This window comes from Magallana gigas, chromosome 3 (genome assembly GCF_963853765.1).
Source record: "Magallana gigas chromosome 3, xbMagGiga1.1, whole genome shotgun sequence".
Lineage (NCBI taxonomy): Eukaryota > Metazoa > Mollusca > Bivalvia > Ostreida > Ostreidae > Magallana > Magallana gigas.
The window spans coordinates 38,227,780-38,516,137 of record NC_088855.1 but is presented as its reverse complement, the minus strand read 5'-3'; the positions used below and the strand labels follow the sequence as shown (position 1 = coordinate 38,516,137).

Genomic DNA, 288,358 nt, shown 5'->3' with positions numbered 1-288,358 from the left:
ATCTATTAATCCATTAGAATAATGTAAGGATTTTTTTTCACTTGCGATTTGTTAAACTCAAAAGAATTACATGTAGATGAATATATTTCATTTGAACGTAGTAATTTTCTTTCAAATTGATGGATAATTATTAGGCAGGCAGGGTTTGCAGTGATTATAGAAAAAGAATATTCGAGAGGTCAGTATTCTAAAGATTCTGGAAGACATGATAAAATTGTTTTCATTTTAAGAGAAGAAATACATATACTAGTATTTATCATATATTAAAAAGAAATTGGGATGATTTTGTAATGTTTCATGTAAACGTGCTTAGTTTTAATGAAAAATGTATTTGTTAGATACAATGTAATCGGTATGCAAAATTTTGTGAATTTTTGTCGATTTCTGTGGTTGAAGGGAAAAAAAAGAGGTATTATTAGAGAATTGTACTTTGAGAGGAATTGAAGGAATCTTGTAAAGAACAACTATATATCTCTATCTGACCCAAAATGGTTAAAAAATATCTGTTATATTTTGTTTTTAAAAGTGCATCAATGTTAAATATTAAGAACAAAATATGTTGAATTGGTCATGCATGGTTAATCGATTAACACGCGCGATAAGTAAAATTGCTTTCATACCCCTCCTTGAATGTTATCGCGAATACCTAAACGCATAAAGAAAGATAACTCTAAACTTTTTGTAGTTGCGGAGTTGCGTAATGAAATTTCGAATTTCCTCGATATTGTTATGCTGTGTCCTCGTGTGGTATTTATAACTGGCGCAAACAGAGGTTTGGGGCTAGAATTTGTCAGACAGTTTTTGAAGTTAGGAAACCCTCCTGATCATCTATTTGCAACCTGTCGTGACCCCGAAAGAGCTGAGGTAAGTATCGTGTGATGCTTTGCAGCTCCCCGATGGTCTGAAAAAAGAAATCTGATGGACGACTCCATTTTTTTCAGACCAGGGAGCTACAGACACGGGCCCTGGAAGTTATTGTAAATATATTGCATGTGCATGTATAAAAAAGTAAGGGTAGGACACTCTTTTTGGGGCGAAATCGGGTTTAACAAAGTCTGGGCGTTCCTCAAACGAAATTTCGCGATAAATCGTTCAAGTATACTTTACTTACGACATATGTATACATTCGATCCGCTCCAATGCTGTTACGTCGAAGAAAAAGGTGTTTTTATACATCCAAGTGCCTAAGAATTTCGCTAGACTGGTTTACATCCGGTTTAATCGCAGTGAATCGAAAGGTAAATTGAAAGGTAAGTTCTGATTGGTCAATAATGAAATAAATTCTTTAATTTCTTATCGATATTTGTCAATCTTCTTCATTATTCTCGCATTTCATTGTTGAAAGGCCAAACTACCCAGTATCTATATACATAACTCCTTTCAAACATCTGATACATACTCGCCATAAATTGTTATCAGTTTCGCCACCTTATTGACGAGCAGATTTATTTCATTATTAACCAATCAGAACTTATCTTTCGATTCACTGCGATTAAACCGGATGTAAACCAGTCTAGCGAAATTCTTAGGCACTTGGATGTATAAAAACACCTTTTTCTTCGACGTAACAGCATTGGAGCGGAACGAATGTATACATATGTCGTAAGTAAAGTATACTTGAACGATTTATCGCGAAATTTCGTTTGAGGAACGCCCAGACTTTGTCAAACCCGATTTCGCCCCAAAAAGAGTGTCCTACCCTTACTTTTTTATAAATGCACATGCAATATATTTACAATAACTTCCAGGGCCCGTGGCTACAGACCTGCAGCTAAGTATCCTTTGTAAGGCCTATATGATAATTATAACCGTGAACGCAAGCTCTTTTAACTGTAAAATGTTTTTGATATGGTTCATATAGTAAATGAAGATCGACACTGTAGAAAGATCGAAATACCGTAATCGGCATCAGCAGGTTATGTTTATCTTTCTGCAATGCATAGAATCACGACAGAAGGTACAATGTTACATGTATGCCATTTACGGAACAGCCCAAAAATCCTGTGTAAAGTCCATGTAGTCCGTTGTCACTGTTCAATATCGATAGACTCGGAAAGTCCTCGAATGATTTTCAAAAGGGAATGAATTCATTGCTTATTTATTAATTTTGACACTGAATGAAATTGTATATTTAAAAGTAATTGAGAAAAAACACATTAAAGATTCAATATTTCAAACAATGTTAATCAAAAAGCAAAATTCAAATAATGTTTACATTTGAATTTTGCCTTTAGGTTATTTAATTAGTCTGTTGTTCATTTCCGGGCAAATTGCCTTCATCAAACTGATCAGATTCGATTTGCGACATAGACTAGTTACAGTACTTTTTGGAGATAAGTTTTTAAAATATTCAGAAAAGAGAAATCATTCTATGTTCAACTGATCTAGTTAACATAGATTTAATTTAAATAAAAAAAAATCTTTAAAATGATTTGGTTTCTTGTTTTTACAGGAGTTAAAAATTCTGAAAGAAGAGAACGACAGAATTCAAATAATTAAACTAGGTAAGCAGTAATGGAGACCAAACGAAGAAAAAAAATGTGACGTGATAAGAATAAATAGCAACCATACTTAACCAGTCTATATTTTTATAAAAACACCGATAGCAATGTAAGTATCAGGTGAAAATTAAAGCAATATGAGCTGTATTTTTTAGAATTTTATTTTGCTGTAAAAACCTGCTTGTATGCTAAGTCTGCATGTAACTTAAACTTTTATGATAAATAAGGTTGGAAAAAATCATTGATCTCTTATAAGGAACATATGTACATGTAGCAAATCAGTTTTTGTACAGGACGACAATAATTCAATTTCGCTCCAATTAAGGCTCTTTAACGGCCCTTTTCACATAAATTTGGCGAAAAGAAATTTAAAAACCATGATATTTTTGTCATTTTAGTAGAAAATAACATTTTCGTTAAAAAAAATTTCATCATGAAAATTGCAGCTCATATTGCTTTAAAATTCATCAGAAAATAGCTGTCATGCTTGCAGATCTGACTAAGTTTCACTGTAGTCGGGTGGTATTTAGATAAAAGGCCTGCAGGTATTAGTTCAGCTTGCACTTTACCGTAATAAAACTAATATGTATATAATCGTTGCTGTATTTCTGACCGCATACATTATGCTTCAAAGTTTAATACAGGTTTAAAGAAGTGTTGAGTAATACTAGTTTTATCAATAATTATAACAATTATAACGTTACCCGTTTTATTATGTTTTTCTATGTTTTAAACTAGTATTATATAAATAGTGCCTGTTTGGGAGGGTAACAGTTGAAATTGACACCCCGAGAAAACCATTGTCAACCGACGCGAAGGTTGACAATGGTTTTCGAGGGGTGTCAATTTCAACTGTTATCCTTCCAAACGGGCACTATTTGTTTTGTTATACTGAATGTCTTAATTTTAAGAAAATTTTACTGCTTTTATTTTGGAATAACGTGAATTCTACAGCGAACCGTACGCGCATAATGTTCGCGCATGTAACATTTTTTAATGTTACCCGTTGCTAAGTGCGTTGCTAACGCTGAGGGTAATACAAAATATTGTTAACTGCGTCTTAACCAATGAGATTTCAGTATTTAACATGAAAGTATAACAATCAGTAACAATTCACGTTATTCCTATATAAAAGCAGTAAAATTTTCTTTAAATTAAGACATTCAGTATAACAAAGTAAATAGTGCCTGTTTGGGAGGATAACAGTTGAAATTGACACCCCTCGAAAACCATTGTCAACCTCCGCTTCGCGTCGGTTGACAATGGTTTTCTCGGGGTGTCAATTTCAACTGTTACCCTCCCAAACAGGCACTATTTATATACTATTGGTTCTCGTTTTATTAGTGACACAATTTTTGTTGAAGATGGTAAAACACGGTATACGTAGATCTGTATTGTGACGTCATTGATATCTTTGTTCGGTAGATGTGACCAGTCAGACCGACATCGATGCCGCGGCCAGACAAGTGGAGGACCGTGTGGGGGACAGGGGACTGAATCTACTGATCAACAACGCCGGCATGAACAGAAAAAGACAGTACGTCGGTAATCTCAACCGAGACCATCTCCTGGAGCAATTCGACACTAATGTCATTGGACCCCTCCTGGTGACACAGGTAGGTGTATTCCGATTCTAAGATTCCCAAGTGGTTTCATATTGGAATTATGCTTTTCAAGTTAAGTATTTTTCAGGTAATATTGCGATGAAGTAATTGAAAAGGCATATGGAGTAGCTCCAATTTTCGTGTAGATCCATTCTCAAGTTTTCGTAGGCACGATGATTTACCAAATACGTTACAGCTTAAAAATATTTTCTCAAATCAGCAGAAAATTACTTGATTATGATAGACATCATAATGGATAAGAAGTATTTAAGTCAAAGAGGCAAAAAATGTGCAATTTTGGATGAAAAATTACATTTTCGAAAATTTAATTAAGTAAACATGAACAAAAGCTCCAGGCAGATTCGAACTCATGATCTGCGGTTCAGAAGCCTAATACTATAGCCACTGAGCTACGACGATATACAACCGAATCGAACGATATAAACAGTTTAACAAAATATTTAAATCGCCATCTTGTGACGTAGTGTCTTAAAAGTATAAGTCTGGGTGTAGTGAGGTACCTTAAGATGTTTTTCATCAGCAATAAGTATTTTATTTCCTCTGTGATGAAAACTTAGATGTTGTAACTCACAGTTATGTCCATTTCAGTGTTTTAACATCAATTTTATAAAGCGTCACATAAAACTTGCATGTACATTACATGTATAGTTTATATGCCGCTAAATGACTGGTTGTAATGCTGTATTTTCAGTCCCTTATGCCCCTACTATTGAGAGCAGCAAGTTTATACAATGAACCAGACAGTTGTAATAAGGCAGCCATAGTCAACATCTCCAGCATACTGGGGTCTATAGCAGAAAACAAGTCTGGTGGAATGTACGGGTACCGCCCTTCAAAGGTCAGTAAGGTCGACTGAAAACGACGTCACATCCTGTTTCTAAATTATTTCAAACAAAATTAAAAATGGCTCACTTTTTCATGCAATTTAGGTTTATATTGTGAATTTTAGGCAGCAATGAATATGGTTACTAAAAGTCTCCATGAAGAACTGAAAAATAAAGGGATTCTCGTTGCGGCATTACATCCAGGTTGGGTAAGAACCGGAATGGGTGGACCGGAAGCTACTTTATCCCCGGAAGAGAGCATTAAAGACTGTTTAAATGTACTATCGAAATTATCAACTGAAAAATCGGGATGTCTTTTGTCAAACAATGGAGATAAAATTGAATGGTGACTCAATGTCTCGTACAATTTGTATTTTCTGGAGGTTCTGTTATTTTGATGATATATTTCGCGGTAAGAGAAGCAAATATAATAATGTGAAGTGTTTAAGAAAACAAGTTTCTGGTTGATTCACAAACTTGATACCATCATTTACATGTACATGTAACAGCCATTGTTTCACCTCAATGACGCACAGAGGAAGGGGATGTTGACCGTGGTGGCCTGCTGACGACAATCATTTTTTCATCGGGCACAACTTGTTTCGCTTACACAGTAAATAAGAAAACAGGCGAGACAGAAGAGGGCTGCCGCTCCAGCTGCTGCTATAATGGCGATTTCTTCGGCTGAAACAAAAATCGTAGTCAATGGTTTACATTCACTTTTTTGTACCGAAATCAGCTGAACATTAATAAATTACTCTATATTTTGTGAGTGACATGTAACATCTGGCACGCAGCTACACTTTTTTTGAATTCGACAGTTTCGTTGTAATAGAATATAGGAAAATGCAGACACGTACATGTATCATGGTCAGCATCACCCCTTCCCACATTTTCCCTTTTCTTGCAATATTTAAAAAAAAGAATTATAGAAAAAGAAGTATAGAAAATTGAATTATGTAGATGTCTCCCCCATACAATTTTGGGAGCATAAGACATTGAAGTGAAATTAACTTAATAAACTTTGCAATGGAGAATTAAGTAAGTACCACGCACCTCCCTGCACAATGGATTAGGATTTGGAAATCTCTCTCTCTCTCTCTCTCTCTATCTCTCAGTAAACTTAGATTAGCATATAGTTTATATTTTAAGAGACACATTAAACTCTCCCCTCCTTCATGGATTAAGACTTCCTGAACATGTATTAGAGAGCTTAGCCTTACCGGATAAACCCGATTGGTCGTAATCTTCATTGGTTGTAGAATTACTCACGGAGTAAACAGACAGACCTGCAATCAGACAAAGTTTGGTAACGATTCACTGGCATTCACGGATTCAATATTTTCAGTAATACACGTTTCAGTTGATATCTGAATGTGGCAAATTGACTGGATTTCAAAAGTTTCGAGAATATCTAACAATAGAAGGTTTATTATGAATAGCTTGAAACTTCTTCATTAAAGGTTCTAGAATCATTTTAACGAGAGACTTTAGTAGGATGTAACGATCTATTTCTTGCGTCAAGACAAGTTAAAATGACGCTCGTTTCAAGCAAAATACACACCTATTGCGTAGTCTTCGCTCAAAAGCCAGACAAATCCTGTTGATTTCAAAGAGCCATAGCTTAGTGGCCTACAAAGAAATAGAAAGGCCTACGCCACATTGCCGTTTGACCTAACTACCCAAAGTCCAAGCTCTTGTTAAAATGGTTCTAAAAAGATTTCAAAAATATTCCAAATCATTTTTTTCATGCTGAACGTTTAATACTAATTGGGATATCTTCCTGTCCTTTTGGGATATGGTTTGAACAATATTGAATTGATTGTACATATATATGAGGAAGCGTATACATATAAAAGTTTTAATATTGCTCGCTATGATCGTTAAAATTTTACAACCATAATGCCCAAATTGAAAATCTTATGTTTGAAGGCCCTTCATTTGAACAAAATCTTGACAGCCCTTTAGCCAAGGATCATTTATTTTACTTTATTTTAAATTTTACTACCCTCGCACAATGAACATTTGATTGATCAGAAAAGCTCACATGAATCTTCTGACAAGATTAGACAAGGAATACCGTACTGCTTGCGCAATTAGTGGAAGGATCATATCCGGAAACGCAGGAACACGAGAATGTAGAATCTGAGAGCTTGGTGCACGTGCCCCCGTGATTGCAGGGAAAACTTTCACATGGATCGTCTGTAAAATTCCAGAAAAAGATTTTCATAGAAAGTAAAGAATATTATAAATAATATGGATTTTTGCACGAATAGAGGGAGCTATGAAGATTAAATTACCCTCTCCGTCTCCACCCCAAGAAAAAACAGAAAAAGGGCTCTACCCGTGGGAAATACCGGTATATGTCGTGGGAAATGGAGGAAAACTACGGAAGCCCATTGAGCTCTTTTTTGTAGGTAAAAAAATTTTTTCGCGAATAAACGCGTTACTTTTGCGATTGACGCGAAACTTTCGCGTTACTTTCGCGAATAAACAAATTCCTTTCGCAAAAATAGTCTAAACTTTCGCGATATAACACGTAACTTTCGCGAATCAACACGAAACTTTCGCGATATAACGCGTAGTTTTCGCGAATAAACAAAAAACATTCATATAAATATTGTCATTTCACACAAGAACCCTTATGAAGAACAATGACTAAAAACAAACAAATTTTAGTTTTAAGGTGGCTCTATACACTCACAGTTTATTCCAATTTTCAATAGAAAACCACAAAACATATACTTATCAAATATTAAAATGATGATAGGGATATTATAGGTATTTTTAAAGCATTTTTTAATGTTTTCTCGTGTTTTTGTAAAAGAATTTTTAAAAAGTTAACTATTAACAAATTGAAAGATTTTTTTTTTGGTCATATAATGGATATTTCCTTCGGACATCTAAAAAATATAACACTTCTTAACATTCAAAAATGTTATTGTAATTTTTTTTAGTATTAATGATTTTCCCCAAAACATAATTTTTCATATTTTCTTACTCTGTTCACAAATCATCTGAAAAAGCTGCTTGATGTTATAAGAAAATGTATTTTAATAAATGTGACATAAAAAATTGAATGAAAATCATTGCAAATATTTAAATTTTATTTGGTATGAAAGTTCCTCGGGTAAGAGTTATTGTTCCTAAGTCCTAAGGCCCAAACACCTTGGGGAATTTTCATTTCTGAGTTAAAGAAAATTTCCTAAATATCATGTTGGAATGATAAATACATGCATATTTCATTATAAGCCTACAGAAGTGAATATATTGATATTCGCTTTAATGCAAAACTAAGTCAAATAAATAAAGGGGAAAATTAACTAATAGGATTTATGTATCCCAACCTGAGAGAAATTCAAAGCCACCATCCCATCCCCTTAAGTTGGTAATTTAAGGTACATCTGTCGATATTATTGTGGATTTTAGAATATTATAATTGAAATACTTTCACCGGTTTTGAGTTTTCTTTCACAGTTTTCAACCAAAAAATACGTTTTAGAAAATTTTTGAAAAGTTAAATTTTTTTATCGTCCTCAAAGGGATTCGATCTCCTGACCTACAGGTTTGTAGTGAACCCACTTACCCACTGCGCTACGCTGTAATAAGACGATGATGGGAAAGAAACTATTTTAAAAAGTATACTTGATTTTGTTTATTTCGATAAATCAATTCGCCTCAGTTTAAATCAGCCAGTACCGGAATTGCATGCTTCCAGATTTACTTTTTTGTGTACTGCGTCATCAAAAAGTGTTGTATAGAGCCACCTTAAATAAAACAAAATAATCTTTTTATAAAAAAAGATTCGAATTAAAAGGTTTATCAAATATCAATGTAAAATTGAAAGAATATCATTGTTAAACACGTCACTTGTGTTATATCGCCGCGACATTAATTGATATCTGGTTTGTCGGTTTTATATCAGAAAATAAGTCAAGCTGAAATCACTTTAAACTTTAAAATTTTAAAGCTATTGTTTCGATTTAGATAACATGAATTCGTCCTCTTAATCTATCTCACATGGCGTTTGAAAATCAGGATAATATAATAATAATAGTGAATGATAAGTATTTTTTTAAAACTAAAATGAGTTTTCAATCATTGTCGTCATAAGGGTTCTTATTTTAAAATGACAACATGTTAAGTTTCGCGTTTATTCGCAAAACTAGCTCGTTTATTCGGGAAAGTTTCGCATTTATTCGCGAAATTAACGCGTTAATTCGCACAAAAAAATTTTTTTACCAACAAAAATGAGCTCAATGGGCTTTATTTAGATATTTATCATACTGGATTATTTAGTAGTTTTTATTGTTCCTCCACTGTATCGCTCTCAATGATTTAAACATTTAATCTGTTTCTTTATTTGCAAATGTGATGCCTTTATTCTTGTTTCCAACTTACCTGTAGTCCTCCAATAGGTTAATATTTTTAACTGTCTCTGTCCATTATTTAAAAAAAACCGGACAGTTTTTTATCCATTATTTTTAGGAATGGACACCTACAGGTAACTTACTGAATTGTTTTTTAATTTAGAAGTATATTATCTTGTATAAAAGCCAAGAAGAACAAAGGATTACATAAAAAATATTTAAATTATAGGTAGTCACACCTTAAAGATTATTGTATTATTGTATTATATTGTTGATTTGAAGGTCAATGCAATATTTTATCTCACGGAAATATTTGAAATATAATTTGAAGTTATTCGAAGTCTGTAGTAAGAAATATGCATTCATAGAGAGTGCACTTAAATAAAGAAAGAGAAAGTCGAGCAAATAGATAAGACATTTACCGTAATAGCCGAGTCTAAAGAGTACATGTACATCGAGCACTTCCCAATACAGCTCTCTACATTCAGGCACTTTGACAGACTAGAATATACTTGTACATAAAGTTCCTACTTATAAAGCTTATCCTAGAGAATGAGACAAAACTTCATATGATAGAGAGTAAAGAACTTACCGATACAGCAAAGTCGAGAGATTAATACGGCTTTTGCGGATAATATAAGTAAAACAAGAGGCCCAAGGGCCACATCGTTCACCTGAACAACAATAGCCACAAGATAATAAAATCAGCTTCATTGAGTCATAGACAAAATACCTGAACAATGTAGTAAAATATATCCTGTATAAAATGTTTTGATATTTTTGTCCAGATATCCTTATGTAAGACATTGAGCCCCATTTGTAATTGGATGTTTTTATAGACATATCAGATATTGAACATTACCCGAGAATGCTTCCTCACAATTTCCAGCTTTTCTGGCCGATAGGTAATTGAGAATGTTTTTTTTGAAAGATACCAACACAGTTTTAATAAGTCTTAATTATCTCCCTCTGAAACAGGGCGTGGTCTTTTATTATAACAAACGTGAATCCTCTCCACCTAAAGATGCTTTGAGCCAAGTTTGATTAAAATCAGCCCAGTAGTTCAAGAGAAGTCGAAAATGTAAGACGTTTACATACCGACAGACGGATGCCGGACAAAATGTGACCAGAAATAGCCCCTGAGCGTTCGCCTCAGATGAGCCAAAAACCAGAATCTTAATACAGCTAAATCAAGTAAAACAGACAGTTACCAATTCAGCGATGTCTGGGGAGACAGAAAGAAAGTAAAGGTTCTTACCGATTTGTTAAGTCTAGACAGTAAGGTACGCATATCGAGATTAAGTAAGGCTCATACTGATGCTACTAACCCAAGAGATAAGTAAAGTACTTACTGATACAGCTAACTACATGTAGTTAGAGATAAAGTAAGGTACTTACCGATACGTTTAACCAGAGAGTTAATCAGGTACTTACCGATACGTCTAACTAGAGGGTAAGTGAAGTACTTACCGATACGTCTAACGAGAGAGTACATAAGGTACTCACCACAGCTTACTCTAGAGAGTAAAGAAAGCACTGACACAGCTAACCTTAGAGAGTAAGGAATGTACTTACCGATGTAGCTAGTTCTAGTAAGTGGGTACTTACCAATACAACCAATCATGTAGTGGGCTGGGCATGGTGAGGACAAATAGCAAGTCGTTCCCACGGGGCAGATCCATCCGGAACAGAGCGTTTCTCGTACATGTTCACTTTGAGTCTGAAAATCATCAAATTACTTTAGTTTTTGATTGAATATTTCAACAGTTTATCTGGACATTCGCTGTTTGAGTTATATTGTACTTCTTTTTTAAGAATAATTAACTGCTCAGAAATAATAATAATTAATGATTAAAGATTTTTAAGACTCGATGGGCGTGGCCATTTTCAGACTGTATTGATCTTCTTTAAAAGAAGAGCTCTATATAAAAATAAAGGAAAATACCAAAATGATAAATTCTTTTTTTTTTTACTAGATAATAGTTTATAGCTATACAAATCATAGACATCTTCAAATTTAAGGTAGATTTGATGATTAATTTGTGGACCATCCAGTTTCTTACATAAGTAAAAAAATAAAAAGAACTCCCCTCAACTTCCTCCTTCTTATTATCGTAATACAACGGGAAAATATGTGTTGATCGGGTAAAGTCACCTGCGATTGGGGAAACTCCTTCTGTTTGAATTATCAATTACTGTAAATTTATTTGAGCAATTATTATTCTGAATAATTTCTGACATACAACTGAATGCATGGGCAATATTTTGCAGCTATTTTTGCTATTAATGCTAGCCCACAATTTTCACCTCAATCGTGTTGATGTTCATCTTAAAAAAAAAATTAATGGTCCAGGCAGGACAGAAATGCTGACAGTACTAGTACTGTCCGACAGGGAAATATTCGCCCCGTTTTATTTTTGCCTATTTCGCCCTCGTCGTCAGCGGGCGAATTCAAGATTTGGCGAATATAAATGTCATTAATTACCTCTCTTTTAACACAACTGTTTGTATGTCTAAGCGAATTTAACTGTTTGCAGGTATAGAGGGGCAAAGGGAAAATAAATAGATATGAATCAAACATTTAATTTATTTGGATTATAGTACAAATCTGAACATGATTCAAGCTGACGTAGTTTTGTTTCTCAAATTACATGTAGTATCTTTTACTCAACCCTTGCGTGTCAAGAAATACATATTAGTACAGTGTGCAATTAATCACTGTATTAAAAAACAGACATGTACCAGATGAAAAAAAGCAATGCAAATAAGTGCAAAAGGGCTACAAATATTTATTCGAATATTTATTAATAACACATTTCACACCCTGCTGACGCAAGTTTTCATCCTCAAAAATATTTTTTTCTGATTCAATTTTAACAATTTGACATAAAACACTTTGAAATGAGCCGGAATTGGAAACATCCCAAAATTGGCGACTTCACTGTATTAATAACAATAATTTCCAAGATGGAAAACGATTGAAATATATATTAAGAACAATAGTTTCAAAACAAAAATTAGTAAACAAAAAATACGATCTACTTTTAGTGTTTAAGTGAGTATTAAAACTGTTGGAAATTTGGAAATCATTTGATGCTGTTATCATTTAGGAAATAAATACATGTAACCTTGAAAAATTTTCGAAATTTGTTTTGGTATAAAAATAAAAATAAAAAAATATGTAACCTTTCGTTTCCTCAGAATATTTTGTATCAGTAATCGAAAAAATATGTAACCTTTCGTTTCCTCAGAATATTTTGTATTAGTAATCGAAATATTTCTGGAAAATTGTATCCAAGCAATGTTGAACTCTAGCGTAGTCCTGAATACATATGAATACAAAGAATATCTCTTGTTCGGATCATTTAAAATCTGACTATTTTCAAGGTATTACAAAAAAGTTTCCTTGAAAAATGCTTTTGAATACATTACACCGAATTTTTTAAAAATTATTTTCAAGTACTAATTCTTGTCAGCGGTGATAATTTGTGCTTAGGTCTCAACACTGTTTAACCTCACATGCATATTGATGAAATTCTTTGATAAAATATCCACACAGTTGATAAAATCGAGAAGAAAATGTATATAAAAAATGTTACTTGTAAGTGAAAGAATACAGATAGAAACTCACCCGGCATGATGATTGGTCGTTCTCACAAACAGGTTCATCGTGACAAATCGTGGCTCTCTTCTCTCTGTTCAACAGGAACGAGGCCGACTGATGATGCGAGATCTCGCCTGGGAGCTGATGGCCCGTGTAGCAGGTAAAACCTACGTGTAATCATAGGTACAGTACTGACATTATCCATTGATTGAGAGAGAGACAGAGAGAGAGAGAGAGAGAGACAGACAGACAGAGTTACTTTTATACCTGAAAAACCCCATTATTATAATAAAAATTAAAGCCGATAACAGTGGAGACCTTTGGTGTGTCGTGAGAGTTAAAAATGAGTTGCTTCTCTCTTCCTTGTCCTTTGTTTTTATGATTTTTTTTTTCTTTTGGGGGGGGGGGGGGGGTCCCTTTGGCTTGAGCAAATTGAAATTCACATTTAAAATTTCTGATCAATTCAAGTCAAAAATTGAATAAATTGCTGTATTAAAATATTTGTAAAGATTTTTTAAACTAGATAAGCACCGACCGTTATTTAAAAGTAAAACATTGTTTGGACTTGAAAGAAGAGAAGTACAGTACATGTATGTTCAAAACACTGCAATAAACTGAATTTTAAAAATATTTTTGAAATGTAGACTGTCATCATACGCATATGATTGTATTGATCAATGACATTATACTAATAGAGCAAGATTCGTGGAAATTTCCTTTCATAGTTTAAATGTTGGTAAATGTCTTTCAATGGAATACCTTTTCATTTTAATAAATTAGTTGTAAACTCATCAATAACGCTCCTTTTTGGCATAACTGTAAAGGTTTATATGTGTTTAAATGATTTTCTCTTCCTGGTTCGATCTTTTGATATGGAATTGCTTTCTGGGATTTAATTTTTTTCTGTTTAATTTTTATCCACTACATGCATTGGATATTGGTGATCGATGAAAATTCACGTCTATGTTCACGAACATTCCACCATTCCTATTTTGTTTGATTTTATTAAGTGCTTTTCATCATAGATAATTTTTGGCCAACGACACGTTAAATAAATAGTCAAAAATTTGGGATATCCATTGCTTTCTTCGGGACACTAAAAATAAATTATTGAGAGCTAGCACAACACTGAATCTAAAAAGAAATTTATTGATATATATTTATAAAAACAACTATGATATATACGGCACCAATGAAATTGTCTATATTGAAGGATTTTCGTGTTTTCTTGTTAATATTCTCTCTCTCTCTCTCTCTCTCTCTCTCTCTCTCTCTCTCTCTCTCTCTCTCTCTCTCTCTCTCTCTCTTTCTCTCCGGTTATTGATTGGTGCTACATAATTATAAACCTATGGAAATTAATATACAATTTAAAGTTATTGAGGATATTTTTCCATTACTTGTTTTGTTTTTACTGTCCGAGACTGAATAGGGTTTTTAGCCAACGTCAGAAAAGTATTTTCATTTGCTTTAATTCTTATTAACAAACGGTTTTTTTACCATGTCTATTCCCCCAATTACTATTCTCCTGCACATGCGCAAATTCTAACAATCGACATTTGCTATGAAAATTCCTATTTCATTATATCAAATAATCCCAACACTTATTTAATACTAATTAATAATCTGTCACCCTTTTCACAAAATTTTCTTTTATACAGCTTATTACACTACATTTATACATATCATCATGAAATAATTACTAGATTTGCAGTTTAGATACTGAAGTACGTTGTTTATTCACAAAATAACAAATCTAATCAATAACATTGTACACATGAATAGTGATAGATAATTTCCATCACTTTTCGTTTTCGGCATTTTTTAATCTCAAGATTTCACGAAAGAAGGAGCTGCCGTTGATGCAGGTGCACTTCCACTTATGTTTGGTTTTTCTTCGGGCTCAACCTTTTTTCTCTTGTTTCGTTTACACAGTAAAGCAATCAGAAAACAGGCGAGACAGGCAAGGGCTGCTACTCCTGCCGCCGCTATAATGGCAATTTCTTCGGCTGAAAAAAAGTTAACATAAGTGAAGGGTTAAATACAGTGGGAACTTATTGATATATGGATTCCTATTATGTTCATCATCACTCATTAACGCTGTTGGTAGTTATCATGTTACTTACTGGATAAACCTGACTTGGTGTTGTCTGTATTCGTCGTTCCATTACTAACAGAGTGAAGAGTTCCTCCTGTGAAAAAAATGGAAAAAGGTTTTAAAACCAAAAAAAAATGCACCACTCATTTCCATGCACGCACTTGTTGTTGGATCAGATATGTGTCGCTGGATCAGATATTTGTCGTTGGATTAGATGTTTGTCGTTGGATCAGATGTTTGTCGGTGAACCAGATATTTGTCAACTAAACTCGGAAAATTCAATTAAGCCTCAACGCTCTAAGGAAACCGTTTAAAACTGATTGATTTGTAGTGTTTCAGTTTATCAAATAAACTGTTAAATCTTTATGAAAAACGAAATATGGAGAGCTATTGTTATTTTACGCTTTGACAGGAAACCAATATCGTTCAAGTTTAGACATCAGTTTTCGAAAACATCACAGTAGTAAAATGAACCCCAAAAATTTATTTATGAAACGGGTGGTTTTGGAATAAGTAAATGTGTCTGAATAAAGTACATTAGCTGGATTTTTCGGATGAAAGTAAGATTATCTCTTAGCCACTGTCTTTGAACTCTTCACTCTGGATTTATTGGACAGATAAGTGTTTCAAATCGTCCCATTTCAACATGGCACGTACAGGATTAAGGGTATTTATCATAAGAGTTCATCAAAAAATATTAAGTTAAAGTTCACATGGTCTACTGTGAAATTTTTTAATTAACATGCCCGTCGGGAAAATTGCAACAAATGTTCCAGTATACCATATAATAACAGATCTAGAATAAATCGTGAATAAATATGTATGTGTATATCCTTACAAGAGAGAAATAATCTCGATGTACATGTATATAGGCAAACGTCAATCCATAAACACAGAAAAGATCTTAGTGTTGATGAAACATGCGAAGTTTTATATGATTAATGAAACTTCTTACATGCAGTGTTTGCATAATATTTTTGAGAATTTGTTGCTTCTAATTTCATTGAAATAATATTCTTTTGAACTTTAAATTATGTGGGGACCCAATGCAAATGCAGACAATGTACGAGCATTACTAGTAAATCTTAAAATATTGTATAGGATTGAAGTTTTTCTTAACCACGAAAATTCAACGCCTTTTAAGTAGGTCATTTATAGAGTACCAATAAACACAATAAAGTCATGACCGTACCTTGGACCACCGTAATTGTTCGTGTCCGCTGAGTTCCTGGACGTGAAGTGGTCCCTATAAATAATATATCAAAAAATAAATAAATAAATAAATAAATAAAATAAAATTGCTATCGGAATTTGACCTTTTAACAAATTAAACTAGTACATTTTGGGTTCAAATAATTCCTGGATTCAATTATAAAACAGAGTTAAAAAAAAACGATGACAAAAATTACAGATTAGTGACATTTGTTGTTAACTTTATGCATAATTATACTAGAAGGACTTGTAAAGAAAATGCAACAGGCGACAAATACAAATAGCATTATATCCAGATTAAAAATTTATGAGTCTGCTATTGTATTCTAAATGTGCAGTTTAAGATAAATTTATTATTTAACTTTTGATTTAAACAAAGTTTAACATTTTCAAGTTTCTTTATTTTTACACTGTACAACCACTTTCAAAACGTGCCTTTTAATTGATTTTCGTACTCATGAATTCGCTGCTACTTGTTATTTTTGGCTCAGTTAATATCTGTTTCCTACACGTAAGTGTCTTTACATCTGAAATACTGATTATATGTATTACCCCCCCCCCCCCCCAAAAAAAAAAGAAAAAAAGAAAAAAGATCTTGACCGAGCAATACACACGTGCCCAACTGAATTAAAATTCAATTTAAAAACCATATAAATGGTACAATGGTATTACTGTCTGGATTTCAAAAACAGTGGTTTGTTATGAATGTACAATGTATTTGTTGAAAGCAACAATTCATACCGATTTTGGGCATGAATATATCATATTTGTTAAAATGCAAAATTTTTATACATTTGTAAACTAATTATAGAACTTTAAAATATTTTTTCTATCTTTTTTGAGGCCCCTGTTGCTCTGCCTTGAATTCGTGTTTCGTTTTATCGATTTTTGAGATGGTTGACAGTTTGTCATTGTAATTTTGATATTATATCCTTAGCTTGCTAAAAATGTTTTTCAAAGGAAGACAGAACATTACATAATTACAAATGATGACACCCAACTCCATTTGGATATTTATCCCACGCGAGTTATACTGAAAAATCTAATACTGATATACGATTGCTTTGATAACATAAGTTTCAATTATTGAAGAAGCAGCAGCGCAATTGTAATAGGAAATAATGATCGCTAAGATAATAACACGTTTACATTGAAAAATATGTACTTTTTGTCAAGTTTGAACAGAAACAAAATTTCAAAAAAATAACCTGAAAAATATAAAAAAAAAAAAAACCCCAACGTTTTAACATGGAAGAGTTGACATTCCAGATTAAATTGCATCATGGAAAAGTAAAACAAGAAACGAAGAAGTTTCTTAAATTGTGTATTACCAGTTGTTGAATGAGATAGTCCAGGTACTCTGTGCGTTGTAGGTGGAACTAAAACGCAAAAACGATTAAAGATAATGAACAGTGAACGAAAAAGTAAAGAAAAAATTATATTATCATCTTCCTAATAAAGTTTTATCAATTGTGATCAAACGTTTTGGAAAATTATACAGTTGAGTTTGTTAATATTTTAGATAAACGTATTTTTGACTCAATACCTTAACGATTTTATCATTGTTTTCATGAATTCCAAAAGATAAAACTAAAACACGGAAGTGTGTTTGGCAATCTGAACACACTGTCTCGCCTTTTCTTCAAAACAGATTTTGATTAAACCATAAATATTTAAAAAGTACAATAGATTCAAAATGAAAAAAAAACCCCAATGTTTCAAATAGAACAGAATCACACAATAAACGTATGCCACTTCTAGAGAATCGTGAAAATTTTTTTTATTTTAATTTCACTTGCAACCAAATTCCCGTATTTATGATTGTTGACCTTTTTGACCGTTCTGTAGAGGGAACCTGGTGTAAATATAGCTTAGCAGTGAAATGATCTTCCAATCTTAACTATAATTGAAAATACATGTTTGACCCATCAATCATAAAGAAGCATTTCTGTACCTGTAGTTGTTAGAAGCCTCAGTTCCTCGAAGTCATCATCCGTCATATTGCAATTTATTTTGCACGCAAGGAAAGTTTCATCTGTTGTCTCAGTTGAGCTGTTTCTAGGACAACACACGGCTTTTTGCCGTTTTTCGTACCCAATTGTGCATTCTTTTGGTTGCATTCCATGACCTCCCGTGCAATCGTTCCATCCAGTCCAGTACATTAAACCACACTCGGTGTAATTTTTGCCATGAGCTGTGCAGTATCTCAAGATAGATTGATAATTTGGAACGAATAACAAAAAATATAACGAACAAAGTGCAACACTTTTAATCATTTTGGCTATTGCAGCGATGCACCTTTTCTTCAGAAGGAGAGGAAGTAATACGCTTTATCTCTGGTCACGTGAGAATAGACTTTTATGAAGTGTTCCTTCCTTTCAACCTCAGACCTTTTGTTCACACTTTAGAAATATGGAATTTGAGGAGATGGCCCTAAGTTCTTGGATTTCACATAAGTTATGATAAGAACACTCGATTGTTCGATGACAATTTGAAGATCCCTTTGATATCTAACAATACTTTACATATGTGTATACTTAGATTCATGAAAACGACGAGCATTATCTACATGCATACCTGTCCAAAATATCAAAGGTTGTCGTACAGAGACTTATCATTTTAACTCTACAACCAAACAGTTTACTTGTAATAGAAAAAATGCACCCCATTTGCAACTGGGTATTTGCATTTGATAAATGCAATGGAACATTTCAAACCAGTCATAATTACTAGAGAAAAGAAGATTTACTCAATTACATAAGATGCAAAGAGTATGTATTTTTTGTCATTTGGACGTTGAAGAATGAGTATCACTTTATTTTTAAATGCTCGCTGAATCATGAATATAGGAAATCGTATGTCCAAAAAATACTATTGGTGTAAACCAAGTATGTTTAAACTGTTACAATTATTGTCAACTGGAAATACCACTGAATTAAGTGATCTAGGAAAATGTCTACAAATAGCAGAAACACTTAGAAATTTGATTGTAATAGATAAAAAGATAATACGTTGATGCATTTAGTACGAGTATTGCTATATATTATTTCTTATATTGTGTATATATAATGTATTCTTTGTATCTGATGAGGCATTTGGCTTAAAGAATAAATAAAATAAACAAAAAAAAAAAAAAAACCAATAATATTGTCATTACTTTTAATGCATTTGTGCTCTAATTTTTTAATTACACAATAATTATTTTGTAGACATTAACCATTCATTTATCACAGTTAAATGGCAAAAGTTTTTATTAATTGAATTTATTTCAAGCGTGTGTATTTTCCTCAACATAAAAATTGCTACCTTTAGTTAGTGTAAACCATAGTTTATTATGAATACGACGTACAACATATACAATGATGCATAATTAGGCAAGGATTCGGAAACAAGTAAACACTTATATTAATCCGTTTCCTTAAATATAATTTACAAATTATAAATCACTGAAGTGCCCAGGTTGGAATGTCTTTGTAATCACGTTTACGAAAAATTTACGTCTAAACAAACAATGTGTATGAAAAAAATATGTTATGGGAAAAAAATAAGATGCAGGGTGAGTAAGATAATAGAAAAATATGTAGTATGTGTGAGAAATGTTTATGTTTGAAAACGTTTCGATGCTGAAATAAATTTGTGAACTGCTTTTAAAATTGTTTCATTATTTGCTGAAGAAAGATTTGTATCCCCATATAGTAATATGTAGACGTCGGTTTGGAAAGGTTTAGTATCCAGGTGCAACATTTAGTTGATGTTTATTGCTAATAAAGTTAAAAAATAATCCTGTCAATCGAAAATTCATTTCAAGATAAGATTTTGATTTAAGTGTGGATGTTTATCACAGAAATTGATATCAAGGTTTAAAAACGACGAATTCATAAGATTGAGGAGGTATAAAGTACCGTCAGGAGGGGTTTGTCGCACGAGATAATAAAGTGTAAGGTCAATGAAACTGAGTGTATAAAATGCTCAAATGACTTCCCGGTAACTCATTGGCTGTATTGCGTCGTCAGTAACCTTCTTCATCCCAATACCTGCCGTAGTTATAATATCTCTGGCATGGGAAATTTAACTGACGGCCAAGTTATTAATTTTAGATTTTTAGAGAGGTAGTAAATACAAAATTTAGAACAAATGTCTTATTTGCTTCAACCTGGTTATAGAAAATCTACACCATGACAATCAGTTCAGCGGTCACAACATCAGCTTTTTCTGTTGTTTGTATTTATTCGCAACAGAGACGTATGATTCTTATTCTAGATTTTCTACATTGTATATATTTGTACAATGGCAAGCTTACCAGAGTCTGCGTTAAGAGGAGAACGTTTGAAATTGTTTAAAAGTTTTGTTGATATTGAATGTTGCTGCTCCTGAAAATGAAAAAATATGAATTTTTATGAATTTATGTAAGAAAATTTCATTTCAATTTCTCGAAAATCAATATGAGAAAATACGTCAGGTACAGATTCCATGACATGTGGTGATAACAAACTGTGCACAAAATCAAAAGTCCAAAAGAAAAATACAAAACAGGAGCAGAGCGTACACGGACCTTAAAACAAAATAGTTAGGAGCAAGTGCCATGTCGGATAGGCATCCTCTGCTGCATGTAATCGGTCACACCCGCTGTAGGTACTTTGTCGAAATTGGTAAAACGGGAAACTTCCGTAGACAAATAGTTGATTATCTATGGTCTTACAATATCTAATATTATACCATAGCCATGAAATATAAAATTCATGTTTTGTTAACATTTATTTTTTATATATTAAATTTTACACATTCTTTTTTTTTTGGCACCAGGAAAGTGTGTAATTATCGCTTTCAATTTATTTTTTAGCAAAATGTTCCATTTCGATATAGCTTTGCATTTTTAAATGGCAGGATTGAAAATGCTGAAAGACCTTCGCATGAAACATTAAAATCTGAGGCTATGAGTCTCAAATATTTCCATTGTAAAGATTTTATTGTAGGTGTTGCAAGTCTTTGCAACCACAATAAAACTGTGATATAAAAAAAGAGAATTCAATACATAGCGTAGCACAAGGGGTTAGAGGTATCTATACGAATCTGTTAATTATTAGTTCAAATCTCGCTTGGGTTTTATCTTTTTTTTTCTTTTCAAAGTTTATTAAACGAATTTGTTGGTTAAATAATGTAGAATTTAAAAATTCCAAACCGATTAAAGTAATTTAAGTATGATGTACTTTAATCCACATTAATATCGACATGTGTCCCATACCACCTGAAAGGTCTTTGTAAGAATCTAGTGAAGGTTTATTTATAGATTGTTTAGCAGCTATATTTTTGTTTGTAGAAATTACGTTGATCCTACTTTATCAATCACGAAGCATTACGTGTATTTTTAGATGGGAAAAAATCAGAACAAATCTTGAACGAGAGTAGAATTTTATGTTCCGTCATAAAATAAAAAATGTATAAAAAATTGTAACTGATTAAGTCAAAATTCTGTTCAACGTTGCTAATATCTGTTGACATTGTATCATCTCAATGATGTTATATACGCAATCTGATTCATTTTGAATTGAGATTTTAGCTCCACAAATAACCAAGAAGAGAGTAAAAAAAATAATGATGATAATTCATGATGTCCTTTTTAATAAACATACAACTTAACATACCTTTTCATGCCATAACACCCAAATAAATCATTTAACATGGCGATGGTAGACTCACAAGGGGACGTATATTCAGAGAACTACACCTCAACTATATATGATTCTAATTCAATATGGGATTATTACCATAAACTCGTGCTGGGCACATCATGCCTTTCCATTCATATAATTTTATTAAGTATAGCACATAAATAACTTTGAAAACAAAATGATCAAAGATAATTTTCTAAATTGTAGTTTATTTATTGAAAGTAGTACAAAAGCCATTAGATGTTTTACAAGGAAGTGACAAACATTTCCGCTTATATTTTGAGATGAATAAACGTAACACACACAGGGCATAATTATATAGACTTAAGGTCATATGATTTAATCATATCAATTATTTGATGACCAAATTGCCATTATTTTCAAAATAGTATATATGGAAATGTAAATCAATTTTGATTATAAACGATATACCGTTAGAGAAAATGAAATAAAACGTAAATGAAAAGTTAGTTTCATGAGGTGTTATTATATTACAGGAAAGCGGTGTTATATGTATATCACAGGAAAAAGCTGTAAGCCTGTAATAATACAGGAAAATGTTGTAATATCACGGAAAGTGTTGTAATATCACAGGAAAATGTTGTAATATCACAGGAAAGTGTTGTAATATCACAGGAAAGTGTTGTAATATTACAGGAATATGTTGTAATATCACAGGAAAGTGTTGTAATTGACACAGGAAAATGTTGTAATATCACAGAAAAGTGTTGTAATATCACAGGAAAGTGTTGCAATATCACAGAAAAGTCTTGTAATATTACAGGAATATGTTGTAATATCACAAGAAAATGTTACAATATTACAGGGAAGTGTTGTAATATCACAGGAAAGTGTTGCAATATCACAGGAAAATTAATTACTGACAGACTCCTCTCTCGTCCTTCTTCCTCGGACTGAGTCTGTCGCCCTGTACAGTGGCTACAAGGCGGATTCTACGATTTTGTTTTTGTTTCCAACGTTTAATAAAGACGATCAGCAGAAGAGCACCAACTACGATTCCAATAACACCCGTCACAATGCCGGCTACTGCACCACCTAGTATGTAGAGGAATATTTTTTTACTTTTTTTATGTTTACAATACTTTATTTTAAATCTATAAAATTTTAGAATTTTATTTGGTCCAAAACTTGTCAGTATGATAAGTCTGAATGTAATGTAACTTAAACTTTTATGATCAATAAGATTTGAACAATTCATTATTTTTTGTGAAAAGACAAGAATACATATTTATAGCAAATCAATTTTTGTACAGGACAATAATAAATCAATTTTGTTCCAATGAATGCTTCCTAACGACTTTTCCCCACCACAATATAGCTAAAAGAAATTTAAAAGTTATGATATTTTTTGTCATTTTAGTAGAACAACAACATTTTCAAAAAATGAAATTTCAACGTGAAAATTGCAGCTCATATTGCTTTAAATATTCAGATACATTTTCCTATTTAAAGGTACATGTAGGAGTCCGTAGGAGTCCAGCAGGCATGTTCACGAAGCTATCTTAGGACTATGGTATATCCTAAGTACATCTTAGGATACGTCTTAGTCTTAAGTCTGTTTCTCAAAGCTCTCCTAAATTTAGGAACCGCCATAACTTTGTCCTAACTTTAAGACATCGCCTACCTTGTCCTAAGACCATCCTAAAGCTATAAAATCACGTTTTTAGGGATACTGGGATGTTGTGAAGCCTTTTCTTAAGACTGGTAGAATAAGGCAATATTTTCCACAGTTCCAGCATTTTCGACAAACATCAAATTCCTAATCCTGGAGGGGGGGGGGCATAGTTAATTATTCTATCATGTACATGTATGTTCATTTTAACAAAATGATGTGGAGGGGGACCCCAAACTCTCACCAATTCCCCGTTGCTATATGCCTGCCTTGGAGCTGACAAATTAAGATTTTTTTCGCAAATACTATCTCTGTTGGACGAATGAAAGTTATTCACTTATTTTTTTTTATCTACATTGTACACTAAATGAGTTATATTCATTGTTTTGATTATAATAATTTTTGATAACAATTATTTAAATGTCCTTTGCTATAAAAAGTAAATTTACATCGGGTTACATATACATTGTACCATGCGTGATCATTCCTAATTTTTATCACTTTATTCTGAAAAAAATAATCTTTAAAAAATTTGTAATGTTGAATGAACTGTATTTATATATTTTCGAGATATATTACAACTTATTTCTTATTTAACATGTTCGTGTATTCTATATATTGCAGATTAAAGGGAAATTGGTTGTGTTTGTACGAGTACATGCGTTTCCTCATGTAACGTTTCAAATTCTATGAAAATCGCGTGTTTATGTATTACATATACTTGAATGACAAGATTCTCAAATGTTAATTATGAAATGACAATGCACACATGTTGTTTACATAATTATCTGCCTGTAAGCCAATTCTGTCCTGATAAATATTTTCTTTTTTTTAAAAAGAACACTTATTTGAATTTTTTGGGGCTTGTAATATTTTTAATTTTAATTTTTTTTTTTGGGGGGGGGGTGTTCATTTAAAGAAAAACAAACTAAATTGTTATTGGTAACTGATATATATTTAAGTAAATGTAAAATTATTAACATGCATACATTAAAATTACTGGATTTAGGCCTTTTGTGTTAACTACCGAGACGTACAATTTTGTCTGGCAAAATGTTTAATGATTCATCCCTACACAAGTCTCTCAAATTGGATCTGAATGAATAATTGTGAAAAATAAGAATGGTTGTAGAAGGTTAGGATATCCTAACTTAAGATGTTCCTAAGTAACCGTCGAGCTACATCTTAAGACGTGTCCTAAGTTTATCTTAGGATGTTCCTAACTTTTTTCCTGAGTCATATCTTAGGAACACACTTAAGTCATATCTTAGGAAAGTTTCGTGAACATGCCTGCAGAGCCTTAATTTGGAAAAGCTGAATCCGAAAAATATATTTTGTCTAATGCAAGTGCTCCGAGTTACATGCTGTTCTTTGTTAAACAATTATTAGAATATAAATGTTATTTCTAATCAGAAATTATAACAATTCTTTTGCGTTTACATATCATATTCACAACAACTAGACTATTAATATCAAACTTAACTATAACTTAGCAAAGAATAAGAACAGAAGAAAAAGAAACAAATGTTTTACCCGACAGAAACGCATCCCTTTTAGCAAGAGAACACATTGATACATCGTTACAGGTTTGGTATTCCCTATACTGGGTTCTGCTGAGATTACAGTGCGCAATGCATCCCATGAAGTCCAGGTTGCTTTGGTCATCGCAACACACGCCCCGCCATCGGGACTGTATGCCCGACCCACAGGTCGTGTTGCATGCCGCCCATGGGTGCCAGGATGTCCACTGACACAGCTGATCAGGTTGACATGAAAGTATTGTACAGAACCAGCAACTTAAAGTCAACAAAAGTAAGACTTGTTCTTTGTAACTCAAATGCATGACTATGTTAATCGGAATGTTAGATACAGGCGTTTAAAACAACTTGTTTTAAAGCAAATATCATTTTTGTTACCAATATCAATTTAATATAATTAAATCCTACATCTTAGTCATGAATAAAAAATATAAGTTTTCCTAGTCCACGTCATTGACTTCAAAGTAAAAGCAAACATGGTGTTATCTGTTTTACATAAAATGCTATGAACGTCAATTAAAGGAAAAATACGTAGAAGTATTCTTTCTATAAAGATAAAGCATTGAAGATAAAATAATGTGCAGTTTCGTAAAAATCCATATATATCAAATAATAGATCATGGTCTAGAGAGTGATTTACCACCTTAGTTTCTTTTGTGTGTTTCGCCTGGCAGGTGAGATATTAACCTTTAAAAATCCCATAAGAAAATAATGATTCCCGTAAAAATTCAATAGGAAAAAACAATTCCAATAGAAGAAATAACATTTCTACGGGAATTATTAAAAATCTTATGGGATTTTCCAAAAATCCTATGGAATTTTCCAAAAATCCTATAGGAATTATATTTCATATAGGAAAAAATATTTCATAACACAATTTGATCCAGACAGGTGGTTTCCCGATAAAAATTTAAGATTTTCTATAGGATATTAAAATCCTATGGGAGCTTTCATGAACCTGATCGGAATTCAAATTCCTCTAGGTAGTTTTTTAATTCCAGTAGGAAATTTTAAATATTCTAAAGGAAAATTGTCTTTACGATGGGAATTTTTTTTCTGTAGGAATTTAATTTTTAAAAGTAAACACCTTACCTGACAAGCGAGATACATTAGTAACAAAGGTGAATATTTACTCTAGAAGCATTGTTCTATCATACTGCGTATTTAAAATTTTTGATACATGCTGTTCAGACGGATGCAAAAATACCACCTTTGCACTGGCATAATCATCTGGCAGTGTTATAAGAAAATGAAGTAAAAAAAGCTCCAAGACTTTTTTAATATCAAAATTGACGTAAAACCGCTAGTCACTATGGTAGACGACATACTAACCAATCAGTATTGTGAACAAAATCTTAAACATCGCGCGATCTCTGAAAAATTTATCTTCATAGTCATTTAATACATTCGTCACGGTAGTGTAAATAAAGAGTGTTTCAATGTAGAACTGCCATTTATGAATTGTATACCATTCTCCATTTTAATCGAAATAAAGTTTTTGACATTTGAGATTAACCGATTAAATGAGCTACAATATATAAAGTATGAATCGAGAGGTTTTTTTTGTTTTTTTTTAAAAACATTAAAATTATTGTTAACCCACAGTTTGATTTTCAAGAAGTTAAATAATTAACGATGTACCAATCTCCCAAACATTTAATTATAGAAATTATATATATTTATTTTGTAAATTATATATATATATATATATATATATATATATATATATATATATATATATATATATATATATATATATATATATATATTATATATATACACACACACATATATATATATATATATATATATATATATATATATATATATATATATATATATATATATATATATATATATTCTAGTGCGGATTTTAATTTTTTTTGCCGCCCGAATGATAATTTCATTCCGTCGATTTGTAAAAAAAAAACCCAGTGATATCAATTAAAAGAAAACACATATCGGTGAGGCATTAACAAAGTATATTCTCTTTAACACATTTAATTTAGCGTTTTTAGCTATTTGATAATGATTATATTCTGTGCATTTTATAACACCTTCAGCAAGGGAATTTTTATTTCATGCCAGTCTTGAGTATTATGTGGGATTGATTTTATCAAAATTTTATCACCTCTACTTTAGGCCTCGGTTCAGATGAGCTAAAATTTAAGCACAAGGTAAAACAATTTAATTTGAATGACAAATGAAAATTAAATATACAAGCGTATTTAGATTTTCGTGTCAGAGTCCAGTTAATGTCTATCAAATTTCTTCCACATGAATTCGTCTTAGCTTAGTCTTCCTGTACGGTTGGTCATCCAGGGTTTCAAACATGACTTGATTTTGCTTCATCAACTTCGAGTACTTGAATATCAGCACCAGTACTGTCACTGCTACACCAAGCGACCCAAGGGCGATTCCAGCAATGGCAGCGCCTGAAGTAAAAAGGTTTTTTTTATTGAATCACGTATGTTTATGAAAAATATTTAAGAGACCACTCTGGATATCTTTAAATGCCTTTTTATCTGCTCGCTGCTGAACTGAATTCAGTTTCTAAAGTAAAAGTCTGGGGCCCTTTTCACAAAACTATCTTATGACTAAGATCTATTTTATGACTAAGATATCATCATATCTGTTTCACGAAACTGTCATGAATAATGATTATCTTAAGATCCCTCATAATCTTAAGACAACCAAATACATGTCTGAAGTCCAAATTTATGATGACGGGAGCTTATGATTTGGTCCACCACCGGAGGTCAAGTATCATTCGAGTGCGCGCGACTTTGTACACCCTTTTATTTTCATGCTGCTGTTAGTGCCGTCGTTTAAAAAGATGTGTATCAATTATACATCAAAACAAAGTAATGTTCATATCATACACATTTTTTTAAAAAGACGATAAAGGGCAATTTTATTGGTGGATTTTATTTCAATACCACAGAAAATTTATTGAATTACCATTTTAGGATTTTTTTTCCTCGTCTAATAACCCAGTACCTGTGGATTAAATTTTACCGTGTACGTTTTAATTAGAATTTATTCACCGGTATTGACAGGGCATCAACAGAAGCATGCACTTTATATAATTTTTTTCCCATCCAGAGTTAATTGATGACCGCCAATATACATGCCAAATTAAGAGGGATGGGGCACGGAAAAAATTACTTTGATATAATCTCAGAACAAAATTGTAGCGAAATTATCAACATTTTAAAAACATTTCCATTTGGTGACTTTTTACAGCAGTTTTCATGCATGTGAAAGAACAAATAGAACCCTTTGACAAAACTGCAAAATCTTACAACTTGTTTTGAGATAATGGTAATACTTCTTTCACCGTGTTTGAGTTAAAGACTTCAGTGCACCCCCCTCTCTTTTCCCCGATGCTTCCTTTTTCATGTCTTCTGTCTCTTTCAGAGCATTTCGAAAAAAGACATGATTCTGAAATGAAACTTAATTTCAACCGTGTTTTTTTAAATTGGACACAGTACATCGTAGACAATTTCAAATGTGTTTTTCTGACCGCACGGACATTCAGGGCAATACCCGTTTTATTGTCACAACTGTCGGCATTCAAACGACATCTATTGTTTGTAAATGCGCAAATACAGGAGTAAATGAAGTATAGATTTCTAGGTTTCTAGGCGCAATGTACTTTATAAAAATGTCTATATATTCCTTGAGTTTGAGTATTCATTTCAATATTTCAATCACCAAATTTTATCATTATTATATTTAAGATAGCTCAGTATAGCAATACCTCCTTCACCCGTAAAATATATTCGTTTGATGCAAGTTTCAGAGCATAAAATGTTTTCAAATCAGGAAGATGTACTTTTTAAAAGGTAAAATATTAGGAAAATGAAAACAGCTAGACTCCGCGCAGGTAGATACATTTTTTAGACAGATAAATGCATGTAAATAGATAAAAATAAAGAAAATAAGTATATTCAAGAATGAAATTGTGTCTTAAGAATTGTCTTAAGATTCCTTACACTTAAGTAAGTTTTGTGAAACGGAACTGATATAACTTATGATTATCATAAGTTAGATCCTATTATACCGGTAAATCTAGTTTTGTGAAACCTAGCCCAGGTCCGAAATATTTGATTTTGCAAAACAATTAAAGTGTTGTACGCACACAAATTGTCCAAAGCCTTGATACCGATTAATTATTATAAAAACTAGCCTGTAGAAATACTTGATATTAGCGCGATCTGTCTTGGTTTCCAGTTTGTACATGCGTTACCGGGTATCTATACATGCATTTCTGAGGGATTTATGTAATTACAATGAGGTATAACAATTAAAGAAAAATTAGTTGTATTTAGTTTGCTACAGTTTTTTTTAAATAGTTTTTTCTATTTTGTAATCAATATGATAAAACTTTGTAACATTTATTTTGTATCATTTTATGTTCGATTATTGATCTGACCCGGAAAATATTTTTTTCAGCTCACCGAATGCTTCCAATAAAAGACTTATATTATATCATTACAGACTGAAAGGGCTCAATGTCAAGATTTACTACAGATCCCAACGAGACAACTAACTTTAACATGACATCCAATTAACCACTTGGGTTGGTAAGAATGGTCTAAATTGAATATTGAATACGCATACCTAAGTTGAACATCGCAGTAAACATATTTTTGTAGTCTTAATTTATATATATATATATATATATATATATATATATATATATATATATATATATATATATATATATATATATATATATATATTTACAATGTAATTATTTGAAAGGATCCATGAATAGATATGAAACAACAAATTGATATGATTTCATATACAAAATCTTAGAAAATATGAATTAAACGTAAAAAATCCTTTAGTTACTAGTAATAGATCTGTATGTATAGTCACAATATTTCTGTCTATTAAAAGCAATCACCGCATGAATTTATGTAACCATTTTCTCATCTTGTGGATTTTTTTTTATTTCTTTCCGTACCCTGTATCCTGAAAAGTTTGTGCTTTTCGTCTTTTACTATTAAACATATCCTCTTTATAGTATAAAGGTCAACTTTGTGATTGATTTACATACCATACAATTTGTTACTGCAACAAGGTTTCGATTGAATTTTAAAAATATCAAGTGTACATATAAGGTTTCCATCAAACTTGTATTTTGCAAGATAATACATTTGACTAACTTATCATATTTTAGTAACGATTGTTAAAGATTTTGGAAAACCCTCACTGTATCTTAAATAGCAATAAATATCGCAAAATCTTATAAGAATTTATTCAATCAATCAGAATAAAAAAAAATAAAACTATTGGTCAAATGAATATCTCTTGTAAAATTACATAAATGTTATAAATATATTTGCATTCATCATTTAATTTACTTGAGTACGATTATATTGGATTTAATATAAACAAAACAAGCAATCAAATCACTAATTTTAAGTAATAACAGGTTTTTTTTACCTGAGAGAACAGCTTTGGATGCCGAAGGTGATACCGAAGCTGGCGTGGCTTTGGTTTTACTCGTAGTTCCTGAAGGTGTGGTTGTTCTCATTGTAATTGGCCTTGTTGTTTGTTCATCAGGAGAAGATTTTAAATAGACATTCACTGAGGTTGATGATTTTGGTTTTGATGTTGTTGTCGTCGTCGGATATGCCTTTGTTTGGGGATATGCTGTCGTGATTACAGATGTTTTTGTTGTTGTTGCTGTCGTTGTTGTTGTTGTTTTGGGTTTCAGGGTTGTTGTTACATGTCGAACGGTTGTTGTCTCAAGCGCCTTGGTTAGTTGAAGTATTGTAGAAATCACTGTTGATATTGTTGATTGTGTTGTTTCTGTTGTTTTTAGTGTAGTTGGTGGAGTTGAACAAGCAACAGAACAACTTTGATAGTCTTTGTATGCAGACGAAGATAAATTGCAGACATTGATGCATTCCATAAAACTGTTCGCTTTGGAAGCATCACAACACGGGCTACGCCATCTGGACTTCATACCGGATCCACAAGTAGCATTGCAAGAAGACCATTCATGCCAAAGACTCCATTGACATATTGGAATGTTCTCGCATATGCATTGTACAACCACAGCATACTGTGATAGCATCAGTATGCACAATATACTGGTGCACGTTAAACAAAATTTAGAAAACATGTCAGGTTGGTTTTAGAATGGCTTTGATTTTAATGTTGTATTTTCTGATCTAATGTCATTTTTTATCCAACAAAATTCTTTTTATATCAGCATAGATAACTTTTATCACTATTTTTTCTAATATTTTCACTTTGCCTTGTAATACAAGATCAATTAATTTGCCTCTACGTTTAGTTAGTCTGCCTTCAAAGCAGGGTATCCTCATGAATTTATCAGCGTGATCCTTTGACCTTAAAGCATCAAAGGCTCAATATTATTGCTATATTGGTGAAACATTGTTATATCCCTATGCGATAAATTATGTATGAAATGCCAAATAACACCTGTTCAACCAAGTCAATTTTTGTCATGATGAGTTACAAGATATTTGCGTTTAAAAGCAAATGAATAAATGTAATATTTATCTGAAAGTTACATTCACGTACATTGTACGTATGATCTTCAATTAATTATTCTTTCGTAATAGATACATATCAGATAATGTTGTTTTATGTGATAAAATTATAGGCATAATTTTTTTTTAAATTATAGGTTTTGAATGCCAATTTCACTATTTGTTTAAATGTAACGAAAAAAAATGTTATGACTATATCTAAACCCAACTAGCATAATTAAGTTTGGAACAATGTTACTTATAGTTTAAGCAAATGTCAGAATTCATTTGATTTATTGCTTTTTAAAACAAAAATTAGAGTCCATAATTTTAGTATTATAGATTTGTTTGCTGTGAATTTATTTTTGCTTCGCCTTCCATGGTCTTGTTGAACAATCAGACAAGACGACGTAAATACATTGTAGATCGTAGATCAGAATAAGTAATATCAGTCATGTATTGAAAACAAAATTTTTCATTCTGTTAGTACTTGTCGGTTGCAGTCTTATTATCAATTAAAAAACCCACCTCAAAAAATAAGAAAAGAAAATAATAAAGAATACAAAACAAACATGATTAATGATTGAAGAGGTTCGCTCTTTTGGGATACCTAGTTTATGTCACCTCTTGTCTAAAAACTCGCATATCAATTCTATTTGTAGATTTTTATTATACAATTCCAAATAAACCATATTGAATGAAATTATTAAAAGAAAATTATATACTTACAGAGTTAAATAAGGGACTATATTTTGTGGCGGAAGGTTTTCGAAACGAAAATTAACCATTTTCATAACACTATAGTTTAAGAGTATTGTTACTTTAGCTTCCTAATTTTCAGCACAGACTAAACATCCAGATAGTTTGTGTATTACAATATATTCGTGTTGACCTGAAAAACATATTTGAACAATATTTTAATTTTTCTCTCGATATATTTTGGCAGATTTAGCTTATATTTTATAGAGGTAAAGAAAAAATTAACTCCAAATTTTGCCTAAAATTAGCTTGTTTAATGTCATATCTTAATTTCCTGAGATGTGACCCCTACTTTTTTTACTTTTATATAAGACATTAAATGTATGGCTATTTGTATGCAACGTTTTGGACAAATGGCGTTACTATTACTTTTTAGCCCCCTACCGGTTTTCATTTTAATCTGCATTACAATTTGATAATTGCAAAATGTTGTAACAATCTTTACATTTGCTATTGTACTCATCATGCACTGGCACTTGAACATCTAAGCCCCCCCCTTGTTATATTCAAAATGTTTTCGTATGATTGACATTACTAGTATTTCAGGTGCCAACCTCCTTAACGGAGTTTATTTCTTTCTTACGAAAGACTAATGTGAACTTAACCTTTCTCACGGTTTCTGTATCTATTATGTATACTTAGTAGGGGGTGGTGCGGTCTCTCCTAAGTAATTTATAATTTTGCCGTTTCAAAAAAAAAGGATATAAATTAAGTATTTCAATTGAATAAATGATCATTCTCAAACTCCATATGAATAAATGATCTCGAATGAGGGATTTAAATATTTTCAATCATAGAAATATCTCTCATCTTTTTTATGCTTACCTAAGTGCGTGTAGATTATCAAAAAATGTGTCAAAAATGGGTTTAGGGACTTAATGGCAGACAACTGTGGAATGCATTTAATAAATCAAGAGCTCAGTGGTTTGTCTAAAGGAGTAGACTGTATTACAAACTTTGCACACAAAAAACTATTTCATTCAGTGGTGGAAAAATGGAAAAAGAAGCTTCGCGAATCATATTAATACGCGTACGGTGTAGCAGGATTTCAGCAAGATACATGTACAAATAATATGCTATGAGGAACGCTTTATGGTAACGCATATGCCTTTGTTTTTATACTTTAATTTTTTAACGAATGTATTTTCTTTTTTTTATTTCATTAAGATCATCAAAATATTGTTGTTATTATCTTTTCAGTTGTGGAGTCTTTATTATACCAACAAACGTCAAGGGCCTTTTGAACTTTACAACCCGTTTTCTCACTTTTTTATCATAGTGACTGAAAGTTTTGAGCTTAGAAAACCTTAACATGGCACACTTATTAAGTTCACAAAATCGATCTTGAAGCAAGTACAAGAGACCTTGAAATCGTTCGATGGATCAATGATATGGAATCACTTTTGTATCTTTATTGTGTTTGGATAAATGATTTTACTTAATATCAGTTCGGATTGAATATATTTTCCTTAAGTTTCAATTGGCTACTTATGGATTTCAATTCTGTAATTATTTGTAAATGTATTTGTTTTTCATTGAATTCATATAGGTATTCCTTGTTACTTCTTTGTTGATTTTATATGAAAAAAAAATTAAAGTATGCAAAAAAATGTCTACTGAGTGTTATTGTCAATGTATTAATATTATGCACTTGGTCAACCCGGAGGATTATAAACCTCATCGATCTCATTTCATAAATCTCCTTGTTGTGTAAATTCTTTTGTAAAATTGAGTGATACAAAATGAAACCTAATTTCATTTATATGGCATCTTGGCTTTAAAGAGATAAAGCGTTACCGTTACTTTTGGCGATAATAGTGAGGACGCCTGTGCACAATCTTATTCAAACAGATATCGCGACCGATATAAAGATAAAAAGTTTCAACAGGTGTATACTCATTTCATATAAGTTTTCAGAGGTAGATAGGTCATCATTAACATTAACGTAAAATTATAAGTTTCACGACATTCAACATTTCTATAGAAAATGAAAACAATTTAAAAATAGACAGATATTGATAAGAGCAATTCTCAATTAAGAAAAGTTCGTATAATCATCATTTATTTATGAATTGTTAAACAGTCTTGCCAACGAAAAAACAATTTCAACAGGATGAATTTCTGTCATTCAGTCAACTGAATGATAACTGAATAGTCTGGAAATGTGACATTCAGTCATATTTCAGTTAACTTTCAGTCATATTTCAGTTGACTGAATGGCAAAGATTCATCCTGTGATATATCTTAACTACATTCGTAATTCTTTAATCGATAGATCATATGGTATTCATTTAGCGCATAGAAACTTACTATCTTTAATAGAAATAATTTTATTCAATAGAACCTATCGACAAGTCTTATTCCGTAAGAAACGTATTTCTGAGTGTTGGCTTTCTTGTGAAAAAGTTATCAGCCATTTGTATTTTTAAGTTTTATTTACTTAAATAACTTATTAGGAAGAATTAGTTTTATTTTAGTATTAGCTGCAATAGTTATAATAGACGTAAACTATCTTGGGGTCACAGGTAGACATAATCTATACTACTATGATAATATAATAGACTCGAATTTTTGGGCTTTAATTCCAAGAAATCGGAAGAGAACTGTCTTTTGTTTTATATATTTTAAACATCATTGGTACTTGAAGATTACCAATTTGTTTTTATTTTTCTTAATCAAGCTTCGCTAATTAATTATCATCGAAAACTCCTTTAAAAAATCCGGAAATTATCTGGTTTTTTGGATTTTACAATCTTGCGCATGCAGATTTCATTCACGCTACATTGTAAATCACCGGAGGCTCTTTAGTTCATGTTTCCACAATATCATATTTGCATGGATAAACTAAGAAACGATATTACAAATACATGTAAATTTTCTTTGAAAATGTGTCTAATATTCTGTTCATCAAAGATATACGGTAGATAACTTTAACTCAGTGCATTTAATATGAAAAATCCCGAGAGATCCGAATGTCGACATGGTGTGTAATTCGAAGCGAGTAAATAACGTTGGTGAAGTGTTGAGTTCTTCATTAATATAAATTAAATTTTTAGATGAAAGGTATTTACAGCCTCAAAATGGTTTGTTATGAATAATTTGACTGTTATTTTCAATGCAGCTTCATTAATTTTCTCCAAAATCGTTTCGGAGCGTTTCTGCAATTTTTTTTCTACATTACGGGTAAATGGGAGGCACTTAAACTGTGCATGGTGAAGGCCTGTCCCAAGACACAGTTACATGAAGATTATTCTAAATAAGCAGAATGTAGTGGAATTGATAGCATTATTCTAGGCTTAAGGTAGTACAAAACAGATATAAGCTAAATTTTTCCTATCATTCAATTTTTCTGAAATTTATATATTTTTTTTTCTTTGGAATGAAAACTTTAAATATGTAAAATTTGAAAAACATCCGACCTTACAATTCTTCCCCAGATCGCCCCAAACAGACCATTTGAATCTCCTTTCGGAGGAGTGTAAAATGAAATAGTCATTGTTATAATTTTCTATGCCATTATGTTATTTTTCAAGATATAAAGGAGACCTTCTTGTTACTTAAAGATTTTGAAATAAATTCTAACTGGTAACTTATGATCATTTCTAATGCGATATAATGTAAAACTAGCGCTTGTAAATTCTCTTTTAAGACGAAAATTTGCAGCACTTAACGGTATCTAAAAATGAAATGTATGATTCAAATTTGAATAATATTTAACAGTACAATTGCCATGACTCTGTTGTTAAAATATACCAAAATAAAGAAAATTAAACCATTGGTTTTAGATTAATTAAGGTTTAAGGTATATTTGACGGAGGTAAACATTGATAAAAAGCCTTAATGACGTCATCATATTTAACCTTTGACCTGTTGATATGACCTTGAAATTTGACATATATAAGTATAAAAAATGGTGGTGGTTGTGTCCAAATTTCAGATCTTTACTTTAAAAAGAACATAAATTACGCATTTTCAAATAATATAAGGCTAAATTACACTAAAATCATATGAACACCATCCAACCGTATGATTCAAAATTATCAAAATACGTTGTATCTCAATTTTTTTTTAGCCTTGAGTAATTGTTGGGTATGATTCATATATTTTTTCTTAAGATATCGGATTGAAAATAATTTTTACAAAATATTTAGTTATTGTTTTCTGTATTTGAGAAAATATTTCAAATAAATAATTTCAGGGGTGTTTCGTACTACCTTAAATCTTGGCTATGTAAATGTCAACAATACGCCGTGCCGATGCATCTATTTGGTAAATGTGCGATATCAATGTCAACCCGTGCGTGCACGGGTCAAAGTCTAGTATATATTAAATATTTACTTATATACCAGTTCTTCTCTTTCTTGTACTGTGAATAATTCTACACACGTCCAAAATAACATTACAACTGATCCTAGAGGCAAGCTGAAAATAGATACTCACTTAGATTTGGCACAGTGGTAGATATACTAAATATTAATTTTACAATAAATTCCATCTCAGAAAAGAATAAAAACCTTTTTTTAAGAATGGAAATTTTTCTGTTACTCTGATAAATTTGTCAACGATCATCTTGTCATTATCCTAACTTAAAATTGAAGCAATTTATTATTTTTTCAAATATCCGTGACAGGTCTCCGTATACCAGTTAACTGAAAATGACGGTTTCTTAACTTATAAATTCAATTAAGTTCAATATTTCTATTTAAAGCTTACAATTGGAATGTGCAGTCTATTTATATCGATTATTGTGCAATAAACAAACACATTTGTCAAGAAAATATACAGTCATAGTTTTGGTTGTCTCATTTTCGGTTGATAAATAAAGAGGGTTTGACTTGCAGGTTTAATTTTCTCTGTTATTGAAAAGCAGGTGTTAAGATAAAATGAGCACAAAAACATTTATATCACCTGGTCACATGAAATACCGACAGAAATATCAAAAAAAATGAATGACGGATAGCAGTTATTCCTTAAAGTTTTGAGATTGACACGCCTCTGAATCAACTCTGTGTTGAAACATACTGTCCATTTATTCCCCAAAGTATGCACGATGCTGATATGCGCGCGCAACACACATGTTAACATCACTGAGTTCTCAAACGGCAATGTGCTATTCAAACTGGAGGTTTTTTTTTGTATTTTTACACAATCTCTACATTCGATAGTTACATAACTGAAAAGAAAATGTTCAATGTGTCTGAGAATGGGAGTTCACACCACTCCTTTACCTTCAATGGTGTTGATAACCAAATTGTTTGCATTTTACTTCAATGGTGTTGATAACCAAATTGTTTGCATGTTTAAATTTTAAAGAAAAATGTGTTTTTCTTAGTGGTGTCTGAGATGATAATATCACATATTTAGTACTATTCAACATCATATCCTACATCTATAAGGGAAATTTTTCTAAAACTAATCAACAAACGCCTTGGTGATAGGTTAAACAGTAATTATGACATTGTGTGCCTTAATTACCTACAAGGTGTCAGGGAACTCTTCAAGATCCAAAAAGTGTGAAAATATCATCTCACAAACTTTAAAGTAATTATGCACAATACACGCCTTCCAGAAGGTTTTTTTTTTGTTTTTTAAAGCTTTAACTAGTGTAACTATTCGACTTCTGCAATTTAAGTTCCAGTTTCACACAGTAACCACAGTTCCACATTTTACATATATCTATAGGAATGTATATATTTTGTAAACAAACATTCGGTGATACATTAAGTATAAATATTTTCTATATTTACATTCAATTATGTCAAAACAAAATATTGAAAAATCATGATGATTGATTGCTTCTTGAATGACAAGAGTAAGTTACATAAACGATTTAACAGTAAAACAATCACACACTATTTGATAAACATTGTCATAATATAATCGCATTTTATATATTGGTTTATTCTAAATTGAACTTCGAATTCATGACTTTAGCAATTAAAAAGATATTTAACATATTATAAATTGAAAGTAAAACATTCAACTTTCATTATAATGATAGATAGTTTTAATGACTTTAAAGTCATAAATATCGAAATAAATATGAAACCAATGTACTATTTTAACACGTTGAGATTTAAGCACCTGTAACACCCAACAGTCAGAACAATAATTAACAATCACAATCAAAAAGATAATAGAGATTAACCACAGGAATAGATATCGCTAGATAAGACATCTGCTAACCGACTTTTACTTCTCATCCCTTTCCTCGGGTTCTACTTTCGTATTTTCCTTCTTCTTCTTCCAACGCCGACAGAGAAAAAAGATAAGCAATCCTAAAAGACCGGACACAGCAAGAACTCCTATAGCAGCCCCAGCAATAGACACACCTGATACAAAATGTACACAAAAATAAACTAATAAACAGTCATAAAGTTTAACTAACTATAAGGGAAAAAAATTCTCTCATTGGAATAATCATATCTTTTGTTGAATTTAAGTTTAAATTTGGTAAAGTAGTTTCTGCAGAAATTGTTGAGAAAATCAACATTTTCTATATTTAACAATGTGGCAAGATACATGTGCATGTATCTTAAAGTTAGACAACAAAGGTCATAAGAGTCAGTCATTTGACGTTGTAATTTACAAATATACGTTGGTACTATAAGCAATAACTCTGCTATGGAATATAATTATATTTGAATCCATGGGTTCTTTATTCCTCTTAATTAACTTATCAATTTTGAAATAATTTAGAAAATATTTGCAGGTGACAAGTACCTTTTAAGGTTATTTCAGACTGCTTATTCTCAATTTCTGTTGTGACGTTTGTAGGGACGGTCTCCTGAAAATCGTCATCAGTGAAATTACAATTCTGCATACATCTATTTTTGACTGCTTGTCCTGTTTCATTGGTTCCTGGAATACAACATATTCCTTTACCGCGTGTTTGTTGTCCAATGGGACATTCTTTTCCGTCACAGATCGTCCAGTTGGTGTAGAACATAACATCACATTCTTGGAAGATCTGGTTTGTGTAGTTGCATGTTCTGTTTCCAGTAGATTCTGTTGTAGTTAATTTAAAAAGACAACTGTCCGTAAGAAATATTACAGAGAAAGAGAACATTAGTAACTGAATATTAAACATTTCGAATAGGAATATTAAGTGTCTGAAAGTTAGAATTTCACCACTTTATATATGTTTTATTCTACGCTTTGGGGTACATCTGTATTGATCAATTTAAAATATTTATCATTGGGCATTAAGCAAACATTTGGTACAGAAGATCAATACTAGTGGTAATAGTTTTGTGTGTCTTATTCTAGTTGATTAACGGAAACAGTTCAAAGCTTTACAGCGGTGAACATTAATTTCATATATTAATTTAGATCAAAGTAGTATCAAAGCGTTGATACCATCATGATTACAACAACTTTAATTTTTTATACTAAGAATAATACGTAAAATGGCTAAGGTTATAAATTTCCAATTCGTCGTAAAATACTTTGGATACACAAAAACCCACACGATTGCAAATTAATATTTGTATATCTTTTAAAGCACCAAATACATGCATATGGAATCTTGTGTGAGGTCATAGATTACATTCGCTGAAAAAAGTGTTTTTCGACCGAACTTTTAACTAAATCTTTCTAGAAATAAGTAAAGAATAATTATCATATACAACAAAGTTGAACCAAACAGGAATAATTAGTTGACAAGAAATAGTTTCATGTATTTTGAAAGTCATACTGTAAATTTTCAAAGAAGAGAGTATTGCTATATTAGTGTGAACAGTGTTGTAGGCAATATTAGGAAAACATAAACAATAGAAACTAATGACTTTGTCATGATACTTTTCATGCAATGTTATTGTTAAAAAAAGTTATTAGTGAATTTTACGCTTGAGTTAATAAACACAGATACATGAAGCAAGTTATAATTTTAAAAAAAAAGGAAAACGGGGCTATTCCAGTTGATAGGCACCAGCTCTTTGATGTTGTTGTGTACATTTGATTCTGCAATATCTTTTCGGAAACATGCAGGACACACACGTTATTATGATAATTTCTTTTTGTTTCTCATCTTTTGCTGATGGGTTAGTCTTGTCAGCGTTATACACACAGCCCAAAGTTATTGTTGATAAAAACCGAGTTTCCAATACAATTGTCGTCTATACGTTCTATTAACTATAGCATTGTTTTACGAAGCCAATAATCAAATAACGATGTTTTTAATTAAGGAATGAATTCAATATTTATTTGTTTTATACAATATAAAATGCTCTGGGACAGTTTACGCTTTATAAACCGCAAAGCGTTTTATAAAAAAGCGTAAACTGTTTCAAACCATTTAATATCTTATAAAAACTAATCAATATTGAATTCATTGCTTATAATTTAATTTTTTTACTCTTCATTGTAGATAAAAACGGTCATTTGACCTTTAAAATGACTTTCAATTGTACAAAATTCAAAACGTAACGTCAGGCGTATTGATACGTTTTTGACGTTAGTCTTAATATGATGTAGGCAACATTTTTTATACGATATGAAATAATTTTTAGCCAATCAGAAAGCGCGTTACAACCAGAATTAATCATTATAAGTGAACCAGACAGTTCCTGCATGTACATTAAAAAAATTAAAAAACAAGACAAGGTGTTTTCACACACCTCTAATATAGTTTGGAAATTTTTTAATGTACATGCATTTGCAGCCTGATTGTTTTACCTTTTCAGTACTTATTTACCTCTACAAATGATGTAAATTATTCAATTAAGGAAGTCTAACTACTACCTTTGACTGTGTCTGACGCCTCGTCTCTGATTTCCGTTGATACATTTCTAGATGAAATTTCCCGAAAGTCCTCGTTCGTTAAATTACATCTCCTCCTGCACCACTCTTTTATTGTGTATTTTGTTCCAACGTTGTTTTGAATACAACATATTCCTTTGTCACGAATTAGTTGTCCATTTAGACACATTTTTCCGTCACACATAGTCCAGTTGGTGTAAAACATAACATCACATTCTCGGAAGGTTTTGTTGCCATGTTCACAAACTCTGTTAATTTTATTTGTAGTCAAAAAAGTATTATTGTGATGCACCTGAAGAGCCAAAAGGGAGATGTGTAACATATAATTTAACTTCTTCATACTTCTAATTATTGCTAACTTATAATTTTGACGGTTTAAATGAAAATGTTAGAATTCTCATGGTTTTAAGATATAGTGGGATACGTATATATAGTACGTGGGAAAATGCAATATTTATAAAAGAATAACTTTGAGATTTTTGTATTTTGTTGTTTTAAACAAAAATGATTAATCATTGTGTTTTACCAATTCGATGATTACATCAAACTAAAGGGGAATATATGATCCTTTATGATGGATTTAAATTTTTGTCGCACTTGGAAATGACTGTCTTTTCTTTTATGTTTACTTACATGTATGTGCGTGTTATTTTACAAAAAAGGCAATGGTATGAAGAGGAAAATAGTTTTTACTAACTTATTGAAATATAATGTGTTAAGAAATGTTCTATTTCTTGCAGTGTGCTTAACTCTTGCACAAGCACTAGTGATGTAGACAAAATCATTTTTATTATTTACAGGATTACAGTATAGGTTGGTCAAAGTAAAGAAAAAGTACCAAAAAATGGATAGGAGCATGTCTATCAAATCCAAGTACATTGTGTAATACATGTATATACATCGCCTGGATTTTATGGTCTACCTGTATAAGTGTCATATGTGAATTTTGAAAACCTTTTACCTCCTGGCCCCGGGGCCATAAAACTTAGACAAGCTCACTTTTGATCTAAGTCTCACTTTTCTACTATATATTCCTAGTGGAAAAGTTTTACGTAAAATACGTTATTTTAGCCTACCAATTAATTGTCAGTTAGACCTATTTGACAAGGTCATTAACCCAATTTTACTTTACTCGTGCGAAGTGTGGGGTTACGAAAATTTAGATATTATTGAAAAGGTACATTTAAAATTTTTGAAATTTATTCTTAATCTTAAATCTAGTACTCCAAATTGTATGGTGTATGGAGAAACTGGAAGGTATCCATTGTCACTCTTTGTTAAAATTAAAATGATAATGTACTGGGCAAAAGTTTTGACAGCCCACGATTGTAAACTCACTAATGTAATCTATTGTTATTTTTATAGATGTTACAAAAATGGATCTTTTATACATCCATGGATACAATGTATACATGATATACTCAACTCGTGCGGGTTGTCATATAGATGGGAAAATCAAACAATATGTAGTTATAACTGGCTTAAGTCAATAGTTAAAGAAATATTACAAAATCAATTTGTACAAGATTGGAGAAGTATTGTAGATAACTCACCAAAATGTATTAATTATAGAATTTTTAAAACAAATCTCAATTTAGAAAAGTACTTGTTGATTTTACCTACAGATCTACGGATCACGTTTACAAAATTACGAACATGTAATCATCGATTCCCCATTGAAACAGGTAGATGGCATAATATTGAAAAACATTTAAGAAAATGTACAATGTGTGATTCTAATAGTATTGGGGATGAATTTCATTATATTTTAGAATGTACATATTTTGTAAACGACAGAAAAATGTTTTTACCCAAGAGATATTATGAAAACCCAAATATTATAAAATTTAACGAGCTCATGAATACTTTTAATGTAGAAAAACTAAAAAACTTGTCAATATTTATTAAGAAAATTTTCAAAGTCTGTTCTTCCAGAAACCAACTTTAACAACCTATTGTATTGTGATTTTAACCTTTTTTTTGTCATTATTACTTCTACTGTACATGTGATCCTTGACTGTATTCGTGTACATTTGTATATACTGATTTTGAACCTCAAATACCAGTGAACTGGCCTTGAGCGAATAAAGAATTGAATTGAATTGAAAAGTAAGACTGAGATCAAAAGTGAGCTCATTTAAGTTTTATGGCCCCGGGGCCTGGTTTGATCCAGGGGTCTTATCAAAGTTGTTTTTTATATGCCCAATTTCCCAGTTTGCCAGATAATGGCTATTTTTTTATTTGACAAAGACGGAAATGGTGATCTTTATAGTATTATTAAAACATTCAGACACAATTAAGTAATAAATAAATATATAACATCGCATATTAAGGGTTATTAATATAAAATACATGGTTACTGTCTTGAAATATAGAAATTAACCTATATTTAGGCGGTTTAAGAAAACGTGACAGAGGGCTAGGCTTGCTGAACCCTTTTCACGTTTTCGACCCGAGCCCAAATATAGCTTATATTTCGAGACATTTATGTTTATTCCACAATATGATATCAATTTTACGCATCAAACGAGCTATTTTCAAAAATTTCGCTGAATATCTGCAGTTGAAACTATCACGCCATGGCGTCAACAAAGCAAAAAGATGACGTCACAGTACAAATGAAACGCTGCGCGAAAGCGTGCGTACTCGTTCTGTACTCGGCCTCGTTAAATTAGATGTTAATTCCACTCGCTTACTTGCTACACTCGCTACCCGCTGTGTAGCGAGTAAGCGAGCGGATCTAACATCTAATTTTAACTAGATTGTAAATCATACAGCATATTTATTTAACACCTTATTTGTTTTAGGTGGTACTGACTAATTGAAGGCCTTCATTTTCTCCAGTCCAAAGATGTTTTTGCTAATTAACAAACCCTTAAGCACTTAATTAATTTTAGAATGACTCGCATGACAACAAAGAAAACAAACTTAGATGAAAATTTCAGATCGTGAAATTATTGATCAACAAAAAATGTGAAACGACTAGATCGAGATTTAATTGTATAAAACTTTTGATCATTTGATTTGATTTCATTTTATCAAAAACAGTATTATCACCAAATCCAACCTGAAATTGTTTTTTGAAGAAATCGTTTAATACATGTAAATGGTAAATTCTCGATAGTTGTGTGTTTTTTCACAGAGATACATTAGGCTATGTTGACCCATAACACGCAAATAAAGTAAATGCTGATACATTTAATTCTCCTTTTTCGAAATTCAGAAGTGATGTAATTTTTCACAGAGTATTTTTAATAAACCATTAATGTTACGAACAGTGAATAAAAAAAGATTTTTTATTTACTGTAATTTTCTTTCCCTTGGGGGGCATTTTTTAGATATCTATATCATGGCAACAAAGCCGTCGGGTTTTTTGGGAGCTTTTTTGAAAGCCCTCACTTGAATTTTTTTTACCCATACAGCACAGAGACTTGAAGGATTTTGAAATAGGACAGTCTTATTGAATTTTATTTTAAGAATTGTTCAAATATCTTATTTATGTAATAAGTATAGCAAACAAAGATTTTTTGAGGATCAATCAAATAATATGTAAGCGTCTTTAAATTTTTTTCCGATATGGGTCTTCAAAACTAATATTTATCATTAATGCATTTCTGAAATCTCTGCGTTTTGATATAATTTTAGATGGATCGATCAAGTTCAAAAAGGTGTGAGTGGTTTATTTTATTCATTTACCTGTATTATTGTGACTGAATTTAATATTTTGATGGAATCTTATTAAAGACGGTAGTAGGTAAGAATATTTTATACGTGGCCACAAAGGTGTAATGATAACCTTTTAAAGTGGCATAGGCGTAATTTCAGTGAACGCTTTTCATATTTAAACGTTAGGATTGCTTCATGTTTCTACTGGAAAATAACCAAAAAGTTGAGCGTTACTGGAGCAGTCGAATTATAGGTGATATACTGAGCTAAGAATTCGTTAATATGTTAAGAAAACCAAGAAAACCATATTTTCAAGTTAAGGATATCCACCATACACCAAAAAACCTGTACATGGTCATTTACAATTTGAATGCCGACAAGAAAACACAAGGTTTCAAAATTTGAATCTGACAAACAATAGTACTTGGAAGTGTTTATTTGAGTTCAGAGCGAACTAGCAAAGATTTTAAATAGTAGAGTACTTAACCAGTGTGAACTTAAATATTACCATGAAACGTAGTGGAATTTGCCAAATTTTGTGTTTAATTTGAATTTTTTTTTTCGAGAACCTAATTAACCGCCTTAAATTGGCATACGGACAGCCCTCTTGTGCAAAAAATGATCAAACAAATAACAAAAATTGTACTGTTTATAAAAATGTCCCGATTTGTTCATTAAGTTCAGACAAAAGAGCAGGAAACAAAAAAGCTTATCATAACTGATCAATGGAGAATTTGTTTGCCCTCAAATGAAATTTATAATTGAACGTATTTTATTTATAAAATTTAAGTAATGCAGTATCCATACTAAGTTCATGAGTTTTTTTTTATGTGTAGTAACGATTAAGTATTATCTACCTACTTTTAATATAAAAAGAAATGCAGACATAAAACACGACCTTTTACAAGTACGATTGTACTTTGCTCACAAACAAACAAAGATGATCCATCATACAATGTATAGACAGCTGGCCGGGACTTGAACAACAACACGATGGATTCCTCTGAACACCTTTATACTCTACGCTTCTTTCATCAAAATAGCAGGGGTAGATAAGTCACACATTTTGACGGCAATCTGAGTATCAAAAGTGTTTGTTGAATACGTGCCATGTAAGAAGGGACCTTATAATAATATATAAATATACACATAGAATCAGAATATTACTTCACTTCTTGTCAAGTATATTTTTATATATTTTTACTCGCAATTTCATTTAGTTTATTTCTTTAAAAAATGGACCATTTTTTTAATCGATAATGATTCCCCCATTTACCTGAGTTTGTAATGAATTATTAATTTGATTTTGAAGATTCCAATTAATCAACGATAACAGATAATCTACGATCATGTTTGTTGTGCATTTAATTTAACTCATTTTTGACAAGCATGGTGGTTTAAATGTCTGACCAAAGATAAATTTAATCTTATTGCAATTGCACATAAGTTTCAAAATCATTTTTCATCAATGTCAAAGTGTTACACATCAATGGGCAATGTTAAATGATGTGTTTGTAATAGATAATAGAAAATTAAGATTGAATTTAAAATTAAAACAAAACTAAGATCTTTTTAATATTTATGAATCAATTATTCCCGTGCGAAAACGAATTTTATTGTTTCTGATTGTAATAACAAAAGGACCTAGAAAAAATATTTACAACTCTCAGGTCAGAAAATGTCAATAAAAATAACTTACTGAAAGAAAATGAAACTATAAGCATGTCATAAAATGAGTAAAAATGAGTACTGAAAATCGAAACATGGAATTTGCGGACCAAATAATTGTAAACGTTGTTTTCGTGTCTTTGATGTTTGTGTATTTTACGATTTATAAAAGGAAGCGTACCGATCGTTTACATACTACTGAATTAAAATCTTCAAAATATGGATTTCAATTCAAAGGGGTACGTGTATGTTGGTATCTGCTAATATCTTCTTGTTTATTACATCCATTGGAGTCTTAGCAACATTAACATGTTGATAAGTTAGATGATTATTTCACTAAAGTCGGAAAGTGGCCACACGACAATGATACAATGTAGTACCTTTTCCCTGTATAATCTGGATAAGTATCTCGTTTGAAGTGGAAAAGTCATGAACATTCGCTACAACATGTCCACAGACGGGAGGCAATTCCTGTAAAATTACGTCTATCGAAAACCATCTATTGGCAAATATTAATCTCTTAGTAATGCACTTTTGTCCTTTCATAAGAGTTCTGCCTTCTGTCTAGCTTTCCAAAGGATGATTTACTCTTTTGTTCAAATAAGTCATATAGCAATGAGGTTTTTTTTTTTAGCTTGAATGTTTTGTTTTCTGTTTATGTAACTAAGTTATTTTTTTTTTAGTAATTTAATGATACTCTCCATCCTACGTGTTTGGGTTGAATTTTATTTACAGAATGTTGAAAATAAGAGTGTCTACAACAAAGGATATTTTTGTTTATTGAAAAAACAAATAACGCCTAATACTATGTATGTACATTGAAAAAATAATCCAAGAACATTTTTTGACCTGAGTTATAAGTTTCCATACTCGTTTCTTCAAACTCCGCGTCCGTGAAATTGCAGTTTCTCTTGCAATTAGATTAAATGACAGTCGATTGGTCGAGGGAGTTATGAGAACTATAGTATATTCCGCGTTTCTTTACCATGTGAAAAATCTCGACCATCAAAGGTAAGTCGTCAAGTTTAACCAAAATATTATCTCACATTCTGCATAACCCTGGTTATTTTACGAACATCCGATCTGTCCTTTTGTTGTTATAAACACAAAACTCAACACATTAAAAATAAATAGATATACATTTTTGTAAACTTTCATGGGAAGCCATGCTCTGCATGTATGCGAGACCTGCATGTCAATTGTTCGGAAAAATCCTTTTTAATGCACAAGCCCTATGTTTTGCGTCGAATTTTAAACATTTATACAGTTAATTTTTTACAAACCTCTCGTCAATACAGGTATTTCACAGTGAACGGGTTGTTGAAATTAGTTCGAAACACTTTAACAATGATTTGATTGTTACGAAATGTTGAAATTATTAAGTTTATGTCATATATTCAACATCTTAAGCTTTAATATTTGATTGTATAATAAGCCCGGCTCGTCAATTTGATTTTTATTCCTAAATTGATAAAACATGTTCGAGCTGTAGAACAACGCCATGTCATTATTAATTTAGACTGTAAAATTAAATATTCGTTTAAGCGTTGTCGGAATATTATCTAGAAAAAATAAATACAAAGACCATTTCATAACACAGTTCACGAGAAAATTTACTTCCCTTAACTGCATATTGATATTACCTAAGGAAAGACCAAACTTCAACTATATCTATATTTACATGTATACTATATTGTATTTTGCGATTGTTGAAAAGTAAAGTGAACTGCATTTAACTTCTTGTGCGCGTATATTGGGGCACATGAAAATATTACCAGCTGCTTAAGTATTTTCTGCTTAGCAGTGCTCTTGTTATGTTTGTAAAATTGTAAAACAGAAGAATAAACCACTTATTATTAAAAAATCTTTTTATTATCTATATTGATTTTGACAAAGATTGCTTGAAAGACGTAATAACTATCACAGTAAAGTAAAAAAAAACCCGATTATCAACAATAAATCACAAATATATTTGTATGTATACAGTCAAGATGGTCTACGATTACAGCTAGCTTTTTCCGTGACAATGGTCACTAGTTAAGGCTTGTACTAACGGGAGGCTTCTGACTGACAGGGTTCTCTCCGCCATTTTCCTCGGGCTCAACTTTCCTCTCCTCCTTGTTTTTCTTCCATCGCCGGTAAAGGAAAAAGGCGAGAAGTCCCGAAAGACCGGCAACAGCAAGGACACCTATGATAGCCCCGGCGATAACTCCACCTAAACAGCGTGTGCATATGAAGGATCAATAAATATAGAGTAAGTCCCTTCATAATGAGAGATAACTCAAGCAAGGAAGCTTTACCAAATAATCAAATACGTGTTTAAACACTGGTAGAATTATTCTTGTTTCTAAAGGCATGTATATGTGAGTGTTGTACTGTACATATTTTATAATGTTTTTTTAAAAATCAACAAATTCAATAAGAATGTTTAGAAGCGCAAAATCTGTTTATCTGATAAAAAAATCTTATTTCGTAATAAAGTTTGGTTGTGAAAACATATTGAATGATACTGCGATTGAACATACCACCTGTTCCACCCTCTTCTTGTAATTTGTTTCTCGATAACTGAGATGCATTGGACGCTCCGTTTCCTACAAAAAACATAGAAAAACACCGTGAAAAAATAATTTAAGAAACTCAAAACCATGCCACTGTTTCGACCAATTTGATACATGTACCATCGCAATGATAGAGAGCTGCCGATTATTATCTAAGCATGCCATAGGTCCTATTCCTGGAAACCCAATGAGACTGAAAGCCAAAAGGTAAGAGCTACGAACATGTAACCAATCCTAGTAGAAACAGGTAGATAAGACTATGTTGACAAAAATTATAGAAAAAGGGTAAAAAGACGTGTGATTGTTTTAGCATTGGTGATAAATTTCAATACATATGAAAAATTTGCATACTTTGCAAACGATAGAGATTTTTGTAAAAGAGATACTATGAAAATCCAATTATTTTAAAGTTCAACGAGCTGATGAATAATTATGATGTAGAAAATCATATAGCATTGTCAAATTTTAAAGAGAATATTGAAAGATATATGTTCCTTCTTAAACCTTAACAGCCTCTTGTACTTTCACTTTTTATAACTACATACTTTTGATCCTTGCATGTTTTAGCGTTTACTTGCATATATTCATGTTTAACATTAACTTTATAATACAGTGATCTTGTTCTGAGTGAATAAAGAATTAAAGGCACCATTTTTTTTTTAAATTCGATTTGCTCATTTACTTGTCTTAATTTGTTTCGATATTAGGAACTTTATACTGTCTTTTACTAATTGAAATTTGTTAATTAATAATAGACAATACTGTAATACGTAAAATGAAAAATCAAAACTAGAATTAAAGTAAAGGCATGCGTAGTAGTGTCGTAGGGATAATACCAACACGTTTCAGGACATGGAGTGTGTAAAAGTCAACAACCTAACAAAGAAATGTGAAGGAATTCTTATAGACAACTTATTAGATTTTGAAATACCAACACCCTTAACAATGCCCCTCAATTCCAACAAAATATTTTTCTGACATAGATATCATTTCATTAAGTCAATATTCAAAATGAAAAAGTGTCATCACGTGTATTAATAATCTCTTCTTTCATTAAAAACCCATGGCGTAGATAAGTCACACTTTTATGGAAGTAATAAATAATAAATAACAATATGCAAAAATCTTTCAAAGCAAGTGCACTAAAAGGTAAAGTACCAGTAACTTTGCAAGCTACGTGTAGCTTTGAAATAAAACAAGTCTGAGGTCTCTCTCTCTCTCTCTCTCTCTCTCTCTCTCTCTCTCTCTCCGGTTGAATATAATAGAAAAGAAAGTAAACCCCCCAATTTCATACTAGTACCTAAATTCTTATAAGAAGGATTTGATAGTCATAATCATTTATAACCCGTCAATGATAGATATAAGAGTACATGTATACGAAGGAATTTTAATTGCATATTTGATATTATTGTTAAACTGAACTTTATTTATTTTACAACGATTGATAAGCAATTTCTACAACTTATATTAATATCTCTCGTTGGCACGGATGTTAGCGCGAGGGGGTCATTGGTGTGGGGAGAAGCCGGAGTACCCGGAGAGAACCCACGTGTCCAAGCGGGCGACCGCCATACCCTATCACATACAACCACTGTCGATCACGGGTATCGATATTATTGTTCTGTTATATTCTGACTTGTCTAGTGAAAAATCAAGCCTTAGACCTCTCCTGTTAGGTCTAAGTGACGAAAATTATGCAGGGTTATTTGCCCATTTAATGAATTTTCGTGCGTTACCTTACAAAAAATTGTTTAATGGTGACAAATGCATATCTACAGGTCACATAGAAAATCTATCAAATCTTTAACAATAGTTCATTTTGGACGATAGAAACATGACTATGTTTGAAAAGATCATATCTACAGGTCACATAGAAAATCCATCAAATCTTTAACAATAGTTCATTTTGGACGATAGAAACATGACTATGTTTGAAAAGATCAATTGTGTAAATAGAACTTTACAGTCACTGAATATATTCAGAATAGTTAGTACAGCATCCTTGACTTAAATGAACTTTAGAATAGTTAAAAGGATGATAACCAAGTATCCTGAAATGTTAAAAACTTGACATATTGATTGCTTAACACGCTCATGGATCATTTCAAATTTTAGATTATTTTTTTTATTTTAGATAATTCTTTATTTCGGACCGCCGCCAAAAACAACTTTCTTGGGTGAAATTGCTGTCTTCAACAAATTCAAATTACGTTTGGGCGAACATGATCTAGCGACATTAGGCATGGCATGAATCGATATTCAAAGAATGTCCAGTGTTCATGACATGGTTTTTTTAATTATCAAAAGCAACGGAAGAAATTCAAAATAATATATGATCAACTATGAAATACCAAACCTTTTATAATCACATCTGAATCAGTCAAATTACATTGATCCATACATTGTTGTAGAGAAGAATTCAACAAATTCTTGCTTTTCTGATATTATCTCCCATGTTACAACTGCACTCATTTGTACACACCACCCATTCAGTTCACGCTAGAATGTATCACTCGTTAACAGTAACATTACATCCATCCCCAAAACTCTGGAAAAAATATACCATGGTGACAATACACATGTAAAAGTGTGCCATGGTCTTTGGATTCCTTTCACTGAAGCTTCTTCACATTGTTTTCGAATTTATATATGCATTTTCAGTATTTTTGATTAATTGTACTATCTATTAAATGATAGATTTGATTCATTTTTATTAAGCTAAATTAATATTATAAAAAATTAACATAACCTTTTTTCTCAATTTCAAAGTAATTTATTCGGAAATTTTATTCCATTTCTATCAAATATATATTTGAATGAGACATATTAAATGTTTCAATGTTAAAATGTCATTAGTTTATCAATTCATTCTAATACCATTTCTCTGTTTTGAAGCAAATCTGGAATGTTTAATTTTTTGTATTGATTAGTGTGCCCTGAGCATACACTTTGTTTAGAAAGTAAACTCTAAGTTTTCACTTTCTCATTTATCACTTGCTATACAAAATCAGGTTTAGCGTACCAATTGTACGAAATATTTATTTTATAAACAAATTAATATTTTAATTGATATGATTAACATCGAATACACGTGGACCATAATAAGCACCGAATTGTAATACATAAACATGTACTTTACAAAGTGTAATGATTATTTGTACATTATGTACCTCGATGAAAAATTGCGTAATAGATCAGTGTTCACTTGGGTTCAAATTTAAAACATAATCTCGCATTTTTTTAATTAAAGTTTTTTTTTCATGTTTTCGCCTAATTACTTACAAATACATGTTACAAAAATTTTAAAAGGCATTAATAATGAGTAAGGATATGTAAATCAAATATAACACTTCTGAAAATAACACAAAACTTTCACAATTAAAAATACTCTGGGAAAGCATTGTTGCATTGCAACCAATAATGGTTATATTTACTTAAAGATAGCTGTTATAAAAAATGATTGAGAAATAAACGAGAATCAATCAAGGTAAAGATTTAGAACGAATATGAGATTTCATCAGTCGATCAATCTATTCTTTTAAAGGATTGCATTGTGTTATAGAAATATATGAAGTTCTGATTTATCAAAACTTTCGAGCTCTTGTTTATGAACATAGCACATACCCTTAGGTGGAACATACGGAGAATGATCCTTGAAGTCATTTTCAGTCAGATTACACGTATTCATACATCTCTGTTTAATAACTTGTGTCGTTTCTAATTTTGTCTGTCTCACACAACAAATGCTTTTGAACCTCTGTCGCTGACCAAGTGGACATTTTACACCATTGCACACTGTCCACTGGGTCCAAAACATTATATCACATACCGAGAAAGAAACGTTGCGGTACACACAGTCTAAACTACACTGTATTAACAACGGCAGATTCAAGATTAATATGAAAAGGATGATTCTGGCCATAGTACATGACGGACGGTTTCTTAAAAAGTAGTTTGTTAGACAAAACTAGTGGACATTATATGTCACGAACTTGGAGCATAAAACTTGTCTCTACTGTGAATGTCGTGTCCTATGAGTGACAAATGATGTGCTTCATGAAGTCAATGGTACTTACTGGAATGTTTTCACCACGGAGAGTACCCAAGAACGTAAATCGTATTGACAGAAGATTAGAATAAAACAAGTATTTTTCTTTAAATCTTATCTCATTCGAAATGTCAAAATTTGGGGTTTAAAGAAACATGGGTGAAGCTTTAAAAGTGACCTCAAAGAGGATACCCTGATCCAAAAATGAAAAGCTTCGTTTAAATCAAAAACAGTTTAAGGTTGTTAAATTATAATCTTAGATTGGTTGAAAAAATGTTTTACTTTGTAAGATGACTGTAGTTGTTACCGTAACTTTGAATTAAAAGATATTGAGTAACTAAACACTGCATACTAAATCTAATTGTACAAAGTTTTCAAATAACTATTTCTTGGTTTGACATAATTTTATATATGAATACATTTATTTCATAATTTTCCTGAACATTTACCATCAAATTGAAACTGAATGATCTATTTCACATTATAAATCGAAGAAACAATTTTGTTTTTGAGACGAGGGGTACATTTTGTTTCAAATTTAGAGTACATCAAGTATAAGCTAAAGTCGTTTAAGCATTAAGGTGAAATACAGAAACAAAAGTTTTGGGCATCTGAATTTTTGAGGGATGAAGAATGCAAATTAAAGTCACGGCCGGTTTGGCTATAATCATAAAATCCGAGGCCAAGGGTTTTACTAAAACCAGTAAGTACCTGGTAGTATAGATTTATGTGATGTAATACATGCCAAGATTTATGAGTGTATACCAAAACATTAGAATAACAAAATGATAACCAAATTATTTTCCTTCAATGGATTTAACTCTCATTTGTTAAATCTTACTAAAACCGAATAAATGTAAAACATAATTATTGTTTTTTCCTCTCTGAAATGCATAGATTCAATCTTACCAACTCCTTTTGAAATCACTGTATTTGAGATATTGCAATACGAAAAACAGTCTTTAGCCACATGTAAATGCGATCCCAATAAATGTGGACAGCAGACAATTATGCTTCGAACCGGTGAACCACCTCTACAGGGGGGAGAACAACTGGTCCAAGCCGTCCATCCCACGACTTGACAATAATTGTACAATGAACCATTTATATCACAGCCTCCTTGACCGTCTTCAACAGAAATCAAAAGCAAAGCACAGCTACTGAGAAGTAAGCGTACGTTATCTCGTTGCGGCATAATTGAAATTAAAGATTAGAACTAGAACCAGTGGAAATTTAGTTTGGATTAATTTTAAGAGACATGTTGCAGTTAAAACACACAAAAATTACCCGTATTTCTCAAGACGATGTCAAAGAACTATTTACAGGAAGAGATCACATGTCAAATAAATAGACAGATTTATCAATCTAGTTAAGCTAAATGTTACATCATCCTGTACTTACTTGTAGTTTATGTAGGTAGAGATATCTTTAAAATACTGTCATCACTAATAAACATTATTCCGTTCGTGGAATATATTACATCCAATATAAAAAAAAAATTCGTCCTTTAGCAAAATAAAAATACTGTGCCTTTAAGTTTTGTTTTGATTAAAAAACCCTTCTAAAACATTACAGATGCTTCAACCAAAACAGTCTTTGCGACTTGGATATCAAAGTTATGGAATTGAGTAAAAATAATCTCCAAGGTGTGATGTTATTTTCATTTCATATGAAATCAATTCAAGAACGCTTTGCTATTGAAATATGATAATGAAAACTGAACAAACTCAACTCGTCAGAATATTCAACAGAGAGTTTGTAAGATCTAACAATCAAGCACCCATAAAAACATCTATAACATTACAACCTATTGCTTGTAACTTGGAGCTAAAATGTGATCTTTTCAATATCCAAAATGAGTAAAAGGATTTGAACAAAAAAGCAGTCCGTAAATTGTACTCACTGGTAGTACTGTGTGTTATAAGTTCAAACCCTGGTGTGACCGATTTCGATCCAAAATAATCACATGCCTGAGAAGAAGGTGATTCTCGTATGATAGAACAGTTTTGAAGACATTCGTCAATGGTGGTTATTCCCTGTGGACAACAATAGAGCTTCTCTCTGGTCTGTGTTCCACTCACACTACAGTTACTCCAGGACCCCCACCCTGTAACACTACAGGTAGGACTACACAACCCAGTACATGTGATGACGAGGTCCATGAAGAACACAACAAACACAACTTTGAGAAGCATTACTTGATTTTGAAATCTAGCAAATACATCTACCTCCCTCAATCACAAGACTTGCAATATCGTCCTATCATATCAATCAATTAATATGATCAATTTTCTTTTTCAGGATAAGCAATTTTGTCTATTGACGCATTTTGAGTGTTATATCGACAATGAAATACATGAACTGGACAACATGATAAAGGCGAGAGTAGTAATTTTTGTTCGTAAGCATTCCATTCTGACATTTCAAATAATAGGATAAGCCGGCTAAAACCTGTAAAAAAAATTTCTTCGTTCTTATGATATTTATTAAAATTAATAAATTTAAAGTTGTCAATATTTTCCGTAATTCGTTATTGAAACGTATCTTAATAGAGAAAATGAAATCAATGACAGACGCGTATGGGGTGTAAATAAAGGATGTTTAAAAGCAAACTTTTAGATAAGTACATGTAATATATCAGACTTGAGTACACTGTTCCTACAATCGTCGGATAATTTTGCTTAACGTTTTGTTTTATTCTTTACGATTCGGGAAAAAAATGATTACATCTTTAATCATTATAAGATTTAGATTTTTTCTTGAAAATAATGAAGTTGATGTCAAATCAGTCTGAAAAACTACATTCTTTACATGTAAATTTTATGACTACCTATCATATTTGCTGCGTTTGATATGGTCGCCTTCTCTGGGGTTGTGTAAACTGTTTCTGTCGTGGTGGGAGGGGGAGATGTAGATATCCCAGCACCGAGTGTAACACGCTCTGTCAAAGTTGTAGACGGAGGAACATAGGGCGATAGGTCATAAAAATCAGAGTCTGAAAGGTTACAGTTCTTTTTGCAGACTGCCTTTGTCATATCTGCAGTTTCATTTTTAGATTGTTTAGGACAGCATATTCCTTTATAACTCCTCTGAAGTCCCAGTGGACAATCATTGCCATTACACGGAGTCGGAGCGAGATTAATCATTACTGTACATGCAGTGTAGTTTTTATGATTGTATATACATCCTTCAGCTCCATTTATAGATTTGATTTTCAGTAGTCCAACAAACGTTAATACCATCGCAAACGAGAATGTTAGTCTAAAAGTCATGATATTCCGTTGATTTAACTTATTTCCTTCCAAACTTTAGGTAACATCAGCACTTGTCAAATGCAATTTCAAGACTGTGCAGGTATGATGTAACTCATCGTATATACGTAAAACCAAAGTAAAGGCTAAACTTCAAAGCAAATAATCGAGATGACATTTTTGTAGTGCAATACAAAAGACACATTTCTTTACAGCGCAAAAAAAACATCAAAATCGATTTTCTGAGCAATATAGCTTTAAACAACGAATGGTTCAGACTTTCATATTAACGAGGCCGAGTACAGAACGAGTACGCACGCTTTCGCGCAGCGTTTCATTTGTATTGTGACGTCATCTTTTTGCTTTGTTGACGCCATGGCGTGATAGTTTCAACTGCAGATATTCAGCGAAATTTGTTAAAAATAGCTCGTTTTATGCGTAAAATTGATATTGTATTGTGGAATAAACATAAATGTCTCGAAGTATAAGCTATATTTTGGCTCGGGTCGAAAACGTGAAGAGGGTTCAGCAAGCATAGCCATCTGTCACGTTTTCTTAACCCGCCTAAATATAGCTTAATTTATATATTTCAAGACAGTAGCCATGTATTTTATATTAATGACCCTTAATATGTGATGTTTTATATCTATTTATTACGTAAATATGTCTGAATGTTTTAATAATACTATAAAGATCACCATTTCCGCCTTTGTCTAATAAAAATAGCCATTATCTGACAGATCTGGGAAATTGGGCATACAAAAAACAACTTTGATAAGACCCCCGCAACAAACCAGGAGGTGAAAGGATTTTTTTAATTTGACCATTTGATGCCTTTTAGCAATAACTTTAATATGTAGAAAAGAAAAACAAATCCCTAGGGCAGAAGTTTTTAAAACATGTAAAAAATGTGCAAAAATGATACATTTCAAGCAAAATCCCATAGGGTCTTATGTTAAAAATTAACAAACTTTGAGATGACCCCTTAAACAAACGGTGTGGTAAATGTCTTATTTTTTTATCCTTAAATAATAATTATATCAGTAGGAATTATTGTAAAAAATTTCATTCAAAAATCTAGGGCAGAACAAATTAGACCCGGCCTCGTTAAACACACATGCTTCATAACTTAATTTTACTAGAAACAACATATAATCATGATGTTTTTTCAATCTTAGTTTCTACTTGCGTCCTTATGTATATTGGCATCGAACTTAGATTTATTGAGAATATCAAATCACCGACAGGTAATCAGACAACAAGTTCAAATAAACATAGAGTATATGAATCAATGGTAAAAAGAAATGAATAAGTAATAATCCCTGAATTTTTCAAGATTTTAAAACAAATATTTCTAATGAAGATGATTAACTAGATAAATTGCAATATTTAGCAGATATCGTTTGTATATCTTTCAACAGTTTAAGCAAAGACAGATATACAAAATAAATTTTGTACGATTTTTTTTCTACCTATTGAGAATTATTAAGCCATAATACCCCCCCCCCCCAAAAAAAAATATAAATTCAAGATGCCCCGAATCCTCACAAACGAACATCTAAATATGATTACTGTTTACTTTCTGAAAATTATGCAGCAACTGGACTCGTTTAAGAAAGAGATTGTAATATATATAATAAAAAATACTTTACTGGGAAATCTCTGGCCTATATTTCACTTCGGTTCTAATGCCATCAGCTAATAAGCAAACATGAGGACCAAAATATGCGTGATATGCAATATATAATCAAATACAAGAAGAGGCTCGTCGGCAATAACTGTCACCTGAATACCAAAGCGCATTTACCGCTCGAGAAATCCCATATATACTTAAAGCATGTTTGAGATTTCTCAACAGGTTGATATGTAAATACATTTAAATAAACTTTTCATCGTGTAAAAAATCTAAACTATGTTATTGGGCACCCCTCCTCCATCCGAAATCTTGCAACAAGGTCTATGATTTTATAGTTTTGGAGAAAAACTTTATGAACATAGAAGTGCATGAGCGGATATTGAAAAGGTACAATACTCAACTGATAATATTGCCATAATTTGTTAACTGTCAAAATAACTTTTACGTGTAGGTTTTCATTGATTGCTAGTTCCATAGCACCTGATCCTACCTCTAATTTTTGTAGAGGTTCGTGTTTGTTCTGCTCCAGTTTTGTATTTTTCAATTGACTTTTGATACAGAACAGTGTTTGTTATTGCCCATTTCATACATTAACATATAACCATTTTAATCACACCCTGCACATCATCCGTCTGTCATTTTGTTTCTAGAAATGTACATCTAATAGGCCTTTATGCTTATGTAACCAGTTATTTAGAATGTCCGCTAGATTTCGAGCAATGAAGACAATTTTAAAGTGTTGCGTGGTGTTCCCAATCCGAAAATTTTCCCGTTCTGGGTTATAATACTATGTATACTATGTATTTTGTTCATGTTTTCGTCCAAGGTACATGAGCATTTTATTTTAAGCCATATTTAAAGCCCCTCCCCAAAGAGTACGTAAATATCATTATTTTTAAAATTTTATTGTAAATCAAGAACCTCAAACTCTCTCATACATCATATATAGCTAAAATTACATGTTTAAATATTCTGTAGCAAAATTATCGGTCTGCTTGGTTCGAATGCAATATTTTTTCGTCAGTGTCAATTACTACACCGTTTTGTTTTTTGGCAAATCAATGTCATGTGTCATTTGTTGTGTATTTTTTTTAATCCTCTTCACGACGATGAATATTTCGTCATTAAATAAATTAAGTCTGGAAAACATCACATGTTGCATATCAAGTATTGGACTGGTATGTACCTCCCCCCCAAAAAAGGACATAAAATGTTCTTTGCTTATGATAATCGTACATTAAGGTCCCCAGCAAGATTTCAAGTAGAAATGTATATTTATTACAATACCATAAAAGCCTCACCTAAAATCTAAACACCTGACCATTGCATATGTATATTTTTTTTACATTACTAGCAAAGCTTCTCTCTTAAACTAAACACCTGACCATTGCAATGGACATCAGTTTTACAGTATTGTAGGTATCCTCTCTATCAATTCATAAATTCTAAAACGCTAAATTATTGTAAAGATCAGAACCCCATAAACAATGAATGTGGTCAAGGTAGCCCAAGTAGTTCTCTACATGTAAAAAATACTGTAAAACGATGCGTTCTTATACCAAACTAATGAAAAAGAAATATTTTTGCTTTAAAAATAAGCACCATTCCAATCTGAAAACATGTCTCACTTTATTCTTTGCTTCTTTTTAATCTTTCAAACTAATTAAACTAAATCCTTTCTGTTAAATATCAAACACATGTTAAGTAATTAGTTGACATCTTTTGTTCACTGTGGAATAAAATAATTGAGTATATTAGGTAACATCTACCTTTAGAGCTGCTTGATACAGATGAAGAGCTAACGGTAGACGCGGGAATGCTTGTCTTCACAGCTGATCTTGTGGTGCCTATAATGTAAATGCTTAATAATTGACTATTTTTTTAACAATACATACGAAAAAACAACCTAATGGACATAGTCTTATCGAACAATTGGAGATCTTTTCTTCCTCCTATACTAATTCCTTTTACCTTTTTGTACAGGTGCTAAATTATTAACCATGATAAGATTTTCTCATATGACTCAAAATAACATTTCGAATAATATTTAAGTTTTTATCAAAGTTTTAATTAGATTCGATTTGCTTTTGCAAATGATAATAGATCATTTTCTACAACGCGATTGATGCTTCCATACAAAACGGCTCATTGTATTACGACCTAAGATTTCAAATAAAAAATATACAAAATCTTTCAAATAAAAATTCAATTGAAAAACATTTGAGGCATTTTATTTTATAAGGATATTTTGATATACATTTTGCAGTAGGTTGTAAAAGTTAAAATTTCACACCCTTATATCGAGTTAAAAATAGTGGTGAAATCTCCATAAGAAATAATCTGAGGTGACGGTTGACTCAATGATTCTTTCCGTTCGTTCATATTGAATTTAATAAGACTAACAGTAAGAGATTTCAATATTTACCGCCAGTGGTTGACAATAGAACGGGTGTCGATAGAGACTGTGTTAAAATTGGCAATTGGGTAGAACAAATATACGGCGACAGTTCGTAGAAATCCGAATCGTTGAGGTTGCAGTTTATTTTACATGCATATTTTACCATAGCCACAGTTTTTCCATCGGCACTAAATGGACAACATATTCCTTTTTAAACGCCTTTGTAATCCCAATGGACAGTCAGTACCATTACACGGAGTCCACTTTGTGTAAAGCATTAATGCACATGCTAAATAGTTCTTATGTCTGAATTCAAAAAAACAATTGCCTAGTCCAACGTTCTAGATTACAGATTTTCATGATTCTTTTAATATTGAAGAAGTTTAATGCAATGAAATAGTGTTGGATAAATCATAAAACAAGGTTTGTCCATAGGGCGGAGCAAAACGACAGGAAAGGTTCAAGGATCATACTGCTCACCTAGGCCAGGAAGCATTACTTGTGGTAAAAAAGCATATGCACGTACATAATTTATGTGCAGTAAAGAGAACACACGTCGTCTTATTATACAACTGTTGCCACTGGGTTGTTAAGCCATTGTATTAAGCTCCAAATTACTAGTAGTTTATAACTTTTTTAAAAACACCCCCCAATTCTTTACTAAAACCTGTATTCATCTTCAATCAGAACTTTTGTAAAAAAAAAAATCACTTTCCTTTCAGTAAAGATAGACTGTTACATTTAAACATAAGGCTTTTTTGTCCATTGGCTCTAGGAAATAATCATCTATGACAACTACATCATTTAGGAATAACGCGTACTAACAGATTTCGATACAAAAGCTAATTTGCGGCGTATCTTCAGGTAAGCTAAAAGTCCTCATAGACCAATAACCGACAAATAAAGGGTATTAGTTTGGAGAGTGTTACAGACGACAGTTTTGACGTCTATTTGATATCAAAAAGTAGTTGTACAAGAGTTCCTTTTAACAACGGATTTAGACAATTAAGTTTTAGATCCCTTTCTAAATAAAAATGTCTATAATTATTTTTGTGTGCCAGATCTAATTTGCGATAGAAACAAGTCATCAACCTGTACAAGCTTCCAGACGTAGGTACAAACATCAAATAAGTAGATTCAATAAATCTATCTAAAATTGATTTTAAATCATTTTGGAAATCTGCTGTCGGAAAATAATGTTTCTGTACAGATGGCAATTTTGTACCCACTAAAATAGTTTCAAATAATACATGTATAATAATGAATTGAAAATCGATTTTCTACAGGATAAATTTTTACTGGAATATAATTCAGACAAGTACTTATCATATAAATCGTTTAGATTTCCCAGCGGAATTTAGAATCGTTACGGAGTTTTGTATGTAGCATTGTAATATAATATATAATAATTTAATTATAGTTGTCACGCAGCATTTGATTGGATTGAAAAATTTAGTTCAATTTGTATAACCTGGTTTGCAAGACACATCACAATTCACCAACGTCAAAAACGTACTAATCCGCTTGACGTTACGTTTGAATTTTGAACAGATTAAAATTATTCATTAAATGCAAAGTCATCTTGACACTAAATTATTCGGCACACTGTGGTTTTTCCCCCAATATATTTCAAGCTTTTGAATTGAAAATGTTTTTACCTTCACGCAATGTCCTTAGGTACAAATGATAATAAAAAACAGTTGTCAATGTTTCTGACTGCTCATGCCTAGTTCTGAATCTTGAGTAAAACATACAATTTGTAACCCACAGTAAACTCTCAAGATAGCAGTAATCAGGTTTATAATAACTATTTTCAAGGCCCCCTTAAAAGGAATGTTAGATCATCAATGCACTATTAAGATAAAGATGACTTTGTGAAATTCCTTAACTTTGTCAAGCATAGACAGAACCCTTTTCTTGGCAATAAAATATCTCTTATTTTTTCTGATTAATTTTCTGATTCGAGAAAACTTTTAAAAATTGGTACAAACAGGACAAGCATTATAAAAGAAATGTTTGTGGTAATACTGTGGAATCATTAAAATTCGTGGTGGCTCAATTTTCGTGGTATTCGTAGGTAGCCCTCCCACATGAATTTAAATCCTGAACGAAAATTTTTTTAGAAAGAGTTATCTTGGTTGCTGAAACAGTAACTGACGCATCCACGAAATTACATCCCCATACATAATAATTCATAATCCACGAAAATTGCCCCCCACGAATTCAAATGATTCCACAGTAGTTAATGTATGGCTACATTATTTTCTGTGCAAAAGAATAACTATTAATCGGTCAACTATGCAAGTAATGAGTTTTTTCCTTAAAAATGCCAACAGGCACCCCATAGAGAAATGAATTTTTGTGAATATACCAGCAAGTGATACATTGTCACTGCAGTCTGATCAAACTTTTCACTACATGTAGCTTCTTTATTTTGATGGTCGCGACTGAGTGCAACTACCTACATGTATGAAAAACATTTTTGAATTTTATATTTATAAAAATCAACAACTGATTAATTTAAACTAATTATACCTCATTTCATCCATTGATAGAATGTTTATCAATTAATAGGATGATATGTGTTCCAAATGTTATAATAAATATCGAAAGCATAATTGAATGTATTAAACATCAAGTGCAAAGATATGGCAGATCTTATAAAGAGGGACACACATCGAGAGAAGACATTCATTTCAATCCAGTTACATGGACAAACGAAAGAACAACCTCAAATTGTAATCCTCTTGTTAATTTGGGTTCAACAAATAAAGTCTTTATTTGACTACCTTTAATCTGTGTCGCCTTTGAAGAGGTTGTGAAGCTTTTTACTGTTACTGTATCGATTGCTAAAACAACGGTGGAGTCGCGTGTTTTGTCAAGAGTTGAATGGACCGAAGAACCACGTGTCTTGCTAGATGTGGAGGGAATGGTAGAACCATGTGTGCCTGATTTGGACGACGTCTGACTGAATGGCATTGATTTCGTGGTTGAACTTAAAGTACTTGCCAATGTAGTAGAGAAAAAGGCTGAAATGGTCGTTTTAATTCCTTGGGGAGAAGTCCGAGAGGTCAAAATGGTGGAAGGTGGGATGTACTTGGAAAGTTCAAAGAAATCTGAATCAGACAGATTGCAGTTCTTCTTGCAGGCTGCTTTGAGCACATCTACTGTTTCATTCCCAGACCTAGGACAGCATACTCCTTTATTTCGCCTCTGAAATCCTAGATCACAATCTATGCCATTACATGGTTTCCATTTTGTGTATAGCATAACGGTGCATGCCGTGTAATTCTTCTCTTTATATATACACCCTGTATCTCCTTGAATTGTTTGGAATTCCAGTAGTCCGACAAACGCTAAAGCAAGCCAGAATGCAAGTCTAAAATCCATGGCAATTTTGTTGTTAAAATTTTACTCCTAAACAGAATGTACAGTTAGCACCAGCTTACTACACTTCAAAGACTGTTCAAGTATGATGTAGTCCGTCGTTTATATGAACAAACCATCATACTCGTATTTGCATACACAGGTCGGGTACACTACCTTATATGGATAACATTATTTAACACGTGACAGTATTTTCGACAAACAGATTCTCCAATCCAGTGAATGAGTTGCAATGCATGACGGTCTATAACGTGTTTACGATTCAACAAACGCACGTGGTATTTGTCTGTTTTATACACAATATTTAATTGCTTGCCGGAATGTTTGTACATCTTGATTTTTACTTTAGAAGGTAAAAAAGGAAAGATTACGTACCATTAACTTTGTTCCATGCTCACATAAAAAAATACTGTTGTTTTAGTTGATCAATTGTTGCTTCAAAAATGATCAGTATCAAATGACTGACAAACATACGCATACAAGTACAAACATGTTTTGATAAGAAAAAAACATCACATTTGTGTATTGGTGACTTTATCATTGTGCACTAGAAATAAATACAGGTAACTGTACATTTTCAACATACGTGAATAGCCACGGTAGTAGAAATGCACAAATATACAAACGCAGATGCGCAAGCTATATGCAGCATAAAGTAGTTTGTCCGTTAAGCATTCTGATGAATGTCCCTGAAGAAAATATCAACGCGCGTTCTACTAATGTTGTCCCAAATATGGGGTATCACGTGAAAAAACAGTACTCACTGCTTTTAATTCAATAGGACGTACCTCTCTTTTGAACATTGACAATGGGGTATTTAAATAGGTTGATATAAGTCCTCATATGCAATATTTTTTAAATGTGAGCATAGAAATTGAAGTTCAGACATGATTGTCCATATAACTTTCATAAATTCTGAAAAATCATTCAAAATTAGTTTCCAAAGGACAATTCAAAATATGGTATATATTTTCAATACGCTTTGTATACACTGAAACTTGTAGTAGCCCACAATGCCTTGCAACTCATTCACCTGATTGGTTTGTCGATAAAAGTAAACAGATGCCTAATTTAGTATGCAAATTTATGCCGACGTCACAAAATATAGTGGTCTCGACCTGATACAGAACAAATTAATCAAGATTGAACTTAAAAACCACCATATTGGATTAGATTGGACATATTCAGGTATTGCAATTGAATGGGGAAAATACTTTCATATCAAAGTAGATTATCTAAGCAATCAAGCTATAAGGGATGAATGTTGCATAATTCTGAAAAAAATAACGTGCAAGCTTAAAATCTCAAGTTTGTTAAGCATAACATCTGGTTAAGATGTTTGATCTATCTAAACTTCTACCTGTGTGCAAATCAAACTAAAAAATGCAAACATGAGTAAAATGCTACATTTTTATATAAAACAGATAAATTTCTGTCAATAGCGATTACAATATAAGTGATTACAAGATATTAAAATACATACATAGAAGCAATCATTCAAGAAGCAATCATTCAAGAGCTCAGGACTTCATTATATTTAGAAGCTTGATAAACAAATAATTTATGAGGTTAAGAAGCTTTCCAAATGAAGATAATAATTAATTTTCTTAATAATAATACAGGAGTCGCTTTGTTACAAGAATAGTAGCTGTTGTATCCTTTTAAAACTAAAACAATCAAAGAACGCAAGAAATAACATTCGCTATTTACGATTTTTTAAAACAACATTCATAATTCTATGGTCGATTGGCATCCAATTTGCGGTTGAAGCTCAAATGAACCAATATAAAGAGGAAAAATACATGTAGCTAAACTACAAACTGACCAAAATTTTAACAGTATACTTTACATATTCATATACATGAAAGAAAATTTATTTAATATATATGAAATAATAAATGTAATAATCTATTTATTAGTCAAAAGGAGAACTTTTAAATTGTACAAAGATACATATACAAAGATGTACAAATATACTAAGTTTTACTAAAAAATTTGTATTAGTTGTAAGATGATTAAATTTTCGCGATTTAACGAAGCTCTTGGTCCAAGAAAAAATTTGGTACACGCAGAAAAGAACGAATTTGTAGGAAAAGCTTGTTTAGAAATACATGCATTAGATACTTATTAATTATTCAAAAAAATACTGAGAATTATTTTATAATATATATTATATGTGTGCACAGATTCAATACTAAGATATGATTGCATCAAAATCGTTGAATTTTGTAGGAAAAGCTTGTGTAGAAATACATGCATTAGAAAATTTAGTTATAAATTATTCAATAAAATACTGAGAATTATTGCCCAGAATGTGCTTAATCGATAAGACGTTTCGAGTTGACGTTAAATCTACCTTTAGGCCTACTTGAAACAGACGGGGAGGTGGTAACGCTTGTCTTGACAGTTGATTTTATGGTGCCTGTGGTGGTGGTTTTGGTGGTTCTGGTCGATATAATAGTGCTTGGTGCGGCGGTAGTGGTGGTGGTGGTTGTGGTAGACGGAGGAACATACGGCGCCAACTCGTAAAAGTCGGCATCAGTAAGGTTACAGTTCTGCTTGCACGCTTCCTTGACCTCAGCTCGTGTCTTGTTGCCGGTACTTGGACAACACACTCCCTTGTCCCGTTTTTGCTTTCCCAATGGACAAACGTTCCCGTCACAAGGAGTCCATTTGGTCCATAACATAAACTCACACTCGGTATAGTTTACATGCTTGTACTCACAGGAACCACTACCATCAGAATTATGAACCACCAGGAACAGAATTGCAAAGATCAAAAGTAAGAAAAAGTCGACACGACCCATAATTTGGTTATTGAATACTGAGAAGAAAACCCTATCCAAAAGTTAGTTTTATTTGAAAAAAAAAGAAAAGCACATCATTTTGAATATATGTCACGCACCGTATAGAAAAAATATCTGGTCTTATTAAATTGTTGAACTTCAAGAGACTACTTAAGCCCTTGTCGCCATATGAATAAACAATATCAAAGCCGTGCTGAGCAATAAGGTTAATAGACATACCCTACTGAAAAGAATGAGGTGACCAAAGGAATTAGACAACTTGGGATACTATCAACTAGAAAGCTAATTATTACAGATATTGCTTTTCTTCTTGAGTTCTTTATCAACTATTTTCAATTGAATCAGAAACGTGAATAAATTAAAGATATAACATTAATACATGTATATATGAACATATTCATGCAGTTCATGTACTCGTTTGCGAGGAACAACTATTTTTATTAACACCACTTCATTATTTCCAGAAAACCATTGTCATTAAACTGCATTGCATGAAAAGTTCTCATATCTTTGTTTATACGTTGGACCATATATTACATAACAGGCAACAAACATTATGTAACTAGAAAAAGTTTGCATCGATACTAAAAAACAATGAACTGGAAAAAATTCAAGGTGAAAAGACGGCTGGTTATCAGCATTCCAAGAATCAATTCCTCTGTTATGTTCCAGTTAAAAGAAATACGTGTATATCCAATGTTATCCTTAAAAAGAATGCTATCTTAAAGTTGCTTGACAGAGACATCAAACGGGAAATATAACCCGCACAAAGACAAACCATAATAATATGTATTTATTAAATAAAGTCGAAGCAAACCGATCAACCACAAAGAATAAACATGAAACTGTGTAAAAAAGTTTTTATTCTTATTACGTTGAAGGAAAGAAAGGCGAATAGTTTATAGAATAACTTGTCTTAAACGTCTCATTTATGACAAAATATCTGCTTTTTGATTCCGAAAATGCTATTCATTTGGTTAATTTGTTAATTAACTTGTTAATTGTACTCCAAATATTTAACGTTAAGAAGATTTAGTACTAACAAACAACAGAACAACAAGGTCAAAACAACTGATTTTCCGTTAACTAAAACGAACTTGTTATTAATTTGAAGAAATATTCATCGTTAATACATGTGTACGGATAAATGATACATTCATTTCTTACAAAGCTTTTGAAGGCTTAGATTAGATCATGAGGATTAACTTATCAGTTTTTGGTATGCAGTTTTATATTAATAGATAGATAGATAGATAGATAGATAGATATATATATATATATATATATAGGAGAGAGAGAGAGAGAGAGAGAGAGAGAGAGAGTATTGCCTTTTTCTTATACTATTTTTATTTCTTTTAAATACTAGTAAGTAAACTCAATTAACAATTTCACGAAAGCCATCAACACTATAACCTTCCTTTATCATAATTATGCTAAATTTTGGCAGAATTTGGTCTATCTGATTTACAAAATGAAGTAAATAATGAATCAACTCCCATACCCCAAGTTCCCACAAATAGGAATTTCTTACGAATATGTCCATTTACACAGTTAAATTACACGCTTTCAGATATTATACGTAGCGGTTCAAGAAGGCTGATATCCTTTTCATTACTACATGTACATTCAATGACGACAAAAAATATATTAAGATCAAATGAGCGAAATTCCCAGAGATAAAGGCGTCGGAACTTCCTTTGAATGTGCACATCAACACATAGTGTACTAAACTACAAAGTTTAATCACATTTTGTGAATCGGCTACAGTGAAGTTGTGCTGATGAGAAAAAACCCCAAAAAGACTGACTGACTGGCGGACGGGTCAAAACATATACAATTTAACCCCACCACTTGCTGACCCTGTGGGGTATAATAAACCACAATGCTACATGTACATGTATGTACCTTCCGTTGACGTCAGGGGCTTTGCCGTGGTAGACGATACAATCAAGGTGGTAGTGGCGATAGTGGTGGCGGCGGTGTAGGCGGGGGAACGTAAGGTGACTGCTCCTGAAAGTCAGCGTCCGTAAGATTACAGTCCTTTTTACAGTTTTCTTTTGTTTCCTGTAAAGTTCTATTGCCCACTTTGGGGCAGCATACGCCTTTTAGACGCTGTTGCTTTCCCGTCGGACATTTGGAACCATCGCAAACACTCCAAGATGTCCAAAACATCAAATCACACTCAGTATAATTCACACCTTTGTGTGTGCAGCCCTTCAAACTGAATACTCGGGACACTTTGTTATCCAGGAGAAGAAATATGCACAGTGAGAACGAAAATAACAGAAATCTGGACATTTTACTCTTTTACATTGCTCAAGCCACCTAAGAAATATGGCAGGAAAATCATGATTACAGTAATTGAGTGAAGTCTTATCAATTAAGAAATAAATCTGAAGTAGGGACATCTTAACACCAGATTGTGAATGAAAAGTTGTATGATCTTGAGTACAATGACTTTAATAGTTCTGACCCTTTCGTATAAAAGACTTAAATATCTAGGATAAGTTCTGTTGTATGGGGTGTGATAAATTACCGAAAATTAATCAACCCCCGAATATGAAAATAAATAAATCATCTGTTGAGACATATATGAATATATATCGTAGATATTCAGGTATGCATTCATAATGAAATTATTCTCGAAGAGTACTGTTAAGGTGTTGAATGACAAGGGTGCAAGGTATTCATCTTTTTTAAATTTTGATGAATAGTGTCTTATAACCAATAGTGTATGTAATCCATAGTTATACCAATAAAAACAAGCATTCTGAGAGTATTGCATAAGCAATACACGTCCCCTACCGGTTTGTATTATTCTATGAAAGCTTCCAAGCACACAACTATTCCAGAGCTATTGTAAACGAGATATCATGCTTTAATCAGAGAAAAAAGAACAGAGGAAATTAAAACTATATAGTTGATAAAATAGGTAAAGTAATACTCTTTATTTCATCTCCTGTAATTTCGCCAAGTCTATTCTGTATTCGCTGGTAAAAATTTGTGAAAACAATGCACTGTTATGCACAATATCATTTCTTACCGTCTTCTGTACCCCAAATCAAACCAAACAGTTAAACAGCCCAACCCGACAACGAACCCGATTGTAATAATACAAAAAAACCCTGCCGATTAAATTTACAACACAATGTTTAACACTATTTTACAGAATTTATTTTTTTGTTAGAAATGATAAAAGGAATGGTACAAGTAACGCACGATATTATTACTGACTACATACTGGCCTCGTTTATTCAATACACTCCGAACCCGATAACGAACCCGAACATTAAAAAATTGGAATATAAAAAATTAATTTTCTTGAAAATATGTCAACCAGACGCTACAAAAGTGTAAACTTGATCTGTAGTTTGACATTTTGAAGCTGTTCAGCAAGTTTCATATTATTCCTCAAATGCATAAAGAAAAAAAGTGTGGAAAACTGAAGTGGGACAGACAGACGGACGGACGGACAGACGGACGGACTGACGGACGCAGAGGAAAGCTATAGTCCCCTCCGGTGAAACCGGTAGGGGACTAACAAACGACATATTCATTGTTGATGCAAAAATATGCTCATAAAATGTAGGCATCTCACTTAAAAGTTTTTTCACTCTTTATTAGCAAATACATGTATTTATCGTTATGTGCGTACACCGCATACAATTATGAGAGAGAGAGAGAGAGAGAGAGAGAGAGAGAGAGAGAGAGAGAGAGAGAGAGAGAGAGAGCACTAATGCTCTTGACAACGGTCCTCTTAACATCGTAGATTCTAAAATTTCTATCAAATATATCCCATCTAATACAGGAAATAATAACTTCTTTCATTCTCATAAGTCCGCCTCGAAGTAACTACAAGTAAATGAAATTCGGACTTGATAAATGAAGAGAGCACTTAATATTCCTTCCGTACGTTAAAAGCCCGTTTTCAGCATAGGTAAGCCATGGCTATATTCCTGAGCAACGGCTGAGTGTTTGTGTCTGACCAGCACATGCTGGTGACATTGTCATGTTTGGATTATCAGCTCCGGATTACATTTGATCTTCGAGCAGATAAATGGAGATTTACTCCATATTATCATTTCATAAGTGACACAACAAGGCGATTCTTCACGAACAATATCCCCTTATTCATTGCGTCAAACAAGTGCGAGATGAAAGCGTTTTTCTGGCCTACATCTTCAGTGCGTTTTTGAAATAAATTCTAATCATTGTTGAATAATTAAAAAAATTGAGACATAAATTTTGTATGAAGAAAAAAAAGTAAATATAAAACTTTCTGCATCTGCAAAAAATTTTGGCTTTGAAATTTACAATAGGGCCTTTAAAAAAATTGTGTGTTTAGGGTAACACTGATGAAAAAATTAGGTTAGGTAGGTGGGAATTTTTTTATTTTTTAAATATTTTCTACATGCATCCTAAGAATGTTTGTTTGCGTGATATTTAAAAACGGATTTTTTAATAGAAATAATATAAAATTCACAATTGGATAAAAAAGACATCTAAAAATGGTAGGATCGGGGCATTTTTGTAGGTAAAGTCGGGTTACCCTAAACACACAACTTTTTTTTAGGCCTAGTCAAGAAAAGGACAGGGTTGCTAAGGCTGATTTTATTCGTTCGCTGTAGAATTGAGAAAGGGGCTCAAACATAATTAATTTGAACAAATTTCAACTACTAATGCCTTCCAGATGTTTTAAGATAGATACAAAATGTATTTGTCTCAATGAAATTAGTGTCATGTTGTAAATTTTGAATTTATTGTGTGGGTGTAAACCATGTAGTAAATTTTTTATTTACACCCACTCAGTAAATTCAAAATTTACAACATGACAGTACCACAATTTAAACGAGACAGCACAACAAATATGAACCTACTCGACCGGGCTCGATAAACATGTACACGTACATGAATATGTAAGTATGTGCAATGTTCTAAGTAAGTTACTTTAGGGATTGTATTAAACAAATTTAACTCTCGATAACATTATTATCTTGGTGAACCTTTTCCTCGATCCATTTGATTGGTTTTGACCGCAAAATGAATAAATAAACATGTTTTATGCTGAAGAATGGTCTGTTAATAGGACGCATGATATAATTATTGTATTTTGAAGTAAGTAAGAAGTCATAGTGAATATTTTTTGTTTGCTTAAACTTTAATATAGTTTATCAAAATGACACTGGAATAACTTGGTCATTAAATCTAAATGCTTATTTGCACTGACATAAGGATCAAGTCAAAAAGTAAATCAAGCCAAAGATAATCGTAAAATGGTCAAAACATATAAGACTTCAAAAGATAAAAAAGGGTTTACACATCATTAGACAATTTCAAAACTCTTAAGATTAGATTAGGGAAAGAAAACTATCAGTCCACCACGGGAAACGTCGTGACCATTGAGCAAGAAAAACCAACACAGGTAAAAAAAAAAATTAAACCGATTTCAAGATATTGACACCCGCCATTAAATTAGATATATTTAAATGCCTCATAATTCACATTGTCAAGAAGATAAAGGTAGATAAATCCTAACCAATTTTCAAACTAATCATTTTAATGTTGCTATATTCCCATAATTAATCATTTTAACTCAAAGGAAACAAAAATTTAGAGAGTATCAGAGAGTAATTTTTAGTTAGTCTTGTAATGGGATACATCAAACACTGACCTTCCGTTATTTACTCGGATAAACGCTTTAAACAAAAAACTGGACATTACCACATAATGCACGTATAACACGATTAAATTAAAATAACAATTTTGTTTCTTTCTTCAAGATATCAAATAGGGTTGTTTACAAACTGCCAAGTCCAAATGTTCAGTGTATAGACTAATAGGAGATTGATAAACTGTGTTAAAGCTTGAACAAATCGATCTTTTGAGATTTCTTTAATTTCTTGGCAGTGAAAAGAAATTTACACGATAAGAGGAAAACATCCGAAGAGGAGATGAGTTTCTTAAATGTTAACCGAAAACTATTAAGTTTGGTTATGTAATCCTACATTTACGCTTTTTGACAAAGAACGACATTTTAATTTTTTTTTTTTTTTTACAATTTAACGGTTCTGACAGCCATGATATCAGTCAAAGTACCGAAATGCTCTGCAGTACCATTTCTAAGTTAAATTTGCCAACCCCTACCTTTACATCCGGTGCTAGCTGTGCAGGACTGATGTTTGATATAATCGGACACGCTATGTGCACACAGTTGCTGCACACACTGCAGAATGGAAGATGCATTGTACTCTGGCGGGCAGCAAATAAAACGTTTCCGTTCCTGGGTGCCTGATCCACACTGGTTTGAACAGTTACTCCAAGTTCCCCATCCAGCCCAGTCACAATAATGATAAGCTGTATGGGCACATGTTCCGTTCGGAGGAGAAATACAGTATACAGCAGAAATGCTAATCACCAATATTGTTGTACAAAAAAGAACCTTCATATTTTTTAGTCGGGTGAACTCTGACAATAAACGATGCTGTTACACGTGTGGGGAAATTTGATTGACATGGAGGGATTGTTAAAGATAAGGGGGGAACAATACTAGGGACGAAGATCACAGCAATGGAAAATGTCCCCACGGCATGATTGTTCAGAGACCAACTTAGCTACACTTTAATTAAGAAGCGGACCAAGAATAAGGACAGAAACCTGTGAATTTGAACCAAGAAGACCGGCTACTTCCCAGTTCAATACCTCTGTCATTGAGAAATAGAGTAAAAAAATGCCGTCGACCCCAAGTAAACCTTTGGTTAAAAAAAAGTTATTATTTCACATTGTGGAAGATGTTGATATCTCAATTGTACTGAAGTCGTTTATAATATTGATTTTTCGAAATCATTTATCTTAAGTTGATTATTTACTTTTGTGATAGAGAAGATAAATATGCTTGAAATTCAAATCATTCTGTTTAATATTTATATCTAAAAAAGGAGATTAAAAAATTAATAAAATGATATGAAGGTGTTAATAGACGGCAACGAGTTAATAAGTTGTGAACGGTCACGGTTTTTATTCTCCCTTGAGGTTAATTTTATTATGATCCTGTACAAATGTATATCTACGCAATACTAGCATATATTATAAGGTTCAAATAATGATTTTCCGGAATTTTCGTACCTAAATTTATCGCGGTTTTTTTTATTTTAAAATTTACTTTAAATTTAAATAAAACGATTTTAAGGATTAACTTATCAATAACAAGTTACATGTGCTTTTTTTTTTTTATAAGGATATCATTTGTACAAAATTATTAGCTCACTTTTCTTTGAAATGCCTTTCACTTTGTTTCTATGTTTCCTTATTTGCCTGATATTGTATTTTTACATTAACGACAATTCTTGCACCATTGATCTGATTTAAGAGATATAAAACGCACCAAAAGCAACACATAGTATGTTTTACCTTACCACTTCATTAATGACATGCTCTATATTAAAAGAAAAATATATCCTACGTCTGCTTTCGTTAAATTTGATTTCTACCCATGTTATACAGAGCACTAGGACAGTTAACGCTTTATAAAAGCAACGCGATTTATAAAAAATAAACAACCGTAAACTGACCCAAGTTTTGTTTTAAGATTATTACATATTGTAGGTAGAAAGGAAAGAAAAAATAGAGTAAGCTCATATACTTCACGTTCCCCCATCAATTGACAATGCTACATAGAATGAATAATTATCACATCCTACACATTAATTACACATATTAATTCAATGAAAGGACACAACTTTCGAAAATTCATCCCATCAAATATTTTCTCAAATATGCACATTTATACTTTTATTTTAACTACATTCCATTCTCAGAATATGGAATCGGAGTTTTCGGGTAATATGAACATTTACATTTGTACATATTTTGTTCTAAACACATTTCGTGAAATTCTGTAAAACAGTTTCATAGGAGCTGTGCTGATCATAACAAACTGTACATTATACTGTATTCAAAATATGGGCAAAATTCAAAGTTCAGATGGACCGAAATTCTCAAATTAATGATGCAAACGTAATGTCTGGTAATACATAATTAAGTGCACATCTACACAGTGTCCTTAATACATATACCCACAAAGTCTCTTAAGATTCTATGAGGTGTTAAATGGAATTGCGATGACATACTGTTCATTACACTATTCAAAGCATGGCCACAGGACTGATGGACTTGCTGACTGACTGACAGGTCAAAAACAATGCGTCGGGTATATTTAAATTCATTCCTTTTATTTTGATTTGTTAACATTTTTCATATTTTTTTGCACTTCCGTGTTATTTTAACATAGGCAGGTAATGCTATACGAGAAATATTAATTTGTTTTGCAAATCAAATGAGCCGTTTCAACGCCAGATTAATATTTGGTATTTCATTTTTAAATCTAGTATTCAAATATTTATTAGGAAGCGAGAGATATCTGTGGTTCAAAATACGATATAATCAGAACTGTTCTCTCCTGTATGTATGTGCATCTTACATAAATATTCCTTTCATTTGCGATTTAGCCGTGCATTAATACCAACGACAAACAGGTGCGATATTTTGAAACTTTGTAAAGACAACACTTAATTATGCAAATAGACACTTACTGTTTTCTTGATATCCACTTGTAGATGCTGGAACAGAAGTCCTGTTAGAATAATACATTTATAAACATTTTAAACAACCAATTTAAAAACCAATAAATCCTCATTTTATAGATAAATTGCATACCATTATAATACGACTGACCTGTTATTGAATGTTTCTGATTTGACATGATATTCTGTTCCTTCTTTTGTAAAGTAGTTGTTCACATAATTGCTGGTTAACTCATATCCAGGATCGTGTGAAGAAGTAGCTGAAAAGGACAACAAATGAAAAATGTTCCAGAAAAAAATATCTTTGCAATTAACAATTTTTTTCTTGTGACCTTCACATAATAAACAACAATCGGTCAATTGGTATATATCATGGTTTTGTGCCAAATTATCATGGTGAATATAAATTTATCAGCAAAGAAATTGCAGTTCATGTTGAATGTTCACCGAACATTTAGTTTTCTAAATTTCTCTTTCAAAATCACTATCTAATTTTACCGTACTGATGTTTTTTCCATTCGTTGAAAATACAACTTCTTTCGAAATAATGTAGTTAAAGATTTATTTGTTTCGTGTTCTCGTTAGTTGTACTTTCATCTTGGTATAAAAAGATTTAATAGACAGTACGGCGCATCTTATCAAAAAACCGACTTGAAAAAGTTTTTCGATCGGGTTCGGTATTTTTGTACAACTTATAGATATATTTATAAACTTTCAAAAAATTACAATTTTCTCCATGAAATAAATCTAATTATTTCATTAAAATTAATAATTACGTATAACCCATAATTATATATTTACATCGCAACGTGTTACGGGTTTTTAATTAGCCTTCTATACTAATATGAATGCGTATTTACTGTAAACAAAACACATGCAGGGCTCGCAAAGATTCTCCTGTACATGTTTGTTGATAGAAATAGGTCTTTTCGACTTCTCCCACGTAGATATTGTTCAAAGTCTTTAAAATAACCAGAATTATTATTTTGTAAGCATGTATTTTGCGTGTTTACCATAAGAGTTGCTACAACCTATATTTATTTTTGTGAATGAGCCCCTTAGAGGGGTTATTTGATATATTTATGTCAGTTAATATAATTTTAATGCACTGACAATAGGACAATGAGGGGTCCATGAAAACAAAAATTTGGTTGGAATAAATCATCCAATTAAGTTCTGCGTATTGGAACATACCTTTCTCGCCGGTTGGTGTTTGTATAACAGTCCTAGAAAACATAAAGAAAACGTTAAGACATAGGCGGTTTATTTGGTAGAGTTGTAAGAGCTACTACATGTAATTAAAGAGACATGGTGATGCACAAACCCAGCAACTATCAATTTTTTACAAGATTTCCACATATTTTATATATCACATGAAAAGATGAACGTTTGAAAAATTACGGTCTTCCGAAGTAAATAAATCAAATTAAAAAGAGAAAAATAGAATTAAGCGTTGGGCCAACACAGAAATATTGACTTTCCTTCCGCTTCATAGCCACGCAAGCGCATGGAAATGTAAATACTGCAGCGTGGCATACATCATTGACCACAAAATCTCATTGAAATGTATGATGTCTTCAAGACAATATATTTATTAAGATGCATTCTCTATTAATGCATATTTCTTACCACAGACATCGAATAGCTTCAAATTCAAATTCTTTTTCAGTGTGTCAATCCTATTGTAACTATATTTAGACAGAAATCGCAATCACGTGACACTAAACCAATGTCCAAAACAACTCGGTTTGTTTACATGTGCAATTTCCGGATGAGTTTTAATGACCTGTAAATTGATAGGTGATGACTTATGATTCGTGAAACCTTCCGTATGATGATATTTCGAGTAGCTCTTTTTATTTCAGTTGTCATAACCAAAAACTAAGACATAAATATTCTAATACCAACCTGTTATTAGATGCTTCTGGCGGGGGTGTCACAGAAGTACCCGGCCTTTCATCAGTTATAGACGGCTTGTTAAACGTCTGATCACTAGTATATTCAATATTTTCAGCAGCGCTTGATGAATAGGTCGATTGATATTCACTTGCCACGACTGTACAAAGAAAAAGTATAAACTGAAATACTTGTAGGCTTGATCATCTATAACAAACTCCTTTACTGGATTGAGATGATCAACACATTAGCAATCACATCCATTACACTACATCTAATAGTTCAATTTATGATTTTATATGCCAAATTTTATTATTTAGTACAGAAAATTAGTTATTTGCAATTGGCTTTTAAAATATACGTATTCATAAACTTTTAAGGAGAGACAGATTAGTACTCCAGGAAATTCATTTTTCTAAGATGATGAACATGACCATCTATTCTTCCTAAAGGACTGAATAAACCTAAATTTCAGCCCATATCGTTACATGTATCATGCCACAAACCATGCCGATGATTTCAAGTAATACTAAGTAAACGAACTGCAAGATTCAAGAGTATCAGGTTAAACAAATATTAACCGATTATCAAACTATGAATAAATGAATGTTATTAATAAATGTTAACAAATAAAGGTTACAGGAATATCATTAAAAGTATAGAAATTGTAAATGTTAGGTTTGAATCAGAAACACCCTATACCAGGTACCTATATGTTTCTCAAAACACATTTTTTATACTTTTTAAAATTGGGAAATGAAACTGCATTATAAAACTAACCGTTTTCTTGGTACAGACTGGTAGAAGATTGTACTGTTCTAGAAAACAAAAACATTGAAAATAGACTTCGTGCAACTCAACTTAGCACTTGTTGGAATTTTAGAAATTACTATGTTTTAAAACCTTATCACCAACGTATTTAACTAACCTGCTAACAAATATATCTGATGTGTCGGTTGTAATCTCAGTACCTCCTTTAGAAGAGATGGTGTTGTCAAAGACTTCATCACTTGTTGATTTTTCATATTCGGCCGCGTTTGTTGATGCATAAGACTCGATCGTCTGGTTTTCGTTTGCCACATCTGTAGAAAAATCTAATGTATCAGTTGTCGTGACTAGATTTGTCGTTAAACTCTCTCTTTCTATAGAACTTGACTTGACTAAACCAGATATGGCTGCGTGTGTTGTCGGTGTATATGTACAACTTTGTTTGGAGACCGCCATATCCATAGTCAAATTACACACTCTTAAACATTCTTCCAGTGTATAAATAGCAAGATTTGTCGGACAACACAACTTGGCATCTCTAGATTGTTCCCCCATCGGTGTGCAAGGGCTCCATTGCGTCCATCCCAACAACCCACAAGTTGGACTGCAACTTTTTGCATTATGACTTAAAAGTACAAAAGCCAAGCAAACGAAACACGCATAGCTACTAAAAGCTTGCATCAACATCTTCACGCCACAACCCTTCCATTAAGGTTATGTAATAATGCAATTATACTGACTGTGGATGTTTAATACAGACTTAATCAAATAAAAATTTATCTTATGTCGAGTAAATTACAATGAGAAGCGATTGATATGCCCTCAGTTGTGTAGATTATTTTGTTTAAAGGTCCGCCTAATCTGAGGATGAGTTCAGTCGATCTTTTAAAAACCATATCTATTTTGACATTCAAAATAGGACAACTGCTGCAAATGCATAATTATGTAAACTTATTGCTATTATTTTACTGTATTCATAAAAAATATGGGGTAATAACAATAGACGGCTATGGGAATATGCACAAACACAATCAGGTCGGCTAATGATACATTCACTTAATATAAGAATGTATTGATGTGGCTTACGTAAGTGAATGCATCATTAGCCGACCTGATAGAGTATTGCTATGCGCAGCAAGAAGATATTTTCAGTGTCCCGTTTTCATTTTTCATTCATCTTGTACCTTACAAAATAAAGATTCCTTCTCGAGCAATCAAATGAACAGATATCAGCATTTGATTTCTTGTCGTAATTTTGACAGTTGTTTCTTATTATAGAATTATTGAGCTTCGATATAGAATCGCTTTACTTGAAAAATATATTACAGAACATTTGTCTTTCTAGCGTCTTCAAAATTAATTACAAATAACAATTATTTTGTAATTGCAACATTTTTCAATGTATGCCTTGGGGTGGGCGTGGGGGGGGGGGGGCTATCTTTAAAACCAATATATTAACTAAACAAAAGAAAAAAATTAAAGATTCTTCATTAATAAAATATTGCGTGGCATTACGAATCAGGTATTCACAGCTGAAGTTATCAATTTAGAAATGGTATCTTAATTTCTAGCTTCCTGAATTAAATAATAAAAAACCCCTGAATACTTGTATTGAATAACAAACTAAATCGAGTGAGAGGATCCAAACCAAGAATTTATGGACATTTAAGTACATGTATATACGTATTGTTACATGTATAAGGGGGGGGGGGGGTTGTAAATAATTACACAAAATGTACAGTGTATTAGATTTTTCTTATTTGATTTTAGTAAGTTACAATATGATTAAACAATCAAACAACATGTATCGACAAACCACTTTCTGGAGACAGTTAATTAAGAAGTAAATACATGTACCTTATCACTTTACAGTATAATAAGAAAATATTGCTACAACTTTGGGTAAAAAATTTTAGGGTTGAAAAATAAAATTAAAAATTTTAAATAAAAAAATGATATGCTATATTGTACTAACAGTTAAGCCTCTCTGTTGCATCTCTCGTTGATACAAGTAAATTACCTTTGGGACTTGGACTTTCTGTCAACGACTGCTCATTTACCAAATTAGAGCTGGACACGTTTTTTGTTGAAGCCACGAGGTATGCTGTGGGTATATACATGCAACTCCGCTTCACCTCTATCTGTTCTTGGGTCAATTTACATATTCTTTTACACTCCTCCGCTGATTTTGAATTAAGTTGAATCGGACAGCAAATCTTACTTTTGATGGATTGCTCACCTGTCTTAGAACAGGAGCTCCAAGATGTCCAGCCCATTACTTCACAATCTGTGCAACTGTCCGATGTGCCAATTATAAATAGTACAATCACGTAAAAATAAAAAAATGCTGACATTTTGTAGCAACTATCCATCAAACTGAACAAAATGACAAACTTCTATCAGACCCGTGATATAAGAGCAATAGAGATTTGATGATTAGATATTTTTAGAAGGTTTGGGGGGGGGGGGGGCAATTGACATAACTGTTTTACAAAACTCTTTTAAATTTACATTGTTTATCATATCTTAAGTAGAAGAGGCTATGATAAATAATAATTGATCTTTTTGTCCTTAAGAGATAATATCCTTGAAAAATTGTAATTGATAGGCAGATTATCTCTTTGTTGTTTAAGAGTCCTGGGTGGCCGTGGCTATTTTTTGAATGTATTATTCACCTTGAGAAGAGCTCTTTATATAAAGATATTTAGATTTTTTAATATTTAGAAGTTTTCTTTGCTAAATGAAATTTTTTGGCTGTAGAGATTATATCTTAAATTCTTAATAAGGTAGACCCAACCCTTTGGATAATTTCTTATTTAAGACTACATAGCCTTCTTAAAGGGTTGGTTAATTTTGTGTGATCGTGTTCTATATCAAATCAAACTTTGAAGATGTGAAATATATACCAAGCGAAATAACTTCTCCTGAGAGAAGAGTTATCTGCCTTGACTTTGGGTGACCATAAAGGAAATATTTAGATATAGTAATTTCTGATTAAAAAAAACAACCCTGTGTTTTGTTAGCAGAGTGTTTCCGTGTTGAACAATTTCCTTCTGTTATTTCCTTATTGCTTCAAATTCACAGAAATACTAATGTGTTTTCATGTTCTAAAGGAAAAGTTTCAATATACGTTTTATATACTGGATGTTGGGATCTAGGAGACCAAAATAACACAATTGTCTTAACTACACTTACTCAGGTATGTGTCGATTATTCGTTATTTAATTTAACAAAGATAGATGTTGAGACTCCATTAATGGTGCAATTATCACTAATTTGGTTTAAAATGAGTCCAACATAACATAAGGACATCATGATCACTGATGATAATTGTGTTTTATCAGTTGTCAAATTCATTTGCAATTTCTATGCACACATACTGAATTCACAATCGATCGTTTAAAGATTTTGATTATTTTAAGTTCCATGTTACTACAAAATTGAGTAGAATTTAAAAAGGAGTGTTTACTGTATTACCACTATCTGAGCAATGTAAATAGTCTAAATGTTTATATCATTTAAGATTTTAAATGGATGGTTTCTTTAGTATTCTTGTTTAAAGTTAACACTCAAAGTTTGAACTTGTGTGAGGGGTCCTTTACAGAATTTAAAAGATTCTTTAAAACAAAAGCACAATATTAAACTTCTTGTCAAATTATTGGACCAAAAAAATTAAAAAGTAAACATGTACACAGCAATGAATGTTTGCCATCGACATAGCAATTCAGTTTGCAATGTTAAACATTTTGTTTTCTATTTCATATGTTAAACAAGGCCCCAGAATTTAAATTTACATTATATATGGATGCCTTCAATATAAATTCAAAAACTGAAGATTGTCGTTCTTTTCCTTTTTATCTAATGATTTTTACAATATAATGTTATAATGAACTTTGCCTCCATCTCAATAAGGAAACATTTTTTGGACCAAAGGTCATGGTTCCAACTTTGAAATGACAGTAACTTAAATCTGAGGAAAAAATCCAAAATTTGAAGAAATTTGTACTCAAACAGACGGACAGGGGACAGAAAAATATTGTTAAAAAGGAAAATAAATTACAATATGTAATACTATATCTAGTGATAATAGAAATGAAAAAAAAAATGTTTACAAGAACCAATTTGATTGCCAAATTCATGGTTGTTATTTTTACAGGTGATATGCACCCTTACGTTGTGACGTTACTCGATGTCCTCTACACCGTCTTCATCACACCTCTGACGGCTGGAAATGTCATCCAATCGGTCGATAACACCGGAAGCAACACTCGTAAGACCGACGGCAGTTTGTCCTCCATGGTAACCATCGCCTGCCTGACGGCGATCACGTTTGTCGTCATTGGTATCTACGCCAAAAGTGAGGACCCTGGGAAATCGACCATAGCAATCACAACCATGACATTTGTGTTGACTGCCATGGCTTTGTTTGCCATCGTTCTGATTGCAGTTCTTGCCTTTCGCAAAAGACACGAATGGTTCATTGCAGCCGACATCAAGGACGATGCAGCAGAAAAATTCAAAGGGAAGTTTCTATGGCTCTTTAGTCTTGGTATAATCATGAAAAATGCTCTTGAATTAGCTATAAACATTGACTGTTCAAACAAAGAATCAGGTAAAAAATTTGTAACGGCTTTCATGATTGTCCACATCGTTTCAATACTATACTACTGTATTCAAACCGGTTTCATCAGTTACTTCAAGGATTACAGATTTAAGAGCTCTGTGAGAATTAACTATGGTATTCTCATCGTTTTACTTACTAATTTGACATTGTGGTTCACTAGCATCGTTGGTGATAATGAAGACTTAGTATTTAGCAATACAAATACTACTGAAAAGAATGGTATCATAGAAGAAATTATTTGTTTTCACAATTCTTCGATCCAAACACTGCGTATACACACACTCAAGTTTCTTAATCCTTGCGGAATTGAGTACGCCTTACTTGCCACGAGCTTCATGCTGTCACTATGGCCTTCAGTGAAAAAGGAAATCCATGATACACAGGACTCGGTTAATCTGGTCAACATCGAAGAGAGTTGTGACGAATACACTCCTTTGCTTCGACGACGAAGAAATCGTACAACCGACCCAACAGATATTCACGCAGATGATCCAAGGCACCGCAGCCCTATTTCTTTTTTTCTCGCCATTTTATTTGGCCTTATTTTAAACCTTCCAGTGATAATATCCACCGTTTTAACATTTTTTGGAATTGATTCTGAAGGTTTTGGATATTTTCGAGATGCCTCAATGGCGACCTATAAATTGGCAATGTTGATTATGGTTTTCATTCTTTTCTTCCACTTGGCCAAATACGGAAAGTCGAACAATGTTAAAAGAAAACTTTCGTCAACCGAATATATTTTAGTGTTTGCAAACGCTGGAACGATTGCAGTTTGCACATTTGATTTTATTGTAAGTTTAAACAATCACAGATACATTTTGATGTCAGAGAAAATACTTGATATTATTCTGACTTTCTTACAGACCACTCTAATAATGCATTCCACTCGCGTTACCATCAAAAAGACACTGGACAGCTTCATTGCTGCAGAATACGTCTGTTTATTGTTGTCCGTTTGTAACATCGTCCTTTGGGTTGGTGATAGTTTCAACAATATGGAGAATAGTGTCACCTCCTTACAAAACAGCAATAACAGCAAGACCAACAAAGTGATGAAGTATGTCATTTTCCCCATCCTTGTATTCTATCGATTCCATGCCTCCATCGACTTGTTCGGACTCTTCTCCAGAATGCGAAAGAACTGATTTTAAAACTTTGAAACAGATGAATAAAGTAAAAATATAATTTAAGAAAAATGTCATGCGTTGACTGTCTCTTCGGTAAAGTGAAATAAGATGGTCATAAAAGTGGCTACAAATACATAACAAAGAGTAAAGTACAGAGCTGTGTTTGGAAGAAAAACATCAAGTTTTTGATTTACAAAGTATCACAAGATAAGTCAAAATGCTATATGTCATTATCATGATATGCTGTCATAGAAAATGAGGTCAAAACTGATCATGATTGGTTATTTTGAATAAAATTTTAAACATTGCGCTTTACAATATGTATACTTGTATATGTTGCCGTTTGTAAACAATCAAAATTTACACTTCTTCTTTTATCAAGAGTTTACTTACACAATAAAATGTCATTCATGATTCTGTCTTTAATCCTTTATTGACTCCATTATTAACGTAATGATATAGTTGTTCTTATTTGAACACTTTTAAACTAAGTATTCGAATTTTATAATAATTTGAAACAGCTAATTATGTTACTACGATCCATTTTAAGGGTTATTTTTTTGTGTTTCATTTACCTCATAACAAAAAATAGATGTAAGTGTATATTTATTTAAAATCTTAGACGTTGAAAATTGAGATGTAATTGCTTTTGACTAAAAGAATGTCATTGTAAGATTTTAAATAAATTTTTGAATTCATTTTTTAATTTGCCAACTATTGATAATGTTCAATCGATCATAAAACTAAGAAGATATAAAGTGCCGTTTGATGTACGATTGATATTTTTCACGTGGTAATGTACTTCTTTGACTTGGAATGGGAATCCTGGAAGGCCACAATATGGAGAGGTTCCGTGTCTCCTTTACACTACATCAGAGTTAAACTATTAACAATAGACAAAACATTTTTTTCTCACATGTAAAAAGTAAAGGAGGATGTCAAAAATGGGGCTCCAGTTTTCAAACTTCATATTTATTGTAAAAAAAATTGGCAAAATGTCAAAATCGAATGATAAGGCCAAAATATAGTGTCATTAATGAAATAGTTTGGAAGAATGATAATGGCTTTGAAAGTTTAAAAACACTTCCTGTTAAAGCGGAACATTTTATTGGTTTACCTTAAATGCAAAACAAGGTTTTCAAGGACTGTATAATGTATAATGACGATAAAGGATACAACTCTTCGTAATGTAATCAAATTCGTGTTTTTAACAAAACTTATCTACATCAAGCATAGGGGTTGCATATATTAGCGTCAAACACATGTTTATAACCGTGTTCACTAAGTACATGTATACGAAACATAGCATGAATACAATAAACTTCTTTCTACATGTAGCCCTGAATACAATAAACTTCTTTCCACATGTAGCCCTCTCTTATTCTAAAATAATATAAAAAGGAATAATCTCCGTATAATTAGAAAGATTATTATTCCAGATTAAGGTAGCATAGGTACCATACATGTAACACAGTAAGCAGCGACCTATTTTTTTTTTATTAATTACAAATTATTTTGCGAGTTCATTAGAATGGGATTGGGTTTAAATTTCGCGGGTATCTTTTATGCACGAATTAACATCCCCTATAAATTATGATATATATTCTTTATGCATTACTAATCGTATCAAAGTTGTTAGATTACATCCAAATAACCCATAGTAAACACAGAAAAAAATGCACGAAAATTGTTTCCCTTGAATTTATAAAATTCCGCTAATGGATGCTGCTAGCGAATGAAATTATAGATTAGAGAATTATATCTCAAAACTAAAGGAATGAAACTGGAACAAATGGACCGTATCGCTTACCCGGGTAACAAAATACATAGCTCTAAACAAATCAGCAACTCTGTGGTATCAAACTATCTTGTCAATTTAGCAAAATAGATCTTGTTTAAAAGATCTTCAAAGAACTATATATGATATTAGTCAAATTTGGCCCCCATAATTCGCTATTTTTGAAGTGATTCAGACACATTAATTTGTTCTGTTATTTCATAAAATAGTTGACATAAATATGTTTTTCGCCTATTTATTTGATTTATATGCACTCACTGGCAGTAAATGACGTCAGAAGTGACGCTATTTTTATGATTCAATCAAAATTAGTGAACAAAATGACATTTTTCTCATCTTTTTTCAAATGGGAAATATAGAGTGACTCTTTGAACAAGGACGAACTTTTAGCAGTCGCTCAATGTTTCCTTTAAGAAAAACTGCTTCAAAACAAGCAATTTTATGCTAAAAATGCGAAAATGGCGGGAAAAGGTAATCTTTATGATGTCATTTTTTTTAAATTGGGGGTATTGAAATCAAAATCAAAATTTAAAAGAAAACTTCAGATGTACAGTGTATATATGTACAAATTAAACAGAGAATTACAGTAAAATGACGATGTTCATTTAAGGGGGCCATTTTAGGCTCAAACCATATATAGTCCTTTTTCTCCACATATTAACATTAACCCATTCTGACCTTTGAGTTACGAAGGATTTTGAATAAAATATCTTTCTATATTTATTTTTATGTTAAAGTTTACCCACCACCACCCCTCCCCCTATTGTTGTCACATCCTACCCAGAAATCATGTAAACGATCCTGAATCAGTCTACATCTGGTTAGGAATACTTTCACCCAAGTTTCAGGTTTCTGGCGAAATGTTTTTTTAAATGTCAACCAATTTAAATCATTTCTCCTTAAAAGAGTGGCGCGTTTCATTTAAACAAACTGGAATCATCTTTACATAAGGATGCTTGGTGCCACTTTTGCTTGAAATTGTGTAATGTGAAAAGTTTAATGACGGACGTAATGACAAAAATGTACAGGATAGCTCACTTGATCGGGCGAAAAAGACTACTGCACATGAACTTGGATATTTTCCTGTTTAATACATGTACATCTAGAGAAAAAAATATCCAAAGGTTCGTTTGAATTATATCATCTTGAAATACCTCTCTTGATACTTAATTACAGGATACGCTTGCAAGCATCATCCATAACGTGGTTTCACAAATGTGTGATACAATTATCATATTGTTTCCGTGTTTAAACACTTCCTTGCAGGAATCATTCCTTTTATTTTCCTCTTCATAACAAATTGATCGATGAATGAGGTTACGACACCTCTTTTGAAATCTCTATCAAGATATCTATACCTAAAGGAGTGACCTTGAAGATATTGAATATAGTGATGCTCGACAAATATATAGGTTAGTAGCATTGAATACACTTAACGAATGCAGATGCTGTGATTTATATACTTTTTAACAGCACCGAATTAAGTTAAGCCCTAGCAGTCACGTATCTTCTTGACTAGAAAGTAACAATATGGAACTCATTTGAATGTGTCAACTTTGCATTGTTGACGTTTTTATGTCCACATATTTATTCATTTATTTATTATACCCCACGCAACAAGTTTGTGTTTTTGACCCGTCAGGCAGTCCGTAAATCCTTTTTTTTTTAGTCAGCGCAACTCCTCTTGAACCATAGCACAAAATTTCGAAAATTTTAGAAGAAATGAAAGACAATATGTTCATTTAATTCCGTTTCCATTAATTTTCTGGAAATTTAAAGTTGGCCATTTTTGAACTCAAAAAAGTTTTGGCCATTTATTGAATATAATAGTGAACAGTACATCAGTGCAACTCCACTTAAACAGTTGTACAGAATTTCGTGAAGAATGTAAATACCATTTTAAGACTCAATGTGTATATATGCCTAATTTTTTATATTGGTTTCATAATAATTATTTTTATTTTTCAATTTTGGTCATTCTAAAATTAAAAAATATTAGTACTGAAACAATTCGTTGGCACAACTCTTCTTAAATTTTTGAAAGGAATTCCATGATACTTTGTAGGTGTTAAGGTCACAATATTAACACAAATTTAAATTTCTTTACGTTTCCGCAAAAATTCATTTTGCCCTTTTGAACAGAATAGATGTGCATACTTGTATTTGCAGGAAGTTTTGATGTGATGATTTTAATAGAATATGTTGTGTATTGAATGCGTACCCTTCAATTCTTATGCTGTTGATTAAACTTGTTTTAGTTGAAATTTAAATACGATATATTAACATGTCAAGTTCAATTTTAAATGAACCCCCCCCCCCATTTAACATTAATTAACTGGACAACTGTTATAGGAAAAAATATTTAAAAAATCGTTTTATATATAATTTTGTTGCTGTAATTTATAGGTAACATGCACCCCTACGTCGTGACGTTACTGGATGTCCTCTACACCGTCTTCATCACACCTCTAACGGCTGGAAATGTCATCCAATCAGACGAAAACAACGGAAGAAACACTAGTAAGACCGACGGCAGTTTGTCCTCCATGGTAACCATCGCCTGCCTGACGGCGATCACGTTTGTCGTCATAGGTATCTACGCCAAAAGTGAGGACCCTGGAAAATCGACCATAGCAATCACAACCATGACATTTGTGTTGACTGCCATGGCTTTGTTTGCCATCGTTCTGATTGCAGTTCTTGCCTTTCGCAAAAGACACGAATGGTTCATTGCAGCCGAAATCAAGGACGATGCAGCAGAAAAATTCAAAGGGAAGTTTCTATGGCTCTTTAGTCTTGGTATAATTATGAAAAACGCCCTTTCATTAGCCATAAACATTGACTGTTTTAACAAAGAAGCTGGGAAAAACGTTGTAACGGCCTTCATGGTTGGCCATATTGTTTCTATATTATACTTTTGCATTCAAACCGGTTTCATCAGTTATTTCAAAGACTATAGATTTAGGAGCTCGGTGCGAATTAATTATGGTATTCTTATTGTATTACTGGCCAATTTGACATTGTGGTTCACTAGCATCGTCCTAAATGAAGACTCAGTATCCAATACCAATGTTACCGATGCTTATGGTATCACAGGGGAAATGATATGTTTTCACAACTCTTCAATTTACAACTTACGTCATCAGAGCCTGAAAGTTTTAAACCCGTGTCAAATAGAGTACGCCTTACTTGCCACGAGCTTCATGATGTCACTATGGCCTTCAGTGAAAAAGGAAATCCATGATACACAGGACTCGGTTAATCTGGTCAACATCGAAGAGAGTTGTGACGAATACACTCCTTTGCTTCGACGACGAAGAAATCGTACAACCGACCCAACAGAAATTCGCGCGGATGAGCCAGGGCACCGCAGCCCTATTCCTTTTTTTCTCGCCATTTTATTTGGCCTTATTTTAAACCTTCCAGTGGTAATATCCACAGTTTTAGGGTGTTTAAATTACAATTCCGAAGGTTTTGGATATTTTCGAGATGCCTCAATGGCGACCTATAAATTGGCAATGTTGATTATGGTTTTCATTCTTTTCTTCCATTTGGCTAAATACGGAAAGTCGACCAATGTTAAAAGAAAACTTTCGTCAACCGAATATATTTTAGTGTTTGCAAACGCTGGAACGATCGCAGTTTGCACATTCGAATTTATCATGAGTTTAAACCATCACAGATACATTTTGATGTCAGAGAAAATGCTTGATATTATTTTGACTTTCTTACAGACCACTCTGATAATGCATTCCACTCGCGTTACGATTAAAAAGACACTGGACAGCTTCATTGCTGCAGAATACGTCTGTTTATTGTTGTCCATTTGTAACATCGTCCTTTGGGTTGGTGATAGTTTCAACAATATGGAGAATAGTGTCACCCGCTTAGATGCACAAGACAGCAATAACAGCAAGACCAACAAAGTGATGAAGTATGTCATTTTCCCCATCCTCGTGTTCTATCGATTCCATGCCTCCATCGACTTGTTTGGACTCTTCTCCAGAATGCGAAAGAACTGATTTACAACAAAATATATATATTATGCATAGCGTTTATTTACCTTTTCTCCTTTTCGACTTAAGAAACCTTCTTTGTGTATATACGCCAATATAAAAAAAAGTGTAGTGTTGTATGGTTCAATTCTATTAATAGTCCGAAGACAAAAAACATGTGTTAGTCAGTAGATGATTTTTAAGATATATAATGTTGTGCTGTTTGCATTAAGGCGTCTTTGATAAGTGAAAAAAACGTATATATGTCATGTTTTGACTTCCACTCAACAAAAGAGGTACAGCTACTATTATCAATATTTTAAGTTGCTAATGGACGTCAATATATTATGTATTTCATTATATCAAGTTCTGTAACAACTGAATTAAGACACTTACACACATTAAATAAAATATAATATTAATACAACATATTGCTTGATTTGTCAATGCGGCTTTCAGAATGTGTTTCAATTGAATGTATCATATCACCAGGTTTGGTAACGTGGTAAGCAATAAAATTAACAATACGTTATTTAGAGTTTCAACAATTAAAACAATATTAATTTCCCACTGAAACGTTTTTTAAAATATTTCTTTAGATATATTTTAACAATTTCGATGTAAGGTAGTTAATAATGTAGTATTCATCGTTGAAATTATAAATGGGTACCAATTAATAATTAGGTACGTTGTTTATAAATACTATGAGACTAACTCTTGCAAGGAATATCAGCATGATCCTTAATTAACATGATTTAATATCATAATTTTATATTTTTCATGGTCAGAGAAATGGTAATGTTAATAATAGTGACATATACGTTTCTGTTGTTCTGGAAATCAATATTAAATCAAACGTAAAAACCTAAGTGCAAATCAAAAACGAGATTTTATGCAAATTAAATCAGTATTTACGTCCTCTTCAAATCAATTGAAAGTTTACTTTTGTACATGTGTTATGTATTTTATGGCGTTTTAATATAAAATTTTCCTTACATTTTATTATTCATTCAGAGGTGTACCCTAAGCAAATGGTTTGAATAATACCGCCAGAAATGGTCACGTGATACTATTTTGTAATAATTTGTTTGTAACACTAGTTGTGATACTAATTTGTAAATGAAGATTCAGGACTGCAAGAAAACTACAGTTATTTATCGAATCCGATGAAAAATTACAAGAAAATGTCAAACAGCATCCGAATAATTATAAAAGCGTTTGAAAGCTTAACATACTTTAATTAAAGTGATATTTCTTCTGCTTATACGCAGTCGTATAAAAAAGTCACACACACCAAGTTAAAATATCTAGAAAATATATCAATAATTGAAGCGTTAGAATTTTTTTTATTTCAAATGGTTTATCCAAAACAGGTTAAAAAATTATGTTAAAGTATGTTTCGTATATCTGCACTTCAAGTTCATTAGAATATTACATTTTTACCAAGATACAACTTCACCAATAATAAGGAAATAAATAATAATTATTTTTCTAAAATAGATATCCTGAAATAAAATAATGATAGCTTAAATCATGTACGGTTGTATCCTTAATCATCATTAATATAAAGTGATTTCAAATTATTACTCTGAGAGCAAAATAAAACTGTAATTAATTAAATGCCTGAATATTTTGATTTAGAAATACTTCCTGCTAATACGGAACAATTCTTTTAACACTCTAATTTAAAGGTCGCTAAACATTGTTCATGAGTTTAGCACAGCACACGCTTTCAATGATAATAAAAATGGCGGTTCACGATCAAAACATTGTACACACAATCGAATGAGCAATATTTGTTTCGTCGACTTAACCTGAGGGGATTGATTACAAGTATTAACAGTGGGCGGAGGCTTCACAAACGTGAGTAGTAGTAAACGTTTTCACGGTTTTTCATATGACTTTTAATTCAGGCAGTTAAAGGACAAATAAGCCACTCTCTGGTTGTCTTGTGATAAAGAAATCTACGTAAATTGAATGTAAACATAACATTTCGAGCATAAAAAACATCAAATTACTGTGTTCAAACTAAGGTCAAATATGCCGTCAAGTGTTCAAGGGGATTTTTTTAACGTAAACTTGCAGCAGATTTGTCCAATTATTTTCAAAACTTATAAACTAGTTAGTAAAATTGAATTAGAAGTTACTTTTTATCTTAAAAAAAAAATTATCGCCTTGAAATTGCCTTACATTTCTTTATATTTTTCTTTTGCAGAGCGTTATAGAATTCTGAATCCATATTATACAACACATTAAGACAATGTTTGATTTTAACGCAGTCCAAGTTTCTTCAAAATGTTTAGTAAACGTGATAATATTTATTACCTAAAATAGTCTATTTATGACTCTAAAACGGAAGTGTATTATAAAGAATCGTTATTATAACACTAACTTGATTCGCAGGGTTTAACCACGTCTTGTTGCCAGGAGCGGATATTTGATATAATTACAAAACGCTTTGTGTCTCGTTAAATCTGCTTCTCCTCTATCATCTCGACATGTTTAGGATGTATGGATAAAATTACTGTTAAAGAAGATTTTTAATATATCATATTTATACATTACAGAAAATGGACGTCGTTAAACGATTTGGTAAGGCTGTATACAGGTCAACGATCAAAATACCCCTGACCGCCGGATATCCGGTAAGGAACGGAAGTCCAGACGAGGCTAATGGAAGTTTGGCATCTGTCGTCACTATCGTTTTTGTCACTGCTATGACATTTGCTACCATTGGCATATTTGGCTCCAAACAAAATCATGAGCCGTTAGCCAATAAACATATTTGGATTATGATGGTTTCGATGGTATTTGCAGCTCTTGCTTCAGTGGTATTTATATCTGTTTTGGCGTACAAAAATAGAACCACTTGGTTCAAACCGTCGGAGTTGAAACGAATAGCAATTTACACAAACATTAAAGTAGCATTCCTATGGCTCTTTGGATTTGCTTGCATTTTGTACGAATCTTTCAACGCTTCCATGGATTTGAGCTGTTGGGCGAACACAGAGACAGATGATATAAAACGCCAGACAATGTCGGAACTTTTCAGCCATTTTCTGCAAATACTGTGCGTTTGCTTTCAGTTAAGTTTCATTACGTACTTTCGTTACTACAAGTTTGAACCTTCTTTGTGCATCAACTATGGTATTTTAATTATTCTTCTTGCAAATCTAAGTCAGTGGTTTGAATCTCTAGTTAAAGAAATTAACACAAATCCCCCAGAAAACATAACTATCTCAATGGGAAACAGCTGTTTTGTCACATCAGCCCTCTACAATCTCACTGAACAACTGGAGCCTTACGTAGGTCCAGCCCGAGTCGAATTTTTCCTTTTGTCCACTGGGTTTATTATAAGCATGTGGCCTTCAATACAAGAGGACGAGGTCACTGAAACGGTACGAATCGATTTGGGAGAGACTTACGACGAACACAGTGTGCTATTACCAAACTCTTTATCTAGATCTGCGCCTGCGCGCACGTACAATACAACAAATACAGCAGAATCGCATCCACATATCTCGGGTTATCAGATCCACCCCGTGTCCCATTTCTGCTCCATCATAGTCGGCATGGTGCTGAACGTGACCCTAGTTATTGGAAACATTGTCTTCGTGTTTATGTCTAGTCATCAGGCAGGTGGCACTGGTTTACGTGATACGTGGTTTTTAGTCTCGCTTGCATTTAAATTGTGTATGGTGATAATGATATACATGATTTACTATTACATTACATGGTCTGACCTACCGTTTAATATTCAATCGAAAAAACTTTCATCAGGTCAATATCTTCTGGTGTTTGCAACATCGGGAACGGTTGCTTTGTGTACCATTGGAATCATTGTTGGAATTCAAGTTACTCCTGAAATGTATGGTTACATTTTTATCACCGAGAACTGCATTGACATAATTGGGACGTATCTTCAATCAGTTTTAATCATCCATGCCGAAAAATTGGTCGTTAATGTCAGTGGAGGAACATTTTTCGCTGTTGAAAGACTATGCCTGCTTCTCTCAGTATGCAATTGGTCACTTTGGTTCAACCAGAGCTTTATAGACGTCCATTATGTCGCTAAATTCGGGTCTCATCATAACGAGATCATCGAAGAAGGGACTTTACTGAACATTGTGAAAATACTGTCACCTGTTTTGATTTTTTATCGTTTTCATGTTTTCCTAGAATGGTACAACTTGCACCGAAAATTCAGTGAATAATTCTTTGATTGCATAATCATTGCATTGATTTTAATATTAATTGTTTGTAAAGGTGACTTGGTGGTCAACAATTTATTCATCAGAATTGACTTAAACTTTGTAATATGATAAAATTATATATTTGGCCAATATTAACTTCAACAATAAAAATTTAAATATTTAATCTAGCTTTTAAAAGATTTGTGCAATTTCCTTCTCTCTTTATACAGAGATCTTCATCTAAAGGAGGTAAACACAGTCTAACAATGGTCACGACCATCAAACCCTCTTTAAATTTAATTTCTATTGCAGGTAAGGTGAAGTTTGTTGTAACAGTTCTATATCCTTTACTAGAGAATTGAAATGTTGTATAGGATCAAATTTTCAGGGTTTCTAGATCACTGCTTATCCTTGAGGTTACATCTATTACCTCAAAAGAACATTTGGACCTTCTTCGAAATAACTCTGCAGTGTTGTGTGCGGGTTTATATTTCGGATTACTTGTTATTCTATTGTAAATGATATGTATAATACGTGTACATGCACCTTTTATTGATTCATTAAAACAAATTTTATTTGCCGGCTTCTATGTATTTTTTTTCTCTAGCTGATATCATTTGAATTGGTCAAATGCTAACAGAGATAATTAAGACTTTGATTTTGAACGATTGTTGTCGAACAAGACCAGGAAATCAGTTTGGTGTGAAGGAAAAATAAATATATATACGTAATGGCATATTCAGATTTTCTGGAAATACAAAAATAGCAATACCCATGTGATCATGTATTGATAATTCTTGTTTGTTTGTTTGGGTCTTTTTTTTTTCATTTGGTAGACTTGTAATGAGATAGTCAAGGATAAATCTTTTATTCTTTTAAATTAAAAAAAAAATGTACATGTACCTAGGACTTCTAGTCAAATTGTATTAAAAAATCATGGTAAATGCAATTGGATATACAGATTTATCGTGATAATATCTAGGTCAAGTTCGATTTTGGGTACGATCAAGCAATTTTTAAAATGACTAAGTAAAATTCCACTCATTTGCAGTTTCCGTTCATTTTCTTCGCAGAGGTTGCACGTATTGAAATGAAATTTGGTATCATGTATTATAATGATATCTAGGTCAAGTTCGATTTTGGTACGTTCGAGCAATTTTCGACAGAGTTATGCCCCTTTCAATTATTTGCAGTTTCCGTTCATTTTTTCGTGGATGTTTCCAAGGGAGGGGGCATAAGTGTTTCATGGTTAAACTAGTAAGCAACATGTCTAGTTCAGAAGACATTGTTGCTTAGGTGAGCAGCATGGCAAATGGTCTTCTTGTTATATTTAAAGTTAATTTCATAGCTACTATTTATTTTTAAATTAGAATCTAATTAGTAATAAATATATAAAATCCTTAACTGCTGAACTGTATTTTTCATTCCAGTAAATAATGTCTTAATTGTAATAATATTGTGTTTAAATGCTTACTAATTCTGGGGATAGGGTTTACTGTTCGTACTAAACTTAATACAGTTTGTCATTTTGGTACAGTATAAACTTCGCTTCATAATTTTATTAAATCAAAAGTAGGAACAGCACCTTCAAAATGCATTTTTCTACGTGTAAATTTAAAAAAAATATTGGGAACCAGCTTCCCCCTCCCCTTCTCTTGATGCTACGTGCCTGTCATTTAAGTCATTCTACATTCTGTGTTATAAGTGTTTACATTTTTCACGGGGTAATAACATTTATGATTAAACCAAAACACATCAAACCTTCTGTCTGTAGCTGGTATAAAGAGAAACTTTAAATATGTTTGGTTCTAAATCATTGAGTTACTAATGTGTTTGTAGTTACAAAGTCATTCAAAACCAAGAGGAAAAAAAAACTATCATTCAAAAAACTCTTCCTGTTTGATTTTATGTGAATCCCAACACTTGTACTAAACATAGCGCTGAATTTATTTCCGCCATTTTTAATTGGTTTAAAAGTTCCGAGGCAACCATCCGATATCTGAAATTATCACAAATAAGGAAATACTTGAGAGGATTTGGACATGAAGATTATCTCCGAGTCAGAGATTAGAAATGAGGTAGGAAAATATATGAATATAAACAATACGCTGTCATTTGAATATACCTGTATATTTTGTGTAGGTTTGTCTTGCAAAATAACATGCGTATTCTGAAAAAATGCAATTAAATCATTTCCTTTTGAAAGGTTGGAATCTTTTCTGTCCGTTTAAAAACTAATTTAAAAAAAGCTTATCTGTCTAAACAAGATTAATGGGCGAATCGAAGCTAGTTTATGAGTTTTCTTTCTAGTGTAACATCGGCTGATGTTAAAAAAGATGATAATATCATGTATTTGATAATGTTTTCATACATTTCATGAGCATTGTTATGGTTGCTGCAGTTCCAATTTCCTTATGGTAGATTTTAATTACAGATCGCTTAGTCACATTTCAAACCTTGCAAAGTCTGTTGGAAATGCAGTCATTGTGGACCCGCTTACCGCCGGAAGTGCACGTGACCCGCATGACCCAAGAGGTCACGGTTCCGACGGCAAAATAGCTGCTACCGTAACAACTACATGTCTGACTTCAATTGGCTTCGTTCTCGTCGCCATTTTTCAGTCTGAGCGTTTAAACAGTGAAGATGCCTACATCACTTGCTTGATAATCATTTTAGGAATAGCGGTCATTGCTATATTTTCTATGCTATGGATTTCCGTTGTTGCTCACCTGAACACTGAAAGATGGCTTCGAAATGATGCATCGGAGCACAAAGACGGTCTCAAAATTTCAATTACGTTCTTGTGGGTGTTTGGAATGGCATCCGTAGTTCAGGAGGCGTTGGAACTGACAGTCAACGTAAGCTGCCTCGATTTTCAACACGAACTGAACACAACTGGTTACAAATACCGATGGTATATGATAGGTACGAACACGAGCATAATACTCTTTTACTGTGTCCAATTAAGCTTCGTGAGTTTTTTCATCCGATACCGCCTTGGGAATTATATCTCCATAAACTACGGGCTCCTGTTTGTGCTGACGACAAACGCCGTGCTGTGGTTTATATCGGAGAAAGAGGAAGTCGACGGGTACTACGACGACGAACCCGGTCAAGCGGCAAACCGGACTCAAGACCCGTGCTATTGGAATTCCAACATAACCATGCTGGTCTCCTCCAGCCTGAATCCCTACCTATCGCCTGCAAGTATAGAGTTTTTTCTGCTGTCTTCGGGTCTGATCCTTGCAATGATACCAAAACATACTGAGAGTAATGCGCTGGAGGAAGACACGTGGTCATCTGAGGAAATGGTTCCACTTATACAGCACTCTGAAACTCAACCATTGCTAAGGCGCCCGCATCACCCCGTGACCCATTTCTCCTTCATCATATTGGTCATTGTCTTCAACTTAACACTACTCACGGGAAACATTGTGTTCGTGTTCGTGCTTCCGCGGGACAGCTCCATGTTTTGTACATGGATAGTAATCGACGCTTTCTACAAACTTGTAATGGTAATTGTTATAATGCTCATCTACTATCACATTTATTTGTATGGCAAACCGAAGCCAGGAAACCATCAACTCAAACCCGGCCAATATATCCTATTGATCGCTACCACGGGGACTGTAGCTGTGTGTGTATTTGGAATGATTGGCGGGATACAAGTTCTTGACCCGCTTAAAGGATTCTTGTATACCACAGACAACACATTTGACATCATAATCGCTTTCCTTCAAACCATTTTGTTAATACACATAGAGAGGGTAAACTGGAATCGCACGGAAGAAGCTTGCATACCTACGGACCTCTTGTGCATTTTCCTGGCCATTTGCAACATGTCATACTGGATTGTGGACAGCTTCATTGATGTACGGTATGCCGAGTCGTACCACATCACGGGGCCAGTGTTTGACAAAGAGAACTGGGAGGACGTTCAAGATGATCTGGCGCCTATGCTGATATTCTACCGGTTCCATGCCTTTCTAGACTGGTACATTATTTATTGCAAATTGAGAAGGGTGTAATCGCATTTGCAAAATGATGGAATGAACAAAATCATCTTAAGATATCCTATCCATAATCGCCCCAGATTCAATGAATTTGGATGCATAATAGATATGTATGGGCTTAATACTCAGTGTATCGGTACTTGGACATAATTTTCATAATTAAATATCAATATGTAAGAGCAGAATGTGTCCTAATTAATGACCATTTCCTTTTCCTTAAGAGTTGTTCCCTTTAGCTTTTAATCTATAAAAATTACTTCTAAAAAACCTATACGGTACAAAATTCATTTTTAATAGTTTTTGTATTCCTAATGATTAAAATACACCTTTCCACCAAAGCATTTTTGATATTCTTTAAGTTAGTATTTACGTTTTTTATTTTGAAAAATGTGCTTGTCCCCATAGACCTTAATGCAATCTTCATTAATTACAGTCATATAATTAGTGCTTAGATAATAATATTTTTTGAAAATTTTTCGCAGTAATCTTTTTCTACTCAAAATGCTTTTAATGGATAACAGAGTATTTAATACATGATGGATGTTCAGATTAGAAAAATAAGGTTCTAATATGGATCGGATACATGTACCTTAAATGACAACAAAGTCTTACATCAGTATAGTTCTAAGAACTAATGGTTTACTGCTAGATTAAGATTGTATTTTCAAGTTTATAAAAGCAGTACTGAAGTATCTACTATTTTTTGAGTAAAGATGTAAAATCATTTTCCAAAAAAGTTTGTATCCATATTCTTTATCAAAAGACTCAATTACTCAAGTATAAATACAACAGTATACTTATTATTTTAAAGTCATTATAAGTATAAAGTGCATTTGCCCCTTTTTTTATGAGAATCGTGATACATGTTCATATAACTATGGTAGAATAGGTAAGGAAATTATAATAGCTAAATAAAGAATCACTTCCTTCCTGTATAAGATGTGCAAAATTATGCTGATAGTTAACAACACTGTATGTGCAAATTTCATTTCAACTAAGAAATATATTTACAAGAAATCGGTTTATGATTATGTTTATGAATAATAAAAGGAAGTACATATGATTTCTTAAATTAATTGAGTTAACTGAAACAGCAGTAAAATACTGGCAGATTTTGTTTTTCAGCTTTGCAATACATCAATATTGAAAACATATAATGATATCGTTTAAATTGTTTCACTAGTTTTCCAAAAAACATGTCATAAAATAATCCCCTACAATGCTATGTTAAAAAATAACCATTACATTAAATCTGCTTCACAATAATTACCGCACTTAAAAAAGATCCGCTACTATTACTATACGCGTGTACTGTAATCCCCCCCCCCCCCACACACACACACCCCAAAACAGGCATTTTTCATAAAAATAATAAATGAATTCATTAAACTTTAGTTTATAAGTACACCCGGCATTATTAAGCTCTGAATGTCTCTAAGACAAAATGACCTTAACCTCCTCATCGCTGTTCATACGCTTTGAATTTCAGGGTTTTTTTTAAACGGATACGGAAAATTTTAATTATATTTACAACGCGACAGGTAATCCGTGTTCCTGGTATATTGCAATTAACACTTAACTATCTTTAAAAACGTCAATATTTGCATACAGGTGCGTCAATATTTTTTTAAGACTTAAGTTTTGTAATTTACAATAACAACCAACAAAAACCACTCTGCTCGACTACTATTTGATCTTCGAGGATCGATTTACATGTACTAGCAAATTAATTATTCTCAATTACTTGAATTACTGAGCTAAAGTGGTAGCTAGAACGTCACTTCCTTCAATTTGATAACAGTCTCTTATGCATGGAACTCTATTTGTATAAAGGACATGATTTTCGTTTTTCCACACAATTAAGATTCTTCTTGAAATTGCACAGCAATCAAGAGCATTAGCAATTAACCAACCTCTGTGCAGGCAATTTCACAACGGTAGCTTCCTGCTTCTATCGACATGTCTCCAAGAACGTGATATCGAACATACCTCTGTAAGGCTGCGTTTGATTCCACCGCCTGCTCTGTGCTCAGAGTTTGTCGCCATATTCGTTTTCTTAACGCCGTTTAATTTTACTGAGTTTTGAAAATTTCCACATGCATCTCTCCCCCCTCCTTTTCCAACTAAAAAAAATGGTCTATGAATGTTAATGGTTGACGCTATGTGACTGTTTTAACAAGCATTCTTTGAGTATTGCATAAGCAATACACGTCCCCTACCGGTTTGTGGAAATTTGTGAAAACAATTCACTGTTATGCAGAATATCGAACCCGGACATTAAAACATTGGAATATAAAAAATTAATTTCTCGAAAAAATGTCAACCAGATGCTACAAAAGTGTAGACTTGATCTGTAGTTTGACATTTTGAAGCTGTTCAGCAAATTTCATATTATTCCTCAAACGCATATAGAAAAAAAGTGTGGAAAACTGAAGTGGGACAGACAGACGGACGGACGGACGGACGGACGGACAGACAGACAGACGGACAGACGGACGGACGGACGGACGCAGAGGAAAGCTATAGTCCCCTCCGGTGAAAACCGGTAGGGGACTAATAAAAGTAAAATAAAATAAAAAAATCTTTAAAAATGGATACATATTGTTTGTTTGTTTATCGTGTTCAGTTGATATTTGACCAAAAGATTTAGCCTTGTTTTGCCTTTGTTAAACAATTTGTTTTATTAGTCCCCTACCGGTTTCACCGGAGGGGACTATAGCTTTCCTCTGCGTCTGTCCGTCCGTCCCACTTTTGTTTTCCACAATTTTTTTCTTTATGCGTTTGAGAAATGATATGAAACTTGCTGAGCAGCTTCAAAATATCAAACAACAGATCAAGTTTATATTTTTGTAGCGTCTGGTTTAATTTTTATATCAACTATGTAGTTTGAATTTCCTCTGTTCTTTTATCTCCGATTAAAGCATAACATTCCGTTTATAATGTTTTGAAATAGAAGTATGCTTCGAAGCTTTCATAGAATAACACAAACCGGTAGGGGACGTGTATTGCTTATGCAATACTCTCAGAATGCTTGTTCTTTCATGTTAAATGCTGAAATCTGATCGGCTTATACGCAGATAATAATCTGTTCTATTACCCTCAGTGTTAGCAGCACACTTGGCAACGGGTAACACAACGAATTGTTACATGCGCGTAAATATGCGCGTATGGTTCGCTGTAGAATACACGTCAGCGATAAAGTTTTCTTTACAATTAAGACATTTAGTATGATAAAATAAATAGTGCCTGTTTGGTAGAGCAACCGTTGAAATTGGCACCTCTCTGAAAACTATTGTCAACCAACACGAAGCGGAGGTTGACAATGTTTATCTCGGGGTGCCAATTTCAACTGTTATCCTCCCAAACAGCAACTATTTTTTAATGTAAATGCGCGTCGATATAAGAAAGCGGAAAAGCATGCATTTGAAGACTAAATTAGCCCAGCTTAACAACAAACCCTAAGAACGATCGCAAAATAATTTCATTATTGAATTGAAGCTGACGTGACTGCCCAAGAGTTATACAAGGTGGCGGCGACAAGTACTTCGTGGTAGGAGGTATATATCATTTTAAAAAATATTTGTAATTTGAAAAAAATATATATTAAAAAGCGCCAGGTGTCTGTAACTTTGCAACAATCATTTCGATTTCATTATTCATTCAAACAATGACTTTTCAAAACTAAGACAATTCCATCCTACAACATTAAACTGATAGACCAAAGCTGTTACAAATATCTCGTGCACCTTTACATACATGTAGGTTGAAAATAAAAGGAATTGTGTTCCGCATTATAATACATGTTGCTTTTGGTAAGATTAGTGAAAAACATCGACGCATAAAAACCAAACTGTTTATATATTAATCAGGATATATTAATCAGGAAACTCTTGTTTTGCCTTAGTTTAGAATGACGCTCTGTCATAGGATAAAACACCTTACATGATTTGCGTCACTGCGTGTAGGTCTATATGTAATAAATAAGTGTTTGAGACATATACCGTACTTGAAAGACTTTCATTGAATTTCCTTGTTGATTTACCTGAGACAGTCCGATTTTGATTGATAACAGTACTGTAACCACTGGTAACGGTCTGATATTAAGAAGCTCACTAATGTCGGATGTCACATGTGATGGAACATAGAAACGATATCACAGCAGTGTTATAAGTAAACTTAAGTAAACAACATCTTCCTTATTAATTGTGTTTCTGTCCTTAATTGCGTGGACCCTGAGGTCCATGCAGAAAATATACTAGTAGAAGCGAGGTTAAGCCGGATGCTATGGGGAAATTCAGCCTGCGCATGAGTTAGCCTGGTTCCTGTGCGTAATGGATAGCTTAGGGAACCAGGCTAGCACATGTTTATCGGGATTGGGATTCCATGCCATATGCCCACATAAGTTCAAAGGCGCTGTAATTCTAAAGTTGTCGGTAAACAGTACAGAAACAAAGAATTCCTTTTAAAGAAATGACCGGCATGTGACATGAACTGACAGTATTATGAAATAAGTTAATGTTATCCCGAAATTACAACAGTCATCAAATAGCACAATTTGCAATGTTTTGTTGTTTTTCGAATATATATGTAGCTCAATTTACTTTTACAGTAGGCGAGGCTGAAGTACTTCCCGATTAAAAATTATTAAGCATTTAAGTATGATTGAATAATTTTGTGACTGTATTTAATAGATGATTGAATGATTATGTCACTGTATAAAAGTTAAAATCTCAAGAAAAATGCATCAAAATATGAATTTTTTAACACAAAGCTGCCACTGCATAGTTAACAAAGTAGTGCAAAGCGTAATGTGTGCGCAAAGAGTAGATTTCACCAAGTGCCTGATACTATACATCAGGCGGTGGAGTCAGTGGAATCACTGATAATCTTAAGGCTTTCACGTTTTCGTTGGAAACACATGTATATAGTCCACGCATTGCAGTCCTTTTTTAAAGGACAGCAACTTGTACATATATATTTTAATACAAAGAAGGATAGGTCTCTTCCGCGCTCTATGAACGTTAACAACCAATATTTTTCCATAGAGAGACAGAAACAAAGTTCAAGTAAAACAAGAGATGTTTGTAAAACACTTATGCCCCCCTCCCCTCCCTTGGAAACATCTGCGAAGAAAATGAACAGAAACTGCAAATAACTGAAATTTTCTAAGTCTAAGGGTCATAAATCTGTCAAAAAATGCTTGATTGTACCCCAAATATGCCCGATTGTACCCAAAATTAAATTTGACCTAGATATTATTATGATATACCTGTATAACAACTTTCGTTTCAATATGTGCATCCTCTGCGAAGAAAATGAACGGAAACTGCAAATAATTGGAATTTTTCTCGTCCAAAGGGCATAACTATGTCGAAAATTGCTCGATAGTACTCAAATCAAACTAAGTCTTGATCTAGATATTATTATGATAAACCTGTGTACCAAATTTCATTTCAATATGTGCATCCTCTGTGAAGAAAATGAACAGAAACTGTTGGTGGACCGACCGACGGACAGCAGCAAAGCATTATGCCCTCCCTTCTTCGAAGGCGGACATAAAAAGAATAGGTACAGTAAAATAAATATGTTAAATACTCAAACCCTTATTGTCTTTGGAGATGCAAATCGTGTGTGTCACACAAAATGACATCTCACTTTTCACATTTGTGTTTTGACCACTACGAATATATCATTATTTTTTAAATAGATAATAAGAAACATTTATATTCTTTACATAACAACTTCTCAAAACATATTTTAAAAATAACTTTTTTATTTATAAATATAACAACAAGTTAAAAAATACATTAAAATATGACGATAAATAAATTAAAATAAGTTATCGTCTTACTTGCAACTTTATCAGAATATTTTCTATGAGTCTAAGTAGGCACTGACGAACCCGTTTACTAAACAGCAAATACCAGAGAGGGTAAAAACATGCATTGATGTAAAACAGCAGACGACATACGACTATAGTGAGTATCCGGGCTTCAAAGGATAAAAAATCCAGAGCCCCTGGAATTCCTAGAACCAAGAGAGGCAGGGAACAAATAAGATATGCTATAAACATGATGAAACTGTTTTTTGTGGCGCTACTTAGGCTCACCCGATCTCTCCTCAAGAACTGGTTACGTAAGGCAGACGCGTTTTTGATGTTCTGGATTCTTTGCAAGTTGCCGTCAGGTGATATATCCGTGAATGTACAGTTTTTAGACTTCGTTGACTGTGTACTCGTGTTGGAGAGAGTAGGCTTCAGTGGTCTCTTCTCGAACACGTTTTGTTTGAGCTTTGCTGCAAGAATTGGATTTTCAAGCGCGAAGATGTCCTCAAATGTAAGTGCATGCTCACTACGTTGATAGTGCACAATGATGTCCTCGCAGTTGCCAGAAGAGATAGTATACGGTTTGACATACTCACCATCACTGCTTAACTGTTGTGTTTGGTCGCTAGTTTCAGTCCCCATGTCTGAAGATAAACTCGAATTTCTATTCCACGGCGATACCCGACTTTTTCCAAATGATCCAGTTAAATTGAGAGATTTACATATACTGTAATAGGACGAGAAAATAACAATGAGTCCGGCTACGTATGCTCCAATGTAAATCACAAGAACCACCGCTTGCTCGGAGGTAAGATTTGAGCGACTTTCGCAAGAACGAAACTCTCTTTGAAATGGATTCAAAGTATCACAAATAAGCTCATCATTTGGCATCAATGACAAACAAAAAATTAAAGATAAGAGAACCGAGGTGATCCAGCTGCAGAGAATTGAGCGAGTGACCATTCTTTTTCGCATCCGTAGGCATAAGGATGGCCTTTTGATTGTCGTTTTTCTGTAAATGCAAATGGACGCAAATGCACACAAGTACTGGAGAGAACAATTGGAGACGATAAAGAGCTGAAATCCAGTGAAGGATTGGACGTAGACAAGATCATTTCTCCTTGTTCCCACACTGACCAATGACAGGACCATACACAAGCTAAGAATCACGTTATTCAAACCGATATTCAACAAGTGATTGTTAGGCGGAGTGCGCAGACTCGGTGCGTTGATTATGGTCATCATCAGCAGAATGTTTGTCAGGAGGCTGAACACAATGTCGATACCCATAAACACTATGCTGAAGACGACAACATGAAGCGACAAGGGAAGGAACTCTTCATCGGTAATATTCGAGTCGTTTAACATTTTTCTTAACGAAATGGGTCACTGCTCTCCCATGTCCAATCTACAAGTAAATTGTCAAAATGCTTACAGTGTTTTAACATAGAACGTCGTTGTGTACAATATAACCTCGGAGGCTAAGTATAAGTAACCCGGAAGTTCAAAAAATTTATTTATGTTTTTTTATCTGTCCAAAATCTTATGATAGAACGTTTTTCCTCTTTTTGCATTTTAGCTATTATAATGATATATCCATTTTCGATATTAGTAGAAAACTATCGAGTTACGTGTTACAGAACAAATAGAAGAACATTTAACCTATTTTTTCAAGAAGAATATCCATTAACTGAAAATATTTTTAGTAGTCATAAATTAATATTCATCAGTCGCAGTCAAGTTTTTGTCGTTATTAATTAGTACATGTATGTAGAAATAAGAACTAAGTTGGATATAAGTATAAACATGTATGTACGAATACATTTGTAGATACTTTTGACACAAATATTGAACAGGGATTTGCTTAAGCAATCCATTTAATCCAATAAGTATGAAATTATAATTATTTAGTATTTACTTCAACATGCATAAGAGCAGTGGAATACGTATATGTATATATGAACTGTACTTTTACTAAAAAAAAAAGCATACACTTCACACTTTTAACATTGTACTACAGTGTATTATGCTTTTTGTGGATATCATAAGCTAGGCCCTTTTTCTCCTCATAGGAATATAACCCGTGTTTTAGCAAAGATTTCACATCTGCATAGGTTAGATCCTCCATTAGGCGGAAAAAGGACCCAGCATATTTCTTTTCATTCATCACAAAATTAGGATGTAATTTCTTTCACTTGTGTCCAGATTTCATCAACAGGCATCATCAGCAGAACTTCAGTTCACAATACATGTATTGAGATTATAAAACAATATTTTTTTTCATAATTTAAAATGTTCATTTTTTTTTTTTAAATATATAATCTAATGAGACATACGGTTGATCGATATGTAAATGTCTTTCTTTTAGAATATTGCGTGTTAGTAGAATTTATTGATTGTACTTTTTAATTAATAAAGTCCAAACTTTAATGAAATAGAAATATTGTCATTTACATTATGATATTCATTTAATGAACGAAGATGTTGATGAAGTTTGGTTTAAAATCTTTAAAAAACCTTAAACTGCATAAAAATCGTGCTTCCAAAAAAACTATAACTTTGGTCAATAACATAATGTTTTTTTTTTTTAAAGTCGTCTAACGGAAATTTAAAGTAATTGTAACATTACTTATGGTTATGAGCCGGATTTCTAATTGGTATTGGAGGAGACTCACTTCAATTAGTTTGTATTGGATACAGGTTGTGCCAAGAGGGGATACTTTTACATTCTACTTACTATAATTAATTTCTGGAGAAAATTGCCCCCTTTCGAAATTGATGAGATAATCTTGACAAAACCACAAAGATGTTAAATTATTTTTCGAATATAACATGTTCTAAGGATGTGTTAGTAAATTTCTCTCTGTTTCTATGTGGTTTGGTACCGTGCGAAGTGAGAAAACAAAAATGGAAAGGCGAGGAAAAGGTGATGTTTTGCAAACGTTGAGCATATGCTTTCTCGACAACTTCACATGCTAAAAGCTTTACCCTAGTATAAATCATGAGGCGATTAAAAATTAATATGGCGACCGAATATTTTTATGCATCCTTTCAGATTTAGATTAATATACTTTAGACTATTGACAATTTGTATTTAATTTAAGTACACATGGTTAACACGCTGCGTGACAATGAACACAGAATCGATCGTTCCATCCCTTCATTAAACAAATAGGATATAGTTCTAATTAACCGATTTTCATATCATCTAACCGACGGTTGATGCACAAGTTGTTGTTGTTGTCCGTCATTCCGAACGATAGTTCTAATTTCTAGCAATCTGTATTGCATACACGTGGCTGATCGTTATCATTGCGATTATACTCGTTATATAAAACCAATTTCATCTTATGAAGAACAGAAATTAGACACAAAAACTAATCAAATGAAGCCGGAACAGTATTTTGCATCATTTGATATGATATTGATTTCGTGCTAACCATTATTGGGGTTCCGTGAAAATAGGTTCCGAAATATCTAGGTGAAGAAGGTTTCGGATGTAAATTAAGATAAATAAATGGTTAAAAATTAGAATGTGACTTTAATCAACGTCAATGCATGTTCTCATACATGTATATCAATATCATTAAAAAGACTTTTGAGTGAATGAACTTTCAATGCAAGGGATGAGTCTAAGTCATGAGTATTACTACCTATATTCAGTATTAATCCCTGATTATAAGTCTATGTTTTATTTGCTATTTTTCATGTCTATTTCTCACTCAATATCAACGTGTGAAGCGAACGTGATTTTACGATCGATACGCTTTTTAGCACGTGTCAATTGTTCGTTAAGGTATATTTATCCAAGTTCTAACTATACCTAGACTTTACCTCATACGACTCTGAATTATTTAGATATACTAAGCAAATGATGATTGTATAATACATGTTTTTTATAGTTGCATATAAAATGTATTTTTTTTCCATACAAACTGTGTGTGTGTGTTTGCTATTTAACTACAGTGTATCTAGTGACTATTGGAATTTATTAATCAATCCCACCCCACCACTCCACAAACGCACGCATTTTCACTCAGACATCCTCCATTTTTTCAATATCGTTACCTTAAAAGCACATCATTAGGACATCAAATTAATATTTCACTAGCAAGATACATGAAAGAACAGTGCTCAAAATCGAAATTGAAAATCATATTAATTTAATGGAATATCTATCTACAAAATTGATAATAAACACATTTAAAAATGTAGCGTTGTGTAATACAATACTTTCATACATGTAGCTATGAAAAAGTGTTTAAAAAAAAGTATACATATATTATAAATCTGCGATGAGCTTTCTTTTAGACGATACATCATGAATTATTGTGCTGACAAATTGGCCTCTTCTGATATGCAGTTACAAAATAACCGTTTGGAGTAATTAACAATTCCCTCTTATATTCCGCCACACGCTCTCAAGAAATATCCTGTATAAAATGATAAGTTGTAAAAATAGTGCCCACTATCAACGATTAGCCAAGCCAAGAGGCTAATAACCCTCCAAGACAGATGGGGCTTTCGATGTCATCGGGTCTCGTGCGTCATATAACGGTTAATAAATATGGCACGCCAGGTATGGCTTCTTAAAAGGTCATAGTCGTTTCACTTCACACACTACTGCAGTATTTTACCCAAACATTTCGGAGATCCAAATGTACATAGGCGTCGGAACCGGGGCTAGCCCCCCCCCCCCCCCCCCCCACACACACACACACACATAGCAAACCACTTTTTGCAAAGTTAGACATATAAGTGTAACAATTATCTTTATATTTTTTTCGGCTTGTCAAGATTTTTTTTATAAGTCTAGCCCCCCTACTTTCAATTTTCTTCCGACGCCACTGAAATATACAGCTCATTTTATGTTTCCCCTTTAGATGGTATGGTGATTGTGACGTACTTTCTATCCAAATCAATAAAATAAAGTACTATTTTCTGAATATCCGATCCCATGATTGTTACATAACGGCGTAGCGCAATATTTTGGAGAGTTACATGCGTATCTGTAAGTAATAAGGTCAAATCCCGCTAGTGATTTTTAAATTTTGACCTTTTCAACAACTTTTAGTACATGTCTTGTGGTCAAATATTGTATAATTTGAAAATTCTAAACCGCAATCGATGAACGTTTTTGATTATAATGTACATTTATCCACGTTTATAAAATACCGTCAGGTGTCCAATTCCACACTAAAGCATCAAATGATGTGTGCTTATTTTTCTATCTGGGTAAAATATTCTGAACATTCCTTCTTTTTGCAAGATCATTAATATGCAACGTTAAATTAGCTTTCCCTTTCATTTTAAGTTGGGTATACATTTTATTTGAAAAACAAATTAGAATTTTGTAAAACATAAATTCTTCCATATCACAATTTATCTCCGCAAAAACAGATGTCTCATAAATGTACTGAAATTTCAGTTGAAATCTATGAACATAACAATCTGATTAGATTGAATAACTACAATGTATCTTACTAATGGTTGCAGGACTACATGTACATGTAACTATACAAATGCATATTGTGCATGATTATTGCAGAGCATATAGTACATGTTTATTGCCCTCCATTCAATTAAGTTGCCAAAATGTCGTGTGCATTGCCACTTACCTGAGATCTTTGAATTCTGAATTTCAAAACTGCGGATTATCTTTGAACGATGATGGTACCTTTTCCTGAGTGTTTCTTGTCGCTCACGTACATATCAACTGAAACAAAAAAGAATCAATAAATTGTCTGTTATAAAATAGAAATAGAAAACTGGTCAACGGGCGGTTTTCGCACCAAATGCTAGCAAATATAGACAGCCGTATAACATACTAATGCATACATGTATACTTGCGCATGCTAACAAGTAAACCATCAAAAATAATGCGTGGTTCTCTTTTTCTTTGTAGTGACTGGAAGTTAACAATTTTGTAATGTTGAAATTGAAAACGCAAAAAGATTGCTTAATCCACAGAGGCCAAATTTCTCAAAAATCTTTTATGATAGCATAGATACATGTATAATACGGGCTTCCAGGTCAAAAATTGTCCTGTTTCGTAGGGAATGCATGATATTAAAGCATACTAAGTTAATTATAATAAATAATTTCATTACGTAAGATCTAATAAATTAAACGATCTCATCCGTGTTATTACTATTTTATTAATTAAACCTATCGTCTTTATCTTTTACATAGATTTCATAACATTCGTTAACAATCAATCGAATCGAATTAATCTGGGACAGTATGTTTAGGACTCAAGTAATGTACAGAGATAACTTACCTTTTGATGGGAATGCAACCATCCAATACAACCCAGTTTATTATACTGCACATTATATAAGGATGATAGCAACATCGATATATATAGACTAATGATAACAAAATGTTAAATAACCGAGAAATAATCCTCTTGAAAACACTGCGCTAACCAGATTCAGAAAATGACATCATAATAACATATTATATTTCTCACGATTGTTTTTCTTTTATTTTCTCAAAATTGGATTTTTTCTTGTACAATAAATCCCGTTTTGTTATATTAGAATGTGTTGTTTGTTAGAATAAGATAGGCAGAAAAAATCATTTCAAAATCCGATGGATTTTTTTCTTCAATTAGACCTGATCATTTTGTTAATAGAACCACAAGCCTTCATTTCGTATTTGTTTCAGGTAGCACTCCTTATCCTATATAGTCACACCAAGCTGCGTCCCCACGGCGTGTTCACGGCGTTGTAAAATTCATGGAATCGCCGTAGGATCGCAAGGAAAATTCAGAAAAAATGCACAGTTTTATTTGAAAATTTTACAAGTGAAGATGTCACGGCGACCGAGTCGTTCTTACGAAGCTCCCATGGCGTGTAACTGCGTTTCCACAGAGTTCTCTTGGCGATTAACTGCGCTCTCGCCGAGTCTCCGCCGAGCGCTCATGACGTGCTAGGAGTTTTTACCGCGCGTCCACGGCGTGCTCTGCGCGCTGACTGCGTGCACAGGACGTTCTTGGAAGGTTAATATTAATTTGTACAATTTGTATGGGAAACAAACAAGAATTTACAACTAGTAAAAAAATGATTAAAAAATTGTTTTGATTTTATGAAAAGGTACATTGTAATTGAAACAACTACTTCTAAACAATTTGTGAAAGACTAGGACAACACTCTTAGTAGTCAGGTCTACAAAAAAGATCCGTTATTAGTTGTTAAAAAACATAAAGAAGATGTGAAAACATCAGAACCAAATGGCATGAATTCCATCTACATCCATTGATATAGATCTTGGATATTAGCAAATGCTACTTTTTACATACATGTAGTCATCTACATCCAGTTTGATAATTATTACATCGCTTGCTATTGTACAACAGCCATTGTTCGAGTTTTCGTGGTCTTGATGACAACGCACTAGAAACGCCGTGGGAGCGCGGTATAAACGCATCTAAGAAACGTCACGAGAGCGCGATGAACGTTTTTGGGTCGCTGTTTGAACGCAGCCAAATGAGAAAAAAAAACTTGTTCAAACGCTATGGATGCGCAGTGACAACACGATAGAGACGCAGTGAGATCCCAAAGGACTCCGTGAGGTCTCCGTGCAAGCGCAATTGACTTATCACTGTGTCTACACTGCGATTAGCTGCGTTCTTTGAGCGCGCCGACGGAAATCTCATGGCGCTGTTGGAGATCTAACGGCGCTGTCACGGCAACCTTACTACGCTTCTACGGCGTGTTTATCAGAACGCAGAGCCACGGCGCGTACTTTGTGCATGTTCAAAGTGTGCGCCGTCGCATGGCGTTCTAAAATGTTCAAGGCGATCCAACCGCGACGGACAAAGATGCCGTTGCGTTGTTACGGCGCTGTAGGAGACTCTACTGCGTTTACCTTGGCGTTTTACATTATTTAATGACGCAGCGGGATCGCCGCGAGGACTCAGCTCCGATGTGACAGGGGTTTAACATTTAAAATCCTTTTACTAACTATTTTTTTTCTCAAAAGGTATAAAGGTAATTAATTTAGGAATTATCTTCATTCATTCTCTCACCTCCCATCCTAATTCACTCAAACGTTAACTTTTTAACAAAAGATGATCGAAGTTTTCTTGCTGAAATTCTAATATCACGGAACTTGCATTCAGTATACTTGTTTTCAATTAATTCACTTTCAAAAATATTATCATATTACTTGAGATTAACCTATGATTGTTTGTAAACAGTTGTTGACAGGTATAGGTATATTAACAAGTATAAACACAATTAACAGTTTGCCGAAGAAATGGCGAATCAATGATGACCATGCATCAAGTGCTTCCAGTACTGGGTGTTATTATGATGACTAAGATTTCAATCGCTTAATATTGTTGCTCCTCAACTTGAATCCTATGCGATCTTCAGGTAAATTGATTATTGATGAACATTCGGAGGAAAACCGTTTTTCTAATTGTTAGTTGAATTAAGTAGTTTAAACTAAAATGATATAAATGATACAACGCCACTCACCTGCTTGAATTCATCATGACGTCAGTGTCGTTTTTGTAGTTAATACCACAAGAACGTAATGTATCCCTTCCATCATTGTACAATTTCTTCATTTCTTTTCCACTGCAATAACAGTAATTGTCATCGACAGTCTTCTCAGTTCAGCTTCAACGACAAACAAAAGCAATGGGAGGAGCAGTTGATATATGTGTATTCCGCGATACAGAAGATCGTGAACTACCAGCTCATTTATAAATCTCCTTTTTTCAATTATGTTGCCCGAGAGGTGTGTACATTTGCTTTATACCTGGACATTTCTACTGCCATGGAATCAGAGAAAAACGATTGGATAAAATCGATAACCTTCTGAAGTCCTCTGTCGTTACAGATAAGGCCAGACAATAAATTGATCAGACAACGAAGTATAGATCTAATGTGATGCCTGTTAGTCACTTGGGATGCCATCTATGTTAAGCTCCATAAAGAGATAAGTCTTGAAGTTTGAATTAAATTGTACAATATCACGGTATAAATGACTGGAAGCCAAAATGTGATGAGCTGAGCACTAATGAATTACTAAATCAAGGATTCTCAAAGCTAAAAATATTTACATGATACATGCAATACGGCGAATAGTACGATAAAACGACCTCAATTATATTAGTCCCCTACCAGTTTCGCCGGGGGGACTATAAATAGCTTTCCTCTGTGTCCGTCAGTCCATCCGTCTGTCTGTCCCACTTCAAATTTCCACACTGGTTTTCGTTATGCGTTTGAGTAATGATATGAAAATTGTACAAAACAGTGCATTGTTCAAGCGAATTCTTAATCGAACTGGCGAAACCACACGGGATAAAATAAAGAGTATTATTTTAACCACTTTGTATTTAATTTCGATATCAGTTCTACTGTATACATGTAGTTTGATTTTCCTCTGTTCTTGAATCTCTTATTAAAATATACCATGTCAAATATTATCATTCAACTAAACAGTGAAAAATCCCAAAGAAAATATATAACAAGCAATTAGAGTAAAATTAAGTTTGTTTAGTCAGCCCGCGGGCTGACTAATTAAGTTGGGATGAAACTTAAAATGCGCTTTGGAAATTGGAATTCTGGGAAGGAACAAGATAGTCCATTTAAGAGAAATTCTAAGAAGTTATGAAACTGGTCCGTTTCTAGGTGAAACTGCGCATCATCGTATTGGAAGAATGTTTAAGGCCCCGTTACCGTCTGCAGCCACAACACGGAGTATAGCGTCACGATCATTTCTGTCAGCTACGTCATGCATAAATTATACACGCCGCCGGTGTGAAAACTATATGATTGGTTAACTCCTATTTTTAGGCCGAGTTATCAGTATACACTTATGCAATGCCAGAGCTGAAGGATTTCTCAGAACAGTTTATTTCCCCCCAGTATTATTCATTCAAAATCGACTATCCCGTATGTTTAAATTCTGTGCTAAACTCTCTCTCTCTCTCTCTCTCTCTCTCTCTCTCTCTCTCTCTCTCTCTCTCTCTCTCTCTGTGTAAGCTACGGTCCAGAGTACGGCTTTATAAAAAACATAATATTTAAAAGTTGCATGTGCTAAGCGTTCATTTCATGTAAATACCGTAAATGTATAATGCACATGTATTACCTACTAACTTGCCAGTCAAAGTGATAGGTATGAATTCCTCGATTTCTACACCTTTCGATCGGCAATCGACAGTCAATAAAAGTATTGAACGATGGTGTGAAAGAACGAGACGGAAGTGGAGAGTGCAAGGAGGTTTGTACATGTGCGTCTTCATTAGGCAAGTGTCCGATTCGTTTCTCTTCTGTTGCCCTATCACTTTCGGTGTAAATATATATACTAAAATATCCACAAACCATTTACTGCAGATTTCTTTATTTTACCTGTCTCTGAACCCCCGATCACCCGCTCCATACATGAACACTGGTTTGTTTACATACATAAAAAATACAGTTCTTGATCCGCTTTCCGAGTACGGTTAAAGGTTGTTTAATATGAGAAAGTTTGGGGCGGGTACAGCTACAATTATTAACAGTAGTAAACTAAATGAAGAATTATTTAAATGGATTATTTGCACAAAATGTGGTATGGTATGATGTAAATATTTTTTAAAAATAGTGTTATTTTTATAAGTGGCAAATTGCCGTAAAGTTTTTTTGTACATGTAAGTATTGTATGCACTGTAGCTTTATATTTTCTAACCCAAAATTTATACGCAGAGCTACAGCTATATATGTTATGTACCGTATGTATTGTTTTATCACAAGTGTACACTTTCGAAAAATAGCCCAATTTCGACAGTCACGAGTACCCATGTGAATTTTTCATTCTCTGATATGTTGTTGTTCTGTCCGTGCATAATTTAGTCTTAGTTAACCAGCAGCCAATCAGCGGTAAGCTGAATCCACCAATAAAAAAACTGTGGTTAAGGTGCGGGTATTGTTTATGTATGACGTAGCTGAAAAAGTTGAACGCGACGCGATCGGAAAAGTCAAACCAAATCGGTTTTAGTAATATCTTCTCGACTCTTAGTTTGATAGATGGGCAGTAGTTTGAGACTGGACCATTGAAAATTGTATAGCATGAAATCAATTTAAATCAGCATGCTAAGTTGCTGTTGATTACTATATAATAAGCAGGCGTGCAGTCACACATTGTATACATATACACCGCCTCACACTTGTCTCCTCACATACAATCATAAAAAATAAATATGCAAACTAAATGTTGACCAGCATATTATTATTCACCAAGAAACTATATTTATCTTGTTTTTTAAGATTGTGTATTCACTTTTAACCCAAAATGTTATTCCACTGGTTGACTTTCTTAGCTTTTATAAAAAGCTAACCTTGATTTAATCTAGTTTAGAATATATAGTTTAAATTTCCTCTGTTCTTTTATTTTTCATTATAGTGTTCCATTACGTTTAGTTCTTAAAAAGTTGCATGCTTCAAGGCTTTCATACAATAATACAAAGCGGTAGGGGACGTGTATTGCTTATGCAATACTCCGATCCTTTTGTTAAATCAATAAAATATGTTCAAAACAAACAACAAACAAAACAATACTCTCAGAATTATGCTTTTCATACGCATTTTCACGGTTAAAACAAAACGTTAAACGGAAATACTACAGTAGAAATTGCCTTTGTAAATAAGACACGTTAAACAACATTTATGATATATTTGACCTCTTTCATTTTTCCTTTTTTTTTCTACAGTTCTTTTTTGCATTGCATGAATGGGTGCTGATTTGTGTATTGCATATTTTTACATTTTTGTTGCATTGCTTATCATACCAGGGTTGTTAGAAAAGTTTGCGGACAAAGCGATTTACGGCAAAATTACTGTGTACTTTGTAGGATGACATAGTCATATGATTTCGAAGTTGTTTTCAAAGGATACAGCGATATTTATTTTGCATGAATTGGAATTACAGAGCACCGGCCATTTCATATTTCCACGACGTCAGGAGACGTCAAACTAGGCAATTTACACCTGTTACTCTTTTTCAAAGTAAACATCTTTTAGTTCACACACTTTTCATGCCATTTATCCATTTATAAAACGCATGTTCACACCATTATTTGTCAAAGTTTTGTATAATGTCTTTTGTGTCATATCGTAGATTATTTAGGTCCCAAAATATCTGTCCACGGTGTTTCGACTTCAGATAAGTTATCTTCTCCCTCGTTTCACTCCGACGAAAATAAATCTTTTCTTGTCTAATTTAAAAAACAACAACAAAATGAAATAGGTAATGTGTGTTTGTTACAAGATCGCATTTAATAACACAAAACGTATATATATAAAATTATCGCATACCATGTAGACAAACATGTTAATTGTGTAATACAGTGTACAGGGCGGGCAGGGAGGGATACTATCAACTCCTAACAATCTTGTAACGAACGTGGCAATGACCAAAATAACACATGAAAAACTACTAGTATTTAAACTACGCGCCAAGTCACTCGTGCGAGACGAAACTACTTATTCTCTTTTGAAAAGTGGACAGGCATAGCCTACATCCACTTCTCATCGCAAGCCCTCATATTTTGATTACGTGTAAATGTCGGAACCAAAGACGGTTTACGCTTCGACCGATGTTTCGACTCCAGTTTCCCTGAATTTTCGTAACAGACCTACTATTTCTGCATTTTAAACATAAATGCATTCATCACAAACAAATCACCACTAACCCGCTGTCAAATCATTTTCTCAACTTCTACATTCCGGGTTTAAATCGCTGTAGTAGGTTTAAAAAGTAGAAAATAACGGAAAATATTGTTCTGATTGTAGACTTTAGATTAAAGGTATTTTTCTTATTATTTACAGATGTAAATAGAACGGTTTTACAATTTAAGACAAATTAACAAAATGCATACGATAAAATAAGTAACTTTGTCACATAAAACAATGAAAACTCTTTATTTTAATCTTTCATGTATGCTACATGTATATTAATCAATGTTCGTTTTAATGTTTGGAAGCAGATGTAGAGCAAATTTGTCACCATAAGAGATGGTTAAAAAGGGAAAATACCACTTTGTAATTTTGTGACTCAGTATTTGTTTGTACATCGTAAGATTGAGATGATTAAGTTACGTTTTCGACTTATTGTTTTAAATAGGTTACATTTAATCTGCGCTGACCTAGATAAACAATGTGATACACAAAATTTAAACCCGGGATGTAGAAGTTGCGAAAATGATATGACAGCGGGTTAGTGTTAATTCTTTTATGAAATATGGATGCAGTAGTGTATAAAATGTAGAAATAGTAGGTCTGTTACGAAAATTCAGGGAAACTGGAGTCGAAACATGGGTCGAAGCGTAAACCGTCTTTGGTTCCGACATTTATACGTTTTCCAGAATCAAAATATGAGGGCTTGCGATGAGAAGTGGATGTAGGCTATGCCTGTCCTCTTCTCAAAAGAGAATAGAAACTACTAAGAATAGAATAAAGATTTCCGTAATGTCGTAAAATCAAAAACGTTAAGAAATTCATGAAATAAAGCGAAATCCATAGGTGCAAGATCCGGGCTGTATGGGTGTCGGGGTGATACAAGAGCTCAATATATCAATATATCCATTTTCAAACCTTTATTTTTAGTTGTGGTTCCAATCCTAAACAAAAATGACGGCCCGGTGCCAAGGTGTCCATTTACGTTAACGTTTTTTACACATTTTTCTAGCGTTGGTCGTCCATATTTGGCGATTAAACGGTCATAAATTTTTCAAATTAATTGAAACTCTTACAAAATGACCTTAATAACTTATTGTGATCTCATATGAAATATCGTTTATTTTCATTTGCTTAAACTGTACATTTTATTAATAAGGTAAAATGCGCACAAAATACAAAACTATTAAAAAAAAACATGCTCCGTAAAGCATATCTTATCAAAATAATTAATGTGTATATTTTTTAAGGTGCATTTAAAAAAACAAATCTTTACACATTTCATAGAAATTCGTCAAGATTAAATCTAAACAGTTTCGCTGGTATCATGCGAATAGTCGGCTCACAATCGAACTTGTCCGCGAACTTCTTAAACAACCCTCGTATGTATCAAAGACAGAAAACACTGAAATTTTACAATACAAACGAAATTCAATCCCGGATAAATCACAGAATTTCACTGCTGAAAGCGTGATAAATGATTGTACCTATGTGCGTAGGTATTCTTAAGGAATAAGGAATCATTCTTTGAGTATTATGAGATGATAATTTTGGTCGGGCCGTGGTCAAATCCAATAGAGTCCGAAGAGCTTTATGACCGAAATTATCACCTCACAATATTCAATGCAAATAAGAAACGTTAAACGATGCAGTATTTGACCTCTTTTATTTCTACTTTTTGATTTACAGTTCTTTTTTGTATTGCATAAATATGTATTTGTAAGTGTATTGCATGATTTTACATTTTTTTGTTGCATAAATTTTCATAGATATCAAAGACAAAAACACTGAAATTATACAATACAATCGGGATTTATTCAATGGATAAATTACAGTTTTTCACTGTTAAAGGTGTAATAAATGATTGTACCTACGTGTTTAGTTATCGTTTTGTAACAATTATTTTAATATTGATAACGATTTTTTCTAATCGCTACCTTCATTACTTGCAAGAATCTGATATCAAAGAAAGCATTTTATTGATTTTATTTAAATCTTTCTTATAACAAATTAGATTGATTGTAAAAAGTAATTTTGCTGGGCTCAGGTCTAGACCCCCCCCCTCCCTTATATTTGTCATATAAGGTCATGTCCAAATTCGACAAACTTGTAGACTTTACATTTGTCAATTTGTACCATATCAGATGCATAAAGATACAAATTCATTACAAATGCAGAAACTACGGTGCAAAGTTGAAGGCTTAATTAACTAACAAAAACAATCAAGCTGCAAAATGCGAATCATATAAAGGTACTGAGTCAGATCTTAACGTTGTTATGCCTGAGTTTTGTAGGTAACGCGATCAGAATTACACACATTCATACACGTACTCAAGCTCACACACGATTGCATATTTAGATTGTCTGGAATTTTGAACACGATTACCCTCCATATAATTTAGCTCTGTACATGAAGACTGACACTTAATCTTTGGGCTATTAGAAATGCGCTACTGAGTGAAGCGTAAACATTAAAAACGGGAAAATAATTTTTGACCAAAATCGTGATGACGCCCATTGATATATACTGTACTCATTGTTATCAGTGACCCGTCACGTCCTAATTTAGCGTAGTGAGGTGAAACTGTTTTCCGTGGGCCAACACAGAGTGCGACAAGAGGGGTGATTCTGAGTAAATTTTAGTGAGATCTCGTCACAGCTGGGCACAGGGAACGGCGGGTTCGACCTATGGTACATGTATGTATAATAGATAAGCTAATGACGTATTTAAGGTTAGATTTATTTTAAATCATTTGTTTTTCTTCTTTTTATACTGAAAAAAGATTAATTTATTTTTTGGACGGTCATTCTTCTAATTTCATCATAATGAATTGAGCTGACAATTCAATTGTTAGTGACTTACTATGAACCTTTTTATTCTCGTAGCGCAGTGGGTATATCCCCTGTATACACAGGGCCCGATTCCAAACCGGTCCTCCAAACACAGACTGTTGTTTTAATGGAAAGCTTAATAAATACCAGTTATACGGTCGTCCATCCGATTTTTGTTCAGATTTGAAGTTTAAGACCAATCGCAGCTTCTCGGGCCTTTCCGGCAAGCTCGGAAAAGCACCTCGAATGTATTACCTAGGCGTCCATGACAACCCCCCTTCTTATAAAACTTGATATAAACACAACACATTTTACGATCTGTTGAGATGTAAGCTAGACTTCATTAAAGTAAATGATATACCCTAAAATATAACACAGAAGCGACTTGTAAGTCTGTCTAGCCGATACTTATTAGTCCCCTACCGGTTTCACCGGAGGGGACTATAGCTTTCCTCTGCGTCCGTCAGTCCGTCCGTCCGTCCGTCCGTCCGTCTGTCTGTCCCACTTCAGTTTTCCACACTTTATTTCTTTATGCATTTGAGGAATAACATGAAACTTGCTGAACAGCTTCAAAATGTCAAACTACAGATCAAGTTTACACTTTTGTAGCGTCTGATTGACATATTTCCGAGAACATTAATTTTTTATATTCCAATTTTTTAATGTTCGGGTTCGTTATCGGGTTCGGTGTGTACTGAATAAACGAGGCCAGTATGTAGTCAGTAATAATATCGTGCGTTACTTGTACCATTCCTTTTATCATTTCTAACAAACAAATAAATTCTGTAAAATAGTGTCAAACATTGCGTTGTAAATTTAATCGGCAGGGGTTTTTTTTGTATTATTACAATCGGGTTCGTTGTCGGGTTGGGCTGTTTAACTGTTTGGTTTGATTCGGGGTACAGAAGACGGTAAGAAATGAAATTGTGCATAACAGTGCATTGTTTTCACAAATTTTTACCAGCGAATACAGAATAGACTTGGCGAAATTACAGGAGATGAAATAAAGAGTATTATTTTATTTATTTTGTATATAATTTCTATATCAGCTATATAGTTTTAATTTCCTCTGTTCTTTTATCTCTGATTAAAGCATGACATCTCGTTTACAATAGCTCTGCTTGGAAGCTTTCATAGAATTATACAAACCGGTAGGGGACGTGTATTGCTTATGCAATACTCTCAGAATGCTTGTTTTAATGGGAAGCGACTCCATTTTGTATAAAATTCTAACATCTGGTAATGTTAATACATTCGAGGTGTTTTTCCGAGCCTGCCGGAAAAACCCGAGAAGTTGCGATTGGTTTAAGACCTGCAGTGTTTCCTTTGCAGCTGATTTCGGTTTTTTATTAGTCCCCTACCGGTTTTCACCGGAGGGGGCTATTTATAATAGCTTTCCTCTGCGTCCGTCAGTCCGTCTGTCTGTCCCACTTCAGCTTTCCACACTTTTTTTCTTTATGCATTTGAGGAATAATATGAAATTTGCTGAGCAGCTTCAAAATGTCGAACTACAGATCAAGTTTACACTTTTGTAGCGTCAGGTTGACATATTTTCGAGAAAATTAATATTTTATATTCCATTTTTTTTATGTTCAGGTTCGTTATCGGGTTCGATGTGTATTGAATAAACAAGGAAAGTATGTAGTCAGTAATAATATCGTGCATTACTTGTACCATTCCTTTTATTGTTTCTAACAAGCAAATAAGTTCTGTAAAATAGTGTCAAGCATTGTGTTGTAAATTTAATAGACATGGGTTTTTTGTATTATTACAATCGGGTTCGTTATCGGGTTAGTCTGTTGATTCGAGGTACAAAAGACGGTAAGAAATGATATTCTGAATAACAGTGCATTGTTTTCACAAATTTCTACAAACCGGTAGGGGACGTGTATTGCTTATGCAATACACTTGAAGGTTGTCGCTCTTTGTTTACATCTTTATTACTGTGAGGTTGCCAATAACGAATCGTCCCAATTAACGAATCACTTTAAGATAAAAAATTCTGTATTTTTCTGATAAAGGTTCAATACTTAACTAACATATTCCTGTCATGTAGCGTAATTCTTGTTTTAATTATTTATCATGAAATTATTTAATTTTATCTTGTTTTATTTCATTATTTCTAAACAAATATGAACAAGCTTTTTGAAGACGCAGACAAAAAAAGTGTGTGCAGCTGACTACTTTCACATTTTAGTTGAGCTCTGATGTGAACGGTACTTTGTGTGTAAGTATATTTGGTACAGATGTTCAATAAAATTATCTGTCTACACGCACTGAAAGCGTCAAACAATTTCTTAATCAGAGAATCATTACATGTATATTAGCTGTAATGTTGTGGGTAGTCAGGGTTCCAATAACGAATCACCGAGATGCAGGGATCATGTCTAAATTTATTGATACCCCTTCGATTATTTGCACACCTGCTTCAATTGAAATACCCCACATACAACAATAATAGATGTTAAAATCACATCTTATTCCCATTTTCTAGAACATTTTTCCATTCGATTATGATTTTAACCATATTTTGGTTTCCCCAATTCCCTGTAATACGCCGGATATTTATTGATTTAAAAACCCAGGCGTTACAAATTACAGTTATTCGTATTCGATGACATTTAGTACGTTTATTTTTCAAAAAATATAATTTTCCTTGAACACGGATCCAGTTTACAGATTCACTTTACATTTTTAATTTTGTTTTAAAAATATTTCATAAGTGCAAACGCGCTGTTTCCATAAATGTACAGGTCATGGAAATATTTATTTTCATCGAACACATACCCAGCTTGCACATTCACTTACATTTCAAGATTTGTTTTGAAATATTTTATAAGTTCAAACGATCGCCGATTCAAAACGTCTGTCTTCCCGATATGTGTCGTTCAGCACTTTTCTTCCATTTATATAGGTGGAGGTTTTTTGTTGTTTTTTTTGCTGGATGTCAATACTGGTCCTGATTTTTTGTTTTTGTTTTTGTTGTTGCTTAACTATACACTCACTAAATGCATTTCTAGGCAATTTTGTCACAGTGTATTTTATTTTATTTACTTAAAAATCGCCTTATGATATGTTTCTAGATCTTTATTTTTTTATAATTAGTTGCATACTCAAACTTCAACCTTTCTAAGGTATTGCTAAAAATTCTTTCAAAAATTTGCCATGGCTAACTTTTTTTTAATGATTAATAAAAAAAAATGCAGAAATTTAAATTCCCTCTTTTCTAAATTTTTGTTTTAATTTTTTTATTCGATGAGTTATTTTCCTCGCGATATTATTTTCTATATGCTAATTCTATTTTTTTTTTAAGTGTCATTGCGCTATATGAAAAATCTATGATGTAGTATATGTACATGTTTTGAAAAACCCAATCTGATACAGTATTTAATTTATATCGACACGTAATTTCAATGCAAATAACTTAAACCCGCTGTGACACAACTCATCTTTCTTCTGTGTCTTCTATGAACTGAATAAAGCCCCTTTCACAATTGTCGCACGAGCAGAAGCGACCAAATATTCGTGCGACCGAAAAAATTAGATATGAGTCGTTAATTGTTGCCGAAATAATCGCATATGCAAATATGAAACAATTAGATATGAGTCGTTAATTGTTGCCGAAATAATCGCATATGCAAAAAGTATTCGTACGAATTTCGCACGATCTAAGCGAGCGTTGTGCGATGTACACCATTGAATCTTGCGATATATCTTACGTCTGTATGCGACTCTTGTACAATGAAAGCAACTGTTGAAAGATAATACGATTACGGATAGGAACGCGCGAGAGACTAGGTGATCGGACGATTGAACGTGCGCCATTGTGGTTGTACGTGCGATTATGCGTTCCATGGTACGAATGATCGTGCGAGTCAGAGGGGGTATATACACCGCCCATATTCAGTAGACATAGTTGAAAGCGAGAAAGATGCCGCCCAAGAAGATACAGATATGCAGCAGCATTTATCATTATACCTCAATATGATTATTCTTTTATATCTGATTGGTCTAGAAAGTCACGTGACAGGGCGATGTCATAGGAATGAAAAAGCCGATATGAGCATACTATGTAGACAAATATGATTAAATCAAAAATATTTTATCATTATGATTCTCTTTATATATCTGAACCAACTTAACTATCTATGATTTATGAAAGAAAAGTGAGACAGTTACATGGGAAATCAAACAATCACGACGTTAATGTTGCGACTGTTGAAAAGTCAAACATTATTAGAAATCAACGTATTTTGTGTAATCATATGTTGCTTGGTATAATAAAACGTTTATTGCATTAATGTTCAGGGAATATAAATATTTATTCCCCAGAAAAAACAAATTTCTCTCGAGCAAAGCCCTCGGGAAATATTATTTTTCTTGAGTGAATAAATCTTCATACATGTATTTCCCTCACCATCATGTAATAAATGTATAATATTGTAAATTTTGTTCTGAAACAGAGATTCTTATACAGTGTATATATACTAGTAGCAAAGCATGGCATATTGAGGCTGATAAGTCGTGCAATTATAGTAAAACGTTGCAAGATTACATGAGACACGTTGAGCAACAGTCTCACGGTCGCAAAACAGACGCATAAACACCAGCGATTTTTCTTACGATCTTTATAAATCGTGTATCACTCTTGCGAGTACACAAAACGTTGTAAAACGTTCGTACTAATGTTCATGCGTTGCACTGCGATGATTTGGATCGCGTTCGGTCGCGTCTGAATATTGTGCATATCCACTATTCAGAGGAGACTTGATGCGACCAGTAATACGTATGCAACGAATGCGAGAGCTCGTGCAACGTAAGCGAGGGCTCGTGCAACGTATGCGAGAGCTCGTGCGAAGCTCAAAAATTTCGGTCGCAAAGTGGTGTAAAGTGGTCGTGCGCCAATTGTAAAAGGGGCTTTACGTCACTTGTTTATGCTTTTTTGGAAAAACCCTCGTATATGTCGTTTTTCTCTCGACCCATTTACATGTATATTTCTTTGTAATTTCATGAAAAAATGTTCATATATCTCAAAAAAACTAACAATATTGGTGACTTATAATGACTATAAACTAATTGATTTTTAATACATTGGTGGATCAAAGTTTACGAATCATGCAGTCATTTTTTTACCGTTGAATTCATTGTTATTTTTTTCATGAATTGTCGGGTTCAATAGAATGAACACTTCACTCAAAATAAAAAGTATTTGCCTTTCCATTTTCCTTATTTATACTTTAAGCATATTAAAACTAATAATCAGCTGTATACCACGTGATTCGGTAATGGAGAAAATTATCCGCTAAAGGAGAAAACATCGTACATCAAAGTACAGCGATAATTTTTAATTAATCAGTGGTTGTTAAGAAAGACATATATGATGTTATAAGTCAAGTATGGTACAATAAAACAATGTTGTATTATGAATTTAACTCGGGCTTGGTTACGTACTATCAACGCGAATTTACTTAGTGATTCGTTAAAGGCGACCTCACTGTATTTTACTTGCAATTTAAAAAGTATTTTAATAGCATTTTTGTAATTAAACATTTCACAAATTTTCTTAGGTAAAGTTCTACATTTCATCAAAGCATAATTTTGTATTAAATTTTGTTATTGGTAATGTATGCAACATTAATTAATTTTCATTTTATTTTAAATGAAGATTGACTTATAGTTAACGGCTACAACTTTATACATGTAACATGTTCATTAGGTATTTCGCAAAGTGAGGAGTCATTTTATGGTATGTTGGGGGGGGGGGGGGGGGGGGGACTTCGCAGAAGCGTGTACTTTGTCTAGTATTTTTCTGAAATTGTTTTACTGCATAATGATTATAATTGGTTTAAACGTTGTTATGTAGATCAAGGAAGGTGCATGGATGCGGGCTCGGAGAATTAGTAAACAGGTTTTCATTGTGTGGACCCTTAGTATTATGAAATAAGTTAATGTTATGCCGAAACTACCACATGCATCAAAATAGCATATAAATTTGCAATGTTTTGTTGTTTTCCGAATACACAATATGAAATTAATTTAAACAAAGCTGTCACTGCATAGTCAACAAAGTAGTGCGAATCGTAATGTGTGCGCAAATAGTAGAATTCACTGAATGCCTGATACTATAATGCAAACTTCATCAATGGATAGATCATAATTATTTTAGAAGTATGAACCCTTTAAGTTCTGAGATAAAAAGTCAGGGCTATACATATACGTAATCCTACGTACAATTTTAGTGGTTAAAAGCAGGGGGCTAGAGTGGGTGGAATCTCTGATAATCTTAAGGCTTTCACGTTTTCGTTGGAAACACATGCAAATGGTCCACGTATTGTTGTCCTTTTTTTAAAGGACAGCAACTTGTTAAATGTCATATTCTGCAATCCCGTGTCCGCGTTCGATAGCCTTATTGCGTGTACTGCATGGTTTTTATTGGCATACTCTAAAACCTGGCCTGGCCTAGCTTGGCCCCATTGGCCTGGCCTGGCCTCAATGTTGGCCTGGCCTCACTTTTGGCATCAAAATTGGCTTGGCCCCAAATTTTTGCCTGGCCTCAAATTTGGCCTCTACAAAAATTTTTGGCCTCAAATTTATTTTTATATTTTCTTTACATATTTGATGATTTTTATTGATTTTTTACTGATTTATTTTCAATCCATATTAAACATCTTACTTTTTGGCTTTAGTGTCTTATAGTGATATTCTTTGAAAATTGATAGGTGCAATTGAAAATATAGTACTAGCAGTGTATATTTATGACCAAAGGTATGTCGAGTAATCCATTCTAATTGATTTTTATTCAGAAATTTTTAAGAACTTGAGAATGTGATTTTTGCCATGCCATTGTATAACCATGGCATATTTTTGCAATGTATTTAGATCAAACTGCTCTCAGGATTGGACAATATCTAATATGTAACTCATCTTTTACCAAAGACTTGTTTGAGAAAAAATATTGGAAGAGGCCAATATTTGTTCTAACCAACACCAAAGGTCACAAAATGTTTTGCTTTGTTTCAAATTCTGATAATGAAAACTCCCGATTGTTTCCTAAATATACAAGCAACACATGCATGAAACTCCACTCTAACCAGGAGGTGATGATTAACGACCATTGCTGAGTCAAGGTATCGGAGGATGCAATGTTGCAGTTGTTTATAAATGCCATTAATTAAATTAGACCGTGTGAAATGTAAAATGACAGGATAGGCGATGAATCTGACCCCAATGTAGCAGATTAGCGACAGAAAAGATTGATATTGAATTTCTGCTGGGGAGAGAAATTTGAGCTTGATCGGTGTTGACAGGTATTGTAAACAAACTGCAAATTTTAAAGTGCATTGCGGCATACTCTAAAACCTGGCCTGGCTTGGCCCAATTGGCCTGGCCTGGCCTCAAAGTTAGCCTGGCCTCACTTTTGGCCTCAAAATTGGCCTGGCCCCAAATTTTGGCCTGGCTTCAAAAATCGGCCTGGCCTCAAATTTGGCCTCTACAAAAGTTTTTGGCCTCAAATATATTTTAATCTTTTCTTTACATAATTTATTTTTTTATTGATTTTTCATTGATTTATTTTCAATGCACATTAAACATCCCGTTTGGTGGCTATGGTGTCTTAAAGTGATAGTGTATTAAAAATAATAGTTACAATTGAAAACATAGTACTAACAATATGTATCTATGACTACAAGTATGTTGAGTAATCAATTCTAACAGATTTTTATTCAGTCTGATTTAAATTCTTAAGAACTTAAGAATATGATTTTGCCCTGCCATTGTATAACCATGGCATGTTTTTGCAAGGTATTTAGATCAAACTGCTCTCAGGATTGGACAATATCCATGCAACTCTTCTTTTACCAATGACTTGTTTGAGAAAAAAGTAATGGAAGAGGCCAATATTTGTTTATTCTAACCAACATCAAAAATCACAAAATGTTCTGCTTTGTTCAAATTCTGATTATGACAATTCCCCATAGGAAAACAATTATTTCCTAAATATATATACAAGTAACACATACAGGAAACTCTACTCTATAATCAGGAGGTGATGATTAATGAACATCACCGAGTCAAGTTATCGAAGGATGCAATGTTGCAGTCATTCACAAATGCCATTAATTAAATTAGACATGTGAAATATTAAACGACAGGATAGGCAATGAATCTGACCCCAATGTAGCAGATTAGGGACAGAAAAGGTTGATATTGAATTTCTGCTGGGGAGGGAAATTTGGGCTCGATTGGTGTTGACAGGTAATGTAAACAAACAGCAAATTTTAAATTTCATTACACAGTGATAACAATTGAATGCTATGTACCAGTTTACAAATGTTTTGGATATCAATCAGGTCAGTCTCTTAAAATGATGTTTAAATTTTAAATGGGAGATGGGAGTGGCAACTTAATCGCTTTAGTATTGGCAAAACTTATTCCTTATAGTAAGAGCCATGCTGTACATGCATGTCATAGATATTTTTTGTGTGTTTAGACATGGATTAAAGTAATTCAACTTGAAAAATCGGTCATCTTGTCTTATATATTTTTTCATATGATTATTCCATAAAGATATTCAATTTCTAAAAGAAATTAATAATAATTCAATCTAAATCTAAGAAAAGGAGAAAAAAAAGAAATTGTAAAATTTGAGGCAAAAAACTTTTGAAGAGGCCAAGTTAGAGGCCAGGCCAATTTTTGAGGCAAGGCCAAAATTTGGGGCCAGGCCAATTTTGAGGCCAAAAATGAGGCCAGGCCAACTGAGGCCAGGCCAGGCCAATGGGGCCAAGCATGGCCAGGCCAGGTTTTAGACTATGCCGTGCATTACACAGTGATAACAATTCATATATATTTTTCATATGATTATTCTTTAAACATAAAAAAAGCACTGAATTTACAATTTCTCAAAGAAATCAATAAAAATTCAATCTAAATCTAAGAAAACATATATACATGAAAAAGAAAAAAATTTTAATTTGAGGCCAAAAATTTTTGAAGAGGCCAAATTAGGGGCCAGGCCAAAATTTTGGGCTAGCCCAATTTTGAGGCCAAAAGTGAGGCAAGGCCAGGCCAATGGGGCCAGTCTAGGTCAGGCCAGGTTTTAGAGTATGCCGGTTTTATATAACTTTTGGAATGGACCCGCACCCCGCCTTCATGATGGACAGTTTTGACAGGCCCGTTACTGTATTTAGAAATAAAATGTAACTTTCGAATGTAAGCACTGTTTGTTCACTTACGAACACCACAGGTGAGCCAATCGAAACCGTTTGTCATAAGACAAACGTAAATAAACTCATATAAATTGACGTTTTAGGGAGATTGTATTTAGAGACTGAATTAAGATTGGATGGTAAACCACTATACGATCACACTGATGAATCGGAATTATTCATTCCATGGACAAGATTACAAGGAGAATTTGGAGACCCCTCCCCTTCCCATGTTACTTTAGCAAACAAGCAATTCACCTTGAAACGTTAGCACACCCATCACATCAAATTCAATTGTATAAAGCGCAATCATATCTTGCTCTTTTCCAATTACATGTATTTATACATATACAAACCTTTTGAAAACACTAGAATATGGACAGGTGATACGACCTGATATGATGTTAATTTTATTCATATAGCTCTAATCTAATCCATATCCCCGATTTCGGTCATTACGTATGTATCAAAAAATATAACTACTTCTTTTCATATTCAAAAATTTAGCATACATCAATAATGAATTTAAAGGTTAAAGAGTCAAAAAGTGATCACATTTGCCAAAATTAAACACCTATAATCCTCTCGTAATTCTTCTTTTTTGAATTTATTTATTTTGTGGGACTTTCAAAATCCTATCAGTTACAAGATTTTATGAAGGGGGGGGGGGGGGGTTACCCTTTATTTTTTACTCCACTCTCTTTTAAAAATACACCACTGTTGCGGACAAATATATTTTACGTGGTTGACATGACTCCAATATTCTTAATATTTGGAGTTTGGAGAGGGCTGATGTATGGGTGCGCTCCCAAAGATCGACCCCTAATGTTGAAAGCTGAAAGCTCAAGTGAGCTATTCTGATCACATTTTGTCCGTCGTCCGACTGTCCGTCTGTCTGTCCGTCTGTAAACTTTTCACATTTTTAACTTCTTCTTCTCTAAAACCGCTGGGCCAATTTCAACCAAATTTGACACAAAGCATCTCTATAGAAAGGTGATTATAAATTGCAGAAAAGAAAGACCGATCTTTATTTAAAACGAAGAAAACCTCGAAACTGTAGAAAAAGGGGGGTGCATTGTAAAAAATCATCTTCTCAAGAACTACAGAGTCAAATTCAACGTAATTTTGCATAAAAAATCCTTATGAAAAGGAAAATAAATTGCAAGACTTATTGGTAAATTCTGTTTCAAATTTGAGTAATTTACGGAAATAAAAATAGAGATAATCGCGGTCATTCAGTTTATAACTTCAGGTTCGGTATTCCATATCGAAAACGAAAGTTCTTTGTACAAGCTTATCTTTTAAAAAGATTGGTGAGCTAGCGCTGTATCCAACATAAAACACAGAGGCATATTTCTTAAACATTGGTTTATATTTCTGAATCGATTTATTAACAATAAGAAGGCACAGTGGTGTTTTGAAATTGTGCTGGGGTGGGGTCTCAATTTAAAATTGTGAATCTAGAGACGGCTTCACATCGGCAATGGCATAGCTCATTGGCTGTGCCTTAATCATTATGTATCTACTGCAATTTCAATTTCTATGTGAAAATTTTCAGGAACCATTGGTACTGCTTTTGTAGCAATCGTATCTTCTTGGGCCTCTCCGACAAGCTCGGAAAACATATCCGAAGTTGTCTTCCGAAGGAATTTAAGATAAAGCTACATGTAGCTACATGTTATTTATTATAATATAGAAAATAACGTTGCATTATAAGACCGAAGCTACTGTTACGATAAAACACGTGAAGATGATAAAACGAAATTCAAATGGTACAGTTTATCTACAGTAGTACGGTATTCCCAGAATCCCCTACAATGGAGTCGAGCATGCGTATTCCAGTGAAAAAGACTAACGTAGTTGCTAGCGCTCGAGAGCGCAAGCAATAAAGCAGCCAAATCGCAACTTCTCGGGCCTTTCCGGCAAGCTCGGAAAAACACCTCGAATGTATTAACATCACCGGATGTTAGAATTTTATACAAAATGGAGTCGCTTCCCATTAAAATAAGTATCGGCTAGACAGTCTTGTATGTCGCTTCTGTGTTATATTTTAGTGTATATCGTTTACATAGATGAAGTATAGCTCACATCTCAACAGATCGTTAAATGTGTTCTATTTATATCAAGTTTTACAAAAAAGGGGGGGGGGTTGTCATGGACGCCTAGGTAATACATTTGAGGTGTTTTTCCGAGCTTGCCGGAAAGGCCCGAGATGTTGCGATTGAAAGCAGCCATGTTTGAATGTTGACGCATGACAAGCGGGTCAAACTGACAAAGATGAATTTGCTTGTTATGCAACAGTTTACGTGCGAAGGGATATTTTAAACATGCTAAACATATCTGTGCCGATTTCGTGAAGTGAACTGAGGTTAAATCTTTCAATGCGTTGACATTTTCACTCGTGACTGTGGTTTTACGTTGTTTTGAATTTCGTTTATGCTTTTTAACTTTGGGGGAAATATCGCCTGTATTTTGGAATTCTTACGTATCGAATCAGATATAGACTTCAATAAATCAGACAGTTAATTGTTTACCTGCGCAAAATGAGCAACATCTGATGCATTAACAACATATTTCATATATTATAAATACTACAGTTTTCAACATAGGAAGTACTAATGTATTATCACTATTCCTAAGAAAAAAAATTACAGCGAAAAATCATCTTGATTTGAAGTCATTTGTTAATGTTTTGAATGAAGATGAAAATAAAGGGTGGGCCTTAATAAAATAGAGCGATATGCCAGTCAATACATTGCAGTCTGAGGCTCATTGAGAGGGGGAGGGCTAGACCTTATCAGAAATCTTGACAAAAATGTCTAACTTTGCCAAAAAAAGGGACCCCCCCCCCCAGTTCCGACGCTTATGCATTGATTATACATGTAATAGCTCTTTAACATATCACATGATAACATTTGTTAATGTTGATGAAAATAAAGGGTGGGCCTTAATGAAATAGAGCGATATGCCTGTCATAACATTGCAGTCGGAGGCTCATTGAGGGGAGGGGGAGGGGGCTAGACTTTATCAGAAATCTTGACAAGCAAAAAAAAGATTTTGAGTACGGCTTTGTCTAACATTGCCAAAAAAGTGTTGGGGGACCCCCCCCCCCCCCTCCACCCAGTTCCGACGCCTATGCATTGATTATACATGTAATAGCTCTTTAACATATCACATGATAATATTTTTCATTCGAGTGTATTTATCGATCAAGTGAGTAAGGTTATAAAACGTCGCACGAGTTCACGCCTGGTAAACGACAATTGTTTATAATGCAGAAGACCAATCAAATTTTTGAATGTTCTTAATTTGAGCGCCTTGAGGTAAAATTTTCTTCTTTCACATGTAGGAATTTTTTTAATAAAATACAATAACTAGCTAGTACAATGTAGTTGAAGATTAATATGGTTTAAGTTTCAGTCAAATGTTGCTTTCTTTTGTCGATAACATTATTTCTGAACAAATTGAATCAGTTTGCCACGAGCCATTTTGTCAAAGAAATGGTAATTTTTTACTTTACAATATTTGTAAACAAAATAAGACTCGAGCTTTGTTTACATAACAAGGAATTCTTGGTTCTGTATCTCTCTTATAACCTCACTTCTAACATTCAAACTTTAATCAATCATTCAAAATGCACAATTAGACCATTTTATACAATCAAAAGTAATAAAATTTTAATGTCAAATCGTGTCTTAGTACCTTTAAAATCCCGTTATTGTTGATCAGTTGATATTGATTCTAAAAAAAATTTCAATGAAATAACTGTTTATCTGTTTAATTTTTTTTAGAATGGACAAAACAAAACTTATCATTGATTGTGATGCAGGGATAGACGACGCTCAAGCAATAATGTTAGCTTTAGCCAGACCGGATGCGGAAGTACTTGCTATAACCTGCGTTAGCGGAAACACGGAGGTCGATCACGTGTGCCGAAATGTCTTACGTATATTAACCATCTGTGATCATATTGAGGTAAATACAACGTAAATTATTACAGTTATTATACATTGAAAACGCAAATCAAATGGTTATTAATTGATATGAAACTTGTTTTGAATTTCGCCATAGATCCCAGTATATAGAGGTTGCACAAAAGCCCTCGTGGATCATGGCAAGCACGCGAAATTCTACCACGGTTTGGATGGTTTATGTGACCTCGAAGGACTTCCGGAAGTGGATATGAATTTGATTCAGACGGAACATGCGTCGTGTGCAATGAACAGGATAGTAGGCGAAAACCAAGGTTATTACTGAACTACAATTTTGACGAAAAGCAACAATGATCATGTTTTTAAGATCAACTCTGTGTAAGAATTCAAATCGGCGGCCATGCATATTCACGGGTTGTCTTCATAATTTACAGTTTGATAGACTTTGATGAGGAAAAAAGCGTAATACCATTTATTTGTTACTATATGGTGCCGTTGCCATGGTAACTGGGGGTAAAGCTGTCGAAATGACATTTTACCGCTTATTTGAGAACATACATGTATTGCAATGGCAACAATTTTGGGTTTTCAGGGTAGAATATATTACACAGAAAAAAAATCATTTTTCAAGAAAATGAATCATTTATGGCGAAATGCATATTTTTATGTGTTTGCATGGTAATTAAACAGAAAATTCAAAATTTGATTTCTTCACTTAATTTGGAATTTCACGGTTGAGTATATATCGTTCCTCTCTCCATCACCGAGTGATAGAGATAGGAATGACGCGTGATCAACCGTGGGTTTCCGACGATAAAAATATAGAAAATCTTAACATGTTAGGCAATTTTGAAAGTATTATTCAAATATGAAATGTTTTATTCTGTTATTAATGGATGAAAAAACCCAAAAACAAATTATGTCCAAAACTTAAATGCAAATAAAAATACTTGCCGTTGCTATGGACTTTTTAAAAAAGTAAACATTTCTGTGATTTTCTTGATGAATCATGATGTACATTTCAGCTGATTCTTCTCTTTCATTTCAGGTAAAATCACACTCATATGTATTGGACCATTAACAAATGTTGCAGTTGCCTTACGACTTAATCCGGACTTTGGAAAACAACTCAAAAAGTGTGTGATTATGGGTGGAAATACGGAGGGTACTTATTAAATTTACTAATTTAAAAAATTACCCGCGTAGCCGTTACAGAACTGGGAGATTTTCCATCAGCCGATCGCGTCTTGTTATAAACATACATCTTTTATTAATATTATTTCTATTTTTAAAGGACAAGGCAATATAGAAGATGGCAGCGCGGCGGAATTCAATTTTCACTTTGACCCAGAAGCTGCTTACATGGTTTTGCACGAGCTGAGTTGTCCTATTACAACATTCTCATGGGAAGCAGTTCTTCAAAATCAGTATCCATGGGTATGTAAAGTAAAAGACTAGCTAGGACTAAACATATAGATTCTAGATATTGTGGCATCTGAATAAGGCGTCCTCGTATAGTTAGTTGTCGCTCGTCGTTCACTGCAGAGAATCTTCACAAAAAACAGTAATCCTTGTCCATTGTAAAATTATATTTACATCTTCCAAGTATAATTCCCTCTATTTCTTACGGAAACTGAATATAGTTAATTCATAGCTCTGTAGAATAGCTATAGAAACTGATAGGACTGAAATACACAAACCTCGTTTATCGATTGGTCCTAAGAAAAACCACGGACTGCACGAAATAATCATGATGTCAAACTCAAATTCTATAGAAAACGATTTGGCTGTTTCTTTTAGCTAACGTACTGATGTACATTACCAGTAATTTAGTGAATTCTACTTACTTTTAACAATTATTTCATTAATTTGTTAAAAAAAGATGTAAATATAAATAATATTAATGATTTCTTTGATGATTAATACGGGTTATGTATTTTTTCTGCAAAGTCGCCACCTTCATGTCCCGCATAAATCACTAAAGAAAACATTTTATTGTTTGAATACAGCTACATGTAAAGGTGCAGATGAACTGATGTAAGTATGTATTTGAGATTTTTTGTCGTTCAATGAGACTTGATTGTTCATTAAAAGAGAGTAGGAACTTTAATAAGAACAATCATTAGAAGAATGGTCGTCAGACATTTTTTAGACATACATGCAGATTTGAAGGGTATAAATGAGTAGTACAGCAAAAAAAAAAACCTGCCAAAATAGTATTATCAGTTTACTCAAAAGATCTTCCATGGCTTGATTAATACCGTTAGACTAAGTGCGTTTAACACACGCAAGCGATGATAATGATTTACCAAGAATAAGTAAACAAATACATGTACATGTACGTATAAACAGAACTGTAGCTCCACGAACCAGTTGACGAACCGTGGAACGACAGGTCCAACCATATGGAAAGCTGTATATTTTTTGCGCACAAAGAGTTTCGCGCGGTTTTGGACTTTTTAACCTAATTAAGGAATATATTCTTTCAAAATTTCAAAACCAAAAATTCCTGAGAGAATTTATGACTGATTCGCCACTCGATTTGGATCAAGAGTCGCCATTTTTACAAGCCGCACCATTTCACTTTACAGGGCTGGTAAGAATCTTTAATAACAGATTTGCAGTGGCAAGTAAAGGAATGACATATATTGACATATAAAGCAAAAAATCTCAGAGATTTTAAGTATTGAAATTTTTATAGTATATATTCTTTAATTGGGTAATCAAGTCCAAAACCGCGCACAACTTTTTGTGCGCAATATATAGTTTTTCAAATATGTATGTATAAACCTGTAGCTCCACGGTCTGTCAATCCGAATTTCCGGTAGAGACACAATTCTGCAGCCAAAGTGTGTGCAAAATCTATTTACAGTTCTAAAAGGATCGCATTTTTTACTCGACTGCTTTTGAAAAGAAACTTATTTTCATCTGTATGAATCTTAAAAATATTGAATTCGTGTGAATTCGAAAAGTGAAGCTACCTATATTACAAACTAATTGTAAAATGTTCTGTATTTTGTTTTCTTTTTAAAGGATTGGTTGAAACGCATCCTAAATATAAAAACTTCAAAGGCCATATTCCATAGTACCATACTTCGAACCTCCTTAGACAAGCACAACGAATGGCAGTTTCCAGGGTACAGTTTTTGTGATCCCACTGTAGTCGCCATTGCTCTTCAGGAAACCATAGTAACAAAGTCACGTGATGTGTTTGCCACAGTGGAACTACACGGTCGCTTGTCTCGGGGACAAATGGTCAGTGATAGTCGGAACCTCCAGAAAACACCGCCTAATGTAAAACAAGCTCTAGAAATTGACAGAGATCTCATGATGGAGATGTTTTCTAGTGTCTTTGAAGAAAGGTCTGATTCAAAGTAGAATTCATGATTATGAAATTTTCCTGCATTAATTAAAACATAAACGTGAATTTCAGGGAATTAGAAATTGTACAAGTAAAGAATTCATTGGCATTTCACTCTCGATCATTCAGTGAGGAATAAAGATCATGCCACCTCGTACACGTATACTGTATATACAGCATCGGGGGGGGGGGGGGGTGCAGTTTTTCTCACAGCAAACATTTTTCATATAAAAATTGAATTATGACGGAGACCCCTGTCCCCTCCATTTTTGGGAAGATGTAAAAAATCGAAGTGAAAATATGGATTTAAACAGGAAAAAAGTTTTGAAGTTATAGGTATGTTTGGATTTGGATCTTTTTGCTTGGCAAGATTATTTGAATCAGTCTGCCCCCCCCCTTAAAAACGATGCTACCTTGCCTGTGTGGTGGAGAAAGGGTGTGTTTGTCATACACACAAATACCTCCAGACGTAGCCAAGTTGTAATGTGAATATGTAGTGAAAATCAATCATGAACGAGTTTACATACTGTGTTATAATAATGTACGTTAGTGTGTCGGACGATCCCAATGTAATGCTTGTGGTTACTGTCCAGGGAGACATACAGAATTAGACAATTTGTTTGATTGTGCACTTTGTCTCCTTTTTTAATGATAGGAAAACATGATGAAAAAAATAATTTCAGTGTTTGAGATCTTTTATTTATTTCATTAGTTTTTATATTTGAAAAAATATTAGAAAATAAAGAGCATCGTCAGCACCAGAAATTGCAATATACCAAGTATTAAATTTTGTTTTTACACTCTTAATAATTACAGAATAAGTAATATAAGGTTAATGTCTGTATAAAGCTGCAGAGTCCTTGAAGTGGGAAAAGATGCAGAAATGTAATAATTATTTAGACCTAAATTGTGTACAATGACGATTGATTATGATTCAAATCAATATCTAAAAAAGGGATGATTTTATGATGAATGTGGTTTATAGGGAGAAATTGCAGGAACAATTCAACATTATAATTGTTTAGATTGTTTCTGAAGACGACAAAGCTTTTAAATTATTAAAAAACTATTCTTGTGTACATATTAACGATCAAACAAAATGGATGGACATATGGTACTTTGTAAGGGTACATTTGTGAGAACATCAGTAGTTGAATAAATTATGTTTGCCCAAAAAAGTTCATCTGCTTAATACATTTAAAAGATTTAAAGATTTAGGTTTGGTAAACAGAAAGACAGAAAGAAGGACAGGCATGAAAAAAAACAAAAACAAATCAAGCATCCGGTTTTCTATCTTCAGTGATATAAAAAGAACATTCGTGATACCACCCAGGCTCTTTAAGTTGTAAAATGTGTGCTACTATTGCCTTATCAAGACACATACGAAGTCATAGATTATAAGTTTATGTTGTTAATTGCGGATAGCTAAACACCAGATACTTCCATAATCTGTTAATTAAACTTTCTCGGGCGGGGAAGACATTTTAACCTAAACACTGGTCATATTCATCAGCTGAAGGACTTTGATCTACCCAGCTACCGAGAAATGAGACGGGCGGGTGGGAGGTATTTATTTATAGCAGTGGATGGACGCCTCGTTGTAGTAAAGTTACAATGGAGGTCTACGCTAGCGCTTTAGCAGTTCTTCTACTTGCAATTTTTGACTTTGGTAAGAATAACTTTCAGTCGTTCAGGCTTATAAATATTTTTCAATCTTTTCCAGATTATAAAAATGGTTGAGTCTTGATGTAATGTTAAATGGTAAACTACATTTTTAAAAGTTTTTTTGAGAATTAATTCGTACGGCCAGATTTTGGTAGACGGGTTTTTATTTGCAAGATTAAAAAAAAAGATTCGTCACAACGAATGAATTTTTATTTTATTCCTTTATTTGCAGCATGTGGACAGAATTGTGTTGGGAGGGTAGATGGAGTATATGACGCCGGCTGTCGCGCCTACACCACGTGTAAAGGCGGGGTAGGCACAATCACCGAATGCAAGCAGCCTATGGTCTTCAATCGAGATACCAACCAGTGTGACGAGTAAGTACTGTACATGTACCACAATGATTTTCCTAGGTTTTCACATCATGTACTTCACTGATGAAGAAATTTTCTTCTGTGCGACGTAAACGTTGAAGAGGGTGTGCAATATGAAGTAGAGCTTTGTAATATGTTAACTAGATGCGGCTTTTTAAAACATGATAGTATTGTTACAGGGGTACACAAAGGCTCTATCTGCATATACTTATATACATTGTACCTGCGTATATAATGTAAAATTCAAAAGTATCAATTGGCATATACATGTTTGCTCTTTTGCATATGGGTAAAATACACGAAAAACTCCAATAGTACAATGTATAATTTGACGTACCGCTGATAAAATGTTTAAAACAATTTGATATCCATTTCAGTCCTGCCAATGTGCATGAGATTTGTGGGACGTTCCGGGACTGTGAAGGTCGAGATGACGGAAGATATCCGGACATCGACCGGAAGTGTCAATATTATTTCACGTGCTATGCGCGGAAATTCATGGGACACAATCCGTGCCCCGCTGGACTTGTATTTAACTTTGCCCTACAAACTTGTGACTACATCACCGACATCGGTCCGCCATGTGGAATCAATCCGAATATGACGTCAAGTCCACTGGAACAACTTGGGTGATCTCTTCATCAGCTGACGACAAACGTGTGAATAATTAGTAATTAATTAATTGCTGATTAATACTTTACTTAATTGTATACCAAACATGTTTGAAAAGACTTTTAATGTATTAAATACAATGTATTAAACACGTGTCTTTCTAATTTTGTTTAAAATTCTGTTGATGATTCAATGCGCCTTTGATCATTTCGGAAGGTACCGATTATGCTAAACTATGGATATAGAGCAGACTAAACTTCATTAGAATTGTTATGAAATATTGACCTATATAGTGACTAACCACATCATTAATTACTGGGTTCATGCAAATTTGCAGCAGAGATTTCTTTTTTATAGCAATTTGGCTTTTCACCTACTTTCCTATTCGACAGAAAGCGTAACTTAGTTCTGATAAGATGCGTACTTCAAAAGCAATTTGACAATTCATCAAGTGAGAGACAAACAGATTACTGGCACACCAATGGTAACCTGTGGAGCATTGATCAATAACACTCGATCGAGAAGACACCTGTGTTGGGTCGTGATAAGACTAGTAATATCGGTGACCAGCTCTAATGATTGGTGGGTCGGGGATTTATGGTCGTGCCGCACAAAGGTCAGGGCCTCCATTATAGTGTCTCTTTGTGTCTCCGTCTCGTTCGTAATTGAAAAAAAAAAAATAATAAAATACAAAACGCAATTCACCAAAAGCTGTTAATATACATACCAATTTTTTTAACGAAATTTTCGTTTGAATTACATTAAACAGCTAAAAGTACAAAATATAGGGGACATTTGTAGTCAAATGCTTGCACAAATAGTTATTTTTAAAAAAAATTTACCGTTGAATTAATTTTTTTTAAAATTAAGATTGCGTATATAATTATCGTTCACATCTTTCTTTCATTCAAAAAAAAGTAATTATTATTTCAAATTTTGATTGAAACGATCGCAAAATACGAAAAAACCGTTAATTTTAAGGGAAAACTTTTAACATTAATATTATTAAAATAATTTTATACGTCTAATATAACTATATTTGCATGTGTTCTGACAAAAAAGTGTTATTTAAAAAAATTGAATTTCTTAGAAGAAAACAACACCGTACAGTCTCTTGTCTGTAAATAAAGAGGATTTATGTTTTTGTAAGAATACAAATCTATTTGTCTTGGATGCTAGAGTACTTTAATGAAATATTATAATTGAAATTTTTGAATGATCTAGGTCGGAAGAATTAAAGCAATTATGAATTCACAATTAATATACACGTCGTTTGATTTTGTTAAAGACGGTTTTTGCAGCTCTACCTGTAAAAACGTTACTTGCAATACATCTGTTTTTTTAAATTTTGAATGTCTCACAGTTTCAGAGTCATGATGGAGTTAGAACATTTAGAATTTTGGTCAACTGGAAATCAAAGACACGGTTTATTCATTTTTAGACAATTTATCGTTCTAGATAACGTAACAGGATGTATTTCTTCATAGAAAATACAGTTACTCTGAAATTGCACCTTAAATTGGTCATGTAGTTTTCCTATGTAAGCAGGTAGCACCGGTTTTGAAGATGGGACTCAGCCAAGAATCTTGAACAAAAAAAAAAGAAAAAAAAAAAAGAAGCAAATTCACAAATCGTGAAAATCCAAATCCGGGAGGGGAAGGGTAAGCCAAAATGCGTATATCTATAACTTCAACTCCCCTTATTTCAATTTTTTTTACATACTCCAAAAAAAAAGTAGAGGCACCGACTCCAGGATTATTCTACATGTATTTTTAATGCGTCTATTTAAGGAAGTTGTTTGCTGCGAGAAAAAAGGGGGAGGGGGAGGGTGCTACACATGTACGTGCCTGGGGCTCGTAACATAAAGGGTACTTAAGTGTAAGACAGTGCTTAAGCAGGACTTAAGTGCATTCTTAGACTTAAGCCCGTAACTAGAAGAGTGCTTAGCTAGGACAATTTACATAAAACTTAGACGGCCGATAGAGGTGGCTTAAGTTTATCTTAAGTTTGTTTTACACATATTTAGAAGTTTATTTGTTAAGTATTTCAATTTAGCTTGTAAATACAGTGTATTTATAATATAGTTCAATATCAGAGTTTTAGTTTAATTGATATAAACATTAGCAATGGTCTTAATGAGCTGCAACATTTTCCATATAGTATGCAAGTGGACTGCTGAATAGGTTGTAAACACGTAACAATCAGTTTACAAGAAGTACTTGTGACTACATGTATATACGTAAACTCGTGAAATCTGAGAAATTATAAAAAGAACGTTTGAAGACAAAAAACCCTCAGTGATTTTAAAGATGACGATTGCCTCGATTCAGTATATTGATTTAATGAAGAAATTATACTCAGAGTAAGTGAATTGCCTTATTGGCGAGATAAGATGTAGATCAAACAATAAATAGAAATCAACTATATTATTCTATCAAGTTCAAACGGCATCGCGATATTACGCTACAGGAAGTCTTCGAGAACGACTAGTGAATATTCATCAAAACAAAGAAGTAACAACAATTAACTGAATGCATTGCCTGAGATCCATTGCTTTGAGCTTTTTAAAATTTTTAGGTACATATATTTACACTCATGATACCTTGAATTTTTGTGTCTGTACATTTAATTCTACCCCATCTGACATAAAAAATACCAAGCACATGTATCTATAAATAAACATGATATCAACCTAAGATAACGATTCATTACCGATACATTCGAATTCGATAAAAAAAATGAACAGTTTGTTTTTACTTTTAACATAAGTATGACTAAGCTAAGACATTGCTAAGTTTGCTTTATGTTACGGTATAAGACATACTTAAGTATGACTTATGTAGGTCCTAAGATTCCGCCTAAGTCCTACTTATGACCCTACGTAAGTCAAAATCTTAGCATGCTTTATGTTACGAGCCCCTGGTTAGCATATTCTTACATGCCACTGTTTGTAAAACTCTGCATTCGTAAACCCTCTGAGGCGCCAATAAAGGTCAAGGAGTCATCGTAAAAGTAATTTCTCCGCCGTTATATGTAATTTTGCTTACTTGAACATTAGAGTAGTCATAATTGCTGGTTTTAAAGATTATTAATAAATGTATGTAAAACAGTTTGTACATATGAATATACTGACAAAACTTACTATCTTTGAAGACGGGATTCGTTTTCTTCTCTCTTTTTCAAGCTGCAATTGTGGACACCACTGGTATTTTTTAGTTACTTATTTTATTTCATACATACTAAACTGTAAGCTATACGTTGTGCTAAACCATAGATGTTCTTTAGATGAATCAGTATGTATATAATATTATGTACAGAAATGTCTAATGAACAAATAGACTTTTTGGAAAAAACCCTATAAATTTCGATGCTTTCAGGGCATCCCAACTCTGACACCAACTTAATGTTCATGTTGGTTTGGACAAAAAAATGGCACGATATACCATGTGTGAAATTATTTTAGAATGGTTAAGTAAGTCTTTGATAATTATTGTGAGATCTATCGAGAGTGTTTTAGCAACACTGCAAACATTGGCAAGCAAAAATTGCAAAAAGGTGACGACAGACCTGTGGCTCCTCCCTCTAAGTAACTTTCTAAGTGTTGTTTCTTAGGATATTAACCCACTATATATGAATATTTACATCTACCAAGTATTATTCCCTCTATTTCTTACGGAAACTTATAGTTAATTCATAGCTCTATAGAAACAGCCAGATTGAAATCTACACGCCCCGTTTATTTATTGGTCGAAATCTACAGCGGCTGAAACTGACAAGAAAGTGACAGGACCAAACTTGACACGCCCAGTTTATCGATTGGTCGAGACCAACAACTACCAAGGAAAAATCACGGACTGCACGAAATAATCATGACGACGTCAGACTCAAAGTCTCACAGGAGACGATTTGGCTGTTTCTTTTAGTTAACGTACTTACGTACATTAACAGTAATTTAGTGAATTTTACTTACTTTTCATAATCAATTTATCAATTTGCTAAAAGAAAGATGTTAATATAAACAATAAAATGCTTTCTTTGATGATTCATTCGGGTAATGAAGGTAGCAATCATTGCAGAAAAAAAAAATTTACATAACGCGGGTTATGTATTTTTTCTGCAATGTCGCTACCTTCATATCCCGAATGAATCCCCAAAGAAAGCATTTTATTGTTTAAATAATTTAAAAAAGACCTACGGTGAGAGATATATATAACACTTGAATGTTTTTGGGAGGCGAACATTGCAGTAAAAAGTTACCATACCCGCTGATGCCGGATATGTTTTATCCGGCGGTCACCGTGTCCTCTGTTTGCATATCCTAACATGTATGGATCAAACACAGAAAGGAATTTTACTACATGTTAAGATCAAAGTAAAAACCTTGTATGCAGCAACGTCCATATTTACATATTAGGCATTTCCTTGTGAAAATACATGCTTCAACGCAGCCGAAAAGTTACTGAAGAAATCCTTAACCAATCAAAGATCAAATGTATGTCGTGTGGGACAAAATAATCTGTGATTTTAATTCAAAACATTTATTGTTTATAAGATTAAATAATCCTATAGTTTCCGTTTAAGTACCACCCCTTTTTAAATTTTTATTTTTCCGTTTCTTGGCTAAAGTTTTACTGGATAAACTAGTATCTTTGGTTTAGTCTCGACTGAAGCGATAAATTGCGGATAACCCAAAACAGGACATTGATTATGGAATGGACAAAAGAGTAGTCAGATTGAGATGACGTAACAAATATATACCTTTGTTTTATTTTCCTTTATCATTAGAATGATTTAAGTTTCTTATAACTTATAGTTCCAATCATTGGTAGAATTTAATTCTGAATAAAAACGAATGGAATTCCAAGCGGTCGAAATGAACAAATGATTTCATTCAGTTGAAGTCTTGAGAGCTATTTTTAATTGCCTTATTTTTTTAAACTACTGAAGTTAAGATTGGTCAATAAAATCGGAAAACAGTCAATCAGTGTACCGAAATGTTCCCGCGAACCATGAACTCTTGCACTGAGATATGAAAAGGATTGGAACTTTAATAATGCTAATGGATTTGACAGGCCAATGAAACGATGATTGCTTGTTTAAGGTTAGTACAAAACCACAATATCATTACAAAAACCTTTTCTACCTTTTCATTTAATGGTCTCCCGTTGACAACGGTACAAAATTGCTAATTCCCGAGACAAATAGCTGAGTGACAGCTGTCACGGGTCCACTGTAATTTCCCTCTTTACCATAATTTGATAAATACTGGAAAGTTTTTTTACCTTTTGATTATGCAAAATAACTTATAAATATATAAATGCCCTGCTGACTCAAACCAAATACATATGAACACAACTTTTTGTGCTGCCTGCAAGAGACCGGGTGTTTATTTCTAAGTGGATCTCTGAAAGTGGTTTCTAAAAGTGATTTAAAACAAAGTTCATCATGGGTAAAAATAATGTTCATATTGTCTGAACATTTAGTTTTGTGAACTAGAACCTCGTCCAGACCGAGGCCTTCGGTGTGTCCTTTAACGTCTTGTGAACATGTTACTGGTCCACTACTCTCTGTTATCGATTTGTGGACTTGTTTTGGTTTCCGCATATTACGGTAAGTACTGCGGTATACCACTATTATGACATATTTCACCACCAGTTTCTGACGAAGTACTTTAATGAGAATGTTTGCAAACAAATTTGTCCTTGAAATTTTTTTTTTGACTAGCAAGCATAGTTTATAGGTTTGTCTCTTGATATTATTAACATTTTAAAAACACAACAAGCTGAAAAAGTGATATATTAATACCATTACTTTATATTTATATTATGTATTGTACCGTAATAGTATACGATACAACAATTAGGGTAGCAATTAACCAGCATGAGTAGTTTGGACTTAATGCGTTATAAATAATATTCATATTTTCATGTTAAAAGCTTTGAGCGGTAAATATCTAAAGCTTTACTTTTTGTCATGCCTTACAGTAGGATTTCATTCTAAATAAATGTAAATCATCATATTTGCAAAAATGATAATAATGGTTATAATAAAAATTATTATTACTATTTTAATGATAATAAACAAAAACATCGATATCTAACTAATAATTTGTTCCGAAACTTTGTTTTTATTTGCGTGTGTATGGATTTTTTTTTTCGGGGGGGGGGGGGGGCGGGGTGGAGGGGTGGTATGTTTGGATTTCTCCCTATATAAATTCATATCATTCAATATTATGCTAAACCATGCTGATTGCCGAAATGACCTAACAATTCAATCACAAAACGTCCAGAGCCAACCAAACCATCGTTTTTTTTTCTTTCCTTTTTTTGACAAATGAATGCTGTTAATTTGATGTACGTACATGTAACATGCGTCTGACTCTTCGTATACTTATATACATAGATATACAATTATCTTTTTTGTTTTGATTGTTTATACATAATAAATCATAGAATTAGGAATTTATGAAAAAAAATTATAATTCTGAATAGAATATTTAAATTTTTTTTTATTTGAAAACATAATAAAAATCAATTAAACGCTGCTAAATGATAAATTAAAGAGTAAAGTGAGAGTACTAGTGGAATGGTTTAAGAAAACAATGTAAAATTAAACACTTTGAAAATAACAATATTAATTTTGTATAAATCTCAAATGGTTGAAATAAATTGGAGCAATTGTACGTTACCGTTTAATTCTCATGCCATCGTACATGTATTATACATGTACTTCAAAATCTCTACAATGTATTATTAATTAGTAAGAGAAAAAAATGAGCTATGATAATCAAGACAAGTTATATGAACATTGTACTATATGGCAAAAGCAGTATTTAAAATAAAAATATTCATATATCACTTAAAACTTAACTTCAGTTAAGCATAAACACAGAAATTGCCGTCGTATAATAAACGCTTTAGATCTGTTGATTGCTTACAATTCTGATTAATTATGCACGATTATAACCGACTGGAATTCCTAAATTCAAAATCAAAAGATTGTATGAATACTTAAAAAATGCAGCCAACAATTGGGTCGGGAAATAGTCGAGCAGCTCACCTAACACGCGGAAACATCTTTATCAAAAACAGTGACAAAGTTAACGTGTCAAAACACTCAGCTCAGACGATTGATGGGTTCTATTTCTTCACGGAAGTTTAGAATAATTGTTTTAAAAGTACGGTGATTTTTGTCTGCATATACTATCGTGTTATTGCAAATTCATCTATATAAAACGAAGTGAACTATCTATTGATAGTTTTTCTTCTGCTTAAAATGCTAAGCAGTATGCAATCCGGTAAGAGTGTATGTCATGTCCTCGTATGACTTCAAAAAATATCTAACTTTAGTGTTGTTTCGTGGTATATTTTCTTGACCTTTTCCTTCTCTTTATACACGCATACCAAATCGGGAAAATCAGAAAAATTATCATTCTTAGCGGAGGAGGTTTTTGTAAATGTATACTCTTTGTTATAAAGTTTACTTTATTTATGTATTCAAAGATTCAAAAAAAGGTTTGGAGAGGCCATCCATTAAACCTGTTGGAAACAAGTTGTTTTAGCCGAAATGGTCCTCATTTACATTGAAATGGCAACGTTTCGCAATAAATTAAATAGTTGACGGTAGAAACCTATGTTTTAATTTGTAGTATATTATTTTTTGCATTTTATCTCCTCTACTTTCTCTTTGTTTACGATTTAATTGTTTTGAAATGCTTCCAATTTCAGCAATTTATGGTGCAATTTTTTTTTATTACAATTCACTTTTTTTCCGAAACGATTAACAATCTTTTACATTTTTTGACTCAACTCTTATTCTGCTAGAGTAATAATTATTCATTGTGTTTAAATATTTTCTTCAAATATAAGAATTCTTTAATGGTTTTTTTTTTTAGACATTTGTATTGCGATTTCAATTATTAAAAGCAATATCTGCATGAAAAATTGCCTTTTCTCTCTTCAGAATCAGCCGTAGATGATCTATGTTTAGGAAGAGACGATGTCATCTTTGCGAGAAGCTGTAAAACTTATCTCAAATGTGTGAATGGGACAGCGGTCACCTTTCATTGCGATCAGTACATGGTCTTCAATATGAACTCAGGGAATTGTGAATAGTAAGTTATAGAGCAATTACATCCAATACAAGAGAGGAAAAATAATAATGAAAACTATTTTTAAAAAACGCACAACTAAATCTGCATAACCAAACTGTAATATTGTGGTTTTATTAATTTTCAAGGGTATCAATTTTTGTGGGTAAAGTGAAAATTACAGCTTCAAAGATACATTAATTCGTGGCCAATGACCCTATCAATACAAAATGTTAATAGAAATTGCACTTTAATGAACATTATTTCATGGATCAACTAAACAACGATTTCCACGACAGTTGGCATTCAATGAATATTGATGAAACCACAATAGAACGCAGGATATACTTTGATTTTGTCCTTTGAATTGAATACTTTTTTATGAAAACACTTTTAACAAATTCAAATATTTATTCGTAATTTACAATACAGTTGTTTCTTTGATTAATCCATAAATATACATGCATTACTTTATGAAAATTAAAGATACACAACGAATTAATCTCCACAAAAATACTCAAGATTATTTATATGGCATATGATCTAAACTATAGCAATTATCTTAAATGTTTACGTTATAGAAACAGTGAAATAGAACGATTAATACTAGTACTAAAAACCTCTTAACATTATAGACATACTCTTAAGAAACTAAAAATTGAATATACGTGTAAGTAATAGATGAAATCAATATAGCCAACTATATAATGAGCTCTGTAATCTTTTCCATGTCATTTTATGTACATAATTAAGTAATAATAATTGTACATTTTAAGATAAATATTTACATGTAACCTTTTATTCCAGTGCCTTCAACGTTCATTCACCGTGCGGAGTATTTCGGGATTGTACCAAGTTGCCTGACGGACACTTTCCAGATACAGAACACAAGTGTATGCGCTTTTACACGTGCTGGAAAAAGAGTTTTCTTGGATTCAATTCTTGCTCTATGGGTAAATGTATACGCAAAAAAAGATCAATATAAAATTCTTTTTTAATTCTTTATTTTATTTGTTTAACAAAATGCATACATTAAAGATGTGTAATTGAAAGTGTTTATTTCCGTTTTGCTCATATTTTATACATGTAATTAGACAAAAATTAAGAATTGTACATGAATTGTTATATGATACATGTAACAGTAAAAGTATGTTTTCTTATCTATAGGTTTTTAATTTAAATATAGATATTCACTTCACGCACCCGTTTTTAACATATTCATATATAAATATATAATACTAAAACTAACTTAAACTAATGTAAGATTGACTTCATAACAATTGCATTTTTAATAGTTTTATATATTTGAATTAATGTTTTGTTAAAAAATTGAATCAAGTTAATCTACAAATCAAATACCATTATGGAAAACAGATATTTATTTATTTATATCATGTCAGTATTTTTTTTAAACCAGAACTATTTTTAATAGTTTTAAATCTATTCGTAACTTTTATTTATTAAACAAGTGTACATCCTATGTAAGTCAATATGTATCTAGAATAACTCGTAGGAAACTAGAAATTTCTTCCCTAGAAAATCGCAACAGTTTAATTCACTTTTAATGTAACATACTGCTAAGAGAGAGATAAAAGGATATACATTTATGCTACGTGCAGTAAAAAAATATCACCGTGACGATACGTGAATATAATTATGTCATAAAATTATACCCGTTATTTTTGAAAACTCTTAAATAGAAAAATCAAATATTAAAGCACCCATTGTATTAATCAGCATGTCAACAATTTGTTCTTTACATATTTCCAGGTTTGGTATTCAACGTGAGAAAGCAGGTCTGTGATTGGCCATTCAATGTAATGGAACCATGCGGAATCAGGTGATGTAACCAATGAAAACCTCACTACCTTCTGCAACACAGCTACCTCTCGCTATGTATTCTATGCACCTCAATAAACACTTATATTTATTAGGAACATTTTGTTTTGCCTTTTTTTGTATTAATTAGACTTCATTTTTTGTCAGTTTTATGTTACTTATAAACATCTGTTCATACGATAAAATCATCGTATCATAGGAGTCGGAACCGGGTGGGGTGGTGGAATGGGGAGGGGACTAAATTAGACCTAACCATTAGAAAAATAGCATCATAGAGGATTCAGCCCCCCACTATTTCTGGCAGCAAACATAATTGTTCTTAAATTTACCTTGAAAAGATTGAAATATTGAGAAGTTGGGAGTCATAGGTATACTACTACCCCCCCCCCCCCACCACGGATGAGGATTTTCATGATTGTGGAATTAGGTTTAGTCAAGATATAGTCTAGCCCCCCCCCCCCCCCTCCAATTTGTTTTCAATTTGTTTCCGAAGCCACTGCGTATAAAGAGGAGTTATACTGGTTATTGCATAACACCAAGGGAAAATTTACTGATTATTATGCAATGTTAGATTTGATCCTCACCTTATTCCATGCACATTTTATGATAAATAAGTAACATGAGCGAGATTTCATTTTTGTCGTGTGGTAACATTAAAAATTTGGAAATTAAATATGTTAAAAATGTTTTCAAGCGGTATGTACATTATATCAACATATGGGCCCAACAAATGTTTGGGTTGTAAGAGAATTTCTATCTGTAATAATTGTAAGAATTCTCTCTGATAAACTATATAGAACGTACGTGCAAAAGGGCCCAAGGTGTATTTTCATGTGCATAAACTCAAATGCCAAAAAGCTACGGACCTAAACAATAGAAAAGTTGCCTTGTGGAGTTCAGAATCAGACACTTTTAGTCCATATCAAAAGATAATGAGAAAGTAGGTTTGATTATAACAGGTCATTTATACACAATAATCAAGTTAAAAGATATAGAATCATAACCATAGCAAAAATAGATATTATAGTATTGAAGATAGATATGAAACGTAAGTATTCTTTATAGAATACATGTACTTTAGAAATCGAATAACGACAGGTCAACACAAATTGTTTGGTTAGGGTTACATGTTAGGTGAGGTTAAGATGGCGTTTAGTAAAAATTTATTTATAAAGCGGTCACTCTATTTATCAGTCAACCTGTCGAGTAGCTATTCAATTGACCGATCAACAGGTTGAAAAATCACTCTAATATACTACCGACATGTCGACCAGTCATTCTATTAAACTACTGACATGTTGACTAGTCATTCTATTGAACTTCCAACCAGTCGACTATTCATTATACTGAACATCCGACTTGTCGACAAGTCACTCTATTGAACGCCCAACCTGTCGACCAGTCATTGTATTGAACTGCCGAATTGTCGACCAGTCACTCTATATACTTGTCGACCCCTCGACCAGTGACTCCAATGAATTTCGACTTATCGACCAGTGACTATTGATCTTTCTATCTGTCAAGCAGTCGGTCCTACTATCATATGACAAAATATGCCGACAAGTCGTTTTATCGACTCATTACCTGCTAACTTGTCATATTACTTGACTATCGACATGTCAAACAAGTCAATCTAATGACCCATCCATCGTGAATCAGTAACTCTATTGTCGACCAGTCTTCCTATCTACACTATTAGTCGCAGATTTTAAATTAGTTTATAGGGGTTTTATTGAATTTAATTTGAAAGACGTCGTGCATTGTGGTTATCAACAAATAAACATTGTAAAAAAAATATATCGTTCTACGATAACAAAGATGGTCATATTTTATGAATATAATAATAACCTCATTTTGATATTAACTGTTTCAGCTTTCATTGCCATAAATAGTAACATGTTCATTATCACAACTGACACTGAAAACCCCTGTCCATATGATCATTTCCGGTCTTCCCCTCTAATTCTAATTATCTTTAAGTCAAAACAGGACTTCTACACTTTATTTATACCTTTTTTCTCTTATTTTATATTTGTAAAGATTCTTTTTTTTTCGTTTGTCAGGAATCCTTTCTGTTCCGTAAATTACTTCGCCATATTTGTGAGTTGTGTGTTCCTTATCAAATATAAATGTACTTGCAGCATCAAAAATCTAGGTGGTAATGTGACAGCTATGGGAGTTTAATTGTGCATTATGTGTCTAAATAAGCGCTTTTTCGTTGTTAAGAAGTAGTCTTCAAGCTGTTTTTCACATAAAGTGTGAATGCAACCATTAATAACAATTTTTATTGAATATAATGTAATATGCAGACTTTGCATAATTTTAGGTCACAAGCACATTTAGTAAAGACTTTCAAAAATAGGTCAAATTGTTTATGAAAAAATTGTACTTTTAGTGTAGTTCACGATTGATTTTTACTTTTTTGCTCAACTTACATAAATTAGTTAATTCAAAAACGATATTATTGATGTATCCTGGCTATTCTATTACAATGGTCGAATAAAATTACAAAGAAAATAATAATTTCTATTAATAACATGCATATATATGATGTATTCTAACAATTTTATTATCATCATGTCTCATTGTCGATTGTCAAAGTTTAAAGGTAATATTTAACAAGCTTTAGTTAATTATTTGTGAATCGCATAACAGTTTATCCGTGGTTTATATTTGAGATTTTACACAAGTAGAGTTGAGTCTCAAAATAAAGTTCCGCTGAAATAACCGACAGTAGTTATTGATAGAAACGTATAACTTTTAATGTAATCTGATCAGAAATTAGAATTAACACATGCTTTTCTCTAAGTACAATCGAAATACATGTATCATTATGATCATTAGCAACAGCAACTCTATCATGCTTTGCGACCATTTATGGTAATCGACCATGAAAGGATTATCGATAACCAAAGGATTGGTGAAGTTTAATTTATGAAATGGACATTTTTATATTAAACAAATTTTTCGATGGTATCAAATGAAATAAAGAACACTGCAAATTATAGTTAACATAATTTATTCCATAACGGGTCGGCAAGCCGTATGTGGAAGTGACACTTTTTTTAGCATGGAACGGTGCGCTTGTTTGGTCGATTTTGGCGAGGCTTGCATTAATTATCATTGCACGCTTTTTGCACGGTACATACGGTTCGATTTGTGAACGATACGGTTCGTTTCTTGCACGGAACGATATGATCTGTTTTAATTGTGCAGTAGCACGATTCAGAGTCTTGTATTTGATAATCAAATATCATACGAGTTATCAAGTTTGAGATGTAATTTTTGTTATAACAAATATCTAAATAAACAAAAATTTCAATAAACTTTTATGAATAATTTCGGTTTTTTTATTGGGGGGGGGGGGGTCAACAAAATATTCTATCGTTCAACTAGAAACCTGGGAAATTCTGATTTTGGGAGGAATCATTAAGATTTTTACATCATTAGTAAAATGTACGAAGTTTCAAAAAAGAAATCTTATTCTCCCTCCCCCCCCCAAAAAAAAAATAAATAAATAAAAATAAAACTATTACCAAGTTCTTAATCAATATAATTTTTGGTGAATGCATTTCACTACAAATGAAAATTGAATAATTCGTACAAGACTTTACTGAAAGAATGAATCAATTTGAAATACAAAAAATAAAATCCTTTAGTATAAGAGAGACTGCATAGGTATGTTGCGTCAATTTAAGCTAACGGTACAATTTTCGTCACCTTTGAGGGCTAGCCATTAATGTACACTTATGTCACGATGTTTCGCTCTTCAGAGATATAAAGGTAGAATAAGGATTAGTATCACCGTTGTTTGCCCTAATCTCCGGACAAATAGTACTGCCCAGTGCACCTCTTTAACAAGTCCACGCAACGTTGGAACTCGTGGTGTAACGCCCCGTCTACGCTAGAAATCGACTTAAAAATCTACGGCAGCTAGGACGGGTGCCTACATGTATGTCCTTAAATCGATGATTGGCAATACACTTTGATTTAAATAATAGTATTTAATGCAAAGGTGGTATTGTTTTTATGAAAGCGAAAAAAAGCAGCAATAGAGGTTTAATATTTTCTCTCTTAAAAAATTATTCATATCTCGAATTAAAACATATTATCCTTAGTTATAATAAAGGCTGCAGTATTTGAAAAAATGTATAAAATATAAAAATTACCAGACATTTGTTTCATTCTTTAGCAGCGAGAATGGGTCAGGATAAAAAATTTATTGTAAAATTTTACTTGATAGTTCAAGAATTTCACCTTTAATAGTTTTATAATTACACAAAAAATACACAAACTTTAAATATTAAAAAAGTTGGCCCTTTAACGTCATACGAAATGCTTCAAAGGGGTTTTAGTTATTCAACAAACTTTTGGCATTGATGAGAGCCCATAATGAACCGTCCAAGTCATAGTAAACGTGGCCCAAGACATTTGCACCCTTTTACTGTTATCAAAGACAGAGATAACCTTAGGGTGGGTGGTTTGTATCAGACAATTACCGCCTGGTAGTCTAGCAGTCAACAGTATTGTATATATACCAAACTCCTTTATCTCTCGCTCACTTTTACTTCTTCTCCGGGTAGTTGCACACATCATCATCATGCAGGGTTTACAAGTTCTGGTTTTCGCAGCTGTCGTTGGTGAGTGCATTCATGTATTATATTTATATTCTAAGAAATTAAAGTTTATTGTCATTCATACCAATGCAAACCAAATAAATATAAATATCAATACACATTTTAAAAAAGATTTATGGACAACTATGACAAATTGCAGAAACAGAATTGTAGAATTATCTGTAAGCTAAATGGAATTGATTTTTTAATGTTAGAGAAATGTATAGTGGTGACCAATTTAAACTGTTTTACAATGTAATCTCCTAGAGGAAAAGAATAACACTGTGAACATTTACATATAAAAAATATGCAGATATTATAAAGTAAGAATATTATTATTATTTTTTTTTTTTTACATAATTATAGTTTGAAATTTTAAAGTCCTGGTGGTTAATTTGTAGATCACAAAGCCTCCTTTAAATGACCATTCAACTAAATTTTGTAATATTTTCTTAGTGTCCACCCTAGCTGTTGACTGCAGCACCCAACAGGATGGTATTTATGAGATAGGATGCAGATCCTTTGCTAGGTGTACGGGCGCAAAAGTCACCATTGTAGATTGTGATAAGGGAATGGTCTACAATAACGCGACAGGAAGCTGTGACGAGTAAGCCTCTCTCTCACTCACTCTCTCTTTCTCCCCTCTCTCTCTCTAACTCCCACCATTTTACTCTGAGAATAAAAATGGGAGGCGGGGGTGTAGGGGTGGGTGGGGGTCGCGCACGGTTGATATGGGTTTATCATGCTATGTAAAATCAGGTTATTTCATAATCTCTCTCTCTCTCTCTCTCTCTCTCTCTCTCTCTCTCTCTGTGTGTTTAACCCCCGATATTTTCTCTGAGAATTAAATTAGAATGGGAGGAGGCAGTCAGGAGGAGGAGGGGATGCACGGTCTCCCTAATTCTTTCTCGTTGCTGTCAGTGTGATGAGTTTTTCTCCCTGCTTTCAGTCCTCACAATGTTTCTCCACCCTGTGGCGTCATGAAGGACTGCTCCAATCAAAAGGACGGTAAATACGCGGATATGGACCAACACTGTCACAGTTATTACACATGCTTTGATGGAAAATTTCTCGGACATAACCCTTGTCCATCAAGTGAGTATTCAAAAGGATTAGAATCAGAAGTTCTTCAAATTTTTCTCGAATTCTAAAGGCTAAAAATATCTTTAAAAGCATAATCTGTTGCGACTTTGATGTATTACAAATTTAGAATTTGATAATGGAAACTCACAATAAAAATGAAAATCGCAAGAGGTCTAGGAATTTTTGGGTGAAATGGATTTAATTCATTGCATGCCTTGAGTGTCTCGTCTCTTTAGAGTATAGATCTATTGTAATATTTGTCTGATGATAAATTATCTTTATATCAAGTAACTGTCTTAAGATTATATATGTTCAATCTGAATGCATATTATGCAAACCTTCATAATTATATTGTCACTCTGACACATTTTGATTTCCACAATAAAAAATGGCTTTATTCTTACTGCTTATAATTTTTTGTAAAAACTGAGACACCTACGCTACAGAAGGACAATAGGATTGTGATTTTTCTGTTTAATAATGAAATTGGGTAATTATTATTTCGTCTGTGTTGCAGCTTTGGTTTTCAATGAAGAACTACAGACATGTGACTGGGCAGCTAACGTGAATCCCCCTTGTGGCACAAACAAACCATAATGGTGCAATGCCGTTCATGAAAACTTTCTTTAAAAATTCTGACAGTGTTTAAATGGAATGGGAATACCTATGTATTCCAATGGATGAAGAAGAAGTGATCTATTTCTAGTTTAATTGTTGTATATGCATGTATTTGTTTCCTATTAAGAGGTATTTATTAGCGTGTTGTGTATACAAAATTAAACATCTAAAACGTTTAATCTTTAATTTGTTATTTAAGCTTTAAACCACTTTTTCTGATTAGAATTCAATGATTACTTTTGGAAAAATTTTCCAACATCTGTTTTACCCCAAAACCTGTATATTTAATTATCTATACATGTCATGAATATAAATTTATATACAGTTGAGAAATTTATAAAATAGGTTGACATCAAGTACAATGCCCCTTGAACTTTCAACACGATTTTTTCAATTAATTACAAAATTCAGTTTCAAATTTTCTTTCAAAGAAAAGACAAATTATTTTAATATGAAAGCGAGAGAAAAGTTATTTATTGGAATTGCTCTAAAAACCCTTTATAAAAGTACAAGAAAAACGCGCTCATGAATATTTGATAATACACATACGATTTGTGCATCTCAAGAAATTTAATTTACCAATTGGTAGTTAAAATTAAACAAGTTTTAAAAGGTGCATTGAAATAAATGACAAAAGAAAGAAGTTAATAAAATCTCTTTGTGAAGAGTTCATAATTGTGTTTTAGAAAAAAAACTCGACATATGCAAAAGTTTAAGTTGGTGATTCAGGGCAATTCAGTTTTCAAAATTAGATTGGTGCATTTTTGGAAAATGACACAGGGTCACGGTCTATAGTTGATCTACAAAAGACATAGTACAGGTGTACTGTTAACGCGCACCTAATCTTGAGTTAATAATTCAAAAACAAATCGAAAGTGAAGCAATAGCAGGTCAAGTCATCATAGCAAGTTATCATTACAAATTTAGCCCGGAAATGATATCATGTAACCAAGTCAAATCACAAGTGATTATTTAAACAATAAAATGCTTTCTTTGGTAATTCATGCGGGGAATCACGATGGCAACCTTGTAGAAAAAATACAAATCCACGTTAGCGGGTTATGTAATTTTTTTTCTACAATGATCGCTCCCCTCAGAACCCGCATGATCAAAGAAAGCATTTATTTCTTTATATTTATATCTTTCTTTTAACAAATTAATAAATTAATTGTAAAAGTAAGTTAAATAAATAAATCGCTGTTAATGTACATCAGTACGTTAGCTGCAACAAACAGGAAATCGTCTCCTCCGTGAATTTGAATCTGACAACATCATGATTATATAGTGCAGTCCGTTAATTTTCTTAGGTCGCTGTAGCTGCATGTCTGTAGCTCCCGGTCTGAAAAAAATCGGATGGACGACCTGGGAGCTACAGTGCCTCCCATAGTAACAAACTGCAATTTACGGCGCACAAAAAAATGCGCTAGTTTTGGACTGATGGACCTTGTTTTCACACAAATTCTGTGCCAAAACAATTAGTACCATTAAATTCTTCAGACAATTTACTACTGATATTGTTACTTTACTTGCCTCAGCCTTTCTTTGAAACATGCTAACCGACCTCGGAAAATAAAGTATATTAATTCACGTCGAGATCGAAAGTCGCCATTTTTACATGTAAACAAACTGCACCACTTCACTTTACAGGGTTGGTGATCGTGTTTCAAAGAATATCAGAGGCAAGTAAAGTGACGATATCTGTAGTAAATTGTCCGAGGAGTTTTTTTGGAATCAAATATTTGTATAGAATATGTTCGGAAATGAGATTAATAAGTCCAAAACTAGCGCAATTTTTGGGGCGCCGTAAATTGCAGTTTTTTACTATTGGAGGCACTGTAGCTCCCAGGTCGTCCATCCGATTTTTTTCAGACCGGGAGCTACAGACCTGCAGCTAAGGTCGCTGTAGGTTTCGACCAATCAATAAACGAGGCGTGTAAATTTCAGGTCTGTCTGTCAGTTTCAGCCGCTGTAGGTTTCGACCAGTCGATAAACGGGATTTCAGTCCTGTCATTTTCTATGGAGCTATGAATTAACAATAAGTTTCCGTAAGAAATGGAGGGAATCATACTCGGTAGATGTAAATATATTCACATTTTCCAGTTTTCCAGTGTCTTTGCCTGTGATAACACTACATATCGATTTTGTACTATACAACCCAAAAACTTCAAATGACGCCAAATTGAGGCGCCAGCGGGGTTTGCTTATTCATCTTTAAATATTTAATCATAAGATGGCTTAAAATTATATAAATATAAGTAATAAAGAATTATTCTTTGAATATTACATTGTATGAGGTGATAATTAATTTCGGTCGGGGTGTGATCAAATCTATCATAAAGCTCTTCGGGCTTTATTGGATTTGACCATGCCCCGACCGAAATTATCACCTCATAATACTCAAAGAATGATTCCTTATTCCTTAAATAAATACATAATGTACATGCTTACATTTTTTAAAAGTTCTCGGAATATATATACACAAGCATACAGTTTCACATAAACATCACAATCACGAGGAAATTATTCCGCAGCTTTAATCATTGGTACATGTACCATTAAAAACAATATTGTTGACATATGATCACAGCTTTGTTTAGTGAACATGGTATACTAGTATACATTTACACTATACAGATATACAATGACATGTATACAGTATACAGAAGTGTCGAGTATCACTGTCGTGGGCTACATTAAATACATGTACATTCGAAAACTTTTGATCGCGTCTAGTCCTGTAGGAAAGCACTGAGACCAAGTTACATGTACCCTTGTTTAAAAAAAAGCATTGCACACAACAATCAAAGCAAGCAGAGCTTAAAAATAAGCTGTATTTGTAAAGCCAAATGAACGGATTATTTTCGGTTCCATGAATTATAGATCATCAATATCATCGATGATTGCTAATTCATTTTTAAAAATAAGTAACGCTAGGCGCTCTTAAAAATAAATTATCAAAATAATTAGTACAAAACATTTCATATTTTAATTTTTCACCGGTTCAGGAAATCAAAAAAAAAAATCAAGATGTATTAAGTTTTTAATGAAATGACTAACATAAAGCAATGACATCGTATTTAAAAAATAACCATCATAATACTAAACAGTTTTTAAAATGTAAAGAGGAGAGTGCAGTATGGGTCCAAATTTATCTTAAAAGCTAAACACAAGTCCTCACGTATTTATCTTCTGATAAGATATTTCTAACCTTCTAATCAAACTCTAATCAACATTTTTTATGGGACATATTCTTTAAGAACATATAAGATTACATAGACATAAACATATTATAATATTTGTCCAAATAGTGCATATGATTCCCAAAAATAAATTTTATTTATCGAATTATTTAAAATTCCATAACACAACACCTATGACAAAACCAGTTAGGACTTGAAAAGAGATAACTGTCTTTTGTACCCCAGAAACTGGGTTAGGTGTTCGATTGTTACTGTTTGCTGGTGTTTTATTCTCATTGTTATTAACTGTTTCTTTCTTGAATCCATTTTTTTCGATAATAGACCTATAGTACCGCGCACTTGCTTTTGGTGTACGTGGTCGGGCGGGATCGCTGAAGTTAACATAGTGAAGACCGAAGCGTTCCGAATATCCTCTTGCCCATTCGAAGTTATCCATTAATGACCATGCCGTGTATCCACGAACGTCTATTCCGTCAAGTCGGATGGCTGAAAAAAAAACCCGTTATCTATCGTCAGTAGAATGTAATGTCACTCAAAGGAGAGACAACTGCGATTTTACAATAAAAAAATTACTTCTAAAAAGTTATTCCATCATTTCAAAACCTACCTTTTAGAACATTGTTGATATAATGTTTGTAATAAAAGATCCTATGTTCATCCTTTATGGTTCCGTTAAGGTCCGAAACTCCGTTTTCCGTGATGTAGATTGGGAAATCACCGTAGGTATATTTCACCCAATTCAGCATACGTCGAATTCCTTTAGGAGTCACTTTGAGCCAAGATGACCCCGATCTAAAACAATCAGGTCATCATATGAATGAAAGATCTACATTATATATCATTGTATAATTCGAGCAAAGATGTACTTCATTTGCATCAGCATGATGTATAAAAGAACCTATTGTGCGACATTACCCGAGCCAAGAAGGGTCTTTCGTGGAGTTGACATCCTGGTCCCCGTAGTAACTCTGGTTTATATTATCAATGGATGAAACCAGGTTTGACGTATAAAAATTCATGCCTAGGAAGTCGTAAGTACCTGGCACGCACAAAGTGTATAATTATTTACATCTTATGCATAATGCAGTGATCACAATTATTTTTAATCCTGTTTAGTTATTAATTTTATTATGTGTAACGAAGATATCTGGTATGCGTTAACTTTGTAAAGTTAAGGTGAATACCTTTAATATAATCCTTTTCCGTTGCTGAGAATTCCGGAAGTCTACTTTCTTTGTATCCCTGCGCACGACTTTTCCGGTCGACTTGTTCCTTCATGATTGCGGGGTAGTCTCCCTTCATAACTGGGTTTAAGAACCAGCCATACATGAAGTGGATGGCCCGGTGCGACGCCTGTAAATCTCTCTCACTGTTGGGATCTTCTGGAACTTGCCAGTCCGTGTTTAAAGTTATACCAATGATGCCTGAATTGAGTTGGTTTTTGTTTTTAAAACTATTTGCATTTGCAATACAATAGTATAAAAATGTTTTGAGCACAAAAAACACACTCATTTCAAAATTTCAAGAAGAATAATAGTTCTGATGATCACATATTTTACAACACCTTCTTCTGACGTTTTATCTCTTTTTTCCCCAACTTAAAAGTTTATAATTATATATATATATATATATATATATATATATATATATAGAGTACATGTAAATAAAATTCGCTGTGATATACGTTACCTGATGGAACCACAAAAGCACTTAATATTCACGTACCCTTTTGAGCCCGTTTGAACTCGTTCTGATAGATGTGGTACGCCTTCGCATGCGCCTTAATCAAATTATGACCAGCTTGGTATATTCGATCGCCCTTTCCTGTTAAACCAGGTGCCATAACTCCGATCTCGTAGCCATGGTTTGAGACGACAAACGGTTCATTCAATGTTATCCAAAACTTTACCTAGGAGAAAAGAAACTCTTTATCCGTTTACTGCTTCCTTCAGTAACCGTATTTAAAATTTTGAGAGAGAGAGAGAGAGAGAGAGAGAGAGAGAGAGAGAGAGAGAGAGAGAGAGAGAGAAAGACAGACACATACCCGATCTCCAAACAGAGAAAAGCAAAACCTAGCGTATTCGGCAAACAATTCGGCCGTGCGTTCACTTTGCCAGCCGCCATATTGCATTAGGGCTTGTGGGAGATCCCAGTGGTACAGAGTGACCATTGGGGCGATTCCGGCGTCTAGGACTGCATCAATCAGACTACTGTAGTACTGTATTCCCAGGGAGTTCACATTCTGTGTGGTTCCATCAGGTAAGATTCGTGGCCATGATAGCGAGAAACGGTAGTGTGTAACCTAAACGCAGGTTAAGCGTAAAGTAAATATATAACTATATAGTTAAACTCATAAGGGGGGTCAGGGGGTCTGCAAAATTCTAATTTCATTAATTTGAATTATAAAATTACCAAAATATGCTTCGGACACCACCCCCCCCCCGGGCAAACTCAAATAACCGTTGAAACACCCCCCCCCCCTGGAAATTAATTCTGGATCCGCGCATGAACTTTATTGAGTTGGGATTATATTTTCAAGTAACTGCTTTATCCGTAATCGTCCTTTTGAAAACTTAAAAGTCGTGCGTTACATCTATAATTATGATATCTAAAAGCATTATGATTTAAATTAAAATATAAATACAGTCATGTTTAAGAAAAACTCGCGATGACAAAATCAAAAGAAAAAAATAGCCTTTTAACTTGATTCATAAAAGGGAGAATCAGACTTATAACGGTACAATTGTATTTTTTATCCGAACGATTGCTTACAAAGAAAAAAATTTAATCTTACTGCTAACTGGTAAAAAAAACCGGATACATCTGCATCTTAAAATACTTGCCTTCATATCCATTAACAGTTTGATATCTTCGTGAAACTTGTCATAGCTATTGCATGCAACGTCACCCGTGTCATTGTTGACTACCTTACCAGGTGTGTGGCTGAAGACATCCCATATTCCAAGACCTTTACCTGAAAGGAAGAATAGATCCGACAGTCATTTAAGGATATTGTAAGGATCAAATCATTGGGGACAGGATGAAGTTATGCCATTCAGTCAACTAAAAGGTTACTAAAATCTGACTGATTGGCCTAGCTACATGTATGTCATTCAGTCACATTTCCAGACCATTCAGTTACCATTTAGCTGACTGAATGACAGAGGTTCCCCCTGTGGAGATAACTCCTTTTAGTAAGTAATCATCCACTTTTCGAAAATTAAAATTATTTTCAACTATTTTTTTTATATTAATTTTCAGTTTATTAGAGCGTTAGCTAATGATTACTTTTCATGAGTATGAGTGCCGCTACGGATTTTTAAATTTTTACCTTCGTATTTTAAAATCAGGATTTTTTACAATGCTGGTCAAATACTAGTACAGTAAAAATTAATTGGGATATTATATTCTGTAATTATAAATATCAAAGAATATTTCAAACCTCCTTTAACATTTCTTAATATATATATATGGCAGGAATGATCCCATTTAAATCTTACCATCCTTATTCCAAGCTCCTTCCACTTGATACGACGATGTGGCAGTGCTCCACGCAAAGCCTTCTGGGAAAGAATCGTAGTAGAAGTCGTCTTCCTCAAAAAGTGCCCGGTAAGGATTATTTCCTGGAAAGGCTGGTTCCAATGCAAACGGAAAAGAGAACTTCGACTTTTCGTCAGGAAAGCCATTGTTTTCAATGAGTTTTTTAAAGAAACGGGCGCTTTCCTTTGGTGTGCGTGGTCGCTCAGGATCGCTGAAGTTAACATAGTGAAGTCCGAAGCGTTCCGTATACCCACGTGCCCACTCAAAGTTATCCATTAATGACCATGCCGTGTACCCTCGAACGTTTACCCCATCAAGACGTATAGCTATGTGTACAAGATACAAGAATGTTCACTTTAAAAATATAATATGCAACAGGAAAACTGTATGCATTTATCATTTATGTAGTTTAAAATTGGATGGTAGCGAACAAAAATAGCGATATATAATTGATACACATTCCAACCATTTAATTTCTGTCATGAAAATAATTTTTTTTCTTCAAAAAGTCACGATGGCTAAAAGAAAAAGAAAATCCAAATTTTAAAAAGATTGAATTATTATATGGAATATCGTTATCTTAAAGATATCAATTTGATATTCTCTTCTCAAGATCATGCTCACAGGACAGTAAATACATTTGATATACCGTGTTGCATCACCTATGAGAATTGGTCAGAGGGACAAATCCGATTTCGTCTATAACCGAATTTGTTTGCATATAAATTTTAGCTATCAAGACATTGTAGCTTTTATATACTTGTATTTCTGATTGGACATGTTTTATGTTGTTTTAATTTTATTTTTGCTTCTTTTTCTTAAATAAAATTTTACATCAAGAATACAATACAGATTTGCTAATGATCCTTACCTTTAAGAACATTATTAATGTAATGTTTGTAATAAAATATTCTATGCTCGTCCTGTAGAGATCCGTTTCTATCCGAGATTCCATTTTCTGTTATGTAAATGGGGAAATCTCCGTACGTGTACTTGATCCAGTTCAGCATTCGGCGGATCCCGACAGGGGTCACCTTTAGCCAGTCGGAGCCAGATCTGTATTCAATCACAGGTATGAAAAATTATTGCTGATCAATTCCTATTGATGAATATAATTCAGTAAGAAAAAGCAATCTTAAATATTGATGAGTATAGCAAATTAATTGAGAACTCTTTCTGTCCCAGGACGTAACGATTTTTTTTTCGAAAAATATACCCGTATCACATCTTTATGATGGTTTATTGTATTTTGATTGACATGTACTTCTACACCATACAAATTACCAAAGTAAAAGATAAAATAATGTTAGTAAACTTGAAAACTTAATAAATTTTCAAAGTATCATTCTACTTTTCAAAATCATTTGACGGATCCTTTAGATGTCACGTACTGATTTACTTTCGTTATTAAATTTTTAAAGACATAACAAAATTCTGTAAGAAGAAATATAAGAAATCGTGGTCACCCCAGCCACTCCGGGTCCTTTGTGATATCGATGTCACCGTCAGCACTGTAGCTCTGTCCAGTCGATGGTTTGTAGGTCACAACGTTCGACGTGTAGAAATTTATTCCAAGAAAATCGTATGAACCTGCAATACAGTTTTTTTTATATTTCGTAAATATTATTTGAAAAACTTAACTCTATGCATAAAGTTTAAGTTTAATTTTTGAAGCAACTATTAAAGTTTCTGGAAAAAAACCCCCGAATTTCCTATTTGAATCCCCCCTTCGACATTCAATTAAACTCCATCATCAGTACACCTTTTATATCCATTTGTTCAGCTTGGGTAAACCTAGTAAGCCGGCTAGTTGGCAGTCCCTGTTCCCGACTTTTCCTGTCTACCTGATCTCTCATCACTTTGGGATAATCTCCCTTCATCACTGGATTGAGGAACCACCCTAACATGAAGTCGATGGCTCGTTCGGAGGCCTCCAGGTCGCTGGGGTTTTCCGGGTTCTTTGGAACCTGCCAGTCCGTATTCAGCGTTATACCCACTTGTCCTGTTATAATAATTATCTGAAGTCTAATTTCTTCTCTCTTGTTATTATGCATATACATTAATCTGAACATTGGTAAAAATTAAATGTAGTCGTATTACTATATACGAATATATATATATATATATATATATATATATATATATATATATATATATATATATATATATATATATATATATATATTGAATATATTCAGAACTGTTACATATCATTCGATATTCTCTAAATCATTCCTAGATTATTACATATTTTAATGTTTTATATCCGAATAAAGCATGATTACCTTTTTGTTTTTGTTTGAATTCTTTTTCATAGACTCTGTAAGCTTTGGCGTGAGATTTGATGAGGTTGTGAGCCACTTGGTAGATACGATCCCCCCTCCCTTTTATACCAGGGGCATTCACGCCAAGCTCGTAGCCTAGGTTAGAGACTACCCAGGGTTCATTCAGAGTTATCCAAAGTTTTACCTGACGAATGAAATATAAAAGAAGTTATAGCAGCGGTTTGATATGACAATATTATGACAGAATCTGAATCACCGACACAAGGTAGATTTCTCAATATCATTACCCTGTCACCAAACCGTTCGTAGCACAATCTGGAGTAGTTGGCAAAATGGTCAGATATAGTGCTATTTTGCCAGCCCCCGCTGTTGTTGAAGGCCTGTGGGGTGTCCCAGTGGTAGAGGGTCACCATTGGAGCGATATTAGCCTCTAGAAGGGCATCGATCAACTTGTTGTAATAATCTATCCCTGGTTGGTTGATTTTTTCCAGCGTCCCCAGTGGCAGTATCCGAGACCACGATATAGAGAATCTGTAGTGTGTTACCTAGCAATGTGCATAGAAACCATGTAGACAACAGTTTGTAAATCGGGTTTGTTCTAGGAAACTTTTACAGCAACATGACATTTTTTCAACAGTAACTTGTTGCATTTCCAATAAAATGTGTATTAGTACTCAAACCTTTAGATTCTTCAGAAGCTCTACGTCTGTTCTATAATTGTGGTAACTGTCACAGGCTATGTTTCCATTGTCATTATTAACTATATGTCCAGGCTCTTGAGAGAAAACATCCCAGTTGCTTTTGCCTTTACCTGCGTATTCCATGTGAGGGTATAATTACCATAGTTTTTGTATGTTAGTAAACCAAAATCAATTAAATTAAAAAGTTGCTGTTATTAATAATTTAGTTAAGAACGTATTTTACAAGATAAGCGTAAATTAATATAAACACCTAGCAGTTGATATTGGTTCCTATTACTTAATTAATACAGTAACTGTTGACGATTTCAAATTTTGCCATCATGTAATGTAAAGTCAAAGTTTCTCAGTATTAAACTGTTTCACCTTATTATCACGGTGATGCATTTTAAGCTACATTCTTTATTTCATCTTAATTACCTGATTTTAAAAAACATGCATCATAATAATTAAGCACAATTCTCTGAAATCTTCTAAAAACACAGTAACTGTTTCAATCCAATGTTTTCTCAGACGTTCGCGTCAATTTGTCTTCATGTATTGGAATAAAATATGGAGGTATAGCTAATGTACATTTATTCTACAAGGATACTTTCAAAAACTTTCATCAATCTTATTTTGACTTACCATCGGCGTCCCATCCGCCTTCTACCTGGTAAGCCGCTGTAGCTGTGCTCCATACAAAACCGTGAGGAAAACTACCAGAATACATCTCATTTTCCTGTCTCAATGGCCTGTAAGGATAGTTTGGATTAAATTCCCCTATGCCTGATTCAACAGAGTAAGATTTTCCCTGTAGAAAGCCGTTATCTTTTATAATATTTGTTATGAAATTAGCTGAAGATTTTCTTGTTCGAGGTCTTGATGGATCATTGAAATCCACTTTGTAAATTCCGTATTTATGTTTTATACTTCCGGTGTAATCGACATCGTCTATCAGGCTTTTAATGTTGAATCCTTTAACATTACATTTATCCAATCTAACAGCTGAAAATAGAAACAAAACAAAAGAATGTAAATACATTGTAACAATAATACAATTTTGGCATAAATACAGTTCCAGTTAATGTACTCAAGTCTATTGTTCTGGTTAACTCTCAAAATCTCAACATCATTAATGCGATATAATTGAGTATCATCCCGATAGTGACTACAAGCTGATGCTATTGTTTACTGTATTAACGAACGCACCTTTTAATACTTCATTGACGTACTCCTTGTAGAATTTTACCCTAGTGTTATCCTGTAGAGTCCCCGAGTCATCTGGAAACCCAGCCTCTGTGACGTATACTGTGACATTGTGATATTTATCCTTAATCCAGTTCAAAACCTTTCGAAGACCAAACGGTACAAACCTTATGGTTGCTATGCTGCTTCTGTCAAAGTAAAATAACATGTATATGGAATTATTTTGAAAACCATTGCACCTGAATATATAAGTTTGAAATATCTTTCTTCAAACACTAACCTTATTGCTTATGGTAAATTTTGGACACTGGATTTTTTTATTTATTCTAAAAGTAATTATTCTATTCTAAGCACAAATAATTTTTTTTAGTAACGTATTAGTTGATTGTGATTTCCCCTCTGATAATTTAATTATCTGTTATCTGTTTTTATCGGTAATTAGTATTCACTGGACACAGTAAACTTATGATAAAGTTAAATGTACTTTTGACACTCACCTAGGCCACGAGGAATTGAAAGTTATCTCTGTATCTGTCTCAAACTCAAATCCTTTAAAATCATTTTCTTTTGATTTTACTTTAAATGTTGATATGAAATTCAATCCCAAGAAATCAGAAGAATCTACAGAAAAAATGTTATAGTTCAATACATTTTTAACGAGAGCCAACTGTTATCTGCAATGACCACACACACAGAATGTTCACATAATGGATTAACTACCATATCTAACCTTTAATCAGCGTTGATTCGTAATCTGTAAATTTGGGGATAGTTGTATTTTTTTTCTCTAATATTGACTTGAGCAGTTGTGAATAGTCGCCGTTAACAAAAATTGGATGCGCAAACCATCCAAAAGAATGTTCCATTTTCCTGTTGGTGGCTTCAATATCAGATGGGTCGGTAGGTGTTACAGGTTCAAACCAATCAGCGCGAAGAGAAATTCCCACGTGACCTAAATTAAAATAATGTATTTAAATGACCCAATTCTAAATATTTGTTAATTTATTAATTGTGATAATAATTGTTGTGTATTGTAAATACGCTAAACCTTTTTGTTGTTCCTTGAATTCCTCCTTGTACAATTTGTACACATATGCATGGGCTTTTATCAAATTATGTCCAGTTGTATGTGGGTTTTCTTCATTAGCATCCAAACCAACTGACACAGAGTATGGGTCATTGATAGTTATCCAATATTTGACCTACAACAATTCAATCATGAGTCAATATAATTGTGACATCGAATTAATTACAAAACAGACAGACCGCTGAAATAAATGTAACATTATTATATAAATATTGTACAGTACCCTGGAACCTAGCTCTTTGAATAAAACTCGTGCATATTCAACAAAGAGATGAATTGTGTTTGGATTTTTCCATCCGCCTTGGTTATATATTGTAATCGGCATGTCATAGTAATGCATGACCACAACAGGGGTGATTCCTGCGTCTATCAGTGCGTCTGTCATGTTCATGTAGTATTGAATCCCTAAGTGATTAACATCGCTGACATTTCCTTCAGGTAAAATTCGACTCCAGGATATTGAAAAACGGTAAAATGACACCTGAAACATCAAAATATAACCGTAATTATAGATGAATACTTATTCATGTAAATTTTGAAGTAAAGGAAAGAAAGTTTCATACCTTGATGCAGATTTATATTTAAATCACTTACGTGCGTTTCTTTTAATATTCTCACATCTTCTTTAAATTTTTTATAACTATTGCAGGCAATGTTTCCATCGGTTGATTCAAAGTCACTATGAGTCATTTTGTCAATATTACTTTCTCCTTTACCTGAATGAGATATAAAGCCACACATTAAACCATTATAGCAAATGCTTAAAATTATTCCAATTAATTAACCGTACATATATTTTACCGTCTTCATTCCAGGCTCCTTCTATTTGATAAGCCGAAGTGGAGGCGCCCCAAGCAAATTCTTTCGGAAATGTTCCGTAATAGAACTTATCTGCATACGGAAGCTCTCGGTAGACACCCAGCTCTTTTCCTTTAGAAGGGGAAGTAGCAGCATCTTCAAGAAAACCGTTGTCTTTGATCAGTTGGTTGTAGAGGACTGCTGATAGTTTCGGGGTTCGAGGTCGTTCTGGATCACTGAAGTTAACGTAGTGCATTCCAAACTTCTCGGCGTAGCCAGTGTTCCATTCAAAGTTGTCCATAAATGACCATGCTGCATAACCTTTCACATTGCAGCCATCGAGTTTAACAGCTGAATAAAAAGATAATAATTCCGTAGAATTAATAGCACAAAACATGAAGAGACTGTCGACATGTAAAAAAAAAAACTACTGAGTTTATTTTTTACATGAAGCATATGAAATTTCGATTTGACTTATGTACCTTTCAGCATTTCGTTGATATAGTTTCTATAGAAGTATACGCGACTGTAGTCGTTAAGTGATCCGTTTCTATCCGATACACCATTTTCCGTTATGTAAACGGGAATGTTGTTATAGGTCATTTTCACCCAATTTAAAACTTTTCTCAGCCCGAATGGAGTGACAAATAACCAAGAAGATCCAGATCTGTAATGAAGAAAAAATCTTTTGGAAATGTCTATGCTGCAACAGAGACATCCTCCTTTTTGTGAAATACATGTCTTACCATAATTGGAAAATCAACATTAACATACAAATGCTAATCAGTCCATATGCAAGAGCGAAGTACATGTACCAAATGAAAAGCATTTTCAACTGATTTTTACCTAGTGATTTGGAAAGAGTTTGCAAACGAAAATAAAAAGTAATTTACATATGCAGGTACATACAAAGAAAAGGTTTTGATACCAACCCCAGCCACTTTGGATCATTTTCACTTCCCACGTCTTGGTCAGCCTCATAAGACACATCAGTAATGTCGTGCTCTCTTGGGAAGAAGTAGGAGGAGGAGTAATGGTTTAATCCGAAAAAGTCACCGGTTTCTTCAACAGAAAATTTCAATCATTTACGTATACACCAATCGTATTAAGGCCAGCATTTTTTTTATTTTTAGATTTACGAAATATTTTTCAAATTATTTGGTGAGGAGGAGGGAAAAAAAATAAAAATAAAATTGAAAAATTTGTCCGTCAAGAAAAAAAATGAAAATAAAACAATTTTTCAACAATATTTTTTTTATTTTTAAAATAAGAACATGTGTTTAGGAGCTGCCATTTTTTAAAAATATCTAAGTAATTTTGGTTGTTGGTGATGTTCTTATCATAACATATTTTATCCATGGGCACTGAAAATTTGTGTTGATATATTGTACATGCATGTATAAAAACGAAGGTTTTTTTTTTTTATAAATACAAGTACATACTGTACATATACATTAAGACCAAAAAAAAAAAATAAGGGAGTTTTCACTTCTTCCTTGCAGAAAAATAGGAAGAAGTTTGAGAAATAATTTATTTGATTAAATTAACAATGCTATTCACAAATTCAAAATTTAAAATATTGTTACTGAAAATAAATTGGATTAGAAGCATGTCCATAAATGTCAGTAAAAAATCAAACAAGTTTTTTTATTTAAAAAAGACTAAATAACTTTTAAAATTTTATTTATTTATGTAACTATACCTTTAATAAAGGAAATGTTTCGTTATTTTGTTAGCTTTAACCTTAATGACAAATAAAATTATTCTCTTTCCTTCAGTCATAAGACCTGTGTTCAGTGTGTTTAGGGTTATTAGTCCAACCCTATGACCCACTTACAAATGTACAACCGTTATGTAGAGGATCTATTTCCAAACGGTTAAATTATGATTATTCTAGAATTTATTTTGCAAAAATGTTTTTTTTTAAAGTAACTTATCATTTTCTTATCAATGAGGTGTTTTTTTTTTAATTTACAGAATTGTGATAGAAAAAGACTTCAACTTCTCTTTATTGAGGAAATTCTGGCTAAGTTGCCGATCACAAAACTTAATAGGGTCGTAAATTGTAGGGTTGGACGAAAGCAAACAGGAGTAGGCCCTTTGGTGGTTTTTTGTGACTTCTAGTGCCTGTGACTTGATCGGAAAGAACTTGGTCTTTTTATTAAATCAATGCATGAACAACAATAATTCAGACTACACATACGTGGTTGCATCAACATTTATTTTTATTTTTACCAGAAAGAAAACTTCGGGTCGGAGGAAAAAATAAAATAAATAGCTAGTTCAGATCCTTTTATTTTTATTTGAATTTTTAAAAAATAGGGTCGGCGGGTTTGTAAATCGAAATTTTAAAAAATGCTGGCCTAATTGTGCAATATATCTCACAAAGTATTGTTTTGTTTTCTTTTTTTTTATTCATTAAGTTAGTAAAACTTATCAAAATTATAATTCTTCAAAAAGTGTAACAAATGACATCCACGTTATTTGAATGTAGAAAAAAAATTCCTTTTGATTTGCCTAAAACGCGAACTTTTAAAAGTGAATATTTTGAATTCTTTAAGATTTGTCTGATGTGTTACCGAGAAATATTTATTTCTTATGATTGGCTAGCAATAGAATTTAACTGAAAATGGATTACGATTGATGCGGCGTTTTTCTTCCTCTGTAAATGGCGGAAGACGTGAAGAAGTGAAATTTTGGGCGGCGCTTTTCTCTGCTACCTTCTTTTTCATAACCTCTGGGTAGTCGCCATTTATATATATTGGATTAAGAAACCACCCTGCATCAAATTGTAGTTTTCTCTCGGAAGCCTCAATATCCTCAGGTTTATACGGATCTTTAGGTTCCGCCCAGCCAATACTGTACGTGATTCCATACTGACCTAAGGGGCAAGGGGAAATACCGTAAGAACGAATATGATTGGTACAAATAACACCATTACATTGTCCTGCACACAGTGTTTAGAAATAAATTCCAACTGATCAACATACCCTTCTGTTGAGGGTACTTCTTTTTCAAAACATGATAACCTTCCGCATGAGCTAGAATGATGTTGCGTGTCACTATATATGGGTAGGTCCCCGGGTGCCCGTGCCGACCCGGCGCCATTCCACCATTTCCGTAACAAGTCCATGCCGTTAGCCCAGGTTCATTGAAAGATATCCACAATTTAACCTAAATCACAATATACATGTAATATATATTGAAAATAAATTAGAAAGATTGTAAAAAAAAATATTCCATCTGTAATTTCCTGAGTACGTAACATTTTTGTTCTATATGGGTGTTAAATTGTGTCTAAAATTTTAGATAATATTGATGTCTGAATGGAATATCTTGAGTAAACTGTTTATAAAAATGAGCAAAAGTAATAAAAAAAAAATGAAACTGATATATTTAACCTACCCTGTCACCAAACTCTCGGAAACACACATCGGCATAGTCTCTGAAGTGATAGACCGTGCTTTCGTTCAGCCACCCGCCTTGGTCCTCTAAAGCTTGCGGTAAATCCCAGTGAAAGAGGGTCGCCATGGGTTTAATGTTGAACTTTAGAAGCTCATCAATCACGTTGCTGTAGTATTGAATGCCTTCTTTGTTCAAACTTTCTTTGGTACCGTCTGGGAAAATCCTTGGCCAGGAGATGGAAAAACGGTAATGAGATACCTAATGAAATATTTATTCAATGAAAATGATACTCATTGAAAAACCTTTGGGAAAATTCAAAGAAAACTTCCATAATGTGTAGTTTAACTTTTTAAAACACTCAAAACAGATAAATTTTAACACTGTCAAATACCAAATTGGTAAACATTGAAAATGATTTTTTTTTACCCCTAAGTTTTTCAACAACTGGACATCCTCCTTGTATCTATGGTAACTGTCACATGCTATATCTCCAGTGGCGTTTTTCTCCACGTGTGTATATTCGTGAACCCACGTGTCCCAAACGCTTGGTCCTCTTCCTGTTTCAAGAAATTATGAGATGAATTCAACATGGATACAGTTAAATACTAAATCAGTCATTTAATCGAGTGCATATATTGTCATCTCTTTTTAAGTCTTCTAAGAGATGCGGCTCTAGACACCAAACAAAGAAGTATAACATTCACAGTTCAACTGTACTGAATATAGTACCTCCTTCGTTCCACCCTCCTTCTATCTGGTAAGCTGAGGTGGCTGTACTCCAGGCGAAATCATCCGGGAACTTGTCGTAGTAAAACTGGCCCTCCATGGCCGGAGCGACCCCCCGCCCTCCTATAGCCGTGTAGCCATGCTTAAAGCCGTTCTCACGTATCAGCTGCTGGTAGAACCTTGCGGATGCTTTTGGTGTTCTTGGTCTGGATGGGTCACTAAAATTGACGTAATGAATCCCGAAACGTTCCGAGTATCCTCTTCGCCACTCAAAGTTATCCATCATTGACCATGCCGTGTATCCCTTTACATTGCACTCATCCAGTTTTATAGCTACCAATAAAAATACACTCGAATTGGTACAAAAAACCCAGAACAATGGTTTGAGAATTTTTTTCTAGTGTTATAGTAGAAGCTTTGTGATATACAAAGTCTAATACTGTGGTTCAGTCGCTATTTTTTGGCGGCACCAATTATTGTGAATGTAGTAAAAATCACTCTTTCAACGTTAAGTAAAACTGTGGCAATTGAATCTATATAAACAATAAATGTTATAAGATGTTGCATGAAATGAAAATTCAATTTCGGGACTTAAAACAAGTACAAAATCCATGAAAATTGGTATTCAAGAAATATTGATAAAATAACAGTACGAGAATGAATAGAGTCAATACAATACTAGGTACATGTATCTCAAATAAATTTTATGAAACCAAGAGACTAATTCCAAAGCATAATCATACAGTGAAGGTGGAATTTTTGTGCAGGTACATTTCTTGAATTCCAAAATGTTCAAAATTTTTGTGGTCATCTTGTACCTTTCAACATTTCGTTGATGTACGTCCTGTAGTAGTGTATCCGGTGTAGGTCCGTCAGGGAGCCATTAGTGTCCGATATCCCGTTCTCCGTCACATACACGGGGACGTTGTTATAATGGATCTTGATCCAATTCAATATTTTTCGAAGACCAAACGGTGTCACCTTTAGCCAATCCGACCCAGATCTTTCAAAAAGAGAAGGGAAGAAGATATTTATACCAAAGTCATCAAACATAAAGCAAGTATTTTTTTTTTCAAAGTCATCAAACATAAAGCAAGTATTTTTTTTCACAACGACTAACCCAAGCCAGGAAGGGTCCATTCTGGATGCCGTTCCTTTATCGTCATCATAACTGTGATCCGTGCGGGACTCGTCCGGACGCACCAGGCCAGATGAGTAAAAGTTCAACCCAAGGAAATCCGATGTGCCTATAGTAGTAAGATAAAGATGATAATCGACCGTGTAGCCATATCAAGTAAACAAATTTTGGTAACCGATATTGGAAACCGTACAGCATTTACCATTTATTCTTGCAGGATCTGGGAAGTGTGGCAGTCTGTTGGTCCCATTGCTGTTTGCCTCGATGCGATCGATCATGATTTGGGGGTACATTCCATTGACCAGTATAGGATGCGCGAACCAACCAAAGCTGAATTGTATGTCCCTCTCTGAGGCTTTCAAGTCTTCTGGATCGAAGGGATTTTCAGGTTCCGCCCATCCAACGTTTAGAGTAATTCCAACTTGACCTACAATTTACAAAAAGACGTTTGGATGCTCGTATCTTCTCATACTCAATTCACTCCCCTTACAATCCAATGGCGTCGGAAGCAAACTGAAAGTGGGGGGGGGGGGGGGGAGGGGCTAGACTGATCCTCAGAAATATTGAGAGAAAAAAAACCCTAATTCCCCCAAAATCATGTAAAATCCTAATCCGTTGGGGGGTGGGGGGGGGGGGGTGGGATAAACATATACTTCCAAAACAAAAATTCTTACCTACCATAAATGTTTTTCCCCAAACCATGAAAATCCTAATCCGTGGGTGGGGGGGGGGGGGGGGGGGCTAGTATGCCTATGACTCCCACTTCTCAATCTTTCAAAGGTACATTAATGAACAAACAGTTATATTTCCTGCGAAAAAGTGTGTGTGTGGGGGGGGGGGAGGGCTGAACCCTCTATTCTGCTATGTGCCTAATGGTTAGGTCTAACTTTGCAAAAAAAGTGGGAGGGGGGGGAGGCTAGGCCCCCCTAGCCCCCCCCCCCCCTCCCCCGGGTTACGACGCCTAAGATGCAATCCCCGACCCCTTACAAAATGTGGATGTAATTAATGAATAAAAGCATATTAATTAAGCGCTATCTTCTTCACTAACTGATTAGAGTTCATCATTCATTGAAATGTACTACGTGTATATGTTTATTTGTTGTAGTTGTCGTAAACTTGAAATAGCAGACAAAAGGCTATAGAAAACTAGAATGACTTCTTAATATAACATTAATTTAAAAGTGAATAATACTAAAGTTTAATCCAATAAGTTGTAGTAAAACAAGGTAATAAACAGTTAAACTTATGTTTTTATTTCAAAATTAAGCTGACGTTGATATTGAACAAACATGTTGCCATCGCCTTTACAAAGGAATACATTGCAGAAATACCTCCTTGGGACCACCTGTATTTAGTATCATATATGTGATACGCCTCGGCGTGGGCCTTTAGGATGTTATGGGCTGTGATGTATGTGTTGGTCCCTTGGCCCTTCTTTCCGGGAGGGAACGAACCCACGCCGTAACCAAAATAGGAAACTATCCATGGCTCGTTGAACGTTATCCAAAACTTTGTCTACGAGGAACAGGTCAGTAAAATGTTACCACTTATTCAACAGCAAATTCAAAACCGGTACCCCTATAAAAATAGAAATTTTTAAAAAAAATTCACGACAGAGAAATAAGTGTACCTTGTTTCCATATTCACCAAAGCAGAAGTCCGCATAGTCTCGGAATCGGTTAACAATGGACTCGTTCATCCACCCTCCCTCTCTCTCTTCCAGGGCCTGTGGAAGATCCCAGTGATACAGGGTGATCATCGGTTCTATGTCGGCTTTCTTCAGTTCGTCAATCAAGTTGTGGTAATACTGGACTCCTGGTGGGTTCTTGCTTTCTTTCGTACCGTTAGGGAATACTCTAGGCCAGGAGATGGAGAAACGGTAGTGTGAAACCTATGAATAAAAATTTCTTTTATCGGAAAAGAAAACCAATGTCTTTTGATATCTTGGTGATACTTGGTATTTAGAATTGCAAATCTTGAATAAAAGGGATAGACTTATTATCTTGGTGTTATACCTTGAATATTTAGTTAAAAATGTATGAAACAAACGTAATTCATTGACAGAATAAAAAGCTTTAATTTTTTAAACATCATTCATGGAATACGAATTACTTAATTTACTACTAAAAAATGGCATTATTTGGCTGTCTAAATCAATGAAAAAAAAACCACTTGTCCGAATTATGTTACATGTAATTAATTACATGTAAGTAAGTGATTACCCCTAGATCTTTCAACAGACGGACATCTTCTTTATATTTGTGGTAGCTGTCACATGCCACGTCGCCAGTATCGTTGTTATAAATGTAGTTTTCCTGATGAGCAGCAACATCCCAGATACTGGGTCCACGTCCTTAAATATGTATCAATAACAGCTTTATTTTCTATTGGATGTTCACAAAACTTTCTTCTTTGGTAGGTGTACGTCACATACATGTAATGGCGAGATAACAAAAGAATGATAAAATTGATTTTACTGTTATAATGATTATTATGATTTTATTAGGCCAACTGTTAAAGCACGGGTAAATTGAATAAAGCCAATTTAGCAGATTTTTTTTATTTATTCAAGGGGGGGGGGGTGGGGGTTACATTAGGGTGATGATTTTTCTTTTTATTATATTTTAAGATACATGTACACCCGTATGAATTATCATCACATCATGTAAATAAATTTGAAAATTTCAACAATATTGAACGAATCTTTTTTTAAAAAATCTATGAAAATTGGGTATTATGCATATATTGGTATTAGTAAACGATTTTATATTGCCTCACCGTCTTCGTCCCACGCCCCTTCCACCTGATAGGCCGAAGTCGCTGTACTCCAAGCAAAATCTTCAGGGAACGTGTCGTAGTAAATACCCTCCTCATGCTCAGGGGCAGTGCCACGCCCACCCAGGCCCGTGTAACCCCGAAGGAATCCGTTCTCTTTAATCAGCTGGGAATAAAATCTAGCAGAGGCTTTGGGAGTTCGAGTCCGTTTGGGGTCGGTGAAATTAACATGATAAAGTCCAAATTTTTCGCTGAATCCCCTTGGCCATTCAAAGTTGTCCATAAGAGACCATGCTGTGTACCCAGTGACGTTACAGCCGTCGAGGACGATTCCTATACAAAGTATGTATTATATGAAATTTGATACAGCAAGAAATGCTTCTGCAAACGTTAGTTGTATGCGGTCAATTCTTTCTTACATATACAGGTAACATATACATGTACTTGTATTTCCATTTTTAGATTTTACAATAACTATACAAGATGCATAAACAGTAATAGGCACTGTGATTTTTGTATACTTTCAAATTTTCACCTTTTAAGACTTCATTGATATAGGACCGGTAGTAATCTATCCGCCAGGTGTCGACCAGAGATCCATTCCTGTCCGACAACCCGTTCTCTGTTACCAAGATGGGTGTGGCAGGATATTCCCTCTTAATCCATCTAAGTGTCATTCTTATTCCGTATGGAACGACCCTCAGCCAATCAGAACCCGACCTATTAATAAAATAAATAGAGAAACAGTAATTATTAAAACCATCAAAGAATTGAAATATGAAAAAGTGTTTTGGCATAATTATTTATCCATATTTCAAAGAATTTCCAGAGAGAGAAGGGGAGGGGGGTCAAATATATTACGTTGGCCAAGACGGGTCGTATGCAGAGGTTGCATCTTTGTCCGCGTCGTAACTCTGTACATCTGGTGGATAATGAACTGGAGAGACAAGGTTAGTTGTGTAGTGGTTCAGCCCAAGGAAATCCGCAGAACCTGTCGAAATATAATTGAATAAATTTATATTCATAACATTTATATATTTATAAAAATGAGTTCTGGAGTTTTGCAACAACAAAAAAGTCTAAAGGTACAATTACTAGTAGTTGACCTTTAATATCTCTTTTCTCTTTGTCAGTAAACTCTGGAAGTCTGGATTTTGTAAAGCCCTGTGCCCGGCTTTTGTTGCCTATTTGATCTTTCATTACTTGAGGGTAGTCCCCGTTCACTAAAATCGGATGCGCAAACCATCCGAGTTCAAACTGCATAGCTCGATTTGATGCTTCCCAATGCGCAGGATCGGAAGTATTCTTTGGTTGAGCCCAGTTGATATTGAGGGTAATGCCGACTTCTCCCTTTTGTATATTCTTGTATTGATTGTTATATCGCCGGTAGGTCTTTCCGTGGGCACGAATGATATTGTGAGCCACAATGTAGGGCATCTTAGCTGGTTCGTTCCGACCGGGAGCCATTCCACTTCCGCCGTATCCTAACCAGGAAACAACCCAAGGTTCGTTGAAGGTTATCCACTTTTTCACCTACATTGAAAGTTAGACTTTCAGTCCAAAGGAACCAAGACATGAAAAGTTTTCCTTTTAAGGTTTGAAAACAAACGGAATTTTGCAATTAACTATTGAATTGAATATTAAAATACATTATGACAACATTACAATCTGTAGATCTACAGTCTGTAGATCAAAAACTTTTTTACCTTGCTTCCATATTCATTAAAACAGAAGTTGGCGTATTTCACGAAGTGTTCCACAGTGGTGTAGTTGAGCCACCCTCCATCATTTTCCAGGGCCTGGGGAAGGTCCCAGTGGTACAGAGTTACCATGGGCTCTATCCCGGCGAGCTTCAAGGCGTCAATCAACCGCTGGTAATACTTCACTCCCCTGGGATTTATCATTTCATCAGTTCCCAATGGGAAGATTCTTGACCAAGATATCGAAAAACGATAATGTGAAACCTGTAGTAAAATTTGAATTTAAAAAAAACAATATGTACTAGTTTAAAGGCATGAATCGTCAAAATCGGCCAGTTTGTGTACGTGTGTTTATTTTTTTTTTCTTGGTGGATTACTTTTTGCACAAAAGAGAAATCTTCTGTTTTTGGGGGCTAAGTATCATGCATATCAAAGGTGCATTAGCACACACTATGTTGACCATTTAAGTAAACTGATGATAATAAAGTCATATTATTTGTTGTTTTTGCAGTAAAGACGGATTTTAACATTAGATACAATAACGTTAGTCAAACTATGTTGTTCATTGTATCTCTACATGCTTGAAACAACGGTATCACATGTACCTGCTCTTTAAATCTCTCGGATATGCGTTTTACTTTGCAAAAGCTTCGATACAAAAATATGCTTCGAAAGAATAAACAAGAACATGTATCAAGGAGGGTTTCTTTGTACACAATCACGGGACTTTCAACTCCTATTTCAACGTTTGCATTTCGATTTTTAACACAATTTACAGGTACATCTACTTCTATATAACAGGCACGTAGCATCAAACGAGGGGGGGGGGGCAGCAGAAATTTTTATTAAATTTACATATAAAAAAAATTGAATTATAGTGGTGTTCCCCCACTTGTTGGGGGAGGAGGGGGGCGGGGGGGGGGGGCATATAGAATTGGAAGAGAAAACAAGGAAATGAGGAGTGAAATTGAAGGTATGGGGTTTTTTTTGGTTTTTTTTTTTGGTTTTGTTTTTTGCTTGTCAACATTTTTTGGATGAGCCCCCCCCCTTTTAAAAACGATACTACATGTACGTGCCTGTATAAAGACCACATAGATACTAAGGACATGTTTAAATCATCTTTGTAGATAACTGAATTGAATACCCCTAGTTCCTTCAACATTTCGACATCCCTCTGGTAGTTATGGTAACTGTCACATGCTACGTCCCCGGTATCCCCGTTCTCTATATTACCGGGGACGTGAGAAAATGTGTCCCAGATACTTGGCCCTCTCCCTACAAGATAGGTTGTATATCCTTGTATACATGTATATCAGTCATAACCTTACAACAGTCAAAGTGGTAGAATAACATTGGACACTTCACCTCCTCAAAAATTCTGATAACATCGATTTTGACATCTCTACCTGCTGTTCATACAGGTAAATCTTGATATTAGTCGAATTATTAACGATACATACGTGTATCTTTTGGAAGAGGGAGGAGGTGATTTTAATCATATATCATTAATTAATAAATTTTGTACATTGTCATTGTAGTATTGACATGCATTTTCCTAAGATTATTCTTCTTATGTCAACAATGCATTTATAATGAAACTACATTTACATATAATTATATTGAAACATCATACCATCTTCGTTCCATGCCCCTTCCACCTGATAGGCGGCGGTGGCGGCGCTCCATATAAAGCCGTCCGGGAATTGTCCGAAAAGAATGTCACTATGGTTCAGAGGATAGTACCCACACACTGCATAAAGAAAAACAGTCACCCCCGAGAATGCTACCCAGAAGCAGTTTTCTTATGTTCCTGATGACTTGAATAAAATTAATAGATGCATTAAACATTTCTCAAATGTACCACCTACCTTGACTAATAAGAGTATGCACTACAATGCAGGTAATGATGCCCAGGTGTATGGTTTCCGACGCCATTTTTCAGGTGTTGGAAATCAGCGGACATGAACAGTTAGCAACATGCCTCACATAAAGCTCCACCCGATAACCGACTATTTTCGTGGGGTACGTTTATTTTACAAAAACTCCTCAGATAAGAAATTTTGCAGTAGGCCAGCTTATTAAACAAGCGTTTGACAATCAGTATCCGCCTGGCAGCATCAGCAAAATGCACACAATATTTGACTGGCTATTTTTTTTATCATTACGTCGTTACGTCTCTCTTGATTCTGTTGAAAGATGTATTTATGGGGGGGGGGGGGGTATCTGTACTTTTGTAATGGGATCTTAGATAATTTGAATACCAGTGTTTCTATATCAAAATGAGTGAGGAGATAAGGATTTTACACCTGATCTTGATTTATTTACACAGAAACAAATTGAAATTAAAAGAAGAAAACAATTTTTCAAAGATTTTGCTAGCATTCAAATTTGGATATGTTTTTGTTTCAATTTTTTTGTCAAATGTGTTTAAATTTCTTTTACGGATAGATTGAACATGCCCGATCGTTTTTTTGGGATAAGGTTTTTAAGATTACAGATATCCGTTCAATCATCAATATAAGTATTACAAAGTCAAAGAAAGTCTTTTGTTTGCAGAGCGTCTCGTAAAATCTATTAATCATGCGATAAGTTTTCACATAAATAAGAGGCACAGAGCGAGACTTATAAATAGTAGTAACTCCGTGCTCCGTGTAGTTCGCTGTTTACAACCTGGAAATGCTTTAGAGATCTATTCACAACAAGACTCTGTAATCCTAAATTAGTGTCGTACATTTTGTGCATTCGCCAATGATTGTGCGTAGTTGCATGTTGTGCATGGGAGACCTAAATTCTTTTCGGTCTAGATGTAAAATACATAACATGTTCGGAATAAAAGTGTATAACAGTTAACAGAATCAGTATTCAGTTAGCTGTAACAAAAGAAAGATTTTTTTACCCCTTGAAATGTATTTATAAGTCATCTCTATAAAACGTGCATGTAAGAACAATGTATTTATCGGATACGGAATGGAAAGTCACTTAAATTTTAAAGAGTCTCTCTGTCTGTCTGTCTGTCTCTCTCTCGTAAAAATTTTCCTGTATATTACTTGTACAATCTTTCAAAATGTTATTACTTTTCGAGTTTGCATTTTAAATTCTTTTTTTTTTTCATTTTTACCTCTCTTTAACATTAAATGATTTTCAATATATTGTTGCAAGACGCACTGCTATTTGTAACATAAGAGAAACTAGATACGATCTCGTTACGAGTAACGAGTAGGTCTTCCGTTCAATTTTTAAACGATACGATTAAATATCAATGAATTTCAGAATTCCCCCTCAACCACTCCCTTTCAGACAATGTATACGATTGTCATTATCCTTTAAAATGCTTAACAAAGAGTTTTGCTTTTTCACATACAGCACAATAAAGAAAGATTAAAGTCCTCTAAGATCCCTAATTACGTCATCAATGGGTGTGGCAATGAGTTTTACTGATATTGTTACGATCAACAACTTTCTTTCTATAATATATTATAAAATCTTGATCGTTTTTGAGGTATGTGTAAAAACATTTACGAGTATCTTGGCCCCTAATTGAAGGAGACAGTCCCTTTTTCTTGAATTCATTCGAAAGTTCTCAAGAATACCGACATTTTTTGTTCTTAGGCCTATCTAAAATTGTTGTTCATTTTAGAGATAAACATGATTGAATATTTTGCGATCGTATCTAGTGAGCGTTTCTTTTTCTTCAAGACCTTTATATGAGGAGCTTATTGTCCAAAAGATAAGAACACATGAACCTATGCGACGGCAATAAATTATAAATGCAATTAATTAAAAGGTTTTGAAAATTCTGCAGATGTCCTACCTGCTATGAACAGACTACAAAGAACGACACATTTGACTAGAAGTTCCATGTTTTCTCGTTACAGTTCCCCCTAGTCTCTCAGATCAACAATTAATCCGCGCGGCTCCTGGGCTGTGTTTATAACCCCCCCCCCCCACCTTCCCACTTTTAAAAAATAATAAATGAATCAATGGTGTGCGATAGTTATCGTTTTGTATTGAACTTAACGCCGGTTTAAAAATTAAATAATTTTCAATTTTAATGAAAAAAAAATATATAGATGATGTCTGTATCATTTTCAAAATAAAGTAATATTAATTTAGATTTAACCACCGTTTTGTTAACCTATGCCTTCACCTATGCCTTCAACATTTTCATTTTCTACCTTAAGGCTACTCAGTAATCAACATTACAAAACTCCCTGTCTGTCTGTCGTCTCTCTCATATATATATATATATATATATATATATATATATATATATATATATATATATATATATATACGAGTTACGAGTAGGTCTTCCGTTCAATTTTTAAACGATACGATTAAAATATCAATGAAATTTCACCATTCCCCCCTTTCAGATAATGTATACGATTGTCAATATCCTTTAAAATGCTTAACAAAGAGTTTTGCTTTTTCACATACAGCACATTAAAGATTTAAGTTTTTAGTCCCTTAAAATCCCTAATTACGTCATCACAGGGTTTGGAAATGAGTTTTACAAACTGATATTGTTACGATCAACAACTTTGTTTCTATAATGCATTAAAAAAATCTTGATCGTTTTTAAGGTACGTGTAATAGACTTTACGAGTGTATTGGCCTTTAATTTAAGGGGCCAGCATTTTTTTCTTGAGTTCATTCGAAAGGTCTCACGAATAATAACACTTTTTGTTCTTACACTTATCTAGACTTGTTGTTCATATTTTAGATACAAATGATGTAATATTTTAGGGGCCAGCCCTCTAGATCCTTAATGGGCACAGAAATTGGTGTTGTGATTAATGGAATCGATTAGAATCATCAATACAGATATCTTCTTTTCTACAATGCTTAACAAAATATGTCTCCTTCTCTAGATATATTGTGTCAAAGTTTTGGTACTTTGGCCCCTAAAAATCCCTAATTACGTAATAAATGGGCGTGGCAATGGTTTTTCTGGTATATATTGTTACGATCAACAACTTTGCTTCTATAATGCATAACAAAATCTTTATCGTTTTTAAGTTATCTGTAATAGAGTTTACAAGAGTCTTGGCCCCTTATTTTAAGGGGCTATCCCCTTTTTCTTGGGTTCATTTGAAAGGTCTCACAGATACTAACATTTATTGTTCCTACACCTATGTAAAATTGTTGATCAATTTTGAGATACAAATGATTGAATATTTTAGGGGCCAGCCCTCTAGATCTTTAATGGGCACAGACATTGGTGTTCTGATTAATGGAAACGATTAGAATCATCAATGCAAACATTTTCTCTTCTACAATGCTTAACAAAATATGTCTCCTTCTTTAGATATATTGCGTCCAAGTTTAAGTACTTTGGCCCCTAAAAATCCCTAATTACGTAATAAATGGGCGTGGCAATGATTTCACCTGATAAATATTGTAACGATCAACAACTTTGCTTTACATAATCTTTAACGTCTTAAAGTTATTTGTAAAAGAGTTTACGAGTGTCTTGGCCCCTAATTTAAGGGGCCAGCACCTATTTCTTTATTTTGTTGGAAAGAACTTTTGATTCTCTACCACTTTATATATGTCTTTACAAAATATCAACTCATAAAAAGATAGATATCAAAACGTATGAAAATTTTGATTCGAAATTCGTACCCAATTTTCGAGCCTTGGCGAGCGCAAAGAAATGGCGCCACTGGCACCAAAAAACTACAATCTGCACACCTTCGAACTATGGTCTACCTATCCTGAAAATTTCATATTGATATCTCTAATAGTCTCTGAGTTTATTTCTGCACAAAATTGGTCGTCAAAACTTACAAAATCGGCCGTAAATCGGAACTGGAAGTGACGATTTCAAAATTTATAAAAAAAAAAACTTCTAGAATTATGACCTCTGGCAATCATCTGTGAAAAAATGGTCGAAATCGGCCATGAAATATCGATACAATTTCAAAATTAACACCCCCCCCCAAATTTAAAGATAATAAATAAAACTCCCTAATTACGTCAAACATGGGCCTGAGGATGACTTCTTCAAACAGATAGTGTAGCGATCAACAACTTTGATTCTATAATGCATAGCAAAATATTATTCGTTTTGAAGTTATTCGTAATAAACTTTACGAGTTTCTTGGTCCCTAAATAAAGGGACCAGCCCCTTTTTCTTGATTTTGTTGGACAGAACTTTTAATTTTCTACTACTTTTGTTCTATATGTCTTAACAAAATATCAACCGATAAAAAGATACTGATCAAAACGTATGAAAATTTTGATTCAAAATCTGTACCCCATTTTCGTGCGTAAGCGAGCTCCAAGGAATAGCCCCACAGGTACAAAAAACTATATAGTGCACAACTTCAAGCCATGGTCTACCTATCTTGAAAATTTGAAAGTCATATCTTTAATAGTTTCTGAGATCAGCTCTGCATAAAATTGGTCGTAAAAAATTACAAAATTTACCGTATATCCGGACCGGAAGTGACGACGACAAAAAAATCAAAAACATATAAAATTTCGATAATGTCCCATCATCTGTGGAAAAATTGTCGAGATCGGTTGAGCAGTTTTTGAGAAATCGCGTGCACAAAATTTGGAAAAAAATAATAATAAACAGTACGAAAACATCAAGGGCACCGCTAAGCGGAGCATCCCCTCGCGACATAAGTTATTGTGTGGGGGATGCATTGTTTAGGAATATATAGTTATATAAATGGAAGACCACATTCTACTAACCCAACATTACTACAAAAACTACTTTTCTTTACCTGTACTAGATCTTAATTAAAAAAATATCACGTTTTGATTTGAACTGCTTACTTTCACTTTGGTTTCACAGAAGAGAAGCAGAAGTAGTTATTGTCAAGTCGTACATAAAATTGTAAAAATTGTGTTATTCTAACGATATATTAAAGAGTAATTAACTAATTGACTTGAAAATCCTCAGGGTTTGTCCTTTTACCATGGCAAATAAGTGTACGAAGTTTGATAAATATTCGTGCAAGAGTTTTCTTTAAAACTTGTTTCCAAGCTGAACACACACACACACACACACACGCACAGCAGCGATGCTATATCCCTTTCGCAAAAAGTTGCGCGAGGGGATAATAACAAACATTCAAACACACATTAAGCTATTAATAACTCTATATTAACTCACCGTACTTTCGCTCTGGGTGATTGATAACTCTTACTCAGATACAATATGTATTTCGATTAATTACTCGTATACAAAGTTGATTATGACATTGATTTAATGAAACAATAATTTGTAATAGTATTAATGGTTTGAAAAGGCACATGCATTTTTTATTTTTTATTTTACAGAAGTGTGCAATCTATGATAAATATTTTTAGATTTGAACGAATTTTGTCATAATGTATGCCCCCTCCTTTACAATGGTGTAATTTTATCTAAGTTTTTGCATAAAAATTGACCAATTAATATGACATTGCATTGTTTTAATCTTTTACAATGAGACATATTTGTGCAAAGGTTAAGGAAATTCTATTGGAAGTTTTTTTTTTTCATTTACTAGAAAATTGAAATGGAGTGCACACACACACACATACATACATACATACACACATACGAACACACACACGCACGGTAGCGATGCTATATCCCCTTCGCAACAAGTTGCGCGAGGGGATAATAAGGTCTTCCGTTCGAAACGGAAGACCTTAATAACCTTTGTGATTGGCGGGAGCATATCCCTAATACCTCTGTTTCTGGAATACTCGATTTATTTAATTTATCGTAACAACACCTTTTTCATCTTTAAAAAAAAATAAAGAAGATTTTAAAAGTAGTACCGAGTTACCCCATATTTTTTTCTATGAGGGTGCACATTGACAACTCTCTGTTGCCAGGGACTAAGGTCTTCTTGCAAGAAGCAGTCCATGTATCAAAAGAATAGGTTGTCGTGGAATTTGAACAGCCCACTAAATCACACAGACAAAGCCGGGGTTAAAAGATAGATTCATAATGCAAGTACAATATTACATCGACTGAATTCTAGTATAGTTTTCCATTATTTCTAAAGTTCCTTGCTGGTACAATAATATAACGACAAAGCCGTTAGTACACGAAATAAACACAAGTAACATTTGTGGCAAGAGAAAAAAACCACGTAGCTTGCAAAACATTTATATCAAATAAGGCAACTTACATAACACCGTACACCGTGTATGTTTTTATAAACATACATTTATTTTAATTATAGAAGTTAACGGTATACTTGTGTCCAAAGATGATCACACATATACATCATAAAAGTTATAAAATCTGTGAATCATATCTACACTATATACATGTAATAAAAGTATCTAAATTTAAACTCTTTGGCTTACAATTAAACGTGCAATATTTTCACCTTACTGTATGCACGTGCACAACTTGGTTTGCTTGACACCATCATGATTATATATATAATATATGTTAATAATTCGTCTGCTGTACAATGTATTATAAAATCATTGATAGGTTAGAAAGATGTAGATTTTTCTGGTTTTAATTTTGAAAAAAACTTTCATCACAAAAATTAGTAATTAAATGTGATCATAAATCTCACCTGTCCTTCATGAAATTTGAAACGCATTGTACACGTTCATATTATAATCACGATAAAAAATAGTCTTGTCACATATATTACATGGAGTATATTATAACCTTTCTATATGTTTACGATTGAAAAAAAATATGCATGTATAGTATGGTATTATTGCATTTAGTTAGTAGGAATTCAGCTAAAAGTCTCTGTTGATCCCAATAAAATGAATAAAACTACAGAGGTATATAAAGGTAGAAGACTCCCGACTATAGATGAAGCCGAGGATGTAGGCTTGCACACGTTCACCTGTACAGCCGGTGTCGTGGGGTTAGGCGCGGAAGTACCAGGGGTAGAGGGGACGGCTGGGCCCTCTTTGACGAAACCATTATCTGTTATTAGTTTGGTAAAGTAACGCGCGCTGGCTTTCGGAGTCCGAGGTCTGCTAGGATCGGAGAAGTTGACATAGTGAAGCCCGAAGCGTTCCGAATAACCTCGCGCCCATTCAAAATTGTCCATCAATGACCAAGCAGTGTATCCTTTTACGTTGACACCATCTAACTGCATAGCTAAAAATTATTAATGAAGGATTCTCAGTCGTTAGCGTGCAAAAGAAAATGCCAAAATAAAATGAAAATAATCATGCAAGTTCATCGGATCTGAAGTTGGACCAACCTTTGAAAACATTATTGATGTAGTGCTTGTAGTAAAATATTCTGTGATTATCTTGTAGAGAACCATTTCGATCAGATACCCCATTCTCTGTTATGTAAATCGGAAAGTCCCCATATGTGAACTTCACCCAGTTCAACATTCGTCGAATTCCGACCGGCGTCACCTTTAACCAGTCTGAACCAGAACTACCGAAATATAAGTAAAGAATTATATATGCCATCATGCTACGTGTGCTTAACAATTTTCAAGGCATTTTAATAGAATATTGGGACTGTTAACTTGATTTCTCTGTCCAGTTGCCTTACCCAAGCCATGAGGGATCTTTTGTAAATTCAGCATCTTGGTCGCCTATATAACTTTGTTCCGTTGCGTTGATACTTCGAACAAGGTTTGACGTGTAGAAATTCATTCCCAAGAAGTCAAAAGTTCCTGTAATGACAAATCAAAGTACTGACAAAAGAGTTAAAGCAAGGCATTTTTACATTTCATCAATTATGATGGAGTATCAAAAATTGGTACGAAATGTCTAAAATGCTCAGAAAACGGTTCCCGCTTATATAAGTGGCGCTATAGCGGATTTTGATGCACAACCGTATACATGTATACATGTAGTTACGCAGGACGCTGTGATCTGAGGTTTTAAGGCCTAACAAGTGTTTTGTATGAATATAATTGAATTTGAAAACCTGCCTTTAATGTTAAGCTTTTCGTTTGGAGTAAAAGAAGGAAGCCTGCTGGTTGTGAACCCTTGCTCCTTGCTTTTTCTGTCAACTTGCTCTTTCATGACATCTGGATAATCTCCCCTGATAACCGGATTGAGGAACCAGCCGAACATGAAGTTGATCGCTCGATCAGATGCAGTTTTGTCTTTTGAATCGTTGGGATTTTTTGGAACCTGCCAATCAGTGTTCAGTGTGATACCGACCATACCTGAAAGAATCGCGTTGATTCAAGTTAAAAATCATGTTCGTTCGACAGTAATTTTCAAACTATCCTGGTATTGTAAATAACGAATTGGCAACCTTTCTGGGTACTCTTGAAGTCCTTTTCGTAGATTCTGTAGGCCTTTGCATGGGCTTTAATGAGGTTATGTCCTGAAGCATATATTCGATCTCCCTTTCCTTTCAATCCAGGTGCCATGACCCCAATTTCGTAACCATGGTTGGAGACTACAAATGGCTCATTTAACGTAATCCAAATCTTAACCTAAATCACATAAATAAAAAAAAAAATTATTACCGCAACGAAATATATAAATAAGATTTTTTTCAAAGCCCACATGTATTGTTCATCATTTAGACTTCAACATACTACATGTAGTTATTTTTCATTATCAAGAGTGGTAACTGAGATGTATTATATTGTCCTTTGTAATATCATCGCGTAATATGTGACTTTATAAATAATAAATTTGCACTGTGTGGTACTGTTATATGTAAGCTGACATTTTGTGCCATCAATAAAAATTTAGAAAATTAAAATGACAAAAGCAAAATCAATATTAGATTACGGGGAAAGAGAACGTTATTTACATTGCATAACACAGATAAGTTTAACTTCGAAGTGGCATTTTTTTCCAGGTCCAAAACATTAAGTTGAATTTTAATTACGCTCTTAACCAATCAAAATGCCGTAGCCAAGTCTTTTTATTGAGAACGAATTTCAAAACATTAATCTTCTCGAGTAGAATTTTTAAGTTTAAAGCAATAAAAGAAGTCAGTCATTTCTCAATTACTTCCGCTACAGGAGAGTAAATTATAAATAGATTTAAGGAGTCAATTTAAACTTTTTAAAAGTGCGCACTGTGCTGGAAAATATGTGAATGGGGATTCCAAGGAGATAATCCTCAATGACGCGCTTCATCATTTCTGGCATTTAGTTAACTTTTCTCTTGTATTTGTCTTACATTTAGTTAACTTTTCTCTTGTATTTGTCTTACATTTAGTTAACTTTTCTCTTGTATTTTTCTTACATTTAGTTGACTTTTCTCTTGTATTTGTCTTACATTTAGTTAACTTTTCTCTTGTTTTTTCAAGTCTTACATAATTAAAAATTTTCTCTTGAACAGAGCATGCCATAAAAGGTATTGCACGAACCAAATTTTTTAATGTTCTTACATGTCTTTTTTTTAAATCAATTTAAACGAAAATCAGGAAAACAAAACAGTGCAAAATCAAAGAATATAATTAATGCTTTTACACATTATTAATGCTTACATCTGCATTAACCTATCTTACCTGAAAGTTTAAGTAAATAAGAATATTATGTGATTTTATTATTTCGTCATTTCTGAGTAACATTAATCACCAAATGGGATAAAATGACATACAGAATTGTCTGACATGCATAACTACTGTTAATTTAATAATCTCAAATGAAAATATACGAAGAAGAATTTAAAACAAATTGACCCAAATTTAAACCTCAACAAGGTCAAGCAAAATTTATAACATTATTTATCAGTAGTTCTATAAGATGTTTTAGGAATTTCTAAATAGAGAGGAAATCTATACAAACACAGAGTAATATTGTTTAAAAAAAAACTCTACCTATAATTAAACTTTAAATAAGGAAAATATTTTCGGTGTATGTGTGTCTCCTCATTACGAAAACAAATGAGGGAATGTAATCCTTTTGTCAAACCTTCGGTACACTTGAGGAAATTTAAACTTCTGGTTCATTGTAGAAGACCCTAAATCCTCAAGACATAATAAACACAACCTTTTATTTGAGTTATCTTCAAGGCAAATATTTGCACTTTCTTTGTCATTTCACAGAACCTCACAAACTGCACGATTCATTTCTAAGTGGATCTAATTCCATTACTATTTGCTGGCATGTTCAGTTGTAATTTTTCTTGCGAATATGATGGGAGAGTTGTTAAAACGACAAAATGAAGAAATACAGAGAAAAGAGAACAAGCGACAGCCGACCCAACAAAGGGTATTGTATAAGGAGTTTAGCCGGCCAGTTCGTGCTGCAAACCATCTAGAAAACAGACTGATGCTGGAACGAATTGCCAAAGCGGCGCGTCTCAGCAAAAAGAACCAGTTCAAATATGACCGCGAGGTGGACGATATACATCAGCTAGAGAAGACGTTAACGGTTAAGTCTATAGATTTTGATGGAGAGGAGTTTCACAAAATTCACGAGAAACAGTGTCGTGTACCTAATATAAGAGTTCCTACAGTGAACGATATTCTTAACAGAGTCCCAAGTAACTGTGTGTTGGAATTTGGTCCAGGAAATCAGCTTATCGAGAAAACACCGAAAAACAGGCGACAAATGTACCATCAAAAAGTAGCTAGCAACGATCGATTCTCATCTGGATTCGATAAAAGTCAAGTTCATTCGAAGTATGCCAAATACTTTCGGTCAAAATCTGCATCACCCTCTTCCACCAGGGAAAGAATGAATTGCCAGCGTCGCCCTATGACAAGTAGAGGACATATTCGTGAACCGGATATGGTCGACGAACTTCCGCCAAGAAGCCAGTCTGTGATGCGATTTACAACTCAACTAACGACACCTAATCGCCCGATTTCAAGAGGAGTTCAAAACAGACAGAATGATTTTACTGAACAACAAAGTGCCCCACAAGAGACTGAGGACTCGGAAAACGAGGACGAACACAAGTCCAAGTCGTACAGAACTCTGAAGGAGATGTTCACATATAAGGAGGAAGATGAAACACCCGTCCCGGACAAAAAAGTGGAGTCTTTGAAAAGATTGAAAACGAAAGAGAGAATAACATTTGAAAACCTTGACAATCGTGTAAAAGCGTTCACAAAAAAGCTGTGTAAAACAAAATATTAAATTTTTTAAAAATATCCAATGTGTGCTTAAATTTTATCTCTGATTTCATACATGTACGAGTGTGCCTTTTTTTGATGATACATGTAAGTGCAACGTGCTTAAGTAACCTTGTAACCAAGTTGTGTTTGAGAGTTCGTTTATTTTCTTCTTGTGGAAAACTTTATATCAATTGCAATTCGTGTGAATTGTACATTTATATATTCTTTTGAAAACATATTATTTCATATAAGATGTCGAGGTAAAGCCGAGTTTAAAAGAAGAAAAACCCGATCCAAAAGATCGGTTAGGAAACAGGGCAATTGATAATGATAAATGTACAAGAAAAAATCCCTCCTTGCATTTATTAGCCCAATGTACAAGTATACTAGTGCACGTGCGTAATAGGATTAGACAACTGGGAGCATGGCTTTAATTATGTAATAACCGACATAATATATCGTTTCTTACCCGGTCTCCAAACATTGTGAAGCAGAGTCTGGCGTATTCAGCGAATAACTCTGCAGTTTGCTCTCCTTGCCAACCGCCATATTTCATCAGAGCTTGTGGAAGGTCCCAGTGGTAGAGGGTTACCATGGGAACTATTCCAGCGTCTATCAAAGCATCTATAAGGTTGTTATAATATTGGATTCCAAGGCGGTTTATTGTTTTAGTTGTTCCGTCTGGTAAAATTCGTGGCCATGAGATTGAAAATCTATAATGTGTTGTCTGCAAGTATAAGATTTTAAAATTGGAAAAAATATCAGAAATTTTTTTTTCATAATATCAAAAAAATTTAGAGTCTTCAATTCTCCGTGGAAATTGAGCGTTAGAAAATACCCATTGCTTTACAGGGAATTTAAATTACTGAAGGGCGTTTTTTCTTTCTTAAAACTCTCGGTGGCCCATATTCATTTTATTCCTTTGCCACAAAAGTTAAAGAACATTTATCAAGTCTGGTTACTAAAGGTACAGGTCATGAAATGTATACTAAATTGGTGGGCATTTCAAAGGGTTGCAATATCAATATCTCTCTTTATTATAAATGCAACCCTTTACAGCTGTGGCACCATAAAGAGACAGTCCTACCTTTAAGTTTTTGATGAGCTGGACATCCTCCAGGTATTTATGGTAACTGTCACAAGCCACATCACCCGAGTCATTGTTGTCTACATTACCGACCTGGTGGGAGAAGACGTCCCAGATTCCCAGGCCCTTTCCTGGCAATACATTAATATTAGTAGATAAATGTTCTCTTATATTTGCAATAATGAAAATTTTGCTATTTTGTTGTGCAGATAACATATTATTCCTAAAACCTCCCTCAGACTTTTTATAATAAAAACATTTCGTTATTTTGAAGTGTAAAAACGGACCGAAAAATTCGTCGAATGTAAAAAAGAAAATGCAAAACAAAAATGCTTTCCTTAACTTGCCCAGTATTCTTTTTATTTCCGACCGGTATCGTTGAATTTTTTGGTTGTAATATACACCAGGTATTTAAGTAGAAAAAAATTTTCGAGTAAAATAATACATCTCTTTTCTAATACATGTACATCTTATTCATAATGTATATGTATCACATGCGCAGAAAATAATACCCTGACTTGTACACGCGTACGTTGTAACCCTGAATTTGTGTAATTAACCTAGCCAATAGAACATGTATATCTAATGTGTACCATCTTCATTCCAAGCGCCCTCTATCTGGTAAGCAGCGGTCGCTGAGCTCCAGGCAAAGTCTGAGGGAAACCTCCCGTAATACATCTCATCTTCATAACTCAGCTCCCGGTAAGGATCGTTTTCAGGAAAAGATACGGAGGAACTCGGCGACGTTGTCGTGTCCTCTTTTACAAATCCGTTGTCAGTGATGATCTTCTTGTAAAAGAGAGCACTTGCTTTGGGGATTCTTGGTTTTTCGGGGTCATTGAAATCGACATAATGAAGACCGAAGCGTTCCGAATACCCCCTGGCCCATTCGAAGTTGTCCATCAGTGACCAAGCAGTGTATCCTTTTACGTTAATATCATCCAACCGTATTGCTAAGACAAAAATATCCGCAAATTAAATGTTATATTACGCAAATTATAAAAAGAAGGGCCATTTCATTTATTTTAAAAATTTCGTTAACAATATACCCTTGTCGATCATAAGTAACAAACACACCTTTTAAGACATTATTGATATATTGCCTATAATATGATATTCTGTGGTCATCCTGAAGCGACCCATTCCTATCTGAAACTCCATTTTCTGTTATGTATATTGGAAAGTCCCCGTATGTGTATTTCACCCAATTCAACATCCGCCGAATTCCGACAGGTGTGACTTTCAACCAGGTTGAGCCCGATCTAAAATCCAAATGACAGTTGATGTAATTGACATCTATATACAGGAGATTTGGCTGGTTATGTACATGTACTGTTTATGTTAATGGTTAACTCACCCGAGCCACGACGGGTCTTTGTACGTTTCCACGTCCGCGTCTGTGAAGTAACCCTGACCAGGTTGCGCCTTGTGTGTTGCTACGTTTGAGGTGTAGAAATTCATTCCTAGGAAATCGTAGGTTCCTGTAAAAATATAAAGTAAAAACGTTATTCATTTCAAAATACACAGATTTTATGCAGCTCTTCTATTAAATACGCCTATATGTACCTCTGATGAAATTTTTCTCTCTCTCAGTAAACACAGGCAGACGACTTTTGACAAGATTTTCTTCCTGGCTCTTTCTGTCGATTTGTTTCTTCATAACATCCGGGTAATCGCCCTTCATCACTGGATTGAGGAACCAACCAAACATAAAGTTCACCGATCTATCTGCCGCGGCCGTGTCCAAGGGATCGCTGGCGTTTTGAGGGAATATCCAATCAGTGTTGAGGGTTATTCCAACTACACCTATTAGTATAATGTACATGCAGGGCTTTAGAACTTTATCAATTAAAGATCCTGAATTGTATGGTAGGTCAAAGCTTTCATACCTTTCTGACTACTTTTGAATTCCTTTTCATACAGTCTGTACGCTTTTGCATGGGCCTTGATAAGGTTATGCGCAACAATATATAAATGATCTCCTTTCCCTTTTATTCCAGGTGCCATTTCGCCATTTTCATAACCAAGAACCGACACAACCCATGGCTCATTTAAAGTGATCCAAAATTTCACCTGAAAAATAAGTTGTAATGTATAAGAACACATGTTCTCTATAAAAACATACACTTTAATTCAATTAATTGTGAATCATTTAAAATTTTTATAAACTTACTCTGTCGCCAAAGTGAGTAAAACAAAGTCTAGCGTATTCCGCAAAAAGATCCGAGGTTTTCTCGTCTTGCCAGCCTCCATTTTTCATCAGCGCTTGAGGAAGATCCCAGTGGTATAATGTTACCATGGGAACAATACCAGCGTCAATGAGGGCGTCAATCAAATTGTTGTAATATTGAATGCCGAGAAAGTTGACATTGTCGGTTGTTCCATCTGGTAAAATCCGTGGCCAGGAAATCGAAAATCTGTAGTGAGTGGTCTGGGAAGAAAAATATAAATACATCGGTTTTCTTTCGCATTTTGCAAGTTTATAAGTTATTTATATTTTAGCTGTTTTGTTTTGTATCAGAGTACTTGCATGTAATAATTGTTACCTTCAAGTTCTTGATAAGTTGAACATCTTCCAGGTACTTGTGGTAACTATCACACGCCACATCTCCTGTCTGGTTGTTGTCGATGTGTCCAGCATGAGAATACACGTCCCAAATACTAAGACCCTTTCCTAGGAAAATAAAAATTTCGTAGGGACAATCTTTAAAAATTCAACGTAGCTACCAATGTAGAGATTTGCGTTGATTATAAAAATATGTGTTTTCTACGGGTTTTTTAGATTCTATACCTGTTTATAGTAATGATACTGGTTTTTTTCTTCATTAAAAGCTTGATCGCAAAATCTTGAATTCAAAATATCTGTAACATTTTAATTCGTTTGTTTTATAGTTATACCATCTTCATTCCATGCCCCCTCGACTTGGTAGGATGCAGTAGCCGAGCTCCAAGCAAACCCTGCAGGAAACTTTCCATAGTACATCTCATCCTCGTACTTCAGTGCTCTATATGGGTCGTTCTCTTTGTTGCCACTGACGTCAGTCGTTGTGATATTTCTGATATCACTAATTATCCCATTCTGGTCAATTATCTGCGAGTAAATCTTGGCAGATAATTTGGCCGTCCTAGGGAGTTGGGGGTCATTGAAATCTACATGGTACAGCCCGAATTTAGCTTTGGAACCGAATTTCCAGTCAATGCCATCCATCAGAGACCAAACGGTGTATCCCATGACATTACAGTCGTCTAGTTTAATGGCTGTAAAATAAATCCAAAGTTTTTTTTTATTCTAATGTTGGTGAACTATTAATAGATATCAGCCTACCACGAACTAAAATAAATTGAAGAGAATGTACCTTTTAGAACTTCACTTATATACCCAAAAAGCACTTCTACTCTTGAAAAATCGTTCAAAGTGCCCGTATCATCCGGGTACCCATTTTCTGTGACATAAACTGGAATGTTATTATAATTGTCTTTGATCCAATTAAGCATTTTGCGAAGACCATATTGAGCAGCTCCATAGTTTCCAAATGTGGTCCTTGAAATAAAGCGGGTAAATAATTAAAAAAGGTTGGCAATGTAAAATTTAATCCAGTTTTTTTTTAATATAAAAAGGCATTGATATCTACTAAGAGCGTACGTTTTCCATGAGGAGTCAACAGATTTGACAGTGTCTGTGTGGACAGCAAAACCCCTCTCTATTTCATTGGATTCGGAAATGTAGTATGTGGAGTAGAAATTAAGTCCAAAAAAGTCGGCAGAACCTACAGAAATATTTACATATAATTTCTATGAAGAATTAAAGAAACAAATGTCCTGATGAAAAGAAAGTTAACTCCGTCAAGGATAATTTTGATTTTTAAATCCGAAACTTTTAATCGTGTTAAGAAGAACGTTACACAGTAAAATTAAATACATTAGCTTTAAGAAGCTTTAATCTTTTGCATAATTATTTCGTTCTTTCTATAAAGTACATAAAATTCACCTTTGATCATAGATTTTTCATATTCTGTAAATAAAGGAAGGATGGTTCCTGGTTTAGATACATTTTTCTCGGTCATATTTCTAAGCATTGGAGAATAATCTCCACTGACAAAGATCGGGTATGCAAATAAGCCTAAAGTGTGTTCTGTTCTCCGTTTGTGTGCGGCTATGTCTCCTGGGTGGGTCGGACGCTTTGGTTCGAACCAACTACTCTGCAGAGATATGCCAATTTTTCCTGCAATGATTAACAAAATAGTTTTCGTTTCTGATTAAATACGTTCGAACAAAGGTACCGAGTATATATTTTGTAAAAAAGTATGATTGTTAAAAGTTAATTTAAAACTGAGTGCATATAGAAAATTCATTTAGGACAAACGAAGAATATGATGAAATTAAAACTCGCAGAGTTCGTATTCTATACGTTTTAAGAATGCATGGCTATCTTTTAACCTTTTTGCTTTGGTCGGTAATCTTTGTCATAGAGGCGGTACACCCTGGCGTGTGCTCTGATGAGGTTGTGTGCTGCTTTGTAAGGTTCCAGACTGATCTCCGACTCACTGTACGGGTCGTTGATAGTAACCCAATGCTTCACCTTTACAACACAACAAATGTCATACATTTCAATTAAATTTCCTTCTAAATTGCATTTGCAGTTTTATCTATTAATAATATAATACACGTTTTGTATAACTTGGAAGTTACAATGTAGGATACTACGATGAAGCCTTCTTCTTATCTTTCGTCCACTTTAAGAACTTTATTGACAGTGCTAGCTTAAAACAATAGTGCATGTACTTTTTTTACTGAACTTCATTTTACCACAACTTCATTATTCTCACTTACACGGTCGCCATATTCGCGGAACAGAATGGCTGCATATCTCTCAAAATGCTCTATCATGCTGTCATTCGCCCAACCTCCATTAGAATAGAAATGCATGGGTAAATCTGATTGGTACATAGTAACCATGGGAACGATTCCTGCATCCACCAGAGCATCAATCAAGTTGTTGTAATATTCAATTCCGGCATGATTTTCTTTGTCCGTTGTTCCGTCCGGTAAAATACGGCTCCAAGATATAGAAAATCGGTAGTGAGATACCTGATGAAATAAGTTTTAAAAATCATTTTCCAACTCTTTTTAAATAGGATTATAGAACTATCACGCTATATCAAAAAATATATATTCGTACTTTCATCTGCCTCAGCAAGCTGACGTCATCCAGATATTTATTATAACTATCGCATGCACTGTTTGGCCAGTCAATTTCAGATGAAATATTCCGTTTGATTCCCTCTTCCAATGCATAATCAAATACACTGACTCCCTTGCCTACAATGGTAAAATACATGTATGTAAAATGATATTTTAAAAACATCTAATAACTGATTTTGGAACTACAGATTACAGACTCATCTAAATGTAATAAAATTATTTCAATTCATAAGAAGCTTTGCTAACCATCTGCATGCCTTCCTCCTTCTATTTGCCAAGCGGAAGTTGCCATACCCCACATAAAATCTTTCGGAAACTGTCCAAGGTATACGTCATCCGCAATCTTCAATTCTCTGTAAGCTCCGAGTTTATTACCATTTCCTGGAGAGGTCAATGAATCTTGGAGGAATCCATGATCTTTTACGACATGCCGAAAAAATTCAGCGGACAGTTTTCCTGTGCGTGGCCTGTTCGGGTCGCTGAAATTGACATAATGCAGGCCGAATTTCTCAGAGTATCCTGCCCGCCATTCCAGATTATCCATGAGAGACCAAGCCGTGTATCCCTTTACGTTACATTTATCCAGTTTCACAGCTGCAAATTATCAGCAAAGTTCAATTTAATCTCCCAAAAATATCTGTTTAAATAATTTAGTATACGCTATAATAGATGTCAATGTGTTTTTTATTATTGAAAATCATAAGGTCTGACGAATTAATTGAAAACTCTACTATGAATTTATGTACATGTATTTCAACTGAGTGTTGGTTTAGGTAATTACAGTTAAGTCTTCACATTACCTTTTAACATTTCATTTATGTACGATCTGTAGAAGTGAATTCTATGGTAGTCCACGAGGGACCCATTCCTGTCTGAGACGCCGTTTTCCGTTACATACACTGGCATATTACTGTAGGTGTTTTTAATCCAGTTCAATACTTTTCTTAAACCAAATGGAGTTACTTTGAGCCAACCTGAACCAGACCTATATGAAATTCACCAATAAGATTAAAAATTATGTTTCTTCAAGAGAAAACATTGTCTCTATGTCTTTATATTGTAATTTGTATAGGAAATCATAATCTAAGAGCTTGACCAAACCTTATCTGTTGAAAATCTGTTTATATGTTAACTTTTCTCTTGCAATGAAATTAGTTTAAGTATTCTATTTAGCATACTTTTTTCGTTTGCCACCACGGCACGCAGGTATTTTTTTGTATATGAAGATACCCATAACCTGTCCAGATTCCTATCAACTAGTATTAAGTTACTGAAAGAGCTAGCTCGGGTTGATTTCCTCTGCAATCAACTTCTGGTCATAACGAAAAGCTTACCCTTTCTCTTTCTGTTAGCCATCACAACACATGTTATAATTATAAATTCTATTTCAATGATATCATTATGTCATTTCTTGTAAAGGGGGTGTGCATAGCTAATCCAATTGATTTTGTGATTATTCTTATTAACTTGTAATGCCATTTAAAGAGCTGACAAGAGCTAATTAGATTTTTGGCAACATCTATAATGTCTAAGTGCTTTGTTGAGCTTACCCCAGCCAGCTGGATTCCTGCCTCCCTCCTACATCTTTGTCTGCATCATAGCTGATGTCGGTGAATCCTTTATCCTCCGGGTAAACAACAGAAGACGTGTAGAAGTTTAGCCCTAAAAAGTCCGTCGTCCCTGAAACACAGTAATGCAAAATTTGGATGAAACGTTTAATAGGTATACCAGTTACAATGACAAAATCGAATGAGTGCTGTCATATTGTTATGTATAGTATTGTATATTATGCAATTGTATTATATTTAATTGTATCACGTGATTTTGTTTCATATGATATTGTAATATATTATATTAAAAAATATGATATGATATTGTATGATATAATATTGTGTCATATGATACGATATTGTGTAATATGATATTGGTATACTACATGTAACTGTTCTTTACCTTTGATCATGCGTTGTTCATCCTCAGTAAAAGGTGTTAATCTAGATTCTGAAAAGTTCTGCACTTTGCTTTTGTACGCTACTTTGTCTATCATCACTTGCGGGTAGTTCCCATTTATGACTATGGGGTGAGCGAACCAACCAAAGTCGAACTGTAGCGCCCTCTCTGAAGCCTTCAAGTGATCCGGATTAAACGGGTCATCCGGTTCGGACCATCCGACGTTCAACGTAATTCCAAACTGACCTACAGTGCACCAATCAACAGAGCATTTACTAAACCTTATACATGTACTGTGTCATCAAAATATTAATTTTAAGGAATTCCAAAAACTATAAGTTTAACAAAATTTATTTTCTCCATAATGCTGTGTTGTTATTTTTTTTCCTTATTGAACATGTTTTCAAATAGTTAAACAAATCAATACCGTTTTGGGTACTCCTGTATGTATCGTTATAAGTGTGGAATGATTTCGAGTGGGCTTTGATGATGTTATGCGACACGATGTAAGTGTTGGTGCCGGGGCCCCATTTCGCTGGAGCAAATGATGAGACACCATATCCCAACCAGGATACTATCCAGGGCTCATTGAAGGATATCCATAACTTAACCTGAAAATTCAAATTGGTATCACAAAATTTTTTAGATCCATTTTAAAATATTTTGAATAAGGCGAAGAAAGTGTACATAAAAAGGAAAATGAATTATTATATCAAAATATTTGATGTTAAACGTCCTCTCTCAAAGAACTACATTTATTTAATTATCATGATATCGATTTAAAATGCTGTTTAAAATTACTTTAATTATTGAAGCAAATTGACTGAACACTCTTCAAAAATCGTCAAATACAAAAATCAAATACCCAATTGAATATGAGAGGGTCAAAGCTCCATTTCTTGTCGAGACTTACATATGAATATCATAATCATATCACTTAGAAAGTACAATGATGATGTAATAATAAATTTTATATTAAATAATTGGATTGCAATATTGAGATAAAAATTTAATTTTAACAATCAATGATCTGAAGAAATACAGCTAAAATACCTGCTGGATGTAGACACTAACTATTTAATAATCTTTGCAACTTGAAAATTGCCAGAAAATTAACGAGGTTCATACAAAAATTGTATATTTTATAGTTTTGACTTGAATTGTAGATCAATGGAATTGAAGACTTAATGATAAAAAATTTGACAGTGGAGTTTAATCATGCAGAAAACTTTTCCCCGTTTTTTTATAGATAATTTCATCGATAACAGGATTAAAATCTTGCTCTCGCATGCAATCGTTGGTCACTTTCATCAATTTTATTTTTTTTTTTCAACTATAATGCCCACCAGAATTGCCCTTTTCTCCAATATAAGAATAAACAGAATTTTTACTATATCAGACTTAGAAAACAAGCGAATAACAACGAAGTACTTATAATTTTTCTTACTCTATCCCCGAATCTTTGAAAACAAAATTCGGCATACTCTTGGAAATACTCCACCATGGTCTCATTTAACCAGCCTCCTTTGTCCTCAAGGGCCTGCGGTAGATCCCAGTGATAGAGGGTCACCATGGGCTGGATGTTGTTCCTCTGCAGCTCATCAATTAGATTATTATAATACTCAACACCTAACTCATTCACGTATTTCGTTGTTCCGTCCGGAAGTACTCGCGACCAAGATATAGAAAATCTGTAGTGGGAAACCTGTACAAACATTTTTAATATTAAGAGTTATCGTTCGTAATGCGGGTGTACTTGATTGCAAGATAGAAATTTTAATAAACGTAGTTTACTCCGAGTCCATACCCCAAGGTTTCTAAGAAGCGCTACGTCCTCTTCATATTTATGATAGCTGTCACAAGCCACATCACCTGTAGCATTGTTGTCCATGATGTTTGGCGTATGGGCAAAGGTATCCCAGATACTTGGACCTCGACCTATACATTGCAAATTATTGGGGTTGGATATCATTCAATATACATCATAAATTATCTGCTTCTTACATAAACTTAAGATCAATTGCAAATCAATCCAAAATCAATCTTTATATACCGTCTTCGTTCCAAGCCCCCTCCACTTGATAAGAAGCCGTAGCTGTACTCCAGACAAAGTCGTCGGGAAACGTGTCGTAGAAGAACTCCTGTTCTAAAGCTGGCGCCGTTCCTCGACCACCAATGCTAGAATAGCCCGGTTTGAATCCATGTTCAGTGATCAGCTGCTTGTAAAATTTAGCTGATGCCTTTGGTGTCCTTGTTCTATTTTTATCGTTAAAATCGACGTAGTGAAGTCCGAAACGTTCCGAATATCCCGCTCTCCACTCCAAATTGTCCATCAAAGACCAGGCAGTATATCCCTTGACGTTACATTTATCTAACTTTACGGCTAAAAACAAAACGAATATTCATAATTATCATGATGTTTGAAATAATTAAAGTGGTTAAATGGTCGCGGCTAGTTTATAGTATATTTTCTGTTAACAAACAAAAATCCGCTTATTACCCTTAAGCATTTCATTGATGTAGGTTCTATAATAATGGATTCTATGGTAATCAGTCAGAGAGCCGTTTTTATCCGATATTCCATTTTCGGTGACGTATACTGGCATGTTGTTGTAATGATTTTTTATCCAGTTCAGCATCTTGCGAAGCCCAAAAGGAGTTACCTTCAGCCAGCCTGAACCAGATCTGTATGATTTGAAAGGACAAGTCAATCATGGTCCTAATTCTTTTATGGCATTTTTGGTAAGATATACATTAAACGTGACTTGTATGATTTGATATAATTCCATAACAAAATTGTCTGTTAAATATGGTCCGCCATTAATGTTGGTGATTTCTGATAACATTACCCAATTTGATAGAGTAAGCTTTTTATATATCTGATAGTACGTAGAAGAATCTTCTATTTAGATTAGTATTTCACGACAAGTACACTACAATTAATGCTAGATTTATACCCTATCCAGGTAGGATCCGACTTTGCCGCGGTTCCTTTGTCGGCGTCATAGCTGATGTCGGTCCGGTCGTCTTTCGGATAAACGATGCTGGACGTATAAAAGTTCAAACCCAGAAAGTCTGTAGCTCCTGCATAATAATAAATATACAAAGAAAGAAAATAAACAACTTCTCATCTCAAAGTAAATTTTCACCTTAGAATTAATTTGTAGTTAACATTCTGCAATGCATCGAGCGTTAAGGCTAACCTTTCATGTTTTCTTGTTCTTGTTTGGAAAACACCGGGAGTCTGCTAACATTCAGCTTCTGAATATTACTTTTCTGTTGAATTCTGTCGATCATAACTTGGGGATAGTTGCCATATACTACTGGATTTGCGAACCAACCAAAGTTAAACAGTATGTCCCTCTCTGAGGCCTCCAGGTGATCTGGATTGTACGGGTCTTCCGGTTCCGCCCAGCCAACATTAAGGGTGATTCCAACAACCCCTGATGTCAAAATAAACATTATACGAACTATAGAATTTTTGGAATTAATCAGTGCACGTCGTTCACGGGCACTATATGTCTCAAAACTGTCTGAAATATGGAATATGTGTCCCTAGCTCTAAGCAAATATAATTTTCATGGGTATAAAATACTTCACCTTTTTAAGCAGTCATATAATATCTTATAATATACTTAAATTATTCATTTTCTAAATATGTATATGCATTACCCTTTTGAGTTGCCCTGTATGTGTTATTGTATATGTGCCACGCTGCAACGTGAGATTTGATCAAGTTATGTGTAACGATATAAGTGTTGGTGCCGGGACCATATTTGTTCGGAGCGAAACTCGCCACGCCGTATCCCAGCCACGACACAATCCAAGGTTCGTTAAAGGTGATCCACAACTTCACTTTGTTTCCATATTCATTAAAGCAGAAGTCCGCATAGTCTCGGAAGCGGTTAACAATGGACTCGTTCATCCACCCTCCTTCTCTCTCTTCCAGGGCCTGTGGAAGATCCCAGTGATACAGGGTGATCATCGGTTCTATGCCGGCTTTCTTCAGTTCGTCAATCAAGTTGTGGTAATACTGGACTCCTAGCGGGTTCTTGCTTTCTTTCGTACCGTTAGGAAATACTCTAGGCCAGGAGATGGAGAAACGATAGTGCGAAACCTATTTTTTAAAATACTAATATTGTTTTTGAAAAAGAAATAATTGATATTTAGGTAATGTAACAATCTACCATGAAAGTTACAGATATGGATATAAAAGTAGAATAACAGATTTGTTAACACATTTTAGGTTGCAGCTGTGAGTACTTAAAAATTTCTTTGACAACGTTCACCTTGTGCAAGATTTAGATACCGACGAGTATTTATTCCTTTGCAAACATTTTTTAGCCCTTGGTTTTTATTAACATCTAGTATAGAGCTTTCCTAATACCCGCGGAACATGTAATGTTTTACTTCAAAGGGTAATTCTGTTAAGTCGCTAATGAAATAAAAAGAAAAACATTGGATATACTTAATGGAAAGTATGTCGACAAAATATTTTGTAAAAAGATTAAAAAGTGACGTATTACCCCTAAATCTTTCAGCAGACGGACATCCTCTTTGTATCTATGGTAACTGTCACATGCCACGTCACCGTTTTCGTTGTTGTTGATGTAATCTTTTTCATGAGCTTTTACATCCCAGATACTTGGCCCCTTACCTGAAAATTTTAAGGGTTTTTAAAGAATACTTACTGCATAACACAAAACACTGTGTCGGATAATTATGCCAGTGCCAAGGTGGCATTTTTGCACCCGCTTAAGATACAGTTTTGGAAAAATCCATGTATACCAAATGATAGACCATTGTCTAGAGAGTATATAACCACTCTTGTTTTTAGTGTGTTTCACCTGACAGGTGAGATATTTACCTTTAAAAATTAATATCCCATCGGAAAATGATAATTCCCATAGGAGAATTGACTCTCCTACAGGAAATATTGACAATCCTATAGGATTTTGTAAAAGTCCTGTAGGAATTATATTTCCCATAGGAGAATGGTAACTCCTGTAGGAATTTGATTCAGACATGTAGTTTTCCTATAGGATATTAAGTTTTCCTATCGGATTTTATCAAATCCGATAGGAATTGAAATTCCTATAGGAAGTTCTTGTATTCCGATAGGAAATTTCAATTTACCTATAGGAATATTTATTTTCCTATGGGAAAAATTATTTTCCTATAGGAATTTATTTTTGAAAGGTAAATATCTCACCTGTCAGGTGAAACACACTAAAAACAAAAGCGGTTATATACTCTCTAGACAATGGTCTATCATTTGGCATATTTGAATTTTTCGATATATGCAGCTTAAGCGGGTGCAAAAATGCCACCTTGGCACTGGCATAATTATCCGGCACAGTGTTACAAGTTATATAACACCCCCACTCCCACAATTATATTGCACCGAAAAAATGCTTTCTAGCGTGCAATAATATCTGATTATGAATAACCGAGTTCGAATTCAAACAGTCATAAAAATGTAAAAAAAAAAAAAATTAAAAAAAATCGGGTCGTTCATGAATCCGAATTTTTTCGGACCGGGAGCTAGAGTACTGCAGCTACATCGGGAGTCACCATTCCAGGCTTTTCGGAAACATCTCTTTTTATTATACTTTCGTGTTAAATACTGAAATCTGATTGGTTGACACACAGTTGACAATTCGTTCTATTACCCTCAGCGTTAGCAACACACTTAGCAACGGGTAACACAACAAATTGTTACATGCGCGTAAATTATGCGCGTACGTTTTGGCGTAGAATTCACGTCATTTCTATATAAAAGCAGTAAAAATTTCTCTTAAAATTAAGACATTCAGTATAATAAAATGAATAGTGCCTGTTTGGGAGGATAACAGTATATAAATAGTGCCAGTTTGGGAGGGTAACTGTTGAAATTGACACCCCGAGAAAGCCATTGTCAACCGACGCGAAGCGGAGGTTGACAGTGGTTTTCGATGGGTGTCAAATTCAACAGTTACCCTCCCAAACAGGCACTATTTATTTTATTATACAATGTCTTAATTTTAAGAGAAAATTTTACTGCTTTTATATAAAAATGACATGAATTCTACGGCGAACCGTACGCGCATAACTTACGCGCATGTAACAATTCGTTGTGTTACCTGTTGCCAAGTGCGTTGCTAACGCTGAGGGTGATAGAACGGATTATCAACTGCATCTAAGCCAATCAGATTTCAGTATTTAACATGAAAGTGTAATAATTGAAATTGACAACCCTCGAAACTGTTACCCTCCCAAAAAGGCACTATTTATATAATGTCACCCTCAAAGCGAAAAATAATATATGAACAATGTACTTCAATTTAACTGATTTGCTACATTTTCGCCCTCCCCCCTCCTCACATACGCTTTTGAAAGCAATTGATATATTTGAATATAAATTAACGAAAAGTAAGCACAGGACTTTTAAGATAAACGAAATAAATTTTGTTGAAGTTTTCAAAATTTGATTTTTATGTGGCTTATCAATATTTCGGATGAGTCTGGCCATAACGTTTAAAAACAATGCTTCTTTAAGTTAACTAAAAATACAAAATGAATATTGTTGAATTTAGGCAAATCTTACTTAAAGAAATTGAACGTTTTGTTCAAATGGCTTACATGTAAATGTAGTGGTTTACATATACACGCAAAGTACATTTGCACTAATGACTAACTTTTGCTATGGCAAGAACCTTCCACCTAGTGATCTATAAAATGCTTGTTTCGGAGATGCAGACTTCAGAATATATGAAACGTTAGAATGCGCAAATACACTTAGGGTACATCTTGGCGTTTTGAAAGTTAGATTCTTTAGTTTCTCCAGGAGATAAGGTAAAAAAATGTCAATGGGATTAATATATGAGCCCATCCTCGCTGCGAAATGTTTAAACAAGCTTGTCGTTATTTAGAGCAACTTGCACAGCTGTGGAGACTACGGGATACGATAAATCAAGCAAATAGCATCATATCTACGGCTATTTGTCATTAGGCACTAGACCCACATTCGTATATCATTTTTTCCATATTCATCTTTTTGCCAAAATAAATATTTAATATAAAAATCTAGATATTTTTATGTTTCAATTGACAAAAGTTCAGCCTAGCTGGCAAATGTTTGTCGTAAGTCATAACCTTCAGGATGTGTGCTTTTTACGGTGGAACATTCAAAAAACAAATTTAAAATATGTACAATGGACATTCTGAAAACCAGGTGGTTTTAACACATATGTCAATAATGATACATGTATATATTTATGAGGAATATATTCACACTTCACGTTACACAGTGTTCACGTTACACAGTGTTTCACCCCAAAACATAAACTTAGCATCATACTTAATCACATTCACGCTTTTTATTCAAGAAAATTTAAAATAAAAAGTATCCCTACCATCCTCGTTCCATGCCCCCTCCACCTGATAGGCCGCGGTAGCCGAACTCCAGACAAACCCATCCGGAAACGTGTCGTAGTAAATCCCGTCCTCGTGCTTAGGGGCAGTGCCACGCCCACCTATTCCAGTGTATCCGTGGCTGAAGCCGTTCTCAGCTATAATTTGCTTATAGAATCTCGCGGACGCCTTTGGTGTGCGTTTTTTGCCGGGATCATTGAAATCTACGTGGTATAGTCCAAATTTTTCGGAATAGCCACTGTTCCATTCAAAGTTGTCAATAAGAGACCATGCCGTGTATCCCAACACGTTGCAACTGTCCAATCTTATGGCTATCAACATAATCAGAATTGTTAGAATCAAGCAGAATATTGTTCATTTGAAAGTGCAGTCATATGTTTTGATAATGCAATTTAATACACACATATGCAAAGTTTAATAAAAGTTAAATGCAAAAGTCTAACATCATGTTTTTGACGTTGTTTATAAGAATAATTACACTTTTTCTTCAACGTAATAAATTGTAGGTTGAAGGTACCTTTGAGTACTTCATTGATGTAAGCTCTATAATAGCTGATTCTATGTGTGTCTATCAATGAACCATTTCTATCAGTCACTCCATTCTCTGTGATGTACATTGGAATATTGTTATAACGATCTTTGATCCATTTTAACTGTTTTCTTATTGCAAATGGAGTGACCCTCAACCAACTCGATCCAGACCTATAACAACAGCAACAAGTGATTATATTCATATAGTATAGTTATTTTAAAAAGTCACACCCATTACTGTAAGAGTCGTGTAGTAAAGCGAAAATCTTCGAAGAATAAGCAACCATTACCTTGGCCAGCTTGGATCCAGATCAAAATCTGCTTCTTTGTCTGTACCGTAGCTTACGTCATTTACTGGAAATTTGGATGGAAATACTCGGGATGATGTGTAGAAGTTTATCCCAACAAAGTCCGCAGACCCTACGGATAAAAAATTGTAATACGAGTTCAAGAATGTACATCAATGGTACAAAATAATCTTCTATATTGCGAACATGCTGATTACCATTGATCTCTTGCCGTTCTTGTGGGGTGAATTTTGGAAGTCTTGATTCTGTGTAACCTTGGGCTATACTCCTCTTTTCGACATTGTCTACCATGACACCTGGGTAGGAACCGTTCACAAATAACGGATTGGCAAACCATCCGAAGTCAAACTGCATCATTCTCTCAGAGGCCTCCACGTGACTAGCGTCATCCGGGTTCTTAGGTTGTGCCCAATGGATGTTTAACACGATCCCAACTTTTCCTGCAAGTGACATTGTACAATTTATTTTACTTTCTATACAAATATACTCGGTATAAATAAAATTCAGTACTTAGGTTATAAATGATGATAGTTAACTCTATGATACCGTTTTGTGCACTGTAATTCTTTTTGTAAGATCTGTAGGTCTTGGCGTGTGCTTTTATAAGATTATGACCAGCTATGTACGGATAAGTTCCAGGACTATCCTTTTTACCGGGCGCAAAGTCTCCAGTACCATATCCTCTCCAGGCTATTATCCAAGGCTCGTTGAACGTTATCCAAATTTTTACCTGTTGAAAGAGTCACTTCTATGATGCATTTTCGCAAAAATATTATAACGTATTGTGTATTCTTTCGTTATGTTAAAAAAACACACTTTTAAAACATTAAAAAACCAAACCTTATCACCATATTCCTTAAAACAGAGATCGGTATAGTTATGAAAATGGTCAACAGTGGACTCATTTAGCCACCCGCCGACATCTTCCAGAGCCTGGGGTAGGTCCCAGTGGTAGAGGGTAACCATGGGCTCAATGTTATTGGTTATGAGGGCGTCTATCAATCTGTGGTAGTAGTCCACTCCTCGAGGGTTCAACATCTCTGTGGTCCCCAGGGGGTATATACGTGACCAGGATATAGAGAACCTATAGTGGGAAACCTGAAAAAGGTATATAGTTAATAATAAGCTCAAATGTAGTATGCAATCTTTCAACGAAAGTAAGGAATGTTATAAGATTCATAAATTTTTATATTATGATTACTTTTCTTCTATGAAATACAAAATCTGCTTACTAATTTTTCTGAACTATTAAGAAACCCAATTACAATAGATCTGTAAGGTTGTTCCAGGTAAAACTTTTCTCAAATAAATTGAACAATGAAATACAAAACGATGCCTTTACCCCTAATTCTTTGAGGAGTTCTACATCGCTCATGTAATTATGATAACTGTCACAGGCAATATCTCCCGTGTCGTTGTTTTCGATGTTTCCCTTGACGTGCGAGTAAGTGTCCCAAATGCTTGGCCCTCTACCTATATCGATAGAAAAAAGGTCAGTTTTGAAGAGACAGTAATTTTATTCCCTTATTATGGCTCTTTTTCATATTAGATCAATTGTTAGGGCTTACTGTAATTGTTGTTAATTGTTGGAAGATGTTTGAGGTGGGAATGGGATTATAAACTTGTATATTCAAGATGGAGGGAATAATTGGTAAAAGTTAAGTCTATAAACTATTCGATAAATAATTGACCAATTATTTGTTAGAATTTAATCGCATGGAAATAAACGAATCAAATATTTACGACCTTGACATCATAAGAACTATTGCTTATGGGGACCTACCGTCCTCGTTCCACGCCCCCTCGATTTGATAGGCCGCAGTCGCCGCGCTCCACGCAAAGTCGCTTGGAAACTTGCCGTAGTACGTACCCCCGTCCGACAACAGTTGAGCTGCAGAAAGTTTGAGTAATTGTAATAGTCATTTATAAACAAAACAGAGCTAGATATTCAGTTTGAACACATGTCATAAAGGTAAACAGGGTTAAAATTTTCATAATCATTCTTCGGGATGAAGTGAATGTATGTATCGTTGATACATGTACGATGTAGAATTCGACCTTACCCTTCGTTGAACCAGCTGACCAAGTAGAATTATTTTTAGATTATGTTGATTTCTTATTTCGCCTTTCAATTTTTTTTTTTTTTTTACCATTTTGCATATCAATTTATTAACAACTGTCATTTTGCACTGTTCACCAAATATACAGTCATGTAGAATCTTGCCACAAACAACTGTACACAAACATTAAACATAATTGCATACACAGAGCGATGGCATTGATACCCTTTCCACAACAACTTGTCAAATTGCAAAACTGCATATCAGGGATGCCATCATGGGGTAAATGAAAAAGAGTAATTATAATTAAGCGTAACTAATTACATTTTTCAAAGTAATTGGAAGTAATTTGTAATTAACTATGGCTTCATTTACAAGTAGTTGAATGTATTTTAATACATTCCCAAAAATGCCTTATATTTTAAATTACTTTTCAATTACATTTCACTTCCTTTCTTTTCCAAGTTGAAAGTTAATAAAAGGTGTCTTATAAATATGCATTTTATAAAGATGCATAGCTTGCATACTTGCTCTGCATGGGCTTATTATTGTGCAATAATTAAATGTCTCATAATATGTAATTTGTTCACCATTATAAAGCGGGACACAATGCCTAAGGCAATTGGTAAATTTATTTGACTTCAGCGCTGAATAATATACTACCAAACGTTATGTAACTTTCCTATAAAATGTCAAAATATTAAGAAAAAATAAATGTAGGAATAATCGGATGCCCCCTTAAATTATTAATTAAGGCGTTTCTTAACGACATCACGAGACTGGTTTTTATTCTAAACACACATTTTCATCTCAATGCACAATGATAACAATACAACAACAAAAATACATAAACTGATGTATGTGAAACCGATTTACGGCAACTATATTTGAATTGAAATTTGGTATTTTTTGCATTGTCTATTTATAACTAAAATTCTATCTACAAAGTAAAAATACTGCGCCAGTAAACCACATTGTTCTATCAAGATTTGAATTCCTTACCTCTTGTTAAACATTGTAAAGACATCAAAAGTCCTATTCCTGTCACAGCAAGCAACATGGTTCGTAACTGATGTTCTCCAAATCAAAGTAACATTTCAATATCTAAAAAATCATAGAACAGAGACTCTACTCCTTAAATTTTATCACTTGGTTTGTAAATCTGCGACCCTTTCCCCTGTCGCTCGGTAAGTAAAGTAACCGCAAGGGAATCTTCTCTTGTAAGGTAAAAGCCCTTATTGTAAAGGTTAAAATGGAGAAAATCTTAAGAAAAGGCGTGGCTAGTCAGGAGAGATAAGATTCTCCGGGGATTTAAAGTTTGACTTTTCAGCAGTCTTTGAGTAGTACTGTTTCATATATTGACCTACCAAAAACTGGAAAGATAAAATCTTGCGTCGGTTTGCGGATTCTTTTTTCTTCTTGATTTTATAATTCGAGTAGATGGTTTAGTAACCGGGTACCAGGTCTGTCAGTCGCACGTTTTTTACCTCGTGAGTATCTTGGAGTTGCTTGGAGTGTCTACCCCCAACCCCCAAAAATGGCTGCCTTGCGCGGAGTTCTTGCAGCTTTCCTTGTTCTCTGTGTCCAAAGGACCTCAGCATTTTACTATGGACAATTCCCAGATAATTTTGCCTGGGGTGTTTCCACTTCGGCGTACCAGACGGAGGGGTCTTGGAACGAAGGAGGTAACTAAATTGTTGTGAATTACATTACAGAAAAATTGACTCAAGACTTGTATAAATTCATTGAAAATGTACAGATTCCATGATACCTTAAGTTATAAAGATGATATTGATAACGTCTATAAACGTTTTTAAATGCTTTAAAAATAATATCAGAAAAAAATTTCTAATGCGCAGTAAGTCAAATTACGCTGACCAAACGTACTTCTTGAATTTTCAATTTACATGTACGTTTTTTATATCATGAATAAGGTGTTCCAATCTAGGTGCGCGTAATTTTGCTGAAAATTTTCGATATTTTTGTTTTCAATTCTTTAACAGATTTTGATTTTTTTTTAAATGCTCACAGTACTACTTGGTATATTGTAATGCATTTATGCAGAATTAAAACTGTAAAAATATTAACAGTAAAATATACAAGGTTTGTTTTTTCTCTAAAAATAAAGAATTCAAAGTGAATTTTGTACGTCTCATGAACTGAACGTATCGTGATATTCCGCAGCGTGGAACTAGCGGTTACACTTGGCATCAATACTTTTATATGTCGTAATTTTACTAAAGCAAGGCATACCTGTATTGTTTTTGTTGTTTTCTTATGTTTTGTTTCTTTTTTGTTTTGTTTGTTTGTTTTGGTTTTTTTTTGTAAAATTGTTGAATAGAGCAAATGTGATCTATGTTACTTCTATGAATGTGTTTCTCTTAAAAAATCGACATGTACGTCAATGATAATAATTTACTTTTTATAAATTCAATTTACTCGTTCGTGTATCAAGGCGTGGATATTGTCATCTTAACAGTTTGTGTGTAAATTCATCATAGACTGAAGTATGACCAATACATATAGCTGTTGTCTTTATGGGTTTTTTTTTTCGTATTAAAGGACGCGGGCCAAGTATCTGGGACACGTTTTCCAAATCCCCCGGGAAAATTGTGGACGGATCAAACGGAGACCAAGCTAGCGATTCATACAAAAAATACCGAGAAGACGTTCAGCTGCTTAAACAACTAGGGGTAAAAAAAACCCACCATGTTCACCCCCTTTGAATCTTTGAAACCAATAAATTCAGACCAAGACACTGAAGATCTGTTCAATTCTCCTATAAATTCGTTATGTCAATGTCACTTTGTTTACTCAAGCTTTCTTAACTTAAAACATCTCATACGAAAACCGATTTTATTTATTTTTTGTGTTGATTTGTACCTTAGGTGAAGTACTACCGATTTTCAATATCATGGAGCCGAGTCTTGTCCAACGGAACTCTGGCATCAAGAAACGAAGAGGGTATTCAGTTCTACAAGAACTTGGTTCAAGAGTTGAAAAACAATAACATCGAGCCAGTTGTTACCCTCTATCACTGGGACCTGCCTCAAAAACTCCAAGACATGGGTATAACAACTCATGATTATTATAAATCAGTATTTATAGAACCTGATTCTAATTTTGTTCTTTTTGTATATGTGAAAAATGTAATTCTTTAAAAAGAAAATTCATTCTTATTGGATAATTTTATTTAGGTGGATGGGAGAGTGACTCCATTGTTAATTTTTTTGTGGAGTACTCCAATTTAATGTTTAAAGAACTTGGACCTCAGGTATACTGCATCATTCCAATTAAGAAATTATATCTCTTCGTAATTTGTAATTTTATGACCTTTTTAATTTTTATTAAAAAATTTAACTTGCAACTGATTGTTTGTAAAGGTGAAGATGTGGATAACAATAAACGAACCTTATGACGTAGCTTGGTACGGTTATGGCACCGGAAGTCAAGCTCCGGGAATAAAAGAACCCGGAACCAAACCCTATGCAGTTGGTCGAAATTTGATTCTTGCTCACGTAAGGGTCTATAAGCTGTACAAAGAGTCATATGCTCCATCTCAGGGAGGTAAAATAGGAATAGCGCTAAACTCGGACTGGAAATTACCAAAGACAAACTCACAGGAAGATAGACAGGCAGCAGATCGCGCGAAACAGTTCATGCTTGGTTGGTTTGCTAGCCCAATTTTTGGGAATGGAGATTATCCGGAAGTGATGAAAACCAGAGCAGGAAGTCGACTTCCAAGTTTTTCATCTCAAGAGATAATTGATAACAGAGGCATGGGTTCATTTTTTAAATCGAATTATAAAGAACAAATAATATATGTTGGGTTTCATGTATAAGCAATATTCTATTTTCATGAATCTATACAAATGTATTTTGCCCATAGGATCATCCGATTTCTTTGGAATAAACCATTATACAACGAAACTCGTTGAAAACAGCCCTTCAATGGACGCTGGTGAGAGTTATTCCAAGGACCTGGGTGTTAAGGAGTCATTCGATCCAACATGGGACGGGTAAAAAAAATATCATATCATGGTTGTCTTTGAGCTACCAAAAAAAATAAAACCTAAAAAAAAGATTATAAGGCTATTGAATATTTTATAATTAATATTTTAAACAAAACAAGTTTTCAAAAAGAGAAGGTACTGAAAATTTTATTCAAACACTTATTAAACAGGTATGTTTCTATCTTTTGTTTTCCGGTGACAATCTTAAGTCTATTATTTACGGTATTTAGACCAAGTGAGAAAAAGATCTACCCAGAAGGAATGAGAGAACTTTTGAAGTATATCAAATCTACGTATGGAAATCCTGTTGTCTACGTCACAGAAAACGGGGTAGGTGACTGTGGAACTATTGTGGACGAAACAAGGGTGAATTATCTCAAAAACTACATCGACCAGGTTCTTCAAGGTAACGCTATCGATTTTAAATTCATGTTTATTTTGTTATAATTATTATTGCAAATTTGAATATAAATTGATAAACACTGATTCAGAAGTTTAAAACATTTTTAAATACACATTTTTCAGCCTTGAAGTTGGATCATGTGGATGTAAGGGGATATTTTGTTTGGTCTCTAATCGACAACTTTGAGTGGAGCGCAGGCTATACAAAGAAATATGGTATCTACAAAGTGGACTTCGAAAGAGGCGGTCGCGATAGAACACCGAAAGCGTCAGCTAACTTCTACAGAGACGTCATCACCCATAATGGATTCCCAACAACATGGAAGACATTTGACGCGGCCAATTACATCAGGCAAGGTGTGTAGCAGAAGTCATTGTATTCAACTGTCAGAGTCCATTTGAGTAGTTCCTTGATTGTAAAAGGATTGCTTGAATTCAACATACAACACAATACTACTTTATGTCTGAATGCACATTTATTGTTGCTACTTTAAAATAGATTTGGAGGACCGCGATGACTTTATCAAAGGCCAGTTTCCACATGGTTTCGCGTGGGGCGTTGCCACTTCGGCTTATCAAATAGAGGGTGGATGGAACGCTGATGGTTCGTTTTATATGCTAAATTTGAAATTTGTTTGTTGCCTTTTGTCTTGGTCTATGTAGTGTTTTATTGTACAATATTTGCACAGGGAAAGGGCCTAGTATATGGGACGTAAGATCACATAAAGGATGGAATTACAACCGACAGACCGGAGACGTTGCCTGTGACAGTTACCATAAATATAAAGAGGATGTCCAAATGCTTGTCCGTTTAGGAGTCTCTCATTATCGATTTTCTATTGCTTGGAGTCGAGTGATGGCGGATGGAACACTTCATACCATAAATAGCAAGGGCATCGAATATTACAATAATCTTATCAATGAGCTGCTAGCCAACAACATTCAGCCTATGGTTACCTTATATCACTGGGACCTGCCACAAGCGCTGCAAGACATTGGAGGGTGGCAGAACGACAAAATTATTGAGTACTTCAACGACTATGCCAGACTTTGTTTTTCTTCTTTTGGTGATCGGGTATGATAATAATAGTGTAATATGAGATATCCTAAATGATGAACAATTATAATTATGGCATTTTATGACCGATTCAAAAATACATGGTTTTACTTCAGAATGTCAGAAAATTTACGAGAGCGCGGGTTCTTATACTACACTTTCTGTAGTCCATACAAACGTTTTAATTAGCGAAAACACTGTTTTAAAATGTTTCCTATACACCTAGGTTAAACTTTGGATTACATTCAATGAAGCTTTCGTTGTGGCTTGGTTGGGTTATGGGATTGGAGTTTTTGCCCCTGGAGTAAGCAGTGCCGATACGGGAGCATATGAAGTCGCCCACAACATCATAAGATCCCATACCCGAGCATATCGCACCTATGAAACGTCATTCAAGACCCTCCAGCAAGGTGCGTCTATTATCGGTTTTCAGCATCTCTCTGTACTTTCTTGATTATTATAGTGATTTAAAAAGAATCGTGTATCAACTTTAGCATATATTGTGGAAATGGAGACAGGTAACAGAAAAAAAGATGCATAAGCTGTAAATGCCAAATCTAAACTATATAATGCCGTAGTTGTGTAATATCATTGAGGATCTGTTGAAGGTCAAGTTGGGATAACTCTGGATTGTGATTGGAAGGAACCACAGACATACAGCACCACCAGTCGCTATGCTGCCGAGAGGGCGCTACAGTTCAAACTCGGGTGGTTCGCCAATCCTATATTCGGAAACGGAGATTACCCATCGGTTATGAAAAGGAAAGTAGCTGATAAGAGTAGAAGACAAGGGTATCCTAAATCTAGACTGCCAGAATTTACCCCAGAGGAGATTCAACAGAATAGAGGTAGATATTATACCTCATATTATAACCTACATGTAATATGACAAAAATCACAGCAGTATTTACAAAATCATCACCTGTATTAATATTCCAGATAAAAAAATGGAAACAAAGATTTAATTCATTTTCATTACATATTTTGTTTTTAAAGGTGCTTTTGATTTCCTTGGACTCAATCATTACACGACCAATCTTGTACGCGAAGAAATACGTGATATTAACTGGCATAGCTATGAGAGCGATCAGGACATAGACACATCCGAAGATCCGTGCTGGAATACGTAAGAAACATGATTATAATTACTAATAGGTAGTAATTGCGGCTTAATTTAACCTAGAGCAAAAACCACATCTAAATTTTTAAAGGAAAAATCATGTAATGATAATTATTCATAATATTGAGCTTATTTTTGCCAGTACTGAATCTGGTTGGTTGCGTGTAAATCCATGGGGAATTCGAAGACTGTTAAAGTGGATCAAAGATCGCTATGGCAACCCTCCTGTTTACGTCACCGAAAATGGCGTCTCTGACAAAGGCGAGATGATGGACTACTCTAGGGCTAGATATTATACTCTTTACATAAACGAAGTACTCAAAGGTAAGTCAACCAAGCCCGCTACTGCAATGTATGTTTCCCCGAGTTCTATATCTATAAATAATAACAATTTACATCGTATTTCAATTATGCTATTTTTTAAACAAAATTCTAATAGTAAAAATTATATTATAGTTAAATTAATGATAATTATTCCTCCGAAATAATGTAGATAAAATTCATATTTAATCATTGCAGCTGTTAGACGAGACGGATGTGACGTCAGAGGCTACATGGCCTGGGCTTTGATGGACAATATGGAATGGACCAGCGGCTACTCACAGAAGTTTGGACTTTATTATGTAGATTTTAATGATCCTGAGCGTCCACGCACTGCCAAACATTCAGCTTCAGTGTACAGCAAAATAGTCGCGGATAACGGTTTTGGATATGTATGAAGTCTGCAACTTTGTATTCAGCATACTAGTTTCACTTATGTTTAATAATTAGACTTGTCTTACTTCTTACTTACTTCTTAGAATTCTTTAATTTCTTTATGAAAAATTGAAGTATTATGATAGTTTTATAAGTAAACACAAGAAATTTAGTTTCGGTCTTAAGTTGGGTTTTTTTGGTCTTTTTGAGGTCTGTGCTAGATACTAGAAATACCTCATATGGTTACCAATCCAATAAAATTGGTTTCATAATCTTTATCCATACAACGATAAAATGTGATATTCACATGAGTGGACTTGTATTTCAATTGGTAATACCTGCATACGGCACAACTCGTCAGTTCAAGCGTCCAGGACACTGCATTGAAGCATGGCCGCCTTAGTTTGTACTGACATTGACTGATCATGGATTAATACCTCTTTAATGTCGACCCGCATAGCGTGTGACCTTGTGGAGAGGTTTGATTGATGAGATGTGTTGTTAGGTTTTGAATTTTAATATAAATTGGCTCGGACCGAAACGTTGAATTGTCTTATCTATCAAACAAACAAATCTATTGGACTCATCCTATAAGGACATTTTATCGTCGTTCAGCAAAAGTAGAGAGTTGTTTTAAAGTACATGTGATTTTAGAGATCACCTGATAAAATGCTAACGATCTACAACTCGGGTTAAATGATACACGGTTCTCTGCATTGCTTTTTATTATTTTCTTCAAAAGCAAGCACGAGCTATTGAATTAAATTAGTAAACATAACGAAAGATTTTTTTTTAAAATATGTCTTAGAATCTTGAAATACATTGTAGTATACAAGCTGACATATTCCATCAAGGACTGGTACAGTGACCTACAATACACGCAAAATTTAACATTCATTATTTTTATCAAAATAAAAAAAAAAAAATATCTACATCTTCCGATTTCCGTCAATTAATTTGATAAAGGTTCAATATTATTTCAAGACCTTTTTCAAAATCGATAAAAAATTTATTAATTATTTAACCCTGTCAAATTTTGAAGAACCTTGCTCTCCCATGGGTACGACGTAAAGATGATCACCGTGGCAGTAGAGCCCGGGGGTACAGGGGCAGGATAACACCACGTCAAGGGGGCGGGTAGTGGCATTTCCTGTTCTGACTAGACAACCTGTACGACGAATAATTCGAACTGGTTATGGGACATGTAATACCAGATCTAAACACTTTCCACAATTTCTTATTTACTTCCTGGACTTGTAAATCATTATTTTTTCAGACAATGGTGATGACTGTGATGCACGATCACTTAGCATTATATGCACTTTTAAATTAGTTTTTAATTCAGGAAGAGGAAATGAATTGAAAACGAAAAAAAATTATATAGCAACACTTCTCTTAATTCATTAGGGAAACAAGACCTTGGTCTAAAAAAGCAAACATACAGAGAGATCCAGCCTTAATCTTTACTTACCGTCCCCGTCCATACCCATGGGTACACAGTGCCCACTGTAATGGCCGTGAAGCTGCCTTCTCCCAATGGGTTGGTTAATGGAAACACAGCACTCATTGTCTAGACATTCCGTTGCCGAGTTGCAACCTTTATTTGTCGCTGCTGCATCAGTCTTAATGAGGAAAACGAGGAAGAATGTTTTTTTAACATTTTGAAAGAGAAAATTAAGAGTAATGAGGAAATATGTTTTCATCAATGAAACATTTTGTATGTGTTATTTTACGTTCGATGGACCACATTGTCGAAATGTAAAAAGTTACTCACATAAAGCACAGCTCCGTGATAACATACTAACAAAATCCAGAGAGCGCGTGTCAGCGTCATTATGGCAATATGGTCTAGAACTAGTTCAGCCTTATTGTAACCACTCCTTATCATACCATGTTTAGTGTATAATGTTATCATGAAAACCATGTAAGGACGAAGAAAGGGGAGATCTCTAACTGAACATTCTTTTTCGTTTCAAAATCCTGTTTTTACGATTAGACAATTCTAAAAAAATGACAGAAGTTTCCCTTCGTTTGCAGTAAAACATCGCTTTGCCGATCTGTTCTGACAAAATCGAACTATTCTCGGAATTTCAAAAAAAACCCAACTTTTTAGACAACGAATTGTCTTCAAAGTTTGGGGAAATTTATAAATTATGAGTTTAGAGAATCTGCATGTCCATTCCGGCTACCTATATTATGGTTTTTTACTCCAAATTTTCTGCACTTTGCTTCTTGCTTACTAGTATTTTATTTTATAGTTTTGAATTTCACCGAATCATACCATATGTTTAATACGTTCATCTTTTCAAAACAATGCATGGAGTAGGCAGTAACCGAGGCTCTCGTTATTTTTTGGTAAAGTAATGTATATATATTTCGTATTTGTAAACCTTGTGCTTACAGCTAAGCAAATAATAGAAGCTATTGTCAGGAGATCGTACATATCAAATATCGTGTACGGATTATGTAATAACACATAACCCATACATTAGCTCTTTATAAAGAAAAATAGTTTTTGCACTTTTCTCTTCCTTGTCATCCATTTTTAATTTATATTTGTATTTGTTTTCAACAATAATATCATTTTGCGGAATAATAAATACGCCGGGATCTTGGGTCAGAGCCATAATCTATGGATTTGCACAATGACCTAAATAAAAAAGAAACATGTGAAATTGAGATAAGGTATAGTAACTGTTGTAAAGTTAAAAATCAGAAAAAAAATTGTATTCAATTAAATTCAAAAGAGAATACGATACCAATTTCTCCCAAGGGTATGTCATAGTGGTGGTCTCCATGACAATATAGACCCGGTGTACAGGGACATGCAAACACCAGCTCAGTGGGTCTGGAGGTCGCGTTACCATTCCTCACAAGACATCCTGCAAAACAGCACGTTATTCAGTATGTAACAGAAATAGCCTTTACATCTGTCTATTTTCCAAAGAAAATTTCACTATTATAGTCATTGTTTGCCAGTATTATTCAGAAGGTCATAGAACCATGCACGTGATACTCGGTTAAACCGAAATAAATCTAAATATTCTTCAAATACCGTCCCCGACTTTTCCTAATGGAATGCAGTGACCATGGAAACTCGTCTGCCTTTTCCCGATCGGTCGGACGTTAGAAACACAGCATTCGTTATCCTGGCAGTCAGTTGCTAGGTTACACATTCGAGGTTCAACCGTGTCCTTGATCACAAATGTCTGTAGCCATGGTTTTTAAAAAGTAGAATCAGAGCATGTTTCAGTATTCACAAGACCATGCCGCAAATATTATTATAAATATATATTTTTATGCGTTAAAATGAATATATTAATACAGCTCAATATACATCTTGTTTCTTGTCTTCCAATTATCATTATCAATGAAAGTTCAGAATATATACGTTAAATATTAATGTCCGATGTACAGGTAGATCGAACAGTTATGTATACCAGTGGTCATACCTGAAATATCTTGTAATTACAACGTCATGCAACCTGAAATTAGATGTAAATACATTAATGACACAAAATATTACGTACTGAACAGAGTCCAAAGCATATTGCAAGTATTGATGGGTTTATAGGGGCCATGTCTATCGGAGGTCTTATATTCACACCTGTTAATCTGTTTATCTTAGATGTTATCAAACCCCCTTCCTATCTAAGTGTATTTATTTAAAGAAACATCCAACTTAACCAAATCAAAAATTTCCGTGTTTTCTGTATTACTAAAAATTACATTACGAGACATTTAATTCACATGTGTATATGTGATACACTGAAAAATTGGGACAATACTGTTTTATGTTTGTCCATCTGCCTTTTTAGTATTCGACGTTTGATCGTTTTAACATTCTTTATCGTATATATATTTTTATTTGGTTTAGTCAACATTCAATATAAATAGTAGGACTTTAATGAGACTCTATCATTGTTCATTCGCAATCACATATTTAATTTTTACTCATTAACTTTAATTAAAAGCAATTGCATAATTGTATATCAAGACACATGGCTGTACAACTCCATAAGCTCCATAGCCAACTGAAACCTATTGTATCACTATACCGAAGTATATGGTCATTGGACATGTCCTAAACGCCGTAAAGAAAATCATTGAACAATCCTGCTATGTTCTGGCAACTAAGGATAAGCACAAGTTCCTGAATCAAGTGTACAGCGGAGATTTCATTGCCAATGAGGTCCACTCATCTCCCGAATAAGATGATGATGATCTGGTATACTAATAGTTTTCTATATCTGTCTTGTTTCTGTCGAAGATGAGATCTTTGTTTTCGTTGACACTTAAAGTAAGCACTATGAAAAAATCCATAAAATTTGCGATGGCAATAACAGAGAAAATATATTTAATGATGGGTTTGGTCGTAAACGTATAACGCGCAACATACTGAAAAAAGACAAACTGTAAAATCACAAGTATGATGCTTTTGAAGCAGTCAGTGATTATAGTTCCTGTCAACTCGAGTGATATTAGATACATGTATCTGCATTTCAGACAAGACTTCTATCACAATGAATTCTATCTAGGCGATTCGAACATCCAGATAAATACCAAGGCCAAGGCAAATGTGGGTCAAGGTCAAACATAGTGTAGGTTCTTTTCTCAGCTCTAGTGTAAATATATGGCTTTTGGATAATTATCTAATTTTCATGTGGGAATTGTGATTCTTTGACTATAAATACACACGGTGGACACAAAGTTAAGTTTTTTTTATTTTACTAAGAATGTTATTTCAAAAGTTTTCTTTGTGTAAAGATACAACGTTTGCCATTGACATCTGCTAAGTGTGACAGATATACAGGAATTTATACACAAAGTAAATGCTCAGTATACTGGTATATAAATAAATAAATAAATATGTGTAAATTGGCAAAGAAAAGACTGTGATAGTGAACTCATTTATCAAACTTATTGACCACTAGTTATCTACATTTTATAACATTTAAATAACATTCATACTAAAGATATATAAGAAGTTTGCAAATGCTAGCTTCAAACAATTACGATTAGATGTCGATTGGGATAGGGAGATATCCAATAATCACAGCATTAATGATGTTTTTGACAATTTTAATAAAGAATACAATCATTATGTTGACAATAAATTCCAAAAAATTAGGTACTATTCAACCGTCGGATAAACCATTCATTACTAGTGAGATTAGACGTAAAATGCGACAAAGAAACAGGGTACACTATAAGGCAAAATTTAAAAAACAATGATTACCAATGGGATAAATATCAACATATACGTAATGAAGTTTTAAGCATGGTACGCAAATCAAAACAAAATTACAAAGAAAAATTTACCTTGCATATATTGAATAAAGCAATTCCCCCTGGGGAATGGCTTAGAATATTTAATCAATAACTAAATTCTCCATAAAAAAACACCAAAAACAAAACAAAACCAAAAAAAACAAAACAAAAACAAAACAAAAACAAAAAAACTAAATCCCCACCAATTAAATCAAATGGTAGCATTTAGTATACAGCATTTAGTATACATATATTTACATATATTTAGCATTTAGTATACACCCGATTGACAACAAACAACAACAAACATTTTGCAAATATCTCACGAGATGAGGATAGTTCAGAACCCCTATTACCTCCTCAAGGACCTGGTCCTCCATTTTCTGTGAACATATTTAAAATAGAAGATCAGTTTAAAAAATAAATCCATCTAAACCCCAGGAACTTAAGAATATTATTCCTTCCATCACTGGACCCCTTACCAAAATGTACAAAGCATCATTGACTTGTAAACAACTCACACATGTGTGAAAACTTTCTAAAATTACACCAGTTTATAATAGAAAGGTAGTCCCGACGAGCTAGGAAACTATAGACAAATTGCTTTAACTAGTATTCTATGCAAAATCAGGGGAAAATAATTTTTAAATACCTCTACAACTACATGTTAGAGCATAATCTTTTATCTAAAAACCAATCAGAATTTCAACGCAGATATTCTTCTGTGTATCAACTTTTAGAAATATGTAATACAATCATTAGAAATCTAGACCAACGGAAAAGATGTTGGGTTTATTTTCTGTGTTATTTCAAAAGCGTTTGATAAGGTTTGGCATAAGGGTCTATTATACAAACCTCAACAAAATGGCATATTTGGAAGCATACTAGATTGGATTTGAGATTATCTTTCTGACCATGAACAAAATATATTGCTAGAAGGATACTCTTCTACCAAACAAAATACGAATGCAGGTGTTCCCCAAGGCTCTGCATTTGGTCTATTTTCTGATTTTGATATATATCAATGATATAACTGTTAATTTTGAAAATCAATTCGGTTATTTACCGATGATAATTGTAGACTCCGATGCAATAGGACCTGTATCTTTAACAAATGATCTTGTTCACAAAAAGGTCGACAACAAAGCCACTGACTTACTCTCACATGAAATGGTTTTTGGACTGAACATATTCTTAAAATTGTTTGATAAAGCATATCAGCTTTAAATAATCTTCGCGCCTTTAGGTATAAACTAAACAGGGAGTCTTTAGTTAGTTTACTTTTCTTTTATCCGACCTCTTTTAGAATATGGTGATGAAGTATGGGATAACTGTACACAAGAGTAATTTATTAGAATGTTTACAAATTGAGGCTGCGCACATCATCAAAGGATTCAGACGCACATCCTCAAAAAACGTATATAATGAATTAGGGTAGGAAACATTTAGTGCTAGAAGAAAAGAAAACAGAAAATTACCTTTACGTACAAAATACTTAATAATTATACACCTGAATATTTGTATGATATGGTTGAACAATGTCTACCAGTTTCACATAATTATTCCCTACGCAATGATAACTAATTTCACATTCCAATTACTAGAACTGTTGCACACTAAAATAGCTGTTTGCCCTCAACAGTCAAGTTATGGAACACTTTGCCAGACAATGTAAAATCTTCAACTAGAATACCCAAATTTAAGCAAAGTATACAAAGCAAAAATCCAGTAAATTATATAACCATGGACAAAAAAATTAAAATATATTTCATTGTCAACTAAGACATTTTTTTTTTAGCAATTTTAATGCTGATTTGGGCAATAAAAGATTTTAGAATGTAACTTAACATCAATGATAAACAATGTACTAAATGTATCTTACATGTAAATGTAGAACAAATCCTCAGTCTATCATAGCTGCTATATATATACAAATATTTTTCCTTCCTTCCTCCCTCTCTCTCTCTATCTCTCTCTCTCCCTCTCTCTCTCTAAGCTCAAATCTGTTATTAATTAGTCGCTCTATCTTCGTATCCTCTATAAATTAGTAAAATATACATGTAAAACTTAAAGATATATACACTTCTTCTGTTATAAATATACATGTATATGTGCCTTGATCTTTAATGAAAAGAACTAATATAGGCTGTTTTTGGCCTACTGTTCGATCAATATTCATTTTTATATCTCTGTGTACATTTCTGAAGAAAATACTTCTTAAACTATATCAAGACACATGGCGGTACAACTCCATAAGCTCCATAGCCGACTGAAACCTATAGTAGGCTATCAAAGGGTACAATATGAGTGCTATATACTTGAATACACTATGCCGAAGTATATGGTCATTAGACATGTCCCAAACGCCGTAAAGAAAATCGTTGAACCATAGTGTTATGTTCTGACAACCAAGGATAAGCACAAGTTGTTGAATCGAGTGAACAGCGGAAATTTCATTGCCAATGAGATCCATTCGTCTCCCGAATAAGATGATGATAACCTGGTATAGAATTGAGGGCAGGCTAATGACAATCAATGACGTCAAAAAACCATCGACTTCACGTTGGTAAAACGCTAGCATCGACATACAGGACATTACCCCGATGGTACTCAGTAAAAGCATGAATTCATTGGCATTGATGCTGACATATTTCACGGTCAATTTCAGTTTCTTAAACATCAGATAATTTATAGACAAAATGCAAATAAGAGCAGCCGTTTTCTGTGCCAAAACTAAACTCAACCATATCCGGGATTGAGTTTCACTCTCGAAATTTAGAATATTGAATGGTGCACAAACCAGAAGGGGGACATTCATAAGTACAATGATAGCGATAATCTTTGACAACCTCTTCTGAGACGTCCATGAAAACTTTAAGCCCAAAATATTACACTGAGTTGATGATTTTTCAGCATCTGACTTCATCCTGAAAGCAAGTGTTATTGCCAGCGCAGAAAATTGGAGAGCGATTGGTGCTTTGAAAGCTTCAGTGATAAACATGATGTTGTTGACAGTTTTGTGGCGAAATCCGGTGCAGTTTTCTATATCTGTCTTATTTCTGTCGAAAATGAGATCTTTGTTTTCGTAAACACTTAAAGTAAGCACTATGAAAAAATCCATAAAATTTGCTATGGCAATAACAGAGGAGACATATTTAATGATGGGTTTAGTCGTAAACGTATAGCGCGCAACATGCTGAAAAAAAATAAGCTTGTGAAGCAGTCAGTGATTATAGTTTCTGTCAACTCGAGTGATATTAGATACCTGCACTTCAGATAAATTAGGACTTGTATCACAATGAATACCATTTTGGCGACTCCGAACATCCAGATAAATACCAATTTGGTTCTTATTATCATGTCGGAGCTCTTATCGTTGACCCACTCCTGCATGTTATAACGAATCGCAGTAAATGCAACAACCAGTGTCACCGCCGCTAGCAATCTAACGGTTACGTTGATCCCGGTGACGATATTTACGGCATCGAGGTCGGACTCCGGCCGTTGTCCATACACAACAGTAGGCACCACAAGTATCCCAAGCACGATGGATATGATCAGGATGGATCCAATTTCACCACCCTCCTCCCCACCGGCGAATTTAAAAGGAGAAAGAAATCGGCTTGCTGTTCCCATTCCGTCATGCCATTCCAATGCACAACTGAAAAGAAGTCACACAGAGTATAAAAGACATGTCAACTCTACATCGCAGTTGAGTGCGATTGCTATGTCAAAATGTCAGAAACGTTATTTGTAAACAACTGAATGTACTCCGGAAACTTTAATATAAATAGAAGAGTTTGAATGGTCTGTATGTTCAAGAGGTTTTTGGAGATTTTCTGATTCAGTTTGATTATAAATGAGCTTAATACTGGAAAAAAAATTCTCTAAGTACTTCCGTATATTGAAATGGTAATAATGATTATTTATGATGTATAAAAGCGTCAGATTGCTTGGAAACACATAAAACTCTATATCTGATGCCTGCTCTATAAGGCTACCTGAACGCACTAAACGATTTTAAAAATCAAATAGTTCCATCCTTTCAACTTCTCTACAAGAACCATTCGTTGAACAGCTTAATCCATCCACACTTAAAGCATAAAAGGTGCTAAAGACTGAATAAAAAATCTCATTTTCCGTTTCAGTAGAAAATTGTATCCTCCAAAAACTGGTTTTCGAGAATTTTATAGTTTCGTGGTTACATAATAGGATACTCCCGTCCTGGACAAGTAGCAGTAAACTAAGCAGCCAAGGAACCAAACATAGCCACACATTTACTACCACAGTAGTTTGGATACCTTGTAAATGTTATTAAAGCCAATAAGTTAAACATAGTTAAACATATATATAGAAATATGCTGTTCCGCAAATACCAAAAATACTATACCCCCGGTATAATCATTCAATAACAGCTTTACAAGTTAACGGGTTATTTGTTTCCACATTCGTTTATAGCCTTCATGTTTAATTGAATAGTTTTGTTAAGATATTAAACCAAAATCAATCAATCCATCATTCGATCAATAAATCAATTGATGAAAAAGAAATCAACGAGACAACATATTTATTCAAACATTAAGAACTAGGTTGTGTTTATAGTCCTTCGGCCATTGGATGAATTTCTTAAATTTCATGACGTACAGTGACCTTAATGGAATAAAATAAAGGAAATGAAAAAGAAAATTATAAGATTTTAAATTGGACTGGGGCTTATCAGTAGCGAATTTTGAAAGGTAGGTTGTTAGATAAGGGGAATGATGATGATACGACTGGGATTTGTTACCTCTTTCTCCGAGTGAAACCTCGTTCAAAGCATTGCCTAGGCGATGCAGACCATTGCAACATGAATATGCATATACAACTCTTCCGGTCTCGTTGTGAATATCTCACAAGACAACCTAGCTAATAAGACAATCCATAGGTAACGGTTTATATGCATGGAAGATTAGCTGGCTTCAACTCTGATTTACAACTTATCCTTGACTAAAAACTGCTCGTTCTAATTATATGTATATGAATAAAATCTTTGGTCAGAGCAAGGAAATACATCACAATTTTATCAGGTCGGTTAAAACGTAAAGCGTAAATAATGGGTTAATGCGTTATTTGAACACAACTTTCACTTATATAGTTAAATGGACAGATATATAGATAAAAAGTTCGATGTATTAAATATGTCAAATCAAATAAAACAAACCAATTGACAAATCCTTTTTAGAACAACTTTTTCAGATAACTAATTGTCTTTAAAGTTTTGGGAAAATTCATAAATTATGAGTTAAGAGAATTTGCATGTCCTATCTATCTATCCCATATCTATCCTACCTATCATAGTTTTTTACTTAAGTTTTCTGCACTTTGCTTCTTGCTTACTGATATTTCAAATTATAGTTTTAAACTTATCAATTCTTACCTTTAACCTTTTCGGAACAATGCTTGGAGTAGTAAGCAACCGAGGCACTCGGGGTTGTTGTTTTTTTTGTAGAGAAATGTATGTTGTACTTATTTGTGAACCTTGGGCTTACAGCTAAGCAAATAATACAATGTAGAACCTATTACCAGGAGAGCGTACATATCAAATATCTTGTGCAAATTACGTAATAACACAAAACGCATACATTAGCTGTCTATTAAGAAAAATATATTTTTTGCACTTTTTTCTTCCTTGTCATTCATTTTTAATTTCTTTTTGTATTTTTTTCCCTACACGATTATCATTTTTAAAAATAACAAATACGCCGGGATCTTGGGTCAGAGCAATAATCTATGGATTTTCACAATAACCTAAAAAAAAAAAAAGAAAACGTGCGAAATTGTGATAAGGTATAGTTGTAAATTTGAAAATCAGAAAATTCTATGTCTAAACGAAAAGGAGAACATGAGTAACAATTTTTCCCGAGGGTATGTCATAGTGGTGGTCTCCATGACAATATAGACCCGGTGTACAGGGACATGCAAACACCTGCTCAGTGGGTCTGAAGGTGGCGTTACCATTCCTCACAAGACATCCTGCAAAACAGCACGCTACTCAGTGTGTAACAGAAAGAGCCTTTACATCTGCCTATTTTCCAAAGAAAATTTAACTGTTATAATCAATGTTTGCCAGTATTATTCAGAAGGTCATTGAACCAGTGCATGTGATACTTGGTTAAATCTTAATACTCTTCATATACCGTCTCTAGCTTTTCAAAATGGAACGCAGTGACCATGGAAACTCGTCTGCCTTTTCCCGATCGGTCGGACGTTAGAAACAGCATTTGTTATCATGGCAGTCAGTTGCTAGGTAACATATTTGAGGTTCCATTATTTTCTTGATTACAAACGTCTGTTTTTATTAAGTTATTTTTTTGTAAATTTAGAATTAGAGCATGTATAAATATTCACACGTCAAAAATTATTAGAAATATTTTTTGCGTTTAAATGAATATATTACTACAGCTCAATGTGTATCTTGTTTCTTGTCTTCGATCATTTTTCATGAAAGGACAGTATAATGTACGTTAAATATTATGATATAGATAGATAAAACGATTTAATATCAACATGTCTATACCAGTGGTCATACAACTTGAAATAAGTTGTAAATACAACATCATACGACCTTAAATAAGATGTAAATACATTAATGACACAAAATATTACATATTGAACAGAGTCCAAAGCATATTGCAAGAATGGTTTGGTTTATAGGGGCAATGTCTATCGGACGTCTTATATTCACACCTGTTAATCTGTTTATCTTAGATGTTATCAAACTCCCTTCCTATCTGAGTGTATTTATTTAATGAAACAACCAACTGAACCAAATCAAAAATTTCCGTGTTTTCTGTATTACTAAAAAGTACCCAACGCGACATTTAATTTACATGTATCGTACACGGAAAAATTGAAATAAAATGTATGCTCATCTGCCTTTTTATATTCGACGTTTGACCGTCATAATAATCTTTATCATATATAAAATTTTAATTTCGTTTAGTCAACATTCCAGATAAACAATAGGTTTTATTTTCATAAGACTCGATCATTTTATTTGGATTTACAATCACATCTTTTTTTATACATTAACTTTTAATTCAAAGCAATTGCATATGTTGTATTTCAAGACACATGGCAGTACAACTCCATAAGCTCCATAGCCGATTGAAACCTATAGTAGGCTAACAAAGGGTACAGTATGAGTGCTATATACTTGAATACACTATGTCGAAGTATATGGTCATTAGACATGTCCCAAACGCCGTAAAGAAAATCGTTGAACCATACTGCTATGTTCTGGCAACCAAGGATAAGCACAAGTTGTTGAATCGAATGTACAGCGGAAATTTCATTGCCAATAAGGTCCACTCGTCTCCCAAATAAAATGATGATAACCTGGTATAGAATAGAGGGCAGGCTAATGACAATCAATGACGTCAGAATACCATCGACGTCACGTTGGTAAAATGCCTGCATCGACATGTAAGACATTACCCCGATAGTACTCAGTAAAAGCATGAATTCATTTGCATTGATGCTGACATATTTCACGGTCAATTTCAGTTTCTTAAACATCAGATAATTTATAGATAAAATGCAAATTAGAGCAGCCGTCTTTTGTGCAAACATTAAACTCAACCATATCCGGGATTGAGTTTCACTCTCGGAATTTAAAATATTGAATGGTGCACAAACCAGAAGGGGAACATTCATAAGTAAAATGGTAGTGATAATCTTTGCCAACCTCTTCGGAGACGTCCATGAAAATTTTAAGCCCAAGATATTGCACTGACTTAATAGATTTTCAGCATCTGCCTTCATACTGAAAGCAAGAGTTATTGCCAGCGCCGAAAATTGAAGATTGATTGGTGCTTTGAAAGCTTCATTGATAAACATGATGTTGTTGACTGTTTTGAGGCTATATCCGGTGCAGTTTTCTATATCTGTCTCATTTCTATCGAAAATGAGATCTTTGTTTTCGTTGACACTTAATGTAAGCGCTATGAAAATTCCATAACATTTGCAATGGCGACAACTGAGGAGATATATTTAATGATGGGTTTGGTCGTAAAGGTATAGCGCGCAACATACTGAAAAAAGACAAGCTGTAAAATCACAAATATGATGCTTGTGAAGCAGTCAGTGATTATAGTTTTTGTCAACTCGAGTGATATTAAATATCTGCATTTCAGATAGAACAGGACTTTTATCGTAATGAATACCATCTTGGCGAATCCAAAAATCCAGATAAATACCAATTTGGTTTTTATTATCATGTTGGAGCTCTTATCGTTGACCCACTCCTGCATGTTATTGCGAATTGCAGAAAATGCAACAACCAGCGTTACCGCCGCTAGCAATCTAACGGTTACGTTGATTCCCGTGACGATATTAACGGCATCGGTGTCGGACTCCGGCCGTTGTCCATACACAACAATAGGCACTACAAGTATCCCAAGCACAATGGACATGATGAGGATGGATCCAATTTCACCAACCTCCTCCCCGCGAGCACATTCAACAGGAGAAAGAAATCGGCTTGCTGTCTTCATTCTGTTATGCCATTTCAATGAACAACTGAAAAAAGACATCCAGTGTATAAACAGGTGTTTTAGATAAGCTTCATGGTCATTGACTTAATTCAATTTTACATTGCAGTTGAGTATGTTTGCTATGTCCAAATGTCAAACACTTTAATTGTAAACAATCAAGGAAGCTTTAATCTAAAAGGAAGAATTTGAATGGTCTGTATTTACAAGAGTTTTCCGGAGATTTTCTGATTCAGTTTGATTTTAAATGAGCTTAATACTGGGAAAAAATACTCTGAGTAGTTCCGGGGTTTTTTAAATGGTACGTATGATTACCATTGATAAAATTTAAAAGCAGAAATGTTTGTTTTGAAACACAAAATGGTATATATTTGATGCCTGTTATATCAATCTACTTAAATGCACTAACCGATTTTTAAAATCAAATAATTCCATCTTTCAACTTTTCTACAGGAATCACTCGGGGTTGAACAGCTTAATCCATCCACACTTAAAACATAAAAGGTGCAAAAAACTAAATAAAGAATTTCATTTCCCGTTTCAACAGAAAATTGTATCCTCACCATGAACTGGTTTTCCAGAATTTTATTGTTTCGTGGTTACATAATAGGATACTCTCATCCTGGACAGAGCAGACAAGGAACCGAACATGGCTACACAAGAGGACGTTTATGCCCTGGTAGTTTGGATACCTTGTAAAGATGTCTCAAAGTCAATAAGTTGAAAATAGTTTTACCCAACAGTTTAACAATTTAATTCCGTAAAATTTCAACATTGGCTGATATTTTGGAGTATTATGCCGGAAGCAAACTTTAGATACACATTGGATAACATTTCTTGACTTTCCTTACGAACAAATCGCATTAACTTTAAAACTTTGTCCAAGGTATTATAATAAATAGGACCATCTATAACAACTGGAGGCCATCCATTACATTTTGAACAGTATGACATTGGCAATTAAAACTCATCATGACAGATAACACCAGATTTATACGGGAAATTTTAATTCAAGTGTTAAGCACCGTCAATAATCGTACTAAGTTTCTCTCCTAGGACCCTTTTAGCAAACCTGAGTGTGAGGAATTATGTATTTGCACGTATTGCATTGGTGGAAACGCATATTTAATTTCATAAATGGATAAGTTCTGCGCTTACTATAAATTACATTACTATCATTCAAAAGCTTTGTAAGTTCATGTTTATTTGTTTCCACATTCATTTGTAGCCTTCAGGTTTAGTTGAATTGTCTAGTTAAGTAAGTAACTAAAACGATCCATCAGTGCATTATTTGATCAATCTATTAATGATGAATAATGATGAATCAACAAGACAAATGACAGTAACATATTTATTTAAACAAAAAGAAGCTAGGCCTTCAGCCATTGGATGGATTTCTTCAATTTCACGACGCACAGTGACCTTAATGGAATAAAATACATGCATGTGAAATTAAAAAGAAAATTTTAAGATTTTGCTTTATATGGAGCTGAGGCTTATATGCATCGAATTTTTAAAGGTAAATTATGAGAGGAGGGGAAAGATGAAAGTAAGACCGGGATTGGTTACCTCTTTCTCCGAGTGGAACTTCGTTCACACCATCGCCATGACAATGCAGACCATTGCTGCATGGGCATGCGTACACAACATCTTCCGGTCTTGTTGTAAGATGTGAATATTTCACAAGACAACCTATACATGTAAGACAATCCACTGGTAACAGTATATATGCATGGAAGATGAGCTGTCATTAACTTGCTTACTATTGGCTCAAAACTGCTCTTTCTAATTATATTTATATATAAAATCTTTGGTCCGAGCAATGAAATACATTACATTGTAACAGCTGGGTTAAAAACTTAGAGCTTAAATAATGGGTTAATTCGTGATTTGAACACAACGTCCACTCAGATAGTTTAATGGTATAAAAATAAAATGTTATATATGCCAATAAAATAAAACAAACCAATTGAAAAAATCTTTTTAGAAGGGAATAGTTTTCTTCCAAGAAAAAAGCTTGTAATTCATCTTAATTAGAACAAAAAAAATCATGTTGATATATTTTCATATTCATTTAAACGTATTGATCTAAGAAATAAGTATTATAATGGTTTTGACTCACAAATGAGATAATCTACTTTCCCGGACCAATAGATTTATTGAACATACTAAATTATTTGTCACTATTATTTATGTGTGACTGCCTTTTAAAAAGAGTTATTTAACATTGAGAATTGAATCGACACGACTCCGGATAGGTTAGTCAATCTTTAATAGATGTTTGAGGAATTTTGTATAATATTAGATTGTATATATGTTACATTAAAGTTTTAAAATTCAGATAATTTTAAACCATCTATAACAATTTTTGTTATTTTAATTTTTTTGGTATTGACACTTTATTATTCTATAATAAGCAAAAGCACAGATATAAAAAAATTGTTTTTGAATTGACAAATGGACATGAATGTATTTTGATCCCTGTTTTCAATCTCCCATTATGTCCTTCATTTTGAAAATTTGTCCTCCCTCTAACATTCATGAAATTGATGTTTATGTACACCCATTTTCTTCGTAAATGCGAATTTATTGGACAGATTTTAATGTCAGAAATATTTCTGGGACACGTACAATTAATGTTAAATCAACCATTCCCTTGAATTTTTTTCGCCGCTCTACAAGCCAAAAGAATAACTCAACAACCTTGCGATAAACAAGTTTTTATCACTCACCATGGTTTGTATCAGTCATTACCACATTATGGTACTCTCATTGTTGATGCTTTAACTACCAAAGAACACCTCCCTTAAGTTGTTTTACAATTCATTTCTTTTTGTGTTTGTACATTTTTGCATTTAATCTTGGTACTATCAAGGTTTATGTGCATTATATGTACCTTCATTTTACATACAATTGTGGATTTATTTTATTTGTGAGTACATTGTTCTTCATTTGTTTTCATGCAATCTACAAACATTATTCTTCTGTGGCCGAAATTACTATATGGCTAAATCTCACAATGTGACATATAATAACATTTTTTTTTAACATTCATTTATTATGCTCCAGCTTGTAAATACATTTGTTTTATTGATTTTGTAACACGATATGTGTCATCGCTATATACATGTATATTCACTTCAAAGGCATTTTGTTTCTTTAATATTTCATGATATTAGTGTTAGTTTGTCTTTTAGTCATCCTGATGATGAGTATATCTCATAGTAATGATGTTTATACATGTATTGCATTTGTCATAATTTTTCTCACTGACAGATACGTGATTTTCTATTTCTCAAATTTTGAGTATATATTTTTGCACAGTACTATAGTTTAGTATTACATTGAATAATTGAAATAAAAAAAATATCTTGTAGAAAAGAAAATTTAAGCAGCTTCGAGGACAAAGTTTTCTTAGGCAAGGGGGAAATATTTTATATTTTGTTTTCTAGTTTTCTTAATCATATAAGCGTTATACATTTTCATACTTATGCGGAATTATCGATCCTTAGATTTTAAGCGTAAAAACAATCTGGCCTTTTCGCATTGCTGTGTTCTACTACAGGGTGTTTCGAAATTTCTTTCTGTTTTAATGCACTTTCCATCCGACGCTTAAAGAATAAAGAACTTGTTTTAATTTAACGGAATTGTCTCTCTTTTCCATTAGCAACCAGTAGAAAGCCGAGTGGCATCCTACCTAGCTATTCTCTAACTTACTCATATTCACAGAGGAAGTCTCTATGTGAAATATAGTCTATTACAAACTAAAAGATCATTGTCGTTGAGTTAGTACAGTATATTTTAGTCTTACTAGACCCGTCCGTTCCCATGGGAACACAATGTCCAAGGTGACTGTGGGTGTCCAGGAATCTACGTCCACGGGGAGGGGTGTTGGACACACAACATTCGTCTGCATTACATTCGGACCCCGTATTACACATCCTCAGGGCAAATGCCTACAATGTAAAACAGATGTATCAGAATACACTTTTTTGAACCTCTCCCCTTTTCATATAGGTATTTTTAATTTTCTTAAATTTTTTACAGAGCAAGAGATAGATTACAATCTCTTCATTACATAATGGACATTATAACAATTCATGTTAAATAGTACTTGAATTAAAGGAAATAGATCGGGTCTTCAGATAAAACTATCACCGATCAGAGGAAACTATATCTATATCTATCTATAAAGTATTTTCTCATACTCTTTTATATACCTTTACTTTCCTTCTTCCCGTTAGAAATACTGTTAAGGTACATCTGTTACATGAATTTCAACCTCTTCAGTCTTTATATTACAAATTGATTCGTTAGAGAATTGTTCATTTATGAATATAAAATGACCAATGCATCACATCTAATATTTTTGCAATACATACGTGTACCATTGGAGTAATAACTGCCATTAAGATTATCACAGCCTTCATGTTGATGGTTGTTAGCAGTGAACCTGTGTCATACTTAGAAGTTTCATCAGACCCATTTTATCAGCAAAAGTCTTTACACACAGTTACACATATAAATCATGGCCTCTACACAATGACAGCGAAGTTAATTTAATTCAAACAATAACTTATTATACAATATATTACATAAAGGGATGGGATAGCAGGCATTACTTATATAAATTATCTCTGACATACAAGATTAGGGTCATGTAGACAAGATTTAGTGTCTATCAATATTGACAATAATTTTATAATATATATTATATTGATAAATATATGCATATATGTACATGTATATATAAAACAAATGACCAGAAATTACAATATGTAACATAATACTCATTATAATGCTTTAATTTGTAGCAACTAGTAATGATAATATTCATCAGAAGAAAAAAAGAAAAAATACAAACAAAAGGTTTTATACACAGGTTCAGGTTCTGTGGTTTAGGACAATAAGAAGGACTAGATGGATTATTAAAATCTCTTTGTATATTTAGTAAATTATGAACATATTTAAATATTGCAATATTTTGTTCATAAGTAAGACTAATGTCACCATTAAGAATGAGTTGAATTGAAAAAGGTAGTGTCAGTCTTCAGGAATCAATAGTTTGCGTTACGAAGTTGACAATGGATTACATTTTCCTTTCGAAGTTAAAGTATTTCTGCGCTATGGAGCAATATATTTTATTTTGGTAGGTGTAAAAGTTGAGATTGTTTAAGACTACGGATGTTATATGGGAGTTCATTCCAGAGTCTAATTGTTGAGGGGGGAAACTTTTCATATAAGAGGTTGTTTTCTCTTTTGTGGACATGAAATTTAAGGCTGTCCTGGTTCCTTAGGGGATGAGAATTTTGAGGTAGTAAACATTGTCTAAGCAGATCAACTAAATACTGAGATGCTAATCCATAAACTATCTTATAAAATAACACAAGCTTATGTATTTTACGTGGAACTTCGAGTGTATCCCAACCAAGTTCAACATAAAGCAAGGATCTTGAAGAATTTTACATAATTCTGAAATAATTCCAGCTGCTGCAACTTGAATTTCTTCAAGTTGATTAGCATCTCTATCGGAACAATTATTCCAGTATTCGAAAACTAGGCGAACAAAGGTAAAGTAAATTTTTATCAAAGCATCCCTTTTAAAGGGTGTGTTTCAACATTCTTAAGATATCCAAACGAGTACAGGGTTTAGACTGATTTTTGTCAAGAAAATCAAGAATATGTTTTCTCCAATTTACATCCTGCTGGAATTTTTATCTAGATGAGTATGTGTTTCAACATGTTCAATAGCAGGCCCATCAGCACCAAGTTTAACTTTGGGATGACTTACACTCCTTCTACGAAAATCTAAATTAACTGTTTTATTTGGACTCAATTCAACTGCCCACATATCAGACCATTCCTTAATTTTACCCAAACCATTAGTTAATTTACATATGTCAAAATATCATTATCTACTATAATATACAAAAATGTGTCATCAGCAAATAATCTAACTGGGTTGTCTAAGTGTGTTGATATGTCATTAATGTACAAAAGGAATAAAAGGGGTCTAACGCTGACCCTTGTTGGACACCAGAGTTAGCACTTCGCAATGTTGATGAGAAACCAAAAAAGACTACTTTCTGGGCTATATCAGACAAGTAGTTTTCAACCCAACGTATTAATTTATCAGAGATTCCATAGCATTTTAATTTGCATAGGATACCTTTGTGCCACACTCTATCAAAAGCTTTAGAGATGTCGCAAAACACAAATCTGATATCTCTACCTTCAGCAAAACTAGATATTATTGCATTATATATTTCAACTAACTGATTGGTTGTGGAATCACCGTGTTGAAATCCTGACTGATATTTGTTATAGATATTATATCGTAATAACAATCATAGCAAACATCCCGAAGTGTTGTCTCCATGGTCAAGCTTCTTCTCTTCAGGTTTTTTACAACAGGTCGTCTTCTCGTCTCCTTGTGCCGATGTAAAGTAGAATTATAACCCCGTAGAATAATGACTGGGGGGTCATTTTCCGAGGTAGAATTATATATCGATAGGTTGGGGTATGCTATTCTTGTGGTTGTGCTTCTATTCCGTGAACCAGCGACTCTGCATTACCCGAAGTGTTCTGAAATGTTTAATAACGCTCTAAAAAATATTCGATAACATATCTTATAGCCATTAGACCATAATTGGGACTGTCAGTTGCAAATGATATTTTCAATTTCCAAACCATCAAAATAAGCCTATATTTACAGTTTTGAAAAAAAAAATGAATATTCTTTCTCGTTTTTTTACTTTTGATATTATTTTTTTTATTATGTTATATTTTAATTGTAACATTAATCTCAATACAGGGGGAAAAAAAGATGAATGGATGAATAAAAAAAAAGTACGTAATTTTTCAGGAAGGATAACTTTGCATTAGAACGGTAATATGGTGACGTAAAAGAGTTACTTTTCTTATTACAGTTGTGGGTTTTTTTCTTGAAAAACATATTTTAAAAGGAATATGAGCTGTTTGTTATTTTGCTTTAATGATCTTCTATATTTTTACATTTTATTAAAACCTCTATGACAATTAAGATTAAAATAAATCATTAGATTCTATAAGACGAACAAAAGTCTACTAAAACTACTGTATACAGAAAAAAAATTGATGAATAGACAGACAATAATATAATGTTGCTTCAATCACCGCCTCTGTATTGTACGTTTTATATATGCTTTGTATGACAATATTGAATTTTGCTATCCTTAGTTGGTAAATGACAACGTGATACAATCTTTCATTGTTGCATTGGGGACTTGTGCAGTGGTAACAGGAGAGGCGACTGAATCTGATTTAAACATGTTCTGCACAAACCAGGACCCTTTCTGATTATTTTATTAATTATTCTATATACATACAATATATAATTCTTAGCAGAAACTTTGCGCAATTTTTTTAATCCTCTATTGTTTAGTAGAAGTAAATACATTTTACCACCACAGTGCATATGCAATATACCATAAAAAACATACAACAGGCATTGGAGGATTCCTAAAATCCAAAGTACAATGATTTTGATTATTATTACAGTCGATCGTCGCTTTTATTTAATCCAGTTATCCCTGTCTTTGTAAATACCCAAACAAGCATACGCTATAGCTGCAGATGCCATCAATTCTACAAGAAAGCAAATGTATCCAACAGTTATTTTGGCTTCCTTAAATTCATTGTACGATATAATCGGAGCAAAGAATCCTCCAAGTAAGCTAGATGCCATAAGAAACGATCATGTATGTTCCTTATATTGAAATTATATGACTTGAGATAGAAAATGGTAATAGGAAAATTTTCGTTGGTGTTTTATACAGACCTCCAAGTGCCAAAGCAGATCTTTTAAGTCTGGTTTCTCTATTCATATAAAGAGCATTGAATACTGAATTGCCAATATTTTTCTTGGGCGATTTTAATTTTGATATATTAGCTGATATGCATTTAAACAAATGTTGCAAAATTTTTCTCTTTCAAATGTTGCAAAATTACCAATAAATTTTTCCGCATCAAGAAGTACGGGTATTGATCTTTTTATAACCAACGTTGTTAAAAATATTGAATCTGTAAATGTATTTACACCTTTTTGTAGTACACATTGCCCAGTGAGTGCACATCTACATTTTATAACATTTAAATAACATTCATACTAAAGATATGTAAGAAGTTTGCAAATGCTAGCTACAAACAGTTACGATTATATTCATTAGTTGTCGATTGGGATAGGGAGATATCTAATAATCACAGCATTAATGATATTTTTGACAATTTTAATAAAGAATACAATCATTATGTTGACAAAAACATTCCAAATTGTAGGAAAAAGTAGGTTCTATTCGACCCTCGGATAAATCATTCATTTAAGTGCTATTAGACGTAAAATGCGACAAAGAAAAGGGTACACTGTAATGCAAAATTTAAAAAACAATGATTACCAATGGGATAAATATCTATATTTACGTAATGAAGTTTTAAGCATGGTACGCAAATCAAAATAGAATTACAAAGAAAAAATTACCTCACAGATATTTAATAAAGCAATTCCCCCCGGAGAATGGCTAAGAATATCTAAACCAATATCCAAATTTTCAATAAAGAAAAAAAAAAAGAAACAAAACAAACAAAACCAAACCAAAAAAAACATTAAATCCGCACCAATTAAATCAAATTGTAGAATTTTTATACACCCGATTGACAAAGTCAATGTACTCAACAAACATTTTGCAAATATAGAAGTTGAGGATAGTTCAGAACCCCTATTACCTCCTCAAGGACCTGGTCCTCCATTTTCTGTGAACATATTAAACATAGACGATCCGTTAAAAATATACATCCCTCTAAACCCCCAGGACCTACTGACATTTCTCCACGGATACTTAAAAATATTATTCCTTCCATTATTGGACCCCTTACAAAACTGAAACTGTACAATGCGTCATTAACTAGTAAACAACTAACATGTGTGAAAACGTTCTAAAATCACACCAGTTTATAATAGAAAGGTAGTCCCGACGAACTAGGAAACTATAGACAAATTGCTTTAACTAGTCTTCTATGCAAAATTTGGGGAAAATAATTTTTAACGAAGAGATTCTTCTGTGTATCAACTTTTAGAAATATATAATACAATCATCAGAAATCTAGACCAAAGGGTTTATTTTCTGAGTTATTTCAAAAGCGTTTGATAAGGTTTGGCATAAGGGTGTATTATACAAACCTCAACAAAATGGAATATTTAGAAGCATACTAGATTGGATTTGAGATTATCTTTCTGACCGTGAACAACATATATTGCTAGAAGGATACTCTTCTACCAAACAAAATACGAATGCAGGTATTCCCCAAGGCTCTGCACTTGATTTATTTTTGTTTTTGATAAATATCAATGATATAACTGTTAATCTTAAAAATCTAATTTGGTTATTTACCGATGATAATTGTAGACTCCGATGCAATAGGACCGGTATCTTTAACAAATGATCTTGTTCACAAAAAGGTCCACAACGAAGCCACTGACTTACTCTCACATGAAATGGATTTTGGAGTGCACATATTCTTAAAATTCTTTGATAAAGCATATCAGCGTTTAAATAATCTTTGCGCCTTAAGTATAAACTAAACAGGGAGTCTTTAGTTAGTTTACTTTTCTTTAATCTGACCTCTTTTAGAATATTGTGATGTAGTATGGGATAACTGTACACAAGAGTAATTCATTAGAATGTTAACAAATTGAGGCTGGGCGCATCATCAACGGATTCAGACGCACATCCTCAAAAAACGTATATAATGAATTAGGGTAGGAAACATTTAGTGCTAGAAGAAAAGAAAACAGAAAATTACCTTTACGTACAAAATACTTAATAATTATACACCTGAATATTTGTATGATATGGTTGAACAATGTTTACCAGTTAAACATAATTTATCCCTACGCAATGATAACTAATTTCACATTCCAATTACTAGAACTGTTGCACTCTAAAATAGCTTTTTGCCCTCAACAGTTAAGTTATGGAACACTTCGCCAGACAGTATAAAATCTTCAACTAGTATAGCCAAATTTAAGCAAAGTATACAAAGCAAAAACCATGTTAATTATATAACCATGGACAAAAAAATCTAAATAAGTGTATATTTTATTGTCAACTAAGACATTTTTTTTTAGCAATTTTACTGCTGATTTGGGCAGTAAACGATTTTAGAATGTAACTTAACATCAATGATAAACATTGTACTAAATGTATCTTACATGCAAATGTAGGACAAATCCTCAGCCTATCATAGCTGCTATATGATTACAAATATTTTTCCTTTCTCTCTCTCTCTCTCTCTCTCTCTCTCTCTCTCTCTCTCTCTCCCTCCCTCTCTCTCTCTAAGCTCAAATCTGTTATTAATTAGTCGCTCTATCTTCGTATCCTCTATAAATTAGTAAAATATACATGTAAAACTTAAAGATATATACACTTCTTCTGTTATAAATATACATGTATATGTCTTTATCTTTAATGGAAAGAACTAATATAGGCTGTTTTTGGCCTACTGTTCGATCAATATTCATTTTTATACCTCTGTGTTCATTTCTGAAGAAAATACTTCTTAAACTATATCAAGACACATGGCGGTACAACTCCATAAGCTCCATAGCCGACTGAAACCTATAGTAGGCTATCAAAGGGTTCAATATGAGTGCTATATACTTAAATACCCTATGCCGAAGTATATGATCATTGGACATGTCCCAAAGGCCGTAAAGAAAATCGTTGAACCATAGTGTTATGTTCTGACACCCAAGGATAAGCACAAGTTGTTGAATCAAGTAGGGAATTTCATTGCCAATGAGATCCATTCGTCTCCCAAATAAGATGATGATGACCTGGTATAGAATAGAGGACAGGCTAATGACAATCAATGACGTCAAAATACTATCAACTTCACGTTGGTAAAACGCTAGCATCGACATACAGGACATTACCCCGATGGCACTCAATAAAAGCATGAATTCATTGGCATTCATGCTGATATATTTCACGGTCAAATTCAGTTTCTTAAACATCAGATAATTTATAGACAAAATGCAAATAAGAGCAGCCGTCTTCTGTGCCAAAACATAACTCAACCATATCCAGGATTGAGTTTCACTCTCGAAATTTAGAATATTGAATGGTGCACAAATCAGAGGGGGGACATTTATAAGTACAATGATAGTGATAATCTTTGACAACCTCTTCGAAGACGTCCATGAAAACTTTAAGCCCAAGATATTACACTGACTTGGTGATTTTTCAGCATCTGGCTTCATACTGAAAACAAGTGTTATTGCCAGCGCCGAAAATTGGAGAGCGATTGGTGCTTTGAAAGCTTCAGTGATAAACATGATTTTGTTGACAGTTTTGTGCCTAAATCCGGTGCAGTTTTTTGTGTCTGTCTTATTTCTGTCGAAGATGAGATCTTTGTTTTCGTTGACACTTAAAGTAAGCACTATGAAAAAATCCATAAAATTTGAATTGGCAATAACAGAGGAGACATATTTAATGATGGGTTTGGTCGTAAACGTATAGCGCGCAACATACTGAAAAAAGACAAGCTGTAAAATCACAAATATGATGCTTGTGAAGCAGTCAGTGATTATAGTTTCTGTCAACTCGAGTGATATTAGATATCTGCATTTCAGATAAATTAGGACTTGTATCACAATGAATACCGTTTTGGTGCATCCAAAAATCCAGATATATACCAATTTGGTTTTCATTATAATGTCGGAGCTCATATCGTTGACCCACTCCTGCATGTTATAACGAATCGTAGTAAATGCAACAACCAGCGTCACCGCCGCTTAGCAATCTAAAGGTTACGTTGATCCCGGTGACGATATTTACGGCATCGAGGTCGGACTCCGGCCGTTGTCCATACACAACAGTAGGCACCACAAGTATCCCAAGCACGATGGATATAATAAGGATGGATCCAATTGCACCACCCTCCTCCCCGCCGGCGAATTTAAAAGGAGAAAGAAATCGGCTTGCTGTCCCCATTCCGCCATGCCATTCCAATCTGAAAAGAAGTCACACAGAGTATAAAAGACATGTCAACTCTACATCGCAGTTGAGTGCGATTGCTATGTCAAAATGTCAGAAACTTTAATTGTAAACAACTGAAAGTACGCAGGAATCTTTAATATAAATGGAAGAGATTGAATGGTCTGTATGTTCAAGAGGTTTTTGGAGTTTTTCTGATTCAGTTTGATTATAAATGAGCTTAATACTGGAAAAAAAAATACTCTGAGTACTTCCGTATATTTTTTGTGGTAATAATGGTAATAATGATTATTTATGATGTATAAAAGCGTCAGATTGCTTGGAAACACATAAAACTCTATATCTGATGCCTACTATATTAGGCTTCCTGAGCGCAATAACCGATTTTTAATATCAAATAGTTCCATCCTTTCAACTTCTCTACAAGAACCACTCGAGGTTGAACAGCTTAATCCATCCAGCAGAAAATTGCATCCTCCCCAAAACTGGTTTTCGAGAATTTTATAGTTTCGTGGTTACATAATAGGATACTCCCGTCCTGGACTAGTAGCAGTAAACTAAGCAGCCAAGGAACCAAACATAGCTACACATTTACTACCAGAGTAGTTTGGATACCTTGTAAATGTGTTTCAAAGTCAATATGTTAAACATAGTTAAACATAGAGATATGCTGTTCCGCAAATACTAAAAATACTATAACCCCCGGTATCATCATTCAATAACAGCTTTACAAGTTAACGGGTTTTTTTTTGTTTCCACATTCGTTTGTAGCCTTCATGTTTAGTTCAATAGTCATGTTAAGATATTATATCAAAATCAATCAATCCATCATTCAATCAATAAATTAATTGATGAAAAATATATCAACGAGACAGCATATTTATTTAAACATTAAGAACTAGGTTGTCTTTATAGTCCTTCGGCCATTCTTAAATTTCATAACGTACAGTTACCTTAATGGAATAAAATAAATGAAATAAAAAAAAAATTTAAGATTTTGCTTTAAATTGGGCTTGGGCTTATCAATATCGAATTTAGAAAGGTAGGTTGTCAGATGGGGGGAATGATGGTAATAAGACTGGGATTTGTTACCTCTTTCTCCGAGTGTAACTTCTTTCAAACCATTGCCTTGGCGATGCAGACCATCTATTCTGTCTGTTCCCTTTATTTTATATTCAATGTTGAGAAATTTGTTTATTTTCTATTATGTCGGTTAGACTCAAATCGAATACGAATACTTTCACGCATGAGTTAACTATTGTATGTTTTTGTGGCGCCATTGTTGCACGGCGATTCAACCCGCTGGTCTAAGTGCTCGTAAACCACGGTGTAAGTCATTTTTATTATTGCACACTTTACTCATTACTTTGATTGCATTATTAGTTACCTGTAGCTACACTGTCAACAATGCATATAGATGCGATTTTGCATAAATTGTGTTTACAATTTGCCATGTGCTCATTGTATGGTGCGCCATTTTTGTTTGAATAGTAACATATATACATGTAATTGTTGGCAATAATTATCTTTATATCTTTGTTTGTGAATTGAATTGGACATATCAATTTAAGAACTTATCAAATAGTGATATTGAGAAATAGTTTATAGAACTTAAGATTCACTGTATGTACTAAAGTCAGGTTCAAGAAAATTTTGTATGGAAAGCAGTTAGTGTTAAAACTTAATTTGGTTTTTCTGTATTTTGTAGCTTTTTACCACACTCACACACGCACACGAACGAGCACCACGTGACTCAGTGCACACATGTGGTTATCTGTCTGCCAATAAACTATCAAACTGACTTGGGAGTTTTTGTGGCGGAATACCATCGCTACATAAATATGGATATACAACGTCTTCCGGTCTCGTTGTGAATATCTCACAAGACAACCTAGCTAATAAGACAATCCATAGGTAACGGTTTATATGCATGGAAGGTTAGCTGGCTTCAACTCTGATTTACAGTTTATCCTTGACTAAAAACTGCTCGTTCTAATTATATGTATATGAATAAAATCTTTGGTCAGAGCAAGGAAATAAATCACAATTTTAACAGGTCAGTTAAAACGTAAAGCGTAAATAATGGGTTAATGCGTTATTTGATCACAACCTCAACTTTGATAGTTAAATGGACAGATATATAGATATAAAGTTAGATGTGTTAAATATGTCAAATCAAATAAAACAAACCAATTGACAAATCTTTTTTAGAACAACTTTTTCAGATAACAAAGTTTTGGAAAAATTCATAAATTATGAGTTAAGAGAATCTGCATGTCCTATCCGGCTACCTATCATAGTTTTTTACTTAAGTTTTCTGCACTTTGCTTCTTGCTTACTGTTATTTCAAATTTTAGTTTTAAACTTATCGATTCTTACCTTTAACCTTTTCGGAACAATGCTTGGGGTAGTAAGCAACCGAAGCACTCGGGGTTTTTTTTGTAGAGAAATGTATGTTGTTCTTATTTGTAAACCTTGGCCTAACAGCTAAGCAAATAACAATGTAGAACCTATTCAGAGGAAACCGTACATATCAAATATCTTGTGCAAATTACGTAATAACACAAAACCCATACATTAGCTCTCTATTAAGAAAATTATAATTTTTGCACTTTCCTCTTCCTTGACATTCATATTTAATTTATATTTTGTATTTTTTTCCAACATTAATATATTTTTTAAAATAACAAATACGCCGGGATCTTGGGTCAGAGAGAGCCATCATTTATGGATTTGCACAATGACTTTAATAAAAAGAAAACATGCGAAATTGAGGCAAGGTAAAGTTAAAAATCAGACAATTGAATGTCTAAATGAAAAAGAGAACATGAGTACCAATTTCTCTTAAGGGTATATCATAATGGTGGTCTCCATGAAAATATAGACCGGGTGTACAGGGAAAGGCAAACAAGAGCTCAGTGGGTCTGGATGTAGCGTTACCATTCCTCACAAGACATCATGCAAAACAGCACGTTATTCAGTATGTAACAGAAAGAGCCTTTACATCTGCCTATTTTCCAAAGAAAATTTCACTATTATAGTCATTGTTTACCAGTCTTATTCAAAAAGGTCATTGAACCATGCGCATGATACTCGGTTACCGTCACCGACTTTTCCTAATGGAATGCAGTGACCATGGAAACTCGTCTGCCTTTTCCCGATCGGTCGGACGTTAGAAACACAGCATATTCGTCACAGCATTCATGACAGTCAGTTGCTAGGTAACATATTCGAGGTTCCATTGTTTTCTTGATTACAAACGTCTGTTGTTATAAAGTTTTTTTCTAAAACTTAGAATCAGAGCATGTATCAATATTCACACGTCGAAAGTATTAGAAATATTTTTTGCGTTTAAATGAATATATAAATACAGCTCAATTTGTATCTGGTTTCTTGTCTTCCAACATTATTGATGAAAGGACAGTATGATGTACCTTAAATATTACGATATAGATTGATCAAACAATTTAGTATCAATATATGTATACCAGTGGTCAAACAACGTGATATATTAGGCAAATACAACATCATATTACGTGAAATAAGATGTAAATACGTTAATGACACAAAATATTAAGTACTAAACAGAGTCCAAAGCATATTGCAAGTATTGTTGGGTTTTTAGGGGGTCATGTCTATCGGACGTCTTATATTCACACCTGTTAATCTGTTTATCTCAGATGCTATCAACCTCCCTTCCTATCTGAGTGTGTTTATTTAAAGAAACAACCAACCTAACCAAATCAAAACTTTCCGTGTTTTCTGTATTACTAAATGGTACCCAACGCGACATTTAATTTAAATGTATAGTACACGGAAAATTTGGAATGAAATCCTGTTAATGGTTGCTTATCTGCCTTTTTAATATTCGACGTTTGACCGTCATAATATTCTTTATCATATATAGAATTTTTATTTCGTCTAGTTAACATTCAAGATAAATTGTAGGGTTTACTTTCATTAGCCTCGGTCGTTGTTCATTTGGATTTACAATCACAACTTTTTTATTCATAAACTTTTATTCAAAGCAATTGCATATTTTTTATACATTTGTATATCAAGACACATGGTGGTACAACTCCATCAGCTCCATAGCCGACTGAAACCTATAGTAGGCTAACAAAGGGTACAACATGAGTGCTATATACTTGAATACACCATGTCGGAGTATATGGTCATTTAACATGTCCCAGACGCCGTATAGAAAATCATTGAACCATACTGCTATGTTCTGGCAACCAAGGATAAGCACAAGTTGCTGAATCGAGTGAACAGCGGAAATGTCATTGCCAATGAGATCCATCCGTCTCCCAAATAAGATGATGATGACCTGGTATAGAATAGAGGGCAGGCTAATGACAATCAATGACGTCAGAATACCATCGACGTCACGTTGGTAAAACGCTTGAATCGACATGTAAGATATTACCGCGATGGTACTCAGTAAAAGCATGAATTCATTAGCATTGATGCTGACATATTTTACGGTTAATTTCAGTTTTTTAAACATCAGATAATTAATAGATAAAATGAACTCAAACTATATATAAACTCAACCATATCCGGGATTGAATTTCACTCTCGGAATTTAGAATATTGAATGGTGCACAAACCAGAAGGGGGACATTCATAAGTACAATGATAGTGATAATCTTTCCCAACCTCTTCCCAACCTCTTCGGAGACGTCCATAAAAATTTTAAGCCCAAAATATTACACTGACTGGATGATTTTACAGCATCTGGCTTCATACTGAAAGCAAGTGCTATTGCCAGCGCTGAAAATTGGAGAGCGATTGGTGCTTTGAAAGCTTCAGTGATAAACATGATGTTGTTGACAGCTTTCAGGCTATATCCGGTGCAGTTTTCTATATCTGTCCTATTTCTGTCGAAGATGAGATCTTTGTTTTCGTTGACACTTAAAGTAAGCGCTATGAAAAAATCCATAAAATTTGCAATGGCAATAACAGAGGAGACATATTTAATGATGGGTTTGGTCGTAAACGTATAGTGCGCAACAAACTGAAAAAAGACAAGCTGTAAAATCACAAATATGATGCTTGTGAAGCAGTCAGTGATTATAATTTCTGTCAACTCCAGTGATATTAGATATCTGCATTTCAGATAGAAAACTACTTCTATCACAATGAATACCATTTTGGCGAATCCGAAAATCCAGATAAATACCAATTTGGTTTTTATTATCATGTTGGAGCTCTTATAGTTGACCCACTCCTGCATGTTGTAGTGAATCGCAGTAAATGCAACAACCAGCGTCACCGCCGCTAGCAATCTAACGGTTACATTGATCCCGTTGACGATATTTACGGCATCGAGGTCGGACTCCGGCCGTTGTCCATACACAACAGTAGGCACCACAAGTGTCCCAAGCACAATGGACATGATGAGGATGGATCCAATTTCACCACCCTCCTCCCCGCGAGCACATTCAACAGGAGAGAGAAATCGGCTTGCTGTCCCCATTCCGTCATGCCATTTCAATGCACAACTAAAAAAGACATCCAGTGTATAAACAGGTGTTTTAGATAAGTTTCATGGTCATCGACTTTAAATTCAACTCTACATCGCAGTTGAGTATGATTGCTATGTCGAAATGTGAAACACTTTAATTGTAAAGAATTAAATGTACTCAAGGAAGCTTTAATCTAAAAGGAAGAATTTGAATGGTCTGTGTTTAGAGGAGGTTTCCGGAGATTTTTCTAATTCAGTTTGATTTTAAATGAGCAAATACTGGAAAAAATAATCCTCTGACTAGTTTCGTGGTTTTTTTTTTCAAATGGTACTTATGATAAGCATTTATAAAATTTAAAAACAGCAGTTTTTGCTTTGAAACACAAAATAGTTTATATTTCATGCCTGCCATATCAATCTTCTTAAATGCACCGATTTTTAAAATTAAATAGTTCCATCCTTTCCACTTTTCTGCAAGAACCGCTAGAGGTTGATCAGCTTATTCCACCCACACCCAAAGAAGAAAAGTGCTAAAGACTAAGTAAAAAATTTCATTTCCCGTTTCAACAAAAAATTGGATCCTCACCATAAACTGGTTTTCGAGAATTTTTATTGTTTCGTGGTTACATAATAGGATACTCCCATCCTGGACAGAGAGCAGCAAATTAAGCAGACAATGAAACAAACATGGCTACATAAGAGGACGTTTACTGCCACGGTAGTTTGGATATCTTGTAAAGAAGTCTCAATGTCAATAAGTTAAAAATAGTTTTTACCCAACAGTTTAACAATTTAATTCCGTAAAATTTCAACATTGGCTAATATTTTGGAGTATTGTGCCGGAAGCAAACTTAAGATACACATCGGATAACATTTCATGACTTTCTTTAGCAACAAATCGCATTGACTTTAAAACTTTGTCCAAGGTATTATAATAAATAGGACCATCTATAACAATTGGAGGCCATCCATTACATTTTGAACATTATGACATTGGCAATTAAAACTCATCATGACAGATAACACCAGATTTATACGGGAAATGTTAATTCAAGTGTTAAGCACCGTCAATAATCGTACTAAGTTTCTCTCCTAACACCCTTTTAGCAAACCGGAGTGTGAGGAATTATGTATTGCATGTATTGTATTGGTGGAAACGTAACGCATATTTAATTTCATAAATGGATAAGTTGTTCTGCGCTTACTATAAGTTACATTACTATCATTCAATAACAGCTTTATAAGTTAATGTTTATTTCTTTCCACATTCATTTGTAGCCTTCAGGTTTATTTGAAAAGTCTCGTTAAGTTAGTAACCAAAACGATTCATCAGCGCATTATTCGATCGATTGGACAAGTGGGTTCTCTCCGGGTACTCCAGCTTCTTCCCACACCAATGACCCCCTCGCGCTTTGAAATCCGTGCCAAAGAGAGATATTGATATTAGTTGTAGAACTTGCTTATTTATCGTTGTCAAATAAATAAAGTTCAGGGTTTTTTATCTATTAATGATGAATAATCAATCAATGAGACAATTGACAGTAACATATTTATTTAAACCAAAAGAAACTGCACCTTCAGCCATATCTCATGACGCACAGTGACTTTAAGGGACTTGGACACGATTTGACTTAAAATTTTCAAATTTTGTTTTTCCATTTTCAATGTTTATACTGATAAATATAGAAGTTAATAATATTATGTCAAAATGTGAAACTCAAATATCAAATTATAAGCAAAATACAGAGTTCATAATTCTTGGTTTTATAAACAAAGCACGAATATAGTCATTTTTACATGTGTTGTATTGGTGTAAGTTTCAATCAAATGTATCTTTCTTTTGTTGATAATAGTATTTATGAAGATATTAAATTAGTTTAAATTGGTTTTTTACATGTCATTTTGTCTGAGAAATGGTAAAATTCTACATTACATTTTTTGTAAACAACTATAAGACTCGAGCTTTGTTTACATAATTATCAATTCTTACCGCTGTATCTCGCTTGTAACTTGACTTTAACATTTACTATTTTGGTCAATCATTTAAAATGCTCCAGTAAACCATTTTATACATAAAAAATGAAAATAAAATTTTTGTTCTCAAATCGTGTACAAGTCCCTTTAATAGAATAAAATATATAAAAAATTAAAAAGAAAATTTTAAGATTTTACTTTATATGGGGCTGGGCTTTTATGTATCGATTTTTGAAAGGTTAATTGTGAGAAGAAGGAAAAGATGTAAATAAGACCGGGATTGGTTACCTCTTTCTCCGAGTGGAACCTCATTCACACCATTGCCATGACAATGTAGACCATTGCTACATGGGCATGCGTATACAACATCTTCCGGTCTCGTTGTTAGATGTGATTATCTCACAAGACAACCTATACATATCCATCAGATGTTTGAGGAATTTTGTATAATATTAGATTGTATATATGTTACATTGAAGTTTTAAAATTCAGAAAATTTAAAAATATCTACATGTATAACAATTTTTATTATTTTCATTCTTTTGGCATTGACACTTTATTATTTCTATAATAAACAAAAGCACAGATATACAAAAATTGTTTTTGAATTGACAAATGGACATGAATGTATTTTGATCCCTGTTTTAAATTTCCCATTATGTCCTTCATTTTGGAAAATTTGTCCTCCCTCTTACATTCATGAAACCTTAAGGTAAATTATACATGTTTTTATCACTCACCATGATTTGTATCAGCCATTACCACATTATGGTTCTCTCATTGTTGATGCTTTAACAACTCTTACGTTGTTTTACAATTCATTTCTTTTTGTGTTTGTACATTTTTGCATTTTTACTTGGTACTGTCAAGGCTTATGTGCATTAAATTCACCTTCATTTTACTAACAATTGTGAATTTATTTCATTTGTGAACACATTGTACTTCATTTGTTTTCATGCAATCTACAAATATTATTCTTCTGTGGCCAAAATTACTATATGGCTAAATCTCACAATGTGACTTATAATAACAATTCTTTTTGGAACATTCATTTATTATGCTGCAAGTTGTAAATACATTTGTTTTATTGATTTTGTGACACGTTATGTGTTATTGCTGTATATATTTACTTCAAATGCATTTTGTTTCTTTAATATTTCATGATATTAGCGTTAGTTTGTCTTTTAGTTATCCTGTAGATGAGTATATATCATAGTAATGATGTTTATAAATGTCATAATTTTTCTCACTGACAGGTACGGGAATTTCTATTTCTCAAATTTGCACAGTACCATAGTTTAGTATTACATTGAATAATTGAAATTAAAAAATATCTGGTAGAAAAGAAAATATAAGCAGCTTTGAGGACAAAGCTTTCTTAGGCAAGGGGGAAACATTTTATATTTTGTTTTCTAGTTTTCTTACATCATATAAGCGTTATGCATTTTCATACTTATGCGGAATTATCGATCCTTAGATTTTAAGCGTAAAAACGATCTCGCCTTTGTGCATTGCTGTGTTCTACTACAGGGTGTTTCGAAATTTGTTTCTGTTTTAATGCACTTTCCATCCGACGCTTAAAGAATAGAGAACTTATTTTAATTTAACGGAACTGTCTCTCTTTTCCATTAGTAACCAGTAAAAAACCGAGTGGCATCCTACCTAGCTATTCTCTAACTTACTCAGAGGAAATCTCTATGTGAAATATAGACTATAACAAACTAAAAGATCATTGTCGTAGAATTAGTACAGTATATTTCAGTCTTACTAGACCCGTCCGTTCCCATGGGAACACAATGTCCAAGGTGACTGTGGGTGTCCAGGAATCTGCGTCCACGGGGAGGGGTGTTGGACAAACAACATTCGTCTGCATTACATTCGGACCCCGTATTACACATCCTCAGGGCAAATGCCTAAAACAAATGTATCAGAATACACTTTTTTTTTAACCTCGCCCCCTTTTCATATAGGTATTCTTAATTTTCTTAATTTTTTTCAGAGCAAGAGATAGATTACAATCTCTTCATTACATAATGGACACTATAACAATTTATGTTAAATAGTACTTAAACTAAAGGAAATAGATCGGGTCTTGAGATAAAACTATCACCGATCAGAGAAAACTATATATCTATATCTAAATCTATTTCTATCTATTAAGTATTTTCTGAGACTCTTTTATATACCTTTACTTTCCTTCTTCCCGTTAGAATGACTGTTACAGGTACATCTGTTACATGAATTTCAACCTGTTCAGTCATATTTACAAATTGATTCGTAAAAGAATTGTTCATTTATGAATATAAAACGACCGATGCATCATGTCTAATAGCTTTGCAATACATACGTGTACCATTGGAATAATAACTGCCATTAAGATTATCACAGTCTTCATGTTGATGGTTGTTAGCAGTGAACCTGTGTCATACTTAGAAGTCTTATCAGACCCATTTTATCAGCAAATGTCTTTACACACAGTTACACATATAAATCATGGCCTCTACACAATGACAGCGTAGTTAATTTAATTTAAACAATATTTTATTATGCAATATATTACATAAAGGGATGGAATAGCAGGCATTGCCTACATAAATTCTCTCCGACATACAAGGTCAGGGTCATATAGACACGATTTAGTGTCATACAATATTTACAATAATTTTATAATATATATTATATTGATAAATATATGCATATATGTATATATAAAACAAATGACCAGAAATTACAATAAGTATTATAATACTTATTATAATGCTATAATTTGTAGCAACTAGTAATGATAATATTCAGAAGAGAGAAAAAATACAAATAAAAGGTTTTATACACATGTTCAGGTTCTGTGGTAAAGTGCAATTAGAAGTACTAGATGGATTATTAAAATCTCTTAGTAGATTTAGTAAATTTCTGTACATATTTGAATATTGCAATATTTTGTTCATAAGTTAGACTAATGTCACCATTAAGAATGAGTTGAATTGAAGAAGGTATTGGCAGTCTTAAGGAATCTATATTTTGCGTTACGAAGTCGACAATGGATTACATTTTCCTTTCGAACACCATAGTTAAAGTATTTCTTGGCTTTGGAACAATACATATATGTTATTGCCTGACGTCATGACGTCAGGCAATGACGTCAGGCATATCTAATGTTTGAAAGTTGCATTCTCCGAAACAGTGCAGGCAATTGGAGCAAGCAATATCAAGATTTTTCATAAAAAGATAAACCAATGCATGTTTAATGTGTCAACATTTACATTTACAATTGATGACATATAGGATGTAATAAGCAACAGTGAGCAAGAGTTTTCAAGTAAAAGGGCTGTTCACCATGCACGTGTGTACATGGTGTAATCCTGATTTAAAAATAGATCGCCATATTTGAACGGTACGAGGCAGGGGTGTCAACAGAACGAGTTGTTACACATTGCCTATTACGGTGCATGTACAATGCAAGTAATAATTGATGTTGGATTATCATCACTAACAACGAATCATCATTTTGAATTTAAACAGATTTGTATTCATGTAGCTGGAATATTTTTTGGAGGAACAAATTCGCCGAAGCGGGGTGTGACCCGATTTTCGATCATTTTGGCGAGTTCATTTATCTTGAAAAGGGTGTTACTCACATGTCGCACTAAATGTACGTTAAAAAATTACAACTCAAGTGTATATATGTTAATTCGATACATTTCTTTTAAAACATTCGATCTAAAGTATGATATATGTAGTTGTTACAAAACAAATGTCAAAAAATCAGTTGATCCCCTTCAAATCTGTCAGTGGATGAGTTCCTTCAAATCATCGGAGATCTTAATCTGCGTAAATGGTAAAGCAGGGCTTCGCGCCATAATGTGTCTCATTCATAATTTTTGCTCGCCGATTAGTTGACTAGTTCAAATGGGGATCATAAGAATACTCCAGAGCATACCATGTATACACATCACAGGCACGCAGCATCGGTAGTGGGCGAGCTACCTCTCCCACTTTTTTTCGCAACAGACACTTTTCTTACCTTTACTTATTGAAAAAAATGGAAATGTCATGGGTGCCCCCTACCCTCCACTTTTGTCGGAGCATGTAAAATATGACACTGAAAATAAGGGATTTAAATTGGATTGAGTTGAAGTTACAATGAAAACTACTTGCACCCAACCCCCACCCCCTCACCACGGATTAGGATTTTCCTTCAAGATTTTGAGAATTCCCCCTGTTTTTTAATTGCTTGTCAAGATTTTTTGAATAAAGATAATACGTGATTGAATATCCTTTCCTATTTTCTTAATTTTTTTAATATAACAAAAACAATTTAAAATTTGATTGTTTTATCTTCCGCTTTCAAGCTTACATGCAATTATTTGAATGATACAAGCATGTGCATTCCTAAAATAAACTGAAATTAATTAATTTCAAGTCATGAACATGCACTAGAAAAAAGAAAAAAGAAAAAGTCTGAAATTCCTTCTTAAATAAGTAACATTCCGTTTATGAATTTATGATCAGCAGCGAAAATTAAAATTCATTTTTTAATAGATAGCCTCATCGATCCATGCATGCTTCCATTGAATAATTTTGTTTAGTCAGGCAAGCTTTTTGGAAAGCTATTTTTACTTGTGGCATACTAGTATGTACAAGTTGAGAGTGTTTAAGGTCTCACACAAGGAATTAATTTTACTATATGTTACTATATAGCTTTAATTCAGTTAGTTAATTAAATATACTCTCAGCATATAATTCATGAAAGCGAAATTATAGTTAAATGCTTCAAGCGAATTTTAGATCAGAAAAATAACGCTTTATGCGGCTTCTAAGAGAGATAATTGAGAGATAACATACCTATCCCCAAGTACACGTGGGTTCCACAAGTTGACAAACAGGCTCAGCACCATCCAGGAAGTTGCATCATTCGCATCTAAAAAAAATAGTTCCATTGAAATTAGTGTGACAAGTCCACTAAAGTAATAATTCTCCCAGCCACTGGGTTCAAAATCAATACTATAGGCCTCAAATAAGGTGCCAATAAAGGAGGAAAGAAAAGAAATGGTCTCTATATATATGGAACTACAATTGACTTAGTTCAGTTTGATTGGCTATTTCCTTGCGTAAGACCTTAAGACTACGGATATTATATGGGAGTTCATTCCAGAGTCTAATTGTTGAGGGATTCCTTAGGGGATAAGAATTTTGAGGTAGTAAACATTGTCTAAGCAGATCAACTAAATACTGAGGTGCTAATCCATAAACTATCCTATAAAATAACACAAGCTTATGTATTTTTCGTGGAACTTCGAGTATATCCAACCAAGTTCAACATACATATAAATCAAGGATCTTGAAGAATTTGACCCTAATTCTGAAATAATTCTAGCATCTGCAACTTGAATATCTTCAAGTAGTTTAGCATCTCTATCGGAACAATTATCCCATACAATGTCAGAGTATTTGAGAACTAGGCGAACAAAGGTAAAGTAAATTTTTATCAAAGCATCCCTTTTAAGAGTGTGTTTCAACATTCTTAAGATATTCAAACGAGTGCAGGCTTTAGAATGAATATCAAGAATATGTGTTCTCCAACTTACACCCTGCTGGAATTTTTATCTAGATGAGTATGTGTTTCAACATGTTCAATAGCAGGCCCATCAGTACCAAATTTAACTTTGGGATGACTAACTCTCCTTCTACCAAAATCTAAATTAACTGTTTTATTTGGATTAAATTCAACTGCCAACATATCCGACCATTGCTTAATTTTACCCAAATCATGAGTTAATGAATTTTCAGATGTCAAAATATCATTATCTACTATAATATACAAAAATGTTTCATCAGCAAATCAGCAAATATTAGTTGCAAGTGATATTTTCAATTTCCAAACCATCAAAATAAGCCTATATATACAATTTTGAAAAAAAAAATGAATATTCTTTCACGATATTTTTTACACACTTGCGACTAAATATCAATTTGGAGAAAATTTAAGAACACGAATGCAATAAATTATATGGAAAAAATAAGTAGAATTAAATGTTCATTCAAATGCCTGCTAGCTGCTTCCCAAGTTCATTTAAAAGGGGCCTGCGTATCATAGTATGATACAGGGAACCATACAACTCGTTAAATGGGGACCAAGAACCAATAAATAATTAAGGAGTGTCTTTTCTGTGCAAGATCCATTGTGACTTCATAATTGATTTGATTTTTCTTTTTTACGTGCTTTATGAATGTAAAAATAATATTTAGAATATGGCATTTCTTGAAAACGATTTAAAATCCAGTGACAAGTAAACCGGGTACCTATATAATATTTCATATAATTTTAAAGAAGACATAATATATGATATAGTACCCTCTATTGATATACTGTTAAGACATTCTGAGTGTATTTTTTCGTCATATATGAACAAAATTGTAACAGATTTGTTTATTATTTCATAGCAAATGACAATTTTTGATACTTTTGATATTTTTTTATTAAGAGGTAATAAAAGATGAGTGGATGAATAAAAAAAAACTACGTAATTTTTCAGGAAGGATAACTTTGCATTAAAACGGTAATATGGTGAAGTAAAAGAGTTACTTTGCTTATTACAGTTGTGGTTTTTTTTTCTTAAAAAACATATGTTTAAAGGAATATGAGCTGTTTTTATTTTGCTTTTACTATCTTCTATATTTTGACATGTTATTAAAACCTCTATGACAATTAAGATTAAAATAAATCATTAGATTTTATAAGACGAATAAAAATCAAATAAAAATACTGTATGCAAAAAAAAAAGAATTTTTGAACAGGCAGACAAAAATGTAATTTGGCTTCAATCACCGCCTCCTAAATAGTCCCCCCCCCCCCCCCCCCCCCCACAAAATTATAAATATTTTATCTATATTGTACATCTTATATATGCTTTGTATAGCTGTATATTGAATTTCGTTATTCTTAGTTGGTAAATGACAACGTGATACAATCTTTCATTGTTTTATTGAGGACTGGTGCAGTGGTAGCAGGAGAGGCGATTGAATCTGATTTAAACATGTTCTGCTCAAACCAGGACCCTTTCTGATTATTTTATTATCTTATTTTATATACATACAATGTATAATTCTTAGCGGAAACTTTGCGCAATTTCTTTAAATCCTCTATTGTTTAGCAAAAACAAAAGAATAAACCAGTGGTGAAGAGGAAAATTAAATCAAATTAACAATTAACCCCTTCACGGTAACTGCGGTGCTGATCTTTTGCAGGGCAAAATGACATAGTTTGGTGAAATATGACGTAACGGCAATTGTTTCATTTACGTCATTTAATTATCTACCTACTGAAATTTCGGCAAAGTATATCATTTTGCCCTGCAAGATAGCGGTACCGCAGTTATCGTGAAGGGGTCTATAATCATCCGGGAATAAGTCTTCCCCAATCTTTAACTTGATCAAATATTCCTCATCGGATTTTCGGTTAATATAATTAGTTTGATTTGTATAAAAAATAAACGTATCTATGTTATCATTACAACCAAGTGAATCAAAAGATGAAAAATATCAATATCGTTTACAAAAAATTCTACATGATAAAGTTAACATAAGAAAGGAAGCAAATGTTCTTATTCGCCATATTGCTAATTGTACCCACCAAATTACTTTACATTAAAATTTGCATCTATCTCAGCCTTTTGTCTGGGTTGAAAGCCTTTGGCTGTATTAGAGCATTTGGCTTTTTTCAACTGGTATGTGAACTTATCAACATATACCATTGTGATTGTTCTTGATGAAGATTACTAAATAATCAAATATTCGTCTGCTAATTTTTTATATTTCCATAGACTAATGAAATTATCTTTATAGTAGCGGTCGAAATACATGACCTCCTTACAATTTCTAAGGACAATTACTACCATTATTATGCAGTAATTTGGCCATGGATGAAAAATGAAAACTTTGACATTTTATATTGCCGCAAAAATTCTACTTACTCGTACCAAGTGTGTAAATGGTTTTGTGAAAAGTTAAAAACATGCATTACATGTAACTGAGGAAGCATATTTTTGCCTGCGAACAAGTGAAACTGCGATCAGTGGTTGAACAAAATAAATAAAAAGAACCTGAGACAAATTGATTAGAATGCATATTTATTTTATTCATGAAGCATGAATGCTACTTTTAACCTCTTACTAACAAAATATCAAACAATTAAATCCAATGTGTTCGCTCTCTCTCTCTCTCTCTCTCTCTCTCTCTCTCTCTCTCTCTCTCTCTCTCTCTCTCTCTCTCTCTCTCTCTCTCTCTCTCTCTATATATGCTAAACACATACTTTGCAGTAAACTGGTATTAATTCCATTGCAGACTGGAATCTGTAAAATGATAAAAAAGGATATAAAACAAAAAATTGGAGTCTTATAAAGTTATCTCTTGTATCATTTTCTATTGACCGCTGGAAGAACAGAGAATCTTTCATCCAATATAAAAGGTTATAGCTGATTAGAATGATCAAAATAGCTCTAAAAGCCAACATCACTCTGTGGTCGCCTCTTCTAAAGACTACTGATGTCCCAAATAGGATGAAAATAGTCTGGTATATGATGTAAAAGACATTAAACCAGGTGTGAAAAGTTATTAGAGTCAGGTTTTTCCCCATTGGAAACAGGCTGTTGACGACACCGGTTAAACTCACTGCAGAGGAACACAGGATAAGAGCCACGCCATTACAGTTGAGACGGCGATTTTCAATATGGATATTCAGTCGTTTATTTAACATGTAGAAAGCGCCAAGAATGAGTAGAAATACAATGACTTTTGCTACAAGAATAGAAATTATCCACGGATGAATGAAGTCTTCCAAGAGTTTTATATTTACGGCAAACGTGATGCCATAAAACAAAAAGGGAACATTCAAAGTGACTGCTACAACTGTCGTAATTAGTTTGATCCTCGGGGGAAAGGGTGTTACATTTAACTGACCCCCTGCAATGTCACCAACATATTCGATTTGTTTTATTTCCATTGAGTTTGTTGGTTCTTTTGAAAGAGACAATCCGATGATAAGCGAAGCTGCAAGAATACTAAATTCCATTAGAAATGGCGGTAGAAGCATATCTGTAATTTGGAATATATTATCCAATTGGTTGTCTCTGATGTACGAGCAATTTTGCATGACGTCATAATATTCCGAAATGTCCGATCTTGTTTTGACAAAGATACTGAATACATTGGCTTCTAACCATTTGACCATATTTGAGATTGTCAAAAGTGAAATGACATATCTAATTTTCCAAACATCAAAAAAGATATAACGATTGCAAAACGTAATAAATATCATTTGCAAAAACGTATACGCTATATATACAATGCAATATGTCCCTCCTTTTTGGGATAGAAGTAAATACATTTTACCACCACAGTGCATATGCAATATACCATAAATAACGTACAACAGGCATTGGAGGATTCCTAAAATCCAAAGTACAATGATTTTGATTAATATCACAGTTGATCGTCGCTTTTCTTTAATCCAGTTATCCCTGTCTTTGTAAATACCAAAGCAAGCATACGCTATAGCGGCAGATGCCATCAACTCTACAACAAGGCAAATGTATCCAACAGTTATTTTGGCTTCCTTAAATTCATTGTACGATATAATCGGAGCAAAGAATCCTCCAAGTAAGCTAGATGCCATGAGAAACGGTCCTATATTCCCATTAGTGAAAAAAGTGTATACCATTATGAACCTTTTAGCACGTGATCACAAATTTGACTTGAACATGGGTTGCATTGATATGTTGCTGTTTAATGAACTGGAATCAGGTATACTTTACTATTGCTAGATATCCGTGACTATGAGTGATATTACAAGAAGGTGTAATACTCGATGAACTTTGATTCTCACATGCGAAAGGAAGTAAATCTTGGCTGAATGGGTTAATCAGGTGAGACACCACAATCTAAGGAAATAAGTTAAGGAAATAATTGAAATGCAGATGCAAGTATAGCTGAAAGGTTGCGTGTCCGTTTCATTTATTATTAAATAGTATTTCCTACTTGTTTTTCTTTATAAATAGAAGTGCTCGCCGTAAAGTATCATTTTGATACTAGTATAATTATATCATTACATAAGGTATGTCAATGATTAGAATGAAGGTTTACAATGTTAAACAGTTTTTTCATCATTAACTAAATATGATATGTATGTTAACACTCAGCACCGTGGAATTCAGACACTTTCTGTCTAAACATTGTTGCATTCAGATTGTTTTCTAATATTTCCCTCTTGTTGAGTATATTACAAACTATATCTCTTTTAGTAAATAGGATATATTAAAAGTTCAAAGTTTGAAGTAACATGTTAACGCACTGTAGAAATGCATGGATTTTCAGGGGGGTGTTATAGTATTTTATATTTAGATTTAAAGCAATTTTTAAAGAACCCTGAGGTATCAGACACCTTTAAGGTATCACAATAAGCATGATAACACGTGTTCTTCAAGATGTTGTCGTTGTCATGAAAAAGTTATATATTGTTTAAAATAAAACATTTTATTTTTTAAACTGCAAACGTTTTAAACTCAACATGGCCACTGGGATTTGTTGATACATTTACATAATCCATCCCTTGCAAATCCTATTCAAGTAGACAAGACGTCTGCGGTAGTCTAATACACACGTGGCGTTAGGCTTCGAGTGCTTCTATCCTATCACGCATGTGCATGTTTATTGATTAAATCAATAAAATACCGAAATTTTGACCGGTTTATAAAAAATCGACTAGAGTTTCAAGAAAATTAAAATTGCATGAACAATGTGAGCAATTCATATCTGTACGTTTCAAAGCATAAAACAGAAAATTATGGAGCAATATTTCAATAACAAAGTCTCAACACTAAAATTCAATAATACTTCAACTCTTCTCAATGCCGTGATTCATTTGGAAAACTTTTTACAAAGACTTTTCTAAGCAATTTTTGATTTCGTTTTCAGTTCGAATTCTTCATAAGTTTATTTATGAATGTGTTATTATGAACTGTCTTAACTAATCATTCTTGTGGCTTTCAAATCAATGGCAAATTTGAGAATATAACTCATTTTATTAAATGTCAATTAAAAATGAAATTAAGGTTTTCGATCCTAATGGTTTCTCTGCATTAAATTACTTAAACTCAACAATATTTTTATCGCATATTTTGGGTAACGTTGAACATAAGCATTAAAACAACCAAGCCTCAAACAGAAGAACACTAAGTGGAAATAGTATACTAGTACTCAACTGTTTGGTACATGAATGGCTGGTCTTTCAATAAACTAGAGGTAGATTAGTCGACGGAGTACATTTAAGTCCTGTAAAAGATAAATTGATAGACAAACATGTGTTACCAAGAAGTTTTACTGAATATCCAGATGTGTGCAGGCATTTGTATCATAGATGTATATTGCCCTATGCAAAGACATATTTAAATGATCTTGCTACTAAGAAGATTTCAGTCTTCTCTTCGATCTAGCGCATACTATACATGTACTTATATCACTTGAAATTAAATTATTTCAAAAATTCAAAATTATTTTAGGAATTGTCATGTGTCAAATAATTGCATGTAAGCTCGAAAGCGGGAGATAAATCAAATTTTAAATTTGTTACACATTTACTGAGATGCAAAATTAAAGGCATTTTTTAAAATTTCAAACTACATGAAATAAGAAAGGATATTCAAACACGTACATTGTTTTGAAAGTGTTTGAGGGCAGCTTCGTCTATAACATCTTGACAGGCAATAAAATGGGTGAATTCTAAAAACCACTTTGTGCCATGATTATAACAATAAAACTTGAACAACTCACATTATTTTGCGTTTTTATTCATTTCATTAATTGTGAAAAACTACTTTAAACCTTATTAGTCTTAAAATTGATTTAAAGTGGTCAAGAATATCTCACCTAAAAAGGTTAATCATTCATAGCCACGAAAATTCATTTAAAAAATACAACCATAACTCTAAAATAAAATCTTTTTTCAAAGCAATTCAAGAAATTATCATCTGAAAAGATCATTATAGACTCAACCTACTATCAAAGCCTGGATTGGTTTGTATTGATAAGATTTGTCCTTTTCAATTATATAATTTAGTGTACATGTACCAATCAACTTAGTATATTCTGAATAAAAATTAACGTATTAAGTTGTTATCGCTGATAATTATCTCAAACTCAAATTGATTTTAACCAATACACCTGTATATTTATACCCGCACTTTCTAAAGAAAGTTCGGGTATATTGTTGTTACCCTGTTCCGTCCGTCCGTCCGTCCGTCTGTCACGTTTTACTTTCTCAAACTGCTCTTACATCTTATAAAGCAGCAATCTGAACTCTTGGAGTTTGATTTGGGGTATCATGTTGTTTTGTAAAAAGGTTTCAAAAATTCTCTGTTAGTCCTGGGGGTCAAATAATTGGTAAAAAATGACGTTTTTTCCCAAAAAATCTTCTTCCTCGAATTCCTCCTACATTTTCAACAGTAGACAAATCATCTTTTGGAATATGTTTTAGGGTATCCTATAGATGCGCAATAAGGTTTCGGAATTTTCAATTTTGTCCTGGGGTTATTTAATGGCTAAAAAATGACGGGGTTTTTTTTTACAAAAAAACTGGTTTCAAAAACGTCATTATTTTTTGGCAGTAGCCAAATGATCTTCTAGAATATGATTGGGGGTGTCATATTGAGGCGTGATCAGGTTCCAGAATTTTTTTTTTAATAAGGGGATCAGTGGGCAACAAAAAATGACGTTTTTTGGCCAAACAAATATGGTTCCCAGAACTCCTCTTACAACTTTTGTAGTAGCTACGTCATCTCTTGGGATATAATTGGGGCTGTCCTATAGATGCAATAAGGTTTAAAAATTTAAATTTCATCCAGGGAGTCAAATAGTAGCAGAAAATTGACGTTTATCACTAAAAAAAAAACATTGATCCAAGAGCTCCTCTTATGATTTAATGGATATACAATCATATCTTGGGATATGATAGGGACTGTTCTATAGATGTGCAGTAAGGTTTTCAAAATTTGAATTTAATCCAGGGAGTCAAAAAGTAGCAGAAAATTGACGTTTATCACTTCAAAAAAAACATAGATCCTAGAACTCCTTTTATGATTTAATGGATAGACACATCATATCTTGGGATATGATAGGAACTGTTCCATAGATGTGCATTATGGTTTTGAAAAATTAAATTTAACCCTGAGGCCCATTTCCTACCAGTACATACCTTTTGATGCCCTTTAAGGATCAAGAATATATATGGTTAAGGGGTGGGGATCTCAACCGTTTTCGAGATATTCGTGCACTTCCTGTTCAAGGGAGGTCATGACCACCCCCAGGGCCCATGACCTTCATACCGTTTGATGCCCCTTGACACAAGGAACAAGAATATATATGGTTTAAGGGTGGGGATCTCAACTGTTTTGAAGATATTAAGGGACTTGCTGTTTGAGGGGATCAGAACCACCCACAGGGCCCATGACCTACATAACATTTGATGCCCCTTGACATCAGAAACATGAATATATATGGTTTAGGGGTCATGATTAAAACAGTTTCTGAGATATATGGTAATTTCAAATTCCTGGGGGGTGGGGATGACCCCAGGGGTTAGATCTAATAAACCCTATATATTGCCAGTAACAGCCAACATATGATTATGAAAACCCTATATTATTATCTTTGTCCGTTTTCAAGTTACCATTTACAATAGAGTCTATGATTCTTCCTACAAGGTTCAATGTTAGACCCCACACTCTTTTGACACCCCCCTCCCCCCCCCCTCCCCCGAAAAGTGGTTGTCTAACCCAAAACGAGGATTTAAACCCGGGTGCACAACTAGATATGCAGGCCTATCATATCCTAGAGTTTTATACAATTCTGTTCAGCCATCTCTGAGAAACAAGTTCAGAGCAGGAAAGAGGAAAAAGAAGATGAAGAATAATAATACATGTATAAAGAACCGTACAAAAACAATAAGTCTCCAAAATTGATTCGGGAGACTTAATAATAAAGATTAAATAGAGATAGGATCATCAAACATCAATAATTAAAAGATAATTGACAATTTCTGATTCTAAGGGGGTCAGGATGACCCCTTAGGGTCATGACTTACATGCCATAATGATCTGATGCGCCTGCATGACCTAAGGAGGAATAATATCTTTGGATTAAGGTGGGGATCTCAATGGTTTTTATGATATTTAATAATTTCAGGAAGAGCACTTGGGATCATGACCTAGATACCATCTTAAATGCCTTGAAAAATAATATAATATGTACATGATATATGATTCAATTTAAGAACCCAGATATAGATCAATCATCTGTTCTGTAATACTTCCTATGTAAATATACATGTACATGTATTAGTTTGTGTTTTGTTCTATACTATTCATGTTCATGACTGTAGTATGGCTTAGTCTTATTTTAAATTACATTAAAAAATTGTCAAATATATGACTTGGAAACCCCACTCCCAAACAAACTCAAATATAAACTGTTCTCCCCCCCCCTCCCTTGTCGAATGATCTATAAAAATCAAAATATAATTTGGATGTATAAATACTTTTATAAACTGGTAAAAAATGTTATTCTTAAAAAAATTATATTACACCCTGCATAATTGACAAATGATCTATTGAGATATGATCATAGGTCATATTTCTACCTTGGGATCAATAAGTAGTATTCATTGACAAGTTAAAATTAATAACAATAAATGATTCAAATTATAAATGTTTATACTCCACATTCACCACCCCCCCCCCCCCCAATCTAACCTGGTTATAAAGATTCAGTCTTCTTAATACATTCTTACATGTGTACAGTAGCAAATTTTGAATCATTTCTTGATTGCTTTTTCTCTCGTGATTCACATTAACATTTTGGAAATTGCTTAATTCAATTTTTAAGATTTATAAACAAAATGTTATATGCATCACTTCCATGTGTATTCGCCTATTTGAGGCAATTGTAAATTCTCCTAAACAAAGCAGTGACATCATTAGGCTAGGATTTACCCACATGGATCAAACACTACTGCATAACATATGAATAAGATAAAATACATTATTATTTCTAGTTCTAAAATGTCATGGTGTCTCCAAGGGGGCATAATCTACATACAATTTTACGCGCAATGACACAAAGAGCAAAAATAAATTATATGGTTTGGGGGGGTGGGGGTGGGGGGGGGGGTTAAAGACAACACCTGGGGTCATTAATGTACTTAACACCATTTGATGCATCATAATGACATTAGAAGATATTTTGAATTTTCCTGTTTTGTGGGGTCAGAACAGTCCCATAAGGTCATGATCATGACCTACATTGTATTTGATGCATTATAATACATTAAGAAAGAAACACTCCTTCCTTCCTATTATAACTCATATAAAAATGATAAGTGTCTACACCTACTTACATGTAATACACAAATTTAATAAGAAATTGTTTATACAGGGTCAATATGGGGTCAACTCAATAGTGGATGCAGTCTGACAAATGAAAAAAATAACTTTTGCAACTAAAATGACAGAAACTTTACAAATGCGATAGGATAGGTAACGATGATAAGCTTATTTAAATATTAAAAGATGATGATACAGTATGCTGTCAAAGGGAGATCACATTAAGAAAGTGAAAGTAGAACTTATATATGTATGCTGGCATCTCATTATATTGTGCTACTGCTACTACATGTATTATGCTTACCTAAATTGGTCAACATCATAATGATAATCCAATTAAAACACAATAATGAATTCCTTTAGCTGATCTTAACTAATCCTTTTCTGCATACGGAAAACACAGACATGTATGTATGGGTGTTGCTAAAACGCGGAACGGAAAACGGAACGGAAAGCGGAACGGAATGGAAAATATCATCACGTTTATCGCTAAAAAAGGGTATAGACTGGCCAGAAACGATTTACTTTTTATCTTTTATTTATATCTAATGAATGATTATCAACATGTTGTTATCTTATTAATATTCATATGAATGCCTATCAATTATAGCATTGTATTCATTCGGCTTTAGTTGAGTACGGAAACGGAAAAATCAAATGTATACGAATTGTGAAACATTAACATGATTAAACGAGCAAATTAGCTATAACTTTTTACTTATTTTTATTATATGATATTGCTGGCATATCAGCGTAACTACGCAGTTAGTGAAAGCGTTTTATGCGTGTTTTGAGTATTTTTATATTTCAAATATGATGTACATGTATATACTTACATCAAAATTGAATTGTCGGTGTTCTAGACGATCTTTTATCATACAGACGATACAGTATCATTGAGATGGAAGAAAAAAAAACGTAGGACTGACGACATTAAAAATTAAAATACAGTAAACATTAAAATACCCGGTAATTTGTGAAACTAATAATTTGTGAAACTAGTATTTTTAGCAATGCAATTTTGTTTACGTTTGCATTACTAAGCAGTTGTTTATTCCAGCAGCATTATACATATGATCCGAATAGAGAGCTCTAAACGTTGCTTGGTTTGATTTTCCGATTATATATTGGGACTATAGTCTGTCGATCCCAAAATATTCATGCAGCACATTTGGACGATTTATAATGGAAAATGTTGACATCTTTTCTCCATTTGGAAGTCACTCAGAAGACCTTGCACAATTTTTCAACACTATCATCCGGGTCTGTTGAAATGCAAAACCCCGTAGACTTCTTTATTTTTAGCCGTGTATTTATACCAGCTGATAAGCTAGAGAGGACGTTTTAAAGAAAGAATAATGAGAATGTTTAATGATTCTAAAAGAGAATTGCTTGAACCCTGAGGTATATATAAATATACAGCAAAAAGTGAATCGAGGATATTTTGGGACAGAATATAGTGGTCAATGCATGTACTGTTAATTTTGAGGAAATAAATATTCTTGAATAAATAATCTAATATTGCTAATCTTTCAAAAAAAATTAAAAAGGTACATAAAGTATATCGTTTTAGCATGATTAACAAATCTATGAGGTAAATAACATTAGATAAGATTTCCCTTCCGTTCCGCTTTCCGTTCCGTTTTCCGTTCCGCGTTTTAGCAACACCCATGTATATATACACGTGAACCCATCTAATCGAAGAGCTGGGTAAAACTAGTACCCGCTAATGAGACATGCAGACCTGTGTTGTGTACGTAACTTCAGACAAAGATCATTCATTTGTAACATGCATGTATTTTTATGACCTATTCTTCAAATCCACTTGCACTATTTTATTAGGTAAATAACAGCTTTAAGGTGGTGCAGGACACCTGCATATTGTGATGTACATGTATACTTTCTATTGAGATAAACAATAAAGTATATTAAATATTGATTAAATATTTACCCCCCCCCCCAAATACTGTTACCTAACATTGAAGCGCAATGGGTTTTACATGTCTGTAAGAGCATTGGGGTCCAAGGTGAATTTTTGGTAATTTTACAATTGATATAAATGAATTTTCATGGGGGGGGGGGGGGGGCGTCTGGATCCCTCACTCCCACCCCTTCTCTAAATCTGTGCACACGATGATGTTCATGTAGGCACACAGAAGCAAATCTAAAACCGGCAACCGCCACGGGGAGGGGGCATAATTTAATTTTTAATTTTGTTTGTAATAATTATGTAGACCATTATACTTTCTATGACATAAAATGTTAAGATTATTGATTAACTGAAAATTCACTGCAAACAGTTCTACCCCAAATTGCACATAAAGTGCTGCTCATGTCACGATGTGTATTATCATATGGGAAGGGATCTCATCCTTCAGTTATGAAAATTATAAATTTTAATCGTATTACCGGAGCTTGCATATAGCCTTCATTTTTAATTAAACTGGTACAAAACAGTGTTATTTAGGGGCAAACACGTGGTGCGGGTATTACTGTCTAATGACAGCATCTAGTTTTAATTTGTGAATAATTTAAATAAAGGAATGAAAAAATAGTATTTTTATCTGGTTATTTATTTCAACATTGATATAACCTTTGTAAATATATGCAAGTTAGCTATCACCTTAACTAAAATAAAAAGAGCAGCATTCCTACTGCAGACTGAAATCTATAAAAGGACATTAATGGGTACAGAAGAAAAAACAGCACTCTAATCAAACTGTTTTGTACGTCATTTTTTAAATACGAAAGAAAAAATAGCGAGTCTTTCAGCCAATAAGAAATATTATAACTTATGAGAATTAAAACAATCATTCTTACTCTTATCAACAATGGTGAATATTTATCTCGAATAACGACGCATTTTAAAAATAAGATGAAAATTGTTTGATAGAGAATGTAAAAGATATTAAACCAAGAGTGGAAAATAATGTCGAAATGATTTGATTGCATTTGATACAGATAATTTAGGATTCCAGATGCATTAACAGCTGATGATCCTACAATTAGGGCTATATCGTTGAAATTTACAAAAATTGGTTGAGTTTTTATAGAACAAATTTTGTATAAGTTATAATATGCAATTGTTAATAAGATAAATATAATAATTTTGGCACCTATAACACTAAGAAGCCATACATGTATATTGTTTACATTGAACATACTAACTAAAGAGGTAGGATAATCAATTATATATGCAAAAAACGGGATATTTAAAAGTATACAGATAATGGTCACTAAACACTTTTGTTTTCTGGAGAGGAATAAATGTCGACAAGTTGTAATACGTTCCTCTTCACTGTAGTTGATTAATGAAACAATATAATTATTTTGTGCATATTTTTTCATCGGTAAGCCTATCACAATTGTTGTTGCAAGGATACTGAATTCCATGTCGAAAGGTAATAGATATAATTCCCCGTGAAAATACCGAGTTCTCTCGTGCATCAGATTAATGCACAGGGAGTTCGAATGTTCTTCAATTTGTGTCAAATTGGATTCTGTCATTATTATACTGCTAAGAACGGTTGTATCTAACCAGTTCACTATATTAGCTACAGTGAGGATAGACATCAGGTACTTGATTTTTCGACTTTCATAAAAAATGTAACGACTGCAGACGGTTAGAAAGAACGTCTGCAGAAGAATAAACACAATAGACAATGTCTTTGCCACTTCAGGGACAATGTTGGTGTGATCATCACTACCGGTCTCACGAGCAATGCAAACTACGATTCCAAGAATCCACAAGACAGCGATTTTCACATTAGCCACTACTGAAGCCTGGTGTGTGCAAATCCATGAGTTCTTATCCTTGCAGATAGCCAAACTGGTAGCAACAATTGCTATGGATCCCAGAATCTTGATGGAGGAGGGGACGTTACCGACAATACAGGTAAGAGCTGAGTGATAGTCCAGATTGAATAAAAAGATGGACGGGAATAGTCCACCCAAGAGTCCAGAGGCCAGAAGATAATGTCCGTAGGTTACAACAGTTTGTTGATTTTCTGTCATTTTTAAACGTAAACACACTATTTTCGACGGTTACAATTCAAGCGACTTTTCTCACATTTGTACGTTTCATATGTTTATACATTAATACATAAAAGGTTTCTTCCCTAATGCTGCCGATATTAGCAAACTGTTTTCTTTGACAAAGAAAAATATAATAGGAAGTTTTTCTGATAATAAGATATTCGCCGGGTGCTGTATCATTGTTCATGCGGAAAAGTAGAAAGACAAATTCCTAATAAACGTTTGTGGTTTTAAAAAAAAATCATAAGCAATAAATTACGTCCGCATTCCGATTCATTACTGATTGATACAAATATTTTATAATCATCATTTGTTTCATCGTTAAAACGCTTTACTAGTGTAAACTCTGCATCGTTGTCATTATTTCTTGCTGTTTGAAACTAAATTTTTCGAAGTTTGTTAAACGAAAATGTTTTGGAAAATTCGAATAAAATACGAATATATAGATAAGTTTGCCATATTTCTATTTTTCCCGTCGCATTAGTTGATTAGGTGGTGTGATACGTTTGCTATCAACTTTAATGGATTTGACGAAAACAAAAGAACCATCAAAATTCTCCATTTAATTGATGACACAACTTGGTTTTACGAGTCTTTTGATTGAAGAATTTTGGATTTTCCTAATTGAAAATAAAAAAGCAATTGTTTAAGGTCCGTGTTTGCTCTGCTCTTGTTTTGTATTTTTTCAATGTTCGTTATCACCATATGTCTTCGTTATCTATAGGGACATTATGATTCACAACTCTATGTAACATTTCAAACATTGCTGCAAATCTTTCGCGAAATAATGATTTTCATTAAAAAGACCGTACTTTTGATTTAGGTTTAAAGAAAATGTTTGAAAGGCCATGCGCGGGATTCAGAAAATATTCCCGGGGGGGGGGGGGTCGAATTGAACTAATCATCAGAAATCTTGACAAGCAAAAAAAAAACCCAGCAAATTAACAAAAACATGCAATCCTAATCGGGGCGGGGGGGGGGGGGGGGGGTAGTATACCTATGACACAAAAAAAATTCCTACCTAGGAAAAAATAATTTTCCCTTAATAATGACATTCCGATTTAGGGAGGGGGGGGGGGGCTTTGTCAGGGGGTCTGAGGCATACTTGCGATTATTTTTATATTACTATACAAACTATATAAATTTAATAAATATTCATTTTCCAGGAGGGGGGGGGGGGACGGGTAATGGCCGCGACTAGTTTGAACTAATACTTGAACCGTTCAATGCATGCGAATTTTAAAGAGAATATAGTAACAATTTGAGCGGGAAGTTTCTAAACTTTTTGCGGTTTTATTTTTGAACATTTTGAATGTTTTCAAACCTTTGAAAGTCGGAAGTCGAGTAAGAGCAGATACAAAGCTCAGAGCAATTTTATATATCTACAATGTCCCATCTGTTTGTTTAGATGTAAAGAAAATTCCATACAATTGATTAACTTTGACAAAAACGGGAAACAGTTGATTACAATTCTTACATGAAAAAGATTTCCTAGCTTCGTATGTTACTTGTAACTAGACCACATTTTCAATTCTAGACAATATAATTGGAAATATAACATTGTGAAAGATGGGTGCGTGGTGGCCGCTCACTGCTACGAGAATTTGTTCCAGGGGTCGTGAGTTCAAGCTCAGGCCGGGGCGGAGGTGGACGTCCGATACAGTGAATTTCCCTGTGCTTTATAATTACTTGATTTGTAAAGACACTGGTTTTTCTAGTTATAATATGTAAAATAGGTAAGTTACTGCCCCAAGCTCTGCTGATTATAATCTACATTCTTGTTATGTTTTCTAAACATCGTCGGTTAATATTTTCTATAAAAATTTGAACTTGCATTCAAAATTAATATTTTGATCAACAGCTATTGTTAAGGACGGATGTTCGAAAAATAAAGTTTAATGCCTCGTTATAATTAAGACTATTTTATGATTTTTACTTTGGAAACTTCCTTCTTACTTTCCTATTTATTATTTAAATCTTCCTGTATTTTATTCAAATTTGAAGATAACCTAAAGAACTAAAGTGATAAACTTTATCTTAAGCAAAATTGTTTTACTGGTTTTCCTTTGAGATTCAATTTGTTACAATTGCAAAGAATCTAAAATAAATTTTAAACTTCCGCTTTTTATTGACCAAATTACTTCGTACTAATAGGAACAAAGTCTGGTATGAATAAAACTTCCTCCTATTACATTGCTGACCAAATGTTTACATATATTGGTATGACAAAATCACAAGTATTGAATGATTAATCAAACATGGGAGAAAGTTAAAAGAAACAGTTGCACACTGAACCTAATGTTTATACTCTGTAAAATTAAAAAAAATGGCCGAAAATCAACAAAGGAATGGAATTTATGGAGACCATCTATTCGCCTCTGGATTACTTGGTATAATCCTACCGTTCATTGTTTTATTCGACTTAGAGCTGCAAACTGATCTTATTTGTTTTGTTGGTTATATTCTCACTTTCACCAAGCTTATTGGATCTTTGACAATTTTCGCCACCAGTCTGGCTATCTGCATAGAGAGGAACTCGTGGATTTCTACACACCAAGCCTCAGTTGTTACTAACGTGAAAAATCTTCTTTTTGTGGATTCTTGGAACTAGTGTGTGCATTGTTTGGGAAACAGATGATAAAAATAATGTGAACTATTCAAATGAACTTGCAAAGAACATGTCTATCGTATTTATCATTTTGCAGATGCTCTTTTTAACTGGCTGTAGTCGTTATATCTTTTATGAAAGTCGAAAAATGAAATACATTATGTCTTTTCTTGTTGTAGTCAATCTGGTCAACTGGTTAGATACAGCTATTCTCAGTAGCAGGATTATGATAGAATCCAATACTACACATCATGCACAACATTCAAATTTATCGTGTATTACCATGGTGCATGAAAGGACTCATTTTTTTCACAGGGAATTAATGTTACTACCTTTTGACATGGAGTTTGGAATTCTTGCAACAACGATCTTGACTGGAATACCACTAACGAAATACACGGGAAACAGTCCTAGTGCAACGGTTATGAACCATCTTCAAGACAAATTCGTTACAACTTGTCGACATCTCTCTCTTTCCAGAAAACAGAGAATGTTTGTAGCTGTTGTTGTAACTATTTTAAACATACCATCTCTTTTTTATATATTTGTTTATCCAACAACTTATTCTGGTAGTATTTTGAATAGCGCAAATATGAATATGTGGCTTCTTAGTTTCATAACAGCCAAAGTAATTATATTTGTTTTAATAACGGTTGCCTATTACAACTTGTACAACATCGTTTACATTAGAAGGGAACCAGTTTTTCCTAATTTCAACGAAATAGCCCTAATCTTGGGATCGTCGGCTGTAAATGCTTCCGGAGTTATAAATTTCATGTCTCAAACTGATCCAAATCCTATCACCATTTCTTTCCATACTTGGTTTAATATTTTCTATGTTATTTACCAAACAATTCTTATTTTATTTTTGAAAAATATTGTTATCCGAGAGAAATATTCCCCAATGTTGAAACGAGTGAAAATGATAGCAATAATTCTTCTTAGTTATAATATTTTGTATTGGGTCAAAGACTCGCTATTTTTTCTTTCTTTTCTAGAAGATACCATACAGAATGAATTTATAAAAAGTCTGTTTTTCATGACATACCCATTCGTGTCATTTTATAGATTTCAGTCAGCTATGCGACTGATACCGTTTTTATTCTAGTTTGTTTTTTTATTTAAGTTTAATTTGTTTGTCAGGTTTGCTTTCTGTTCGTTTATGTTGGGGTGTGTTGTGTAAGTCTTGAACAGTTACTTTTCAAAACCTTTTGAAATTAGTCATTGCTAGATTCATAAAATATAAGCAGAACTCTCTTTACATTGTAACAATAAAATGAAGTATAAACTTATGGTCTCTTTCATTAAGATAGATTAAATTCATAATTTGCACATGTATTTGTTTGCATATTGTTTATAAATCGAGAATAGAAAGAAACTGGTAAGATTTTTTTTTCCAAATTTTATTTGTTGCCTCTTTTCGTTTTGAGACCTGGTAGCTAAGTAAAAGTTAGATTTCATTCAAAATTATCTTAAATTCATCATAACATTTTCAATATATATACATTTTTGTTTCGATTTTTTACGGATATTCATGCGTAAATTATACCTTGTTTGGATACACAATAGGAACTTTTTAGTTTTAAATAAAGCGTCTTAAATTTGCCATTCAATATCTCAAATTCGAAGTTTGTTTTTTCCCATGAGCAAGATGGTTCTAAAAATAAAATAAGTTTAAATCGGGACTACATTAAAAATATTTCTTTTTCTATGCTTTTCGTAGTCTCTCTAAACCGATATTCAGTTGTAAGTTTCGTCTCTTATTCGTAAATGCCTTCCCGTCAGTCTGTCTGCTGTTTTATTTTCGACTTTCCTCAATATATTTTGAGTCAATATGATCCAAAATTGATCAAGTCTCAAAAACCATATATATATTTTTGAAGCATTTTTGTTTTGAATTTGACTCTAAGATCAGAAAATAGGAGTTAAATAGGGAAGCAAATAAGAAAGAACTTTTTAAAAACCTATATTGAACTAAAACATAGGTCTTTGTTGGAAAATGATTGCATTTAAAAAGAATTCATCTAAAACGAATTTTCAGGTTTTTGTTTAATAGCCACTAAACGCCAGGAATCCGATATTTTACTGATATAGGACATTGACGGTAACCTAATAACAAAACTTAACGATAAATGATGACTTTAATTTTTCTATAGTCAACTTTCCTTAATTATGTAGCAACATAACCCCATCACCTGCTTATAGAGCCTTTATTTCTCATTTAATTCAATATGCAATGGCATGTTGTACATATAAACAGTTTCTAAGACGAGGCAAGCTATTGACAAAAAGGTGTTACAACAAGACAATCAGGAGCCGCTATTGAAGTCATCTTTTCGTAAGTTCTTTGGATGATACAACGACCTCATCAAATACATTTTTACTCTGGGTCGCATGCTGACTGACTTTTTTCATATTAATTGTGAGACCATAATTAATCACCTAATTGTCCACTGGATTTTTCATTCTTCCAACTACGACAAACAGCACGTTACGTTGCGGGTGTGACCAGTCATCACAGGATGCTCACTCCTCCATGGCACCTGATCCTCCTCTAACTTTTTAGAGGTCCGTGTTTTTGCTCCGCTCCTCTTTTGTATTTTTTCTTTGGACTTTTGATTTTGAATAATGTTCGTTATCACTACATGTATGCAAAGGTTGATATTCTTGATTAAATATATATTTAAAGAAACAAGCATTCTGAGAGTATTGCATAAGCAATACACGTCCCCTACCGGTTTGTATTAGTATATGAAAGCTTCGAAGCATACATCTATTTCAAAACTATTATAAACGAAATGTTACGCTTTAATCAGAGATAAAAGAACAAAGGAAATTCAAACTATATAGTTGATATAGAAATTAAATAAAAAATGGGTAAAACAATACTCTTTTATCTCTTGTAATTTCGCCAAGTCCATTAAATACTTGCCGGTAAATTGTGAAAACAATGCACTGTTATGCAGAATATCATTTCTTACCGTCTTCTGTAGGTCACATACCACTATTTTTACCCCGTGCTCATTGATCAGTCAAGTAGTTCTATTCTAAAAATGTATGTTTTTTTCCAAAAATTCCCAGGGGTGCTAAATGGGCGAATTTGGCGCCTTTTAAGGCATGGATGGAAAGAAGAAGGTTTGAAAAAAAAAGTAGCTAAAAATAATTGGGAAAATCGATCTTTAAAGGCGCAATAGGAAGGGTGTAAAGAGGCCAATATTTACAAATAATCCGAAGTGAAAGTGGATATTGCAGGGTAGGGGTTATTGTAGGGGCCATATCTCAGCCCCCTCTCGATTGATTTTCCTGTCCTTTGGAAATGTTGTTGGACTAATGTTTGTCTGTCATTATGCTAAATTTGAATAGATTTGAGCCGGTGGAATTTTTTGTATGAATTTTTGTTTTATAAAGGAATAAGAGGGAAAAATAATTGTGGTCTGTGTCCTATCAGGTCAAAAGTGAAATTGCTTATTTAGGGTTCTATCCCCCATTTCTTAACAAATATCAATCGTTTAAGGTAATTTATGGAGAAATTGGGCCTTTTGTTCAGTTATGAAAATTTAATTTCACCAAAATAGAGGAAAAATTGGGGGTGGGGGTGGTTTTATTGTTGGGTGATTAGTGTGACCCGCAGATGCAAATGAGGTAAGTCGTATTTCTATGTAACCATGCGTCGGCACTATTTTTGTCGTCTGCAACTTTCATTTCGTGGCTATGGACGAATTTCTTACAAAATACAGAGAAAAAGTGCGCTCGGGCTCTGCTCCTAGTTTGAACGGTCAGTGTCGCATCTGGACTGGTGCTAGAAGCAGCAACAACAAATATGGTGTTGTATGCTACAAGCATCCAGTAAAGAACAAGTGGGTTACCATGCATGTACATAGACTCAGTGTCATGCTACATCATGGTTATCATGAGATGGATGCATCCATTGTTGCATTACACTTGTGCCACAACAGGCTGTGTGTTGTTCCGGAGCACATCACTCTGGAACCACATGGTATTAACAACCAGCGACAGACCTGCCGAGCTAGGGGCACCTGCCTGGGCCACTTTCCGTACCTGCCTTGCAGACTTGACCTCATTATTGACATGAATTGAGAAAACAAAGAATATAGGTAAGTTTATCATATTTATTAGAATGTTACATCGCTAAACATTGGAGAGTCATGCATTTCTCCTCACAATAATGGTTTTAGTATATGCCTGATGGCACATGATGGATTCAGTTCAATTAAGCTTTAAGGTTAGTAAAAGTCAGTATCATTCATAAAATGGGTATAAAGTCATTCAGTCACATCCTGGGCGAGGCCTCAGATGATATTGGCATGCTCCTCTCCTGTGGTAGGGATGATCACGTGCTGCAGGTAGGTTCATATCCAATTGTCCCTTCCGGTAGTCTGACTTTGTCCGATGTTCCTGTCGATATAGATGGTGTTCCTCCATTTTCCTACCCTGCTGTTTGTTTCTTCTGGTCTTAATCTTTTCCTTTTTATGGTATTCTTGTCTGTAGAGGAACTGCTGGTCAATCCTGGCTAGTCGTCGCTTGCCGGAGTCTGAGTATTGGACACCGGCAGATTCACACTTGAGTCTGGTTGAGGTTCCTGGTAAGTTATTTCTCCTGTGAATCATGGAGTGCAGACGGCCTTCCATTGTTCTTGAGAATTTCACATTCTTGGGCATGTTAGCACTTGCAGATCTATGGTAGGACTCGTTGGCATTGGTGTCAGTCAGAAGTTTCATGGCAGAGATAGCCTCCACGCTCAACTTCATTTTCAGAACTTCTGTCACAATTCTTAGGTCGTTGTCATTCATTTGCAGGGCGGTGATCCTATAGATGGCCAAGTTGCGGCTAAAGTTCCACCAGTTGGAGACCACTCCCCCCTCACAGACCAAGGAATAGGCGGCACACATAGAACAGTCTCCGTCATAACATGCAACAGTTGCCTCCAGGACTTTGGGTAAGAAACTGCTCATTTTCTCCAGGTCTCTGTCATACTTGGTGAATAGCTTTTTCACTATCATGGAACATCTGGATTTTAAGTCATTGCTAAACACCCTTTGTAACTCTTTCTTTTCTTCTTTTGTCTTAGAATGGAACATTTCATCGCTGTATACTGCTCGGTTGCTGGCACGGAACTGTGATTGCCCAAGATGGACATGGTCTGCTAGGCGCTCTACTCTCCACAAGGGATGAAGAGCCCGCATGGCATCGTCCACTCCTTTAGCACCTTGGGCATCGCCGTCTGTTGTAACATACCGGACTAGAACATCTTGCAGGCCGAGCTGAGTGCCGATATCCTTTCCCATCTCGTATTCCGAGAACGGAGCAGCCGGAGACAGGTTTGCAGTACATTCCGCATGACCGCCAGGACAGTCCACCTCCATGCCTTTGCCGCGCATCCATGCACCAGTCCAGCAGAGTTTGTTCTGTACAGCACAGGCAAGTATGTACTTTCTATCTGTATTTGTTTCTACTGCCAGAGAAAAGGCTTGACTGGCATTCTGGCCGGGGGTCTTCCGACTAAACATGACGCTGCTGTTGTACCTTGCATCTGTTGAAATGTTGATGATATTTTCAGGGTGTCCTCGAGTAACGTTAACCTCTTTGACTTTTTGTATCTTGTCATTCATGTCCAGTTTGTTAAGTTCTGTCATTTTTCTGCTTGTTTTGCACAAGAGTGTCTGCATGAATGATTTGCTGGGAGCAGGTATGTCCAAACAGGTGAGGAGTTCAATTATCTTTTCGGCCCCGATGGCAGTGTCTTGAATGGCATATGCGAGAGCGATGCTGGTTGCTGATGGATTACGGCCTGGCAGACGCAGAGGAAAGCTACATTCCCTTCCGGTGAAACTGGTATGGGACTAAAAAAAATCTTTTGCATACAATTTACATAAATATCGGGTTATCTGATATAAAAATATATAATAACATAAAAAGCAGAAAACCTCAAATTGGATTTAGAAAAATCCTCATAATGTTTCTGGATAAAAAAAATATATGAAATACAACGAAATGTACATGTGAAGATGGCATAAGAATATTTAAAAAATATACAATATGGGATGTATTTATAGATTTGAATACAAAGAAAGACTTATTGCATTAAATATGTAAGTGCTGCGTCCATAGTAGTTCTATGTAGTGTAATTTTGATAGCCATTTCATTGTCTTGCGATATTTTTTCAGATCGCAACAAATATTTTCAAAATACTAAGTAAGCGGCCCATACCTTGTATTTTGCAATCTTTGACTAATTTCTTAAAATAAGAATAAAAAAAATAAGCCTCCGCGCATCCTAATGAGTCACAGAAAGTAAAAAAAAATAGATTAATAAGTTGATATATAAAGATAATATAGATGATTAGGTTAAAGCTTTTTAAATACTTAGATAAATTCGTTCTTAGTTTAATAAATTAGTTAAATATATTTGAAGATCATCATGAGTGTTCTAAATTTCAAGAGTTTCTGAAGCATCCTTAAACTTTGAACTGTGTATCTTTAAAAAGGGGAAATAGTTCATCGATATTTAAAGAGTAAATGTTTAGAAGTATTGGTTATGGGTCCAATGTAAAACGTTAAACTTCAAAGTTCTCATAGATTTACACTATTGGAGGATTGAGAAAGTGTACGAGTTTTCAATTTTTAAGGATGGTAAAATAAAAAAAAAATGGTAACGTCACTAAAGTAAACTGTTGTGGTCTTTAATCATTATACTATGATGAGAAAATTCAAATAATAATTAACTACATTTTGACATCCGGATGTAGCTTTATTAAGATTACTTCCGGCGATGATGTTTCCAAATGTATTTCCTCTGACAAACTCTACGTATGTGAAAGATCCACGTGATTTCTAATGTCAAATGTAAGAGGAAATCTTGGAATAGACAGTATTTGATTATACTGGAGGAAACTAAAGTTTATATGAAAAGCTAAAGTTGTCTTCTTATTTGACCTTGAAATTAAAGGGATAGTCTCTGTTTTAGGTATGAAAGAATATATATCTTTCAATATTTGATTTCAAAAAGATGGATTACATATAGTATTTTGATTGAATGTTTACCAAAATGTTGCTTAGATAAGGTTGCATTAGGGCTTCAGATGTCTATATACCAGTTGATATATGATTTATGATACGAATTAAAAGATTTTAATTTAGAGTTATCGAACATTGGTGAGGATCAGAGATCATTAATTCATTAATTTAAAAAAATCCCATGTAGGACTGCCCATTTCCTCCAATATTCAAACTAATTTAAGTGGTCCGCTACTATTCTTTGACGGTATCTGTACATTGGATGTATTACAGGATGCTATAAACAAGTTCTGTTGTGACTGTTTAAATATATACACATTTGATTCATTTTCATTTTTGGGAGTTGATTTTTAATCAACTCTCCTATGCAGTCACTCGGACAAACCGAAAATGAAACAGTGTTTGGACCCCAGCACAAATCATTGCTCCTGACAAGACTTAGTTCTTGAAAATAATTGAATAATAATCGATGTAATGTATGCTAAAGCATTGTTTTTCAAGGAAACGTATTTACAAATACCTTAAAAATAGTCAGATTTTAAATGGTACGAACAATTTAAATATTTTTTGTAGTCGTATGTAATCCTACGCCAGAGTTCAATATAGTCTCGTTCAACTCGACGCTTGGCTGTCTCTGTAAACCCTTGTCGGATATTTACGGTGTCAGCCGAGCGTTTGGTTTAACGAGACTAGAGTTCAATATAAAATAATTGCTTGGATCCATACAATTTTCGAGAAATATTTCTACCACTGGTACATAGTTTGATTGAATTAATTTTATCTTTAAATATTATTTAACATGATTCATACGGAGGTTTCTCGACATTCTAGTCGAAAAAATTCAAAAATTCATATAAAAATATGCATAATTCAAATTAGAAAATACGTTCACATGTACTTGTCATGCAAAATAACATATCATTGATTTTAAAATAAATAAACATCGACAAAATCAACTTCCGTCAGTTCTTCAGTACTTTGATTTACATCATAAAGAATTTATTGACATTAAATGATACATTGTAAAACTGTATTTCTTTACTCATTTATAAAACATTAGAATTTATTGTATCCTGTAAATATTTCTGTCGAAAAGAAAATATTGCGAGGCTCTGATTAAAGCGATATTAAATTATTATCAATCTGTGTACAAATGGTTTGCTCTGTTCCTTTGTACAGATAGTGATCTTCTAATAAACGTAACAGGTTTTGATTCACATGTATAGAAAAATACTATAGTGTTTGTTTATTCGGAAATCTAATAGACTACTCGATGATAATGGTTATTTATTTTGCGTTTTTACTTTCACATACCCACTGGTTTCATTTAAAAAACAAAAGATATTTACATTAATGATTTGCAATTTCGAAGATATATTTGTGTTCTTTTTACATTACCATAGCAACATAATTTATCAATATGCGTTAAATTAACTGAGCATAGTGCTTGACACGACTTAATTGTTAATAAATGCACATTTATTAAAGATTGGAAAAAATTGTGGTTAAATAATTAAATTAACTCCCAATATTTTCCTTAATTATATTATCTCCCAATATTTTCCTTAATCATTTTCTTATTGAAGAGAGAAACAACGGCAATTTTTGTACATCAGCGTATGTTTTTTTGTTTTTTTTTTTTTTTTTAGAAAAAACGAAAATAAAAAAGCAGAAAATATTATATTATACAGTTCACTCTTTGGTACAGAAGTTTGGAGAATTAAGTGTGGATGATTCAACTAAAGGCACTTTTTATTACTTTTATTTGCATCAAACGTTTTTCATAAATTTACATATAAGAAGTGAATTAAGATGGAGTTGCCCCCCCCCCCCCCCCCCCCCCACTATTTTGGGAGCATGTAAGAAACTGAAGTGAAAGTAAGGGACCTGACAGTGATATTAAGTGAAAACAACAGATCAATACGTTACTCGCTAACCTCCTTCCCCGGATCAGAATGTTCATGATTTGGAAAAGTTTTATGGATGAGTTTGCATTCCCCCCCCCCCTTTTCGACACCTATGCTACATGTACGTGCCTGAACTAAATGGATCGAATATAAATATCAAATGTTAATTCGAAATAAGCAACCATTTGTATTTCTACTTACTCTAATAATTATTAAATACTTTTATAATAAACATTTTATTTCTGGGACCATTGTACTGTAGGCCGTTGGCAGTATGTGAGATATACATGCATGTATAATGTATGTATTAAAGAAAGGACAATCTAAGATTTTATAACTTGTGTCTCATTGTTTTGGCATATTTGGTCAATAAAATATGTTTAATTCAATTCATAGATAAATAAATAAATTGCACTAAAATAATAGTTGGTGCTGATAATGTTATGCATGAAAAAATTACTTCCTTCCTTATCACGATCACCCAATAATATTTATTATATGATTTAGTGTGATTTAAGGAGTAAAAAGGCATGGCGAGAGCATGACAGGTACATCACGATCAAATCTAAGAGAAATAGATTGATTCGCGAAAAGTGCACTTCTTTATTCTTTATGATTTAAAAATGATTGCAAATCAACAAAGGGATGGAATTTACGGACATTATCTCCTAGCCTCTGGACTTTTGGGCGGTCTATTCCCGTCAATCTTTTTATTCAATCTGGAGTGGCACTCAACTTTCAGTTGTATTGTCGGCAACGTTCCATCCTCCGCCAAGTTCTTGGGATTTATAACAATTGTGATCACCAGTCTGGCTATCTGCAGGAATAAGAACACGTGGATTTGTACAACGAAAACTTCGGTGGTGACTAATGTGAAAATTGGTGTGTTATGGTTTCTTGGCATTGTTGTTTGCATCGTCCATCAGACAGATAATGACTATCACATCAACATTTTTCCCAGACTGGCCAAGACAATGTCAGTTGTGTTCATTACATTGCAGATACTCTTTCTAACTTGTTGTAGTCGATTTGTTTTCTACGAAAGTCGAAATGTCAAATATATTATGTCTCTCCTCGCTGTGGTCAATATGGTTAACTGGTTAGATACCACTGTATTAAGTAGTATAATAATGACGGAATCAAATTTCACACATCTTGCAGAACATTCAAACTCTTCGTGCATTAATCTGATGCATGAGAGAAATCAATTTTTTCTTAGAAAATTATTTTTACTACCTTTCGACATGGAATTCAGTATTCTTGCAACGACGATCGTAATAAGCATACCACTGGCAAAACGTACAAAAAATCAGTCAACTGTTTCGACACTACGCCAAGTCGATATTGAACTAGATATAACTCGTCATCATTCATCCCTTTCCGGAAATCAGAGACTTTGTGTGACCATTGCAAGTATTTTTTTAACTGCCCCGTTCCTTTTTTATATAATTGTTTATCCGACATCTTTAGATCGTATTTCCAGTGTCATGAACACATGGCTGATCAGTGTCGTTGGAGCAAAAATCTTAGTATTTCTTTTAATAATATTTGCATATTATTACTTGTACAAGATCAGCTCTGTTATAACTCGACCAATCAACCTTAATTTTAACGACATAGCTCTTATCTTAGGTTCATCAGCTGTAAACGCTTCTGGAGTTTTAACCTTTCTATTTCATATTGATCCAAATCCTTTCACCATTACATTTCATACCTGGTTTAATATTTTTTACGTTCTGTACCAAACAGTTTTTATCTTGTTTTTAAAATGTATTGTCATCCGAGATAAAAACTCGCCATTGTTGATACGGATTCGCATGATTGTAATGGTCCTTATTTGTTATAATATTTTGTACTGGGTTAAAGATTCTTTATATTTTCTTTCGTTTGTAAAAGACACTGTACATAGCAGTTTGGTTAGAGTTCTGTTCTTCCTAATGTACCCTTTTGTGTCATTTTATAGATTTCAGTCAGCTATGGGAATGATTCCATTCATATTTTAGTTTAGTTGCTGCAAAGCTTTGTTTGCAATAAGTTGATACCTGGCTTTAGAGTCATTAATAGGTGGCGCGGTAATGTGTCAATTTATAAAGTTGCATTCACGAATAAGTTTTAATTCAAATGCAATTGTAAAAGCTGAACACAATTTTTTTTTACACTATTTACATGTTAGAAACTTAATGTGTATTTTTACAGTGAACTACCAAGCCAATAAATTAAAAATAGACTTGTCATTAAAAATGCTTTAAAAGTCTTGAACCATATTTGTCTTACATTTAAACTGGAAGGTTTTTTATATTATGACAAAACCCCACGGCGGAAATTGGGCAGAAAATATTATGCAATAATTTTCTTTAAATGTATTTCAAAAGTCAGACCTGTTCTAAAATTTCCTTATTTAGGTTCTTATTTTAAGATAAGATCAACGTATGATTTTTTTTTCTGAACTGAATCAAATGCAAATGACATACACACTGTACATGTATATTTTATGCATAATTTTCATTTTTAATTTTTCTTTTATTAATCCTTCAATAATACTAATTAATATATTTAAAATACATGTCCATTTCTTTTCCCAATAAACTAGTCCATGGATCGCACGTCATGCATGATCATTTTTTTTTTTGTTTATCGAGATTTTTAGCCATTTCTGACATGCAAAAAAAACCTGAATTCAAAATGTTCCTATCCTCTTTTTAAATGAAATAAATGATTCTTAAGAGGGCTCATTGGTCTTGATCATTTTTAAAACTTTAGGGATCTTAAGAAGAAGAGTTCTATTTAAAGTATCTTAATTTTGAAGCTATATTATGTGTAATATTTCTTTACGTAATTAAAGTTTACGGTATTTAAATATAGTTTCTTAAAAGTTAAGGTATGTAAGATGGCTAATTTGTTAATCAATCAGACTCCTGTAAGGTATCTTTTTTAGATATAATTTACTGTTTATGTTCCATACTTACCAATTGTAAATTACATTAATTAATCGAGTCACTAAAAATTTATACACATGCAAACTTCATTCACACACAAGTACATGTACATATATCCTTCAATATTAGCGGTAAGTGTTTTCTTTGTTTTAAGGGGGAAAAAGAGAAAAAGAATATGATGATTATAATAAAAATAACAGCATAAATCAAATAATCTTAAATACTTTTCCAAGAAAGCCATAAGGTTTCCAAATTGTGCAGTTTTTGAGTTGTTTTTTTTTTATCATAGCAGCATATTTTTGTTATGATTTCTTATTCTTCAGTGACTGAGAAATCCCCGCAAAAAGGCATTTTATTTCCTTAAATGTGACTTTAAAATGGGATTCAATTACGAACAGAGTTCCCACAAAACCATCTCAATAACAATTATTTTATTCTTCCTTGTTAAAATGTAAAATTACAGGTTTTTTGACTCATGATTGCAGACGCAGAAAAAAATTTAGCTTAATACTAAAAGGACATTTTCACTTTTCAGACAGTACAATGGTATTAAGATATGGTAGTTTGCATATTCAAACTTTAAAAAAAAATTATTTTTCAGTTTTAAATTTTTGTTCTGTTTTAACTTTTTCAATCATGTGATACTTGTTGAAATTTGAATTTTTAAAAAGCAGAAGCATGAGAAGCAAATGTGATACTGTCTCCAATGTGTAACCCTAATGAAATTATTTTTGATATCAGTAATAAAATGTAATGTTTAAAGAATTTAACAGAGAATTTTAAACTTAACTCATTAACTTAAACAGTTTATTTCTGATAAACATATCATTGTTCAACGAATTACATACAACTTGCTCTAAATAAAAAGAAATTCACATATGTAACGACCTGAAACATGACCAACGCGTCATAAAATGTTATTTTAAACTTTTTAAGTTTCACATTTTGTAAAAAAGAAAAAAAATATTAAGTATGCTTAATAAAAAGGGAACTATTAAAAACAACATCAAATGTCTTTTTCCTCGGTGTCATATGTTCATTGGGTGTTTAGGGTTGAATTTTTTTATACGTCCCGGTTGATTTGATCAGCGGAGATTGCTTGTTAAGTTTGTGGTTTCACATGGTTTGAATTATTTTAGTGTTTGACGTTCGAATTGGATGTCTCGTTAGTTCTAAAATTAAACTTAAACTTGATACGAAAAAACCTATTACACGTTTATTAATGATTATTAGAACAATTATATTGATGAATGAGAAAAGGAAAAAACACTTAGCAAATTTATGTAGATAAATTCGAACTATTCAAATTGGAAATTTAACTCATAGTCGATTAACCCATCCAGTACATTTTTTATCAAATAAATTAAGGAGAGAATCTAGTGACAGTTGCGTACTCTTACTGTGTCCTATTTATTCTATCGTATAGGGAAGTGGCGATTATGTCAGTGAAAAACCAAATAATGCTTCCTCTCATGTGTGAAAGATAAATTTGATAAAAAAAAAAATGGACACCCCTACTAAAACGTCACCATCACTCAGATACAGATTTTTAACATTTGGAATGCAGAAAACATAATGATCATACAATGTTTTGATGTAAATGGCTTTCGAATCGGACCCATTTTAAACGATTAGGGTTTTTTTTTCTAAGCATTTAGCTTACTTTTAGGGTTGTTGTTTGTTCTGATCTGCACAAACAATTCAATACTTGCAATATCGGCATATTCAGAATATTAGATGCAAGTCATTCTTTTGCAGAACTAGGCAGATAAAAAACATTTTTAAAACAAAGAAAACAAGAGGTTTATTGGCCATCAATCATATAAGGAATACATGATCAGCTTGGTATGAAAATGTTTTTAAAAAATGGTAAACAATGTAGGTTTAATGATTGGTGCCTGGCTGATAGAAAATAGAAATCATTGAGATGGTGGTCATCGAAAAGGACCCCGCGTTGCTTGAAAACAACAGGGTAAAACCATTGTAGAAGTCTGCAATTAACATCTTAATAAAAAAATCTAGTTCAAGACCATTGCATATTATTTACACGGCAAGTGCTCTATCGATGCAGAACAAGACAAATACCTGAAGGAAAGAAGGATTGGGTCAGGTTGTTAATGAGGCATTCATGACAATGAACTTTGTTTCATAATATGTTTGAGCTAGTATTCACATTTTGATGGTGGTATGTGATGTATGAATGTGTATGTAGCGCATGGCCATACATACCAAGATACCAGTGTAAGTCATCAAAGTGCCTTTAAAAGATCTATTGCGAATAACAATTAAATCGACTTACAGGGGAGATATACTTTCCGGAAAAATCACATTTGAAAATCAAAGTTTGTTTTGTTTTTTTTTTTGGTAATTTTCTATCTTACATTTTCTAAATTTTTCGAATTTGCAATTTCAACCTATCATATTGCTCTTGCAATTTTGTTATTAGTCTTCACAGCTGGCGAAAACAGCATTTTCTCAGTAAAGTGGTATATTTCTGCATGGTTTTTGGTCTAGATATCCTTTAGGACCGGCCTGCCCCTAAAATAATCTAAGACATTTTAATACTTTTTTTTTCAAGGAATAAAAGGATTTTTAGGGGCACCCTTGCCCTTGGGTCGAATTTTGCTATAAAAAAAAAAACTCTGTTTGATTCCATCTGTGTGCATGTTTTTTTTTTTGTTCAGCAGCATTTATAAACACCGTTTCTTTATCATGCAGAATTGTGCATTTTGTATATGTAATTTCGATCTACCTTAAATGCACATATGCTCTTCAAATAAGATATCGATTTCCTACAAACAATTATCTCTATAAAATTAAGTCTGAAGACTCTCCTCAAAGTACATGTAGCTACTGTAAACTAAACATTGAAACAGTAGAACATTTATTTATAGAATATTAAGGATATATGGTATAGAATCGAAAAGCTGTTCTTAACAAAATATAGTGTTTCTATTGTTCTTGATAAAAGTAGCATACTTTTCGGTAAATATAACAATAAAAAAGTATACAGAGTTCAGAACTTGTTGATACTTATTGTAAAACAATACATTTTTTCTTGTTAGTGCTAATTCAAACCTGTCCAAAAACCTGACTTTTTTTAGTTTAAGTAATATAATTGCTGACAGATTCCTTATTCAGAAATTTATGCTATTAAAATACTGCAATTATTCAGAGTATGAAAGAGATTGGAAAGCAATTTGTGATTTACTAAAGGTAACATAGATATATTAGCTATTATAGTACCTAGAAACCCAATATCCATTACAATTATTATTATAAGTAAAATATACATAGTTGTTCTATGTTTGATGTACGTGTTGTGATTGCCTGTCAGTTTTTCACCTCTTTTTTCTTTCTCTCTCATATATAACTCTTTTTCAAAATAATGTGCTATATATATATTTTTTGTACCATGTGAAATGGTAAAAGAGATTCAATAAAATATTCCAAAAAAAATTATCGATTGGAAAGGTACATATCTGTTCTTAACTAAATGTAAGAGCAATCGAAAGGAACTACACCTCAGTGTAATTACGCTTCGTTTGAGGACAAGCATCATTCACTCTGTGTTACTCGAGACAGGTGCAACGTAAAAAAAATCCAGCTGAGCAAAAACTGTTGCATTTGCTTTTCCAGAACATCTATCGGAAATTGTAGTACATGAGCTCAAGTCAATACTAATGTTCTGACACACCGTGGTCAGCCGTAGCATTTTATTTATAATTTCTGACCCGGCGCAGACAGGTTCACACTGGACTTAATTACCCACTTTTCTATGAATTTAAACAATTATTCGTTATCTGTCTAGCCAATGCACTTTAACCAATTTCTGTAGTATTTCGTTATGATAGTAGATGCAGTTCCTTCTTTGCAAAGAATATGTGCATTGGTGACATTTTTTTTGCCAAATTAAAAATGCAGGTGGAAGGTTTATAGATTAGAAAAAATGGGTTTGGTCAGTTAAAGTTTGAAATCCGTCCCCTTGTCATCCCGGCATCAGGTAAGTCCCTTAATACAAAGGATGCAGATGTTGATACGGAAAAAGAGTTCAGTTGAATAACGGTTAATGTTGATAGTGTTCGAACGCCTCCTAGTTATCCTTCTACATCTACAAACATCATTCTTCCTGTTATTTCTGTTGAAAAAACTAAGGCGACGTGCATTGTTTGTAGCAAAGAGACAAAGGGTTTGCGACCTTTGAAAACGCGTCACACGAGACTTACGATAGTTGTGAATAAGTCCCTGGTTGTAAACAAGCGCATATAAATAACATGTATCATAGAAAGTAAACTGAAAATAAAATTTAAAGCTACTATAACTTATACTGCTCGGACAACGACTGTGAAACTTTTTTTTCAATCACTATACATTATGAGAACTAGAACCTAAGAGTTTACTGTGTATGGCCTAAAATCTAAATACGAAATGAAAAATAATGTTGAAGATATTTATCAATTTATTTTCAAAAATCTGCCGTTAAAGGAATAATATGATAAAAAGCAAACCTACACATATAAAACTACTATGGCACAGTTTTTATTATATAAACTAATAATTCGTAAAACAAAACGTTGAATCAAAAACCCCTTGTTTGTGTCTATATCTTATTGTCAAGTCGTCCTATAAAATGAAAATTAAAAAGATATAAAATGTTGAACCTAAACATCAGAAAGATATGTTTATTTCTTAACTTTATGAGTATCATAATGAAAAAATACCCTGCAAATGTTATTGTCAAAGATTGAACAACAGTTCAGTGGGAAAATCCCACCAAAAAAGCAAAATGTTGCTGGAGTAAATGCTATGCAGTGTGGCAACAAAAAAGCAACCAAAGTATTCCTTGGTGGTTGATAGTAATAAAATGAAAATATATTATATCAAAAATGGATTAACAGCAAAAAAAATAATAAAAAAGTGAAAAGAAAATAATTCCTTTTAAAAAGTAACACAGTTATTCGGGGACAACATTTGTGCATTAAAACAAATTCAAAGCAGTTTCATAAAGATCATGTAAAAAAACTATATGGTCGATTTTAATGGATGTTACCCGGATATTGAATTCCAGTGTAAAAATGAAGTATATATTTCATTTCAATCCGCCGAATTTTATGCACATAATACCAAGTTCCTTTTGTTCTTTTAGACAATTGTGAGAAGATTTTTCTCTATTCCAATGTTAAAAGATTTTTCATTTTTATTCATATATAAAAATCTCCCATTGTGGCTTTACTTTCTATGGAATCATTGTTCAAGCTTTAATCTGCACAACCTGTGCTTTTACTAAGGTTTTCTCTATATCTTCCTAAGTAAAATTTTTAACCCTTACCCCCTTCCATTGTGGCCATATCATACCCCGGGGATTATGATTTGAATAAACTTGAATCTACACTACATTGGAATGCTTCCATATAAGATCTAGCTTTTCTGGTCGTATTGTTTTTTAGAAGAAGATTTTTCAAAATTACCAACAGGTTTTCAAAAATTCTAAATTATCTCCCCTTTAAAGAAGGCGTGG

At 33.5% G+C, this 288,358-nt stretch overlaps 13 protein-coding genes, 3 long non-coding RNA genes and 1 other non-coding gene across 25 annotated transcripts; 9 read left to right on the top strand and 8 right to left on the bottom strand.

The window, feature by feature from the left end:
* The first annotated feature begins 692 nt into the window (after window positions 1–692).
* On the top strand, window positions 693–5,305 carry LOC105324856 (C-signal). The gene is made up of 5 exons (XM_011424063.4): window positions 693–864; window positions 2,453–2,504; window positions 3,927–4,117; window positions 4,818–4,964; window positions 5,076–5,305. The coding sequence occupies exons 1-5, from the start codon at window positions 730–732 to the stop codon at window positions 5,298–5,300; spliced, it is 750 nt and encodes a 249-aa protein (XP_011422365.3). The 5' UTR covers window positions 693–729; the 3' UTR covers window positions 5,301–5,305.
* Window positions 5,306–6,051: 746 nt separating this feature from the next.
* Window positions 6,052–9,937, bottom strand: LOC136273932 (uncharacterized). Its single transcript, XR_010712148.1, has 3 exons — window positions 9,743–9,937; window positions 7,036–7,152; window positions 6,052–6,239 (listed from the first exon to the last, which is right to left on the bottom strand). It is a non-coding gene; the product is annotated as an uncharacterized lncRNA (long non-coding RNA).
* Window positions 9,938–14,610: 4,673 nt separating this feature from the next.
* On the bottom strand, window positions 14,611–18,624 carry LOC105324855 (uncharacterized). The gene is made up of 5 exons (XM_066077794.1): window positions 18,186–18,624; window positions 17,563–17,610; window positions 16,212–16,265; window positions 15,048–15,113; window positions 14,611–14,930 (listed from the first exon to the last, which is right to left on the bottom strand). The coding sequence occupies exons 1-5, from the start codon at window positions 18,505–18,507 to the stop codon at window positions 14,752–14,754; spliced, it is 669 nt and encodes a 222-aa protein (XP_065933866.1). The 5' UTR covers window positions 18,508–18,624; the 3' UTR covers window positions 14,611–14,751.
* A 29,676-nt stretch (window positions 18,625–48,300) lies between these two features.
* Window positions 48,301–80,155, bottom strand: LOC105334299 (uncharacterized). 4 transcript variants are annotated; one of them, XM_066079675.1, is made up of 11 exons: window positions 79,791–80,155; window positions 77,931–78,084; window positions 77,783–77,820; window positions 77,015–77,162; window positions 76,301–76,332; window positions 75,258–75,366; window positions 75,116–75,156; window positions 66,077–66,142; window positions 59,705–59,782; window positions 48,968–49,033; window positions 48,301–48,657 (listed from the first exon to the last, which is right to left on the bottom strand). In XM_066079675.1, the coding sequence occupies exons 1-11, from the start codon at window positions 80,140–80,142 to the stop codon at window positions 48,476–48,478; spliced, it is 1,266 nt and encodes a 421-aa protein (XP_065935747.1). In that variant the 5' UTR covers window positions 80,143–80,155; the 3' UTR covers window positions 48,301–48,475. The 4 variants fall into 4 exon arrangements, with proteins under 4 accessions (XP_065935747.1, XP_065935746.1, XP_065935748.1 ...); XM_066079674.1 differs by lacking the exon at window positions 79,791–80,155 and having other exon boundaries at window positions 77,931–78,487; XM_066079676.1 differs by lacking the exons at window positions 66,077–66,142; window positions 79,791–80,155 and having other exon boundaries at window positions 77,931–78,486.
* A 656-nt stretch (window positions 80,156–80,811) lies between these two features.
* LOC109619527 (proton channel OtopLc) lies at window positions 80,812–83,944 on the top strand. The gene is made up of 2 exons (XM_066079673.1): window positions 80,812–80,969; window positions 81,927–83,944. Exon 2 carries the CDS (start codon window positions 81,932–81,934, stop codon window positions 83,540–83,542), a length of 1,611 nt encoding a protein of 536 aa, XP_065935745.1. The 5' UTR covers window positions 80,812–80,969; window positions 81,927–81,931; the 3' UTR covers window positions 83,543–83,944.
* Window positions 83,945–86,583: 2,639 nt separating this feature from the next.
* LOC105334305 (uncharacterized) lies at window positions 86,584–89,742 on the top strand. The gene is made up of 2 exons (XM_011437696.4): window positions 86,584–86,734; window positions 87,729–89,742. Exons 1-2 carry the CDS (start codon window positions 86,716–86,718, stop codon window positions 89,342–89,344), a joined length of 1,635 nt encoding a protein of 544 aa, XP_011435998.3. The 5' UTR covers window positions 86,584–86,715; the 3' UTR covers window positions 89,345–89,742.
* A 4,641-nt stretch (window positions 89,743–94,383) lies between these two features.
* Window positions 94,384–98,584, top strand: LOC105334298 (uncharacterized). 2 transcript variants are annotated; one of them, XM_034480289.2, is made up of 3 exons: window positions 94,384–94,806; window positions 95,488–95,588; window positions 95,945–98,584. In XM_034480289.2, the coding sequence occupies exons 2-3, from the start codon at window positions 95,584–95,586 to the stop codon at window positions 97,536–97,538; spliced, it is 1,599 nt and encodes a 532-aa protein (XP_034336180.2). In that variant the 5' UTR covers window positions 94,384–94,806; window positions 95,488–95,583; the 3' UTR covers window positions 97,539–98,584. The 2 variants fall into 2 exon arrangements, with proteins under 2 accessions (XP_034336180.2, XP_011435993.3); XM_011437691.4 differs by lacking the exon at window positions 94,384–94,806 and having other exon boundaries at window positions 94,949–95,588.
* Window positions 98,585–103,302: 4,718 nt separating this feature from the next.
* LOC105334297 (uncharacterized) lies at window positions 103,303–112,569 on the bottom strand. Of its 2 annotated transcripts, none has more exons than XM_020069761.3 (3): window positions 111,834–112,569; window positions 108,966–109,063; window positions 103,303–104,755 (listed from the first exon to the last, which is right to left on the bottom strand). In XM_020069761.3, the coding sequence occupies exon 3, from the start codon at window positions 104,713–104,715 to the stop codon at window positions 103,363–103,365; it is 1,353 nt and encodes a 450-aa protein (XP_019925320.3). In that variant the 5' UTR covers window positions 104,716–104,755; window positions 108,966–109,063; window positions 111,834–112,569; the 3' UTR covers window positions 103,303–103,362. The 2 variants fall into 2 exon arrangements, with proteins under 2 accessions (XP_019925320.3, XP_065935744.1); XM_066079672.1 differs by having other exon boundaries at window positions 108,966–109,047.
* Window positions 112,570–118,525: 5,956 nt separating this feature from the next.
* On the top strand, window positions 118,526–136,326 carry LOC105317663 (nucleoside hydrolase). Of its 3 annotated transcripts, none has more exons than XM_011414376.4 (6): window positions 118,526–118,715; window positions 131,845–132,028; window positions 132,125–132,299; window positions 133,034–133,150; window positions 133,280–133,422; window positions 135,019–136,326. In XM_011414376.4, exons 2-6 carry the CDS (start codon window positions 131,846–131,848, stop codon window positions 135,361–135,363), a joined length of 963 nt encoding a protein of 320 aa, XP_011412678.3. In that variant the 5' UTR covers window positions 118,526–118,715; window position 131,845; the 3' UTR covers window positions 135,364–136,326. The 3 variants fall into 3 exon arrangements, with proteins under 3 accessions (XP_011412678.3, XP_065935742.1, XP_065935743.1); XM_066079670.1 differs by lacking the exon at window positions 118,526–118,715 and adding an exon at window positions 120,959–121,077; XM_066079671.1 differs by lacking the exon at window positions 118,526–118,715 and adding an exon at window positions 131,277–131,376.
* A 541-nt stretch (window positions 136,327–136,867) lies between these two features.
* LOC105317662 (peritrophin-48) lies at window positions 136,868–138,146 on the top strand. The gene is made up of 3 exons (XM_034480153.2): window positions 136,868–137,015; window positions 137,244–137,388; window positions 137,763–138,146. Exons 1-3 carry the CDS (start codon window positions 136,961–136,963, stop codon window positions 138,016–138,018), a joined length of 456 nt encoding a protein of 151 aa, XP_034336044.2. The 5' UTR covers window positions 136,868–136,960; the 3' UTR covers window positions 138,019–138,146.
* A 5,148-nt stretch (window positions 138,147–143,294) lies between these two features.
* LOC105317661 (uncharacterized) lies at window positions 143,295–148,001 on the top strand. Its single transcript, XR_010711573.1, has 4 exons — window positions 143,295–143,607; window positions 145,960–146,110; window positions 146,894–147,039; window positions 147,857–148,001. It is a non-coding gene; the product is annotated as an uncharacterized lncRNA (long non-coding RNA).
* A 4,402-nt stretch (window positions 148,002–152,403) lies between these two features.
* Window positions 152,404–154,421, top strand: LOC105317660 (chondroitin proteoglycan-2). The gene is made up of 4 exons (XM_011414371.4): window positions 152,404–152,565; window positions 152,998–153,148; window positions 153,491–153,636; window positions 154,142–154,421. Exons 1-4 carry the CDS (start codon window positions 152,526–152,528, stop codon window positions 154,219–154,221), a joined length of 417 nt encoding a protein of 138 aa, XP_011412673.1. The 5' UTR covers window positions 152,404–152,525; the 3' UTR covers window positions 154,222–154,421.
* A 2,352-nt stretch (window positions 154,422–156,773) lies between these two features.
* Window positions 156,774–209,852, bottom strand: LOC105317659 (uncharacterized). The gene is made up of 86 exons (XM_066077873.1): window positions 209,327–209,852; window positions 208,048–208,155; window positions 207,607–207,737; window positions 207,105–207,362; window positions 206,811–206,994; window positions 206,462–206,704; window positions 206,247–206,376; window positions 205,943–206,127; window positions 205,407–205,736; window positions 202,539–202,669; window positions 201,685–202,129; window positions 201,216–201,455; window positions 200,970–201,096; window positions 200,513–200,697; window positions 200,066–200,395; window positions 199,820–199,950; window positions 199,460–199,717; window positions 198,440–198,623; window positions 198,016–198,258; window positions 197,613–197,742; window positions 196,863–197,047; window positions 196,309–196,656; window positions 196,040–196,179; window positions 195,691–195,948; window positions 195,298–195,439; window positions 194,849–195,082; window positions 194,504–194,627; window positions 194,217–194,401; window positions 193,759–194,118; window positions 193,407–193,534; window positions 193,034–193,291; window positions 192,750–192,933; window positions 192,427–192,666; window positions 192,218–192,341; window positions 191,938–192,122; window positions 191,454–191,813; window positions 190,861–190,991; window positions 190,243–190,500; window positions 187,002–187,185; window positions 186,670–186,909; window positions 186,285–186,408; window positions 185,980–186,164; window positions 185,503–185,873; window positions 178,651–178,720; window positions 178,416–178,532; window positions 177,927–178,057; window positions 176,789–177,046; window positions 176,189–176,615; window positions 175,944–176,073; window positions 175,618–175,802; window positions 175,086–175,415; window positions 174,530–174,660; window positions 173,938–174,198; window positions 173,639–173,822; window positions 172,510–172,734; window positions 172,290–172,416; window positions 171,988–172,172; window positions 171,173–171,502; window positions 170,870–171,000; window positions 170,444–170,701; window positions 170,029–170,212; window positions 169,677–169,919; window positions 167,971–168,100; window positions 167,521–167,705; window positions 167,042–167,389; window positions 166,835–166,956; window positions 166,464–166,721; window positions 166,202–166,355; window positions 165,884–166,105; window positions 165,651–165,774; window positions 165,157–165,341; window positions 164,593–164,952; window positions 163,948–164,078; window positions 163,555–163,812; window positions 163,268–163,451; window positions 162,745–162,984; window positions 162,449–162,572; window positions 161,854–162,038; window positions 160,943–161,308; window positions 160,286–160,416; window positions 159,487–159,744; window positions 159,168–159,351; window positions 158,627–158,866; window positions 158,358–158,481; window positions 158,050–158,234; window positions 156,774–157,928 (listed from the first exon to the last, which is right to left on the bottom strand). Exons 1-86 carry the CDS (start codon window positions 209,382–209,384, stop codon window positions 157,588–157,590), a joined length of 17,925 nt encoding a protein of 5,974 aa, XP_065933945.1. The 5' UTR covers window positions 209,385–209,852; the 3' UTR covers window positions 156,774–157,587.
* LOC105317658 (lactase/phlorizin hydrolase) lies at window positions 209,829–215,784 on the top strand. The gene is made up of 15 exons (XM_034480145.2): window positions 209,829–210,009; window positions 210,887–211,017; window positions 211,213–211,393; window positions 211,522–211,598; window positions 211,708–212,101; window positions 212,214–212,343; window positions 212,568–212,743; window positions 212,863–213,096; window positions 213,239–213,343; window positions 213,429–213,814; window positions 214,023–214,206; window positions 214,405–214,644; window positions 214,793–214,922; window positions 215,059–215,240; window positions 215,436–215,784. Exons 1-15 carry the CDS (start codon window positions 209,862–209,864, stop codon window positions 215,633–215,635), a joined length of 2,898 nt encoding a protein of 965 aa, XP_034336036.2. The 5' UTR covers window positions 209,829–209,861; the 3' UTR covers window positions 215,636–215,784.
* A 140-nt stretch (window positions 215,785–215,924) lies between these two features.
* On the bottom strand, window positions 215,925–219,275 carry LOC105317657 (uncharacterized). The gene is made up of 7 exons (XR_010712146.1): window positions 219,143–219,275; window positions 218,668–218,821; window positions 218,372–218,494; window positions 217,387–218,262; window positions 217,084–217,234; window positions 216,638–216,780; window positions 215,925–216,481 (listed from the first exon to the last, which is right to left on the bottom strand). It is a non-coding gene; the product is annotated as an uncharacterized lncRNA (long non-coding RNA).
* Window positions 219,276–230,751: 11,476 nt separating this feature from the next.
* Window positions 230,752–233,950, bottom strand: LOC117692407 (uncharacterized). 2 transcript variants are annotated; one of them, XM_034480149.2, is made up of 4 exons: window positions 233,797–233,950; window positions 233,226–233,370; window positions 230,984–231,106; window positions 230,752–230,836 (listed from the first exon to the last, which is right to left on the bottom strand). In XM_034480149.2, the coding sequence occupies exons 1-4, from the start codon at window positions 233,842–233,844 to the stop codon at window positions 230,820–230,822; spliced, it is 333 nt and encodes a 110-aa protein (XP_034336040.2). In that variant the 5' UTR covers window positions 233,845–233,950; the 3' UTR covers window positions 230,752–230,819. The 2 variants fall into 2 exon arrangements, with proteins under 2 accessions (XP_034336040.2, XP_034336041.2); XM_034480150.2 differs by having other exon boundaries at window positions 233,803–233,894.
* Window positions 233,951–246,117: 12,167 nt separating this feature from the next.
* LOC105343237 (uncharacterized) lies at window positions 246,118–251,373 on the bottom strand. The gene is made up of 4 exons (XR_010712147.1): window positions 251,238–251,373; window positions 250,659–250,803; window positions 249,179–249,301; window positions 246,118–246,953 (listed from the first exon to the last, which is right to left on the bottom strand). It is a non-coding gene; the product is annotated as an uncharacterized protein (transcript).
* Between the last annotated feature and the right edge of the window lie 36,985 nt (window positions 251,374–288,358).

Excerpts from the sequence above, each read along its gene's own strand:
- LOC105324856 (XM_011424063.4), top strand. The coding sequence starts at position 730 with ATGCTGTGTCCTCGTGTGGTATTTATAACTGGCGCAAACAGAGGTTTG. Across the intron at positions 4,118-4,817 it reads GACCCCTCCTGGTGACACAG|TCCCTTATGCCCCTACTATT; the intron begins GTAGGTGTATTC and ends CTGTATTTTCAG. Across the intron at positions 4,965-5,075 it reads ACGGGTACCGCCCTTCAAAG|GCAGCAATGAATATGGTTAC; the intron begins GTCAGTAAGGTC and ends TGTGAATTTTAG.
- LOC105324855 (XM_066077794.1), bottom strand. The coding sequence starts at position 18,507 with ATGATTAAAAGTGTTGCACTTTGTTCGTTATATTTTTTGTTATTCGTT. Across the intron at positions 17,611-18,185 it reads GAGGCTTCTAACAACTACAG|TTCCACCTACAACGCACAGA; the intron begins GTACAGAAATGC and ends TTTGCGTTTTAG. Across the intron at positions 14,931-15,047 it reads CACCAAGTCAGGTTTATCCA|CCGAAGAAATTGCCATTATA; the intron begins GTAAGTAACATG and ends ACTTTTTTTCAG.
- LOC105334299 (XM_066079674.1), bottom strand. The coding sequence starts at position 78,457 with ATGTTGATGCAAGCTTTTAGTAGCTATGCGTGTTTCGTTTGCTTGGCT. Across the intron at positions 76,333-77,014 it reads CCAGAAGCATCTAATAACAG|GACTGTTATACAAACACCAA; the intron begins GTTGGTATTAGA and ends TATGTTTTCTAG. Across the intron at positions 48,658-48,967 it reads AGAAGAGGGTGGAACAGGTG|GTGGAGTTATCGCCGGGGCT; the intron begins GTATGTTCAATC and ends CACGCTGTTTAG.
- LOC109619527 (XM_066079673.1), top strand. The coding sequence starts at position 81,932 with ATGCACCCTTACGTTGTGACGTTACTCGATGTCCTCTACACCGTCTTC.
- LOC105334297 (XM_020069761.3), bottom strand. The coding sequence starts at position 104,715 with ATGTTAAACGACTCGAATATTACCGATGAAGAGTTCCTTCCCTTGTCG.
- LOC105317663 (XM_011414376.4), top strand. The coding sequence starts at position 131,846 with ATGGACAAAACAAAACTTATCATTGATTGTGATGCAGGGATAGACGAC. Across the intron at positions 132,300-133,033 it reads GATAGTAGGCGAAAACCAAG|GTAAAATCACACTCATATGT; the intron begins GTTATTACTGAA and ends CTTTCATTTCAG. Across the intron at positions 133,423-135,018 it reads TTCAAAATCAGTATCCATGG|GATTGGTTGAAACGCATCCT; the intron begins GTATGTAAAGTA and ends TTCTTTTTAAAG.
- LOC105317662 (XM_034480153.2), top strand. The coding sequence starts at position 136,961 with ATGGAGGTCTACGCTAGCGCTTTAGCAGTTCTTCTACTTGCAATTTTT. Across the intron at positions 137,016-137,243 it reads ACTTGCAATTTTTGACTTTG|CATGTGGACAGAATTGTGTT; the intron begins GTAAGAATAACT and ends CTTTATTTGCAG. Across the intron at positions 137,389-137,762 it reads GATACCAACCAGTGTGACGA|TCCTGCCAATGTGCATGAGA; the intron begins GTAAGTACTGTA and ends TATCCATTTCAG.
- LOC105317660 (XM_011414371.4), top strand. The coding sequence starts at position 152,526 with ATGCAGGGTTTACAAGTTCTGGTTTTCGCAGCTGTCGTTG. Across the intron at positions 152,566-152,997 it reads GGTTTTCGCAGCTGTCGTTG|TGTCCACCCTAGCTGTTGAC; the intron begins GTGAGTGCATTC and ends ATATTTTCTTAG. Across the intron at positions 153,149-153,490 it reads GCGACAGGAAGCTGTGACGA|TCCTCACAATGTTTCTCCAC; the intron begins GTAAGCCTCTCT and ends CCCTGCTTTCAG.
- LOC105317659 (XM_066077873.1), bottom strand. The coding sequence starts at position 209,384 with ATGTTGCTTGCTGTGACAGGAATAGGACTTTTGATGTCTTTACAATGT. Across the intron at positions 177,047-177,926 it reads AAATGTTGAAGGAACTAGGG|GTTTCACATTATCGTTTTTC; the intron begins GTATTCAATTCA and ends ATTTTACTACAG. Across the intron at positions 159,352-159,486 it reads TTTCTCTGTTTGGAGATCGG|GTAAAGTTTTGGATAACATT; the intron begins GTATGTGTCTGT and ends CTTTTCTCCTAG.
- LOC105317658 (XM_034480145.2), top strand. The coding sequence starts at position 209,862 with ATGGCTGCCTTGCGCGGAGTTCTTGCAGCTTTCCTTGTTCTCTGTGTC. Across the intron at positions 213,815-214,022 it reads TTTCTTCTTTTGGTGATCGG|GTTAAACTTTGGATTACATT; the intron begins GTATGATAATAA and ends CTATACACCTAG. Across the intron at positions 214,207-214,404 it reads ATTCAAGACCCTCCAGCAAG|GTCAAGTTGGGATAACTCTG; the intron begins GTGCGTCTATTA and ends GATCTGTTGAAG.
- LOC117692407 (XM_034480149.2), bottom strand. The coding sequence starts at position 233,844 with ATGAAGGCTGTGATAATCTTAATGGCAGTTATTACTCCAATGGTACAC. Across the intron at positions 233,371-233,796 it reads TTATTACTCCAATGGTACAC|GCATTTGCCCTGAGGATGTG; the intron begins GTATGTATTGCA and ends TTTACATTGTAG. Across the intron at positions 231,107-233,225 it reads CATGGGAACGGACGGGTCTA|GTTGTCTTGTGAAATATTCA; the intron begins GTAAGACTAAAA and ends TTACATGTATAG.